The following is a 288,358-nucleotide window of genomic DNA, read 5'->3' on the forward strand; positions in this document are numbered from 1 at the left end:
CTCTATGGCCGGTAAATAGTGAGGTCCCAGATATAGAAAACAGAACAGTGTGTCGTCCTTTCTCTATGGTTTGTAAATAGTGAGGTCCCGGATGTAGAAAACAGGACAGTGTGTCGTCCTATCTCTATGGCCTGTAAATAGTGAGGTCCCAGATATAGAAAACAGAACAGTGTGTCGTCCTTTCTCTATGGTCTTTAAAAAATGCAGGTTGATGGAAATTATTGGTAAGTTTCATGGTCGCCATAGTGATCTCAATGAGAAATATTCAATTTCTTTGTGTGATATGAAGCTGGACGTAAGTTTGCCTGTTGGTTCCTTTGTTGTATACCCTGTTCTCACAAGGTTTACATTGCAGGTGTCGTCGATGAAGCAGACGACGCTTATTCTTCAGGTACACCCGTCTTATTCTCCTTGTACTTTTATCACGAGTTTCCTTGTAATCTTTCTTTTGTTCAAAGTTTACCCTAGTTTTATGTTATTTGAATTTCGGCTATGATTATGTTGCCATGTTGATATTTTCTTGGTGGGTTTTTCTTAGGCCGGCTTACAATTTGACCATCAACAGATAGGCTCCGAAGCCTTGAAGGTCATCTGTATTTTATGTCTTTTCTACAATCTTTGAGATGGTGAACTTAAAGTCCAACAGGTTTGTCGTAACCTGTATGCCACGTTTTAATTCAGTCGAATGTTATTACAGTTCAGAATATACACTTATACTTGCCATTGTTCTGAAATAATCTGATATACGAAAATTACGAAATTGATCTAATTATGGGGCTAGTGCACCTCCCAGTCTAGGTTTCACTTTCTTTTATCACACTGGATTTCCATCAGTCGCCTCCTCCTAGAGTTCATGATTTAGGTATTTAACATCACTGACTAGTCCTAGAACGACAAAACAGCTGTATGATGTCGCTTGATTCATTGCTTGGCTCTTTTCTTTCTAACTCTAAATCTGTATTAAAAGGTGTTATTCACTTGTGTGTCTTTTGTACAATCTTCTATAAAAGCTATCGATTTAGTTCATGTAATATGTGTCAGTTTCTTAACAAAGAAAGATAGTATATTAACTATAGTGTACAAGCAATGCAAATTTAAGTTTCCTACATAAACTAAAGTAAAACTTCCCTACCACAGTGAGAGAATGTCGGACCATGCGATTATCAAGTTCGCAATTTTTCATTCAATCATATCTGGGTCTTGAGATGAAGATTTTTGCCTCTTCCCTCAGACTGCTGGGAGAGGGGACAAACGAATCAAAATCATGATTCATCTTCGAACGGTAGGTGTCTGTTAGATTTCTTAAAAACTGGTTTCAGGATTATTTTGGGGAACTATGAAATTTTAATTGTTTATTGTTTACTTCGTTTACACTAATTCCTTAAATTCCTTTTTTTTTAAAAGATTGAATAAAACTGCATGTTTTCCATACCCGCCACCTATTTCTCACATCAACTATGTCTTCATGTCTTCATGCATTTGCGACCACGTCATGTAATCCTGGCTGTTAATTGGACGTCAAACAACACTAAACCTAAACTAAACCAGATGTAATGCTGAAAGTGTACAAGAAGTGGTATAGAGGTTGGCAAATGTTCTACAATACGAGATCATTATCATATCCACGATGAAAAAATCAATAAAAATAATGTATCTTTCCTAAAATCTAGTCTCGGGCGAAAATTCCGACAAAAAAAACTAGTTATCCAAACCTTGCATTGTGATTAACTTGGCACTTAATCGGGAGGGGAACATATTTCCATCATTATCAACTCACCTACCCGTAGGGCAATTAAGCGTGAGTCGAGGAACAACGTCCATCCGGCGTCACTTCCCTTTGTAACGACTTCCTGTCAATAACCAAAAGGCCTCTGATACTGACAATATTAGTCTGTTGCTTGCTGGGTTGACGGACTTCCAAATTTGTCTATAATGACTTTGACCTACTTTCAATGCCACAGGGGTCAAAAGTATTTTAACTATATTGTCAACTTTTCAATAACCGAGAGGTTTATGTTCTTGATATTAGACCAGTTTCATGTGCTACCAAGTTTTCACCTATTATGACATTTACCACCAACAAGGTCAGGAGGGTTTAATATGTTAATATATTCAAACGACTTCTTTTCAATAATCTATAACTCCAGCGATAGGGTGTTTGTGTTGTAGTATTGTGGAGAAATAAAAAAAAAACACAAGAAATGTAAAGAATTGATGATTTTCTTTGCCGTATAAGCTACAGACTTGGTGATTCAGTTCCACTGAGTCTCTTGTGTTTGAATAACATTGGTTCATTGAAAACTATTTCACAATTCGCCTAAAACAAAGATTACGTAGTGGTGTTTAATCTAATTCTCTCGCGTAAAGTTTTACATAGCTTGCACTATTTACAACCGTTAAGAACAGACAGAATGGCAGACTGAAGGTATACTTACTAATATTGAATGCATTTTATTTTTGGAAGCATATTAAGTAAAACGTTCACCTTAATTAACAACTGACCTTGTCTAAATTGTGTTGCACGTTATTTATTGTCAACACCCAACAGGCATGGTGTCATAGTATTGTGCAGTAACATGCTTTGGAAATCAATTTTCAAGGTTACAGAAATTGATTTGTCAAACCAAAAAAGACTTTTTTGTAAGCTGCAGAACAAGTAAGCGATTCAGGCCTACGTGACCTCTTGTTTAAGTCATTCTCCTTGAAATGGTTTAAACATTACAAACCATTAACTCTGGGAGTGTGTAATGTACTTTGATTCGATAACGTATAGATACATATCTAGATATGTACAATGCTTGTTTATAATTGTATGGAATTGGCACAGATTTTTAAGAAATCGTAAATGGAAGTCATCTTGAAATTTTATCCCACATTAATTCTCATACCATAAATATTGGAACTTTATCCGATGTTGCCGGGGATAGGAGATTAAAATATAATCAACTACTCAAATGGTATGATACCAGGGTTCTATTTATAATTATAATTTGTCATAGCAAGAAATGGAAAATGTGTTATCCACTCGTTTGGCACTAAAATCGATCAACATATCTTTAGCTTCGTTTAAACACAGAAAATACAACTTTTGTATCAATTCGAAATGAAACAAAAGCTAATTTAAGTACTATAATCGACCTTGAATTATTAGATTTTAATTAAACAATGATGTGTTTTGTTGTTTGTTTTATCTTTATACCGCTACAATGTATACTATATAAACAGCGACTTCTTTCTTACCCTCACTATGTATTCGCTTTCTCTCTACACGTATATCTCTGCCCTCTTTTTGTCGATATGAAACTTCAGAGCTTCATATGTCGTCTCAGGTGTATTTCCAGTACGTGTACCTAAACTACAGAAGTATAGACAGCTACCAGAGAAGTCTGATGTCCTTTCACCTCGTGTCCTCCATAGCTCCCCTGCCAATGCTACTTGTTTTCTTGAGACAGGTTGTCTCTGCTGTACTGAACAACTCTCTCCCCCAACGTCAAACTGCCCACTACAAATAATAAGCTAGCAAAGACACTATTTCAGTTTTATGTTACATCAAAAACAAGCACCTCTTTACGATCACGTTCCTCACTAACTTGATTAGCTAGATAATAAACTACAAACATCTTTTATGACCTTGAACATTACTTTCGACCTTGTCTTTGATTAAAATGGGAATTTTTAGTAGAGATAGACCTGGCGGAAGATAACTTTTCTTAAATTTGGTAAGCTGGCATTTTCTGGTGGACAGTATGCAAACAAGTTAACGCTTTAACTATTTATGCAAGCTACAAACTCTGTCCCCCTGTTATATCGTGACGTAAATGAGGTGGTTACCATAGTTATAGTACCTCAGCAGGGCTTATCCAGGATGATATGCACAATAAAATATCTCCTTACGCAGACATTCGTCCCATGCAAATGTCTAACGGAAATGATGGAATTGTATTTTGAAATTGATTTTTCTTCAACTTAAGGACACTAGAATGTACATCAGGAGTTACAGGGCTATTTTTAAACTTTGACATTTAGCAGCATCACAGAGAGTACACTTTGACATTTTCTAAATCAAATCCCAAAGTAAAAGAAATCCAATTGTTAATTCAGTACAGGTTTATTCTCTTGTAAAACAAATTATATCCTGTATGTAAAACAGTTCAAACTGTTATAAAGACCATCCAGATCTTATACATTTGATTATTAATGTGACGAATCAGTTATGATAATGTATAAACGTATTAATGAGTCTCAGAACTGCTAAATCGGAAGTTGTCGATATGGACACGAGTGCTTGGGCTCTTATAATCCACTTCACACAAGTATAATCTCTTACTGGTCTGGTGTAACTCAGATCACCAAGTTACACATTCTGCTTGTTAGCTTTACGGCCTGTCACAACACGATCCCAGACACAGGAAACCATCACGGACTATAAAAACGGTCACCATGGGTAACCGTCACATTATCATACCACAATATTAGGGAACCGCCTGTCACACTATTGAACTGTCACCATGGGTAACCGTCACATTATCATACCACAACATTGGGGAACCGTCTGTCACACTATTGAACTGTCACCATGGGCAACCGTCACATTATCATACCACAGCATTAGGGAACCGTCTGTCACACTATTGAACTGCCACCATGGGTAACCGTCACATTATCATATCACAACATTGGGGAACCGCCTGTCACACTATTGATCTGTCACCATGGGTAACCGTCGTATTTTCAAACCTCTACATTGCAATCTTTTCACAACGTAAATTTTTTTTCTTCAAACCTATTTATTTCTGTAAAGGGATTTTAGAGAAGGTATATGTAAGTGTCAATTAACTGTACCGACCGGTGTTAGGTAACTGTAGTTACCCACCACGAACATATGTTGTAGCGTAGCGCATGTGTAAACACCTATGGATAAACAACCCACCACGAAAACGACGGCGTCGTAAGTAACCTTACCTACTTCCGCTTTCTAAACACGTTTTCAGTTACTTTGTGGAGGTTCTTTCTCCTTCAACAGACACTTACTACACACATACCTAACGGTACTGTCAGCAAAGCCGTGTAAATATGAAAACAGACATGCTTTTTTCTAACCTGACGGCGTCGGCCTTGTAGGCGTTGGGGAACTAATTACCTGTGCACTGAATTTGAAATTAAAACAATCAAATGAAAGAAGACCCCCTACCATAATATCTCGAAAAGGTTAAACTATACAATTGTTCCAAAGTCACCAACGACATTGACATACAATAACATCCTGATGCAATACCACGTTACCATAAGGACATTTCTGGTTAAACTTCGTCACATTCTAAAAACACTCGGTATTTGTATAGACTTCTTTTATTTGTATATGGGCTTTCTTTCATCCTCGCCTTGCCATGACATTGATCTTCAATGCTTTTCATACAGATACTAAATAAAATCACATGGATATCGTAGGCGCAGTATGAAAAGTGAGGTTCCGGGCTGAAATTTCTAAAAAAAAAAAAAAAAAAGAAAAAGTGATAATGAACTTAAATAATTGATAAGTAATGACTGTTCTTTGTAAAAAGTACAAACTTTCATCACATTTCACTCTGCTTTGCGATAGAAACTAGAACGCAGTCCAGCTGAGAAAGATCTATTTTATGTGAAGGTTCTTGCTCGGGAAAGGTCGACACAAATTAGCGTGCAGTTGGAAGACGTGGCACACGTGCTGATCTGTGCATGTAGGAAACCACTTATTTCTTAGTCAATACTAACTGAGAATATGCACATATGGCAACGTGTTCCTTGTGTCATTTTCGTTCATGTTCCTAATTAGTTGTTAATTGCAGGTAATCGATTTCTCACGACACACTGCAGTTACTGTATGCTGTGATGTAAAAAAGTGTACATTGTATATCACTGTCGGAAATATACGTCAATCAAAGTTATGTGAACGTCTGACACGCCTTCAGAAACATATACTTTGGTGTGACGTATCCTTCCGATCGCCTTCTAAATTAATGAAAGAATATTATTTCTTCTTGTGAATGATCTCTCTTCTTAAAACGCACCGTTTGTTATATATTTCTTTCCAGAATAAATATGTTGTGTTTGGCAACAGGTGGCCGCGGTTGACACTGCCCACGAAATTTTCAAAGAAAATTTTCACTGGAAGATAATCACCTTCCGCGCTCCGTTTTCATTAAGTCCGTGTTGACGGCTAAATGTTAATGTTAATGTGTTAATAGTACCGACCTTCACCTCATGGACATACAAGAATGCACTCAAACGTTGAGGTTGCTAGACCCCGTGAGAGAACGTGTGACCCCCAACCATCTTGACATAACGGTACGTGTTTTCAGACAATATCGTACAACCCATCAGTGTCCATTAGACGCTTGGTGTGATGGTGACAGATGTATTGGTTCAAGTGAGTTCATTCTTGGGGTCCCGAGAGAAAATAATCTCAATTTACAACATAAACTGTAGATGTAGGGAAAGGTGAAAACTACATTGTAAACACAACTAGTAGGAAAAAAGATGATGCGCCATCAAGCACTAACATAGAGATAACAATAACAGTGTTTACTTGAAATACGTGTACACTGGCATGCAGAAGTTGGTTGGCGATAAATCACCTTGCCTTGACTCCTGTACAAAATGTTATATTGCATGTTTCAACGACTTCAGACAAACGGAAGCACACAACTACGTAATAATAGTGTACAAACAAAATCGATATTTTTACTCAAAGTCTGTATAAAATTAAAGAAAAATACCAAAATCTGCGAAGATCATGCAAAAAATGTACAAGGATAATAAGACTATGTTTTCTAGAAAAATATTCCCGTCTCAGTTTCATCGACAACATCTGCCATGTAAATTTCTGTCAGTCAAATGAATACCACGTTCTCATAGTCATGGTTAAAAAACGAAACCACAAGTATAGAAGTGTCTGATTTTGTTGAAATATGACAATGAAATCTTAATAACGGACATAAGACTTTACAATAACCATTTTTCAAAAAAAAAGTGTATGTGTTTCCGTCAACAGTTGAAACTACACGCTCTTGAATATCGATGGTTGGGAAGTAGGATGTAACAATCAAGAGAGGGAAAATTCAAATGAAAGAAATTGAAATCATAGTGTTTATCATACAGGTTTACTGCTAGCATGCCCTAACTAGTCAAGTCAAATCGATCATGTATGAGAACAGGTTTTTAATCAGCGGGGTTCACGGGTTACCGTTCTACCAAAGGTATACAGTTAAGGTACAATTATACCAAAGGTACACAGTAAAGGTACAGTTATACCTAAACAGGTACACAGTATAGGTACAATTATACCTAAACAGGTACACAGTAAAGGTAACGTTATACCTAAACAGGTACACAGTAAAGATACCGTTATACCTAAACAGGTACACAGTACAGGTACCGTTATACCTAAACAGGTACACAGTAAAGGTACCGTTATACCTAAAAACAGGTACACAGTTCAATGTACTATTTAACCTAAACAGGTACACAGTAAAATGATATATGATCTATTTACAGTTTCAGCTCGTGGTGTCTCTATTCCTGTCAATATATTGCAAATTCATCAATAGTCTTAAAAAAGCTATGTCAAATATGTTTCGTCTTGAGTAGTTATAACCTCGCTGTGAATCAAGCACTTTCGCCGAGTCGGTAGGGCGATGGTTGTATTTCTAACGTGTGTTTGTATATCTTCAGTATCACGACAGGAAACGTCAAAGTGCTTCTATCTTGACAGAACCGTTGTTTAATTTGCATTGATAAGATGGCCATCTCGTGATGCTAAACAACATATCTTGTCTTTGTCGGGATCAAGAATTGAAACTGTCATAATATTTACACGTGTCGGGACTGTTTCGACTAGAAATCATGCTGCGCACGCGTAAACAATCATTGAGAGTACTGCGGATAAGCACTTCCTCACGTGCGATACCCTGAACAGGATTGAGATAGGTCATGTTGCAGTTCATATCCAGTAGTGTAAACCCCACGACCAAATTCCACTCGATCTCATCATACTCCATCCTCCACATGTATTTGGAGGAATACGACCTTGACCGCACGCAGGTATATATTGCAGTTACCATTTTGAAGGATGCGAATTGCTGCAATGTTATTCGACAGTGTCTATTAAACATAACATTTAACATCTAAGCATTGAATATTGTTTTTGTCGATTTCATGGGGCTATGAATTCACTTTATCTGTCAGAACTTAACTGTCTCAGTTTCTGATTTGAAAACTTGGGTGACAGAGATCAAATCTACTTTTCTCAATAATAATATAATGTGTACGCTTTTATCGACATTATCTGTTGGTACTTTACGTGTGATCTGGTGAATAAACACAGGAAAGGAGCGCGTGCAGTAGAGTGCATGACATCATACTTACTATGTTGCTTCCTTGACAGAATAAAATTGATGTAACTAATGAGTATTCTGTACCAAAGTACTATATATACAACTCCAAGTTGGTAAGACGTTTTTAGGAAGTAATATCAATTGCGAGGGAAAATATATGGAGGCTTATATTCCATGTGTCTGGTAACAAAATATTAGTGTAGAAGATTTAATTTATAAGTTATAACATACAATTAATGTAAATAGTCTTGTAGCAGTGTAGAGTCACGACTATCATGATAATAACCAAGTTGAATTAGTGCACGTGAGAGCAGTTTCATGGTAGAGGTGATGGTGGTGTAGTGACGAGCTGAGACTCCCCCTAGAACACTGTAGCACGATCTTGTACATGAATGCGTAATTTATATTGATCATCCGTAATACAATTAAGGTAGCATTGTGGTTCGTGGTCAAGCTGTTCACGCCACAATAGTGACAATATGACAGTATATATCAGATAAAGGGTTGACCGCGGCGCTTTGCTCCCACACAACAGGTATCAGGTGTGATGCTGATTGACCGGAGTCCATCGGTATTTTTCCGTATCGACATTACGTCCAATTACGTCACCCAGAGACGGTCGGCATTCGGAAGGTGTCTGGGTAAATCAATAGGAGCAGTTGTAGAGCTATCATATTAGCCGAGGGTACAATAAAAAGGATTACTTAATCATGAAAAATGAATGAAAAGCAGATACTAGTAAAAGTCGTTTACATGCGAGCTTGAGACCCCCTAAAGTGTATTTACAGCTGTATATATTGTCAACCGCGATTCATTAATGTGTTGTGTTCTTTTTAAATGTGTCTTTTAGTCACATCGGGGACTAAACTGTCGCCAGAGCGGCGAGATTCAGACGAAGATCTGGGAGTTCTGTAATAATTAGCTTCCCAGAATTACGTCTTTTAATAGCATAATGTCATTATGTTGTACACTAATATCATACCTACACGCCATGTAATAAACTGTCTTCATCGCCGTGTTCTCACCAAACTGTTGCTTGTCTAGGTTGTCCACACTTCGGAGTGATGAGAACCCTGATTGTATTCCGGCAGAGCGCTGAAACACTTTACATCGGAAGTCAAACATTTACAAGCCTTATCATAAAGAGTCGATCTCTGATTACGAAAACTATTTCTCTGGTCACCGATTACACAGCGCATTCTTCTAGTGTAATAAAACGTATTGCAATGCTACATTGAAATCACAAGTACACGAAAACTGCATCATTCTTCGTGATGCAAGCCATGTTCTTCTCTTCTGTACTAAAGTAAAATATGGCAAAGCCATGCCAAAGTTTCTGTGAGACTTGCGTTACGTGACAATATATGCCGATAGCTTCGTAACATGCCACGAGACCTTCGTCTGAGACTCTTGGCACGATCATACGGATATTGGAGTCTTGACACAGGGGAGTCGTTCCGTTGAAATGCCGACTGCCATTTCGTTTGAAGATATTGCCATGAAGCGTTGTAATTTGGTTAAAAGATGAATGCTATATACATATATGTCAATGAGGTCTATGTATAATACTTATCCCCGCGATATATTACAACTAGGTCATGTTTCGTTAAGGAAATATATATATATCACTCTGAATACGCAAAGAAAAGTCTTGTCTTCAATAATGATAGAAATCCACCTGATTCTTTTCTGAATTTGATTTTTCTGTTCTATGAAAATCTTATTTCCGGTATTTTCGGTACTTCCGCTGTTACTTCCCTAATTCAAATAACCTGTTTTATACGGATATGCCCCGCGTATGTATAATGTACAACGTTCACGATTTAACTCGTTGTTGATTGTAAATCATCGTAAGCCTCGTTTCAGGACGTGTTACTAAGACTTCAGACTCGTCAGTTATAGTTAAGGCCAGCTGGAGAAATGATGTTAATTGTTTTCTCATTTTTATCTTCCACGAGTTCACTATCTGATTATTTCCTAGGATTTTGTCCTATGGATATCCTCGAGGTGTAAATATTTTCCAAATATTTCCTGATAGGAAACCATTAAACATCTACCATAAAAAGCCATGTACTTGCTGTTTGTAAATTATAATAATAATATCTCACGACTTTTGCTCGTAATCATGTGAAGACTGGATAATGATTACTGTAGATTTGGTACGGAGAGTGTTTCTCTGTTTAATAATTAACTCGGGTATTAGGCTCCATACTAAAACTAGATATTTTTATTGGGAAAAAGGTGCATCTAACATTCGCCACCAGTTCTGCCAAAACCAAAGTGTTGGGGGTTTAAGTTGCCATTATTGTAAAGCATCATTCGCACGTGCGTGTGTTATCTGACAGAAGGAAAGTCTAGAACACTTAAGTGTATAGATAGCAGAAAAAGCATTACCACCTAGAAGTGTGCACGGTATTTACACGTCCTGGTCCTACCATCAAATTTCTATTGAACAGTGACAATTTATATATCTCAGCGTGTAAATAATTCATATGTAACGCGATATCATTTTTACTGTAGATTTTTAGCGCTTGCGCAATGACATCTTTACTGGTGCATTTTCGGACATGCGCTGTAGCAGCATATTGAAAGAGAGCAATTTACAGGGAGGTTTCGGGCCTTTATCTCCCAACCTTGATAACAGGGGAGGTGTGAGATAATATGGAGGGTTCGATATCAGAGAGACGATAAAAACCCACAGCTACACATACCACGAGCATAACGCAAAGATACCACAGCCTCAGTGATAACATCTGTTCTATACTCGTCAAGACTGCCTTATTACTTTTGCCAACAACATAAAACATTAAGTATTTAATAACCCCCCAATATTGATATATGTAAACCATTATTTTCAGCGATAACAGATTATGTGCTACTGGCGTAACCAAACTGCAGTAGATATGTTCCGACGCATCATTTTGCTTCAGCATCAGCAGCTGTCTCCTATTTAGGTCACATGATTGGCAAATTTACACCGTTTTTTTAAGTCCAGAGGAATTTAATTGTTGCAGACTTGTTATAATTACAAACACGATATACTGATTGCTCGTGGAATCTCGATCCGTGAAGAAACATGGCGGTTAGGAGATTGGTTTCCTGAGCGCATCTATCGATTGTTCAGTTGTTAATGGAGTTTTAGGGTTTACTGCATCTGATAAACAGTCATCCAAAATCAATTTTAAATTACATTTCATAATTGGATTTCTACGAAAACAGAAGAGCGAGATGTGATGGGGAACGTATAATTATGTGACATCACGACATGGAATACATGACAAGAACTAGTAACTGTAAAATACCGGAATGAGAAAGTTAAACGGTCTATTGATCAATAGGTCTACACGGTCTATTGATCAATAGGTCTTCACGGTCTATTGATCAACAGGTCTACACGGTCTATTGGTGTATAGGTCTACACGGTCTTTTGGTGTATAGGTCTACACGGTCTTTTGATCAATAGGTCTACACGGTCTATTGGTGTATAGGTCTTCACGGTCTATTGATCAATAGGTCTACACGGTCTATTGATCAATAGGTCTACACGGTCTATTGGTGAATAGGTCTTCACGGTCTATTGATCAATAGGTCTACACGGTCTATTGATCAATAGGTCTACACGGTCTATTGATCAATAGGTCTTCACGGTCTATTGATCAATAGGTCTACACGGTCTATTGATCAATAGGTCTACACGGTCTATTGATCAATAGGTCTACACGGTCTATTGCTGAATAGGTCTACACGGTCTATTGGTGAATATATTTACACGGTCTAATAGTCTTTAGGTCTGCACGGGCTATTTGTGAAAAGATCTACACGGTCTATTGGTGAATAAGTCTACACGGTCTATTGATCAATAGATATACACGGTCTATTGGTGAATAGGTCTGCACGGTCTGTTCGCCAATTGGTATACACAATCTATTGGTCACTATGATTACTAGGTTATACACGGTCATTTGGTTACTACAAATACACGAGTATACACGGTCTATTGGTCACTATAAATACACTGGTATTCACGGTCCATTGTTACTGTAAATACACGGGTATACATGGTCTATTGGTCAATATAATACACAGATATACACGGTATATTGGTCACTATAAATACACAGATATACACGGTCTATTAGTCACTATAAATACACTGGTATACACGGTCTATCGGTCACTATAAATACACAGATATACACGGTCTATTGGTCAATATAATACACCGATATACACGGTCTATTGGTCAATATAATACACCGATATACACGGTCTATTGGTCAATATAATACACAGATATACACGGTCTATTGGTCACTATAAATACACAGATATACACGGTCTATTAGTCACTATAAATACACTGGTATACACGGTCTACTGGTCACTATAAATACACAGATAAACACGGTCTATTGGTCACTATAAATACACAGATATACACGGTCTATTGGTCACTATAATACACAGATAAACACGGTCTATTGGTCACTATAAATACACGAATTTAAGATTTTCTTTGTGATACTGGATTCCAATGACTAGCAAGAATTGGAATGAAGAACATTTTATTGTTGGTCATGTAGATGTTTAACAAAATATTTATTCAAGCTTTCAATCTTCTAGTAAAGCTTTCTGTCAATCCATGAAAAAAACTCTTCTATAGATATTCTGTTTTTTTCTTCTATAATGTTGCTATACATTGTACTTTTTTTTAAATTTAAGGTGTTTCTATTAAAGATAAGGAATATTTTTGTTTGCTGTACCGGAACGATATCCCCAAAACAACTGGTTTGCACGCGTTTCAGAATTTACGAAAGCTGCATTGTGATTTTTCCATTTCTAGATAGTAACAATACTCCATATCACAGTCAATTCGCTGTTGAAGGCATTGTTCCTAATATCGCGATTTTCGTGAAAATGTCAACAGCACACAACTTTACAATCAGATAACCTTCAGCTATTATGGATTGTGTGCGTTATATGTCGATATCTGTTCCTAGATAGAAATCTTCGCAAGTATAACAGTTATGTTCATAACATCTATAGATATCGAAATCTTGAAAGAAAGAAAAATGATCACGTTCAAATTCCCGGCAGTGAGGTTTATTGTTAACACATGTACACAAAACTAACAATGTACATGAGACTTTAACAGCAATGTCACAAAGAATGCATGTATATCCCAGATGTTCTGACGTCACAATTCCTACGATTTTCCCGATGTAACCTTGACAACCATATCCTTCAATTTAAGTATCAATGCTGGATTCATCGGCACGATAATCTGAAACATTTGGTGGTACTTGAGGTTCCGAGACGGATGTGTATACCAACAGAACAGGTGCTTGTGTACACCTACAGAATATAGATATAGAAATTGTTACATGTGTCAGCAGCATAGACTTGTAATAACAACGATTTTCTGATGGGTTTTTTACGACACCATTGATAGTGTGTGTGTTTAGCATATCTGTATCAATGCAATGTCCCAACGACAAAACATCTAAGCGAATTTTATTGATGTATTTCCGTCTCCTAATTTATGTACATGTATGAATGCTTTACAAATGTAATACACCCCTCCCTCTTTGCACAATCTCATTTCACCCCTCCGTCATCGCGGCGTCTGGCCGGGAAGGTGAGGTGAGTGATGATTCTTCTTCCAGCTGTTAAATGGGTGTATTTGGCCAAACTTGCCAAAACTTGCCAAATTACCAGAAGATAAAGCGGGTGAAATTCGAACCGAGCGATCAAAACGATCTCAATTACTGCATTTGCTTTTATCATCATATGGTACCTATGCCTTCTCTATATTTGCTTTAGATTGTTTCCACGCGCTTCACGTGCAAGGTAGGAAGTGCACGTGATATAAGTTATCCGTGCGTTTGGTAAACCCATGCTTCTACGAAATAAAAAACAACAAACAAAATATCACCGAACTAAAAAGGGTAAATATGTTGACATATTAATCGGCGTGAACTAAAAAAAAAATGTCTGTTTCTTTTCTAAAAGATCTTGGGTCGAAATTTAATTCTCTTCTAGAGTGCAATCTGTGTCCATCTCACTTGTTCATGTTCATTCATGCACGCATAAATAAAAAAAAAACTCCCACACACATTGATGGGGTGTTTGAAGTAGGTATTTTAAAACCAAATACGCCATGTACATCATGTGACACTCATGATGTTGAGGATGAATTTCATCCTTAATTGTTCATTTTATACTCATTTACGTGTCAGATATCTCAAGCCTAAGTGTATTCAAACTGGTCTAATTACGTTCTAATTTACAGCGTGTGATCTTGGTAAATACATCAAATTGGTTTTCAAGTAACTGTATTATCACAGACTCTTCAATGCAAGTGTGTAAATATATATGCTCTAATTCAATCAACACCCTTCTGTATAATGTCTTTACTCTGTTTAACTCATCAATATTTACTATCTTGTATTTTGTACCTTGTCCGTCGTAAACCCAACAGAATAAACAGATTGACCTCATTCAATATCGCTACTATAGCACGAGTCCCTTAATGTCCTCAGAAGAAAGGCCGCGCTAATGGAGTTAGTGTTTTAACTACTGATCGTCACCATGTGTCCTGTGCTAAACATTAGAGAACAAATACAGTCATTAATAGGAGACACACTGTGGTATATAACAGGAAAGTGTCTCTTTAGGTTCTTATACTATAATCGTATCTTCAAAGACAATAATAATGTATCTAGTGTAGTATTCTGGTTCTCGTGGCGCCGTCTGGTATCATGACTTTGCGCCTGATATTAGATGTCATCTAGGAAAGTTCTCTTGAGGTATTCTGGAACCAACTTTCGCGATTTTTGCATCACATCATCGCGGCGATAAACTTTCAGGAAACAGACCACGTCTATGTTATGTTATACAGTTATTGCTGTTTATAATCATAATACGCGACTTTTAACTTGCGCGATTTTCATTCGTAACTTGAAATTCTCGATAAAAACACACATACACATGAAATAAAGTTGTTTATAGAACTGGTAATTTACGCAAGTTCAGTATGACTTTATTTCCGATTTATCCCCGTTTTTTGTCGAAATTATCAATGTGCTATGCTCTTCTGACACACTTAGAAGAGCTACCAGTGACATGGGACAGATGCTATTGTCAGCATCACAACGACTTGGTTTAAAGTACATCTAGTACATAGAGGTTCTATGAAGTGTTGGGGCTGTTCTATTTTCCTCCTTGTTCTCAGTAAGGGTTACCATGGTACCGACAACTTTCACTGACATCAAAGAGGAAGGAATAACGTCAATATATAACGATATTACTTAACTATTAATCAGTCTCCATATCTCTTACGATCGGCTCTAAAAGAACGATTGCATGAAAAAAGAATACACATACTTTATTCCCTACTTGACTGAGGATCACAGAAAAGCTTTTTTACTTGAAGAGATTCCTTCTGGGTAAATCAGGCGCTTTGAATTGTCTATCTAACTAATGAGATGCATTTTATAGTCTTAACAGTCGAAAAAAAGGTTGGGCCTCCATCGCTAATATCCGACAAGTTTTTGTTGTAGACTACACGTGTATTACACCGTCGTACGTGCCAGCATTTATTCACGTGCTGTACACATTAACGGAATTGCAAGTCAAACGTCTTAGAGTGTTTCACTGTTTCTCTAATTAGTCTAGGACAATAATAAATCCACATGTCGAACTGTGAGAGCAGATAGCGTTACAGACTTTCAAATATAACAATGCAAAGTGTGATGTCCGTTACAGATGCTTCGGACAGACATCATAAAGCCCACACACTATGATCGCAATCAATATGAACACCGATATTGTTTAGTGTATGTTATCATTATACGACTGGCTTACCAATGAGCCTGAAACTTGCAGGAGAAAAACGTTGAAAGGACGAGATTGCGAATCAATGTCATATAATGTAAGCTGAAAACAGAAAACGTCAGTACATACACTGTGTAGCAGTATATAGTCGAACTTCGTTATTTCGAAGTCAATGGGACCGTTTGAAAACTTCGATTTCTCAAATTATTCGATTTAAGAGAGATCTAATGTTTGGTGAAACGTTTGGTCAGAACGGACGAAATGCTTCGAATTAAACAGGGTCTTCGAGTTGAACGAGTTCGAGAAAACGAGGTTCGACTGTACCTCTCGATTCGTCAATAGCAATATACTATAGAAACTAGATTGCTGATATCGACACTTTCAGTCACGTTTTACTGACATAATAGTACATTTCCTTATACATGGGTGAATCTTACCAAATGGATAACAATTTGGATTGTTAAAAAGATTTGTAACCTAAAGTAAGCTAAATGTAAAACGTCGTTACTTTGAAGCACATCCCTTGATAGAACACTTACTTCAACGAATGGTATTCTACACTCGGTGTAGAGTTCTAAGTCAGTTGAGAATTTTACGGAAAGTTTTACATCTCATTTGTAGAATACATACATCACACACATCGACATGAGACAGGTTCAGTGGTGTCCTTCACCACTTCGTGATTCACGTGTCAACATCTATACCTAAACCATAGTGAGGCACTAAGTTGATCCCAAATGGAATGTTTTGGAAACGATTCGTGAAAGTAAACACCACACAGCATTTGGTCTCCATTTTAATTAGTCACCATTTGATCCCTGATCAGTCCGATACGGAGGACAGATCTGGAGTCTTTGGGAAACGGAATCTATAGCGTTGATGCTCTTCCAACGAACGTTTCTGTAAACACGCCACGAGACGAACAGTTTGGTGTCCTCTAAAAAGGGATGTTCAAGGTGCATGTACGAGGAGCTTTTTGATGGCTAAAAAGCATCTCGTTCTAATGAGAACGGCCTTAAAACCGTACGATGATCATCCAGATCTACTCTGACAAAACCAATACATGACCAGACCTTCCAAAAGTAACTGACATGTAGAGAATACGAGAGCGCTTTTTAACCTATGACAAGATCAACTCGAAAAAAAGTATGATGTGAATACGAGGTTGCCTTGGACCTTGAACCGTCCCGAGCAACTGATCCGCGGAGATACGATGGTGATGCAAGCTTGTGGTAAGATAGCCTTGAGCATATGGTCTTAGGAGAAAAAGGCGAGGGCGTTACAGGCCTGTGACCAGGCTTTGTCGGATAACTGGTCTGTGGGGACATAAGGGTGCTACAGGCTTGTGACCAGTTCGGCCCCGAACAATTGGTCTGTGGAGACATAAGGGTGCTACAGGCGGTGACCAGGTCGACCCCGAACAATTGGTCTGTGGAGACACAAGGGTGCTACAGGCCTGTAACCAGGCCGTCCATGACAGCTGGTCTGTAGAGACACGAGGGTGCTAAAGGCCTGATGGTCTTGTTCTATAGAGACGTAAGAACGCTACAGACATGTGCCCATACATTACGGGACTGTCCAGATATCACCAGTCACATTTTCTTTGTCATTCTTACAAATAACATCCAATGACACAGCCATGCTATTTAAAATAGAATCGTCTGCAGCATGACCGATCGATTTGCTTGTTATCCTATTTATTGGACAAACTTATCTAACTAGGCGAAATATCAAACCTATTTATTTGCATCTATAATAACAGTTTATATGTTAATGTAAAGTGGATACAGCGTTTTACCGATATTACAAACAAATAGTGGGCAGGATTGCCATGGAAACGGGACGATATTATACAAGAGAGAGGAATGGTTTCATATTTATAGATATACAAGGCAGTTGTCCACGCATGCGTGAAATCAGTTTATTGATTTGTTCTCCAGGACCAGAGTAGATCGATCGATGGAGTGAGAGATTAAGATGTAAAAAGATCTAAGATCAGCTTGCTTATGTAAATATAGTACTGATGACATAATGACGCGTGCAAAGATTCGCTGTAATTAGAAATAACACTACGTTAATGCTAATTGAAGCCAGAAAAAAATTGAATTAGATATAACTTCAAGAGTGCAAAGCCCGTGAACTATATATGACAGTTAAAGATGGAACCGATGACACGGCGGTATAAAATTTTCTGACATAGAACAACATAGTTTGTCTACCACACATTGTTCTATGTGTGTGTGTTAGTAGCGAGTTATCACTGATTCCGATGTGCGACTCCAGACTAAGCTTGGAGCTGTCTGTGACGGATGACGGCTGGCTTAGTGTGGTTCGTAAAAAACACATATTGAAAAATAGTATTGCTAACTTGTTATACCGAATTTCGCTATTTAGCTGGCCGTCTACCTATTTACTGATGACCAGGCAAATGCTCATACGTTCTTACGTTTGGTGAAAGATTTGGCCGGGACAATATACATCGAATAAAACGGGGTTTTCTAGTTGTACGAGTTCGAAATAACGAGGTTCAACTGTGTATTGTTGCAATAAAGCCACTGAAATCAGACACGAATAAAAAAAATCATCTTTAGATATTGCATTAGTCTTCAATTGATTGTATATATATGTGTGACTGCAAGTGAGAAAATCGCCTGAAATGATACTTAAAACCTGAACATGACATAATTAATAAATCTTCTATAAACTACTGGTACCTGTGTGTGCTTTTGTGATATATAAATACGTTCTGGAGTATCAAACGATATTGTTTTTAACTGAAGTAACCAGGTGCGTCTTAGTTAAGAAATCAACAAAAATCTATATGATTCATTATATCCTCATATATAACTATCTTAAAGTGTTCATTAGAAACGTACAAGCGAGATGCTTGGTTGGACACAATCAGTCTTTTAAATTGGAATTCCAGATGGTATGTGAACCATTTCATACAAGACTTCTTAATTGTAAATAACAGCATCTCTGTCATGTCGTTTAGGTCAAAACCCGAGTCTTGACGGAATTGTCCGAACGTTCATTACGATGGATCACAGTGTTACAAAATACAGAAGCAAAACAAAAAAAAATGAAACATTTCGCAAGAGTGATGTGAATTAAGCGTCCCCTATTCATACAGTCCATTGGCCAGATTTACGGGCAAATTAACTCAAACGTAACCGATTGGAAAATTAATTTCCTTCTTCAATCGTTTGAATTACTTCTTTAATGTGATATCGTTGGAGCTTGCTTGGATTATGGTATCATTCCGACTTGACATTTGATACGACTCTGAGAACAGTCACAACGTCACCAGAATTTCTTGTGACGGCTGTCTCGCGGGAGATCAGAGTACCGCTTCTTCGAATTCCTCATTCTATCTAGGAATAAGTTTGCTGGAATCACTTAACATTCTTTTGTATTTTTTTCTGCGAGTATAAAAATCACATTACTTCCTCAATCCGAGAGCAGTGCAATCCTACTAGCTGTCCCAACGACGTGTCCGTAATTAACTCTCCCAGCATGCAACGTACCACGAGGAATAATTCGCTATTTATCAATTACAGACTCGGTTCTCTGTAAGGATGAAAGGGTAACCTCTTCTTGTGCTCATTTTGGTGTGTATATAATTAGGAGCTGGTGACGATTGTATGATTATATGGCAGTGGAACTGGTTTCCGTTAAGCAGGTTTTGCGTTTCCTATACAAAGCCAGATTACCGTATTAGTTTATATCCGTATACCGCCGTCTCGACGTCAAGCCAATCGACTTCCTGGCAATGATACCTCGGGGTATTTCGGAACTTTGTCGCATCTGTGTTGAAAGTACTAAAACAGTACTACAGAGTTTGTTTCTGTCTCGTTTTTCACCTCTGTGAACAGCCAGTGTCATTTGAGGCGGATTCCCTTGTAGTACTTAGGTGGTTGTAACATCACTAAATACCATGCGGGAGGCTCAAAGAAATGGGGTAAAGTGTCTTTCCAATTATCGCAGTACCAGCTGTAAAGTAGCCTGTCGTTCTTAGTAAAGAGTATAACTAGTGGGTCCCCGCCTTAATGTTCATTTGTTTGTGTTGGTAATAAGACTGTCGTAAAATCCTGTCAGGAATAATTCTTAGAACACGTATGATATATTTACACATCCACATTTGACATAAACATGCAGTTTGAGATCCATGCCGTTTAAAATGAGACCCACTATTCTGACCAATGAAACCCAGTATTCCTAGCAGGTAGGTCCAAAGACCCAATATTCAGATCACGTGTTCAAATATTCTAACCATGGGATTGCCACAGGCATACTGATCACACGAGCCCAATTGTCTATAGGGAGTTACAGTCGATTAGAAAACAACAACAACAAACAAATTCTACAGCATCAAAGAGTTGACAGGTAGGCATATATCAAACTACTTTCCCGGATCTTACTGCAGTAAAACTTATTCATCTCTAAAAAATAACCACCGTGCTTTTGAAATGTTTAAGGTATATTTTCCGGCCTATAAATCACCCCTCGTCACGTGATCCTGATCTCTTATCAATCTTATTAATAAAACTTGACTTTACGCTCCGACGTTGGTATCAGACGATATCACATGATTACAACCATTGCATTGAAACATGTTTTTCTAGATCATGTACACAGATAGGCAATCACTGAAACTGCTTTGCTGATGTTATGATTTGTGAAATAATTCTAGGAATGCAGGGAATGTCTACAATTGCATTCTTGTGCATGTCGGCTTCTGAACTGAAATTGTTACCTAATGTGTGTAGTGTTTATAACTATCTGGTGTTCGGTTAACACTCAGAATTACAGTGTACTCACATGTCTTACATTTACTTGGTAATATCAATGTTTTCTCCTCCATAGATTGGTGTTATAGAATTCATATGATGACATGTTATATAGGTGCTTTCTTCCCTTGAGGTTTCGTATGTGTTCGGTTTCAATGTAATTAAAAAAAATAATCATGTTATGTTTATTTAGGAAAAATTGATGAATGTAACAGGTTCGCTTGAGGAATATAGAGTGAAATAGTCGGAAGTATAATATGGTGGAGAATAAACAACGATATAACATAGAATGAAAAGCTCCTGGTGTAACACAGTCACAGTATAACACAGGGTGGAAAAGCCACGGTATAATACAGGGTGGAACAGTCACGGTATAACACAGGGTGGAACAGTCACGGTATAACACAGGGTGGAACAGTCACGGTATAACACAGGGCGGAACAGTCACGGTATAACACAGGGTGGAACAGTCAGAGTATAACACAGGGTGGAACAGTCACAGTATAACACAGGGTGGAACAGTCACAGTATAACACAGGGTGGAACAGTCAGAGTATAACACAGTGTGTAACAGTCACAGTATAACACAGGGTGGAACAGTAACGGTATAACACAGGGTGGAACAGTCACAGCATAACACCGGGTGTAACAGTCACTGTATAACACAGGGTGGAACAGTCAAAGTATAACACAGGGTGGAAAGTTCACGGTATGGCACAGGGTGGAACAGTCACAGTATAATACAGGGTGGAACAGTCACGGTATAACATAGGGTGTAACAGTCACGGTGTAACACAGGGTGGAACAGTCACAGTATAACACAGGGTGGAACAGTCACGGTGTAACATAGGGTGGAACAGTCACAGTATAACACAGGGTGGAACAGTCACGATATAACACAGGGTGGAACAGTCACAGTATAACACAGGGTGGAACAGTCACAGTATAACACAGGGTGGAACAGTCACGGTATAACACAGGGTGGAACAGTCACGGTATAACACAGGGTGGAACAGTCACAGTATAACACAGGGTGGAACAGTCACGGTATAACACAGGGTGTAACAGTCACAGTATAACACAGGGTGGAACAGTCACAGCATAACACAGGGTGGAACAGTCACAGCATAACACAGGGTGGAACAGTCACAGTATAACACAGGGTGGAATAGTCACAGTATAACACAGGGTGGAACAGTCACAGTATAACACAGGGTGGAACAGTCAGAGTATAACACAGGGTGTAACAGTCACAGTATAACACAGGGTGGAACAGTCACGGTATAACACAGGGTGGCACAGTTACAGTTTAACACAGAAGAGAAAAGCCACGGTGTAACACAGAGTGGTTAACATAGACTGGAGTGAACAAAAGTATGTTGTTTGTACAACATTATTACATTGTATGAAAACATGTACACCACAGAATAAGTATATAGTTTTAAATCATATACATGTTTTGTGTGTGTAGTATATGTACCAGGTACGTGCGTTTCGTGTGTTACGTGTACATGTGTTATATATGTACCCTGTACACATAATAATCGTGTATATATGTAGTGTGTGTAACATGACTGTGAGGAGATGTCTGAGAGTACACCGCCCGTGGTTCTATACTCAGTTACAGATACATATCACCAACCAGATAATCAGTGAAATATTAAAACAAATCATGTTCAACGCGAAACAAGCATGGAGGTTTCCATAGAAACGGAGATTGCAGCATCTGATGATTTTTGTTTCAAACATAAACCAAGCCGTGACATACCGGGCAAGATAGTGACACGATAGGTCCACCATATGGTGCAGTAAATATGAGTTAAGTGAACCGTGCCCACTATCTAGGCTCTTACTGAATATACACGCCTACGATAAGTACCGTGACACAACCTCCCCCTCCACAGACCCCCAGTCGGTCCACGGATAAGTCAGGGATACTATTTCAAAGCGGTATATCCCCTGTGAATTCCTGTTGCTATCCGTGAAAACTACATGTAAATTCCATATACCACGGAGATAAGGTGTTTCAGAGGAAGGCATATATCGACAGTTCCCCCGGTCTAATAGGGTCTATTTTCGAACTGACCAGAACCAGAAAGACAACACAACCTTGCTTTTAGTAGAAAAGTGGTTATCACTCTGAACAATGGTAAAAGGTCTTGAGATTCTGTTATAGATGCACGAGATTGCATAAGACAATTGACCCTCGATGTTGCTTTAAGAACGATAGTTCTTACGAGTATGCTCATAACGATGTAATTAGAGCAACACATGTAATACATTGAGAACGGAATGAGTGATGACTCTGTCAATAAAGGCAAGACTGTCTTTAGTACTTCGCGTGAGTAATGAGCTGATGTACCGTGTGAGGAACAGGATTGATGCATGATACCAGGAGTAAATGACGCTGGTAAAGCAGAACAGAAAGAACAAATTCAATGTTAATAATTTTCAATGATTTAAAGAATAATACAGGATGGGTTTGTATGGTGTGTAAAGAAAGGGTTTCGTCACACAGTACAGAGTTGTAACTTGTGGGTGCGATGGTACAGATTGAAAGTGGTAGTGTGTAAAGGGTGGGTTTGTGTGTCATGGCAGTGTGTAAGGGATGAGTTTGTTACACGACATAGTAAAGGACGAGTTTGATAGCTACAAGGAGTTGTTAAGGGCACATTTGATGGCAAAAAAGGAGACAACGAGGTTGTGTGTAAAAGAAGGATTTGATGGTAGTGTGTAAGGGATGAGTTTGATGGCGCAGTCTGGAGCGAGTTTGAAAGCACAATGTGTATGGGGGTGAATTTGATGCCAGTTTGCTGAGTTTGAAAGCACAATGTGTATGGGGGTGAATTTGATGCCAGTTTGCTAAAAAGAAATTTAAAGACGACCTTAATAGCCAAGTATTTAAGTGACTAGTTTTTATGGCACTGTGTGTGAATGATGAGTTTGACGTAACAGTAAGGGGTGAGTTTGCTGGCACAGTGTAAAATGGCATAACGTGTGAACGACGAGTTTGGTAGCACAGTAAGGGTCGAATTTATTTTATAGCGTGTATGGGGCGAGTTTGATGTCTAAGTGTATAAGGGACGAGTTTGCTGGCACAGTGTAAAATGGACGTGTTTTATGGCATAGCGTGTGAACGACGAGTTGGTAGCACAGTAAGGGTCGAATTTATATCATAGCGTGTATGGGGCGAGTTTGATGTCTAAGCGTATAAGGGACGAGTTTGCTGGCACTGTAAAATGGACGTGTTTTATGGCATAGCGTGTGAACGACGAGTTTGGTAGCACAGTAAGGGTCGAATTTATTTTATAGCGTGTATGGGGCGAGTTTGATGTCTAAGTGTATAAGGGACGAGTTTGCTGGCACAGTGTAAAATGGACGTGTTTTATGGCATAGCGTGTGAACGACGAGTTGGTAGCACAGTAAGGGTCGAATTTATATCATAGCGTGTATGGGGCGAGTTTGATGTCTAAGCGTATAAGGGACGAGTTTGCTGGCACTGTAAAATGGACGTGTTTTATGGCATAGCGTGTGAACGACGAGTTTGGTAGCATAGTAAGGGTCGAATTTATTTCATAGCGTGTATGGGGCGAGTTTGATGTATAAGTGTATAAGAGACGAGTTTGCTGGCACAGTGTAAAATGGACGTGTTTTATGGCATAGCGTGTGAACGACGAGTTTGGTAGCACAGTAAGGGTCGAGTTTATTTCATAGCGTGTATGGGGCGAGTTTGATGTCTAAGTGTATAAGGGACGAGTTTGCTGGCACAGTGTAAAATGGACGTGTTTTATGGCATAGCGTGTGAACGACGAGTTTGGTAGCACAGTAAAGGTCGAGTTTATTTCTATTTATATTATTTCTATATTTTGGACGAGTTTGGTGTCACAATGTATAAGGGACGAGTTTGGTGTCACAATGTATAAGGGACGAGTTTGGTGTCACAATGTATAATGGAAGAGTTTGGTGTCAAAATGTATAAGGGACGAGTTTGATGTCACAATGTGTAAGGGACGAGTTTGATGTCACAATGTATAAAGGACGAGTTTGGTGTTACAGTGTATAAAGGACGAGTTTGATGTCACTTTGTATAAGGGACGAGTTTGGTGTTACAGTGTATAAAGGACGAGTTTGATGTCACAATGTATAAGGGACGAGTTTGATGTCACAATGTATAAGGGACGAGTTTGATGTCATATTGTATAAGGGACGAGTTTGATGTCACAATGTATAAGGGACGAGTTTGATGTCATATTGTATAAGGGACGAGTTTGATGTCACAATGTATAAGGGACGAGTTTGATGTCATATTGTATAAGGGACGAGTTTGATGCCATATTGTATAAGGGACAAGTTTGATGTCACAATGTATAAGAGACGAATTTGATGTCACGGTGTATAGGGGACGAGTTCGATGTCACAGAGTGTAAGGGACGAGTTCGATGACACAGTATGAAAATAACTTCGGTGGTACCTTTATGATTAAATATAGACATTATAAGAAAAAAATAGTTGTGAAGCGAAATAATGTGCAAGTTTCAACGCTCTGAGTACCTAATGATTTCTTTGCAAGGATATGATAACCCGTTTCGAGTTACAAATTTACAGTTTACGAAATTAAAGACGGGTTTTTAAGTAGTATGTTTACGGTACAAGTATGGGCTTCGAGCGAGGTGATTACGGTACCATCAGAGAACCGGTGCCTGAAGCTCATTATCACATTCTTTTTATCGACATGCAGCAGTAGATCGCACTAGACCGACTTCCTTCCCTATCATCTTAGCGAACTGTCCAGCCGTTCCCCAAAAATCAATTTCTAATTGAAGTTTACTATAGAAGCGAGTACAACTTATCGATCGGCAGCATACGTAGCGTGGCCTAGTGTGGGGTGGTACATATTTACACGACCCGCCATTGTCAGTTCGGCAAGATGCTACAGTATAAAACATTTTGTATCTAGTGGTCACCTGTTTTTATGTCGATATACAATGCGTGACATTAACGGAATTCCCGGCACCATCTGTTGCCCTGTCGATACCCCGATATGTATTTATATAGCAAATGAACATTTTTGTTGGGAATTTGTCCCGTCTAGCTATTGTATATTTATTCGGAAAACAATCAATATTCATATCGTTAACGTGGAGTCGGATCCGATACAATTCAGAGCAAATATGCACAGCATAGTACAGCATTCACAAGCACAGTTTATGAGTTAAATTTGTAGTGCACTGTCATTGACATAAAGTACATACTTCCTCCTGAGATCGGTTGTTGTGATAAATACCTAACGAGACAAAGCCAGGATTAACAATATCAGATCGTGTGAAGAAATATGGTCAGTGACCATGGCAGTTGGTACCGATATTTTCGAACTAGCTTAGAATCAGTTGTAATACTGGACACATCTCTCCTGCTCCGAGTTCGCTCCCCGAAGCATGCCATTTGTTGAGGAGCATGGCGATCGTTCCATCACTGTCCTATATACAAGGCACAAAAGTCTATTAGTATGATGGATGTTTTGTACCAATCACCAGTTCAGAGTATTTATCTCTGAAATACAGAATAAGAAGCAAGACATTGATTTATTAAAGTGAATGTTCAGTGCTCGACGTTAATGAAACAGGTCTTTGCCAACAATTGATGGTATACTTTCACACCCATTTATACTTGGGCGTCTAATCAGTACATGTCCGGACAGGGACCTATGTATATATTAACGTCACTCATTTGATTTCGAAAATACTTCTCTTATCGTGTGAATGTCAATCGGCTTCGAAATTTCTCAAAGTTGACGCAGTTTCAAGAAACGACGAAAGCAATCGAAGTACAGCTCTACTCGACGATGTTTGACCCTTGATGGATGGACAGTGGATATGCCGAGGATAGTAAATAATCAACCTGTGAGGAATATTTCATTTACAGAGATTGAAACCTGTAAATATCGATGGTGACGGTACCAACGGCAAAACATCAACAATATATAATAAGTATAATCTCGTGATGGACAGGTCCTCTGTAGCCTTGTGGTATAGTGACAATGGTGGACGAGGCGACCTTTTACATTGCAAGTTACTGTCCCCGTAACAATATCTCCACAGGTGTTCCAACAATTACTAGTAGGGAGACCAATTCCCTACCATATACACGTCGAGTCAATTTGCTTAATGACATTTCCCTAATATAGCATCATCATTAATATTGATCTGATCGCATTTTCATCCACTTCCGGGAAGGAAAAAACATCCATAAGTGAGAGCTCCCAGTAATAACTTCCAATAAGCATCATCAATATTAAGTACGTGTTTTGAATCACTTCTGAGAAGAACAGATTACCACAGCAATACACTAATATGCAACAGATTTTATTAGTTTTCACATGTAATAAAAAGTACAAATACTCATTACTGCCGTTACAACCAAAACTACAATTGAACATGGACAGCCAGCCTGCTGTGGGCGATCACAATGGCGAATTGTATAATGTTTACTACAATTTGATTCTCATAATAATTAACGTAAAGACGAGACTAACCAATACAAAAGCAGTATGTTTAATAAGCACACTCGTAAGCAATGTAATCATAACTAGTATTTAATGAGTTAAAATATTGCAATAAATGGGTCAGCCAAATTGGAGTTAAAAAGATAAACTAAAATCTAAAAAAAGTTCATGTGGTCAAAAGAATTTCTCCTTTTATACATAACGGTTTCTTCGAAACGCCGTTATTTTCCATGATGCCATTTTGTGTGATAGGACTTGTTGAGAGATTAAGCTTCAGCAGTCATCAAAATGCATTAATAATTTAATCTGGGCCTAACTTGCAGGCAGTAGAAAAAACTCTTTATTCAACTTTGATATAAATACTTCCTACTGAAGCCCTGGCTAATATCCCAACTAGAGCCTTTCACTTTTAAATCTATGACTCCACACTTAGTAAGAACACTCACAAGCAAGCCATCAAAAGTTGACCCTTAGAGAGAGAGAGAGAAAAAATCTTTCAATTCATAAGTAATAATAAAAAAATCATTCTGGTTAAAATCTCGGAAAAATCAACTCAACCTCTCATTTGATGAGATAGAAAATTAATCATCTTTCTATAAATACCCTCAAATTTATTATGTTCTTAAGCATTTAATGCTATAGAATTTTATAAAGCATGTCTTGTTTTTATTAGTATCCTTGAATATCCAAATGATAACAGTGACCAATTAAATAACAAACCAGCCGTGGAGAATTCTCTTTACATCTTTATGAGATACATCTCTATAAATCATCAATAAATATGATCTAAATTGACAGCTTCAGAAAACCCGCCATCAAAGTTGATCAAATACGGAGTTTTTCTCCAGTCATGAACCATATCATTTCCTTTCCCTCATTGTCACTAGGTCTGTTGGTTTGTTTTTTCCTGGATAATACCATGTTTAACATTTTTTCCCTTTTTTGCATGTAACAAATCTTGCAGAATCTGCTCAAATTTTGTCATGCATTGTTTACATTGAAAAGTTAATTCGTTTTGATAATATCATTAATCTTATAATGACATATGTAACATAACAATGTTAGCACTATTATCATGATTAAAAATCTGTAACATGCCTATTTACCAAGAAGAGGAAACAGAATGATAAGAAACTGAAGCATGATAAAAAAAATGTTCGTTTGAAATGTACTAATTTCAGCAGTCCTTCCTGATAAAAAACTGAAAAAAAATCTACCCAAGTAAATGCAAGAAAAATGTAAAATAAAGTTTTCTGCTCTGAAAACACCTTAATCATCAGTTGAGGAGAAGAGACCACTTAGTAACGCCAGTCTAACATGAACAATTTTAACAGCGACACTACCAAAAGGCTGACCCCAAAAATGGAATGAATCATAATTCAATAACTTGATTAAAGAAGAATCTATTTTCAAACAAGAAACACGTGAACAAGAAATCTCAATGTCAAAGATAAGAAATGTGAAACACTTAAATGTAAAATCGAGAGAAAAAAAGTTCACCAAATAAGACAATGACTTTGAAGGTGGGATATAATATTCAATGTTTTAAACGTCAAGCATACATAACTTTTGTTGTCAAAAAACAAGTCATTATTGCAACAAATATACAAATGGGAGTATTACGTATCTCATTCCTGTTTTCAATCCAACACTGTGCTTGGCACAAGGATTACCACAGCTTGGCTGCACGTCGCAGCATACACTTACGTATAAAACAATTCTCAACAGAACTTTATATTGCTGGATTAAAATGCAATATAAATAAGATTCTTGGACACCACAATTTCTAGACAAAGACTGTATACTAAAGAAAGAGAGCTGATGTATAAATTTGCATATTTCAGTAAACATTCAATTGCTTGAATACAAGTTTTGGAAGTCCATCAGTAATACACAATGGCATTTTTGTCTTGAAAGTTTTATAAAAGATATACTATCAACTTACACCACTATATAAAGAATCTCGGACATACAAACAAACAGCCAAAATGTGTACTCTCCCAATAAAAGAGTTATAAAGTCTCCAAACATATATCTAAATGTCAACTTTTTAAGATATAAAAAAGCCTTACAAATCTGAAACTCGTGTCATCACAAAATGCGGCATGTCTTGCTATATTCAAAAGCATTGTTCCCTTATACAAATGTGTTAAAACAGTTATATCTAAAAGCCCCAACAGGTTTTAATATATACACCAGGGGTAGTTGAGCCAGTTAATTATTGGTCAAGGAATTCTCAATGTTTATGAAATTTCAGTCATAATTGTAGTGGGAATGTATCGAACTGTATCAATGTTTAATTAATAATATCACATGATCCCAGGATGAAGAGAATCATCCCGCTTGATAAAGTTTCATATGCAGATAGAATACAAGTGGCTTAATGATAACTCTCACTGTATTTTATCTGTATACTATCGCCAAGACTAACAGTATGTACATATATTATTATTGTGACCATGACAAAACCCTCCCTGCTCTGTGCTTTACAAAATAATTGGAAGATCAATTTGGCATCAATGCATGGTTTTCTGATTTTGGTTGAAGCCATGTTTTGGCTCTCAGCAGATATCATTCAAGTATAGTTGTTAACAAACTTACAAAACGTTGCTATCAAATGAAGCAAATGTTCCACGAAATAAAATTCTAAGTCAGTAAAATGATGTGGTGTTTAATTTTGTGATCCATAAACAAGAAATAACATGACCTACCTGTTATTTCTTTGTGGTGTAAAAATAAAATGAAACAGAAATCAAGAATCAAACGATCAAATCATATATACTCCCAGTAACAGAATCGAGACAAACAAAAGTTATGAATGATTGATTCAGGGTCCTGAATCTTGAAAAAATCTCTGTACACTCATGCTCTTAAGGAGAAGGAAATGAATCTATAATGGGCACAAATCACAAAATATTTCAACTATGTTGAAAAAAATTCAGACTTCGTGCACACAAGGATCTTAAGCCTAAGGTTGAGGAGGTATAGTTGTTTAATATCTAGATGTAAAAATTCTAATAAATTCAAATATATTGTAAAGACAATATGCTAAAAATATTTGGTTTTGTTCCTTTTATCAGACGACAAACAATATTGTTCTGTATGCTCCACCTTACCTTTAAATGAATTGTTCTTTTACACAAGATCATGGCTGAAGTGCCAATTAATAATAAAATCTATCTGACAATGAGTGTAGAGAAATTTCTCATTAAAAAAAGAAAAGAGAAATAAACAAGAGAAATCCAAAACTGAAAAGAACTACAAATACAGTAAAAGAATGACAAGCAGCTGTACATATTGACTACAGAAACACTCCAATGAGCAAATAAAAAAGGCAACAGAACAAATACGAGAACACAATAAAAATGACCCAAATACAAAGGGCCAAATAAACTAAACACCATATACATTCACAGGTACATCAAAATATATCAACATTGGTTTTATGTGAACAGGCCTAGGGCCAACTAATCTAAAATAAGCATAATACCAGACAATAATAAATAAGATTAATCAGACAAAACTCCACAAATATTAAGTTAAAACAGACAATAAAATACATATTATTGATTCAATAAAACAAGAAATGGATCGATAATTTATTTATGATAAATACACTCTAAATAAAATCATTTGAACCAATAGATTATATACCAAAAAAGAAAAAAAAAGAAAAGAAATAAATACATTCTGCTTCATTTGAAGACATTTGGATTTCAATCAAAAGAGAATGAAAACTTAATTTCCATTTTTGGTTAATTAAACAGAGATTCAAAAGTTTTCCAATGAAAACCATAACAAAGACATACAATATTGGATTTGGCATCTTTGTATAATCTGAACAGTCTACCTATACTGAATAACAGCATGGCAGTGCACTTGTAAGAAATGACTAGATGGTTCCTAGTTTGAACTTCACCTGAGTAACCTTAGGGCTTCCCTTTGCTGTTGGTTTTGAAGGAGACTTGGAGGATGCGATTGCCCAGTGCGAACCCGTTTAAACTCTGAATGGCAATAAGCGCCTCTTCATACTGTGTCATGGTAACGAAGCCAAACCCTTTGCATTTTTGTGTTTGGAAGTCACGGATGACCTTCACATTCTGTACTGCTCCAAATGGCCCAAATAATTGCCACAATGTACTGTCCTCTGTTTCTGGTGCTAAGTTGTACACAAATATACACCAGCCAGCACCGCTGAGAGCATTTCCAGCAGCAGCTGTAGAAACTGTTGTGGCAGCGGCTGAAGGAATCAGGCTGTCCAATGGAGAGTACCTGTCAACAGACAACAATACATTATCAATCCACCACACACTCCATCACTTATCTGCAAAATCTGACATCAAGCTAAATGTTTTCCAACAAGCAAATTGGATGTTTGACAGAATCCTTTAAGCTGTGCTGTTAAAACATCAAAATAATATACAATATATCCTGGCAATCTGGTACAATATACCTTAAATTCAAAATATTTATATACATTCAGAAAATGTACTTTTCCTCTCCTGATAACAAGAATGAACAAATTTTTTAAAGTGCCTTTACATGTTTCTATCAAATCTATGACATGATAAAAGATTTTATAAACTCAAGACAAGTTGAAATGATGACGCCAACCTGACACCAATGCTACAAAAAAGACATAAAAATTCCTGAAAATGAAGGGTCAGATGGTGTACCTGATTCTGCTAGCGGGATGGTGGATTGGTCCTAATACTGGTAGTCTCCGCGTCTGGGGAAGATATGGTGCCAGTGTTATTGGGGCAAGTGCAGCCGTTTTGTTTGAACTCGGAGAGTTGGCAAATTTAACTGTAATGGGCTCCGCTGCTCCATCTGGTATTGACCCGTTCAATTTCTGTATTGCTCTCTCTGCTTCTATTCGCTGATCAAACCTAATGAAACCTACCCCTTTGGAAAGACCTGCTCGAAGAAGAAAGGAATTTGTTCAGGTTATCTGCCTCCACGGGTTGACAAAATTATAAGAATGATGCAAAAAAAAAAAAACAAAAAAAAATTCCTATAGCGTTTATCCTATTTAAAATAGCATTGACCGAAAAAATACTATATTTTCATTCTTACCTAATATCAGAATTCCCGAAATCATTGTTTATTGCTTAAGATTTTGGCATATCATTACAATTTATATATTTAATAGTAAGGTTGTTTATTTATGATATCTTGTTTGATAAAGATGTGTACAGTAAGTAATTAAAGACCTAAAACAGCCATCAAACATAGTGCAGATTTCAAACAGAAGCAGCTTCTGATCATAATTTGCTGTCCAGAATGGTGTACATACATTCCTGGATAACTTATCACTAGCGATAGTAATGCTCTGACCAGCATGATAAAGGTACCGTATCCCAATACTTTTGTAGTTGGAATATAGAAAAACACACTAAAACAAATTTCCTGAATACGTTTTGGAAAATGCAAAATATGTGTGCAGAAACTATCAAAAATATTTGTCAAGCTTCTCAAACAATTTTATAAGAAGCATTCCAAGTTTTGGAATGAAATGTAGAAATGTATGTTCATGTCCTTAACAGCTTTTGCATATAATTTATTCTATATTTAGGCAAATAATTAAGATAAGAAAATACTTCATCATACAAATGTAGTAATACATGAACTGGAAAACACTGTAAAATGCATAAATTGCTCTTCCTGTTTGAAAGCAAGGCATGCATCAATAAATGCATTGTTCTTAATGTAAGCTGAGAAAATAAACGAGAATTGTTATCATGGTAGAGAATTAGAAATGAAGCAAAGTATAAATGCCAAGGTTAATATAATTAAACAAAGATTGAAAAACTCTACAAATTAAACTGAAAAATACAAAATCAGCCCTGCATAGGAAATTTTTGAACTTGCTATATGGACATGCAAACGAACAACACTTTGTATCATTGTATATGATCTAACCTGTGTTGTTATCATACAGGATTCTAGAGGTTATGATCCTTCCACACTGTGAAAAGAACAACTCCAAATCCTGTTGGGTCATAGACTTTGGTAACCCACATATATACAAGTTTGCGCCCTTTATGCTTTCACTACTTGGCCTTGCCAGAGACACCTACATAAAAACACATGTACAGTTTCAGGTTAGTGGTGTAACTAACACAAGAATTGGATTGCTTCATTACATTTAGGTATTCATATCTAATTCCCTCAATGAAACATTACCCTTCAGACCTACTTTTATGAGCACTAGTAAGTTCTTAATACCTGTATTTTGGTCATAAAGAATTCTTGAAGTAATGATTTGTCCACAGTCTGAAAATAGTTTCTCCAAGTCCAATTGAGTCAAAGACTTTGGCAAACCACTTATGTACAAGTTAGCCCCTTTAATACTTTCACTGCTGGGCCGAGCTAATGAAACCTGAAATTAATAAATAAATTTGAAATAGAAATAAATTAACAAAACAAAATGAAGAAAAACACAAATCAAATAAAGGTAAAACAAAAGATTAAAATGTTGTTTTTATAAAATTTTATGATATATCCTCCAATGTCCACTGCTAAATCGAAGCTGTGTTATATTGGCTATGACGTCAGGAAATTGGATGGAGTGAAAGTGAAATAAAAAAGAGGGATGGATGACTTATGGAATGATGTTTTGGGAGCACTGTTTACATTGTGGCACAAAACTGAGTGAGAGTCATACAGAAGAACGAAAAGCCATAGGAAGGTTACATAGGTTGTCTCTCTGTGGAACTACAGCTTCCAACATTATTGGAACAAGTTCAAAATGCATCTGTAATAATCTAACCGCAGCTATCCAAGACGAAGTCATTCCTCCCATCCTATACAAGGGTTTTTTTCCTCCCATATCATTGTCTAGAGGAATTTTCTCACAATGCAGTGAAAGATGTATCAACTTCATCACTTTTTGGCTTTAAATATGTTGGTATTATCAGGCTTTAAACTGGAATTAAACTACAATGATCTATACATGATTATAACATTCTAAATGTTTGAAATATCTAATTAACTAAAATTGGTGTAAGTAAGCGTTTTAGTTGTAACCAGAGTTTTCCAAACACTATTCTACACACACACTACCACAGAGTTAGACATCTCCGGGTTCTATACATCTTCCCATTAAACTTGCCGTGCCTGGTAGTTGCATCTAGATTCCTGTATTAGGATATTGTTTGTCTAGAAGCATTCCTGTCCAACCTTTCTTCCCTACAGTTTGATTTTCAAATTTTAGTTGTTTAGCTGGGTTTATGAGGGGAATACCTAGTGATCAACAAAGGGCACTGTATTTTCAAATAGAATTATTTAGTTTGTGTTATAATGAAATTACTAATTTACTCCTAAAGATTTGCTTCATAAATTTGTGTAAAAAAAAAAATGCAAGGAATCCAAGAAGAGAAATACCCCTTTTTCAATTTGGCTTATAACCACTCACTGTTTTTTTTGGTGGAGCACTACAGAAGATGTATGACAGGGTAGTGGTAAATTTTACATTGTTTGATAATCAGATCAGTAAGGTTGTAGCATATATCTGGTTTTGTTTTGGCTGACATTATTAGACTGTGTAGAATACTTGAATATAGGTCAGACTTTAAAAGTGAACTGTTGAAATGTGTATCTGCTGAGCATTTTCTCATTCACTTGGGAGAGAGCCTTCTGATCTAATTCTGGGGAGAAAAGTTATCAGTTTGGAAGGAAATTTTAAGGAATAAACTACATATGCTGGAAAATTGGCATTTTATGAAATAAATCCTGTTGGGGAATTGGGTCCATATTCGGCATCACAAATCCCCAGAAAAAGCACTAGATCCTAGTCAAAACAGGTAGCTCTTGCTGCTCGTATAAACTTTCTCCATAGTAGAATAAGATATTCTTAATAACCCAAATGTATTTTCTGTATCTATTCATTTCTTCCATGTCAGACATACACCGACACTATATGATTTGAAAAATGAGTGAACAATGCAAGAGGCAATGTTTCATGTCCAGATTACTCATTACTATTGTTGGACAAATGTTGTGTGAAGAATAACACAAGAAGCCAGATCTGTTACATCTAATGCATTGTTCTGTAGAGTAGTTCCATTACTGTACTGGTGTTGATGGTGATGTATCCCTGTGGACCTTGCTTTAGAGTGCACATATCCAGCGAATAGGTAAATAGCTTAATAAACGATAGTCTTTCGGAAATGTCTGGATCATTTTATGTTTCCCAAAGATTGAATATTATTTTCTTTGATATGTTACCCTCATACCCTTTCAAGATTTAGGTCTTGTCCTAGTATTATGAATTAGTGAAATGAACCGTTGATTCTTTTAACAATGGTTTCTTTCTAAAAGACGATCTATTTTCAATCCATTTTCTTTTTGTGACTAACAATGGAAATAAAAGTAGACCATGACAATGAGATTGTGATCATAACCAAAAGTGGTCTAGATCCCCTTCTTCTGAACATCATGAAGTTGTACCCACTTCATGGACACTTAGTCTTTCTAACAGGCTCGGTGAAAAGGCATTTTCGCGATTGAAAAAAAAAATTATGTCAAACAAAATCTGAAACTGAAACTGATAAATTAAAGCAACAACAAACAAATTGTTATTAGAAAGAATAAAAATACGCTTTTGCCAAGATGCACACCCCATCACCATTGCCATGACACCGAGACACTCGTCAAGCCTAGTTGTACCAACTTGTGGCCTGGGAGGTCTGTACAGTCAGTCCCTTATCCAAGCCTTGGACACATCAAAAGCCCAGTAACCTCATCAAGATGCATTTAACTTGTCATGCCATCCATAAAATATTCCAACAGTAACAAAAAATCCCTTGTTATGACGACACAGGATTTTATCCATCAACAGCATCTCCCTTGACAATTTTGAGTCATCTCATCCCCTTTTATTTCCACACATGCATCATCCAATTGTTGTTAGAAATGTTTGAACATTTGTTACAGCATAGACATGGTTAAACAAATAGGGAAATTCTATACAAACAAAATATTATGTGCATATGGGTCATGTGAAGCAAACATTTTAGAAGGAAGAAAAAGCACGAATACAAGTGAACATTCAGATCTACTGTTTGTAGTGAATTGGACTTGGAGGTATCCACAGAGCTAACTCTGGGCATTAGTAATGACAATCATCAAAGGGGAAATTAGATGCAGGGGCTGAGAAACAAAACTATAATGCACCGTATCTTGTACATATGAAATCAGTATCTACATACTTAGAAGTTGGATACCAGTCAACAAGAGTACAAAGAAAATTACGATTTCCTGTACAGAATATCACATTATTAACGTCTTATAAGGAGGAACATCAATATTAATATTTCAACAAAGGAAACATGTAATGCCAATTACTATTTTTGTATAGCTTCAAACGGAAGGAATAATTCCCCCCCCCCCTTCTTTTTGTCTAATGCATGTTCTCTTCTTGACTGTATCATAGTTAAACATACTGCAGAAATTGTGGTATTGATAAATAAATCAGGTTTTAACACAAAAATCCAACACGTTTTCAAAGGATTGCTCAATACCGACACTAGCTTATTACAAAGTAACTATTCAAACAAAAATGTTTTTCACAGTAAATCCTTCCTCTTAAGCCAAAATGAGTAACAGATGTTGATTATGCGAAAAGAAGATCCCTGTATACAGTACTGACTTGCATTCCAAAGGTTAGCATGTCAGAAATTAAATAAAGATGTGTAAAAAATGAAAAGAACCATTACCCAAAGGCTAAGCTAGTAGGATACTAATCTTACCTTGATGGTCTTGTTTTGAAGCCTCAAGCCATTGAGTGTGTTTATCGCTTTATCAGCATCTTGGATATTCTTGTAGTTCACAAAGCCATATCCTAAACTTTGCCCTGTTGGAAATTAAAAAGGACAAGTTTAGCATATAAGACAAGAACATGAAAGTGTCCATCTGTGGACAGCATTCATGAAAACAAACAGTTCAGTTTCTTTTCTCTGTTTAACTTCTGATTATATGTATCCACTCATATTGGTACAGGGTAATGTCAGTAAATGTTTTAAAATTCATTTTTATGATAAATTATCAATTTTTTTTTTTCTTTTAAATTCCAGCTTCATGTTGCTGAGAAAACACGGAAACCAAATAAAGAAAACACAAGTTAAGCTTGGAATACTATTATAATGAAAGATTTATTAACTTCAGTGATATCTTTTGCTTGCTACAAGAAGATGTGAAATCAATTATTGATTATTATAAATAGTCTGTGTTTGCCATGAGAAAATGAACATATTCTATTATGGCATTTACCATTTCCAATCTATTATATGACTGGTAAGCAATTTATCATGGTTGAACTACTATTTTTTAAAAATTTGAATTTATTTTCATCAATGATCATCACTTACATATTTCTGAACCATGATTTACCAACATAAAACCTCCAATTTGAACTTTAAACAAAATTCTCAAATAGTTAAATTCTAATAAATGTTTGTTGCTCATATTACAGAAAATATCTGTTACCAACTAGGTTTGATAATAAAGTAATTCATCCAATTTATGTTATCTCTCCATCTCTGCATCCATGGATAACAGAGCAATCGATATCATGTACCTGGGTATGTCAAGTTAAATTTATTTATAGTCATAATTGATGTTGAAAAAAACAATAGTTGTAATGAAATTTTTACCTAGCAAATATCACTTGGTTACAATTATACATTATAAGATTATTAAGTCTGATTTGCATTTAAAAAAAAGGTCTGTTTAAGAAATACAATGCTCCAGAAGAGGACCCATTCCTGAGAGCTAAGCTAACATTCAACTGAAAGGCCGTTTTGCAATATATATACCAAATGTGGGTGAACACATCAAAAGTTGGCAAGTAATCCAGACAATCTATACAAAATCCAATAAGTCCAGCAAATATCGACAGATTGTGGCCCCAAAGCTCTTGCATAGCCATTATTGAATTGCATTTGAGATGTCATTGATATTGGCCGACACAAATTTCCTTTAAATATGATGGTAAAAGTTAGAAGTTATTCGATGGAACAAAAAATGATCTATTTCAAAAATTTATTTGAAGTCCCATAGCTCTAGCAACTTATGACCAATATCAAACTTATTTGAGATACAGAGAAATATACCAAATTTGATTAATTTCTGGGAAAAATATAAAAGTTATTTCGTGGAAAGGAAGAAGTTATCTAATTCAAAGATTTTAAAGTCCCATAACTCTAACAAATGTTGAAAAATATTTGACATTTATCAAAATCTTCAAAGATCTCATTGATAAGCAAGTATACTAAACATGGTTCTTTGCTGGTGGAAACCCCAATTTATCCAACAGAAATCCTAAAACAAATAGGTAGGTCAAAATCTCTGGGTAAATGGTCAAGTTCATGAAATATGGGATCAAATGATAAGTATTATCCTCGGGAATCATACCTAGCATTATCTCTTAACATTGAAAAGATAGGTGTCCAAAGTTAAGTGCCTACAAGATGACAGACTAACCAAATACATTATGCCCCTCCCTCCCCACTTTCCAATCTCTGGGGCACAAAAAGATATACATAACCATTTATATATGTGCATCACTTTCTAACTGAATAAAGAGTTCAATTATTTTTTGACATTAATATGTAGTCACATACACTTTCAACTACAATCACACTTTCAACTATAGTCACACTTCAAATCTTTAAAGCTTTAATTCTAAGTCTTTAAATTAGCCTCACAGCTGTTACCAGACAGCATGAGACTGCAATAAAATTATTGTTCCTGACTCAGTAAGGTTATATAACTTTACTAAGGTAATTAGCTATGAACAAACTCTGAACAAAATTAATTATAAATATATACTTTCTGGAATAATTTATGAAAAATGTCTTAGATGCTTTCTATTTCACACTCCAACATTTGACAGTAAAATCTACCAGTATCTGATGAAAGGACTAAATGAACCTTTGGTTTCATCTTTTTTACTTCAAGCTCAGAAAACAGATAAATAAAACTTGCATATCATTATTGCATCAGAATTGAAGTTAAAAGGTATGTAAGTGTTAACATCCCTAAATAATACAACAGTTACATGGAAATACTTTTGACAAAGTAAAACCATAAAATCATGTCACCAAATCAATAGCCTGCTTTCTGCTCCAATAGAATTAACTCTGCTGTGTACTCTAGTCATCAATATTAAATATTCTTCTATGAATGTTTCCCAATAATAGATTTCTCCTAGTGTTTGCAGTCACCTTAGCAACTCTTGTTTAGAACTTAATGCATCAATGCTCTGTAAAGCATAGCCTTTTTATGATCAATACTTATTGTCTGTACATCACACTAACCCACTACTTGGTCAATCGGCATTTACAACGGCAATGTTCTGAGACTTGTCTACCACATTATGCTTAAAATAAATACATTTTCCCTATATATATATAAACAGAGACAGAGCCATGAATATCTAAATCCCAACACTATATCCTCCAGTTTAAAATTATTTCTTTTTTTTTTAAGGATTTGAATCCTTCAGCTTGAGATTAATATTTCATTTTGTCCATAAGATGAAAAAAACGGGACTTCTTCAGATATGAATATTCATTTAAATCACAACACTTGATCAAGTCCAAGAGGAAGTGAATATATCAATAACATGTATAAATAGTTGGAGGGAGGGGTGGGTAATGTATGTAGGCATCATCAAAGAAAAATCCTGAAATGTGACTAATATTAACTATTAATATATTTAGATAGTCATCATGAAGCACTTAATAGAGCAGAATTTGTAATTACATGTGTTTAATAGTGGGTAATATCAGGGCATTAGAGACAAGTGTGTTGACTATGTCAGATGTTATGTTGTTACTGTTCTAGCCTATTTTGCTGTGGGTACACAATTAAAACATATAACAGGCAGGCTACCAGACCCATAGTGGCATATACAGCACAGAATGCTGAATGACCCATGTAAGATGTCTAAACATCTGTTGCAATTAGTACAGAATTCTTGCCATAACAACAGCACTCCATGTGGCCTGGAGGTAATACAGGGTGCCTATCTACATAAAGCACAGCATTACAGGCATTGTGGGACCTTGTCTTCCTCATTTTCTGTCATAAGATGGTAAATGTGTGTGATTATAGCCTAGACACAATTAGCCTACTCCTGTAAAAATGGCACTGTTGGGACTTGGCCAGGTGTGACCGTGTGTTTATATTATGGTGTACTGCACTTTCTATTACAGAAAACCACTAATTTTATCAATGATGCAAAGCTTTTCTATCATGTAGGCATAGCAACCAACAATTTACCACCACACACTTAAAGTAACAGTTCATTAAATTAAATCAACTGTAATAATTAAGGTGTTTGCATAGGGTATTTTAAAAATAGGGTCCTTTTCTGTATATTTTGAATGGTATATTTCTGAATGCTCCAAAAAGGCTACAGAGACAACATGCAAATAAAATCTTAAATTATATACTTTAACTAGAAGTCAGTGACTGTTTGTTTTCAACTGTTTTAATCGGTGGACTTAAGTGGATCGACAGACTTTTGAAAGTAGTAAAAAAAGCTTTGTTGAAATTTCTGTACGAGAAAAAAAAAAAATTGATATCCCCCTTGAAACGGAGAGAGGTGACAGCAATCATGTATATTTCTTGTAAATTTCTAACAATGGATGATAACAATCTATATTTTATAAAATACTGAATAACTGACCTGTGGGTTTGTCCCGGATCAACTTGCAACTTTCGACTTCTCCAATACTGGAAAATAACGCCCTGATTTCTTCCTGAGTCATTGTCTGAGGCAAATAGTTGACAATAAGGTTTGTCTTGCTAATGTTGTCATCCATCTGGGAGCCTGTGGATGATGGGGAAATTGTTCCTCCATTTTGATGAATCTGAATGTTAGCTGCATTGTTGTCCATACTCATCTCACAGGCCTGCGTAATCTGGCGAGTAATAAAAAAAAAACTGAATATCTCTCTCGCATCAATTCATTTGAAATTTTTTTCTCGTTTACTTCTTGTTGTTCTCCAATTCCCATATCAATGATTTCACGTTTATTGTCTATCACCTAGATTATGCAATTCATACATGTGCAATTGCTAATGTATCTGGTACATCGAAAACTCCTGCAAAAACTCAGAATTATCCAATGAAAAGCTATCATCATTTGCTTGATGAAAATGATATTGGCAATGACTTTTGATTTTTTTTCCTTTACAGTTAAAAAAAAAAATTATACAAAAATGCTTGCTTTCAACATATTAATTCCTTCAAATTCCTGTATTCCCATCCCTGGAAAAAGATAAAACTCACACCAGGAACTTCTATGATCAAGATTAGTGACTTGCAAAACATGGGTAATAAGCTATTAAGTCAGGGCACCAATACAAAATAGCACTCCCACAAGTACATATCTGTAATATGCTACTTGGCAAACTACAGTCTGTTGGGTCTTTATCACTACATTTCAGTTTCTGCTCTACCTTGTAAAGCTTAAATAGCAAATACTGAAAGATGAGATCATTCCACAACATGTTGAAAGGAGGCTTGAACATCTGTTGGCAAAGAGGTCTGTGCTGATCAACTATACATCTGATCCACTCCTATTGTGTCACAATGAATTCCTCACACATTAACAAACCCCATCTTATTCTAAATCACCATATCCAGAATTGAAGCTTTAAAGTTCAATTAAAAATCTACTGATTTTACCAGGCAATTTTAGTGGGTTCTTTATTTATAACACATGTATACAAAGCACATTTGCTGGTATCCAACTTTGATGAGACACAGTATAAGCTGCTGGTGGAAAATTTACTTTCCTTCGAGATCCTTGTGATATACTGACAGGAATTGAAATCCTGGCCAATTTTCCAAAAGATACATTCCTGTATATTCTATGATGTCAGATATTCAAATACATTGCACATTGTAAAATAATCCGTGAAATTTCTATATAATTCAACATGATCACACACTACAACGCTCCTTTTACGAGATTCAATTTACATTGTAGCACTGTATAACCTCATGCAGCTATGCTTTAAGCAGATCCACCGAAAGACATATTTAAAAAAAAAAAAAAAAAAAAAAAAAAAAGAGTTTCTGCTATCTTCACTGACTCTATATTTATTTACCTACCCTGGTTATTTTTAAAAAAATTTCTAGGAATTTATGCCTACAGATTCCTGCTTTATTTTCACATCCCTAGTAAAACAAAATTCTGAAAATATTTCCTGACTGACCTGACATTTTTTGTTGGTAAAAAAAAACCCCCAATATTCAATGAAATACTGATAATCTACATATATTTACCACCATCATATTAGTATTATCTTATGTTGAAGGATATTAAATGTTTCATAAACTGGGCAAAAAATACGAACTGAATAAAACTAAGATAACTAAACACAAAATGAAACTTCTAAACATTTTGTTTAAAATCCTTAAAAAATGCTTATAGTATAATGAAATTCAGTATGTGTCTGACAAACTGTCAAACATCTCTTTGTCCTCTTGTGATAAACAAAGACTAACAGTAATGGAGAAATGCAAAATATACTAACAAGTTTCTGCTGCTGTTGCAGAGCCATCATATTGTTGAAGGAGATCATGATGCTTTTTCTTTGTTGGTCGTCAATTTTTGAAATCGGGTTTATGCCGTTTTCAGGAAAATCTATAACAAACAAAAAGAATATTCAATATACAGCACAGTGAACATGTACAAGAAAACACTGAATCGTGAGATAAAAATTACAAAATTCCGGAGAGTAAACAATAAAATTTGTTAAAACATACCTGCATTTGTTAAAGATCTGTCAAAAACTGAAAAAAAGGAAAACCTAACGAAAAACTAAACAAAAGAATGTGATCTACTACAGTGGCTGATTCAACAGACTGTCTGTCCCGATCTCAGCAACGCATATGTGACAACTAGCACATGACCTCGATAAATATTCTGCGGCAGGACACCACCTCCAGATGTTCCCTTCGACCAATCAGCGAGTGCCCTGCTCTAGCGGCACGAGCCAGGGACTACCCATACACGAGAACAGAAGCTGTAAATATTTGATTATCTTGGGTCATCTACTCACTGAAATATGTACCGACCCGACACAATTTTCAAATAAATTTACATCAATTGTCAGATGGGTTCGTATTCAGCCGTTGCGCCATAAAATTACCCCTTTAGTTTACAGAGTTTATAAAAGATTTGAAATGGGACGGGACAATCGCCTATAGAAATAACAAAAGAGCACCGTAGGATCTACTAGCTTCATTCAATCTTAGTGAATGTACGAACGACAGATGGTAGGTTTCCGAATTCAACACAAAAGAAGGTCCTTTCGGCAACACAAAATTTGATTACATTGCCACACCAGTGCAAATTTTTGGACTTTTTTTTTCAAATACCGTTTACAGTTAAGAAATCATCGAAGTATTTACTTTTTTGCACCTGTATAACTGTACAGTACACATCAATGTATTTGTTTTCTCTTTCCTGATGTTACGACTAAGAAACTGATATGCATGTCTCAATTCGCTTGGTCTAAATTACTAAATAAGTTTTCCGAGTGGTAAGAAAATATTCGAGTATTTGAAACTAGATTTTGTCAAATACTACAATTAATGATATTTGCTCTGAGAGTCACTAAAGTCATGCCTACCCTTTAGATATGGTTGAACAAGCAAGCACATGGTCATTAAATGCCACGTGCCAGTAGCCTAAGCCGTAGCGCGTGGCATATGGAATCGAGTGACCGGCTGACAGTTCATTCATAAAACGTCGGCTGCTACAAAATATTCAGAGGGCTCGTTGCAACAATATAATCCATAACAACCCTTGTGTATCATGATACGAAATAACGAGTTAACAAAAGTTTACCGGAAAGACTGAGTTTTAAATCGAAAATTATTATTCATCGAGTGCCCATGACTGAGAGCGCAAAAGAGACTGGAAAGATGCTGTCGTTCATTTTCATCAGCTATTCTCGTCTGCGGTGTGCAAAACATCTAGGCCTATGTCAATGAAAAATCCAAACTATTAAACACAAGTTAATCTAAATAATCTTTACTTACCTTTTCAACCCGTAAATGGTATGCCCTGACACAATACCGTTATTTCTTGAAACATTAAACAAATACTAAACGGAACGGTAATATCCCAGCTTCTGAATCAGGTGATGGCGATATTCCTTCATAAACTGTCTACTTCTGTTACCCTGTACAAATTTCAGTTAGATTTCTTAGTAGAGTAGCAGATCTATTGTTCCAATTGATTAAAAAATCCACAAGAACCCAATAAAATCATAAACAGAAAATATCCGACGCTACAACACAAACCTAATCCTCAACCATCAGTGGCAGAACGAAAATAAACGCAAGAATATATCAAACTTAATTAAAAACGACGTCATGACCTAATTATAATAAAGACTGAATTAAGGCGCATGTCTCATCTTAAGAATGTTCAAAAACATTAACATATGTAACTGTAAAGCCTATCAAATCAATGCGCTTATGTATTACCATAAAAAATAATGTTCAGATGGAATTATTTCTTGTCGCGTATGAATAATTTACAGATAATGTATGGAACATGTGGCGGGAACGATTGTCAAATAATTTATTAAATTGGCCTATGGAGGGTTCCTGTTAATGAATTACAAAACAAACCTGTGTATGTGGTATTTAATTTGGGATGTTATAATATCTCTTTGATGAAACATATCAGAAAATTGCCTAAATATTATTGTCTCTTCGCGTGAGTCTGACAGGTACTTAGCTTAACAGTGTGACGTCACGATTTGTTATTTGAGGCATTGTGGGATATCAAACATGGCCGACAAGAAAGTAGACTCGGGTTTGTTTACAGTTGCTTAGAACCGAAATGTCATGTTTTCTGTGACATATCAACTATATATATCTTAAACATTGACCGTGCGATACTTAAGAAATATACAATTATTGTTACTTTTTAAACGTTGTAAAAGATTCTAGTACAATACAATTGTTAGTAATACATGGATATAATTTTAGCTGTGAATGTGTTTGGACTACCAGTCTGCGTCCATAAATATAATATTATATCACATATCATGTAATATCATAATAATATTAGTTGTTCGAATAATATCAAGTGTATAGGTCTATCAATGATATCGTAATAAGGGGACGTTTGTGCATATTGACCCAGGATTACTGCACTGTCGTGTAATCTGGCCCCATGACAAATAAAATAGCTTTCGTTCAGATGCAAGCTAGATTCAAAATATTTGTTCGAGTGTGATGCATGTAGTTTTAACCACATATATAATTTAAACTTCTTTTTTTCATCCAAAATGCAAATAATTTCTTTACCACAAATGCCACCAATTTGGTATTTAAGGCGTCCTTATTATATCTTATATTTGCCACAATGTTTGTTTGTTATTTCATTAGTACAATTGCTTTAAAGTGTGATAACGTTTAATGCGATAAATTAAGAAAGGTTGAAGCAAAAGAGCCATAAAGATGGCATGTCAAATGCTCAGTCTATCATGAATTTAAATGAAGTTTATGCATATTTCGTTCGAAGAAAATTTGCAGTTCAGATGTCTTGTGAAACATAACCATGATTCCTGTTTTTGTAGGGAGCGAGTCTGACAGCACAGAGGAACCAGTGGTTGGAAATGTCAACAAGTTTGCAGTTGTTCCACCAGGTTACAGTGGTCGGCCTAAGAAAGGACACTTGATATTTGATGCTTGCTTTGAGTGTGGTAAAATCAGAGACTTATTCGTTCCACAAATAGTTCGCTAACCAAAATAACAAATAGATATTTCAATTTCATTGCTGTGTATTTAGAAGCTGAAGATTTATATAATTTTATACAAAAATATAAGCGATTTACAAGGAAAAATGTCTTTACATCCACAATCAGTAAATAGGTTTTAACACAATGTAAACAAATACTGGTTTGATCACTTGTACCCTTCCAACTTTGACTGCTATCCCTGGAATGCTAAATAATGATATGCATCTGTGTATTAGTAAAACTTACTAGAAAATATACATCAATGGAAAACTTATAATTGTGTCACAATTAAAGGAAAAAAGTTTGAAGAGCATAGCTGACAACCCTTTTAATTGAAATTAATCTTCTTACTTTAAAAAAAAAAATGGTATAAAATGTGGAAACATATCTGGAAGTATCTACAAGTTATCCTCAGAGTTAACTGGCATCTATATATGGAATTTGTATGTTATACTCTGATTAGAATACTTTGACTGATTCCCCTACAATATTTCAATAACATTTTGATAACTTTCTAAGGCTGTCCAGTACAAATGACAGTATGAAATTATCCCAAAAGTGCATGCATTGTGAACCATAATACATTGCACATTCTACTTTGACTAGCTGTGTCATGAGAGAATTTATCCATGATATTACTCACAAAATGCTGGAATAATTTATTGGACCACTTGTACCTGCATAATGAGAGATCATCCTACCCCAACTACTTTGATCTATAGGAGGAGTAAAATGATTTCAATACCTCATTTCTATAATCTGGACATAGGTCCTATTTGTGCATGAAATAAAAGTACTATTTTAAAGATTGATAAAAATATACCAATACAAGTCAGGAGATGCAGACAACAGTACTACTTCTATGTGAATTATATGAACATATTACTTTGTAAGGTTGTCCCAATATTGACGCCATTGTGGTCAATCTACAATATCCCTGAGCCCTGTTCAACTTTCTTGATAAAAATAATGGACCCCACAATGTAAAATTCAATTGTTTTGAGAAATTCTGTGAGTCACATGAAAATTCAATGAGTACAGGACTTGGGACTCACCTGTAGATTGATCACAGGAAGTTATTTTGAATTTTGACATTTCATGTCGAAAATAAATCTTGTTGAAGATTTATTGTAAGGTCCCTAATTAAATGTATGTATTGATTCTAGCTATGCATGTTACTTGTTTGGATCGATCAATCATTCAAGATGGCTGCCAATGACAATTTGGTAATGATAATTGTCTTTATTTATATTGCGTGAAAAACTTAAATCAACAACTCATGTTTCATTTCTTCTAGAAAGTTTGGCTTATTTTCTATTATATTTCATTCCAGGAAATCTTGGACGTGTTGACTACATTACAGAATACGAGTATGATTTGTTCATCAGACCAGATACTTGTAATCCGAGGTTCAGAGTATGGTTCAATTTTACAGTAGAAAATGTCAAATCAGATCAGGTAAGTAGATATTCTTATTACTTTCTGTTTATATTTATAGCCAGATATGAGCCATTGCTTATTAGGTTACTGTTCACTGTAGGATATTGGCCCCACATGCCTTAAATATAAGTAACTGATATTGTATATTGTAAAAAGATGGTGGGGAGGGGTTAGATTAAAGGGATGCTATCAACTGACTATGTGGACTCTCTTGTGACTTTTAAGTTCCTTGAACAATTTTGTTCAACCTTCACATTTATAAAGGACATTCCTTGAACTTTTGTTATCAATTCTCATATGCACAATGTCTCAGATGAGTTCCATTTTCAAGGTTATAGGGTCAACATCATTGTTACTTTCGCTGGAAACTCCTTGTTGGCTCTTAAGTGGCTTCATTCCTGGAGGGGGTTTCTGTTAATGTCACACTCTTGACCATCTTTTCATTGTACATCAGTCAAGTTTGGACCACAAGGGGATTTGTATTGTTTTTCATTGTTAGCCCACCATCTAATAGATGGTGGGTTATTCAAATCGCCCTGTGTCCGTGGTCCATGGTCCGTCCCTCCGTCCGTTGTTAAACAATTCTTGTAACCGCTATTTCTGGAAAAGTACTGGATGGATCTTTCTCAAATTTCATATGCATGTTCCCCTTGGTTCCTAGTTGTGCATTGTACCTTTTTTGAACTGATTCGCGTACAAGATGGCCGACAGATGGCCATCTTGGATTTTGGAAGTAAAAGTTTGTTACCGCTATTTCTGGAAAAGTGCTGGATGGATCTTTCTCAAATTTCATATGCATGTTCCCCTTGGTTCCTAGTTGTGCATTGTACCTTTTTTGAACTGATTCGCGTACAAGATGGCCGACAGATGGCCATCTTGGATTTTGGAAGTAAAAGTTTGTTACCGCTATTTCTGGAAAAGTACTGGATGGATCTTTCTCAAATTTCATATGCAGGTTCCCCTTGGTCCCTAGTTGTGCATTGTACCTTTTTTGGACTGATTCGAATTCAAGATGGCCGACAGGTGGCCATCTTGCATTTTAGAAGTAAAAGTTTGTTACTGCTATTTCTGAGAAAGTACTGGATGGATCTTTCTCAAATTTCATATGCAGTTTCCCCTTGGTCCCTAGTTGTGCATTGTACCTTTTTTGGACTGATTCGAATTCAAGATGGCCGACAGGTGGCCATCTTGGATTTTGGATGTAAAAGTTTGTTACTGCTATTTCTTGGAAAGTACTGGATGGATCTTTCTCAAATTTCATATGCAGGTTCCCCTTGGTCCCTAGTTGTGCATTGTACCTTTTTTGGACTGATTCGAATTCAAGATGGCCGACAGGTGGCCATCTTGCATTTTAGAAGTAAAAGTTTGTTACTGCTATTTCTGAGAAAGTACTGGATGGATCTTTCTCAAATTTCATGTGCAGTTTCCCCTTGGTCCCTAGTTGTGCATTGTACCTTTTTTGGACTGATTCGAATTCAAGATGGCCGACAGGTGGCCATCTTGAATTTTGGAAGTAAAAGTTTGTTACCGCTATTTCTTGGAAAGTACTGGATGGATCTTTCTCAAATTTCATATGCAGGTTCCCTTTATTTCCTAGTTGTGCATTATACCTTTTTGGACTTATCCGAAATCAAGATGACTGACAGGCAGCCATCTTGGATTTTGAGAGTAAAATCTTGTTACTGCTATATCTGAGGAAGTACTGGATGGATTCTTCTGATATTTCATAGATATTGGTTTCCCTTGGTCTCTAGTTGTGCATTGTACCTTTTTTGGACTGATTTGAAATCAAGGTGGCCCACAGGCAGCCATCTTGGATGTCGACAGTAATACAGCACAAGCATATTGTCCATTATCCACCTGTAACTGACTGCTATCTAATAATACTTTGGGATCTTTTTCAAATGATATTTGTTAATAGGTGCTTAATAAAAATATCTTGTGCCATCATTGAGTACATTCAATGAAGACCAGTTCATGAACATTTACAACACCTGTAACAAACAAAAAAAATAAACAAATCTTCAAGAACTGAAAACAGATCCTCAAATGGTGGGCGCCAAGATCCCTCTGAGATCTCTTGTTAATTTATGTAATGAAATAATTCTTATATCTAGTTTCTATGACTGGGAATAGTTATGAACCTATAAACCAAAAAATGATACTAAACAAGAATTTGATTATACATTTACATATCTTTATCACATTATCCATCTACTTAATGCTCACTTTAATTGCTGATGGTTAAGTAAGGATACGCTATTCTACTTGATATAGTACCAAAATAAGATAAAACTTGTTGCAAACAAAATGTCTTGTCATTGTGGAAATTGTGCAAATACTTATTTCAAGAAAACATTTGAAAATAAATATTGATATCAGTGAAAAAGAGGATTTGAAAGATTATTAGTGAAAAGAGTTGATAGTGTAAAGTTGTAATGCGGCAGTTTTTCACTACTGAATTGATATTCTCTAATAATTTTCATGTTTTCAATATTCATTTTCAGCGAGTCATCTTTAACATTGTCAACTTCAGTAAAACTAAATCACTATACAGAGATGGTATGTCACCCATGGTTAAGTCAACCAGTCGACCAAAATGGTAAGTCTTAGGTATTTAAACACATGTCTGGTACACATGTATGAGTTGGTAAGATATTTAGACACATGTATGAGTTTGTTAGGTATCTAGACATGTGTCTTATTTGTTGAGGTATTTAGACATGTATCTCAGTTGCTAAGATGTCAAAACATGTCTGAGTTAGTAAGGTGTTTAGGCATGTGTCTTAGTTGGTATGATATATAGACATGTATATATGGTAAGGTATCTAAATATGTGGCGGAGTTTTATGTAATATTTAGACATTTGTTTGAGAAAAAAAATAGTGTTTTATTCAACTGTATCTGGTATAATGAATTTGAATATGTATGCAGTTGGTCAGACTATACACTTTCCAGAAGACAAGGTGCTAAATGGTTAGCCAGAATGACATGTTTTATATGTGATTCAACTTCAGTGCTTTGTTTGAATGACCAGTAACAATGTTTGTATGATATTTCACTTCCTTAGGTAATCCTGTCAGATGTCCCACCTAAAGCTGACTAGACTGAAAATTGTTAATCGTAACAGCAAGACTCTTTGTCTTATAAAGTTGCCAACTAGTTTTTGAAATTTGATGATCCTATTAGTGTAAGCTTCACCTAGTAGCTTCATTCAGACTTCTTATCATCGACCTTAAGTATACTTAAAATAATGGCGTATGACATTTAAAAGTGATGCTTGTTTACTTATGGTTTGTGGTGTTTTTTTGAAGGGTGAGAATACCAGCCAAGCATGTATACTATTACCGGTGTCCAGATCACAGGAAAAACTATGTGATGTCCTTTTCCTTTTGTTTTGATCGTGAGGATGATGTGTATCAGTTTGCCTACTGCTATCCATACTCCTACACTCGTCTACAGAATTACCTCGACAACTTGGAGAAGAAGAACATGGACTTCTTCTCGAGGGAACTGCTTTGTCTCACAGTTGTAAGTAAGGTGGAACTAAGTATCGTTAATGATGTCAAAACATCATTTATTTCACAAGGTGATTAATCATAAGATAAAACATATAACGGCTAAATGAATTGACATTTCATTGATCTTCAGTGAAAAATACTTTGCTGGAACAATAGTTTTAGATACAATGTGTTTGGCATTTCTAAATTTATTTGCTAAAAAGAACAAAAAGAAAAGCTTATAAGTGGTGTTTGACTGTGAATAACCAGACTGTTGCAGGATTAAAAAAGAGTCTATAAAATAGTTATTGCTATGGTAATGTGTTATATTTACAGCAACAGCGACGCCTGGATATGATAACCATCACACATCCTGATAACCTGGAGATGGATGAAGTCAGACATACTGTGTTTATCACTGCAAGGGTTCACCCAGGGGAAACACCTTCCTCTTTTGTCTGTCAGGGTATGTCACTGTTAGTGTCCCTACCCAGTAGAAACAATTTCCACTTTTGTCTGTCAGGGTATGTCACTGTTAGTGTTCCTACCCATTAGAAACAATTTCCACTTTTGTCTGTCAGGGTATGTCACTGATAGTGTTCCTACCCAGTAGAAACAATTTCCACTTTTGTCTGTCAGGGTATGTCACTGTTAGTGTTCCTACCCAGTAGAAACATCCTTTTTTTCTGTCAGGGTATGTCATTATTAGTGTCCCTATCCTTGGAAAACACCTTCCTCTTTTGTCATAAGGGCATGTCATGTTATCTGGTCGAGTTACGTCAATGGCAGCTCCCTTGACAGTTATGTCAGTGTTAGCTCCCTGGTTAGGTATGTCAATGTTAGCTCCCTGGCCGGTTATGTCAATGGTAGCTCCCGTGACAGTAATGTCAGTGTTAGCTCCCTGGCTGGGTTTGTCAATGGTAGCTCCCTTGACAGTTATGTCAGTGTTAGCTCCCTGGCCGGGTTTGTCAATGGTAGCTCCCTTGACAGTTATGTCAGTGTTAGCTCCCTGGCGGAGTATGTCAATGGTAGCTCCCTTGACAATTATGTCAGTGTTAGCTCCCTGGCGGAGTATGTCAATGGTAGCTCCCTTGACAGTTATGTCAGTGTTAGCCCCCATGACCATTAAAGATGAAGTACTTTTAAGTGGTTATAGATATAACCATTAGAACAGGAAGTCCCAAAAATGGGTCATTATTATTAAGTGGACCAATCCAGATTCTTTAGATAGAGTATTTGATTGTGTCGTGAAACCTTGTACTGATATAGGTACTTGCATATGATGTCTGATTTCAGAGGCTGGAAGTGTGTATCTGTATGTTACATGTAAAACATTTCCTTTACTATGAAATAAATATATACTATATATTGTTGTATTACTTCAGTCTGAGACTGACATTCTGTAACCTCTTTCTACACATTACCTTCAATAAGATTTTGATATAATATGTTAGTACTTGACAGAGATAAATTGATCTCTAAGACATACTGGTAGCAGATTTTTCTAATCTGACTAATTTGAGCCCTTTTATTAGTCCTCACTTATCTACCTTTGTGAGTTTGTGCTTACCTAATACTGTAAAACGATTTGATATGATGCAGTCAATATTTAGTGCTCTGCAGTCATGGTACCTTTTTGTGCAGTTTAAATTTAGCGCTTGTTAAGAGCGATATAAATTTTGAAGTTGTGCAAGTGGGGAAGTCCCGTTCTATTTATAGCGTAATCTCGGCAGGCAGAACTGGTGAACAGAGTTACGAGTACGGTTCACTGGTCTTTTTTGGTATGTGTCAACATAGATACAGAATAAATGATTACAACTCACAGGTAGTAGTATGCAGACTTATGTTTATAAGTACACAAAACATCTCGTGCTTATTCACGCTGCAGCGCTGTGTGGTTTGTGAGAGTCCATGACGCCATCACACAAAACAAACAGCTCCTAATAAGTCGTTGGAGACTACAGGGATGTTAGATGTGTTGTGAAAACAACAGACTGTCCCAGCCATAAGATATTGTGTTAGTGGACTGTTGTACAAATTCTTTGTGTTAATTGTGTTTCCAGTTTCCAATTTATGTTGATCTGTTTCAGGCATCATAGAAATTTTAGCAATCATATATGTTTAGCGCTTTAATGGCTATGGGCGAAAATCACTGATCTTAAATGAGCACTACAGTATTGAAATTGAATCCTTTGTGAGTCTGTATTGACCTAAGACTGAGGGGCAGGGCCCAATAGTGAAAATCTTTTCAATTTTTTAAAATCTATCGTGTTCTTCAGGAATTGCAGGGTATTGCCTAAATTTTGGTTTGAAACATGCTTGGGCCATTGGAAATCATTTTTTGGTGAATGGTGGATCTTTGGGGCCCCTTGGGATCAGAGGGGCGGGGCCAAATAGGGAAAATCTATCAATTTCTTTAAAATCTATTATGTTCTTCAGGACTTAGAGAATATTGTTCACATTTGGTTTAAGCATGCTTGGGTGAAGGGAAATCAGTTTTTGTATCAACAGTGGGTCTCGACCCCACTCCTTGGGACTCCGTTGCTTTTTAATATCTTGGAAACATTTAAGATCCCCACCCCTAAACCATATACAGTATAGCATTGCTGGGCATTAAGAGATAAACACATTCATGATGTAAGAACTGGCCCATGAATTTGGTCCTCTGGACTTAAAATGTTTTAGGTTGTATCTTTCAAACAGTTGAAATCCTTACCCCATAACCATATATAGAATTGCTAAGGATCAAGAGATAAACACATTTATGATGTAAGAAATGACCCGTGGGTATGGCACTGCTTATAGGCATGTACACCATTGCTGGGCTTTAAGATCCAGATGAGCGATATAGGCCCTATGGGCCTCTTATTGAAGTCTGTATTGATGTCAAATTGAGGTCTTTTTGAGTCTGTGCTTATCTAATATGGAGTCCTTTGTGAGTTGGTGTTGATCTAATATTGAGTCCTTTGAGGTGTCTGTAATGATTTAAGATTGAGTCCTTTTAGAGTGTTCAGGTGTCTAATGTTGAGTCCTTTATGAGTTTGTATTGATTAAAGATTGAGTCCCTTTTTTCAGTGAGTATTGATCTAAAATAAGATAGAGTCCTTTATGGGTGTGTATTGATCTAAAATAAAATTGAGTCTTTTTTGGAATGTATATTGATCTAATATTGAGTTCCTTTTGAGTGTGTACTCCCTATGAGTTTGTACATGTTGACAGGAGACTGAGTCCCTATGGAGTATGTATTGATGTAAGATTAAGTGACTTTTGAGTGTGTACTTCCTTTGTGAGTTTGTACGTATTGATCTAAGTCTGGTACCAGGTTTAACCATTTGATTTTCTATTTTAAGTTTTATTTTCAGAAACTAATTAACCTTGTGTTATTTTTCAGGGTTGATTGACTTTTTGATTAGTAATCATCCAATAGCGAAGGTCTTACGAGAACACATTGTGTTTAAAATAGTCCCCATGTTGAATCCAGATGGTGTGTACCTTGGAAATTACAGGTTAGTATAATAGTATAAATTTTGATAATTTTCCCATGAGAGGCAGTAAATTTTTCACCTTGTTGAATAGATGCTTGCAGTTACTTAAATTGATTGTTGAAATTGAAATGTCTGCAAGATTTAAAAAAAAAATATGTTGTGATAATATTGAAGAAAAAATAATGTTTCTGTGATGGTGATACATATAAGTGATGGGTATAATATTGCTGCTGAATCAGGTTGAAAAAGCCCTGTAAATAGCACATGGTTATCTGGGAACCAGGAAACCTCTTTTATTGTCAGTAGAGTGTGACACTGATTTGTGATGGGATGGTGTTAGGATTGGACAGTACACGGATGGGATGGGTGGGACCGGATGGGGATGTGATGAGGCGTGAATGAGATGGAATGGGATGTAGCAGGGACAGGGATGGAATTGAATGGGATGTGATGGGATGTGATGGAATGGGACGGGTCAGCTATGGGTAATATTAAAGATATATGCTAGTGAAGTTGCCCCTTGACTATTACTTTAGTGTCTACTATATTGGTACAATGTTTAGAACAACTTGTTATCTTACCAAGATTTATTAAATCTGCTTGAATACATTTTTGATTCAAAGTATTGCCACATAACATATAACCTGGCTATGAGAAGTTTACACTTTTGTACTAGTATACACACACAAATATAGTTTGTGTAATATTTGGAGTTAACATTGATTAGGTGCTCGTTGATGGGGTTTGACCTGAACAGACACTGGCTAGAACCTTCACCATGGGCACATCCCACCTTGTATGCCACAAAAAATATTCTCATGGAGCTTGACAGAAATGAGGTATGGAAATTTTCTTGATAATCTTTCACCAAAGAGAAAATATCTCTTATCTGAGAATATGACATGGAATTTAAGGGCTGAAAGATTTTTCTAAAAGAAATAGTAGTCATTAGCTTGTGCAAATTAAAGCATGCCTAGATGGTTGTGCAAAGTCTGTACATCTATCCACATCTCTAGTTATACAATAGATAGGTTTATTTAGTCAATACATGTATGTCTTACTATACTAATTACCAATTTAGTAGTGTTACTATTTTCATAGGCCTTAATTTCCAGAATCAACCAGAATCAAATTTGTTACAGAAAGTGATAGTGGACTTCTATATAGACATACATGCCCACTCTACTCTGATGAATGGATTTATGTATGGCAACACTTATGACGATATCGAACGGTATGAACGACAGTCTGTATTCCCAAAATTACTCTGTGCCAATGCAGAGGACTTCTCACTGGCGAACACAAATTTCAACAAAGATGCGGTGAAGGCCGGCACTGGCCGCAGGTAAATACACAAGCTGTTGTGTTGTTATTGTCTTTGTATTGAGTGTATGATGTGAATTACCTTAATTTTACACAATCAAATTGTTGCACAATTGTAATTTTTTTTGACAAATTAGGAAAATGATTAATTAACACATTCATGATTATTGCTATATAGACAATTTCAGAAACTCCATTTAGTGCAATCATACTTTAGCACAAGATTTTCAGCAAAAATATGATAGCCACTGAAATATGCAGATGTACAATACACAAATTATTGATTTCATTCTAAGTGTATACCACTCATTCACGTCTAAGCAAGATAAGTAAGGGAAAAGTCAGAGAATATATCGAAACATTTTTAGCCACATCCTTGATACTCCATGGGTTTACGATCACTTGCACTCTTTGCACCCCTGGAACATGTCATGAAAAAAAATTGAAGGAACCAACAAATTTCAAAGCCATAACAACATATAGCGACCTTGGATCAAGCTAGTCTCTTTAGTCTTGTCCACAAGGTGTCCACATGGAACCTTCGGTTTTGTCATGACATGTTCCTGGGGAGCACAGAGTGAAAGAGATCCCTGGAGAATTAAGGACTTTTTAGCCACTTCGTCATTAGCTTTGTTTAGATATCATGTGACATCAGAGACGTTTCTGATTGTAGCACGGCATCATATTCCCCTCTCAACAACCAATGTGCTATGTAAATAAACATTAAAATGATCACAAAAGTTCAAACAAAAGCAAGATATTAAGATTGTGATTGAGATTATAAATATGAAGTGTTTCAAAGAGTAAAACCAAATCTTAATGTCTGGATGGAAATGAGTGTAACCTTGTCTCCTTTCTTTTTCCTTTAATGATCTTAAAACATGAGCTGGGAAATCTCCACTGTCTGTCAAAATGATTTTTATGACTCTAACCTACAACAACTTGACTTCACAAGCTTGTATTTTTATCTGGTGGCATGGTTATTGTTTGTAATTGAGGAAGAGTTGAGAATTTGAAGTTTGTTGTAATTTTAGAAATTTTGATCATCACTGGACTTTAACTGATGTAGTTACAGCAAGTTTATCAATTTAAGTATAATATATTAATATCTTCTGTAGAGATGATCAAAAACTATGTGTGAAGTGTAGATTTAAATAAATATCCTCCTGTACAGTAGAGGGATTATATAAATACCCTCCTGTACAGTAGAGGGATTAAATAAATACCCTCCTGTACAGTAGATGGATTAAATAAATACCCTCTTGTACAGTAGATGGATTAAATAAATACCCTCTTGTACAGTAGAGGGATTATATAAGTACCCTCCTGTACAGTAGAGGGATTTAAGAAATACCCTCCTGTACAGTAGAGGGATTGAATAAATACCTCCTGTACAGTAGAGGGATTAGATAAATACCTCCTGTACGGTAGAGGGATTAAAGAAATACCCTCTTGTACAGTACAGGGATTAAAGAAATACCCTCTTGTACAGTAGATGGATTAAATAAATACCTTCCTGTACAGTAGAGGGATTAAATAAATACCCTCCTGTACAGTAGAGGGATTAAATAAATACCCTCCTTTACAGTAGAGGGATTAAATAAATACCCTCCTGTACAGTACAGGGATTTAAGAAATACCCTCCTGTACAGTAGAGGGATTGAATAAATACCCTCCTGTACAGTAGAGGGATTAAAGAAATAACCTCTTGTACAGTAGTGAGATTAAATAAATACCTCCTGTACAGTAGAGGGATTAAATAAATATTACCCTCTTGTACAGTAGTGAGATTAAATAAATACCTCCTGTACAGTATAGGGATTAAAGAAATACCCTCTTGTACAGTAGTGAGATTAAATAAATACCTCCTGTACAGTAGATGGATTAAATAAATACCCTCTTGTACAGTAGAGGGATTAAATAAATACCCTCCTGTACAGTAGAAGGATTAAATAAATACCCTCCTGTACAGTAGAGGGATTAAATAAATACCCTCCTGTACAGTAGAGGGATTTAAGAAATACCCTCCTGTACAGTAGAGGGATTGAATAAATACCTCCTGTACAGTAGAGGGATTAACTACCCTCCTGTACAGTAGAGGGATTAAAGAAATACCCTCCTGTACAGTACAGGGATTAAAGAAATACCCTCTTGTACAGTAGATGGATTAAATAAATACCTTCCTGTACAGTAGAGGGATTAAAGAAATACCCTCTTGTACAGTAGTGAAATGAAATAAATACCTCCTGTACAGTAGAGGGATTAAAGAAATACCCTCCTGTACAGTAGAGGGATTAAATAAATACCTCCTGTACAGTAGAGGGATTAAAGAAATACCCTCTTGTACAGTAGTGAGATTAAATAAATACCTCCTGTACAGTAGAGGGATTAAAGAAATACCCTCTTCTACAGTACAGGGATTCAATAAATACCCTCCTGTACAGTAGAGGGGTTAAATAAATACCCTTCTGTACAGTAGAGGGATTAAAGAAATACCCTCCTGTACAGTAGAGGGATTAAATAAATACCCTCATGTACAGTAGAGGGATTTAAATATTAATACCCTCCTGTACAGTAGAGGGATTAAATAAATACCCTCCTGTACAGTAGAGGGATTAAATAAATACCCTCCTGTACAGTAGAGGGATACAGTAGAGGGATTAATAAATACCCTCCTGTACAGTGTACAGTAGTAGAGGGATTAAATAAATACCCTCCTGTACAGTAGAGGGATTAAATAAATGCCCTCCTGTACAGTAGAGGGATTATATAAATACCCTCCTGTACAGTAGAGGGATTAAATAAATGCCCTCCTGTACAGTAGAGGGATTATATAAATACCCTCCTGTACAGTAGAGGGATTAAATAAATGCCCTCCTGTACAGTAGAGGGATTATATAAATACCCTCCTGTACAGTAGAGGGATTAAATAAATGCCCTCCTGTACAGTAGAGGGATTATATAAATACCCTCCTGTACAGTAGAGGGATTAAATAAATGCCCTCCTGTACAGTAGAGGGATTATATAAATACCCTCCTGTACAGTAGAGGGATTAAATAAATGCCCTCCTGTACAATAGAGGGATTATATAAATACCCTCCTGTACAGTAGAATATAAATACCCTCCTGTACAGTAGAGGGATTAAATAAATGCCCTCCTGTACAGTAGAGGGATTATATAAATTCCCTCCTGTACAGTAGAGGGATTATATAAATACCCTCCTGTACAGTAGAGGGATTAAATAAATACCCTCCTGTGTACAGTAGAGGGATTAAATAAATACCCTCCTGTACAGTAAATACCCTCCTGTACAGTAGATGGATTAAATAAATACCCTCCTGTACAGTAGAGGGATTAAAGAAATACCCTTTTGTACAGTACAGGGATTAAATAAATACCCTCCTGTACAGTACAGTAGTGAGATTAAATAAATACCCTCCTGTACAGTAGAGGGATTAAATAAATGCCCTCCTGTACAGTAGAGGGATTATATAAATACCCTCCTGTACAGTAGAGGGATTAAATAAATACCCTCCTGTACAGTAGAGGGATTAAAATACCCTCCTGTACAGATCCTGTACAATAAATACCCTCCTGTACAGTAGAGGGATTAAATAAATACCCTCTGTGTAGAGGGATTAAAGAAATACCCTCTTGTACAGTAGTGAGATTAAATAAATACCTCCTGTACAATAGAGGGATTAAATAAATGCCCTCGTGTACAGTAGAGGGATTATATGAATACCCTCCTGTACAGTAGAGGGATTAAATAAATACCCTCCTGTACAGTAGATGGATTATATAAATACCCTCCTGTACAGTAGAGGGATTAAATAAAGCCCTCCTGTACAATAGAGGGATTATATAAATACCCTCCTGTACAGTAGAGGGATTAAAGAAATACCCTCTTGTGCAGTAGTGAGATTAAAGGGATTAATAAATACCCTCCTTGTACAGTAGTGGATTAAATAAATAGTAGAGGGATTAAATAAATGCCCTTCTGTACAGTAGAGGGATTAAATAAATACCCTCCTGTACAGTAGAGGGATTAAATAAATACCCTCCTGTACAGTAGAAGGATTAAATAAATACCCTCCTGTACAGTAGAGGGATTATATAAATACCCTCCTGTACAGTAGAGGGATTAAATAAATGCCCTCCTGTACAGTAGAGGGATTATATAAATACCCTCCTGTACAGTAGAGGGATTAAATAAATACCCTCCTGTACAATAGAGGGATTAAATAAATGCCCTCCTGTACAGTAGAGGGATTATATGAATATCCTCCTGTACAGTAGAGGGATTAAATAAATACCCTCCTGTACAGTAGAGGGACCCTCCTGTACAGTAGAGGGAATAAATACCCTCCTGTACAGTAGAGGGATTAAATAAATACCCTCCTGTACAGTAGAAGGATTAAATAAATACCCTCCTGTAAAGTAGAGGGATTAAATAAATACCCTCCTGTACAGTAGAGGGATTAAAGAAATACAGTAGAGGGATTAAATAAATACCCTCCTGTATAGTAGAGGGATTAAATAAATACCCTCCTGTACAGTAGAGGGATTAAATAAATACCCTCCTGTATAGTAGAGGGATTAAATAAATACCCTCCTGTACAGTAGAGGGATTAAATAAATACCCTCCTGTACAGTAGAGGGATTAAAGAAATACCCTCCTGTACAGTAGAAGGATTAAATAAATACCCTTCTGTACAGCAGAAGGATTAAATAAATGCCCTCCTGTACAGTAGAGGGATTATATAAATACCCTCCTGTACAGTAGAGGGATTAAATAAAGCCCTCCTGTACAATAGAGGGATTATATAAATACCCTCCTGTACAGTAGATAAATACCCTCCTGTACAGTAGAGGGATTATATAAATACCCTCCTGTACAGTAGAGGGATTAAATAAATACCCTCCTGTACAGTAGAGGGATTAAATAAATACCCTCCTGTACAGTAGAGGGATTAAAGAAATACCCTCTTGTACAGTAGTGAGATTAAATAAATACCTCCTGTACAATAGAGGGATTAAATAAATGCCCTTCTGTACAGTAGAGGGATTATATAAATACCCTCCTGTACAGTAGAGGGATTAAATAAATACCCTCCTGTACAGTAGAGGGATTAAAGAAATACCCTCTTGTACAGTACAGGGATTCAATAAATACCCTCCTGTACAGTAGAGGGGTTAAATAAATACCCTTCTGTACACTAGAGGGATTAAATAATTGCCCTCCTGTACAGTAGAGGGATTAAATAAATGCCCTCCTGTACAGTAGAGGGATTATATAAATACCCTCCTGTACAGTAGAGGGATTAAATAAATACCCTCCTGTACAGTAGAGGGATTAAAGAAATACCCTCTTGTACAGTACAGGGATTCAATAAATACCCTCCTGTACAGTAGAGGGATTATATAAATACCCTCCTGTACAGTAGAGGGATTAAATAAATGCCCTCCTGTACAATAGAGGGATTATATAAATACCCTCCTGTACAGTAGAGGGATTAAATAAATACCCTCCTGTACAGTAGAGGGATTAAAGAAATACCCTCTTGTACAGTAGTGAGATTAAATAAATACCCTCCTGTACAGTAGAGGGATTAAATAAATGCCCTTCTGTACAGTAGAGGGATTATATAAATACCCTCCTGTACAGTACAGGGATTAAAGAAATACCCTCTTGTACAGTAGATGGATTGAATAAATACCCTCCTGTACAGTAGAAGGATTAAATAAATACCCTCCTGTACAGTAGATGGATGCCCTCCTGTACAGTGGATTAAATAAATGCCCTCCTGTACAGTAGAGGGATTATATAAATACCCTCCTGTACAGTAGAGGGATTAAATAAATGCCCTCCTGTACAATAGAGGGATTATATAAATACCCTCCTGTACAGTAGAGGGATTAAATAAATACCCTCCTGTACAGTAGATGGATTAAAGAAGTACCCTCTTGTACAGTAGTGAGATTAAATAAATACCTCCTGTACAGTAGAGGGATTAAATAAATGCCCTTCTGTACAGTAGAGGGATTATATAAATACCCTCCTGTACAGTACAGGGATTAAAGAAATACCCTCTTGTACAGTAGATGGATTGAATAAATACCCTCCTGTACAGTAGAAGGATTAAATAAATACCCTTCTGTACAGCAGAAGGATTAAATAAATACCCTCCTGTACAGTAGAAGGATTAAATAAATACCCTCCTGTATAGTAGAGGGATTAAATAAATACCCTCCTGTACAGTAGAGGGATTAAATAAATACCCTCCTGTACAGTAGAGGGATTAAATAAATACCCTCCTGTACAGTAGAGGGATTATATAAATATGTATGTGTATAATTAGGCTGGCGTCTGTTTAGCATCTGTAAACCTTGGTCCAGAAAACTCCTCCTGAACTGATGGAATGGTTGCAATGAGAATACCCAGAATTGCTAGAGTCCCAGGGTAGATGACAATCCAGACATTTTGTTTACTATAAGAAACATGTCACTTTACAGAGATTTTATATAAAAAACATGTCATTATATGCAGGTTTTACATAAACATGTCACTATACACAAGTTTTATATAAAAACATTTCACAAAACACAGGTTTTATATAAAAACATGTCACTAAACACAGGTTTTATATAAAAACATGTCACTATACACAAGTTTTATATAAAAACATGTCACTAAACACAGGTTTTATATAAACATGTAATTTGAATGAAACTTGGCCAAATGGTATAACATACCAAAGCTCATAATTTAATAACACAAATGTTTCCAGAACCATTAATAATGATACATAATGGAGGCTTCAGATTGGTCACAATTAATGAAAATTAGTGAAAATTAATTTATATAGGTTTTGAAAATGACAACTGTGCATTTTTCGAAAACATCATATTTGAAGAAAAAAAAAGGTTGTCATGGTAACTAGGTCACTATATGTTACATGTTTGTAATGGCTCATAGCTCATAAGATCTTGGAACAACTTGATTCAAACTCAGTGGAGTGTAACTTATAAAAGCCTATAATTTGATTGATCAGATGTTTACAGAATTGTTACTGGGGAACCAAAATGGCGGTTCTGATTGGTCAAAATTGAGGTATTGAGATATTTTGATAAGGAAATCATATAAAGACTATCGTAAATAGACCTGTCATAAAAAAAGGAAAAAAATACTAGTTGGAAGCCTCAACCCAAATTTTTCATACTTACATGTCGACACTAGCTTCTGCCAATACACAAGCAGACATGGTTTTTGTTGTGATACCCAGCGTGAAGGAGAATGAAACCTGTCATTCTTTAATAGTACAACATGTTTCAAAAGATAATCACATAAAATCAATGTTTTTTAATGTTCTACTAATATCATTGTCTTTACTGACAGATAGTTTCCTGTCTTATAACTGGCTATCATATTTTTAACCGTTTGTCCTAATTTTGGATAATTTCGACAAGGATAGTCTGTATTAATGTATACAGTTGTAATAGTATTTATCATTGTTGCTCCAGATAATCCCGACAATCAATGTGACAGTGTCAGAAAATCTCTCATCATCCTGAGAAAAAAAAAAAGAAATGAAAAATCCACTAGCTATGTAATGTGCTCACTCCCCACTTTGGACCTTTAATTTTCCTGGAAAAACTACACACATTACACTGATTTTTACCATTAGTAAATAAACACCTTATAATCTGTTGTAAAGTTTTTCTTTTGTTCTGGGTTCAATATCCAATACCAATGTCAGTGACAATCTCTTGATTTGCATCTTTAAATTGTTTCTGTGAATTGTATATTTTGCACAAATTTCACTGATTTGATGGAAAATGTATTCAAAATTTACAGTCTAGTTGTTGATAGGTCACCTTCTATGAAAGTGTTTGTTTTGCATGTGTTGGATTATATTTCACATTTAAAGTTACAAATATATATATAATCAACATTTTTAGTCTTTCAGAAATTTGGTACTTTGATTGCATTGTTAGTAATATACAGGTCAATCACTGTTTTTTTAAGGCTTGTATGGCTTTGTATACAGGTAACCCAGTCATTGAATTCAAACATATCAATGATCTCCACCTTGAGTTCCATAGATAGACTCGTCATAATCAGACCTGATTCAGTCATATTCAGGTCTCTGTCCGAATCCAATGCTCAGGGAATCATCCTCAATGCTGACATTAACAACTGATTTACCAGATTTTTGGGTCATATCTCCACTACTTTTTCATGTTCAATCTAAAAGATTTGTGCACATCTTGGACAGAAAGTGTATCTTGTATCAGAAATAGGTCACTGTTACCTTATTTTTCACCCTTGACTTTTATTAGCCAATATCAATTTTCAGGCATATCTGCTATATTATTTCGCATACTGTGGTCTTCTAGATTTTAGTTTTGTTACATCTCTGTATGACAATGTGTCACTCACCAATGTGCCTATGTTTTGGCCGTGGAGTTTTATGAGTAAAATGCTTTTTATTTCACATGGATCTGCAAAGGTAAGGGCACCATTATTCACAATTGAATACATATATCCTGTGGGCAAATACACAAAAAATTCCAGTGGTATAAGATTTTCTGATCTATTTAGACGTATGTTGAGGATATGATGATGCTGTGAATATAAAATGCATACAAGTCATTTAATGGTTGTAGACACTTTGGTAGAAATCTCCACTTAATGTTTGTTATGTCAATTCCTTGGCGAAGATACCTAGAAACCTGTCTGTCAAGTCAAGAAGAGGGAGTTTATTTTTTTACACTTGGTGCCTGATTATTCCAAGGGTTAATCAATATCTAGCACTAGTAATACTCCTCATCAACAAGCGCGGACAATTTGGAGTTTGAATTTCAAAGGTTAGGACCCACTGTAACGATTCCTTTTGTAGACATTGTTACATTTGTCTTGTCGGGGCCATTACATCGGTGATTACTGGTGGGAGTATAAGTAATCATTGTTTCCTTACTCGTTGGAATCTTTTCTATTTCAATTTTTTCCTGTCTCTTCTAGAAATATGGTATGGGCATAAAAGTCTCCACTGTAAGATTGGAAACTGCTTTTATAGAATAATTGAACAGTAATAAGTTGTAGTGCTAGTCTATCTGTCTCCCATTGTCTGGCTGTTCCATCCATTTTGTTCAATAAAAACCAGATGTTACATTTCTTTGATTTGTTGGTACCAGGGGACATTAAAACACACCATATACTAGAGGCATGTAAGTCTCGGCCAGATTGTGGAAAAGTAGAGAGCAAAGCTTTAACATGAAAGCTACAGATGCAGTATTAGAGAAAGCAGGAATTTTCTTCTATTCTGCCATTTTGCTTAATGTTCTTCCAACAGACAACCAGTTCGAAACGTGTCGTTTAGGAGTATTTTGAAGGCCAATGTTATTTGAAGACTCCATCAAGCACTTCAAGTTGGTGGTGAATCTTGTCTGGCTAGGATCAGTATGTAAATTATTATGTCATGGCTGTCTGGACAGTAATGGCAGACATTGATATCATGGTTGACATTGAATAGTTTATCCCACAGAATATCTCGGACTTATGTCAGTTTTAGAATTAACATACAGGAATCTGTTGCAGTAATGAACTTGTTGTTTTGTGATTGGGCAGATCAGAATATTGGCAAATTAATAGAATGCATAGTTTGAACAGTGAGCAATAAAGTATTAAGTTAGGCTGTCTAAACGTGTTTTATCTGTGTATCTAAGTGACAAGAATGAACTCTGTGAGCTGCTAGACATAATTCATCTGCATAGACATGCAGTAATCTTACCATAAAAATCCAAGTTATGATGATAAAGCTAGGACTACAGTCTGGAGTGCTCTCCTTTCCCACAACATCTATCTCAAACACCAAATGCCAACACCGATACAAAACAACCAGGAACATCAGTTTTCATAAAATTTATCAAAGTCAGCATCAGTATTTTCTGAGGAATAGAAGAATAATTGTAAAAGCTATTGTACATTAGCTTGAGCTTGTGTTACTGGCCCAGTATATCTATCCAATGGCTGCTGGAGTTAGCAAGTAACTGTAGTTAAGTGGTCATTTATATGGTATGCACTGTTAGCAGGGTTACATTAGTATTAATGGAACTAGGAGAGGTACGACTTATGTGTTCTGCCAACATAGCTTACCATTTCTTTCTGTTATTCAGGAACTAGTTAAGTTACATATCAATAAAAAGTAAATGTTTAAGGTAATTTCATCGTCAGTTCCCCACATACTAAATTCTTATAGTACTTTTCACTAATTTTAAAAGTTTAATCCAATCGATCAAGGTTTTTTCTTCTTTAAATGATAAATTGTCACTTTCAGGTATGTGGTTGTTTTTCTTGCTGAGATTTAATTATTTAAGCACTCTGTGTTTCAAATAGTTCTATAAATATTGTTCCGTGAAGAAATCTAGAAGAGTACTCCCAGCTTGCCTGTGACTGAGTTACGTAACCATGTACCACAGTGTCAGGCTTCTGGTGTATGCTGATCCAGGATTCAGTACGAACAGACAAGCATGCCATTTGATGGTATCGGGAGTGATTTTGGAGCTGAAGATCGATAATACAAAGACATAAGTTGTTAGAAGTGTGTCGGCTGCCAAACCAACTTGTTTGGTGGGTAATATGAAGAGTTATGGATTGCTCTCAGTGCTAGGCACTGGTTTTATAAAACTGCACAACATTCACACCAAGTTTCATGCAGTATTGATTTCAACGGCATGCTATTATCCCCCTCTAACTCTTTTTGTATTGATCATGCAAACAAAATGGTGCCTCATCACATTTGCTGAAAGCTAAAAGCATGTGTAGCTCCTTCCACTGGGCAGATACATGTGATGGTTTGGCCTTTGTTATAATTGTATTTAGGAGGGTTATTGTTCTACTGGTTTTATATTGAATTGTTATTCTGGTGGGAGATATTTGGCGTTTTGATGTGGAAGCGGGTCATGACAGTAGATAGAAGTGGAAGAAGAGATGCCAGCACATCAGACATTGTTAGGTGTATTGATCTAATAGACAAGTGCTTGTGTAGCGCCACCATCACTCCCCAACACGCGCTCATAGCTCGGTGAGAATTCATGGCGCTCGAGACAGTAGGTAATATGGTCTCCCGGGAAAGGTCGGGCTCCGCATCTATCAAACTCTCTCCCAAAGTGTGAAAAACCATTTTTGTATTTAAATGGTTGTTGGGTGAGGTATAATGTAGGATGGTGGGCTGGGATTGAAGATAGATGATTTCACTATATTGACCTCTGACCCGTAGTGGGGCCATATAAGGAGTAGACAGAGTGCTAATGGAAAAGTACCATTTCTTACATTTATATCAACACATTTATTTCAATCTCAGAATCAAATTTCAGAACCTTTCAAAAGAAAAATGGATACGCAGAAAAAAGAAAGCATAAAAAGAATGGACAATATCAGTTATATGATCTGTTAGAAATAGATATGCCACAAAAATCAATCCTGAAATCCATCCATGGTTTTAGATAGGGTGTTATGTAGATAGAAAATCATTTGTAACAGAGAATCTTCATGCTAAGTGTAAGGTGATAGCTTGTTAATATTCAAACAATTGTGATTTTAAAGGTCTCTTGTGTTCACTCCTTCACCCACAAGTAAGACCGGGGTAAAAGATGGAGAGAGCAACTTAATCTTTCAATTATGTTGTCTGGGAGCGGCAGGACCAACCCCCTGGCAATTACTGTGAAATATGATGGTAACCAGCAAGGGGTGTGATATTGATTAGACTGTGAAGTAGACTAAGTGGTCAAGGGCAATCCTATGTACCTTAAATATCAAAATCTCTTGTCACCTCTTTCATACACAGGGCCCTCCAACAAACTAAACATCATCCTCCCTCTCTTAGAAATGGTGGTCACCTTCAGACAGCAATTCCTTTCCATCAAATACCAAAGTCATCTTTTGCACTATTGCACTTCAAATTCTTTGTTGTCTCTATGTCTCTAGCACCAAATTGTATGACTTTCCTAGATCTGTAGCTTTAGTCTATATATCTAACACCAAACCTGTAACATTAGAAATGGAACGTCCTATGTCATGCTAGATACCAAACTCAATATGTTTGTTTTGTTTTTAGGGATAGGGCAATGTACCAATATCAAACATCCTTCGTCTCCACCAGATTCCAGAGTTGTTACTGCAAGGAAGATAATAATCAAAGTTGTGCATTCCAATGTTTCATAAATGTCGTCATTAGCCAATAGCAACAAAATGAATTCACACAATATGATTTGATATTTGTGGGTAACATATTGCCATCTTTACTGTAATAGTAGTACTGTGGTATTGAGATATATTCTTGTGTTCTTTATTGATTTTTTTTTTAAGATGTCGTTTGAGAAACAGAAGCCTATTGTATTTAATGAGCGTTGATGTTGTATTTAGACATATATTGAGAAATACAAACTTCAGTTGCAGATCTTTTCTGTAAATTGAAATATTGCAGTTTATTTGATTATTTATCTTACCACAAAGATATTAAGCTACAGGAAGGCCTCGTACAATAGTAAAACACGATGTATGATTTCGTGAAAAAGCACTGAACTATAAGTAATCTCTGTGTTAGAGAAGGATGCTGGCATAACATGTAGAGTCTCTGGGCAGATATTACTCTGGTAAATAGCTACGGAGACCGTACTTTATGGAAAATGACCTACATAAAACCAAAGATGAATTGCTTTTCTATTTTGAAATATGATTTATACCATCCTATATGAAGTCAAACTGTAGGGAAGATTGCAGAAAGTTAGGATAGATAATAAATCAAATGTTGGGAGGAAAGCTTATCTTACAGAATTGGTCGACTAGGAATTGTCTTGTTTGTACGAAAACATTCTAACAGATACATGTTCGCATTGATTCTACAATGGTATTTAAATTCTCTATAAAATTTAGGCTAGTTGCTGCAGTATTGTGATGATAATGATATTTCGACAGAGAAAAATCATATTGCTAAATAACAGGGAAAGAATGTCTGAAAGTAGAGAGAAAAAACTTACTGTGGTAATGAGAAAGAAAGAATTTCTACTGATTGGCAAAAATTGTTGCCATGGTAATGACATTGAATGTTACTGAATACATTGGTATGACATTAAATGTTACTGAATACATTGGTATGACATTAAATGTTACTGAATACATTGGTATGACATTAAATGTTACTGAATACATTGGTATGACATTAAATGTTACTGAATACATTGGTATGACATTAAATGTTACTGAATACATTGGTATGACATTAAATGTTACTGAATACATTGGTATGACATTAAATGTTACAGAATACATTGGTATGACATTAAATGTTACTGAATACATTGGTATGACATTGTTACTGAATACATTGGTATGACATTGTTACTGAATACATTGGTATGACAATGTTACTGAATACATCGGTATGACAATGTTACTGAATACATCTGTATGACATTGTTACTGAATACATCGGTATGACATTAAATGTTACTGAATACATTGGTATGACATTGTTACTGAATACATTGGCATGACATTGGTATGACATTGTTACTGAACACATCGGTATGACAATGTTACTGAATACATCGGTATGACAATGTTACTGAATACATCTGTATGACAATGTTACTGAATACATTGGTATGACATTGGTATGACATTGTTACTGAATACATTGGTATGACATTGTTACTGAATACATCGGTATGACAATGTTACTGAATACATCTGTATGGCAATGTTACTGAATACATTGGTATGACATTGTTACTGAATACATTGATATGACATTGGTATGACATTGTTACTGAATACATTGGTATGACATTGTTACTGAATATATTGGTATGAGAGAAGTGCAATATTGCAGACAGGTGGCCATCTTGGATTTTGACTTTGGAAGTTTGTTATCACTACTTTTTGAGAAATGCTGCATAGATATTTCTCAAACTTTATGTATTGATTCCTCTTTGTCTGCAGTTGTTCCTGTTTGAGTTTGGGACTGATCGGAAAAACAAAATGGCCAACAGGCAGTCATCTTGGACTTTGCGTTTTAAAGATTGTTATCCCTATTTCTTAAGAAGTACTGATTGGATCGCATTCAAATTCAATCATATATTCTTTTTGCTCGTTTGATTTTGGGACTTATCAGAAAAAACAAAATTACTTCCAGGCAACAGAAAAAACAAAATTACTTCCTGGCAGCCATCTTTGATTTGGCAGGTAAAGATTATCATCACTATTTCTGCAAAGGAATGTTCAGATTTCTTATCATTAAGAGCAAAAATAGAGAAGAGAAAAGAAAGGAAAAGATCTAATTTTCAAGCAGCAAATAAAGATCAGTTGATGGTGGGTGCCAAGATCCCTCTGGGATCTCTCGATATAATAGGAAATTGTTACATAATCAATATTCTGTGATTGAAATTGGTGTTTCTCTGGGTAAACACACACAGGCATGTGTAAGGAAAGCTCTTAGCTGTTCTTTACACAAGGAATCATACACTTTGTCATGACAGATAAGGCTAACAAAAATCAACATTATCGCATAACTGGCCTGTTCTACCATGTATTTACCACTGTCATGGATACAACTGGCCTGTTCTACCATGTATTTACCACTGTCATGGATACAACTGGCCTGTTCTACCATGTATTTACCACTGTCATAGATACAACAGGTCTGTTCTACCATGTATTTACCACTGTCATAGATACAACTGGTCTGTTCTACCATGTATTTACCACTGTCATAGATACAACTGGTCTGTTCTACCATGTATTTACCACTGTCATAGATATGACTGGCCTGTTCTACCATGTATTTACCGCTGTCATAGATATGACTGGCCTGTTCTACCATGTATTTACCACTGTTATAGATATGACTGGCCTGTTCTACCAAGTATTTATGACTGTCATAGATACAACAGGCCTGTTCTACCATGTATTTACCGCTGTCATAGATACAACTGGTCTGTTCTACCATGTATTTACCACTGTCATAGATACACCTAGTCTGTTCTACCTTGTATTTACCACTGTCATAAATACAACTGGCCTGTCTTCCATGTATTTAGCACTGTCATATATATGACTGGCCTGTTCTACCATGTATTTACCACTGTCATAGATACACCTAATCTGTTCTTCCATGTGTTTACTACTGTCATAGATAAAACAGGTCTGTTCTACCATGTATTTACCACTGTCATAGATACAACTGGCCTGTTCTACCATGTATTTATCACTGTCATAGATACACCTGGCCTGTTCTACCATGTATTTACCACTGTCATAGATACACCAAGTCTGTTCTTCCATGTGTTTACCACTGTCATAGATACAACAGGTCTGTTCTACCATGTATTTACCACTGCCATAGATACAACTGGCCTGTTTTACCATGTATTTACCACTGTCATAGATACACCTAGTCTGTTCTACCATGTATTTACCACTGTCATAGATACACCTGGCCTGTTCTACCATGTATTTACCACTGTCATAGATACACCTAGTCTGTTCTTCCATGTGTTTACCACTGTTATAGATACAACAGGTCTGTTCTACCATGTATTTACCACTGTCATAGATACACCTGGCCTGTTCTACCATGTATTTACCACTGTCATAGATACATCTAGTCTGTTCTTCCATGTGTTTACCGCTGTCATAGATACAACAGGTCTGTTCTACCATGTATTTACCACTGTCATAGATACACCTAGTCTGTTCTTCTATGTGTTTACCACTGTCATAGATACAACAGGTCTGTTCTACCATGTATTTACCACTGTCATAGATACACCTGGCCTGTTCTACCATGTATTTACCACTGTCATAGATACATCTAGTCTGTTCTTCCATGTGTTTACCGCTGTCATAGATACAACAGGTCTGTTCTACCATGTATTTACCACTGTCATAGATATGACTGGCCTGTTCTACCATGTATTTACCACTGTCATAGATACAACTGGTCTGTTCTACCATGTATTTACCACTGTCATAGATATGACTGGCCTGTTCTACCATGTATTTACCGCTGTCATAGATATAACTAGCCTGTTCTACCATGTATTTACCACTGTCATAGATATGACTGGCCTGTTCTACCAAGTATTTACCACTGTCATAGATGCAACTGGTCTGTTCTACCATGTATTTACCACTCATAAATACATCTGGCCCCACTTGTATAAAACATCTCAACTTGAGGTTTCCTCAAGTCGAGATTTTCCTCAGCTAATATCTCCTTGAAAATATTTTGTATGGAAATTCCTCAAGGAATTTCAGGACATCCTAGCCGATGCCTTCCTCCTGTTCCTTGAGAAAATGTTATACAAGCCATTTTTGAGGAGATATCGGCTGAGGAAAATCTTGACTTGAGGAAATCTCAGGCCTGTTCTACCATGTATTTACGACTGTCATAGATACAACAGGCCTGTTCTACCATGTATTTACCGCTGTCATAGATACAACTGGTCTTACCACTGTCATAGATACACCTAGTCTGTTCTACCTTGTATTTACCACTGTCATAAATACAACTGGCCTGTCTTCCATGTATTTAGCACTGTCATATATATGACTGGCCTGTTCTACCATGTATTTACCACTGTCATAGATACATCTAGTCTGTTCTTCCATGTGTTTACCGCTGTCATAGATACAACAGGTCTGTTCTACCATGTATTTACCACTGTCATAGATACAACTGGCCTGTTCTACCATGTATTTACTGCTGTCATAGATACAACTGGCCTGTTCTACCATGTATTTACCACTGTCATAGATGCAACTGGTCAGTTCTACCATGTATTTACCACTCATAAATACATCTGGCCCCACTTGTATAAAACATCTCAACTTGAGGTTTCCTCAAGTCGAGATTTTCCTCAGCTAATATCTCCTTGAAAATATTTTGTATGGAAATTCCTCAAGGAATTTCAGGACATCCTAGCCGATGCCTTCCTCCTGTTCCTTGAGAAAATGTTATACAAGCCATTTTTGAGGAGATATCGGCTGAGGAAAATCTTGACTTGAGGAAATCTCAGGCCTGTTCTACCATGTATTTACGACTGTCATAGATACAACAGGCCTGTTCTACCATGTATTTACCACTGTCATAGATACACCTAGTCTGTTCTTCCATGTGTTTACCACTGTTATAGATACAACAGGTCTGTTCTACCATGTATTTACCACTGTCATAGATACACCTGGCCTGTTCTACCATGTATTTACCACTGTCATAGATACATCTAGTCTGTTCTTCCATGTGTTTACCGCTGTCATAGATACAACTGGCCTGTTCTACCATGTATTTACTGCTGTCATAGATACAACAGGCCTGTTCTACCATGTATTTCAGCTGTAAAATGGTCTAATTTGCTATCTTGGATTCTAAAAATAAAATTTTGTTTTGACTATTTTGTGAAGAACTACATGAATCATCTAGAAATTTCATATGTAAATTCCTCTTGGTCTCGAATTGTGCTGCTTGAGTTGTTTGACTAATCAGAAAAACGAAAAGGCTGCTCAGAAAAACGAAAAGGCTGCTAGAATCCACACTATCTTGTATTTATGCTTCTGAAAGTATGTCTTGATTTCAGAAAAGGAAGTACCCAAGAGAAGTGATCAAATATGCATATATAACCATTATAAAAGATCATATGATTGGTAGTTGCCAAGATCCTGATCTACGATTTCTTATTTCTAATGGCTAATTTTCCCTATACAAATACCATCTAATTCTTATGATGTTGCCCCCCAGATAAGCCATCTGATTGTCTCAATAATAATACTTTTTCCTTCCACAGGACGCTTGGGGGCTGTTTAGATGACAACTCACACTGCTACACCTTGGAGGTATCATTCTTCAGCTACCAGACAAGTCAGTCCAGCAGTTCTCTCCCCTACACAGAGGAGGGTTGTATCCTTACTGATACATAAAGTAAAATGGATCAAATGTCATGCACTACTTACTATATACAGGATATTTTCATCTCCGATCGTTTTCACCATTGCACCATTATATACCAATTCACCTCCTGTTCATTTTGCGCTGAAGATTATATAGACGGCTTATATAAGTGTAACAAATTCTTGCTTCCATCTGAAATTTGCCCTCCCCTGTTCATGAACGAAAACCTCAAAATTAAACAAGGGCAAAAATTCCTGGTATTCATTAACAATGATAGAAAGTTATTGGGTACATGTCAGTGACAGATGGTGTTGAATGGAGAAAAAGCATATTTGATTGCATGACATCAAACAAAGGTGAGATGGTAATGTGTTTGTCTCTTAGTAGTAGTCTTAATATGGAACTGTGAGAAATCATTAACATCTGTATTAATCTCTGATTTTTTTTTTTTTTTTTAAATTTTGATTATTTACTTTTTCTGGCATTGGTACTAAAATTGGGAAGTATCATGCTGAAAATGGAGAGGTATCTGTTGAAAATTTGAAAGTTTTGTCAGTGGAGATCCTTATATTCTGTCTGATTTGAGACCCTTGACCTGCATCAGATATGAAGTTAGGGCGTAATTTGGCTCGAACTTTCCTGGATTATTACAAACTTGTAAACTTCATCACAGCCAAGCCAAGCAGCAGCATTGTACCCAAACCTGGCCCCTATAGGATGCGAGACCGCCAACACGAACGATCACAAACAGACCCTCCAGTAGATTCGTGAGTAAACATTGATTTCTTCAAAGTGAAATGCAAACACTCTTGTAAGAATAAAACAAAGAATTTCACTTTTGACCTTTGAACAAATGTGATAAATTCACACTGAAGAGAACACAAACTTGAATCTTGAGTAAAAACTATAAAATGATAGAACACTTCTTGACATTTTCTCAAGACTTACATGGAACTGTCTCAGATTGCCTAAGGTAGGACAAAAACCTGTAATCTGTCTTCAGTTCAAACAAGGCAGGACAAAACTCAAAACCAGTTTCTCAGACTAGCCAATGGTAAGACAAATCCTGAAACCTGTATAGACTTGCTAAGGGCAGAACAGAACCCAAAACCTACCTTGAGACTAACTTAGGGAAGGACAAAACAAAATTCCTTTCTTAGATTCAGTTAAAGGCAGGACAAAACTAAAAACCTTTCATGGACTTTGTAGGAAACATCAGAACATTTCACATATTCACAATTCAATGTGCAGTTCAAAACTTAGACCCTATCTTTAGAACCTTTGCAAGGAGCATAACATAACATAGAGACTCTCCGAGGAGAATACTTACCAGAGACTTTGTAAAGCTATGACAGAACACAACCTATATCTAGAATATTTTTCAATTCTCATTTTAAACAACTTGTAAAAGACAGAACAAAATCTTGAAAATTTGTACACTCACATATGACAACACAATCTAGGAACCTGTTTTAAACCCAAAAAGGTAGAGCACAACTCTTGCTTGACTCGAGACTGAAGTCTGATACTTGACCCTCAGTAAAGAGCTCTGTCTATAATCTGGAACTCCGTCACTTTACCTAATAAGGTTTCAGGCTGATAAATATCCCCTATGCAAATATTCTCATTCATCCTCACAAACTAGTTTCATATCAGACCCCTATGGTGGCATAATTGTGTTGGAGATGTGTTTTTTTTTTGTAATAAATTGAAAAGGTAAAGAAAAATCATGTGTGTGATGAAGGTAGTCTATGATATGATAATGGGGAATTAGTGGTGGGTTTCCATGTACTTCTACAATAAACCTGGGAGAACCTTTAAGCTGGCAGACTTATGCAGAAAACTTGGACTACTGTGAAAATGTTTATACATATGGTTTATATGTTATAATTACAGATATGAGGACAGAAGACGATCGTACAACAGACATAGTGATTTCGGTATCAACAGTTGTAATGGGTTCGGTGACCCTCCCACTTCTATACGGCTCCAACTGAGGGACAGAGATGTGAGGAAATATTGATGTCCAAGCTTTTAGTCCTCCAGTAGATATTTAAGACACAATCATTTAAATTTACCATGGCTTGTGATAGCCTAAAGAGTTTCTCCAGGTGCAACCTCCAGTCATTTGACTGATAATAACTCATATTTATGGAAATCGAATTGAGTGGGTTACAAAACAGAATGATTGGCAACATTGGAGCTGTTATTAACCATTCACAATATCATACAAATGGCCTGGAGTATTAGGCATTGGAACTAAGCAAACAAAACTGTCTGTGCATGGAACGATCTGTTATTCCTGAAGGACTGAAACAGCGAGGAATTTATCTAGAAGTTATTTTTAGCATGAAATGTTTGATATTGATCATAAAACCATTTATCCAAGGAACATAGAATATAATGAGTTAATCAAAACTGACTAGAACATGTCCTGATATTAGGGTAATTGGTAAGCTGTCAATTTGGTACTAAGTTCAGAGTAATATTGCTGGGAATCAGTCCAACCTTGTAAGGCCTTGTATACATTTTAGTACATAGCATAAAATGTACATGTGTTGTTCCTCTGCCTACCACAGGGACTAGTTAAAATATTTTACTTCATGTCGACCACAGGGACCAGATAAAATATTTCACTTCATATCCACCACAGGGACCTGATAAAATATTTTACTTCATATCTACCACAGGGACCAGATAAAATATTTAACTCCATATCTACCACAGGGACCATTTAAAATATTTTACTCCATATCTCCAACAGGGACCTGATAAAATATTTCACTTCATATCTACTACAGCGACTAAACATATCATTTCACTCCTCACTCCCCATCTACTAAAGGGACACCCCCCCCCCCCCCTCAAAAAAGAAAGAAATGGAATAAAATTTAATCCAAACCTACCAAAGGGATCAAATAAAATCCTTTTATTTTATATATGATAAAGATATTACCAGCATCATGCCATTTTGATAATGTCCCCTTACATAAACTGGTGTGTTTACTTTGGTATATCTAGTACTTTGTGAAAAACTTGGTCAGTATTTTGAAACTAAGTTAAAACACTGCTGCAGCTGTTCTCATTGATTGATGTTATTCTGATCAATATCCACACTTGATAAGACAAGTCTTGAAAGTGATACTTATTGACTGGTATTGGGAATCTTCAGGCAGAAGATTTATCGTAATGATATAGGAGTAGATTTGAAAGTGACAGAGTAGTTTTAGTACAAAGAGTAATCAGAAAGGAGTTGTGTGTGATAGATTAGAGCACCGACAACATAAATAGAAAATGGATTGGTGTGTGAGTGTGTTATATCTGTACTGGTATTATACATTAGTACACATTTACTGATGTAGGTGTGGATTATATATATATTTAATATAGATATGTTGTCTTTTCTTTGTTAATGACAAAGTAAAACTCTGATTCTAGCTTGTTGATAATTCCTAAAACAAAACTTTCATTATCAATATTTAGTATGGACTAGAATTTACAGCAATTTTTGATACCCCAAAACAAAGTGGGAATCATTCCTGCCAACTATCCCTTTGATTTTGTTCTCATGATTACTGGCATGTTTGTCACTTTTGCTGATACTAAGGTTAATACAGAGTTATTGCCCTTCTTGTATTTCATTGCATGAAATGTTTGGAGATACATTCATTATTTTTTTTATGATATCCATATAATTGTATTTGTAGCCTTTTGTGTACAAAGTGAATAGTTGAGGAAATAAACCATTGTAAAGAGTATGAATCAAATACATTTATGGTGTATTGATCTGAAATAACCATAAAAACTATGAATTATTATACACAAACATTGAACATGAGATAGTATGTGTCTTTATGGATGGTTTACTAATGAAATCCAACAGATAATGTCTGGATGGTAAAAATTGAAGTGAAGTTGGAGTTTCTGCCTTGTCAAAAAGTAGCTTTAGCTCAGATATGTTGATGTTCACATTGTCATTTGGTCCCGTTATCCATGTTGGGTAAAAATTCCCTGTCATACAATGTTAATAATTTGGCACTTACAGTAATTCTGATTTCATCTATTTCTTTCTTCTTTCTGAAGGGCACTATAAAGAAATTTCCATAATAAAGTTACAGAAAGCCCATAATACAGTTTTTCAAGCCCATCATATTAAATTGTGTGTTCAAATTTTTCAAATTGTTCAAATTGCCTCATATGTGGCAGGCAGCCATCTTGTATTTTAACGATTAAAGATTGTTATCACTATTTCATAATAGTACTGGATGAATCTTTCTCAAATTTCATATGTAGGTTCCCTTTTGTCCCTAGTTTTGCCTTTTTGATTTTGGTACTGATCAGAAAAGCAAAATGGCTGATATGTGGCCATCTTGGATTTTGACAATGAAAGTTTGTTATTACTTTTTCTTGAGAAGAACAGAATGGATCTTTCTCAAATATCACAAGTAGGTTTCCCTTAGTCACGCAGAGAAAAGAAAAGGGAAAATTCTAACAGATAAAGATCAAACAATTGTAGATGCAGAGGGATTCTTAACAAAAAAAAAAAAAAATCAATCAAAGCTGAAGTTTATCCATTTTGAATACCAAAATTATGAAACAAAGGGGAAACGACAGAATGTGGAGGTTTTACACTGGTAACTCCATACCTTTCCACCTTTACAACAAACTAGTGTGCTGTATATATATTGTGTAATAAATTAGAAACTGTATGTAATATCTGAAAACTAATTAACAAGTCATTGTTAAATGAAAGCCACTTTCCTTTGTTCATAGAACATATTTTTCATTTGATGCACATCTGTTTGAGAACATCTCCAGATATTAGCATTTGTATAAAAAATATGTCTCTCAAAAGCAAGTTGTTGAGTGAAGTTTTAGTAACACATTAATAGTCTTTCATTCTACGCTAATGAGGTTATGTTCTGAGAGGACTGAATTACTGAAAAAAAAATGATCAGAAAAAAATGGACAATCTGTCTCCAAGACACTACGATAGACCTAGCTTTGTTGGTGTTCAATTCGGAAGAGGCCCCTATGTGAATTTAACTCCACAAAGATTTTTTCTCAGGGGCATAATTCCTTTAGGAATTATAAAAAAAAAACCAGCATCTAGGTGCTAGGCATTTACTGCATCTGGAATTTAAGCTTGCATTTTTAAAGTAATTTTTGTTTCTTCTAAATTTTTAAAAATATCATAAATATGACTTAAAGGTTTTTTGCAAAGGGTATTGTAAAAGGAATCATTCCGTGTATATCAACAGTGTCAGTATTTGTAGTATGGTACAAATGTACATGTAATTCTCATTAAATGTACATGAAATTCTCATTATATTAATGAGACATTTACTGTCATTTTGCTTTGACAACTGTCCATCTTTATTTTTTAAACAAAATACACATTCCATTAAAATGTAAAATATGTTAAACATTTGCAGGATAATCTACAATATTTTATTTTTCTATGCTTACTTCCGTCCACATGTTTTGTGATACACTATTTTACAACCATGTACATGTTACCATATTGAATGTGATAACCAAAGTAAAGTTTATTGAGATTGTTGTCGTCATTTTTACAGGACAAGTACTAGACTTTAAGTTTAATGTCACATGGCTGTGGAATGCCTCTAGCTGTCTTAATTTGGTTTCTGCTCATTCACTCCTTTTACAGAGGGAGATATTGAACTAAAATGTGGTGTGTAATTGATTAATGAGAAGATGCAGGTCAAATTCTTATTTAGTTGCAATCAACTCATTTTTATTTTGGTACGGCACTTTTAGAAAATTTCAAGAAAATTCCCCTCATTTACTCAATAGTGGATGGAGACATTGAGTATGGTGTTTGGATCAATGCAGTTTGGATATCTGTATTGGTCAACAACTATCACAGTCTGAAAAGTCACACTTATAAACCTTGTACAATACCAGTTGTGCTTAAAAAGTACCATTTTTCTCCTTGTAGGGGCATTCAAGCCACAGTGACAATCTTGCTTCCAGAATTATTTGGTTTTGATTAATAAAGATAAGTGCATTTATTGGGTCAAATAATTTGGACCTGAAATCAAGACTTTGAATTCATCCCAGTTTACTCAGAATTTCGATAAAAACATAGTTAAAAGTCTATAACACTTTTGAGTTATATAGATACTGTAAAATGTATTTGGTTGGAGAACCCCAGACTGTTATAGTGGATTGCTGAACCAGAAATAAAATAGACATAAAAGGATATCTGTTACTGAGTAAATTACAAGATCCCAGGTGAGAGCTTATATTTGATGTTGGCATTGCTATATTGTTTATCTTAGTTGAACATTTATTCATTATATATAAAAGTTTGGTATTATCAAACACAATCTTTTTGTGATACTAAATGTGATATTTTTTTACAGCATTACAAGTACAGACTGTTGCTGTACAACATGTTAATAACTTATTTTTGTCAGTCTCACCCAAGTAAAAAGATATTTTGAAGACCATACCAATGCTTTTCTTGTTGAAGTTGTTAGTCGAGATTAGTTTACATTCACACATGTATGCATTTATAACAGCATTTATAACAGACCACCAACAGCTGACTGGAACACTTGTTGGGATTGATCTGTTCACCAAAATACTAATGACACATTTGTTCTGGTGATTGGAATAATGAGATTCAATTTATCAGAAAATCCCTTTTTGGAAGTAATATTATCACCTTAATTTAAAGTGATTTATTAGTGTTGTAAGAAGACCACTTTTATCAGAATAACATGACAATATCAGAGATATATTCCTCTATTAAAGCATTGTCTAGAATGGAATTTTTTAACATCAAACAACACAGCTGTTTCATTACTGACCCAAGCACTAACTACTTCATTACCAATCTTGATACATACATTAAGATGTACATTAGATACCCGTTGGTGAAGTTTAGAAGGTAACATATGTGACATACTGTATATCAGTATGGACTTTTGACCTTGGACATATATACAGATGTATGTTTTACACGACTTTCCTAATACACAAAACATATTTTACCACAGATTTTTTAGTTCCAGCAGTTATCGTTAGGGACATTTATTGCCTGTATTATCTTAACTGGTGTTGATGATGGCTGTGGAATATGTGACCATCTTTTATGACAGATGAAAATGACAGTATCTATGAGATATTCAGTGATTAAAAAAGTTACGGTCCAGAAAGCACTAGTTACGTGACCTATTCAGGTAAATGAAAAAGGTATTATATACTGCACAAATCTGTCCAGGTCTTGTTTTCTATTTAATTCAACTTCTGCATTTTATCATCAGACTTCTAGTCCTACATGTTAATGTCTATAGTTTTGGGTCCAAAGAATCACTGCATTTACTTTATTACACATATCTGGGAATATCATCAAATAATATTCTGTAGAAATACAGTTCAAATCTTAATGGGTGAATACTTCCTTATTTCACACTGGGGATAAAATTCTGTTATGGAGAAGAATTTAGTATTAGGATATTTTGCTGTCTGTATCAATCTTTTGCAGAAAGAAGATCAGGATTGTGAGATTTTTGTCTGGTTGGTCCTAGGTTTATGTGTGTACAGTACGACTTACAAAGAAGATGGAAATATAGATATATATAGTAACCTGTCTGTTGTTAATTGAATCTAAAATTGCTGAATTCTCAAAACCATTTATCACCATTTCTGTCTTCAATTTTTTTATCTGTAATAGGAGAATGGATTTCAGAAGCATTGATCGATGTAGTGGGTCGTGATAAATTTACTTTTCATTATTCCATTGATTTTCTGTAAAAACATCTGTTTCACAAACTGTCAAACAGTCAGGAGTTATGTTTACATTTCCGGAAGCTTTCCTATCTCCGTTTAAACAGAAGAGCAATTTATCTTATCAATACAGAAAGTTATGATATGTATACAGAAATCAACATTGGTAGACTGACAATAGGTAAACACTATGGTAGTAGCTATCCTATCTGTCAATTACTTGATGTTTTCTATAAAGTTCCTATTGCAAATTTTGATAATTTCTAATGTTCATTATCTGCTCTTCTAAAACCAGCACATTCATATCATTCTCCCTGAATTGTCCCAATCTTCAAGTAAAGGGAGGAAACTCTTACTACAAGTGTGACTCAGCATTAGCCATTTGAACAATTTCAATAAAGTCATACTTTAAAGTACATTTATGTTCCAGATGTCATTTTCGACATAATACCACTAGTAACTGAAAAAGTGTTATACAAGCAATCGTTTTGTAGAATGTTATCCCATTACAAATGCATTAGGTTATTATATCAGTGTTAAGCTACACCACAACCAATCATACTCTGATGTCAAATTATGATTTTTTTATGGAAATTCCTAAATGGTTTTTGATTAGCTTTTGTCACCCTTGTAGAAATGGCAGTTATAAAAAACAAGTTTCCGTTCTATCCAGGTAATAGCCGTCACACCATTAAGAGAAACCATTTGTTTAAAATGTATTAACCAAAAGTACAATTTCAGAACGTTGATTTGATTTATTGTGGTTTTAGGTCCTTTGAACAGTCACGGTCATTTTAGGCTTGGGTGTCTGAGGAAATCTGGAGTTCCTGGAGAAAACCACTGACCTTCAAAAAATACCTGGCGACTGCCCCAGTAAGCCTCGAACCTGCACCCAACAGAGGGTGGGCTCGTGATAAAGACAGACCCCTTAACCACTCTGCTACCACTGCTGCCCCAGTAAGCCTCGAACCTGCACCCAACAGAGGGTGGGCTCATGATAAAGACAGACCCCTTAACCACTCTGCTACCACTGCTGCCCCAGTAAGCCTCGAACCTGCACCCAACAGAGGGTGGGCTCGTGATAAAGACAGACCCCTTAACCACTCTGCTACCACTGCTGCCCCAGTAAGCCTCGAACCTGCACCCAAGAGAGGGTGGGCTCGTGATAAAGACAGACCCCTTAACCACTCTGCTACCACTGCTGCCCCAGTAAGCCTCGAACCTGCACCCTGACCTCTTAACCACTCTGCTACCACTGCTGAGAGATAAAGACAGACCCCTTAACCACTCTGCTACCACTGCTGCCCCAGTAAGCCTCGAACCTGCACCCAACAGAGGGTGGGCTCGTGATAAAGACAGACCTCTTAACCACTCTGCTACCACTGCTGCCCCAGTAAGCCTCGAACCTGCACCCAACAGAGGGTGGGCTCGTGATAAAGACAGACCCCCTAACCACTCTGCTACCACTGCTGCCAACTGGTCATATTATTTTTTAATGGAGTTTTATTAACTAATATGTATGATTTCAACATTTACAATAAAAACACAATACCTGGGTACATGAAAAACTACCTTCATGACACATTACTATTGAGTAAATTTGTGTTTGAAATATCATATGTATTATTTTATCAGATAAGGTCTTTGAACTCGATTACAAGTGACAACAAAGTCCTATATTTCAAACAATCCACATTCATCATATATTCATTTCATTATCAATCAGTAATCTGCGATAATGTCTCTAACATGATATACATGGTCATATTCTTTTTTAGTGAGTGAAATGTGCCTTGATTTCAATCTTTGTACCACTTAAACATACATACAATTACACAGTGAATACTGTCTACTCATTTATCCTGTATGACATATTTTAATGTTACAAATAACAAAACTATCTTTTTCTTCAATTAATTCAACATGGATAACATTGTCTTATTGGAAGGATTTGCCGTTTAGGTTACAAATGACAAATACTGTAGAATTCGTGGTTTTCCAAAAATATACATGGTTGTTGACACTTGATTTCTGGGGAAAATATTGCTCACAAAATCCACCTATACTATAATCCATGTAAACTTTTCATCTGTTCCTGGATTTAAGAGTACATACCAATTAAATAAAATAAATCCCCCACAAAAATCAATGGTTTTACAGTATGGAATGATATGACTACTTAAACTCTCCTGAGATCATAAAAAAATGACAAACTGTCAACTGATATAAAAGAAACAACAGATCAAAGAAGTCCCTGAGATGCTGGAAGTACATAATCTCGCAGAAATGCCTGAAGGTCATCTGTGTCAAGGTCAAGCTCCAGAAATTTCTTTACTATGTCCTCACATCTGCAATAAAAAAACGCTCATTGATATTAGGGTTATACCTGGCTGTTTATATGGTAGAAGTAGGACAAGTATTTTTTTATAGAGTGAGGGTTGAGAATTTCAGCCAAGTCACTGTGGACAGCAATGTTGGTATCTATCTTTTCCTGGGTTATTAGAGGGAGGCAACTCCTACTAAAATTGCAAATTTTGAACTGCAGATTGTGAAAAAAATTCTCGTAAAATACATTCACAAGGAACTAAATTAGGATATGGACTGCAATCTGAAACATGAGCGACAGAAAAACCATTAAAGAAGTTATGTCCACTGTTGTTCAGACTGATTTATCTAACTGATGATTAATGTTGTTTGACTTCCAATTAAGATCACGTAATTGTGATATTCTATCATCTTGCATGAAATTTTCGATAGTTTAACTATCAATTCATTGGTCCTTATCAACATTAAATTTCAATGTTGAAATCTGTCACAGCACTTATAACATCATCACTTCTGTAAAAAGCTTTCTCAGTTTCTTTTCTTTTCTGTGTTTAAGATGTTATCTAAGTCACTGAGGCATGAATTGCATTTTGCAGAATCTTGCTATTTGCATCACTCAGGTAAGTACAAATCCAGTACAACTTAAAGAGTACCAATCTTCTTAACCAGACAAACTGAGAATTTGGCAAGGAACAAAAAGAGGTATTTTGCGAAGAGAAACCTTCAACGATCCCAAGTTTGGTTGCCTGTTACAACCTTGCAATGGGGTTAACAGGTGCAATGTCCTACCTGAAGGGACTTGCCTCTCATAAGTGGTTATATCACAGGGAGGTGGTGGGGAATGTATATCACATGAAGGTGGTGGGGAATGTATATCACATGGAGGTGGTGGGGAATGTATATCACATGGAGTTGGTAGGGAATGTATATCACATGGAGGTGGTGGGGAATGTATATCACATGGAGGTGTAAGGGGAATGTATATCACATGGAGGTGGTGGGGAATGTATATCACATGGAGTTGGTGGGGAATGTATATCACATGGAGGTGGTGGGGAATGTATATCACATGGAGGTGGTGGGGAATGTATATCACAGGGAGGTGGTGGGGAATGTATATCACATGGAATACATATCACATGGAGGTGGTGGGGAATGCATATCACATGGAGGTGGTGGGGAATGCAAATCACATGGAGGTGGTGGGGAATGTATATCACATGGAGGTGGTGGGGAATGTATATCACATGGAGGTGGTGGGGAATGTATATCACATGGAGGTGGTGGGGAATGTATATCACATGGAGGTGGTGGGGAATGTATATCACATGGAGGTGGTGGGGAATGTATATCACATGGAGGTGGTGGGGAAAGCATATTTTTAATGTTTTTGATTTTGCTTTATTCGGCAGCAACTGAAAATAGCTGTATTTTGCCAAATGCATGAATTTGACAAAATCAATTTATTTAACAACATAAATAACTGTTGAAATAAGTGATTTCATATGCTGTAATGAACAAGTTTATTTACGAAAATTCATAAAATCGCTGTCATATCTGTAGAAGTTTGGAACTATATTTTTGTGCAGAACAAAGGTTAAGAAATGGAATAAAAACCTCTTGAAGTTCTGATGATCTGATTTGCAGCCAAGTTTGCAGGATTAATAGAATACATGGCCAGTGTCTAAAAACATTAGCTACATTTTGGCTCGGGACAGAAAGATAAAAGTGGCTTGCCAGAAGCTCGCAACTTTTGTCTTTCTTCACCCTCACCAAAATACAGCTGATATTTCATGGCACTGACCATGTTTACTCTATATACAACTATGGCCTTGCTTAACCATTACAGCTCTGAACATGACTGACCTTTTATACTGGACATCTACACCTGGACTGTCCACTCTGTGTACAGGTTTGTTGTCTTTGATCAGCTCACACACCTACAGACAGGAAGAAACAACATCAAATGATTGTGTCAAATACACATATCCCTGAAATGTTCAGAATGAAAGGAATAAGTAAACATGTAAACAAAAGGCATACAGGACTTGTAATTATTACTTCATGTGTTTGGTTAGGTCAAAAGTGTTTCATCCAAACATAAGGAAATGGAAGTTTTACCTCTTTTTACCCTGTTGGGCTCTGTCACACTGCACCCAGAATTGGTTCCGACCTTTGGCTTATGTAAAATTGAATCATGCCTACCCAATTATGCTTGGGATCAAATTTGGTCAAAATCCTTTCAATTTCATCTTTATTGGAGAGGAACATTAGAGATTTATGCGGACTTCTCCTAATGAGCCCTTCCTTTTGCTCCCAGGTGGTCAGACCTTGGTTTACACAAAAATGAATGCTATCTTTTCAATGATACTTCAGACTAAGTTTGGTAAAAATCCCAACAGAAGAAAGTTTTCTTCAGACTTACCTATGTTTTACCAATTGGACCCTGCCCCTCTGCCCTTGGGTGGTCAGACCTTTGGATGATACAAATTTTTTCCTGTTCTACCTATTATCAGTTTAACTAATATTAGTCAAAAACCCGTCATTCCTACAGAAGGTAAAGATGTGAAAAACGGACCAAGGGGAATCTACATATGAAACTGAAGAAATATACATCCAGTACTTTTCAAGAAATAGGTGATAAACATGTATCAAGAATTGTCTCAGGACAGATGACAGACTTATCTGATGATGGTGGGTTGTAAAATCCAATCTGGTATTCTGAACAAGAGCATTTTTGAGGAAAAGTTGATGGATGTTGACCATGGTGTAACATCAATGGTCCCTGGGACCAGGTGAGCAGACAATTGAACCTTTACGATATCAAATTTGATATCAAACTTCCTCTGTCAATTTATTATTCTTTAGTCACAGCTTTACCTCCACACCTCGTTTGACAATCTCCTCTGGTAACCCAGACTGGCTGGCGATATAGCTGGCATAACTTGAGCTAGTGTGACCCTCTTTGAGTTGATAGAGGAACAGTAACTCTTCTTCATCATGTATAGTATCCATGGTCTACAAACAATAACTTTTTAGGTTACAACAATACTGTAACATTTAAATTAAAGGAGGCTGCAAATTATATTTTAAAATTGACATTTATTTTCTTGCTAGAGGCATAACCCACCTTCATGGTACTTCCTGTAAGGAGCATGTCCCTCCTCTATATACTTCCTGTTAGTGACATGATCATAATACATGGTACTCTCTGTAGGGGACATGTCCCTCCTTTGTGTACTTCCTGTAAGGGACATGTCCCTCTTTTGTGTACTTCCTGTAAGGGACATTTCCCTCCTTTGTGTACTTCCTGTAAGGGACATGTCACTCCTATGTGTACTTCCAGTAAGGGACATGTCCATCCTATGTGTACTTCCTGTAAGGGACATGTCCCTCCTGTGTACACTTCTTTGTAAAGACAGATTATTCTCACATGTTCTTTATATTAGAGGTGTGTCCTTTCACTTATGAGGTACTAGATGTTCAGACCACATCATTCCAATTCTCCTGGTACTAGATGTTCAGACCAATCATTCTAATTCTCCTGGTACTAGATGTATGGAACATAACCCTCCCACTTAACAAATATTTGATGTTAGGGAGCCAATCTTTTCATTTACATGATGCTAGATATTAGTGACATGCATCTCCCAGCTAGTTGATGTTAGGAACACAGCCCTCCAACTTACCAGGTACTTGATGTTTGGGGAGAGTGGCAGTAGGTGTTGGTGGACCATGCTATGGAAATGGGTTGACACAACCACATGGGGACATGCTCCCTTCATGTCATCCCAGTACATAATACTTGCACACAGCAGTGATAGCCCATCAGTCTGGAGAAAAGAACAATTATAAGTTAGTATCAATCATCATCAAATCAACCATGAATTTACAATCTACAACACTGAACCAGATCTGACTGAATCAACTGATAAACAGTATGATTTACAATCTACAACATTGAACCACATCTGACTGAATCAACTGATAAACAGTATGATTTACAATCTACAACATTGAACCAGATCTGACTGAATCAACTGATAAACAGTATGATTTACAATCTACAACATTGAACCAGATCTGACTGAATCAACTGATAAACAGTATGATTTACAATCTACAACATTGAACCAGATCTGACTGAATCAACTGATAAACAGTATAAGCCAATCAAAAGCCCCATGAGATAGAAAACCTCTGAAAACGTATGGTATACTGTTTAGAACTACTGTTACTGTAAAACAGTTCTGTATCGATAAAATGGCCCCAGTTTCCCTAAGGGACATTTAAGTTAGAATTTTCAATATTCATTCAGATTTGTCATGAAACAGACTAAAGGTATTTGATTAACTTTAATAAACAATGGTTAACTTTGAGATACCAGGTAAAGTAATACTGACCATGCAAGTACCTTTGCCGAACTCATCCACTAAAACCAGTGACTTATCTGTGGCATTCCGCAAACTCTCTGTCATCTGAAGTACAATGTATTGAAAATGAAAGTAAAAAGTTATTTTCTAGGGATTTTTTTTTATTCCTGCCAGCCAAAATCTGAAAATAAGAGGGTTACCTCCCCTTAATATGAACATTTTATTTGTGATGAATTCCAGATGTTGATGACAATACCTGATTGATGTCAATCATGAAGGTGGAAAGACCAACTGACACACTTTCCAGAGAGTGTATACGTGTAAAGATCCTGTCAAACATTCCAATAGAAGCCTGCTCTGCTGGGACAAAGCTGCCAATGTGGGCCAGATATACAATCATTCCCACCTGCAACCAACCATAGAAGTATTTAATATATGATAGAAACAGATAACATTGATATCATACATAGAGACAAAGCTGGAGAGGAACTTTAGAGTGGTCAGGTGGCATAGCAGTAAAACACTTGATGTCTGGGGTTTGATTCCCTAATTGGATGTTAAAAGGTATAGGTCACCTTCCTGACCATATGGACGTTCTCCAGGTAGTCTGGAATCCTACAATAATGAAACCCCCTGCAAGCTTCAATCCAAACCAGAGTAAAAATATTACATATTAGCTTATCTGCAAATGTTTTCATTAAATTAAGTACATAGATTTACAGATTTCATGGTTTTTTGGAAAGTAGGAAAGAAACAGTTTTGTTTTCATAAAAAGGAAATATCAAAATTTAAAAAAAAAAAAAAATTTGTCTGACAGAGTTATTCACCTGTCTGAGGTAAACGCTCTTTCCAGAAGCATTAGGTCCTGTTAGGATTTTGATCTTGCCATTCCTTTCATCGCTCAGGATATCATTAGGAACAAAAGGACTGCAGCAGAGTTCCTGGAGTGGGTGTCTGTAACAACTATCACCTATATCTAACATGCACAGCTCAAAACCTTGCCTCATTGTTATACACAACATCTCTTCATTGTTATACAAAACATCTCTTCATTGTTATACACAACATCTCTTCACTGCTATACACAACATCTCTTCACTGTTATACACAACATCTCTTCATTGTTATATACAACATCTCTTCATTGTTGTACACAACATTGCCTCATTTATATACACAACATCCCTTCATTGTTATACACAACATCTCTTCATTGTTATACACTATATGTCTGTATAGCATGTATCACTTATACTATATTGTGTAACAGAAGTCATTTCTTATAACCCCTGAAAACATAAGCTATGGCTAACTAGTCATGTGCTCAACTCATCAATCTAAAGAGAAGATCTCTCTTGTGAAGCTGTTTATTGTAACTACTATTTCACCTATGTGACATCCGCAATACCTTTTCCAAAATATCTTGTTCTCAGGTTTCCAGGATTACAGTGATGCATATGAAAGTAACTTTAAGTATCATTTCAAAGTTTTTCATGGACATCAATATAACAGAGGTTATTATCTATTTCAATGTCCTAGCAAGGATTTGAACCCAGACTCTCTGACATACTGGTCTTACTCTAAGTTGACCAAGCTGAGGAGATCTCTTTAGCCAAATGGTATAGTGTATATTTCTGTGTTATAACTGTATAATTGTCAGTCATATATTATATTTAATAACTTGCTGATGTCATTTAAAAAATAAATAGATACTAGTACATACTCCAAAGCTGTTTCCCTTTAAATAAACTGATTTGGAAAAGTTCAGAGACTTTCAGAGATGACCACCAATACTATGTAAACACTAACAAGGAAGAACAGACAAGTAACAAAGGCATGAAGCCAAACGAAAACGCCCTGATACACTAACAGACAAGTAACAAAGGCATGAAGCCAAACGAAAACGCCCTGATACACTACAACGTCCTGATACACCACAACGTCCTGATACACTAAAACGTCCTGATACACTAACAGACAAGTAACAAAGGCATGAAGCCAAACGAAAACGCCCTGATACACCACAACGTCCTGATACACTACAACGTCCTGATACACTACAACGTCCTGATACACTAACAGACAAGTAACAAAGGCATGAAGCCAAACGAAAACGCCCTGATACACCACAACGTCCTGATACACTACAACGTCCTGATACACTACAACGTCCTGATACACTACAACGTCCTGATACACTACAACGTCCTGATACACTACAATGTCCTGATACACTAACAGACAAGTAACAAAGGCATGAAGCCAAACAAAAACGCCCTGATACACTACAACGTCCTGATACACCACAACGTCCTGATACACCACGATACACCACAACGTCCTGATACACTACAACGTCCTGATACACTAACAGACAAGTAACAAAGGCATGAAGCCAAACGAAAACGCCCTGATACACTACAACGTCCTGATACACCACAACGTCCTGATACACCACAACGCCCTGATACACCACAACGTCCTGATACACTAAAATGTCCTGATGCAATGAAACATCCTGATGCAATAAAACATCCTGATGCACTAGAGAGTGATGTCCAGAGAAACAAAACACAGTCTTACCTTCCTCCTTTGATATCAATGACAGCTTCACCAACTAGAGTGGGCCTCACATAGCTGTAATCTCGTGCACACTGGGCCAGAGTTGTCAAACTGTAAGGCAACACCGTCACTTACCATAACATTTAGAACAAGTTACCGGTATCTGAGTTTTATTTCTATCTTTTTGTGAAGGTGGTGTTAGAAAAAACCTATTTAACGTAAAATCTGATAGAGTTTTTCAGTCCTCTTCATTAAATTGTTACTTCCTTGTAATACAGTACATATTAGTGATAATGCCAGTAGCCCGACGAGTGAAAGAAATCAGCAATGCCACGATTTAGTTTTTAAAGGAAATCTCAGCTTTATATACTGTGCATCAGAGGAACGAAGAAGCATGATATTGTTGTAACGATATACAGAGTCCTCAACAGTGAATCCAAGTAAAAATGATTACCAATCAAGTTCAGCACAAAGATCCATAACATCGACGAGGACTCGAGAGTGTTCTAGGATGGTGTTCTGTAACTTGTGCATGATGCTGTTCTCCTGATCTGTAAATATACAACGACTATCCTTAGAAAATTCCCATGACACCTTGATTTAAAATCAGATGAAAACCATTTCAGAGAAAGACAACGCAATCCTGTTCAAGAAAATGTATTTACGAAATCAATCATAGTTTGGCAGTTGTCTGTTTTAGAAAAAAATACATGTATTACGTTAGTGAAATAATGAAGTATAATGGTGGCTTTTTTTTTATAAGTGCATAATTTTCACTTATCGATAAGATTCATCAATTTTATAGCAAAGATTGCACTTGCGAATTTTAACTATGAAAATGTATTTTTAGTTCATGCTACTTAATGACACTGCTAAGTAAGATATTCCTGTTTTGACACCAAAGAGCAAAATCTGAATGTGGTGAAATGTAGGAGAACTTACCTGTTATTTCACACTGTGTATCCCCCAAAAGTCGGTCCAACTCTGTAAACACAGGCAACACAAAATGATGAATACAAACTGAAACATCAGAAAATGATTTGAAGATAATTAATATAATACAGAATATTGGTTGGTACTTATTTAGTGACCAACAGTTCATATGTATTTTTTTGTAATGTTCAATAAATAGAGAAATGGATATATTCTTTTTTATCTTTATGACTTTGATGAATACTATCATCCATCAATATCAAGAACTACAAATCAATAAATAAATAGCTATTCAATGAAATTTCTTTCTACATTTTTGTAGACGCTCTAGCTTGGATACATGCACAAAATATTATGTTTCTATAAATTGTTTTCCTAAATTATTGCATGTACTTTTGAGAATTTGGGTTTCTTTAAAAACTCTTTCAAACACAACTTGTTGTAATGTTCATTATATGGTGGCATGCACGCTTATCAGCAAAGATATCATTTATCAATTTAGATGTGAAATGGAAAATAACCCCAGAGATTTTTTTATCTCATAGATACTGTAAATGAGAGTTAATAAATGATTGATTTTAAATCAAACTAAAATAAAACTTTAAAAAAACCAATCCAAAAATGATCTTTCATCAAATTTTTTGAACATTTTAAAAACAAGTTGTACCATAACATGAATCACATGCATGTTAAAAATCATACCTCTGGTGCTAGCACTTTTATAGTGCAGCATACTGTTAGATAGAAACTGTAAGCAAGAAAATTGACATTCTTAGTTTTTCTATAGAGTTATCTCCCTTCCACTACAGCAAAACAAACAGTAGGAAAGGAAAAATGGATCAGGGAGTTAGAACACAGATATTCAAACTGCTTCAGAGCTTCTGTAAATTATCATGCTGAGAAACCCATACATCAGATGCACTTAAACATTATGTTATCAATAATATATTTTGATCACTTGTATTGATCACAGACCATAAACTCCAGTCCTGGGATGACAAAATCAGCTTCAGTTTGCATACGGTCCATCTTCGGGATAGCTAACAGGTACCCAAGCTGTAATTAGAGGCAGTGAACATCAAAAGATCTGTGCTATGTATGGCATCATCCTTCAGCATATTCTAATCATAGTTGTGAATAGTGAATAATCACTTGGTATACATTATAACATGTTTTTATTGAAAGAATAAGCTTGTTGGGGGCATGATTGCTCAATTGATGAAAACAGACTGCTCTGTACATTGTTGGAAACTACAAACAAGATGCTTGAATGTTTACACTTGCTTTGCAGCTCTTGACAGTATGTAGCAGACAGCCTGTAAGCTGTTCAGTAGTCACCGGCTACTACCATGGGACCCAAAAATGACCCTGGCTAATGAGAGGGTAACAATCTTATGAGCATAACTAACTAATAGGGGCAAGTATACATAAATACAATTGTAGTATTTATATCAATTATACATAGGAAAATTTCACTGTAAGTAGTGAATGGTGTTTCACCTCTGACTGGTAGTCACCTGAGAATGGTTATTTTGTACCTAGACTCAAGTAAAAAGTATATGACATTTATTTACAACAAGTAATCTGAGATAAGTCAAAGACATAACATCTTACAGATGGGTAAACTTACCTGAGGTAGGTAGGTAGTATTACATCTGTTTGTAATTACAGACAGGTAAACCTACCTGAGGTAGGTAGATAACATTACATTCTGTATGTAATCACAGACAGGTAAACCTACCTCAGGTAGGTAGATTACATTACATCTATTTGTAATTACAGACAGGTAAACTTACCAGAGGTAGGTAGATTACATTACATCTGTATGTAATTACAGACAGGTAAACTTACCTGAGGTAGGTAGATTACATTACATTTGTATGTAATTACAGACAGGTAAACTTACCTGAGGTAGGTAGATTACATTACATCTGTATGTAATTACAGACAGGTAAACCTACCTGAGGTAGGTAATTTACATTACATCTGTTTGTAATTACAGACAGGTAAACTTACCTGAGGTAGGTAGATAACATAACATTCTGTATGTTATTACAGACAGGTAAACCTACCTGAGGTAGGTAGATTACATTACATCTGTATGTAATTACAGACAGGTAAACTTACCTGAGGTAGGTAGATTACATTACATCTGCATGTAATCACAGACAGGTAAACCTACCTGAGGTAGGTAGATTACATTACATCTGTATGTAATTACAGACAGGTTAACTTACCTGAGGTAGGTAGATTACATTACATCTGTATGTAATTACAGACAGGTTAACTTACCTGAGGTAGGTAGATTACATTACATTCTGTAATTTCATCACTGAGCCTCTTGAGCTCCTCTTTGGCCACTTTGGTCATAAAATCTGGGAGGCCATTGTATGTTCTCTTTCCTGGTAAAAAACATCAGAACACAAATAAATCACAACATCTACAGTTACCTTCATTGGATTAAAAATTAACTGGTAATCTTACTTAAACTATTATCTTCTTCTTTTGAGCATTGATGAAACAGATGGAGGTGTTTTAATAACTGTTGTTTAACAAAATATGTTGAAATTCAGGATCATCAACACCACTGAATAACAGTTGTTTACTTGGTTCAAGAGTTATTGACATGTTTTGACCATAAGGTGATCGTCATGAGGACAACATTCACTCAAGTGATATTTATTGGGTATATTTAGACATATTTCCAGTACAATAATACTGTATGGATATTACTCCACTCATCATTTCATGAAGACATACGTTCGTCCAGTTCAGAGTCCACTCCACACTTGACCACAAATCTACCTTGACTATTGCTCTCCTCAAAGTCAACCTACAAACATAGCAGTAATTATTCACGTTAGACATTACAACCTCTGTGAAGTGAACTGATACTAAGTACTGACTAACATATTGACAAGCCTACTTACACCAGGTAATTATACCCCAAATTTAGTTGTCAGAAAGTATTTTTATAAAGAAGCTCCCAATAAAAAGGTGCTTTTTATACATACATTTTGATGATCTTACATGATAAGATCAATACCAAAGTATAAGTATGTGAAGCCATATCAAATAGTCACAAGCAAGACTGAAAGCACCACAACAATACACCAACATCTGTAATACTGAGGTTATTGAATTTATCTTGAAAAAAATTAATAAAAATAAGGAAATGAAAATAACTCTCAATTGTTCATGGATGAAATCACTCTATGACAACCCTAAAAAAACTCACAAATATCCTCAACATACTATTAGTCTGCATCATAACAACATAGCTTACAGTTCAGGTTATCTAGAGTATATATGTAGTGAGAAATTACATCAGTTGTCTCCCTTAGACAAACTAGATCTTGATATGTGTTGTATGATGGAAACAGAATTCTCAAGAATCAAAGATACCATTCAATAAAAGATGCATTCACGTGTAAAAATGCCAGTGAAAAACAGAAAACTACTGTATAATATCTTCACTGGAGACAAAAGTTTCTAAAGTGTGTTTCAACATCAAAATCAACATCTGTGAGTTTATTTGAATCATCTTACATAATTACATTGCATGATCTTAAAAAATCTGTTACATAAAAAAATGGGATTTAAAAATGACCTAATGGTGACAAAACACCCAGTTGTTGACATGAGTTGAGTTAGTTACAACCAATAATAACATATTTGTTAAACCTGAAGAAAAAAAAAACTTTAATTATAAAAATTATAATTGATTATCCCATTAGACAAGGTTAACAATTAGATAATTGAATTAATTTGTTCATTGTCCTATCTAATTGCAGTACTAATGGTTTGTGTAGCTTGAACATCATTAAGGTGAAAGCTTAATACTAATGTCAAAGTATGTCAGGAAGAAACCAGCATTCCTCCATGAAACTCTGGCTCCATAACTCATCACAGGTCTGTTGGACCACTCTCTACAAATCACCATACCTCCAGGAAACTCTGGCCCCCACCACAGACCTGTTGGACCACTCTCTACAAATCACCATACCTCCAGGAAACTCTGGCCCCCACCACAGGCCTGTTGGAGCAATCTCTACAAATCACCATACCTCCTGGAAACTCTGGTCCCATCAATGGACTTTTGGACCAGTCTCTACAAATCACCATACCTCAAGGAAACTCTGGTCCCATTAAAGACCTGTTGGACCAGTCTCTACAAACCACCATGCCTCCTGGAATCTCTGGTCCCATTAAAGACCTGTTGGACCAGTCTCTACAAATCGCCATGCCTCCTGGAAACTCTGGCCCCACCACAGACCTGTTGGACCAGTCTCTACAAATCACCATACCTCCTGGAAACTCTGGTCCCATTAAAGACCTGTTGGACCAGTCTCTACAAATCACCATACCTCAAGGAAACTCTGGTCCCATTAAAGACCTGTTGGACCAGTCTCTACAAATCACCATACCTCCTGGAAACTCTGGTCCCATTAAAGACCTGTTGGACCAGTCTCTACAAATCACCATACCTCAAGGAAACTCTGGCCCCCACCACAGACCTGTTGGACCAGTCTCTACAAATCACCATACCTCAAGGAAACTCTGGTCCCATTAAAGACCTGTTGGACCAGTCTCTACAAACCACCATACCTCCTGGAAACTCTGGTCCCATTAAAGACCTGTTGGACCAGTCTCTACAAATCACCATGCCTCAAGGAAACTCTGGTCCCATTAAAGACCTGTTGGACCAGTCTCTACAAATCACCATACCTCCTGGAAACTCTGGCCCCCACCACAGACCTGTTGGACCAGTCTCTACAAATCACCATACCTCCAGGAAACTCTGGTCCCATCAATGGACTGTTGGACCAGTCTCTACAAATCACCATACCTCCAGGAAACTCTGGTCCCATCAATGGACTGTTGGACCAGTCTCTACAAATCACCATACCTCCTGGAAACTCTGGTCCCATTAAAGACCTGTTGGACCAGTCTCTACAAATCACCATACCTCAAGGAAACTCTGGTCCCATTAAAGACCTGTTGGACCAGTCTCTACAAATCACCATACCTCAAGGAAACTCTGGTCCCATTAAAGACCTGTTGGACAAGTCTCTACAAACCACCATACCTCCTGGAAACTCTGGTCCCATTAAAGACCTGTTGGACCAGTCTCTACAAATCACCATGCCTCAAGGAAACTCTGGTCCCATTAAAGACCTGTTGGACCAGTCTCTACAAATCACCATACCTCCTGGAAACTCTGGTCCCATTAAAGACCTGTTGGACCAGTCTCTACAAATCACCATGCCTCAAGGAAACTCTGGTCCCATCAATGGACTGTTGGACCAGTCTCTACAAATCACCATACCTCCTGGAAACTCTGGTCCCATTAAAGACCTGTTGGACCAGTCTCTACAAATCACCATACCTCCTGGAAACTCTAACACAGACCAGTTTGACCACTGCAGTTGATTTGGCAGCTTCCTTAATGGTATTCCATGTGATGATATTTAAATGTAGACATTGTAAAGATTTCCAGACAAGGATGAAGTAAATGTGTTATGAAAGGTTAAGTAAAATGATATAAAACATAATTTATGGGTTAAAGATTGTAACCACAAAATGGAACACTTGAACATACAGAGGGAAAATATTGTCATACTCTTTACTATGTACACATTAATAGTACTGGTATGTACTATACAGAGTGGGTCTGACTCAGAAAACACTGTGCATCACATTGAAACATGTTTTCTGTTCTCACACACTAAGTCACACCAGTTCATTTTTTCTGATACTTGGTAGTATAGAAGACATTGCATTTGCCTTTCACTACCACAGCTTGGGTAAGATTACAAGGAATAATGTAGACAAATTGTAGACCAGAAAAGGCTAGTATTCCCCAAGTGGTATGTTTTCCCTTCTGAATATCAACTAATTCCCCATTAGGAAAATATACCGAAAACTTGGGGAAATTTCCCCAAAACAGAGAAAACTTTCCCCAAAACAGAGCTAATTAATATATTTTTACTTAATGTTTTCAAATCATGCAAATAAAAAAAAAATATCAATCTAACCTCAACATTATCATACTTTATTTATGTAATCTTCTCCTTGTCATATCATTTTACCCTATCCCTAATTGAATTATGACAAAAGGGCTGTCTTTAATTCTTCCATTTCTCAAAATAACCATCAATTCCCTTGATTCTAGATTAATCCATGCCAGTTTGGTTTCAATACATGAATTAGATTTGGATACACTAGCTTGATTTGGATACAACTTGGATACAACATTTGGATACAACAACATACAACGGTCTGATTTGGATACAACAGTCTGATACAACAGTCTGATACAACAGTCTGATACAACAGAATGATTTGGATACAACAGTCTGATACAACAGAATGATTTGGATACAACAGTCTGATACAACAGTATGATTTGGATACAACAGTCTGATACAACAGAATGATTTGGATACAACAGTCTGATTTGGATACAACAGTCTGATTTGGATACAACAGTATGATTTGGATACAACAGTCTGATACAACAGTGTGATTGGATACAACAGTTTGATACAACAGTATGATTTGGATACAACAGTTTGACTTGGATAGACCAGTCTGATTTGGATACAACAGTTTGATACAACAGTATGATTTGGATACAACAGTCTGATTTGGATACAACAGTCTGATTTGGATACAACAGTCTGATTTGGATACAACAGTATGATTGGATACAACGGATACAACAGTCTGATTTGGATACAACAGTCTGATTTGGATACAACAGTCTGATTTGGATACAACAGAATGATTTGGACACGGATACAACAGTCTGATTTGGATTCAACAGTCTGATTTGGACACGGATACAACAGTCTGATTTGGATACAACAGTCTGATTTGGATACAACAGTGATACAACAGTATGATTTGATACAATTTGGATACAACAGTCTGAGATACAACAGTCTGATTTGGATACAACAGTATGATTTGGATACAACAGTCTGATTTGGATACAACAGTATGATTTGGATACAACAGTCTGATTTGGATAGACCAGTTTGATTTGGATACAACAGTATGATTTGGATACAACAGTCTGATTTGGATACAACAGTCTGATTTGGATACAACAGTCTGATTTGGATACAACAGTACAACGGTCTGATGTGGATACAACAGTTTGATTTGGATACAACAGTCTGATTTGGATACAACAGTCTGATTTGGATACAACAGTATGATTTGGATACAACAGTATGATTTGGATACAACAGTATGATTTGGATACAACATTATGATTTGAATACAACAGTATGATTTGGATACAACAGTATGATTTGGATACAACAGTCTGATTTGGATACAACAGTATGATTTGGATACAACAGTCTGATTTGGATACAACAGTCTGATACAACAGTATGATTTGGATACAACAGTCTGATTTGATACAACAGTCTGATGTGGATATGATTTGGATACAACAGTATGATTTGGATACAACAGTATGATTTGAATACAACAGTATGATTTGGATACAACAGTTTGATACAACATTATGATTTGAATACAACAGTATGATTTGGATACAACAGTTTGACTTGGATACAACAGTATGATTTGGATACAACAGTCTGATTTGGATACAACAGTATGATTTGGTATGATTTGGATACAACAGTCTGATTTGGATACAACAGTCTGATACAACAGTATGATTTGGATACAACAGTCTGATTTGGATACAACAGTCTGATTTGGATACAACAGTCTGATACAACAGTCTGATTTGGATACAACAGTATGATTTGGATACAACAGTCTGATTTGGATACAACAGTATGATTTGGATACAACAGTATGATTTGGATAGACCAGTCTGACTTGGATAGACCAGTCTGATTTTGATACAACAGTCTGATACAACAGTATGATTTGGATACAACAGTTTGATACAACAGTATGATTTGGATACAACAGTCTATTTTGGATACAACAGTCTGATGTGGATACAACAGTATGATACAACAGTCTAATTTGGATACAACAGTATGATTTGGATACAACAGTCTGATTTGGATACAACAGTCTGATTTGGATACAACAGTCTGATTTGGATACAACAGTATGATTTGGATACAACAGTCTAATTTGGATACAACAGTATGATTTGGATACAACAGTATGATTTGGATACAACAGTCTGATTGGGATACAACAGTATGATTTGGATACAACAGTCTGATTTGGATACAACAGTCTGATTTGGATACAACAGTATGATTTGGATACAACAGTCTGATTTGGATACAACAGTATGATTTGGATACAACAGTATGATTTGGATACAACAGTCTGATTTGGATACAACAGTCTGATTTGGATACAACAGTCTGATTTGGATACAACAGTCTGATTTGGATACAACAGTCTGATACAACAGTATGATTTGGATACAACAGTCTGATTTGGATACAACAGTCTGATTTGGATACAACAGTCTGATTTGGATACAACAGTCTGATTTGGATACAACAGTATGATTTGGATACAACAGTATGATTTGGATACAACAGTCTGATTTGGATACAACAGTATGATTTGGATACAACAGTCTGATGTGGATACAACAGTCTGATACAACAGAATGATTTGGATACAACAGTCTGATGTGGATACATCAGTCTGATACAACAGTATGATTTGGATACAACAGTCTGATTTGGATACAACAGTCTGATTTGGATACAACAGTCTGATTTGGATACAACAGTCTAATTTGGATACAACAGTATGATTTGGATACAACAGTCTAATTTGGATACAACAGTATGATTTGGATACAACAGTCTGATTTGGATACAACAGTATGATTGGATACAACAGTATGATTTGGATACAACAGTATGATTTGGATACAACAGTATGATTTGGATACAACAGTCTGATTTGGATACAACAGTATGATTTGGATACAACAGTATGATTTGGATACAACAGTCTGATTTGGATACAACAGTATGATGTGGATACAACAGTATGATTTGGATACAACAGTCTGATACAACAGTATGATTTGGATACATCAGTCTGATTTGGATACAACAGTATGATGTGGATACAACAGTATGATGTGGATACAACAGTCTGATTTGGATACAACAGTATGATGTGGATACAACAGTACAACAGTTTGACTTGGATACAACAGTCTGATTTGGATACAACAGTATGATTTGGATACAACAGTATGATTTGGATACAACAGTATGATTTGGATACAACAGTATGATGTGGATACAACAGTTTTATTTGAATACAACAGTATGATGTGGATACAACAGTTTTATTTGGATACAACAGTCTGATTTGGACACGGATACAACAGTCTGATTTGGATACAACAGTATGATTTGGATACAACAGTCTGATACAACAGTGTGATTGGATACAACAGTCTGATTTGGATACAACAGTATGATTTGGATACAACAGTCTGATTTGGATACAACAGTATGATTTGGATACAACAGTCTGATTTGGATACAACAGTATGATTTGGATACAACAGTATGATTTGGATACAACAGTCTGATTTGGATACAACAGTCTGATTTGGATACAACAGTCTGATTTGGATACAACAGTATGATTTGGATACAACAGTATGATTTAGATACAACAGTCTGAATTGGACCAGTCTGATTTGGATACAACAGTCTGATTTGGATACAACAGTATGATTGGGATACAACAGTCTGATACAACAGTATGATTTGGATACAACAGTCTAATTTGGATACAACAGTCTGATTTGGATACAACAGTGTGATTTGGATACAACAGTCCAATTTGGATACAACAGTCTGATTTGGATACAACAGTCTGATTTGGATACAACAGTCTGATTTGGATACAACAGTATGATTTGGATACAACAGTATGATTTGGATACAACAGTCTGATTTGGATACAACAGTCTGATTTGGATACAACAGTATGATTTGGATACAACAGTATGATTTGGATACAACAGTCTGATTTGGATACAACAGTATGATTTGGATACAACAGTCTGATTTGGATACAACAGTCTGATTTGGATACAACAGTATGATTTGGATACAACATTATGATTTGAATACAACAGTTTGATTTGGATACAACAGTCTGATTTGGATACAACAGTATGATTTGGATACAACAGTATGATTTGGATACAACAGTATGATTTGGATACAACAGTATGATTTGGATAGACCAGTTTGACTTGGATACAACAGTCTGATTTGGATACAACAGTATGATTTGGATACAACAGTCTGATTTGGATACAACAGTATGATTTGGATACAACAGTATGATTTGGATACAACAGTCTGATTTGGATACAACAGTCTGATTTGGATACAACAGTCTGATTTGGATACAACAGTATGATTGGATACAACAGTTTGATACAACAGTATGATTTGGATACAACAGTCTGATGTGGATACAACAGTCTGATTTGGATACAACAGTCTGATTTGGATACAACAGTCTAATTTGGATACAACAGTATGATTTGGATACAACAGTCTGATTTGGATACAACAGTCTGATTTGGATACATCAGTCTGATACAACAGAATGATGTGGATACAACAGTCTGATTTGGATACAACAGTATGATTTGGATACAACAGTCTGATTTGGATACAACAGTATGATTTGGATACAACAGTCTGATTTGGATACAACAGTCTGATACAACAGTATGATTTGGATACAACAGTATGATTTGGATACAACAGTCTGATTTGGATACAACAGTCTGATTTGGATACAACAGTGTGATTTGGATACAACAGATACAACAGTATGATTTGGATACAACAGTCTGATTTGGATACAACAGTCTGATTTGGATAGACCAGTTTGATTTGGATACAACAGTATGATTTGGATACAACAGTCTGATTTGGATACAACAGTATGATTTGGATACAACAGTCTGATTTGGATACAACAGTCTGATTTGGATACAACAGTCTGATTTGGATACAACAGTCTGATTTGGATACAACAGTCTGATGTGGATACAACAGTCTGATACAACAGAATGATTTGGATACAACGGTCTGATTTGGATACAACGGTCTGATACAACAGTCTGATACAACAGTCTGATACAACAGAATGATTTGGATACAACAGTCTGATTTGGATACAACAGTCTGATTTGGATACAACAGTATGATTTGGATACAACAGTCTACAACAGAGCTTTCCTGATTTGGATACAACAATTCAGTCTGATTTTATTTGGATAACAGTTTATTTATAAAATGTTGTATCTTTATCTACTTGTAGTTACTTCAGCCAATCTAATCCCCTTAATTTCCATGTTTATTGTTGCTTTACATCCTACCAACAGCCAAGGTCATTTAAGGATGTGCCAGATTTGGGTTATGGAGGAATGCCAGAGTTCCTGGAGAAAAACCATGGCAGTCCAACATAGGCCTCCGACCTTCTTTTATGTTGTTCCATGTCAACCATCACCTTTTTACATCTGTGTCATTCCTTCTGTGTAAATTTACATCTGTGTCATTCCTTCTGTGTAAATTTACATCTGTGTCATTCCTTCTGTGTAAATTTACATCTTTCCTTTTTTATAAACACTTCTATTTCTGTATTCTATTTATCATTCTTTATTTAATTCTCTGTGACTCTGTCTGTCCATCATTTCAATTTTTACTTCTATATCAACCCCTGTCTGTAATTCCCACAATTCAGTTTTTCCCTCTGTCTATCAACCTTCATTTCTATTTATCATTCTTTATTTAATTCTCTGTGACACTGTCTGTCCATCATTTCAATTTTTACTTCTATATCAACCCCTGTCTGTAATTCCCACAATTCCGTTTTTCCCTCTGTCTATCAATCTTCATTTCATTCTCTGTGATTCTCTCTGTCCATTTTCTTTTCCCTTTTCTGTCATGCCTTCGAGTAGACCCTAGAGAGTATGTGTTTGACTTTATTTGACTCTTCCTCTCCAAAACCATCCTTGAGTATGTCAAGGTCATTGTCACACCTGAATTGGGGCAACTCTTAGAGATAAACAATTTATACCTACACAAACACTTGATGTTTTCAAGTGGTCCCTCCTTGTGGTAGTGAAGAATGCTTATTACATTTGAGTATAAACAATAGGTCACTGCCACAACAAAACACTTGAAGTTTGCAGGGTGAGACAGAGGAGAGTAGGACAATGGCCCGTTATGTATGATAAAAATCTGCATCTAGACAGTGCTAACATACTGCTGTAAAAGAACCTTACATTAATCTTGCACCTACAAAATCTATAACATGTGTCAAATCTGAAATTGTGCAGTCATGCACTCAAATGCACCAGTGTGATTTAAAGCATGTCAGAGTAATCCATTAATAGTAGAAAGAAATCAGAATATTAAAGTGATTAAAAAGTTTTGACAGATCAGCATGTTTTAGACATTAAATATATGCTGTCACTGTGACACTTGAGTTCATTTGAAAAAGTCTATTAAGAAGTAGGTCTTGATACTAAAATCAACATACCATATCATTGACAAGGTTGTTGACATCAAATCAAACATTCAAAGATTGACACAACTATCAAAATCACATACCAACAAACATACCAGCAACACGTCAGCTGGCATGTAGGCGAGACAGATTATGTGCACGTATGCAATAGGTAACATGGATAGGTAATGACAGGTAAAGCAGACAGGTAACATGTGCACAGGTGAGAGACACACCTTACCAACTCAACACAGTAACACTTTGCTGGATGTCCATATATACAATGAAAATTTATCATTTTCAGGTTATAGGACCCTTGGGCATCAACTTCACATTTTGAGATGTCAAAAGACTGACCCCAGGGTCAGTACAGTCAAACATTGCTATCACTCATGTGTGACATTGAGTCAGCTGATTACCTGCCAGGTGTAACACATAATTAACTGATCACCACATATCATTACTACTCTAAATAGATCATCACTTATAGATCATACACACATTCCTTTACTCATATACAAGTATACTTTTGGACATTTCTTCAGTTTTCAACTTTTATCACACCCAATAAAAAGATGACCACATCTTGATATTGGTGCTTTGATAAAGTGTGCTAGAATGGATCTTGTTCAATTCTATAATGTTGAGTTAAACATAATCAATTAAAGGATTCAGCAGTACTTTTACACACACTATCCACACCCAAAGTCATTCATTATACCTAACAAGTGATATAAATTACTATGTACTGAATTTTGAAAAAAAGTTAGTTCTTAACATTTGATGTCACTAAGATTTTTATCCTTTTGCTACATGAATATAGTGTTACAATTCAATGTTTGCTGTCACAAAATTTTGATGAAATATCAAAATTCCAGAATCTTGCATCCTTCCTCTAACAAATATCTTTTATTTCTAATGATGGCAGTGAAATTCACGGCCCCAGTTGTTCAAAGGCTGGGTAGAGATAACAAGTGGTTAGTGAAAATTTTCAAAAATCCTTTTGTTTGTTCAGTGGCAGCAATTTGAATTTTTCACTGAACACTGGGTAACATGAACTAAACTTTGAACAACCACAGCCAGAATGTCATAGCAACTTCTCATTGATGGTCTTATTTAGAAACCTGCTTCAACATCTCTGTTAAACTTGATTCATGGAACTTTCCTTGTTAATCTCAAGTTTTGAAAACTCAATCAATATTAAACTGTTACTAAAGAGTACAAGCCTAGTGGTTTTCCATGCTTGACAATCAGGACATCTTTAAAACAATGGTCATGCACAAAGACTTTGTTACTTGACACTGTATACAGTGAAAACTGCTTCACATCAAGTAATTAGCAAAACATGACAACCTTCGGGACTAAAATGATTGTTGCATAATAATTAGCTAAAAGACTTGTATGTAAAATAATGGAAATTAAATTTTAAAACTTACAATTTTGCTGATAAGAGTGGCAATGCGATGCAGATCCTCAGAAAAGTTGTCTGATATCTGTAATTCAATCAGATATGGTAAACTTTAAAACTACTCCACAGTCATCAAACACTACAGAATCTATCTCTTGATAACATATTGCTGCCTTCCCTTCAATAACTTTACAATGATGTTTCTGCTTATATATTTTTTATTTACCATCTAGCTAAAGAAAACAATTCTATTTGATTTTTTTTCACCGAATCTGAACCACAGGCATGACAATCCATCCTTTATTTGAAGAAATTAGCTATAAATTTGGGGGGGGGGGGGGGAGCATTTCACTATAATGGTTCTCACCTTTTTGAAGATGTAAATCCCTTGTGTCTGAGCCCTGCTTATGTCTCCAATATAGATAGCATTGTAGACTGTCTGTAAACAGGTCAGGTAGGTTTGAACTTTTTATACAAAGTGATGTTTTCAACAGCTAATTTTCAAAACAAAGGAATTCATTAATTAAAAATGGGAGCAAACACACGAACAATTATCCACCCATGTGGATAAACAAATAACAGATACTGCATTTTGCAATAAGAGGACTTTTGTCATATGTAATAAATATAATACAGAAAGTAAAATAACTGCTTCAATGAAACTGGTGCTTGTTTCAACCTTTAGCTAATAAAATAAAACTGAAGTTGACAGGAAAATGTTTTCATAATACATAAATTTAAATTACTTGCAGCCAGTTCCTCCTTTTTAAAATTGCTAATTTAGAACAAGTCAAGGGCACATTACAACCTTAAGTAAGGCCCTATCAGGCTGAAGCATATATTATCATATTTAATGCAGTTAAGTAAATTATAAAATTGAAAATACATTACACTGCAAGGAGATATCTACGGTCTGGTCACATACAACATTGATGAAATTAAATGTTAAAGCTGACAATATTTCAATGCACTTAAAAAAATGGACATTGGATCTTCCTATTCCCATACTGAACAAATAATGTATTTCCACCTTTTCATTTCTATATTGCAGCAGTTTTCATTCTATAATTCTAAATCAATATATTACCTTATAGAGTGCCTGCCAGTCTCCGACAGATGCCTGAGTGTTGGTCATTCTGGCCAGAACTCGCTAAAAGTCAACGAAACAATATCAGTATCAAGGCAGTCATGTTGAAAATCGAGCTTATGATATTATTAGAATTTACGTTAGATAACCTAAAAATCACGAAATAAATAAATAAAAATTAAAAAATAAAAAACAAGATCATTCAGTAATATGTGAGCTAGAGGAACTTTGGCCATAGCCTTTTTTTAAGATCCCTTACAATATGATAAGAATTGCTGAAATTGAAAAATCAACAGTTAACATTGAAATGCCTAACATAGTTCTTTTAATGTGGTGTTGACATAGGAAAAGTAAAAATAAACAGATTTCTCATTCTTCAATCAGCTACTAGAAATATTACAATTAGAGGAGACAACAAACAGCCAGGGTCATTTTGAGATGGCTACTATGCTGAATAACATACAGGAAGCCTGTCACACATTCTATCCAGGGTAAATGGATTAAGGGGTCTTGTCTAGCATCCTAACCACAACAGCACAGACCGGTCTGTTGATCAGCTTCATAAGATACACAAACTGACCCATTAGAGATAAAGTAGAACCCACTTAATTTGAACTAGGTTATATTGACAAAGTGGTTAAATTGAAATCAAAAATAATCCCTGTCAAAATGTCTTCTTTGACTTAGTATTTTGACCTCGTTTAGTTTGAAATTGGTTAATTTGAAATCCTGCATTATCTGAAAGGTAAACACTGGCCCTAGACAGCACTAATGAACAGTTTTCACATAGCTTAATTTGAAGGCCACCCCATTGCCCGTGAGCAGTGTTGTCACGCTTTGGTGCGTCTGTGTCTCTAGTTCAATGCCCAGGTAAAAATATGATACAACAGAAATAAATTAGAAGTATTAATCAATGTACAGTGTTTGTCATTTAAACAAAGGTTTTGGTTAGTTTAACTTTGTATGTAGAAGAGAGCGACAGGTGCTTTAAGTGGCTTCGTCCAGCAAGAAGTGTAAACAACTGACAATTGATGTAAAATATGAACTTATTCAAGCTGTAGATAGACTAACAAGCTGTGTCTCTAGTTCAATATTATGAAATTGTAGAAAGAACGTATGCATATGCTTTGTTTCATCATTAACGTGTGATAGATCTGGGTGCTAGAAAAAGCTTATACAGATTAATTTGAAACCCGGTTAATTTGAAGTATTTTTTATTCCCCCGAGGATTTCAATATAACCTGGTTAGACTGTAGTTGAACCACACCTCTTTGTTCTTCATCTGAGGTAGCAAAGTCCAATGCTCTATATACAGAGTTATAATGTGGTCTTCTGGTCGTAGAAGTATTTTAAAGGTCGAGATTGTCTAATTATATGATGAATACATATCTCATAGGTAAAATTTCTATCTACATTGGAAGAAAAGAAATACACAAAACTTATGTAAATCACACTTAAATGACAGCTGCTAGTGGATGCAGTAGTGTAACTCATTGAAGTATAAATTTCTTGTGGATGTGGCTGTGGGTGTGGCTTTGTAGCAGAATATTATTGTTCTACACACACTCAAATCTCCACACCTCCCAAAAGTTATGAACGGAATCAGTTTGAGTGTCAACAACAAGAATTCCCAGTGTTTACGCTGACATTTCAGTTGACATATGAACTGACCATGATATTAAATGTAGTGTTTGAGATGACTGTGACATATGAACTGACCATGATATTAAATGTAGTGTTTGAGATGACTGTGACATATGAACTGACCATGATATTAAATGTAGTGTTTGAGATGACTGTGACATATGAACTGACCATGATATTAAATGTAGTGTTTGAGATGACTGTGACATATGTGACATGATATTAATAGTGTTTGAGATGACTGTGACATATGAACTGACTATGATATTAATTGTAGTGTTTGAGATGACTGTGACATATGAACTGACTATGATATTAATTGTAGTGTTTGAGATGACTGTGACATATGAACTGACCATGATATTAAATGTAGTGTTTGAGATGACTGTGACATATGAACTGACTATGATATTAATTGTAGTGTTTGAGATGACTGTGACATATGAACTGACCATGATATTAAATGTAGTGTTTGAGATGACTGTGACATATGAACTGACTATGATATTAAATGTAGTGTTTGAGATGACTGTGACATATGAACTGACTATGATATTAAATGTAGTGTTTGAGATGACTGTGACATATGAACTGACCATGATATTAAATGTAGTGTTTGAGATGACTGTGACATATGAACTGACCATGATATTAAATGTAGTGTTTGAGATGACTGTGACATATGAACTGACTATGATATTAAATGTAGTGTTTGAGATGACTGTGACATATGAACTGACCATGATATTAAATGTAGTGTTTGAGATGACTGTGACATATGAACTGACCATGATATTAAATGTAGTGTTTGAGATGACTGTGACATATGAACTGACCATGATATTAATTGTAGTGTTTGAGATGACTGTGACATATGAACTGACTATGATATTAATTGTAGTGTTTGAGATGACTGTGACATATGAACTGACTATGATATTAATTGTAGTGTTTGAGATGACTGTGACATATGAACTGACCATGATATTAAATGTAGTGTTTGAGATGACTGTGACATATGAACTGACCATGATATTAAATGTAGTGTTTGAGATGACTGTGACATATGAACTGACCATGATATTAAATGTAGTGTTTGAGATGACTGTGACATATGTGACCATGATATTAAATGTAGTGTTTGAGATGACTGTGACATATGAACTGACCATGATATTAATTGTAGTGTTTGAGATGACTGTGACATATGAACTGACCATGATATTAATTGTAGTGTTTGAGATGACTGTGACATATGAACTGACTGGTCTCATTTACTCACTGTGACATTCTTGATGTGTTTAAGGCAATCGGTCAGCGTTGTAAGCACTTCAATGTTACGTGGGCTCACAAAGAAAGTGATGGCATTCTGCCGCTGGGTCAACACACACAGGTCTCTGAGGGGTTGCATACACCACAATCTGAAATGAAGTCAAATGCACTTTAAAAAAATATCTAAAACACAAAATATGGTTTAGCAGAACTAATTCAATTGTTCATCAGCTTCAATGTGATGTGCTGCCTTAAAACTACAAAATGTCTGTAGATATGAATGCCCTGGCTCCCATGCAAACAAGAATCTGATTGGGACAAGACATGACGAGATGAACAGACATTGGAAATACTATATGCCCCCCTTCCCCTACGCAATAAAAAGGTGGGGTACATACTGACCAATATGGACAAGCTTATTAATATACCTCAAAGTGTACCGCTTAATTAGTGGAATTAGGTAGGGAATTAACACTAATGTTGATTTTATTGTAATAAAACATATACATATATATATATACATAACTTAAAGATACTTTGTGTTGCGATAAAATATTTGAAAAGAATAAAATTGACAGGACAAATGTATTCCGCTAATGTTTTCAGGACTAACGGCCATCTTCAATTATAATAAATGTATTGCCTGAAGATGGCCGTTAGGTCTGAAAACATTAGCGGAATACATTTGTCCTGTCGAATTTATTCTTTTCAAATGTTTAATTGATACACAAAGAAGTACAATAATGCAGTAGCACCTGATTTTGTTTTAGAATATCATGCTCTGATAAAAAAAGTTTTCTCATTAAGAATTGGGGCCATTCAATAATCTATTCTGTGTTGCTGATTTTAGGGGTTAGTGGAGATAATCATGAAATTACTCAAAATGGGCACAATATTTCACAGAGATTCGAAATTTGTTTTTAAAACACTTTTGATGTTTGTACTGTGGAAAATTTCTTCATACCACAAGACAGTAACTGGGGAATAGTGTGATATGTACACAAAATCTGTGACAGTTTTTTTTAATAGATGTGGTTAGGAAACACTAAATACTCACTGTAATGCATGATAGGTTTTTTGTGAAATAAACAATATTTCATAACACAACACAACCCATTAACTTGGATTGCAGGTGTAATATATGTACACCTGAACATTTGTTTGTCTAAACACTACAGCTTATTTATGGCTAAATCCACGTAGGTGTAAAATTGTACACAATAACTAGTAAATGTCACATTCACGCTACAACACTGAATTAATTAATTGTTGAGTGCATTGACACTAAAATTAGTTAAACATTACACATCAGTTATATCAAAAGTTCAACTTGTCAATTTGTTTTTAGGTACATTAAAAATGAAAGTAGAAAAACCTCTGGTAAGTAAACAAGAACTCAATTGTAAACGACATTAATATGAGGCTCTATGCAACTCAAGTGATGTCTTCAAGTACAATTACAGCTATTGTTGATCTGATTTTTTGCATGATGTTATCTGAATTATCATAATACTTTCTTGCACAGCTAGAGATGACATTTTTAACAGATGGTTTTCTCTAGTACAGACACTCACTACTGCAAAGAGTTCTTTGTAAATATTACCTGGTACATTCCAGGTTCCGAGAAATATTTCTCTCTAATTCATTCATTCGTTATGGGAATATGTGTGATTGAAATACTTTTCTAGTAATGCTAAATATAAACTAGTATCAAGAAAGAGGTGTGTTTCGCTGAAAATGGGTATTTACAGGGCGATAAGTACACATGTATAGTATATAGACTGTGAAGGCTGGTCTGTGCTGGTCCAGGTATTGATTACACTCGTCACTCTCTATATATATTACTGTAGATTACATTTCTAGGAAATGAGTCAAGGCTTCAGAGTTTCTTGCACACTTGCAATCATCGTGTCAACTCCAGACATTCTAACCATTTCATGGAAATCATTCCATATTTTATGACTCATTATAAAACAGAACACAGCAAGACAACTACAAGAATGACAGAATTTTTTTATATGTCATATTTCTCCTTTGTGTCATTGAAATTGACATCATGAACTCCGGTTATCTCCTAAGAAAAGCTGTCTTCTTGCACTACTTCCTAAAGAGGTGTGGAACTATTTTTCTGGAACTATAGAGGAAAAGGGTATATGAATCACATCTAGAATTTCTGAAACTGACAAAAAAATCTAATGGAAAACATAGATCAATATACACAGACAAGAGATGGGGTAGACGTTGTAATGAGAGGGACAGCAACAGAATCCTATATGCTACAGTCCATCTATAGAATGATTTGGGTAAATGTGTTTGTGATTTTGAAAGATTGAAAATCATTAACATTATCTGTCACTTCGTATCCAGTTTTCATGAATATTCAATGTAAAATACACAAATTAACAGAATATTATTACAGTAATATGATGCCCTGTTTGAATTATTTAACTGTCAATACCTGTAAACATCACTTCCTTTCAATAATGATAGTGATAATCAACAATTCCTATACTACAGAAGTTTTGTTTTTATTTTGGCAGAGGTAATATTTTGTGGTCATCCCAGCTTGGGAAGGGAGTTAAAATTCCATGTAAATTATGTTTACTAATTGATATACATGTCTACAGGCATATAAAACATTATCTCAGGTTTTGATTTACTGTTATAATGTTAATTGGGTCTTTAATTTGTGATATCTTAAATGAAAGTGAATATAGCAAATTAAATCTCTCACTAACATAAACCAACTGTGCAGTTTCCATAGAGCAACAAATGTAATACTGGTGCTCACCTAAGTTTTCTCATGCCAACTTGGGATCGACAGCGATTCAGAATTCCTGCAAGCATTAAACAGATATCTATACCAGATTTATGTCCTTAACATGGTGCTTTTTTGGTATTTTTTAAAGAGATACATAAATAAATATTTTGTACACTATCAGCTTCAGGACATCAAGTTAAAATGATAAATTTGTGATAAACAGTTGTAAACATGGTAAATTTGTGATAAACAGTCGTAAATATGGTAAATATATGATAAACAGTTGTAAACATGGTAAATTTGTGATAAACAGTTGTAAATATGGTAAATTTGTGATAAACAGTTGTAAATATGGTAAATATATGATAAACAGTTGTAAACATGGTAAATTTGTGATAAACAGTTGTAAACATGGTAAATTTGTGATAAACAGTTGTAAATATGGTAAATATATGATAAACAGTTGTAAACATGGTAAATTTGTGATAAACAGTTGTAAATATGGTAAATATATGATAAACATGCAGTTGTAAATATGGTAAATTTGTGACAAACAGTTGTAAACATGGTAAATTTTCTGATAAACAGTTGTAAATATGATAAATTTGTGATAAACAGTTGTAAATATGGTAAATTTTCTGATAAACAGTTGTAAATATGATAAATTTGTGATAAACAGTTGTAAATATGGTAAATTTTCTGATAAACAGTTGTAAATATGATAAATTTGTGATAAACAGTTGTAAACATGGTAAATTTGTGATAAACAGTTGTAAATATGGTAAATATATGATAAACAGTTGTAAACATGGTAAATTTGTGATAAACAGTTGTAAATATGGTAAATATATGATAAACATGCAGTTGTAAATATGGTAAATTTGTGACAAACAGTTGTAAACATGGTAAATTTTCTGATAAACAGTTGTAAATATGATAAATTTGTGATAAACAGTTGTAAATATGGTAAATTTTCTGATAAACAGTTGTAAATATGATAAATTTGTGATAAACAGTTGTAAATATGGTAAATTTTCTGATAAACAGTTGTAAATATGATAAATTTGTGATAAACAGTTGTAAATATGGTAAATTTTCTGATAAACAGTTGTAAATATGATAAATTTGTGATAAACAGTTGTAAATATGATAAATTTGTGATAAACAGTTGTAAATATGTGATCTACCAATTAAAAATATAAGTACATGTTATACTGCACATTAAATTTTAATTTGAACAAATCTTCCTACCCGGTATCAAAAGTTCAGACTACAGGCCAATGCATTTGTGTAGACATTCAATAGCCGTTTATATCTCTATTCATAACAAACATGCTTAACCCACTCAATTTACAACCACTCAACATTTTAAATGTTGTCTGATAACCTTCCTGTTTTAATTATGACAGATAATGTTATATCCACATTACGTGTGATATCTTATCTGAATTTGTGGGTACAATTTACTGGTGTGATATAATCTTACTTGTAAACACCAACCATTAGATTCCGACGGACATGACACAGTTCAGTATATACAGGTACAATGAATAACATCTTACCAAAGAGACTAAGGCCTTCTTTTGCACTACGAGATCCTGCCTTATATGCAGAAGGATGAGATTCACGTTGAAATATCTGTAGAGAGCTGGTAAATTAATACAAACATGATGTTAAACAGTCTCTGTAACATGAGCGATAACAATAACACAGTATTGAAAACCTATTAGCAAAAATATTCCCATTTCAGATATTAGGCGTAAAGTTATAAACAGTCCATTTAGAGGGTTAAAAATAATGATGAAAGGATGATGTTCTTGTTAACAGACCAATTGAAAAGTAAGGTGGCTAGATTGTCAGGGTTTCACTGTACAGTAAGGTGGCTAGATTGTCAAGGTTTCACTGTACAGCAAGGTGGCTAGATTATCAAGGTTTCACTGTACAGTAAGGTGGCTAGATTATCAAGGTTTCACTGTACAGTAAGGTGGCTAGATTATCAAGGTTTCACTGTACAGTAAGGTGGCTAGATTGTCAGGGTTTCACTGTACAGTAAGGTGGCTAGATTGTCAATGTTTCACTGTACAGTAAGGTGGCTAGATTGTCAGGGTTTCACTGTGCAGTAAGGTGGCTAGATTGTCAAGGTTTCACTGTACAGCAAGGTGGCTGGATTATCAAGGTTTCACTGTACAGTAAGGTGGCTAGATTGTCAAGGTTTCACTGTACAGTAAGGTGGCTGGATTATCAAGGTTTCACTGTACAGTAAGATTACTGGATTATCAAGGTTTCACTGTGCAGTAAGGTGGCTAGATTGTCAGGGTTTTTACTGTACAGCAAGGTGGCTAGATTGTCAAGGTTTAACTGTATAGTAAGGTGGCTAGATTGTCAAAGTTTCACTGTACAGTAAGGTGGCTGGATTATCAAGGTTTCACTGTACAGTAAGGTGGCTAGATTGTCAGGGTTTCACTGTACAGTAAGGTGGCTAGATTGTCAATGTTTCACTGTACAGTAAGGTGGCTAGATTGTCAGGGTTTCACTGTGCAGTAAGGTGGCTAGATTGTCAAGGTTTCACTGTACAGCAAGGTGGCTGGATTATCAAGGTTTCACTGTACAGTAAGGTGGCTAGATTGTCAAGGTTTCACTGTACAGAAAGTGGCTAGATTGTCAAAGTTTCAGTGTACAGTAAGGTGGCTGGATTATCAAGGTTTCACTGTACAGTAAGGTGGCTGGAATATCAAGGTTTCAGTGTACAGCAAGGTGGCTAGATTATCAAGGTTTCACTGTACAGTAAGGTGGCTGGAATATCAAGGTTTCACTGTACAGTAAGGTGGCTAGATTGTCAGGGTTTCACTGTACAGTAAGGTGGCTAGATTGTCAGGGTTTCACTGTACAGTAAGATTACTGGATTGTCAAGGTTTCACTTTACAGTAAGGTGGTTGGAATATCAAGGTTTCAGTGTACACCAAGGTGGCTAGATTATCAAGGTTTCATTGTACAGTAAGGTGGCTAGATTGTCAAAGTTTCACTGTACAGTAAGGTAGCTGGAATATCAGGGTTTCACTGTACAGTAAGGTGGCTGGATTATCAAGGTTTCACTGTACAGTAAGGTGGCTAGATTGTCAGGGTTTCACTGTACAGTAAGGTGGCTGGAATATCAAGGTTTCACTGTACAGTAAGGTGGCTGGAATATCAAGGTTTCACTGTACAGTAAGGTGGCTAGATTGTCAGGGTTTCACTGTACAGTAAGGTGGCTAGATTGTCAGGGTTTCACTGTACAGTAAGGTGGCTAGATTGTCAAGGTTTCACTGTACAGTAAGGTGGCTAGATTGTCAGGGTTTCACTGTACAGTAAGGTGGCTAGATTGTCAGGGTTTCACTGTACAGTAAGGTGGCTAGATTGTCAAGGTTTCACTGTACAGTAAGATTACTGGATTGTCAAGGTTTCACTGTACAGTAAGGTGGCTGGAATATCAAGGTTTCACTGTACAGTAAGGTGGCTAGATTGTCAGTTTCACTGTACAGTAAGGTGGCTGGATTGTCAAAGTTTCACTGTACAGTAAGGTGGCTAGATTGTCAAAGTTTCACTGTACAGTAAGATTACTGGATTGTCAAATTTTCACTGTACAGTAAGGTGGCTGGATTGTCAAAGTTTCACTGTACAGTAAGGTGGCTGGATTGTCAAAGTTTCACTGTACAGTAAGGTGGCTAGATTGTCAAAGTTTCACTGTACAGTAAGGTGGCTGGATTGTCAAATCTTCACTGTACAGTAAGGTGGCTGGATTGTCAAATCTTCACTGTACAGTAAGGTGGCTAGATTGTCAAAGTTTCACTGTACAGTAAGATTACTGGATTGTCAAATTTTCACTGTACAGTAAGGTGGCTGGATTATCAAAGTTTCACTGTACAGTAAGATTACTGGATTGTCAAAGTTTCACTGTACAGTAAGATTACTGGATTGTCAAAGTTTCACTGTACAGTAAGGTGGCTAGATTGTCAGGGTTTCACTGTACAGTAAGGTGGCTAGATTGTCAAAGTTTCACTGTACAGTAAGATTACTGGATTGTCAAATTTTCACTGTACAGTAAGGTGGCTAGATTGTCAGGGTTTCACTGTACAGTAAGGTGGCTAGATTGTCAAAGTTTCACTGTACAGTAAGGTGGCTAGATTGTCAGGGTTTCACTGTACAGTAAGGTGGCTAGATTGTCAATGTTTCACTGTACAGTAAGGTGGCTGGATTATCAAAGTTTCACTGTACAGTAAGGTGGCTGGAATATCAACAGTCCATTGTGGAAAGGATGATTTTAATTCAAAGATATTTTGATTATTTTATTTAATAATAATTCAGCAAAATAACACTTAAAATCCTTAGAAAAATATATCTTATCTTTCATTTAATTAAGAAAACTGTTTCCTTCCTAAATTTTATCTGAAAGAACCTGAGCAGTGTTGTTGCATAACACTTATCTTCCTGTTGTAACCACAAACATTTCCTAAATGCGATACTAGAGAAAAGTTTCAAATTACATCATACAATCAATCTACTTCCAGTCACGAAGGATTTAAATCCTCTAAGCCTAATTTACATATTGTTTGTTATCCTTCACAACAAAACACGAAATCTACATATTTAGTGCACGGAAGTTTTTAATTGTGTCCCTGCAGTCATGTACAATACATTACTAAGATTGTGAATGATCCTAAATAGTAATGTACATCTATTTGCTTCATTGAATACAAATATTTCTGTCATATAGAATTAAAAAAGACATACCCCTTTATTTCATCTTCATATCTAAGCCATTCTTGCCTTTTCAGTGTTTCTAAAATGTTGTGTATACCCATTTATCAATCCTCACATGAAATCTCGCAATATTACTTGAGAAACTTATTCTGTTCTATTAGGTTCAATATTCATTGAGAAACTTATTCAGTTCTATCAAATTCAATATTTATTGAGAAACTTCTTCTGATCTAAATGCATTGTACCTTTGTCCTCAGCCATATATTATCTAGTAAATATCATTTTCACATGTTAAGCTAGAATCTCGTATTGTGATTTAAGGTGAATTCCTAATTACCATGACCATCTTTTGCCTACATCTGATTATCATTTTCTGTTTATTCAAGTAATACTGACCTTGACATTTTACCTTCAGACAAAATATTAATCTTCAGCAAATACTAATAGATTGAGTATGGTCTACTGTAGTCCAATGAATGCTCTTTCAATGAGAATGACAGGAACGATTTGTACACTGTATGAAATTTGAGAAAGATTCATTCTGTAAATCTCAAGAAACAACAATAAAAATCTTCATAGTCATAATCCAAGATGGCATCTTTCAACCATTTTGGTTTTTCAGATCACTTCCAAAATCAAAAGGGTACAACTAAAAACCAAATACAGCCAACAAATGAAATACTGGATTGATCCATCCAGTACTTCAAAAACAAACTTGTCAAAATTGAAGACGACTGCCTCAACAGCCTGTCATCTTTTATTGCAATCAGTCATAAAATGGACCATGCAAATGTGGGTACCAAGACAAACCTACATATGAATTTGAGAATGATCTATCAAACACTTAGATCTCCAGAAAGAGTGATAACAAGAACTTTTTAAGCATGGACAGATGTAAAACTATATCTGGAAAGTCTGTCATTTGATGATGCCCAAGAGCTAATAAATTCATGACTTTCATTGAGCAAAATCAGACAGGTGAAATGATGCAAATGACTAATTCCAGCACTTATATCAATTATGTGGGAAAACATAAACAAGTGATGTGTTAGGGTTTGTTTGTTCTGAGAAATAATTTATTTGTATCCCTGATAAATACCACTGACAACAGACAGCTCTGATCGGTTGAGTAGTAAGGCTAGAAAGTCCGAGGTCCAGGGTTCGCATCCTAGCAGAGACATTGAATAAATAATGACCTATGTAACATTCAGATGGTAAATTTTTCAATCCTTTTGAGACAATCTTTATATATATACATATATACATGTACTGTAATAAACCATGCTTTCATAACTCTAAATCAAATATTTATGACAACTTTCTTCAAAAACATGGCAACAGATGCATATTTCCTTTAAAGTCAGATGAGGGTGAAAATCATTTTTTGAATGATTTTAATATTGTTATCGTAAAGTAAAGGTGCATTTGTACTTAATGGTCTGTATGACCAGGATTTATAAAAAGATTGGACATTCCAGATGTGGAGGTGGTGGAAGTAGTTGATATCATCTATCAGGCCTATACACAGGACAAAACTGGAATATCCACCGGAACCCAACGGCTGGTTATTTTCATTACATCAGCATAAAAACTCCAAATATAGTACATAAGTAGGCCAGATCATAGATCTGATATGCAGGTGAGTTCCAGGTACACCAGAAGTAAGGTCCCAGATTTCGTGTATAAGCTCCAGTACTCTTGAATGAACTAAACAATGTATCTCTATACCTCAGGTAGATAAGCCGAAATACATGGACTTGGGTCATCATCTGCTGAGTAAACAGGACAAACCGGAACTTTGCCAGCATTAGTGAATGACCTGTCAAATGTTCTTAATGACATTCATCCATTTCCCTATCCCCCACAAAATTCATTAACTGTAAAATTGTGACAGCTGAACCAAATATGTTCATACATCACTGACAAACACACACTTTATATCGACCAAAGACTAATAGTCACTGATCATAATCAAGGTGGTGAAATTTGAATATCAGTTGATTACTCACAGATTTTTTTCAAACATTTTTTAAATTGATTACTCAAGTTGTAAAGGTTTACAGGAATAAAAAAAAAAACAGGTAAGAAAAATAGACTGTCACTCAAGTTTCCCAAATTATGCAGGCATAGAATACAGGAATATTTTGGTGACAGAAAAACACTGCCTATGTAAATAAGGACATTTGCCTAAATCTTTCTTTCTAACAGATATGGTTTTTTTATACGTTACAAAATTATATACACTTCTAATCAATATTTTGCTAACATGGTAACATTTTGTTTGAGATTTGATAAAAATAAATAATACAAAACACCCACAAACACCTAAATTCTAGGGATCACATTTAGTAAAATTTTTTCCGACATAAGGAGTTGGATAATTTCCTTACACTATGCCTGAATTAGACTTCAACAAAAACTTGAGTGAAATGAACCGAAATTTTGTGTATATAATGTGACATGAAATAACACAGGTGTTATCAAAACTTTTCATGCTACTATCAGTAAGTCACTATTTAATATATATGAATGTTTATGATGACAAAAGTATTCTAATAATAATGTTCAAAAGAAGAGTTCCTACATTTGTGAAAAAACATGCTTTTCAAGAATTTATTTTTTTGAAATTGTTAATTGTATGATCCAAAATTATTTCACCAGTTTCCAAATAATCAGACAAAAGTTGGTAGTTTAAAAAACCAATGCCTGTTGTAATACATCTATCAATACACATATTCTACTCCATTCACCACTTTAATCATGAATTATTTCTGAACAATTTGTCTATTTGTAACATTACTTTGGAGTAGGTATCATATGGCCCCTTATATGGTGCACTCTACCATAATATCCACAGGTGGTGTTTAAATTTTTTCTGTGTGTAAACTTCGAACAGAAATAGACTCTGTATATGAATGTTGTAGAATACATACAAGTTGATAAGTAGTCAGGTATTCTTTTACTAGATTAATAAATCTAACATATTAAGATATAAATTTGTGACAAAGATACCAGAATTCACAACTTATTTTCATGTAATCATTACTACACATTGAACTGATAACATTAAGTGCTCAAGGTTCACAGGATCAGGATGTAGAAACACAAGCAGTGTCAACCTGTATATATATATCTTCCCCGGTGAGTCACACATAGGTACCTAGCACCTCAATCTCTCCCAATCAACAAAACCCTGACACTTAAACACACAACTAAAATGTAAATCAAATAGCAAAACAAGTTAAAAAAAAAAAATAAAAACAAAATCATGAAAGTACTGCATTTAAATACAAACGGAAACATAACAAAAAAAAAAAAATCAAAGCAGAATGATTAAAAAAACATATTGTATCATTTCCAGCTCTATACTTAAAAAAATGATGTTTGAGTTCAACTGATATTTATCAGAAAAGAAAACTCTACAATTCATTTAGGTATAAGACACTGACACAAGGACGTTCACTGCTGAATGAGATAACCATGTGAATTAAATCATTAATGACACAACCAAAGTGTGTCTTATGATATTTAGGTAGCAGATATATTAAACAAACATACAGACTAGTTACTACAGACAATGAGAGAAAATAGGGCATAGTGTTGATGATTACTTAACATCCTAAACATATTGTACATCTAGTGTGTCCCTCCTCCTCCTCCATATCATCAAGATAGAGAAAATATATCAATTATATTCATGTATAATTAAGATAGATAAATTAATGATTAGCTGAAATCTACACGGAAAGTCAGAATGGCCATTGCATAGAGATACTTGTATGCTGCAGGTTTAGTTGTAACCTGTACTTTTTTAGAAATAAGGCTCTAGGCCAAGATGAAAAAAAAACTTTATCATTGTACAATTAACAAACAAAATCAAATTAATGGTAATCTGCAGGTAAAATTCAGAATCTGAAATGAGTTTTGGGATAGCCATGCACAGATATAAGTATTTTCCAGGTATATTAAAACCTTAAATGTGAAACTTTAACATTGGTTTGTATAAATGAAGTCCAAGTAGCCATAAAGTATTGGCTAAATCTACGATTGAAACCATGTGCTGAGATGCTTTAAATCACATATAACTATACAATATGATTGAAACCATGTGCTGAGATGCTTTAAATCACATATAACTATACAATATGATTGAAGATGACAGGTCTTGTAGTTATTAAACAGCTTTAAGTTTAACACAAATGTTGACTCTGCTGCTACCATATTCACCATTACTGGAAAAATTATGGTCATGTTTCACTCCATCATACAAAAACAATATACTTTAATAATAATTTAAAAAAAAACAAATACAAAAGATGTAAAATGGAATCTTCCAAAAGAATGAGAGTTGGATGAATAAACAAACAGTCACAACAGCAGTATGGCCCAATCGGACAAAGTGATATGGCATTACAGATTAAGTCGTCCAGTGTTAGGAAGGTACACTAATGAAGTGATTCCATGACAGGTGACATTAAGCTTCAGATATCAATCAGGTAGCAATCAGTACAATAATCATGTGATTCTATTTATTGAAAATGTGCTGCTGATTTATTAAACAAGAGGACTGGAAAGACATGTGAACCACACTCTATATTACAAAATTTCAACCACTGACAGCTTTTTTAAATAATACTTGAATATGGTAAACTGTCCTTGCTGAACTGAAACTTCTTCAGTCTTTTCCTTATTGGCTGTGCATATCCATCTTCTTTTTTATAATCCCCCCTCCACTCTTTTTGATAACTTCAAAGCCATATCTCATCCTCCCCCCACTTTTATTGGAAATGTATTCCCCACTCCTTTGAAATCTTTCAATCACTGAACTTCCACATTTCCCGTCCTTTTTATTGGAAATGTACTCTGCTCACGTAAATGTTCATTCATCCCTGAAGCAATTTTTCATCCCTCTACCTTTTTTTCTGACATTATATTTAATATCATGCATGCTTGATTTCTCCTCCTGATCCTTCTTTGTCCTAAGGCAGGCTATTTGGAAATTGATGAGCAGTAATATGCAATGAAGATGATATCTGGATCAACAGCTCTGAGCACCAGAAGGCCATGAACCAATATCATTGTGTGTTTTTATAATATCAAAGATCAAAAAAATCAGATGCCATGTTATCCAAAATTTCATAATTGTTTAGCTGTTTCTGTATGTTATACCCTACACGTGAAAAATTTGTCCTATTTCCTTCAGGTTGCCACACTAAGGTTTGTTTAACATACACATAATTGACCCACAGGGACTAGATACAATATATTTCTACTTAAGATTTACTGCTATACGTCTGATCCAAGACATGTACTTTTGATCTGACCGTTGCGTTAACTGCCTCTTATAGGGACTAGTCTCAATGTATTTCAACATAAGGTTGGCTGCTATATGTCTAACATCTGACCTGCACTTGTGATCTGACCGTTGTGTAAACTGCCTCAAACAGGGACTAGTCACAATATATTTTAACATAAGGTTTGCTGCTATATATCTGATCCCAACCCTGTACTTGTGATCTGATGATCTGACCGGTGTGTAAACTGCCTCTCACAGGGACCAGTTACAATATATTTTTACATAAGATTTGCTGCTATACGTCTGATCCCAACCCTGTACTTGTGATCTGACTGTTGTGTAAACTGCCTCCATAGGGACTCCCAGTAGTCACAATATATGCCTAAACTTGTACCTGTATTTGTGAGTTATGTTATGCAATGCTTCCTCAACATGAAAATCATGTTTAAATCGCTTCATTAACAACAACCACAACCGGTATATACGATACAGAGTGAGACAGTTTAAGATGGGATTCATTTGTTCTTTCAGCATAAGAAATGAAACTGTAGTATGTGGTCTTGTTTGACTTGTAACACTGTATCCTGTTTATATATACACATGGCAAACTGCCATCATATCATAAAATAAATTGTGTTTTTACCAGGGTACCGTATATATCAAACAATAAGCCCATGCTTGGTAATCAAATCAAAATATCAAGTACAAGTAAAACAAATGTGTTAGCACCCTCGGCTTATTGCACAATAGGTATGAGTTCATTAAGTGCATAACTCAAAATGTCATTTTCCGTACAAGTAACAAAAATTTGAACTATTCTTGTTTAATTTGGTCTCCTCTAATTTGATAAACGAGGAATCACACAAAAGATGACACTTAAGATAAATGAAGAAGTATTAAATCAATTTATTAAGGGTTGCGAAATGCTGTGAAATATTTCAAGAACCCAGTAAAACGGATCTAAAATGAGACAGGTCATGTTATATCACTTGAAATAACCTCTCCAGTCAAATGATTGTTATAGGCCATCAGCAGACTTGCCAGTCATGATTCAATGCTACAAACAAAGAGATGAGCAGGGACCTAAGTTAATGTTTCCTTTAGTATGAATGGGGATTACAAGTGGTATGGAGGATACATACTAGAGTAATAAATATCAATCTCATGACATCACAAGCTGTATGGTGACCAAACCACGTAGGTCGGGGTTACGGTGACACACTATGTTTATAAACATTAAATTACATCATAAAGGTCTATTATTGTTGATTTCTTACTATCATTAGACATTAAGGATATCAATAGCCAGGTTTCAGTTTCAGGACATCCAGAAATATAATTAATGGGTCAAAAACATGAAATCTGAAACAAACTTTGAACAAGTACAAGCCACAATTCATTTTTTTTTCGAGTATACCATTCATCATATCCATCAGGACTTTGAAGTCACATTATCAGTAACTTGTAATATACCTTATTTATTTGTAAATAACCCCAGAGGGCATAACCTCAAGTTCATGACTGACACAACTCTCAATCTGAATATTTTCAGACCTTGTCTGTCAATTTTGGTAAGATTTTAGTATAATACTTGTCTCATAGTAACAGTATACATTTATGACACTGTTTTGAAAGACGGTGGCATTGTTTATAGCATGGGACTGCTGCTTCGGGTTCCTGGTAAATCATTGGAATATATCATCAAAATGCTGGTAGAAAGAACTAGTTCCAAAGGCTGTGACAATAGGCTGAAACTGTAGCTGTGTTGCTTATAGCTTAAAACATCTGGAGTTCAAATAACTATAAGATAATATCACTGTTGGACTTTTTATTTGGAATTTACAAAAGAAAGCGATGAGCTTATTACCAGGTGTAAGTTTATTGTGGTTACTAGTAAGAAAAATAGGTAAGACTATTTTGACAAAGATCTGTGATACAGATAATACAACTGATACTTTGTCCTTTAAGGTATTTATGGATAGTTGGATGAGTTGAGGACATGTACATCCTGACCTTCATTTGACATTGTTTGAGACTGAATACAGGTCATCTACAGGTAATAGAATACTGTTTCATACTTTTTCACCAGCTTGTGTATTAGCCATTTATACATGTATATTACAGTATAAGAGACACCACTGAATTTCAATAAACACATTATATACTTGATTGTACATATCATTGTTTGTAGTAGCCCAAACTAGATCACCTTATTTCCGGAAAAATGTTTGATGAAAGTCTCTTTAAAACTAGCCTGATCTGTCTTAAAAGTGACAAGGCCATTAAGGTAATCCTTTGCTAAAATACTAAAAGTCCAAATAATTTTACTGAGGATAAAGAGAAAATTATTTACGATGACTGTAGGTTATTCTGGTCCTTTTGATTTCACCTTCTAGCCACCACTAATCAGGTCATGAATATCAAATAATCTGGTCATGAAACATGATCACATACATGTATCTGGTTGTCCCGCTATCCTACCATCACAAACCTGTTCATATGATAATATCAATTTTCTGATTGTGTCACTAGTATCCAGCCACTACTAATCAGGTCGTGCGACTTCATCATATATCTGGTTGTTTTATTATTATCCAGCCACTACTAATCAGGTCGTGCGACTTCATCATATATCTGGTTGTTTTATTATTATCCAGCCACTACTAATCAGGTCGTGCGACTTCATCATATATCTGGTTGTTTTATTATTATCCAGCCACTACTAATCAGGTCGTGCGACTTCATCATATATCTGGTTGTTTCACTATTTCCCAGCAACCATTTATAAGGTCATACAACCTCACCATATATCTGATTGTTTTATTAGTATCCAGCCACTACTAATCAGTTGGAGCTGCATCTCAAACATTAGAATATTATCTGAAAAGTACATGTATAATCTAGTTATGGTTCTGTAGCGTAAACAAAGCAGTTGAAAATAATCTTTTTTTTTTTAATTTCATTTTTACATAAGCTAGCCTCATTTCTACAAGAGACTCACTATAATTGCTAGTAAAGGCTTACCTAAATGCAGTGTCGTCTAATACCATTTGATCACCTCTGAAAAATAAGACATCTTTATATTTTCAAAATTATAAGGAAATGGTTCCTTTCAGAAACATTTTGTCTCAAAAGTTCAGAATTTATGAAAGAACAACTAATACAAAACCCAATAACTGATGTCTACGACAGAGAATTAATTTCTTACAATGAGAAACACCTTAGATCTAGGAAAGGTGATAAGTGATAGTTAGAAACACTTCAGTTCAATGATAGGTAAGAACTAGGTCTTGTGATAATTTAGTGAGAAACACCTCAGATCTAGGACAAATGAGAATTTACAGCGAGAAACACTTCAGATCTAGGTCAGGGGATAACTTACAATGAGAAACACCTCAGATCTAGGTCAGGTGATAACTTACAATGAGAAACACGTCAGTTCAAAGATAGGTAAGAACTAGGTCTTGTGATAATTTAGTGAGAAACACCTCAGATCTAGGACAAATGAGAATTTACAGCGAGAAACACTTCAGATCTAGGTCAGGTGATAACTTACAATGAGAAACACGTCAGTTCAAAGATAGGTAAGAACTAGGTCTTGTGATAATTTAGTGAGAAACACCTCAGATCTAGGACAAATGAGAATTTACAGCGAGAAACACTTCAGATCTAGGTCAGGTGATAACTTACAATGAGAAACACCACAGATCTAGGTCAGGTGATAACTTACAGTGAGAAACACCTCAGAACTAGGTCAGGTGATAACTTACAATGAGAAACACCTCAGATCTAGGTCAGGTGATAACTTACAATGATAAACACCTCAGATCTAGGTCAGGTGATAACTTACAATGAGAAACACCTCAGATCTAGATCAGGTGATAACTTACAATGAGAAACACCTCAGATCTAGAACAGGTACACCAACAACAGTATCTTCCAACTCCACACCAATCCTCATCTTCTCAAGGTACTTCAGTAAACCTCCTGTGGCTCTCACCTGTAATGGCTTAATCTATGTATACAATAGCATGGTCATATACAAGTACAAAACAAAATGGTTGAATACATGTACAGGTTCACATTTTCAAATTTACATGTGTAATGTGCAATAAACTTAAAATCCATGCTTTTTACCATAATGTGTGCTCATAGCATCATACATGACTACCCAAAACCACATTCAGAATTGAAATTATTGGAATACAGTAGCAAGATATCCTTAACTGATCAACATATTTTCATTTAAAAACTTCCAATATTCAGCAATACAAGCTAGGTGTCACCACCTGACAACATCTCAATGTTTATCTCAAAGCAACAGTACCATCGAAACATTGTCAAAAGGCACAAGTGATGAGAGATAGAGAGTCTTCTCCGTCTCTGTAAAATGTTTGGGGATGGAGGGCAGGTCTAGATTTAGAAGCCTTCTTTTACAGATGTCCAAACCTGAAAAATCAAAATCACCCATAGACAAACAACTGAATCAATGTACTAAGGCAAAAGTCAACAAGATTAGGTGGTTTACTGATGATGTCAAGTTGACAGAAAGATGAGCACTCCATGGTATCATACTTACTGAAGTCAACACTGGGAAGTAGCTTTACCACATCTGGCTCTGATCTCTGATCAGCATCTGTATCCTCCTTGTCAAGCTTGGGAACCACTGCAAAAGGTAGAAGTCAACAATTATTATAAATCTATAAAACTCAGTTATCAGGGGCCATTGTAGCACATCATTTTCAAACACAGGAAAGTATTTACCTCCGGTAGCATCATAATGTGTAACATATCTAGAAACTATTTATTTCTTGGAAATAGACTATACTCAATTCTGCTATCTGAACAGGAAATTGTCAGATTTTCAGGTACAAACATAGTGTAAAATAATAAATTTTTTTGGGGCTACATTTTTACAAACTTATCCAATCAATTCTGTTCTAACATAAATGGGTCCTCGGAGACCAATGAGACAGGATGTTACTATTCTAACAAATGCCTCGATGACATCAATACAGTAGTTGGAGGCAAGCTGTGTTTTGAAATACAGCCATTGCTTGAATGTCTAGGGTATGACTTCACTACCCATCTGGATTTAGTTATGGATCTTTCAAGGTTAGTTTATTGGTTGTCATGTTGAGCCTGCCCAGGTTTTAGATAAGAGGACATATTTGTTGTCAAATCATGTGAATCCAAAGCTGGCAAAACATCCCTAAACTCTCAATCAACAACAACATTGTCATCTTTCTCCAGCCAGGGGAGACTATCCATGATAGCTTTTGTAATGTACACATTATTATTGCTTTCAGGAAGAGGTCCTGCTGTGTCTAGACTGTAGTCATCAGACAGGGATATGACCCTGAACGTCAAACAGTTCCGCTTCTTCTGGCCACAGTAGGAGATTCTCTCAAACTTATGATCAGAACTATTAGGAATAAATATATATGTACTGTCAGGTATGACAGTCACCCGCTGGCAGTGTTGTGTTCCAAAATATTTTCTGTTATTCACATCCAAGGAACAATGATTATTTTTATTTTTGCTTTTACTATGGGATGAAATGTATTTTGATATACTGGAAATTGACATGTTAAATAGAGTTAAACACTGTTTCCGTGATATGTCTGTCTTCATTTTTACCCAAAACAACCGTAGTGCATCCTCATGGTTGTGAGTGTAAACAACCAGTCCAGGCATTACAATCTGCATCATCCAGATAGGAGAAGCACAGAGTAAAAGAAGACTGCTTTGATAGCATATGTGATATCTACTAGAGATCATTGATGATTTCCTTTGATCTGGAAGGTAGCTGGGAAGTCAACTCTTTCATCAGTGCAGATTTCAATGTTAGGGTTAAGATCTTCCCTATAGGATGATGTGAACAAATATGTGAGGACCAAGGACACTACAACTTGTGATGAAAGATGAATGCTTTGTGCACTTGGGCAATATGGTGGATTATGGTCAAGCTCCATTGGATGAAAATGGCTGACAATTATATTTTCAATCTCGGCTTGCTGTGACCTATAACTTAATTAATGAGTTTTTTTTAATTCATATCATCCTTTATTTTAAGATTTTGATTTATATCAAGCTACACCATGGAGAACAGAATAAATGTTTAGCTGATATACAGCCAACAACATACTAACACTTGTCAAAACACAGAATATTTTCTATATAAATGATATCTTACAGTCTTATCTAACTATTTACATAGCAATAGATAATACTTATTATGAAAAACTTACAGAGTGCCTTCAATGTTTTTATCAAACGTTCATCCTGCTTTGTACCAATAACCACACAAACTGGCGGGATCTGTCTCATCACTGAAAACATTATCAAACAATATACATGTACAATGATATCATACAGCTTTGGCACATATGTTCAATTGAAAAAAATAAAAAAATCTCTTCATGTTTTGTATAACCAGTGGCTGGGAAGTCTCTATTCCAAAAGCTGAAAATGTCTCCAAGACATGAATTCCCCTACTGGCAGGCATGTAAGAATAATTGTTTAATGAATTTTCATGAATTGTAAAATTTGACCTTTGACCCTTTATTTTTCACCAATGAAAACCTTAATATGATTGGTGTAGCACTTGATGATGTGATTCGGTAAATATGAATCAAATCTGCTGAGTGACTCTCAAGATTAAACATTTATCAGGGATGGGACAGGATGGGACAGACAAACATGGGTAGCTTTATATATTTCTGTATATCCACTCCCTCCCAATCCACGAAAAAATACGGTATGAGAATATCCAACTTTAATTTGTATCTTTAAAAGAATCCTGTAAACGCAAAAAGGGATATTCTCAATACATAGAGAAACCGTTTGATTAAACCTTGATATCAAAGGATATTGGGTACAAATTTTCCTTGAAGAAAACATCACTAAAACAAAATGTATAGTTATGACTTTCTGTTTAAAATCAAATAAGGGTTTACCTCTCTTCAGCATGGTGAATTCATCTGATTCCACTGTGTCTAACATCATGTATATCTGTGTAGTATCTATATCATAGTAAGCCAGTCCTAATTTCCCTGCCTGCCACACCACACCCATATACACCTATCAACAAAACCAGCATTATTTGATATGGTAACACTCATATACAATTTGTAAAGCTGTGAACATTTCAAAGACATCATAATATACGATTGCATACCTATCAACGAAAAACAGCAATATATTAATATTTTAACACACCAGTGTACACCTTTCAACAGAAACAGCATCATATTAACATTTTAGTATACCAATGTACACCTGTCAACAAAAACAGCATCATATTAACATTTTAGTATACCAATGTACACCTGTCAACAAAAACAGCATCATATTAACATTTTAACAAACTGATGTACATCTATTAACTTAAAAAACATGATCTCAACAAAAACATAATATCTTAGCATTACAGTCTAGGTGTTTGTCAACTGACATCAATTGGTCAAAAACAGAAAACATTGTGAAAATCAAGTTGTAAAAAAGGTAAGTGATAGATGGTGGATATTACCTTCATGTTGTGAGTATATATTTCATGTTATTGATGATACTTTTGAGTACTGAAAATTGTGATAATCTATTTTGGATCGACAATGTAATTACTATTACTGGACAGTTGAGTATAACCCATAAAGTTGTATCAGAGTTATAACCATTATTGATGGACAGTTAAGTACTGCCCTGTGAAGTTGTATCAGAGTTATAACCATTATTGATGGACAGTTAAGTACTGCCCTGTGAAGTTGTATCAGAGTTATAACCATTATTGATGGACAGTTAAGTACTGCCCTGTGAAGTTGTATCAGAGTTATAACCATTATTGATGGACAGTTAAGTACTGCCCTGTGAAGTTGTATCAGAGTTATAACCATTATTGATGGACAGTTAAGTACTGCCCTGTGAAGTTGTATCAGAGTTATAACCATTATTGATGGACAGTTAAGTACTGCCCTGTGAAGTTGTATCAGAGTTATAACCATTATTGATGTACAGTTAAGTACTGCCCTGTGAAGTTGTATCAGAGTTATAACCATTATTGATGGACAGTTAAGTACTGCCCTGTGAAGTTGTATCAGAGTTATAACCATTATTGATGGACAGTTAAGTACTGCCCTGTGAAGTTGTATCAGAGTTATAACCATTATTGATGGACAGTTAAGTACTGCCCTGTGAAGTTGTATCAGAGTTATAACCATTATTGATGGACAGTTAAGTACTGCCCTGTGAAGTTGTATCAGAGTTATAACCATTATTGATGGACAGTTAAGTACTGCCCTGTGAAGTTGTATCAGAGTTATAACCATTATTGATGGACAGTTAAGTACTGCCCTGTGAAGTTGTATCAGTGAAATAACCACTATTGATGGGCGGTTGAGTATTGCTATTTGAAATTAGGAATACTGTATTAGCGTTATAACTATTATTGATGGACAACTAAGTATTTGTCTGTGAAGTTGTGAGTATCCGGGTGGTACATGTTTGTGTGATAACTAATTGATGGATGGTGGAGTACTTCCGGAGCCAGCAGGACAATTTCCTACTTCCCCTGGCCGAATGCCAGGGAGGACACACACGAGTGTCCTCAGGATGTCTGTTTCCCCTGATTGAGGCTCCAACTTCCTGTCAGCTCTTCAATGCTTGGTAGTGATTATATTAAATGAGCCGAAGATGATGAAGATTAAATTTTCTTTACTTAGTGGGGCTTTTGATAAATCCTTATTTGAATCTAGTACCATTCCATAAATAATAAGTTTTGCTTCTGTGCAATGATCACAACTTATTCACAATACTCTGCACAAACTAATAAGATGTATTCATTTTCAATATTCTTCATTCTTAAAGAAATGGTCTTGAACCCTTCAACTATACACAGATGTGTATATCATTGTTTTCCCTATGTGTTCTTTCTCATTTCACCTAAGTATACAGGCAGGCACAATATTTTACTTGTAGATCTGAGAACAAAAAAGTCTTTTGATCACATAGTTGACACAGGAAATCAGATTATTTGTACTCTGTGACCTCCTGATATAGTACCTGTTGTTCATCTTGTGCCATTTCGTCCTGGACATTTTTATGAATTTGTCGGACTTGGTCGAGTTGAATGTCCTCATCCTCTGTGTGCATTCCAACACTTTGATCTGTCTGCAGAGACTCAGAGCTGACAGACGGCCCAGCTCCATATGTTTTTGTACTTGGAGTGCTTGCAGACATTGTAGCTCGAAGTTCTTATAGATATCAATACCAGAGCTTACTGTAAGTACAAAAAAAAAAAAAAATTGAAATCAGATTTACAACAATACCAGTATTCATTAAAGTGCAAAAGAAAACTATCCTGTATAAAAAAAGTCATTTAAGTTTATTTTACAGCTATCAAGTATCTTAGGTATGTGTTTCAGCGCAAGGTGATCCAGTTCAATACATCTCTTCCTCCTTATCTCTCCCCTCTAAACATTCCCCCAGGTTCTGTCCTCCTGCCCATTATAGCAAAAGTAAAGAATAATGACCACAAGAGCTGTGAAAACTGAACTGATTGTCACATACAAAATAGATAAGTTGGATAAAAATTGATCACTTGATTATGTGCTCTGTGAAGGTCACATCCTGTAAATCATGTTTACTTCTTTTGTTTATACCTTAAAAAAGTAAGTTATAAGGACAGCTTAATACATGTTGTCTTCCTGCCCCACCTCATCCTAAAAAAACAATTGAGCCTTTAAGCTAATATAGTGTATATCTAGGGAAAGAACTTTATTTCTAAGTATGATTTTAATTAAGTACAGCTACCTACCTTATCTCTTTTTTCTGGGGAGACTATGTTAAGAAGAGACTTTCTGTTAGAAGTAGCTTGAATCAAATATTTACTAAGATTTCTCAAACTCTTCACATCTTTGCAGGACAATAGTTATATTAATTTGAAGACAGATGGACGATGGAAGTAATAGTAATACATCAAACAACCCATAAGGTGTTTTCCATTCATATTTGTCATTTCACTATTATACTAATTATCTCAAGTTAAAGGGGCTAATGTAAAATCTCCAATTCAGACTTACTATCAGAAAATGAAATAAATATTGTCATAGATTTTTTTTTTTTCAAACTAGAATATATATGTGGTGGACTTGGGAATAATGTAGACAAATTGTAGACCAGAAAAGGCTAGTATTCCCCCAGTGGTATGTTTTCCCTTCTGAATATCAACTAATTCCCCATTAGGAAAATATACCAAAAACTTGGGGAAATTTCCCCAAAACAGAGAAAACTTTCCCCAAAACAGAGCTAATTAAATATATTTTTACTTAACATGTTTTCAACTCATGCTATCAAGAAAACAAAATGTCAATATCTTCCAGTATGTTGTATAGTTTTACCCTATCCCCCTTATGAAATCCTTCCATTTCTCAAAATAAACTAAAATTCCCCAACTTCCACAATGGGTAGTATTCCCCAAATTCTAGATTAATCCACGACTCATCATCAGACTTGGGCATATTTCAACATAAATATGGTACATAGAAACAAAGTTTAGTGAGTATATGCACATTATGCAATGTCATGTCTACAATTGTCACATCCGTAATTAGTCCAAAGGGTTCTAATTTTCTATTCACAATTTTATTTTGCCTTAGTCGCTAACTGATATTGCAACCAAGATGAAATAAAATTCCAGAGATTGTCAGAACCCTTTCAATTTATCTGTAATATAATTAATTAATTACAAGTTTTTTTCTTCTGACTTTTGAAACATGTAATTCAAATTCATATCCTACAACATACCCAGGTAATAAAATTTCTCATGGTCTATGAAAATATAAACTGTATCATTTTTTACATACCACAACTACACACTAAAGATTATCACAGCTACCGAGAACTGAACATTACAATTAAAAAAAACAGCATCCAAATCTGGATTCCATAGTTTAATAATGGTTTGTGTCTTGCCAAGCTAGGCTAGGCTCAATTTTTCCTTCAAAATAATACCAATTTTTCTCAACCAAGATATTCTTTGTACCATTAATCACTAACATCTTGTCTTATATGTACATGGTATGTATCTTTATGTCAAAATCAGATGAGAATTGAAATAGATCACAGCACAATTTGTCAAAATAGATTTCAATCAATTCAATCAGTTTATTAATTTCAGTGTCAAATATACGATAAAATTTCGTCCTAAAAAGTATATTACTGACCGGTCATGACTTATTAAAACGCGGTAACTAAATTAAATGATACTGTACACTTGAAAGGTAATAAAACAAGGCTTTTAACATACTATTGAAAATGGTAGAGAGTCAAGAAATGTGTTACATGTTTTAACAGCTACCAAACGAAGACAAATTTTAATTCAAATTAACAATTAATTGACTCTGTAAAAGAATTCAACAAGGTTTTTACTTTAACTCAACCCCTGATTCATCATCAACTTATATAATTGCTACATTTTTTTTACTTTTAACGAAATTGTGAGAAAATCAATATTTGACATATAACAAAATATTCAGACTATCAGCAAGCCATCTATTAAACTCTACTTCTCCCCTCAGGACATTCATAAGTACAGGTAGTTTAATACATTAAGGTAAGACAGCTAAAACATGAACTGAAATCTAGAAAGATCAAAACCAGCAGTGATTAATTGATGCTATGATATTTCCAATAAGCTAAAATGACAACCCACATCAACTCGGGCAAAGTAATTGTATCCAAGGAGATTAAATGGGTGATTACAATCCACGTAAACCCATCAATCAAATAATATCTGACTGCCCTTGAAGAAAGTTTAATTCACTTAAATGTTCTGATATTGGATAATATCTAATTACAGTAATATCCTGAACAAAATCTAAGCTTAATGACCCCAAGCATCTTTTTTATTTAAACTTAACACTTAGTATCCAATGCTATGTTTTAAACAAAAGTGCTTCAGAGGGCAGAACAATATACATAATTTGAATTGAAAGAACTCCTTTTAAAATAAAACTATATATTGTTCATTCATTCTGACAACCATTAGTGGTGATTCTGTCTTTCTCTACCACTTTCAGTTGATACTTTCATTCAAGTTCAATATCCATCAAAGTATGCTAAAAATGTATCTCTATCTTACAGTATCCCTGACACAAGTTTAATTCACACTTTAAAATACAGATGAAGTGATGATCTATTACATCGGTTTTGATGATTATCATTATTAAGGAAAAATTAGTGTGAAATCGCAACATCTTTTCCTTCAGGAAATAAGGACTGAAATTTAAATCTTGAAGCAGAAACGGTACAGAAGTTACTGAGTTGTCAGTCAGTTACATATATTACTGGTTCCAGTACATATTTCCTTCTACCTAATAATTAAAGGTCATTTTACTTCAATAAAGCATCTATTGTTTGAAATGAGCTTCAATTTATTTGTTCTATCAACTTTTTTCAGCTGTCTGGAGTCAATGAATTCAGACTATTTTGTATTATGATACATTAGCTTCTCCAGTGTAAATAACATGAACCCAATAGGTGAACTTAAACCACTCTATCTATAACATAATTAGGTTTCTAATCCACGTAAATTTAACACCTTCAACAAACCCACAATATTTAGATCGGTTATATTCAGCTGATTATGAAATCATGTTTTCAAAATAACAGAAGCAGATGGCTCAAAATATAATCTATCAACACTGTATAGCAGTAACAGTATTATTTATTTTAATATTCAAAGACTTTCAACAGCAAACATTATTATCAAAAGCATTGTTAAGCTTTGCCAGGACGGTATTTATCTCAACAGACCCAAACAATACCAGATTGGTTTGTTTACAATCATGACCTACATAGTTTTTGAGGCATGGCCAGGATGACTCATCAGCTAAAAATACAACATTGCCTCATGCTTTGGAAAATCCCATACACTGTCTCTCCTAGAGCAGATCAGGTGATACTGTTGAACTGGAGCCAAATCGATACACCGAACATGTGATGATGTGGTCTTAAAACCGATGTCACCAAAATGTTTGTAAATAGAGAAGGGACACAGTGCAATGATTGTTTATGTATCTCAAATATAAATGCCAAGTACTTTTCCATATCTGTTTTGTATTACAGTTGTATATTTGCAGGTAATCCTAAACTTTCATTAATTTATTTCATTTGTAACTGTTTCGATTTATCATTGACCCTTATCAATCTTGTTTATATTTAATTTATTTTCAGAAATAAATATGACAAAAAAGCTTAACTTGAAAATTAATTTACTGCCCTGTCATATTGTTTTCATGCGCTCAACGTTATTGTTATTTTCACAAATAAATATAACAAAAAAGCTTAACTTGAAAATTAATTTACTGCCTTGCCATATTGTTTTCATGCCCTCAACAAACAGCTGTCACGAACAAAATATGTAGGGATCTTTTGTAAATTCCTACAACAGCTCAACACCTTACAGAATTTATCCAGTTATACCTGGCTGTAATTTATCATTGTGTTATCTCTACATTTATGACAATGCCTGTTATTTGCGGTCTTATTGGAGATTTATTAAAATCATAAATCTATATAAATATTTGTACAAATTAATTGTCACATTATTTTTACCATTTTTTCATATTTTAGGAATATTTCAGAAAGCCTGTGGACACGTCACAAATGGTCAGTCTGTTTCACAAAACCTGGGGTTTCTTTTATTATTTTCATTATATACTGTCGGGGACGTTAATATATACGTCCCTGATACTGTACAGTACTGTACTTGAAGGCGTTATCGCGAACGTATATATTAAGCATCGAAACTGTTTTCTGGGCTGCAAATTTAACTTTTGTTTAGAATAAATAAGTTTAAAAGTATATATTATACGTGTAAGCCCATATGTCCTTGATAAGTGTTTTGTACATTCTTTCAGTTCTAATTCCATATTATCAATCAACATCTCCTATCATCGAACAAAAATAGCCTATCCTTCCAACCTCAGTGACAGCTCATCGTTAAACTGGAATTCCCCTTTCTGACAACGTGGCGTTTGCGCCAAAATCTTGGAATCGTTTCAAGCACGTGTGTGTACATAATACATTGCATGATTAGAGCATTGCTTACAAAAAACGTATCTACAACTAAAGTGTTGGTAGATATTCTTCGAGTACTCCCGATTCAAAACATTCACTAAAATGGTAGTTTTCAATTTAAACCACTGGTTCTATTTTCTTTGTGGACTGCTGATCCAGTCTACAGCTTTGTTCCATATATGGATATAATACTACGCAATATTTACTACGTCATGAAAACGTCCATTTTTAAGCAGGTGCTTGCATCCCATAATATTTGTCGTTACTATTATCAACAAATAATAACCAATCGTTGAACGCAGACATTCACTCTGCTCTCTCGGATTTTATGATAAAAGTAGTAGAAGAATTCGAGGACTCCGAATGAGATTTTATAAATTCGGTGATGATCTCATAGGCAGCCAATCAAAATTGTTTCTAGTGATGTCATTTTATTTTTGGCTGGGTGAGTCATTCAGTATAAATATGAGACGAGAGGCCGTTGGAAGCCATACCACATTTTGCCAGTGAGAGAAAACTTTGAAAAGGTGCGCTGAAACAAGAAGAAAGTTTGCGAAGTGACTCATCACTGTGTCTATATTTCTACACATGGTTGGCTTGAAGTATTAGTCACCAATTGACAGTTCGGGAAATACGAATATACTGTTGTGAATCAAGATAAACAACTTTAATTTTGTAGGGGAGAAAAAAAAACTTTCAAAACAACGGACTATCGAACAATGGAAACACATGATACAACCTTTTATCCCGATCACGGAATAAGCGGTTTGAAGATGGAGAACCAAGTAGTAAGTCAACTTAAAAGAAAAATGACTCTCGATTTTGATTGCAATTCAACTCCTAAATCAAAACAAATGAAAATGGGGAATTTGTTACAATCCCCGGACTTAAATATGTTGAAATTGGCCTCGCCAGAATTGGAGAAAATGATAATTCAAGCTAATGGCATGGTGACAACCACACCCACACCAACTCAGTTTCTTTTCCCTAAATACGTGACAGACGAGCAGGAGGCGTACGCCAGGGGGTTCGTTGAGGCGTTAGCCCAACTCCATGGTACTACGAATCCAGATGATGAAAACGATAATGATCAAGAGGATGGATTTTCTGGGTCCGAATCTGACACTTCGTCTTTATCAACGGTTAGTAAATCAACGTACTCCCTCCCTACAACGTCTACACTGACCTCCCTGAGTACTACTACCACCCTCCCCGGGGGTATCGTACACATCAACCAGAAACAACCCACTCAGGGAACGGTCAACAGGTTCAGAACCAAGGAGGAACCGCAGACAGTCCCTAGTTTTGGATCTTCACCACCACTTTCTCCAATTAATATGGAGAGTCAGGAGAGAATTAAGTTGGAGCGGAAACGTGCAAGAAACAGGGTGGCAGCCAGAAAATGTCGTACACGGAAACTTGAGAGGATTTCTCGATTGGAAGATAGAGTGTCAGACTTGAAAGGACAAAATTCAAATTTGGCTTCAACAGCCTCATCACTCAGGGACCAAGTGTGTAAACTGAAGCAGCAAATTATTGAACATGTCAGCAGTGGTTGTCAGATAATGATGACAAACTCTCTGAATTTCTGAATGTGCCTTCCAGTGTGTGGACTAAAGAACTTAATTGTGTTCGAAAAACATTATGAAAGTTGATACGTACATTTTAAAGTTTTTATTCTGATAATATTTTTCTGTATTAGTGCAGTAAATTACTATAAATTTAATATTAAATTCAGAACAAAAACTTTGATAATAACCTATCGACTTGAAGACAGAATTTTGCCAGTGCCAATTGTGTAAACATGAATGTGATGCAGGTCGATATTGTTTGCGTTGTCTCCAAAAAGGTTTCTGTTTTATCCCAATTGTCACATTCTTCGAAGATGGATCTTTTTTCTTTTTGTAAAGATAAAATCATTTGGTTCATTGATAAGTAATGATAACATGATTCGAAAGCACAGTACTTCCTTCACGTTCTTGTAGAATTGCATTTAAAGTGCTTAATAATGTACATGGGTTAATATAGGTACAAGGGATGGGAGATATTTACTTTGGAAGAAGTGATAGAAAGGTAAATTAGAGAACTATTTCCAAGACTGCAAATTGTGATATTGTTTCATTATCAGTTTATGCCTCATTACCAGTCAAGTCTTGTAAATAACACATTTATTATTGTTCATAGGTATAGTGTGGATCACCGGGTTTACATCACAATACCTTTGTCATTGTATTATGAAATCATTATCATGTTATTACAAAGATTCATTCAAATCAAAGCTTTGTATGTTATTTTGCATAATTTAAAACTTTTATATAAAATTAAATGTTGATATTTTTGCAGAATTCTTTTCTGTGTTTTTTTTAAATGGTTGCGTGTGATAAGAGAAATGATGTATTGTATGTGTCTCGGATGTGGTGTAACCTCTATGATCTTTCAAATCTAGATCCTCAGCTTAAAATATGTAATATCAAAAAAAAACCTTTTATTTTCAGAAAAATTTAAAAGTTTGATATCAAGATTCTTTTTTACTAACGAGGTTACACCACCGAGGCCATTTAAGATCGGTAGACCAGTAACAATGAATATCAGAATTCTGATTGCTGGACTGTGGGAAGACAAGGACTCTATGACAATATGCATTTCTTAATTTAAACTGACTGGAAACTGACTGCTGCAGCATTGAAAGCTAACTTGATGACAAAAACAAATTTGAATTATGCAGACACCAGTTTAATGACTTTAAGAATTTTTCTATCAGGAATGGTTTATGACCTGACTACACATCTTTTTAACTAAAACAAAATACTAGTTTGATACACAATCTCCAATAATACAGCAATACTGTGTTATTTTGAGGTATCGCATACTGAAGGGAGCCATGTATTGGATTGGTGACATATTAATATCTGTGATGTTAACAATTTTAGGTTAGAATGAAACTTACCAGACTGATTATCAAGGTTGGATGCTTTCCTGATGTTATATTGGTTATCTTTTGAACTAATTCAAATATTCTGCTGTAGTTCATTACATTTCAATTTAGGTGGTTTCCAGATTTACCATGCAATGATGATGTCCTATAAATAGGATGGGAATTCCCAGCAATAGTCTAATGATGTGCACTTTCAGATTTTGTAAAATATATATTCACTTGTTTGTGACATTCGACAGAATTATCTACATATGTATTTCTTTCATAATCTCGGCTACCTTCTGTGTTGTTTCTACAGTCAGACTGACATTAGGTTACATGCTATTTATTTCCCTCAAATGTGATAGGGAGATGGGACGGAGTCTTCCAGTACACAATTACACATGTACATGTTCAGACATGAAATTCTGCCCAAAGTCTCCCATGTTCCACCAAAATGACAGCCTGCACAGCCATGGACTGAGGTAATTCAGTGCTCATCGTGCATGTACCGAACACACTCTATAAATGCATATGTAAATTACCTTCGAATTAGCATTGTTTTCAACTATGTTAATTTTAGTAATAATAATTGCATGCATGCATAGCAAGTCTATAATATTATCATAATGAATTTTAATTCACTTTAGCATTATCCACTGCATGATGGAGTGCCTCGAGTTAATTTAGATACCTGCACCAGCTGGCCCCAACATAAATTTAATGATTTTTTTAGTATGCCTCTTTGCTACAAACATGTCGAGAGATGACATATACAAGGTTGTTTTATTTAACAATGCATATCGTCTGATTTGATGATCTATCAGTGGCCCCAGCTTCACGAACTTATGATTACCCATAGAAAAGCATTACATAAGGCAAGGACTTTTTATTTTCTATGGTAGTTAAGATTTCCTTAATTTAAAGGAGATACATGAAACTGGGGACTGCTACCTACACCACAGGACCTCGTTTCTACAGAACAGTGACAAATAACTAACTTCCGGCATGACCTGAAGTTTATGGGTATGTCCTATTTTGCTAGACTTTTAACAGTCTTTCAACAATCAACAGAAAAGAGCTCCTGTGCATTACCAATCTAGATCAAAAGGTATGGAGGAGTGTCATGGGAAGTCGGTCAAAGTTGACGGAGACCACGGATATTCCCAGATTAACTTGTATTTGTTTATTGGACAAATTACCTACGTCAAACAAATATCTGGTCACATGTACGTCACAAGATGTCCGGAGGGGACATGTATCTTCATTTGACTTCCTGGTCACATGTCCGCGTGTGTTTTGCTTTCTTATTACCATATATACATAAATGTAAATATTATTTATCAAACGATGTGTTACAAGAATTAAGATTGCACGTCACAATTCTATCAGTGGGTGATGATAATTTGTAGTTATTCGGATATTATCTTAGTTAAATTACCGTGACCAAACACTTATTTTATTGCAGTTAACTTTACCACAGACTTCATAATATTGTTCCTATATTTAATACTTTTAAATGAATCATAGTTTTCCAATGCTACCTTACAAAGTGACCAAAGTTATCAGCTCTCTTCTTACTAAATAGTGTTCACAATCCATTTTTTATACATTCTCAAGCAAATCAAATATGTTATTTTAAATACGTGCTATTTTCTAAACGCAATATCGACATGATCATGTGAATTTAATCAAACTCACCTGCAATGTTACATGTTTTTATATAAAACTATATCAAACTTAAATATGGTTCATAAAAGCGGAATAAACAAATAAACGTGTAAAAGTATTTTATGTAAAGGACACGCCCTTATAAGGCAATCGACGAAAATGAAACCGCTCCATCATGGAGGTGTGTCTGGCATTTTGACCGGATATTGAGTTTACTGAACAAGTCGTTTGAGGATAATCTATATATAGCTATAGCCAAGGGAGGGTTCATATCATCTCCGTACACTAAATCATGACGTATTATTTTAATGTTGCCGTAATTTCATTCTCTTGTTGATTTTAATAACACAAATGACCAAAGTTAACTATGATTTATTGAAAAATGAACTTCTAATACGGTAGGCGGAGTCTGTATTAAAAACATGCTTATTATCCAGGTACCTATTCATTGTACTTAACACTACATATTGTAAAATTTCCAAAAAATATTTCATCACTTCGTGTACAGTCACATGACTATCACGCGATCGTTCAATAAGACTTACCGGAAGTATTTTAGTGCCAACGGTTCTAATTATACACATGATGTAAAAGTAAACACGTGGTCGTTTACACGTATGATATATTAGAGAAAATGCACTATACAAACATCGTATATGTCATTAATCCTTCGTCAACTTTTGAATTACAGCATGTACCTTGTCTTTAAAGTACTGCAAACATGACATATTTTCATTTCGGTAAGAGTAAAGGATGTTGAAGTACGTATGAATAGTTGCTCGTAGTGGGGTAAATAAACACTGACCAGAACAACATTTCACTTTTTTTTTTCAGAGTTTATGAAACAAATCTTTATTTTATGACCAACGGCTGTAGTTAAGGTGGAAGACTGTTACAAAATATTTGTATTATTTATCCGGCCCCTAAAACTATAGCACGCTGCCCCCGGGTGGTTTTGCGTCATCGATCGCTAATCGCTGACAGGTATATCAATTAAGACCGATTTTCTGACAGGCAATCTATATATTGTTTATCATACTTTTTGTCAACAACGTTGAACATTTCCCGGATTCTAGGGTATATACATTCAGATGTACTCGGTGATAAGATAGGTTAGGGCCCCGGGTCAAAAGAGCTACCAAGTCTAACTATCAAAAAAACTTCTCAGTTATATACTTAGGACGTACGTGTATATATATATATATTCATATACACACATGAAAAAAACACGTTACCTACTAAAAATGTCTACATCTGTCCCTGATAACATTTGTATACTTTAAACGTAATTTATTTTGTCCAATAAATCACAAAAAGTTGTATGTCAATACCAATCATTAAAGAAATCAATCAATAAAGTATCGATATGCTTATGTGTTATTTCTCTTCATCTCTGATGCCAAAATTTAAAGATGTTACCAATATAATCGTTCACAAAGGGTTATTTTCATACATAAAATGTGAGTTCAAATTAAAACCCATCTCTTTCGTTACAAAACGATGTCTCTAAGCTCGTCGCACACTTCAATGTAATATCGCCATTTCCTCTACATTTTATGGGAGTGCAATTATTGATTGTCGAGTATGCCCCCATCGCTCTGCGCGTGCAGAATACGCGATATCTCGGTCGTCACGCGCTTCTTAAAATCTGAGAGCGTATGAAGTACGCGCATCTATCGATCGACTTGCACGACAACGTCACTAGCTCATAGTCGACACTAGAATCAAACCTATTTAATATGTATACATGGACGCGAAAAATCAAAGTATTAATGAATAGTATTGAGATAATTATATAGTTCAAATGTGTGTTGCTATGGAAATCTATATTACTGGGATATAAAACAGTATCGTTATGAAGGTGAAACAACGATGTGATGGAAATAACACTGTTGTTACAAAAACGAAAAAAACAAAAACAAAAAATGAAGATGAAACTTATGTTGCAATCAAAATTAAGCTGCTAACAGGCAATTATGGGCCACGAAATGGTGTTCACATGGTGATGAAAATATGTTATGGTGATGGCATTGTGTTGTCATGGGGATGAAATAGTGTTGATAATTATAATGGCGATGAAAATGTGTTGATAATTAGCAAAAATCATTATAATGTGCTGCTGTGACGATGAGCCCACATTATTACGATTTGCTCATTTGATCCCTGTGGAGATCTATGCTCAGGGCTTGATTGGACATAAACAATACATATGGTCTGTTCAGTTTCCTCAAAATATTTCATCTAAGATTATTGCTTTAAACACGAAAATAACTGAAATACACAGGTCAGTAAACCGAAGTCCCTGAACACATGTCAAAGGTTATTACCATTATTAATTAATCAGGTCGTTTCATCTCTTTTCTATTTTTCAAATAGTGTCGCTTACGGTTGACTGGTACAAATCCTCTAATGCTGGGTCACGTGCATACATTTTACTTTCCTGTCATTTCCTTCCTCGTAAGGAACCTCAAAATAATGTCTTAAATATCAAATTCCAATGAACGTCAAAAACGCCGATTGAAAAAAAAATAGAAAAAAAATTGAACGAGTGAAGAAATCAATAATCAATTAAATAAGTATCTTTTATAATATATATACTATATGCTTAACATTATTGTAATAACTAAGTCATGTTTTACAAGCTTATTTACATAATCTATGTCATATCTGAGGCAAAGTTCGGGTACTGATACTGTTATTCTCTTTATTTCCTCCAAAATTGAAGATACATAAATAGAATTAATTAACATACAATCAGCGTATAAAGAAAGATAAAAAAACCATTACAATCTCGTGCAATAAAGGTATATATGTACAATGAGAAGTTAATTGTAATTGATCGGTTCGTAGTCTTTAAACATTCGATAGAAAAATCTTAAGCATGCTATTCTGAAATATTCTTCCTCATCCTTTGACATTTCATAATTCACTGTACCACCTAATAAAATATTTGTTAAGTCAAAATCTAATGAACTGTGTAAATATGCGATAAAATCCATGCCCATCTCCACACACAAATGTCACCAAAATTCATCACGGATCTCATCCGTTGCGTTGCATTGCAATGCAGAATTGTATGTGTTATAACATCATATTATAATATACCACATCAATGACACAATACAGTGGGATCCAACTTACGAACACTGGTGAATAATATTATAATACATTTTATGGATTTATAATACTGAGGATATTTTACCGCCAATTTCCACAGGTAATGCGGTTCAATTTAAGGTGAATAACGAAATAAAAATTGTTTACGGCAATCTAAACTTAAGATTAAAAACTAAACTAAACTTCGCTAGCCAAAATTAATCTAAAACACAAACATCTTCTTTCCCTTTTTTGGATATATTTTCTTTAACTTCAAAATAACACCGCGAGCTTCTATATGTCCGTTTCTTCTGGAATCAAGACGACAGTAAAATTGCATCATATTCGCAGTTATTTTAGATGCTGATCTATAGTCTTTCAGTTAATTTCGTAAGTTTTTTAGTCGATTCAGTTCGTAAAGAGGCTTTGTGTGGGTATTTCTCAAGAGTTTCCGGTAGGTAAAGGGAAATCACTCTCGTATGTAAACAAACAACGAATGCTTACCAACGACATGCAGGATCTGAACCCAAGCAAATATTGGCCAGCCATGAATCGTTCAACTTTCAGTGGCGTTTATCTTGATTAGATATGCACACAACAAAATACATTTTTATTGAATGTAACCTAGAATTATAGTGATAAGTCATACTTTATTCTTAAGCTTGTTAGGTAACGTGTTGTGAACTACATGATCAGCCTGCACTGCATTGGTAAGGTTTCTTGGATTACTAAGTTACATATATATAGGCCTAGGGGTATGCTACAACATCGGTATAGAAAAAGTAACGTTTTTTCATTTGAGTGATAGTTTAGTATATATGTAAGTCTATTACTCAGAAATATACAGTACATTGTATAATCGTGGCCATACATTGAACTGTAATACAGTAAAGTAGTTATGTAACACTTCTGTCTGAGCTTGATCAGTCACAATGATATCAATATTGCAAAGATCACTGACAAGCTGATGGAATCAAATGTTACGTAAGAAAAACATCTCCTTTTGAAGACTTTATCTTCAACAGAGAAAGGAACAATATAACTCAAATTAGATGTTCAAATTGACCATGTATGAATGATCGTTTCTAGTTAATTTGAACATCAAATTTCAATTATATTGAGAAAGAAAATTACTCAAAGTTGAATACATTTAGTCAGGTTGTGAACTAGTCCAAAGGGTTCTGACTATCTCTCTGCAATTATATTTTGTCTTGTCAGAATACTTTGGACTAATTGAGAACATACTTTTTGGATCTACATGTACAGCAATGTGTAATGAGTTTAAAGGATTTGTCTGTAAGGAAAGATACCTTTGAGATTCCCAGGCATCTCACGAGTCCAATGTTGTTACCAATCTGTTAGAGTGGAACTTATCTTTCTTTATGGTATTCAAATATAAGAATAAAAAGGTAAAAAAATCTGCATTATTTTGCTGCACATTTTGTTAGACAAGTAATTAATTGAAAATTAAATTTCTTCATGTTCACAGTGATGTGAGATATTGGGAGCTCTCTTAGAGTTCAGGATGGGAGTAGCCTTCAACAAACCAAAGATCGTGATAGTAAGAAGTAGCTGCCACACAGAAGGTGAAAAAGCTGTTCCTGTTTACACCTACAAACCCTTCCCAGTACATTGGAACAGACCAGCAGGCTCTCTGATAACCAGGGTCAAAGCTGTACCTAATGTCATTGGTCAGTTTTATGTGTTAATCATTTTTTAGCTTGTGCTTTCATTCAGTTTTTCTTTAGCACACACACACACACCTGACAATATTTGGTGGACTGTAACAAGTTTTACAGTAAAACATTTTAAACACGTCATACATCTGTGTAGAAACAAACTTGTCATATTAAACATTTCATACACAACATACATCTGTGTAGAAACATTCATATTAAACATTTTGAAACATTTTCTTTAGGTTGGTAATGTCAATAGAATAGAAGTTCTTATAACATAAGAAGATAAGAGTTTGACGTTTCAATGACTACACAGTCACCTTCATCAGACAAATGACCATTATGGAGCGTACTAGCACTGACGTACGTAGTGTACGAGATGGTATGAATCCACTGACTTTTTCAGCTGCACTTTAATCCTATGTACGCTGAGGTTGATAACGATGTGATTAGAGGGTAAACAGATTGTAGACCAACAAAATACACCAAATGGTGACAATGTACTGTAGTTAATTCAGGTAAGCTTTGTTTAACACTTGGTCATAGATGTGCGAGCGTCTGTGGTCCCCCTCATCCCTATTAAGTATTTGTCCACTGCAGCATATCCAGATGGCTTCTTTAACCAACCGTCTGAAATGGTCTTTTTCCCTGTCGTCTATTTTTGATATTTCCCAGTCAATGCTGTGTGAAATGATCAGTATGTGCAGATTTATTGATCTGTGACTGTGAATGTTTTCGCTCTGATCTTGTGAAGTTTTTGCCTTCTTGGGATTCAAGGTCTTCTTAATTTTCATTGAGTTGGACCCTAAATCTCCTGCCTGTTTCCTCAGGGTGGACTAGGATATTTCAGAGTGTCTTGTGAGGTTTCCTGGCCACTGCAATGCCATGACCACAGTAAACCCTCCGAATTGTTTTTGACAAGCCTTCGATGTGTTTTGTCTCTTAGTCTTTTTGCTTACATCAAATTCATTGTTAACTTTCTAGATTGTTCAGTTAGGGTACCTTCATGTTTTCATGGCACTGTGGATGTTAATTGGTTCTTGTTCTTCTGTGACAATCGTTTCACATCTGTTGAGAAAAAGTCGTACAATTCTGGTGTAAAGGGTGGTGCAATAAGAAGTTGAGGTATTGGTCTGTGTGCATCTTTTTCTATAGACCAACACTGTGATAGTACCACCATCTTTCTTTACCAGAAGTGTATCAAGGAACGGCATAGTGCCATTGATTTCTTCCTCACAGGAGAATTTGATGCTGTTGGTGTTGTCTACGGTATTCATATGCTCAGCCAAATCTTTCTGTGACTTTTACTACTTCCAATATGTCATCAACATACCACCTCCACAGACTGAGTTTGCATCTTTCGTGGACCATGGCTATAGTCTCTTTCTCCAAGTGTTCCATGAATAAGTTGGCCACAATTAGAGACACCGGGCTACCCATAGCTGTGCCCAACCATTGTTGATAGAAGGTATATTGGAAGGCAAAGTATGTTGTTTCATATCAAACATTTCATACACATCATACATCTGTGTGGAAACATTCACATCATATCGAACATTTGATACACATCATACATCTGTGTGGAAACATTCACATCATATCGAACATTTCATACACATCATACATCTGTGTGGAAACATTCACATCGTATCGAACATTTCATACACATCATACATCTGTGTGGAAACATTCACATCGTATCGAACATTTCATACACATCATACATCTGTGTGGAAACATTCACATCGTATCGAACATTTCATACACATCATACATCTGTGTGGAAACATTCACATCGTATCGAACATTTCATACACATCATACATCTGTGTGGAAACATTCACATCGTATCGAACATTTCATACACATCATACATCTGTGTGGAAACATTCACATCGTATCGAACATTTCATACACATCATACATCTGTGTGGAAACATTCACATCGTATCGAACATTTCATACACATCATACATCTGTGCGGAAACATTCACATCGTATCGAACATTTCATAGACATCATACATCGGAAACATTCACATCGTATCGAACATTTCATACACATCATACATCTGTGTGGAAACATTCACATCGTATCGAACATTTCATACACATTATACATCTGTGTGGAAACATTCACATCGTATCGAACATTTCATACACATCATACATCTGTGTGGAAACATTCACATCATCGAACATTTCATACACATCATACATCTGTGTGGAAACATTCACATCGTATCGAACATTTCATACACATCATACATCTGTGTGGAAACATTCACATCGTATCGAACATTTCATACACATCATACATCTGTGTGGAAACATTCACATCGTATCGAACATTTCATACACATCATACATCTGTGTGGAAACATTCACATCGTATCGAACATTTCATACACATCATACATCTGTGTGGAAACATTCACATCGTATCGAACATTTCATACACATCATACATCTGTGTGGAAACATTCACATCGAATCGAACATTCATACAAACATTTCATACACATCATACATCTGTGTGGAAACATTCACATCGTATCGAACATTTCATACACATCATACATCTGTGTGGAAACATTCACATCGTATCGAACATTTCATACACATCATACATCTGTGTGGAAACATTCACATCGTATCGAACATTTCATACACATCATACATCTGTGTGGAAACATTCACATCGTATCGAACATTTCATACACATCATACATCTGTGTGGAAACATTCACATCGTATCGAACATTTCATACACATCATACATCTGTGTGGAAACATTCACATCGTATCGAACATTTCATACACATCATACATCTGTGTGGAAACATTCACATCGTATCGAACATTTCATACACATCATACATCTGTGTGGAAACATTCACATCATATCGAACATTTCATACACATCATACATCTGTGTGGAAACATTCACATCGTATCGAACATTTCATACACATCATACATCTGTGTGGAAACATTCACATCGTATCGAACATTTCATACACATCATACATCTGTGTGGAAACATTCACATCATATCGAACATTTCATACACATCATACATCTGTGTGGAAACATTCACATCATATCGAACATTTCATACACATCATACATCTGTGTGGAAACATTCACATCATATCGAACATTTCATACACATCATACATCTGTGTGGAAACATTCACATCATATCAAACATTTCATACACATCATACTTTTGTATAGAATGTTTAATCATACATTTTAACTTTATAGAAATTTTGAATTAACACAAGCACATGTTTTGTCACCTTTTGAAGTATGTGAATATGACAATTCATCATTTTAGCTGTAGATACAATTCAGAAGCTTTTTTATATGTCATCGGTGACCAATGTGAAGGTCATTTTTACATCATAAAGTTCAGGTGTGATTTTTGCTCGTTATCATTAAGAATAAAATTCCTATTTCTTTTTAATTAAGTAATAGATGATAGAAGCAATTATAACTGAGAAAGATTTATAGCCCTTTCACATGTCGTCTGTGAGTTATAGCAATTAGATAATAAACTCTGTAATTACCTGGTGCCTACAACTCATTAAACCTGGGGAAAAAACTACTGACAAACTGACAAATCATCAATCATAATTACACAGGTGTGGTACCCCTCCTTGATTTAGATTATATACAAGTATATGTACAGTAAAGTCTTTAGATTGCAATAGTACTCTCTTTGTAGAAGAAGAGAATGACTTCTACTGGTGGACAGACTGTGAATTTCTCCCAAACAATGACAGCACTATGGTCACTACCTGCTCAGCATTTACCATACAACCTAACCAGGGACTGACCGTCAGTCGGGCCATTCAGCCTGGCAAGATCTGTCTGTTTGATATGTCAGGAGACAAGAACATTCGTAAGTATATACAGGTCTGTCTAATTTGTCTGGAGATAAAAACATCAGTAAGTATATAAAGGTCTGTCTGTTTAATTTGTCTGGAGACAAAAACGTCCGTAAGTATATACAAGTCTGTCTCTTTGATTTGTCAGGAGACAAAAACATTTGTAAATCAGTATTTACAGGTCTGTCTGTCTAATTTGTCTGGAGACAAAAAAGTAAGTACATACATGTCTGTCTGTCTGAGGTTTTTCATGAAATTTTTGTAACCACTCTAGCAGTGTATGAGGAATTATGATCAAACTTCATAGGGCCACAGTACAATTCTTTGTCACATATATAAAAGTGCAGGAAGGAAAGTTAAAGAAATCTTTTTAAAAAAAGTTGTATCTAATAAAGAGCAACATAAAACAGTTTGAAGAGTCTACAAACCACTTTGTATATATGTTTATAAGAAGAGCTTCAACATCATACATTGCTGAAATACAATATCAATGGACGCCTGTATGATAAATGTATTTGTCACTTACAATTTATATTCAAAGCTTGCTAAAACTGATGTATGAGGTCTACCATTCCACATGATCCAAAACTGAGTATGAAAAGAGTTGTGTTTCGTAACCATCGCCTAATACATTGATATTTTCAGAGTGTTGTTACTATCGTCAAGCATCTGTAGCATCGTTCCCAAAGGTACAGTCATTCCCGGATGGAGACAACATCGTGTACCCCGGCTCTACCAGTGGGGATATCAAAGTGATGTCACTAGAAAGGATGACGTTTCTGAGTCGGGCCCATGATATATACTTTCGGGCGTATAAGTATGTTGCTGTATCACCAAATGGTCGCTACTTCGCCATCATGGCACGAACCAGTAGACAGTTTCAGTATGACTTACTAATATATGACTCAAATCTTATCACTCGGGCAGATAGTATAATAAACTGTTACAAGATAAATCAAGACTTTCAGGGTTCTAGGTTGAACCTTGAACACACTGTATGTAAGTGGTCTCCAGACAGTCTTTATGTGGCTGCAGGGATATCACATGGCCAACTTATAATTGTGTCACGAAAGTCACAGAACTGTGTATGTGATGTTTTCTCGGATGTGATTCCAAGTACAGAGCTCAGCAGAGAGAAAACATTTGATTTTAATCCTATGTCAAATCATCGAATGGTTGCCATAGGTACTAAGAATCGCCTCTTGTACATAATTGACGTACAGGAAGGTATAGTACTGTGTCGGACAGAGGATGTATGTGGGGAACATTCCATTGATGTTGTCCGATTTTCCTGTGATGGTCAATTTGTAGGAGTGGCCCTACATAACTACATGATACAACTGTTTTCTCCAGACACCTGTTGTCTCCTCTATAGATTTAGTATGAAGGACAGTCTTCCATCTCTTCACACCTCCTTTGGACCACATGCCTCCATCCTCAACATCACTTTCACGTCCACTGGAGAGCAAGCTGTTTTAAGTACAGCAGATGGATACATTTCATTCTGGCAGCTGCCACGTAAATTGAACCTTCAGTTTATTTGTAAATCTAAAATTCTGTCTAATGTTAGTCTGGATAAAGTGTCCAGACTAACTCTTCCTTCAAGGTTAAAGGACTATCTTCTGTCACTACCTACCATGTTATAGGTCCAGTCTACTGGTTTACCAAAATAAATCTAGAGGTGTACCAAACTAACTCTACCTTCAATGTTAAAGGACTATCTTCTGTCACTACCTACCATGTTATAGGTCCAGTCTATTGGTTTACCAAACTAAATCTGGAGGTTTACCAAACTAACTCTACCTTCAAGGTTAAAGGACTACCTTTTGTTACATTGTTATAGATCAAGTCTGCTTCACGAGACTTAATCATGGGGTCACCATACTTAATCAGGAGTTTTACTAGACTAAATCTGGGTGTTACCAGACTTAATCACAGGGTTTACCAGACTTAATCACAGGGTTACCAGACTTAATCACAGGGTTTACCAGTCTTAATCTCTCAATTTACCAGACTTAATCACAGGGTTACCAGACTTAATCACAGGGTTTACCAGTCTTAATCTCTGGGTTTTTGCCAGAATGAACAGTATTTATCAAACTTAGTCCCTAGATTTACCAGATTTGAGTTTAGGAGACTTAATCTCTGGGTTAAGCAAACCTGATCTCCCAGTTTACCAGTTTTAATATCTTAGTTTACGGGTTTTAATCTCTGGGTTTACCAGTTTTAATCTCTGGGTTTACCAGTTTTAATCTCTGGGTTTACTAGTTTTAATTTCTAGGTTTACCAGTTTTAATCTCTGGGTTTACCAGTTTTAATTTCTAGGTTTACCAGTTTTAATTTCTAGGTTTACCAGTTTTAATTTCTAGGTTTACCAGTTTTAATCTCTGGGTTTACCAGTTTTAATTTCTAGGTTTACCAGTTTTAATTTCTAGGTTTACTAGTTTTAATTTCTAGGTTTACCAGTTTTAATCTCTGGGTTTACCAGTTTTAATCTCTGGGTTTACCAGTTTTAATTTCTAGGTTTACCAGTTTTAATTTCTAGGTTTACCAGTTTTAATCTCTGGGTTTACCAGTTTTAATTTCTAGGTTTACCAGTTTTAATCTCTGGGTTTACCAGTTTTAATCTCTGGGTTTACCAGTTTTAATTTCTAGTTTTAAGGTTTTTAATTTCCAGTTTTAATCTCTGGGTTTTCCAGAGTTTTAATTTCTAGGGTTTAATTTTCTATGTTTACCAGTTTTAATTTCTGGGTTTACCAGTTTTAATTTCTAGGTTTCCAGTTTTAATCTCTGGGTTTAATTTCTAGGTTTTAATTTCTAGGTTTACCAGTTTTTCTGTTATCTCTGGGTTTATCAGTTTTCAAATTCTGAGTTTTAATTTCTGGGTTTAAGTTTTAACAGACTAGTTTTTTTTTTTAGTATTGTGTTTCTCAAGAATATCAATAGCTGATTAAATTCTAGGTTTACCTTCAATGTATATTGCAGTTTTAATATTTACTAGTTTTAATTTCTAGGCACAAGGATATTTCAGAGTCTAGGTTTACCATTGTCGCATATATCTAGGCCAGTTTTAATGCTAGGTTTACCAGTTTTAATTCTTTTCAGTTTTAAATATTTATTTTTTACCATATTTATGCTTTATTCTGAAGTTTATTTTGCCAATCTGTTTTTTTTTAAAGTCTTTTAATTGTTGACAGTTTTATGGGTTTACCAGTTTTAATTTCAACATAATCTCTAGGTTTACCAGTTTTATCCTGGTGTTCAGTTTCTAGGTTTACCAGTTTTAATTTCTGGACATTCTAGGTTTACCAGTTTTATATTCCTGGGTTTTAATTTCTAGGTTTACATACCTGGTGTTTAATTTCTAGGTTTACAGTTTTATATTACCAGTTTTAATCAGCATACCTGGTGTTTCAGTTTTAATTTCTAGGTTTACCAGTTTTATATTCCTCTCAGTTTTAATCTCTGGGTTTACCAGTTTTAATTTCAGCATACCTGGTTTTAACTCTGTGGTTTACATTCTTATATTCCTTTCATCAACATTTCTAGGTTTACCAGTTTTAATTTCTAGGTTTCAGAATTTTATGGAAATTTTAATTCTCTAGGTTTAACATAGTTTTAATCCTGGTTTACCAGTTTTAATTCTGGGTTTACATTTTTAATTCTTCTCATCAGCAGGTTTACTAGTTTTAATTTACCAGTTTTAATTTCTGGGTTTACCAGTTTTAATTTCTAGGTTTACCAGTTTTAATTTCTAGGTTTACCAGTTTTAATCTCTGGGTTTACTAGATTGAATCAGTTGAAATATCCGACTTTATGTAAGGGTTTTCCAGATTCAATCTTCATGTTTACCATTTTTAATGAGTGTTCTTCTTGAGTAACAGAACTTTGTTAGTATCATAAAATTCTGATAACAAAACAGACTTTTTTTTAGTATTGTGTTCTCAAGAATATCAATAGCTGATTAAATTCACCTTCAATGTATATTGCAATATTTCATGCACAAGGATATCAGAGTTGTCTCCCATTGTCGCATATATCGCATGCAATGTTCTTTTCAAAATATTTATTTTTTACATATTTATGCTTTATTCTGAAGTATTTTGCCAATCTGTTTTTTTTTTTTTTTTTAAAGTCTTTTATTGTTGACATATGAAAGAAATATCAACATATTCCTCTCATCAGCATACCTGGTGTTCAGAATTCTATGGACATTCTTATATTCCTCTCATCAACATACCTGGTGTTCAGAATTCTATGGACATTCTTATATTCCTCTCATCAACATACCTGGTGTTCAGAATTCTATGGACATTCTTATATTCCTTTCAATCTTCATGTTTTAGCTCTGGCATTTATGCATATAAATATACAGAGGATGATAAAATTAAACTTAAATCAGTGAGTATTTATGAAACAAGTTACATTAAGCTCTTTTGTTGCCTTAAATAGAAGCATGTGAAGGGCCTTACTGTAGGAGGATACTGGAGTACCTTTCTTCCCACTAGGAAAAAACATTCATGGTCCTTTAGCTGGGTTCAAGACAAATATGTTATCACTAAGGTTGATCATCCCAAAAATGTAAATAAACTGATTGGAATTGGTTGAAAACTTGGGAACAATCATACAAAGTATATTTTTCTATTCCTGATGGCATATTTTCCCTAAATGTTGGTAGAAATATGATAAAATTGGGAATGTGGTACCCTCAGAGGATAACATTGACCCCTGGGGTGAAAAAAAATTTCATCAGGCTTACACCAATCCTGAAGTATGAAAAGTTAAAAAGTCTAATTAATCACTTCCAAATGTTGACCACGTTGGAACATTTATGGACTTTACCAGAGAAATTGTTAATAATTCAGTTGTTTTGAATACATGTATGTTGAAATAAAAGCATTGTTTTTAGCTCATTGAGGATTTTTTTTCTTTATTTTATGTCACAATCAAATTTATTGTTGGAGAAAGTAATCCTATGTAACCATATGTCTGTCGACTCTTTATCTTCAAGAAAGCTTTAAGCAACTGGCAACTGGTAACAAAGAAGTTCTTTTAACACAACCAGTAAAGGATTAGAGTGTGACGTTTCGATGACTACATGGTCACATTTATCTTTTAACACAACCAGTAGAGGATTAGAGTATGACGTTTCGATGACTACACGGTCACCTTCATCTTATAACACAACCAGTAGAGGATTAGAGTGTGGCGTTTCGATGATTACATTCATCAGACAAATGATGAGTGTGGGGCATGCTAGCACTGACCTATGTAGTGTACCAGATGGTAAGGAGTCAACCAACTTTTTCAGCTGTACTATAATCCTAAGTACTGAGGTTGAAAATAGTGTGAAAAATTAATCTCACAAAATGAAACTTTACATCATTGTGAAAAACCCTGTTTCCTTCTCTCAGTCTTACTTAAGCCTGGAGATTGTCATAGACCAGCCATAGTGTGAAGTGGACCTGCCTTGACCGAGACCTTGACCTATTATATCTATAACAGATACACTCTAACTAAGAAATAAGATAACACTTTATTTCGATAACAATGGATTAGATTGTATCAAATTTATTTTATACACAAATATGTGTGCATTTCCTTTTAACAAACAATACTGTCAATATATGACACTGTTAACATGTGAAAAAAACATTAAAAAATGGTACAATATGATTGTAATGCTGTTGATATTCAATGATACTGATTACAAGCTTACATATCACAATAACAGGTAGTCCTTATAATCATAGTAATCAGACTAAAATGTTTTCTCTCATGGACAACAATGGCCCACAAAAATTGTAAGAATTTGGGTACTGACGTCAGACTAAGAAAAGTACAAGCATTTATCCGTCAACCCTTGATTTCCAATAAGCCGGGGGACTCCTAATTTTCACCTCAATTTTAGACATCAAATCAAATTAATTAGACATAAAATTAATTTGAAATGCCATCAGAATGTTAAAACACAGGCACCATAAAAAGCAACTACAAATATTTTGTTGTAAGTTATAATTTTGTAAAATACTATTTTTGAGCCTTGCAGATTTGAAAAGGCACAATTCCCTTTTGAAAATCCTAACAAGTTGGCAAGTATACACAAATATAATAAAATCTGATGATAGGAATATGCCCATGACAAAATTATTTTCACATCATTGATGCTCCAACAAAACTAAATACACTAACAATAATGATTACACTAAAATTAAAACATATACATAAATTTGCTTGTAACCTTTGTAAAACATGGTAAAACACAACTTGGCTTTGAGAGCAGGATCAGTTAAGAGTAAAACTATAAAAACAGGGATCTGAATCCCAGCGGAGGCGTTGAAATAAATTATGACCTCTTTAAATGTACATTAAAATTGATTACTAAAATTACTGTTTAATATATTAATGAAACTATCATTCTGTATTTGTATAGTACCTATAAGTGGTAAATATAAATGACATGAAGACATACAGTCAAACCTTGTTATCTCAAACTCTGTGGTACCATGGAATGTTTTGTGTTAAGGAAAGTAGGGACTAAGGTAATACTTTGAATTAAACAGGGTCTTTGAGTTATATGAGTTTGAGATAATAAGGTTTGGCTACATGAGACTGCTGATTGTCAGATTTAATTACATACAAAAGTTTGATTTAAATAAATAATGAAATAAATAAATGAATAACTATACATATCCAGATAAGGAATAAAGACACCGCAAATTTTCAAATAATGTCCCCAAAACTCAATGACTGCGCACATAAGACAATCACAGTTACCTCCCTTAATGCATAAACACCTATTGCAAAGTTCAAAGTCAGCAGTCGTAAAGATAGTAAAACTAAAATAAAATATACAAAAATCTCAACCATAACATAAAAAATTGGAGATGAATACTTATGGATTTTCAAAAATTAAACTTCCATCTAGTTAGTGTAATAACAAAGATTATAAAACAAGCTTAAACTCAGTATAAAACCAGTAGTATTAACACGATGTCTTATCAGTTCTGATATACTTCTTGTCAAAAGTCAATAGGACTTTCACTACTCTTTCATTTCATTAATGTTGATAAATTTTGAAGTAATATGATACATCGTACATGTATATGGAAAAATAGCCCACACTAAAATATTTGAATGTGAAAAATGTACACATCAGTACAACACACATTTAACTTAAACCCAAATAAAAACGAGGAGTCTGCCAATTGATTAATGTTGACTCAAGGTGCATGAAACTTCATCTTAATAATCACACATTTTAAAATATAATTTGCAAAACCACTCTGCATGAGCTTGCAAATTGGTGTGACTCTGAAGACTGACATCATTGAATAATATGTATAAATCTCATTAAAAACAGTTATTTCATTAATATATTTAAAAATAAATATATCACAATGTTACGTCAGTAGGCTGGGAGTTACCTTATTCATTTCCTTACAAGCACACCCTATATTTTACTGAAAATCTTGATCCCCATAGCTCTATATGGTGCTACATATAGACAATGTCTTTCTTCAACCTTGGCCCCATAGTTCCATATGGTGCAACATATAGACAATGTCTTTTTTCAACCTTGGCCCAATAGCTCTATATGTGCACCATACAGACAATGTCTTATTAAGCCTTGAGCCCCATAGCTCTAAATGTGCACCATACAGACAATGTCTTTTTAAACCTTGAGCCCCATAGCTCCATATGGTGCAACATACAGACAATGTCCTTTTAAACCTTGAGCCCCATAGCTCTAAATGTGCAACATATAGACAAAAGTCTTTAAACCTTGAGCCCCATACCTTTATAGAGTGCATCATATAGAGAAAATCCATGTCCTATAAATCTAAGAGCTCTTTAGACAGGAATATATGTTCTTATAACTTAATGCTTTATTTGGTGGCAATACCCATACAACAAGGTTTTATAACACATAATTTTGTTGGTGCTGTGAATTGTTGCATGTCTAGTAACTTGAATCCAGCTGCCTTAACAGAAGACCCAGTATCCCTGGTCAGTTCACATCCATCAGCAATCAAACGCCATATCGGACTTAACAAACGTTGAAAGAAGTAGATGATGCCTCTTTTATTGTGTGCACATACATGGTCCATGAAATAGAACTTACCATTCTGTGCAAAAAGAAAAGTAAATTATGAATTATGATAAGATAGACTTGTTAAACTACTTCAGGTTACATTCTTAAAATAATTCAAAATTTAATTTTGATGATGCCAGTATCAATGAACAGATTTCTCATTAACTTGATAGACTATCCAGAGTAACTAAATATTGTGATTTTTCAGCCATGGCCAGATTTATCACCGACTTCAACAAGAAATGAAACAGTCCATAGTTGACAATGAGTTATATATTAATACCTTATTACCAAACATTTTGATATTAATTATGACTTTTCATACAATAATACAATAAACTACTAGGTTTTGGTGACAGAAACCGCAGTTAATTAATTACAAATGATACATAATTAATGAGAAATATGTAATATTTACAATTTCTATGTATTATCTCTACCTTGTTAAGTGGAAACATGTAATATTTACAATTTCTATGTAGTATCTCTACCTTGTTAAGTGGACATATGTAATGCTAGTTACAACCGTGGTTCTTAAACTAAATTTACATAAATGTAAAATACACATGAAAAAAAAACATTAATAAAAAGGTTTTTGCATGGTAAACATTAAAAAAAAATATGTAAATAAAGAGGGTGGGCTCCAAATAGACTTTGTCTTAGAGCCATATTTCTGCCTGTAGTAATGCAAAGCCATAATTTCCTGATGCTAATGGTGAGCAGGGACATACAACACAGTGGGATAAGAACCTGCCTATATCTAATTGCAACTCTATAACCATGTTAACTAGTCTTGCTGGTTTTATAAGCCATTTTTCTCTACAAGTTCACAACTAATATTTTCAAATTGATTGTGCAAACTTTTGCGAGAAAAGAATTCTGTTGACTATGGATTTTTATAAAACAAAGTACATGTTCAAGCCATTTAAAACTGAAATATCAGCCTGTGTTGTTTACCACTTTCAGCTGAAAATATGAAGAAAATCTTAAATTTAGTAAATGGCATTAAGCTTAGTAACTTTCTGATTGACTCATGTAATTTTTGTGATAGATCACTTTAATCTATTACAGGGTAGTATTATTTTGTGATAGATCACTTTAATCTATTACAGGGTAGTATTATTTTTGTGATAGATCACTTTAATCTATTACAGGGTAGTATTATTTTTGTGATAGATCACTTTAATCTATTACAGGGTAGTATTATTTTGTGATAGATCACTTTAATCTATTACAGGGTAGTATTATTTTGTGATAGATCACTTTAATCTATTACAGGGTAGTATTATTTTGTGATAGATCACTTTAATCTATTACAGGGTAGTATTATTTTTGTGATAGATCACTTTAATCTATTACAGGGTAGTATTACTTTGTGATAGATCACTTTAATCTATTACAGGGTAGTATTATTTTTATAATGAATATAAGATTCACTTCTTACTAACAGATAAAATGGCTCTGGTCAGTGCTAAGTTCACGTTAATACAGCAAAGCTGGTTGGCTATAGGTTTACTGCTTTCTAGGCTCTTCCTTTTTCTAGGCATTGTCTCACCGACGACATCAGTGTTCTGTTAAGGTGGACAGCATAGCAACACTGGTTGATAAGATTAGTTAACAGAGGTAAGAAGGGAATTGGATGACTTCGTGGATAAGAGAACAAATGCCAAAGTCAGAGAGTTCACCACTGGGCTTCGTTTTTAATGCCTTTATATTATATGTCTCTGACATGAGGTACAAAAATATTTTGGGGAGAGGGACTGGCACGCAGAAAACACACACAACAAACCAAGTTGTTATGTATAACCACATGACTGACCAAGCTACATCAAGCCTCTCTGCCCTTCACAAGGGGTCTGTTTGATCCAACCAGGCCAAAAGAATGCTGCTGTTATGCAAGGAAGGGTCACCAAAGTTGATTTGTAACATAAGCCATCCCTCCCTATCTTCTTATGATCCACCCATGCCAATAAACATTTTTGATATATTACTAAATTGATACCTTAATTAATCATTAATTTCTGTATTTGATACAGAGGTCATTACTTACTTCAATGCTAGGACTTGAACGCAGAACCTCTGGCTCACTAGTCTGACACTCAAATCACCGAGCTAAAGAAAAGTTCTCCCTTGCCAAGCAGTATATTGCAGCTAGTATTAACCAGGGTTACATATTACCCCTCCAGAAAATAACTTGTCTTTGAGTTCCCAAGGGTTACAGTGATGTCTGTGGGACAATGCAGAGTATCATTCCTGGATCCCTACATGGGTGCCAATGTAACAGAGGTTATTACTTATTTCAATGCCTCCACCAGGACTTGAACATGGGACCCCTGGCTTACTAGTCTGACACACAACCAATTACGCTAAAAAGAAGTTCTCTCTAGCCCGCAGTATATTGCATCTAGTATTTAATAGGGTTACATGTACAATGACCAATTAAAATGAACTTCTAGGTTTGGTGACAGAAACCATGGTTAATTTCAGTATGTAATGTTATATAATGATAATTACAAACGATACATAATTCATGCCTTGTGAAATATGCATTGTTCATAGTTCTTATATATTTTCTCTACCTTGTTAACAGGTGGGAATATATATGTTTTGAAGCTGTTTTTAACCATGGTCTTTCGTACTGTATAATCATCACAACCTGCTAGATTTTATCACTGATCATGACTTCCAACAAGAAATGAAACAGTTTAAAGCTGACACTGAGTAAATATCAATACCTTATTACCACAGATTTCGATAGTATTAGCAATCAATGTAGATATTTATGAGGGTTATCATTTCCTGTACTTGAACTATTTCTACTTTATCAGTTGATTAAAATTGTTTCTTTAAATGTGGACTTCATCTGAGTCCCTATAAAATTGTTTCTTTAAATGTGGACTTCATCTGAGTCCCTATAAAATTGTTTCTTTAAATGTGGACTTCATCTGAGTCCCTATAAAATTGTTTCTTCTGATTGATACTTTGTTGACAGTCAAAATGCTGCCAGAGTTTCTTCGGGCCCTTAAACCAGACGTAGCTATTTTAATAGGGTAGATGGTTGAGTGTGGAAACTCTGCACTAGAAGAATGATAGTGGTACCTGTCCATCAAAATGTCCTATATATCATATACATCCCCTTTTAAGGCAAACACCTGTTCATTTTTAAATACAGTAATTGGAACAAATAAAGATCTTATGTTGACATAGATGACGTACGTGTTTTAAAACTCTCTTGACCTCCTTCAGAACACGATCCGGATCCGAGACCGAGCACAAAACGAGTGTGCTGACGACGACATCAAAACTACAGTCCGAGATTTCCGCCATGTTCTCTCCGTAAGCACGGATGAAACCAGCCAACTTTACACCACGAGAGTCCTTAACATTGTTCTCAGTGTAAGATTCAAAGTAAGGATTAGGGTCTAAACAGGTTACTTTGGTGCCCGAAGGATAAAATTGAAAGTTAACACCTCCTCCTGCTCCGATCTCCAGAACTTTCAGTGGTCCCACTGTGTTCTTCAATTTCTCCATTGAATGAAACAGCTTCACTTTATATTTACCGAATACCTTGTTGCTCTTACAACCTAGCATTGCCAGCGACCAGGCAAAAAACCGTAATCGCCATCGGCGGATCTGTCCTTTAAAAATAAAATATCCCACAAACAGCGCTAAGCTTAGGTATACTATATTTTGTACGTAACCCCGCACAACAGTATCCTCGTCCGCCATCTTGTAAAGTCATGTGATCATCTGTGTTGACTCTAGCTTATCACGTGACTCTGTAATCTGGATTGTCTTTTTTTTTTTTTTAGCTTACTTAGGTTCTCACATAAATACCCTTACATGTGTCTAAATGGAACACTGGGGTTTATACTTAAGTTTCTTAAGAAATTGAAAAGGTGGGGTTGAAATAAAAGAAAACAAAAAACAGTTACTCTCCTACCTTTATAAGTGAAGGTTAAAGGTCTTCAGGGCGCTTTGGACACCATGTACATTATATCAGTGCCGGAAAGATAGCCACTGTCTAAATTTTTGTGCATATTTTGCTCTCAGATGTGTAGAAGATATTTGTTTTAAGTGACTTCATAATTGATTATTGATTGAATTATACATTCTTCTAATAGAAGAACACAAAGTAAATCAGGACAAGAACATTCCGGCAGATTTTTTTTTTATATTTGGGAACATCCCTGGACACGAAATATATATCCCGATCCAACACCAACCATGTGTCAAAACAATATTTCCGCATAAAATGTGTTGTATGAATTATATTTGCGTATACACGAGTTGACTCTGCCTTTTGATGTCATATGATATGTTAAGGTATATGATATTTCAGTATTCAATAATTTACTACAAGCCTTATCATACATATTAGATATAACGTGTAGACATTGGCAAAGGTGCATTTGTGGTCTTTATTCAAGGTTAATAATACATCTGGCAACATAATGCAGATATACACCAGGTTTTACGTATTCGTGTAATTTCTTATTATATTAACGTGTTGTTCAACCAAGACAAAATATATATATATATATATATATATATATATATATATATATGTATGTATATACATGTAGGTCGCTGATGAGAACAGAGACTTATATACATGTAGGTCGCTGATGAGAACAGAGACATATATACACGTAGGTCGCTGATGAGAACAGAGACCTATACATGTAGGTCGCTGATGAGAACAGAGACATATACATGTAGGTCGCTGATGAGAACAGAGACTTATATACATGTAGGTCGCTGATGAGAACAGAGACTTATATACACGTAGGTCGCTGATGAGAACAGAGACTTATATACATGTAGGTCGCTGATGAGAACAGAGACTTATATACATGTAGGTCGCTGATGAGAACAGAGACTTATATACATGTAGGTCGCTGATGAGAACAGAGACTTATATACATGTAGGTCGCTGATGAGAACAGAGACTTATATACATGTAGGTCGCTGATGAGAACAGTCATATAAATGTAGGTCGCTGATGAGAACAGAGACATATATACATGTAGGTCGCTGATGAGAACAGTCATATACATGTAGGTCGCTGATGAGAACAGAGACTTATATACATGTAGGTCGCTGATGAGAACAGAGACATATATACATGTAGGTCGCTGATGAGAACAGAGACTTATATACACGTAGGTCGCTGATGAGAACAGAGACATATATACATGTAGGTCGCTGATGAGAACAGTCATATAAATGTAGGTCGCTGATGAGAACAGAGACATATATACATGTAGGTCGCTGATGAGAACAGAGACTTATATCTGATGAGAAAAAATCTTTGCAATTAAAATTTAGTATATTAATTCACATATTATTCAAATGTTCGGAAAACACGACAAATATTAAGTTTTGGTAAAGAAAATAACGAGAAAAATCCCTATTTTCAGGGCTATTTCTGCATTTAAGAATTATATGTATATATATATATATATTCAAATTGCCAACAAAAGACGTACACATCTAATAATGATCAAATAATTACGTATCTATGCTTTACATTACCCATTTTCTTTTCTTCTTGTTTTTGAGACTTGAGACACTTTTCTATTTCTATTTTCAAATTTTACCCAGTGATAGAAAACATATTGAAGCCAATGCTAATGTTAATTATTAAAATGATGGACACAGCTGATAGCAGACCAAGTTTTCATATTTTGGCTCTATCCTTGTAAGTATGAAAATGTGACATATCCGCTAATTTTCCCTGACCATCTGTATAGCAACATACCAATAAACCAATACAAATTTGATAGAAATAAGAATTTATGAAAAAGTGGTAAGAAAACTTTATTTGGCGCATGTTTTGACATATGGTCTGTTTATTGAAAGTGTGGGCCCTTTTGGCCTTTTCAATCCTAAATATGAAAATTCAAGAGTACAATTTGTATTGACATTTATGGGACTATGACATGCTAAGTTTGAAAGAAATCCCGCTGAAACTGGTGTATAACATGCGCTGGAAACCCACCTTTAGATGTGCTATCGGTAGAGAGTTGGGAGGTAAACTTCCAAACTTTTAGATACTTGTATTAATGATTTCCTTGAAGAAATATGATTATAAACTTGATAAGATTTAGGAAATGTAGGAAAAATAAGTCAATTTATGGTGTTTTCAAGCATCATATACAATCAGCTCACTATGTTCATACTGGCTTTATCTTGTACGTCCGTCTGTCTCTGTCTCACTTTATAATGCAATGATAACTCATACATTGACACTGAAAATACTCGTTTGATAGACGTATGGCCATTTTTCGCTCAGAAAGTTTGCAAAATGTTCAAGACCCGTTCCCTTTCGTCTTTAAATCATTGAAAGAACGAGCTGAAATAGAAGGCGACTTCAAGAATAACAAATGCAAATTCTGTCCAAGTTACAATTCCTTTCCATCAGCTATGATAGTAGACAGTTATGTCCCTTTGAATTCATAAATTGTTTTGAAACTCTTGTTTTTCTGATATTTTAACTGTAATGTATAGATATGATAAATGGGGATGCGATACGTTACGTGTTACCACTGCACGGAACTAGGCAACGCGATTAGAAGGACAGGTCTCTATATTGCTGCCTGACACACATAACCTAAGATATACATAGAACTTCCGTGAAAACTTTGCCTTCCAATCTATGAAATGACGCGTGTAATTATGTCTTCACTTTAACAGTATATATCTATTTACCAATACTGTACAATAAATGTATTGTTGTCGCGGCGGAAACGTGATGTAGAATTACACTGGAATCAAAACTGGTAATTAAAAGTATGGGGTAGATTTTGGCGACTAGCTTTTTAAACTTTTTAAAAAGTAAGAAACAATAGGAAGATATACTTACGATGGATTTTTATCAATGTCCTCCGTCGTCGAACAGGTTTGTGACATCACCCCGAGCTAAGTGAATGGGTTTCTATTGTATGTAATGCTAATGAACTCTACCAGTGAAGTGAACGTGTATGTCGTGCGTGCGCACGTGACATACAAGAAAGAGTGCACGTGTTTTTAGACTGGCCCATATCTTTATCAAGAATATTAAAAAAAGACTTTACAATTCTCCCCTTTTCCGATTTATTGTGTTAATCAAGTTTTAAAAATCCTAACAAAAATGCCATTTACCATTGACATCTTATTTACGGATAAATTCACCATTTACTGTGTTTCACTGAAAAAAAGTCCAGTGTCATTAGCAACAATTATTTTTTTACACGACAACTGGCAATATATGGTAAGCCGATATTCATAACATTGATAAATTCAAATGTTTGAGAAGTATGCAGCATATTCCATTCAATAATTGGTGACACAACGCTATCGAAAAATCAAGAAATAAATAATAAAAAACAAAAAACAAAAACAAAAACTACAAAAACAAGAGAAACCGTGTGTGTGTGTGTGTGTGTGTGTGTGTGTGTGTGTGTGTGTGTGTGTGAGGGTGTGTGTGTGTGTGTGTTCTTTTAATCTTCCTTTTTGTTTTTATTTCATTTGTGTGCGTCATATCTGATCTATTGTATTTAATTCTTTTAAAATGGAATGTGCGTGTTTGTTTATGGATCTTTGCTCTTTTCATATTTTATACGTTATGCGAGAATGGAATGCTATCCAGTAAAAAAAAGACAGCATCCTGTTAATCGCACCATCATAAATCAAAGTACTGAAAGTACTGAGAGGCTAAACGTATTGAAAAATGTTCACAAATAACCGCTAAGCTATATTACTTTCCCCATACTCCTACACTTTGGAATGCAAAAATTACTAAAATAAGAGAACCAGAGGCTATTTTCCTTAATTTTAAGCGATTTCATATCTTCTTTAATTCTTATTTCAAATTTGACGACAATAATGTGAACAAATCAAAATAGGTAAAAAAAAAATAAAATAACAAAATAAACACAACCATATATTCATCGCCAACAAGAAAAATGATAAACAGCTCTATGATGAAGTTGACTTAATACAACCTTTGAAATCCCCCAGATGTTGCAATTACTATCCTATCAATATGAGGATTTAGACAAATCGAAAGGACTTGATACCTACTTCTCTATTTTAAATGTATTGCAAAGTAATAGTCCTAACTTATTATAATCAAATTTTTAGTTGAGGAAAGTAGATAAGGTGTACACAGCATTTCAGATAGATAAAAGTGGAAATAATTACATTAAATGTATTTGCATGCCTATCTTCCTTGAAGTATCATGGTTAGATTTTTATTCCAGTAATTATATCTATAAAGACATAGTTCTATGAGATTAAACTAGACTTCCATATATATACAAAATTTACAATATTTTCACTATAGCTACTATTATTTCTGATCTCCAATGCATTAGATAATGTCACCATGACACGCAAAATGAATGAATATGTTATGGAAATATTTCGTTCTAGTTAATTGATAATTATAGACATGAATATTTTGTTTTTTATACGCGTTGTGTTTGAAGGAATATTTTCATTTCAAGGAACTTGGATACACATTAACAAACCTAGAGAAATCAGCACAATCAACCTTCATCAAATAAAACTAAAAGACAAAAAATATGTTATAACAAAGTCAACATCATGATCAGTACAGTATTAAAAATATATTGTTCATAAATCATGAGCACCAATTGCACCTTGCCCACGAAGCGCAAACTTTTTATCTACAAAAACTTGAAAAAGTGTCATGGCGGTGGGTGTGATAAACCCGAAAAAGTGTCATATCGGCGGGTATGCGCGTGGGACGAACAGTCCAATTTTGTTTAGTTTAAACATATTTTATTGACAAAGAAAAGTCAAAGGGATTGGTCAGTAAGTTTTGCCAACTTATAGACGACTTCTCCCAACAATATATATACAATATAGTACAAAAACAAGTCACATGGTGGCATATATAAATGAATGCGTATCATACACAAGAGATGAAAAAAACTAATTGAATAGCCACTTAAGTTATAATATTGATAATGAGAGAGAGGGAGAGAGAGAGGCGAGAGGTAGAGGGAGAGAGGTGGGGGAGAGACGGGAAAAGAGGGGGAGGGAGAGAGAGAGAAACTCCTTATTTTGTATATAGAAGTATAATTATATATCAGTCGAACCTACCCGACCTGTTGAGGAAATGCTGTGCAGCCTTTGCAATTTTTGCATTGTTAACATCAGATATATTCGGGTCACCTTTGCATAGAAGATCTATTGTAATATTACCTTCAAACCATGCTAGTTCTGTTAATAGAGATCGACGCAGATTGGCATAAACAGGACAGATTAGAAAGAAGTGATAGGAATCTTCACAGGGATGCCCACAACGGCACTCAGCACTAGCTAGTAAATTGGCTCTAAAAAGGTCATAATTTAGGGGACTTGCTCGATTTCTGAGTCTACAATGAAGAATACTTAGTTTCCTAGGACCATGATTTACAAAAGTTTTACAGATATTAGTATCTATTAGTATGGATTTTTTAACATTATTCTTGAATGAGTTAAGGGATGGAGAATTTCTGATAGTAACATTTAAATCGTTCCAAAGTTTTGATGTAGAAGGAAAAAAAGAAAGTTGTGATAGTTGTAAACGAAGAGGCTGTTCTCTGAGTAGATGGTTGTTACGTAGATTATAAGGAGTAGCATTTCCTACAGTATTTGGCAATAAGTCTATTAGAAAATTCGGTGCTGTGTTATTAATAATAGTGAAAAATAGAGCAAGTTTTCGAGCTTCTCGTCTTTTGGAAAGAGGAACCCATCCAGTTTCTTGATATAAAAAATCTATTTTTGTGTATATGGGCAGCCCTGTGACTATTCTTGCAGCTTCTAGTTGGATATTTTCCAGAATTAAAGAATTTACTACACCGCAGTTGTCCCATAGCTCACATGAATATTCAAGTAAGGGACGGATATAGGTAAGATACAACTTTTCCAAATTATTTCTATTTAAAATAAGTTTAAGCTTTCGGAGGGTTGCTACATATTTGGTTACTTTGCTTAGAATATACTGAATATGGGCATTCCATTTACCATCGTTAGAAAGAATAACTCCGAGGTGTTTGTGTTGATTTGTAATTTGAATTGGGGTGTTATCAAAGGTAAGGGATGGGATAAAAGGAAGTTGCCGATTAGAGATAATCATTGCTTCAGTTTTTTTAGGGTTGAAGGACATAAGCCAATCTTTGGACCAAATTTCAAGTTTCCTCAAATCAGATTTGGCTACATTTTCAATATAGATTAAGTCTTGTGATGAATATGAGAGGGAAGTGTCATCAGCAAAAAGTCTAGATAAAGAAGAAAGATTATGTGAAATATCGTTTATATATATTAAGAAGAAGAGAGGACCTAGTACAGAACCTTGAGGGACGCCAGCATTAATAGTCTTGAACGAGGATAATGAATCCTTAATAAAGACGGCCTGCTTTCTGTTAGACAAATAGCTGGTTATCCATCGGAGAAGTGATCCAGAAATACCGTAGTTGTTTAGTTTAAATATAAGGCCTTTGTGCCAGACTCTGTCAAACGCCTTGGAAAAGTCACAAAAAATTAAAATAGAATGTTCAAATTTTTCTAAGGAGGTAATTATAGAGTGATATAACTCAATTAGTTGATGAGTTGTGGAATGATTAGGTAGGAATCCTGACTGATACTTGTAAATAAGATCATTTTCAATCAAAAAATTGTAGATGTGCTTATATATCACACGTTCAAACAGTTTACCTATACAACTTATGAGTGAAATTGGTCTATAATTAGAAGTGACACTTGGATCGTTAGCTTTAAATACGGGCATTACGTGGGCAATTTTCCACAAATCAGGAAATACAGAGGAAGATAGTGATCGATTAAATATAATAGACAGTGGTACAGAAACTTCATTGGCTACAAGTTTGAGCATTTTATGACTTATACCATCAGGACCTGTTGCTTTATTTAAATTAAGAATATTTATAATATCTTCAACTTCACCAGGAGCTATATGGATTTCAGATAAAACGGAGTTGGTGCGCCGTTCAAAAAAAGGTAAATCTTTGTCTATGTCATTTTCTGATAGATTACATACAGAACTAAAATAGTTATTCAACAATTCACATTTACTGTCATTGTCATATAAAATTTCGTTTGTAAAAGAGTCTAGTAGGGGGGAAATTTCAATATTTGTTTTGCCCTTAAGAATACTTCGTAGAAGTTTCCAATACGTTTTGGGATTGCTATTACTTTTGTCAATCACCGTATTTACATTTTCATAAAATAATTCCTTGGCTCTTTTAATCATATTGTTTACTCTGTTTCTCATGTACTTATAATTATTTTTATTACGCTCAGTACTATTATTAAACATTATTCTTTTAAGTCTATCCCTTTTTCTGATATTGCGTCTTAGCAGACCATTCATCCAGGGCTTGTCACCATCACGCACTAATACTTCTCTCGAGGGTATACACGTATTTACAGCATTTAAGAATTTCTCGGTGAAATAATTACACATTTCGTTAACGTTTAACATATGGGTGAAATTTTCTAGCCACGGAATACTATTGATCATATTTTTAAGTTCGTCCACATTGGATTGATTGTACAGCCATACTTTTCTTCTGAAGTTGTGTTTAATTGTTACAGGAATATTAATGACGACGAAAGCAGCATCATGGTCACTAATTGCTCGCTCAATTTCGATCACATCAGAGAAAACTACATCTACAGTATCACTAACAATAATGGGGTCAAGGAGTGTAGAAGAAGTATCAGTACGTCTGGTTGGTTCGGTAATAACATTTGTTAGATTATATTGGGAAAGAATATTACTTAGATCAACTCTATCATTTTTCAAAAAATCGATATTTAAATCACCTGTAATTATTACGTTTGGTGTTTCTTCGAGAGCTATATCAACTGAATGTCGAAGATGCTGCCATAAGACATTGGCGTTGGATGAGGGAGGTCTGTAAATATTACATATTAAATAAAGAAAATTTTGGAGTTTGACTTGTGACCATATCATTTCAGAGTTTCCAAATTCAAGATCAGTTCTACGCTTGGCGATAAGGGATTCAGAAAAATACATGGCAACTCCACCACCAAACATATTCCTATCTTTCCGGAATGGTTCAGAGAAACCATCAATTATGATGTCGGAGTTTGGTACAGAGTTGTCGAGATGTGTTTCAGTAATGGCTAAAATATCAACATCGTCTGCTAGTGAGGACATATAATTTAATTTGTTACGTAAGCTACGAATGTTTAGGTGTAATATACTAAGAGCACTGATAGATGAACTACTATTAGAACTAGGTCCGGGGTTTGGATGAATATCGCCCGCTATCAATAAAACAATTAAAGCTGAATTATAAGGATTGTGGATGCAATGGGACAACTGCAAAAGCAAAAGATAGATCCGATGGAGGCAATTTAGATTGGAGAGCAATGCTAGAAATAAAAATAAACAATTTTTAACTTTAAGAACAAAGGTGATTGAAATACACGATAATTTACTATAAAAACAACCTATGGCAGCCCTCCATGCACACACGTCGTTACCTGTCATGGAGGTTGGAAGTTGACAAAAAATAGAAATAGGTGGAGGACTACCAACGAAAAAAGGGGTGCACAGACATATCCTAAGGTTGGGGAGGAATCGAGAAAAGAGAATAACTGTGGAGAGGGAGGATGACAATGCGCCATTGGAAAGATGAAGCTATAGTATAGTAGACAGCAAAGGGAAGGTATAACAATGAAACAGATAAGTATCATGTCGAATACCGAGGAATGAGGGGTAGGTATTGGGTATATTAACGTATGTAAAGACATATAACAAAATTGTATGTTTATATACTGGATATCCGTAAGGAATAGTTGGTAATACTAAAGGCAAAACTATATACATGGGTTACATTAGAAAAACGCATATGCGCAAAGTATATATCCATCCGATGAATATCACACATGTATAAATATAAGTTCGTATTAATAATACCACACTATAAACAATTGATTTTTTTAACATGTGAGGAATGTACGCAAAATGAACACAGATGGTAAGTATATATACAGTATAATGTATGGATTCGTAAGCGCACATGAACGAAAAAATAACTCCATAGCCATGATTCAAAAGGGAAAAAAAAAAAACATTTTTTTTTCTTTAATCATGTGAGGAATGTACGCTGAATGAACACAGATGGTATGTATATATTCAGTATGAATATAGTATAATGTATGCATTCGTAAGCGCACATGTACAAAAATGTAATAACTCCATATTCATGATTCAAAAAAAGCATTTGGATTTTTCTTATCGTGTGATAAATGTATGCAGAATGAAGACAGATGGTATTTATATATTCAGTATATGTATAGTATATTGTATGCGCTCGTAAGCGCTCATGTACAAAAATATCACTCCGTATTCATGATTAAAAAAAAAAAAAAAAAAAAAAACTTTTTTGATTATTTTTAACATGTGAGTAAAGTACGCCGAATGAACACAGATGGTAAGTATATATTTAGTATATATTTGTATATTTTGTGACGTCTAATGAAGTAAAATGATGTTATATATGAAGACGATCTTGCCACAACGACAAGGATTAAAGCAAAATTGATGTTCTGTTTGTAAGTTTTGTTTGTTTAAAAGTGCTGTTAGTTAATAATTCAAACTAGAGGCGTGTTGTATATGTCTCTGTTCAAACCAAGGCCCCAGACTAGCTTCTTATCATGGCGCCAACTCGCACGTACAGTGTTCTGTACGCTTACGTCATGTCGAGAAGGATTCATAACCCGCCATAGAGTAAATACACTGTAAATGAAGTCACGCAGTTACAATAAACTTTGATGATACAAGAAATCATTTTTTGCTTACTTACGGCAGAGACGTATCTCTGCTTACGGTTAATATAGTTGTTTTCTAGGAATATTCACAGCAGGCTCGATCTTCTTCGATGTCCGTGAGCAAATTCCGTAAAATATATTGTTCAAAATTTATCAATAGTTCAACCACACTGTGCTTCTTTTTTGAAATATGTAGTAATCGTATTGTTATTAAAAAATAAACTTATTGAGGATGCTTTTAAAATAGCGATTTAAAAGATCGCGGCATTATTTACGCAGAAAATTGCCGCTAGAGGGCTCTAACTCTTTTCGATATTTCAGCCAATGAGAAGGCCAGGATCGGTAAATTTTGTCTGAAAGGCCGTCGCAATAGGCTGTACGTACCGAGTACGTTTAGCCTAATAATGAATAGTTTTCTCCCCGTGGGTTTTGACCAGAAACCACGATAGCCTCCCGATATTTGGCGGGTTAACAGCGACACTCGGATTTTATCAAGCGTGATGCTTCTTTTCTGTAGCTTCAACCAGTGCGTTTTATGTTCTTCAAAAAATATTGGTAGATGCAGAAACAACAAGCTTTCTGAGCAAAGAAACCAAACTGAAACAATTCCCGTTGCGTCTAGATAACTTACTAAATGGCGAATCGACAAAACCATTTATACCCGAGTTTGTGTTGGTGTACCTTCAGACCATACAACTCAAGAGTTCAGAATTCACATTTGTAGTTTGTTTACAAAGATGTTTCTTTGTTTACTAGTCTCATGCCGGTGAAACCGGTGGGAACTATAGTATGTCTGTCTGTCTGCCCGTCCCGCCGTCCGTCCGGTATATTGTAATGGCTGTGAAGTTAGGTTTCTCTCCCTTGTAATATCAAAACCATATCACAAGGTTTCTACTAAGGTTGGCCAATTTAAGTCAAGGGAGATAACCATTAAAACAATAACGCAAATGTAACAAATATAATAAAATAAAAAGAAAAACAGATTACAAAAATATCACATTTATTCTATATTTGTCACAGATCTCCAAATGATGTACAAGCATACAATGCATGTCTCACAATAAATTTCTATACACTATAAAGAGTATAGTTGTTTGTCAAATTTCTTTTTAAAAGAAAACCAAGTTAAATAACAGAAACAATAGGACATACATTAATGATGTTTTCCCCGGTGTAATTTTGTGATATGACTGATTGACTTGATATTTTCTCAAGTGATTATAGACAGCGTAGCAATTATACAATAAACATTCACCAGCAAGCTAAAATATCAAAACGGTTTGAATTTCAAAAATAAAAAAGTATATGTATGTGAATTCAACAGAGACATATTATCAGCCGACCATAGACAACTTAGTTCTGTGATCGATGTCACTTATTGCGACAAAAATAAAGGTTTTGCGTGAACGAAAAATTAGAAATCTTGGTCTAGGTGCCTTTCCTATAATGATGTTGAAACAGAAGAGCATTGCAACAAACGACCCTGGCCGTCGATGTGTCCGACTGTCCGCTCGTTCTGTAAATCTGTCCTGTATCGGACATGTCCCGGAAAAGTTATCGACAGGTCACCAGCAAGACCGCAATCCTATGGAACCAAACACAATCGTTTTACAAATTTGAAAATACCAGCGACACAGACTGCCACTGAAATTTATGGCCAATGCCTTCACGTGCGCTATATGACCATTTGCCAGCTTTCGTAGTGGCAGTGGTCAACTGTTATAGACAAAACACTTCACTAGTAAATACAGAGAACAAAATAGGCTTCAGTATAAAGACAATTAGATCTATGAGTTTAGACATTGCACCGTGACCCTGCAAATGGGATCACTGCACAAGTTTAAATTACCAACAAGATAATAACAATACACGGGACAATTAGAACATGACGTGGTTTCAGACATATATTTTCATACCTTTCAAAAACGTTAAACGATTACGCAACGATTGGTTAAGGACATGTAAACCGCCAGAAAACGGATAATGGAACTCACCATTAGCTGACGAGGAAGCGGCGGGGCTCAAGCGTGGGGACTATTTCTTTCCTATTGACGATAGTGGTACACACTGACCATTCAGACACACCTGTGGATAAAATGAAACTTGGCTACAGGAATATAGAACAAAGCATGCAAACGATACACATCCCTTCGCTGTTCCACATTGACTTAAGTGCAATAAAGAAGGTCAATTGAATAAAGTTCTTATAAACCAACCTGTAGAAGACTAGAGTGTGACGTTTCGATGACTACACGGCCACCGTCATAAGACAAATGACCAGTGTGGGGCATGTTAGCACTGACGTACGTAGTGTAAGAGATGGTAAGGAATCGACCAAAATATATTGTACACTAAGGTCTAAAACAGTGTGACGAGATGGTAAACCAAAATTACACAAGATGGTGAAAATGCACTGTAGTCAATTCGACCGTGCTGTGTTTAACCTTTTGAGCCGATTGGACTTGCAATTGACTTTAACTGTGTATGTGTACCTTATGTTTGCTGCACTCTGTTCCATCCACAGCCGGTTCGGACCGAGTATATCTCCACTCCCCCTTACGGTCATCACAACACAAATGTTCACATTGAGTTGGGCCTTCCTGTAAAACGGAAATGAAAAGCCACTTATGAAAAAAAATGTATCAGTGCAGAGAACCGGAGGGGATTACTGATGTTACGTCATTCCAAGAAGACAGCGGCTAATTTTAACAAGAGGCCATAACGGTCATCTGACTAGAAAGAACTATACTATGTAACAACAGTAGTAGCAGTGCGACAAATCATTAAATTATTAGAAAAGTTTGGAATACTTCTAACACTTAACACTTTTCAACATTCCCGCAAATTTTCATGTCAATGGCATGAACAACACTAATATCTTATCAGCTACCTTTACTTAAGTTTAGAATCCAAGTGTCGGCCGTATTGGATTTCGGAACGAAGAAAAAAAAACTTGGTCAGAACCAATTCGGGATCATTTCAGGCAAGATACACCTGTGAAGTTTAAAACAGGTGTTGTTCAGGGAAACCACGATTGCGCAATCATTTTACAAATGACTGTTGTGGGCATCCCATCCGAAACATCAAATTTCAACTTTGTAGTAGAAGTTTAACTTCAAAAGAAGTTTGAAACGTGTTTTTCAAAATGAAATCCAAATAGGTTGATTTCGGCCTGACTTTCAGGCAAGATTCTGCTGAATTTCATTTGTGTGGAACTTTGAAAGAAGTTCCAAATGAGAAAAGTTTACGCGCGGCGCACGATGAAGGATGGAACACGATTGCTATAAATCATCCTGGCCCTTCGGGTAAGAGGACTCAAACAGGGCAGCAGAATAAAAAAAAATGAAAGGATATGTAAAAATCCTTAAATATCTATGAAATGACATCTTCGAGAGCTGAGACATCGGGAGATATAATGCTTCATCTGTACCTCACATGGTGGTCCTCCTGTAAACCGCAGACATTGCTGACGTAGCGTCATGAACTTTCCCGGGAATGTGGTTGGAAACTTGAGGGTGTCCCTGCTTGACCTTTGTAGTAAACATTTAGCACGATCCATTCTGAAAAGAGGGAGCACAGGATATTCCATTTATCTCACCAAATACATGGTAGGCTCAAGGTTATAATTATTAATTAATTAATAAGATTGACACATGCTTCTTATGACAAAATAGTTTCGTTGCTAAAACTGAACCTTTAAAGATGTCAAGATGCCCCATGGAATGGGAATATATGAAAGTCTGGTCGCCACATACAAGTCAACAGAGACAAAGATGTGAGGGACCTACCTGAGAAAGTTCTGAAAGCTTCGTATCGAACACTCGGAGAATCTGCTGAACTTGTAGGAGTCGTCACGAGTGTAGCTCATGATGTAACCAGACTTACTGGAACAGGACCCTGCGTCAGCCTCTCCGTCATGGTAAGCTCCAAGTCTGTAGATATTAATAAAAACACGGGGTCATTGCTAGGGACAAATACCAAAGGACAGATGGAACATAAAGCGTATCGCTTTGGATAAGCGGACTTCACGTATATTATGTTTCCAGTCAAACCCAAAGATGATATACTTACAAATGGCCAACCTCGTGAGCAGCAATGATGACGCCATTGAAACTATTAGACGCTTCTCCAATCCCAAAATTAAAGGCATTGCCTCTCAGCATAGGGGCGGACAAACAAGCCCCGCGCACATAGGCTACTCCTAGACAAGTATAAAATAGAGATATTAGAATCTGTCACATACAATTTAAAAGTATACCGGAATCTTCACCAGAACACTGAACAAGAATTTCCATCATTTCTAATTCAGGTTAAAACCTCAGCACCAATGGTTATAGAAAGCCTCTACCACTCAGCCTTTCAGTGGTCTGTAATATTAAAAGAAGTATATTATCACAATGGTAGCAAAGGAAAGTTGGTTACCTGCAGTTCCCGTTACACACTCCTTCTCATCTTTGGGGTCGAGCTGGGAGGAGATTCCTTTGCGGATAGACTTCAGTATATTTGGATTGAAAGGCAGCTTTCCCTCCTTTCCGTGCTTCAGCCGGCGACAGGCATTCTCACTGTAATATCACGTTAAATATATACATATTGTTCCGGGAGTTATAATGCCTCTTATGAACCACATAATGAATGATATACCGAGGTACAATGAATGTTATGACACCTACCCCGTTTGCAGGAATGCTATGTCATGGACCGGCAAGGCGTTTTCGTACCGGATGAGCCACTTCTGCAGACTATCCATTGCGTCATACAAAGAGAACATTTTACTTCCTCTCCGTATTCTGCTCGACTCGATAAAGGGCTGGGCGTTTGGCTCCTTGAATACCCCTATTTCCCGGATACGAAGGTCTATGATTGGCCAAGAACCAGATAGGGCGATCGTTAGGTACTTCCAGTTAACCTGAAAAAGAGTACGGATATCGTTATATAATGAATAACTGTTGTACAATATATTTTGGTTAAATTAACCAGATCTGTCATACAACATGAAGAAAAACTGAATACCGAAGGTATGTGAACTAATTTTAACACTTAAAAGCGCCAGAGGCTACCAAATGAGTTTACCGCGTGCCAGAAGTGCATGAGATATTCCAACAGTTCGTTCGAATCCCCCTCGAATTCCCGGTAGAGGGCGAAGTCCACGAACAGCAACAGTTCCGGTTCTATGCGCGGGGTAGTGCGCGAGTCTGTCTGAGATGGTCGATATTGGCGCTTCCTTCGTCGGTGTGGTTTTGTTCTCTTCGGCTCGGTGTTGTCGTGTGTAACGTTGTACTGCATCTTCAGCATATCCTCAAATCCTGGGATGACTGGAACTGTTTGAACGAAAGGGCGATGATTTAAAAAGATATGTATGACTGGCCATCTTTGAAATCAAAAGGACCTGACTATTGGAATTGAAGACACAAAGACACACTTTAAGGTAGGAGGAAGATGCTGACAAAAAAACCCAGTTGATATAACAAGCAATACATCGAGTTTTCATTAAAACTGATTGCCTTTTTCAAATGTTTAAACTACCAGAAAAACTAATGATGGAACACCCATGAAACTTTTACCATGTCACAGTATACCTACCGTTCATGGTGTCGGCGTGGAATACACCTTGGTAGCCTCCTTCCTCCCTATACACTGTGTGAGAGTCGGAGAAAATGGCTCTCTTATGTCTCTTGTTTGATTTAGGGGCCGCCACAATCAGCTCGTCGAATAGAACTCCCTCCTGACAATATAAAGGAGCTTATTTCAACACTGTGGTAATCGATGAAGAATTTTGTTTGTGTTAGTGACACATTCGACCATTCTTTAACAAAACTACGCCTTTATTAAATTTATTGAAGAATTAAGTTTCTAGGTTTCCTAATAACCCTGGTTCAAGACATCATTGTCAAAATCCGATTTTGGACTTCCTTCAAAAGCCGAAATAAAATTGTTCTATTTTAATTCAACCGATAGTCTACTGTTAACTGGAAATAGTCAAATACATTGCTGATATAATTCCAATGTGTGTAGTTTAAGCTATTTAAGATTGTGGAAACTTACGATGAATGATTCTGGTTTTTTTCCAGAGTCCTTCCGGTGTGCGTATATGCTAAGGAACGTTCCGGACCGTAAGTCTTGGTAATAATTTAGGCCCCGTGCCTTCTTCTGTAGGTCGACCTGTAACATATAAACAAACGTTAACGACACCTTTCAAACATCGGATGATTTCTTGAGTGCATAAAATAATGAGTACATTTCTGTTACTTTTGTAACAAAACAACTCATAACAATGTAACTAATTATAATCAAATGAATGAAGATATTCATAAAGAATCTGATGGCATGCATTCGCTAGTTTTTATTGCTCAGCGTTATATCTGATTTGTAACCCATTTTCTTTGCAAACATGATGCACATTCAACATAATGATATAGCGAAATTATACAAAGAGTTATTATTTTCTCATATGAGAGAAATTTGATCAAACTTCTAAAGAGTTATACTGTTAACAGACGACAAAGGGTGGCGGTACGGTATGTCGTCTAGGACAAAAGTATTATCCTTACAGGCTTAAACTGCTCTTCAAACACCGTCTTTCCATTCTTGTCGACAGAAACAGTGAGGAAACGGACGTCTTCATGAAGGATGTTGTTGTTAATTCTCTTCACCTCCACGTGATACGTTTGTTCTGGGGTCGTCACTTTCACTGCCAAGGTCTGGTCGTTATCCGGGTCACCATTCACATGTACTTGCGCAGGGTATGAACCGGAAAAGGAATTTTTCGGACTCCCTTGATTCCTCTGTGGATGTGGGGCAACTATATGCTGCAGATTATCTGGACTCACACGTGGACGCTGTGGATTGTTTTTTGAGTGTTGATACACTCTGTATTGTTTTGGGTTGCTATCTATTGTCACGATTTCATGGCTATCCGGATGGGCATTATTTTCATTAGATTGGATAATCTGATGGTTTCTCGAAACCTTATTTACATACTGTGCATTATTTGGATGAGAATGCTGATTGTTAGTGAAACCATTACTATTGGTTTTAGGAATAGGTTGTCCGTTGTTCGTTTGAACATGACTATTCACCATACTATTACTTGCCCGTTCTGAGGGGTGTTGGAATGAGTTCGAACTACCGATATTATTATGCTTTGTATTATCCACTACTCGTTGTGAAATAGGAGTGGGCGCATGCACCGGATGTACAGGATTGCTCCGTATTCCGGATACTATTTGTCCAACCCTGCCCTGATTTGATATTGCACTCTTACGGTCCATCTGATAGCTCAGTCTTGGGGGCGTATCAAACACTTTATGTTGGACATGGCCGACGCCATTTTTAGAGGCTCGGTGGACATTGCGTCCATTGGCCGTAGGATTTCCATTATCGCGCTGAATGCCTGCTACGGGTATCTGCTGTGGATTTGAAAATGATCCCCTAGTATATTGTGTAGATGACGGCGTGTTTTGAAAAGTCCCGGAACGGACCACGCCCACCACATGTTGCTGTTGGCCCTGTTGGTGTTGCGGCTGACCACGGGGCTGTTGTGATTGGTCGACAGAGTTACCATTTTGTTGTACATTGTAACCTGTGAATATGAAAAGTTTATGTTGTACAATGAAGAAGAAGAAGAAAAAAAAGAAGAACCATTATTTGACGTCGTTAATACCGATTTAGAAGGGATATAAAATAAGTTGTATGAGAGAAACAAGTAAAAATTTCTTCTTTTTAATTTACAGTTCAGATCAGTCGTTCTCTTCACAGTATTAATAGACATGTGTATTATTTCTATCTCTGCGCTTCCTTCAGTCCCAAAGCATCAAAAGTTCACAAAACACATTACAATCTATTTATTTACAAGAGAAATGTTGTACTTATTCTATAAACAAACCTTGCCAACTCGAAGGGTGTTTTGGCTGATGTTGTTGTTGCTGCTGCTGTTGTTGGAACCAATTGTTGTTTGACCGATGCTCTGCGTTACCCTGAAGTTAAAAAAAAAGATATATTTAAAAAAAATAACTAACTGATCTAATAGTGCATACGTTAGATCGAGATCTGACAGATAACTATAGATCATAACAAATTATAAAATCAAAAAACAAAATTAGAGGAGAGTGTAATATTCTCACTAATTAACGACAAATATTCCTCATATCTTCCACATAAACATCGTTATCATGAATCAACGATATGCGTGCACATTTTGATCTTATTTTTCAGGACAGGGTTTTATATTATATCGACTTTCAGAGGTAAAACGACAATACAATCTCACTTCTGTCTTTTTCTAAACTATTCCATATTTATGTTACTCTAAATAGAGACTAACAAAATATTTTAGGTATTTGAGAAATCGTCACAACGTGTCGATGTACAGACGTGATTATAATGTGAATTATGAAAATTACACAAAACCAACATCTAGTTAGAATACCAATCACATTGATGAACTTCTGTTCATCGATAAACAACAAGACACACTCCATCATCATGGGCGGTAATAACATTTGTGTCAATTACACTTGTTCTTTGTTTTTATTTGACAGTTCAAGTCATTTTATGCATTTTAAACTAAACAATTCTTGTCTATATTAGAATTGACGATGAGTAACAATTTTTGGCTATGTTAGACGTGACGATGAGTAACAATTCTTGGCTATGTAAGACTTGACGATGAGTAACAATTCTTGTCTGTATTAGACGTGACGATGAGTAACAATTCTTGGCTATGTAAGAATTGACGATGAGTAACAATTCTTGGCTATGTTAGACGTGACGATGAGTAACAATTCTTGGCTATGTAAGAATTGACGATGAGTAACAATTCTTGGCTATGTTAGACGTGACGATGAGTAACAATTCTTGGCTATGTAAGAATTGACGATGAGTAACAATTCTTGGCTATGTTAGACGTGACGATGAGTAACAATTCTTGGCTATGTAAGACTTGACGATGAGTAACAATTCTTATTAGACGTGACGATGTAACAATTCTTGGCTATGTAAGAATTGACGATGAGTAACAATTCTTGGCTATGTTAGACGTGACGATGAGTAACAATTCTTGGCTATGTAAGACGTGACGATGAGTAACAATTCTTGGCTATGTTAGACTTGACGATGAGTAACAATTCTTGGCTATGTTAGACTCAACGATGAATAACGATTATCTATGCTGACAGAGGAGTACCCCTGACCAGTTTTCGTGTTTCGTTTCCCGTCACATCTAAGCATTTAAATGATGATGATGATGATGATGATGATGATGATGATGAATAAAATATTTCCCTGTGTTTGAATAACCCCTATCTTTACCTGGGCGAAGGCTTCACACAAGACGAACAAAAGGGGGAGGGAAGAGATTACTCTTTTCCATTACAGATTACATATTGTGATACCTTTGGCCACACAGGGTTGAAGCTTCAGGAAATGGTGTCTTCTTTGGTTGTGGTTACAGTAACACATAACGGTATACAAAGGGTCCCATTGGAATCCAAGAGACACTTTTTCATTATATTTATCTAATTTTTGTTTTTTGAAGAAATATCGCTGAAATGTTATATTTGTTAATGAGTAGGGCGTATCTATCTCCAAAAATCTATAAAAATGTCACTGTGTTAGAGACATATTCATCCGTTATGCCCAGAGTTTATGTATACTGCTATCAACTGACTCTGTTGTATCTGGCCAAGTCCTGACGTCACAAACAACGATGTTGTGTGGCCTGTCGGTATTTTTTTTTTACTTGATTACTAATACGTGATTCCGACTATTGTGTGTATGATTCACCACGCCATTCTAAAGTTCACTGACTGGTCAGTCTATCGCCAGAACGACATGGAGCACAGAATGTGATATAGAATGGTGGTGGTGGTGGTGGTGATTGAAGGGGGACATATGCAGAGTCTTGAATTTGAGATTATTGAAAATCTTATTTTTAAATAATTATATCTAATAATGTGTTGTTTTTTTAACGAATGTTTAAATAACTGGTTTATATAACGTAATTTTTACAATTGCTTTTATTCCATATGAATTTGTGACGGTTTTTTTTTTCATTTATTTTACTAAAGGCCAAAATGAAATCTTGGGCTAGTCCGTTTCGTTAAATCTCATATGAAATGGATCCTCTATGGTATGACTTGTCAATCGTTCGGTGACCAGTGACTAGCCACAAACTCCAGAGTTCTACACCGACCGCTCTAAAAAAAACCAGGGGTGTTGCCTTTCGTATGAAAGCAATCGATTCCAGCACATGTTATCTGTATAGTTATGAGGGAAAAACGACCTTCTACGTCAGATTTCGTGATCACAGGAGACAACTAGTGTAGGTTCTATCTCCTACATAACATTTTTTTCTTTGTACAATACTTACGAGACATGAGGACCATTATAAGATACCTCTACAGCTATATCGCTGCGTTACTTGTCACACGCCAATTTCATATCAGTTTTATTGTCTGACGCTGTGTGGCGTGAAAACTTTTGTTACCGCCATGTTGGAAATACCAAAGCTGGAAGACTGAAGTGATGTTCATACGGTGATGAAACTGTTTATCAAACAATAACCTCAAGACTCATTGGTTGAAAGTGATTGCGAGACAACACGTCAAATTGTATAAATGTACCAGGAAATTTTACCGCCTGTTGTCAGAGAGATAAAGTTTTGTGATTGTAATATTTGTGTCAAAAAGTGTTTCCAATAATATCACTAGTAGAAAAGGTGTGACAAATTAGAGGAAGATCTATAATGAACAGAATTTGTGTTACTAGCTTTCATGACACTACTGACTGTATTAACACTACACTAATCGCGACAAGGTAAAAAAGTACCCTTGGATTAGAAATTATATATATACCACAAATTTGCTTACAATCCGTCTAGACTACCAAACGGCCTGGTTTCCCCACAATGTTATACATGTAGATATTGTTGTGTAGGTGTAGATGTAACAACGACAACAGACGGCGAGTAGTCGGCCGTGTGTACGCCCGGACAACGTAAATAGATCTGGCCAGAGGCAGCACGTTCTACACCGACACAAGTGACAAGATGATCAGAAAAGTGTCTTCCGGGTTGGACGTCGAGAGAGTTCGTGAACTCGTCAGGACACCCTGTGTATGTGGATGAATAATCGAATGTACTGGTCAGTCAAACCTTACCAATCCCTGTTCACTTGTAACTACATAGGATGAAGTCGTGACTTAACAGACCGGAAATCAAACCTCTCAAACCGCAATATCCTAACCCTTTCTCTGTACATATCTGATACCAAATGACACTTCAGTATCCTAACCCTGTCTCTGTACATATCTGATACCAAATGACACTTCAGTATCCTAACCCTGTCTTTGTACATATCTGATACCAAATGACACTTCAATATCCTAGCCCTGTCTCTGTACATATCCGATACCAAATGACACTTCAGTATCCTAACCCTGTCTCTGTACATATCCGATACCAAATGACACTTCAATATCCTAACCCTGTCTCTGTACATATCCGATACCAAATGACACTTCAGTATCCTAACCCTGTCTCTGTACATATCCGATACCAAATGACACTTCAATATCCTAACCCTGTCTCTGTACATATCTGATACCAGATGACACTTCAATATCCTAACCCTGTCTCTGTACATATCTGATACCAAATGACACTTCAATATCCTAACCCTGTCTCTGTACATATCTGATACCAAATGACACTTTAATATCCCAACCCTTTGTCTGTACATATCTGTTACAAAATGACACTTCAATATTTGCTACAGAAATAGGTGTTATCTGTCCTTGAACATGCAAAGCTAAGAATTAACCAAGAGCAACTTATCATTGTCATTTCGCTGGATTTCTGGGAATACTGGGTGATCGTGCCACTATATCCCCTCGCAATGTAACTTCATTTTATAGATATCAAACCGTTTGTGAATACATTTTGAATTTCAGTGACAAATAAAATCAAATTATATGTTATTAAACCTACTAACGTTAAATGGTCTCCTTGCTATTAAGAAAAGACTCCGAAATATATTAAACCTGCCAAAGCACAATCATATTTACTATAGTATGGCCTTGCTGGCGTGCACAATCTTACCCATTTTCTATTGGTAAAGACCTTATTACAAATGTTATATAGCTGTCAGATTTGAAAAAAATGATGTAATTATCAATGTACAGTAGTGCTCCTACTAATTGTAAGTAGTAATGAGTCCATGGGACTTTTACATGTATATATATATATCATAACGTTAAAAAATAATGGTTTATAAATAGTTCTAGGTAGTAAATAAAATTTTGATTGCTTTCTAGACTGCCTTGGGCGGTACGGTCACTATAACATTTCATGTCGTTGCACAACGCTGCAAGACGCGATTGGCGCCATCGTGTGACGTCACATCTCAAACCAAACATTTCATTAATTTGGCCAGCAGGTACCCACTGATATATACATATTGAATTTAGGATGCAGGCTTTCTCAAGTTATCCCAGTTTCCTCCGGAATTCTTCACATTATGACTTTGAGCTTCTTCCGCATCTAATGAAAGAGCTTAATATATTTAAAAGTTGCGAAAACTTATTACAGAAATGTTGCAAATTGTATATATTAATTAAAAGTATACCCGTGTCCAAAACACCGAAATACACGATCATGTCAAACACAATATAAGGTAGCCATTTAAAACTTTATTTCATGAACAGTTAACATGTTGCCTTTTACTCTCGTGAAACATCCATGTAAGGTGGATTCTGGCGGGGACACTGTGGTTACGTAGATGTATCATGCTCTTCTAAAGTACACGTGATTAAGAGCAGACACTATCAACTGTGTGTTAGCGATTAGTGATGATAAATAGCCCTATCAATCCTTTCTCCATATTTCGATGGCTTCACCTTCCTATAAAGATCCTGGGGGTAGATCACATCTAACGCCATCCACGAACGCCTCTCTTTTTTTTTCTTTTTGTTTTTTTGGTTTGTTTTTTCTTTCTAGTTCCCGTGTAATTGTGAAATAAATTTAGTATAATTTCAGCATCATGTATTAATATTATCAAGGTTAAAACGGAAGTACATTATTCATATATCTGACTGACGATTGAACCAATTTATAATAGACGGAATCGAGACCAACCGAGTTGATATCATTTAATTACAACATCAGTTGATCATAGTAATAATACGTGGTTATTTATGAAACAATACTTTTCCCATTTCTGTAGTCATAATTCTCGCATTGAGGACTTCAATGTTAAATGGTAGTTAGTCTCATTTGAGTAGTTAGTTAAAAATTTTAGTATCTAATTGATTGATTAACTAATTACTTAATGTTTGATAAAATCACCTGTGTATAGAAGACATGTATTGAATGTTCATTATATATATATATATATTTTTTTTTCAATTCAACAATTTCATAATTCTACAGTTGCTGTTAAGGGGTACGGTTCGGTGATGATTTACGTAAAATACAAAGTTACTCAGTACAACTTGCCCAAGTCTAGGTACAAACCGGAAAATGCAGAAGAAAAAATCTAGAAGATGTATGATAAAGTTATTCAAACCGAATGCTTTATTAAAACAGAATGATGGATTGACTTTACGGTAACGTTCACACAATCTGGCATTCGTTTGATCATCATGTGGGATTATGGACAATTGTCCAGTACGATTCGGGTCATCACGTGCATACATCTTGTTAATTTAAAGCCCCAATATACGTAAAAATCACTATAAAAACAAACTTTATCTTATTTTCCCCGTAATATATGTAACAAAACAAATACTTTCCTTTAATTAAAGAAAATAAAACTGACTGTTTTCAATTTAAATAAAAATTGAAAAAATCGGAAAATAAACAACGTGGGACCCACAATAATTCATACATTACCGCTCGTAGCGATGACATTGCGCATGCGCATATTCCGCGTGTGTAAACATGGCAGACACAGTACAGACGTCCACCAGTCGCTTCCTTTTTTTCCAATCATACATCAGGCCAGCTCTGAATTTTTACGTTATAATTGTGCGTCGTATCGTTTCTAAACTAATTATTCCTTCTAATAATTTCCCAAGAACTGAATGTTTATCACAGGAATACCTTAAGTCTACGACAAAACTTCGCGAACAATGTTTGTAAACAAAATCTTACCGTAGACATATCTGCATGTGCTTCCTCTATAAGTAGAAACCTCAACTCTCGCGAGATCAGGTCATGAACTTTCCGACGTGGTTCGGCAACAATCGCAATTTCGATGGCGGCGTGTTTAAAATGGGGGTGTGTTTACAAACAGCGAGTTTCAACTGCTCATATATCAATACTTTATGCACAAAGTCATGGTAACTATTGTTTGAATAACTTAATTCTAACTACATCTTAGAGAATATCTCAATAATTATGAGTGATTTTACACTAAATTTTTGGTGAATGTTACGTATATTGGGGCTTTAATGGGTGACATTCACCGAGCTAACATAGATGTTACTGCACTATTCAGTCTGGGTTACGTATAAACATTGTCTTCGGTATCTATAACATTTTCTATAACATCTACCTAGGACATATGCCAAATTAAGAAACACGCGATTGCATGCTTTTGTGAATATAAAAAACAACGTCATCAATTTTTACATCACCGTAAGCGTTACAGCCATTTTGTCCCCTTTATGTACACGAATCGATCAGCTGATCGTCAAAACGTCACGTAAGCAATTGATATAGCCGTTCCTAATTGTACATTTACTTACCTCTATCCTTTAATAAGGCGAAATACACATTAATCGATAAATATTAATCAGTGGCCCTTTGTAAAGAACAATCCATCACGGAAAAGACAGTATATATTCATTAGAAAGGTTAATGGGGTCACAACGAGGTTATTAACAAAAAAATCTTTTGTACATCAAAGCGATTGTAATATGCCCAATGTGTCGTGCTGTTGTATTTGTCTACAATGTACTTATTCGTTTCATCAAAGTGACGTTTCGACTTTTCACTGTTGTAACACAAAATGTCCAATTCAGTTTATTTTCGTAAGTTATACAACTTACTGGATAAAATAACAGTTAAAAGGACAAAGACACACACTTACCATCATGTAAACTATGTCATCATTCATAATGTTGGTATAATATTTTTGGAGGAAGCCATGACAATACTAATTAAGTTGTGACAATAAATCTTTCCTACGTTTATTTGTTGATGTTAAATAATTTCCTAAATTATAAAGTTTTTTATATTTTGTATTTTGGTGGCAGTCATAAAAGTTTTTGCTTCCAATTTAAAATGTAGCACCTTTTACACGTGGAGCGATCCCCTTTAACTTTGGTATGTACTTTATTCTTCATTCCTTGACAAGAGAATTTCTGTGAGGTGAACTAGTTAGTATTCCACTCCTGCTGTATACAGTGGCAAGGTTAAGTATCCTGATTATCCATCCACATTCTCCTCTGATTTAGTGTTATTCGGAAAATTAATGGAATACACTAATCAATGTTAATTGTCACAGTCGACGCCGCTCTGTTCACGCGGACATCTTCACATGATCAGAATAATTAATGTTGGTATACTCTTCCCAGAACCAATAAATCTTTAGGTAGGCAAAATATAGAGACTGAAACCCATTTATTAAATTCATATTACCGAGGGAAATGATTTCACATATGATACTACACAATTCGTCTGTCGACATCCCCTCCCCCGGAGACATACGACTCTGTATCCCAGGATCCCCTGCCGAGAGTCCTGTTGATACACAATTCGTCTGTCTACACCCCCTCCCCCCGGAGACATACGACTCTGTATCCCAGGATACCCTGCTTAGAGTTCTGTTGATACACAACTCGGCTGCCTACATCCCCTCCCCCGTAGACATACGACTCCGTATACTAGAATACCTTGTCGAGAGTCCTGTTGATACACAATTCGTCTGTCTACATCCCCTCCCTCGGAGACATATGCCTACATCCCCTCCCCCGGAGACATAAGACTCTGTATCCCAGGATCCCCAGACGAGAGTCCCGTTGATACACAATTCGTCTGCCTACATCCCTTCCCCCGGAGACATAAGACTCCGTATACTAGAATCCCTTGTCGAGAGTCCTGTTGATACATGGCATGTATGTATAAATATGACTTCTGTAACACGAATATACTTATTAAAATTCAGAGAAATAAATGTTGATTGTTGTTACTTTTGCTGTAATATACATTAACAACACCTGTAATGGTCACCTTTAAAAAAGTTGTAGTGGCATGTTCTAAAATATCGTAATTTCCTGACAGCTGAAACAAGACAAGGGCCATAAAGAAAGCCATGTATCCCTTAAAATATACAACTGAAAAATATATATGTTTATCTATCCATTATGCACTTTTACAGAAGGAAATAGTAGTCGAGTTTCGTGTTTGTAATGACTAAATTATTTCGAGATCTCGAGTATAAATGACTTTTGTTCCTGCTAGTCCGTGCTGTCTTGATTGACTGCTTTGTTTTTTATCTGTAGCATTTATTTATTGTGATACATGTACCAGATAACATCATTTTAGGACGTTAACTGTGATGTACTACGGAGTGTGCTTCGACTTTAAAGAGCGGAAAGCATCCTATACAAGTATGTCGGGGTGACAGTGGCTATTCTAACGGACAAAATAACATCGATCACGGACGAAATACGTGTGAACTTCAGACCGAAACGAACGCGCCCATTTCTTACAGTGATATATTCTTCACTTTTACATCAAATTTAACTTTTTTCTTGAATTATTTATATACTTTTTATTCTGATAATCCGATGGTTGTTGTATACAATGATAATAATTATCTTCAAAACATCTAAGCACTTTGGAATGCTATAAATATAACAAATCTTTTTGAAAAAAAAATCTCCACGTGAAATAAATCAAGTGTGAGGTTATGCATACGTTTTATTAAACATTAGAAGCTTATTACATAACATGATAATGTAATTACCATAATTTAAAGAATGATTGAAATAATAAAACGTTATATATCATTATATTAATTGATGCAACAAAAACGTATTTGTCTGATTCGAAATCAAATTACCTATCTCTTTACAACTGATACACGTGACATATTTATTTATGTTATCGTACTTTTAACCCGACATCTCACGACTGAGAATGTAGTATTTCCTGTTTTTACACATCAATCGTTTCCTTTATTCCAGGATTTTTTATCCTCCAGACAACTTTGATAATTTGCTGGATCATTTAATCTGAAGTTTGACAATGACGGATGAAAATAAAGATGCATACAATTGTGTTCACAGTTTGTATATTATTGTCGCCTTACATCAACAGCTAGTGCCATTTAAGGGCGCACCTGTTTTGGGTGGTGGAGTAAAGCCGGAGTTCCCTGACAAAAACCCACCGACCTGCGCCCCATAGATTTTAATTTAAAATTTTAATGTATAATTAAAATTTTAATGTAAAATTATCAAGGCTAAAAAATATCATAGCTTATCTTTTTATTATTATCATGATTTATATTTTGTTATTATTGTTTTCTTATTAGACACGTAACAAGTCATCGTCAATATAACAAACCTATTTATACCTATATAGAGAAGATAAATAAAGAAAATGGAGATATTCAACCTCACGAGAGACTATTAAGAAACAATGTTGTACATAAGACACACAAAGGGATAGCATCTTTAATACAAATAATTAGATAAAGTAGATTAAGATAATGAATAGAATTATATCATACAACTGCTATTTTCTCTTAACATGCCGTTATGTATAAATATTTCTGTTTGCGATGTTTGTAAAAAATAATAATTACAAAGAAAAATTATAACAAATTTCTATTCAGGTAGGACAGTCATAATTGAAAAGAAATAAAGTGTTACATGAAACAAATATCGTTGAGTGGTTCCTTAACGAGTTCTACGAATTTTTAGTTGAGTGAAAACAAGTTCAGATCTCTTTAACCCCCCCCCTCCCCCCCCCCCCAAAAAAAAAGAAAGAAACGTTTTCCAATTCATTTCTGAATCATTCAGCTTTATTTAGTGCTACATTGTCACATTATATGATCCTCATATTTATGACGTCATTTCATTATCATGTCATGACGTCACAATAGATCATATTACGGGTTGTGAGTTTATACGATACACATCATGTGGGTTCATTCACTAAATAGTACGACAGCCGTGCTGTAACGGATCAATCTATACACCGATAGATCAGAGATCTGACCAGCCCCCGCGTACACCCAATTGAATGTTTATAGTGATGACCGACATCAAATAACCATTTGCATTACGACATGAATATTATTGGTCAGTCAATCATATCTAGTGGACATCACACATAAATGTCAGGGTCCGGGCAGAGCTGGACAATTAGTGGACAAGAATGACCTGTAGTTTGTTTACATTTGTTTTCTCACTTTTAGATCTGGTGTGTTTCAGTATAACAATAGTAACATAGAATTTTGATACATCGCACTGCTGGACTTTCAAACGTATTCTACATGATGTATAGTGATTACACTAATATTACACAATGTATAGAGGCATATATAAGATATATAGGAATAAGGCACTCTAACTACACAATAAGCACACGGATCAGTAACTGATGTTGATGAGTACACAGGTGACATATGTACAGCACGTCCGTATACGCGTGTGAAATGTAGAAGACAAAAACAATAACATGTGCACGACTTCCATCGATATAAAGAAACTGGTTTCAGTTAACGATTTAAGAATCCATCTCTAAGAAACGCAGTTCAGTCTACCTAACTATAACAAGATTGAACAACAAACACACAAGTGAATAACACATTTTAATGATTTAAAGTTAGATACAGTAGAGTCAAATAATGAATTAAAGAAATCCCTTTTCATTTGTAAAACACTTTCCTGATAATTTGGAAGAAAGATATGATCAATTGTTATGACTGCAAATATTTTAATGATTTATGTCTGATCCACAGTGATGATAACAGAAGATTTTAATCATTGTATGGTGTCGGATATTGAACTTGTCATCAAACTCATGTGGTAGACAATGGCATATTTTGGATATTACGGCGTGTTTATCTGTTCATTTCCGGATTGACTTAAATAAAACGGAAAAGAAGAATGCACCTGAGACCAGAATGTATCGTATCTTCTATCTACCTTTTGTGTCACGAATGCACCCGAGACCAGAATGTATCGTATTTTCTATCTACCTTTTCTGTCACGAATGCACCCGAGACTAGAATGTATCGTATTTTCTATCTACCTTTTGTGTCACGAATGCACCCGAGACTAGTATGTATCGTATTTTCTATCTACCTTTTCTGTTTTGTGTTATTCTATCTACCTTTTGTGTCACGAATGCACCCGAGACCAGAATGTATCGTATTTTCTATCTACCTTTTGTGTCACGGATGCACCCGAGACCAGAATTGTCGTATTTTGGATGCAGAACACGCCCAAAAAGCGTCCAGTATGATTTATTTCATTGATCTTTTACGTTTCAGATTTATAGAGAACATATCTAGATTTGCAACAGGAAAGAATTCGGACTGTTAAAAGGTTTCCCGTCTTAGTGAAATAGACAAAGTCAACGAAATGAAGCGCGGTCATTTTCAGAGATGAATATTGACGGATTTCTAACCGGTGTTTATGATATAGCACCCAGGCAATCTAATGTTAGTATGACTTCGGGTATAAAACGCCCACGGCAGCTCGAGGTGATTTGGTATGATGGATGAGTCTAAAGTAGTAATCGGTACATAACATACCTCGACTTATTACCATGACAACCAACCAAAATTGTCAAACATCTAAACGCAATACATGTTCAAATTGGTTTGACTTTTAGAAAAATATTGCATAGGAAAATTAAGCTCGAGTAAAATGTACAACATTTTTCAAAATTATTTTAAATAATAATATAAATTTCTCCGTTTCTACTTTGCAAAAATGACATCGGTATTTACATATATATAAGTGGTTGATTCTAAAAAATCGATCGATATTACTTGTAAACGTCCACCCAGATCTCCAATCGGTATAAATAAAGCATTCATAAAAATAAACCTTACATCTAGTATTATAACTCAAGCATACAGCATTAATTATTGGTCTGGGAGACGCCAAGCTGACAATAAGGAAAGAATATGGAAGAAAATTTGAAAAAAAAACAACAAAATCTAAAGCAATCACGACTAGATTAGCTGAAAGTGTCATTCACTTCAAAGTAAAACGCTAAACTTCACATAGAGATAAAATATCACTGAGTTCCTTACATCGGCCACGAAACTGCCTAATAATCTCTGGTAATCTAAATTTTCAGAAAACAGGAATATGACTATCAAGTTATGGAATTTTCGTAACAAAATAGAAATTTAAAATATAACATTTATCGTATGGTTTAGGGGAAAGATATCGATGTCTTGTATCGAGTTAAACTGACGTAATTAAGTATGTATACCCGTTTTGTTCAGGTCAATAAAAGCAGAAGTGACGGATATAACGATTCATAAGAAAAACTGAGAGACTTAGCAAATTGTATGACGAATAATTAAGTTGCACTTGGATACTTTAAATGATAATTGGTATTAGCACATGTAAGCTTAATAAGGACTATCATATATAAATCAATTCTACCCATTTGCAAATATCTATAGTAAAATCAGGTTATATGCCCTGGAGCGTTTTTCATTGGCTGTGCCATTTAGAAACCAATTGTGAATTAACAATGAATTTACGTTATAAATTTAATCTAATTCTATTCCCCACTTTTTTTTTAAACCAGTCGGAATGTAAATTTTCTGGGTTCTGTGTTAAAAAGAAATGTATCCTAGATTTGATTTTCATTTCTTATGTTATTTGGTTTGATGAAACTCGTCTCGATGTTTTGATCTTAGCTCACAAAAGTTCCTATAAATGTTGATTAAATCGCTTCATTACATAAAAATATAAACAAAAGAAAAATTCAGACGTACACTCTAAAAAGAAAAAGGAGAAAACGACCAGGTGTTCCGGAAGAGTAAGCGTCTTCTGCTTCATCGACGACACACCCGCCATGTTATTATTGTACAATCGAAGTAAGTCATGTCACGTTCCCAGATAGAACAACAACGAAACCGCCATATATAGTAATGAACATCAAACACGTCTAACCATATAAAATCATTGCTGACATTTTACTGTGCACATCACATCTGTATATAACTGAGGGAAAGCAGAACATGTCCGACATTCTACGGTATGTAAAATAGAAATATTTATTCTGACCCCTTAAAATTATTGCCCATCAGAGACAAGTGGTCTTACCTTTATTTATCCTCGAGTACGTGACTCGGCCTGCACGTGTACTACATGTTTTCAAATATACATTTGTATGTAAGTATGAAAAGAAGATATTTATGAGCCATGTTCTAGCTAATTATTTTGCCTCTTTCACCGGTACTAACGTTGCTCTGTCGTTATTGGCTATCTGTTTGTCCTCTCGGTGAGAATCTAAAAGAAGACACTGTAATTGGTTATTTATTTGGCCACTATAAACTGCCCCGTCTGTTTTTCCACTGATGTATGAAGTGAAATACTACGTAAGTGATTGTGACCTTAACAGGTTTGTTTTAACACTATTTCTTATATAGAACATTTTTACGACTTCATATACGACACGACTTCCTTCCAATACCAAAATTAAAGTTGTTTAGATATTTACGAACCAACCAGGCGTGAAGTTTGACCATTAAACCACCGGGCCCCGCCCCCTTTGCCTGTCCTTATACACAAAAGTCCTTATGTAGAATATGTTGATACATAACTAATTAGTACCTGTGTGTACCTCATCATCATAAACCTATAATGGCGACATTTAAACACCGGCTCTGTCAGATTAACGGCCGCGATGTGAATAATATAATAAGTACATCCGTCTTAACAGCTTCATAACAATGTCTAAATCAAAAGTATAATTATTCACGCTACAGACTTTCGCAAAAAACAATTCAGACGTATAAAATACCGATTTAAATTTTATTTCCCGCGTGGTATTTTTTTCCAAATTTTATGAAATGTATAATTCTTTATTGTTGCATTTTGTAATTGTTCTTATATATCATTTTTTGTCCTTTTTCTATTTAGATGTTAATTTGTTTACCGTTTGTTTATTTATTGGTGTTTTACGTTATATAAACAGTCATGGTCATTTTAGGAAGAGACATGTGTGGTTGCTGGAGGAAACCAGGCGTTACCGGATAAAGACCACCGACCTGCGACCAGTGCCTTGCAACTGCCCCAGGTAGGCCTCGAACCCGCGACCCAGAGATGGAGGGTTAGACGACGATCGCAGCCTCTTTTCGGGAACATTATCGTCCTTAAATTTGCTAAATATAATTTTTTGGGGTAAAGTTTCTAAACAAGAGGACTTAATACATGGCACTGGAAGGATAAAAAAATAGCCGCAAACTTAAGTGTACTGCAAAATAGACATCCAAAGCAATAGTATAACCAACCTACTACTGAAAATTACTCCAAATAAAACACATGGTCTTTCACAAACACTTAGACAAAATTTTCTAAATCTAAAAATTTGACAGGCTTATAGGTAGCTTGCATATCATAACCATTAGCAAATATTACTTTATTTTAGCTGTTTGTTAGTTCTAACTGCTTCCAATAAAATCCGGGTGATTTTAGAACTTGTCCTCCAGAAATAAATTAAGGAACCCTTTCTATTCACCAGTTTTAGGGTCTTTCTATCAAATAGTAATCAATAAATAATCAATACTTACACAATTAACACGTACAATAGCAAACATTACACTTCGAGCTTACAATTAGGTGTAAGGCTGTATATTGTACATTAGTACAGCAGCGAGTGACTAGGTTCTATATCTAGACAACGCAATCAGAGTGCATTATTCACTTTTAAAGTTGGTGAATAATTTGGAGATGTAAATGACTTATGTCAGATATAAAATTGTATTCAAACAGAACACACGTTATTTTCATATGAGTTTTGGTGCTCATTTCGTCTGTATCTCACCTATTTAGCGAAACTTTCCTAAATGGCACTTTCCTGAAGTAAAATCGATCTGCTGTTTAGAGCTAGGAACTACAGCGCTATCATAACGGGGACAAAATTCGTAAGCATAACCCTTTCTTCTACATCCATGTTGATGACGGTTAAAAGAAGAAGAAAAATTATCTGTTGATATCGTGTTGTAACACCATTATATGTAAACCTGTGAAGTGAACTAATCCACGAGAAACAGTGTATTTCTGTAAAAACATGTATAAAAATCATGTATACCGTAGTAATAGTTTCAGTATACATATCTAACAGGTTTTTAAATAAAATTTTAAACATAACACTATATATTTTTTTATAAAAATTTTAATATAACATTGTATTTTTTATAAATCTTTAAACGGAAATCGCACAATCCCAAAAATGAGCGCAGTCTTATGATTAGTAAAACTCTTGCAGGATAACATTTTAAGGAAATGAAAAGAGGGTACCGTAAGCCCATTTCCTTTGGCAGCGTAAAATGACAGGGAGAAAAATCACACAACCGTGGCCAAGCAATAATAATTCAGTGTGATAGCACTACAGAAAGGTCTAAAGTTGGCTTTAAATGCTGTCGCCTCAGCACCCCACCCACTCCGGGACGCTGTATGACCTTTACTTGGACATAACAGTTCTGTCGTGTTACCAGTATCTGCTATCAACAATAATCAGCAAAATTTGTGTCTATATCTATATATACTAAAACAAGTAATGGAATTTTCTTACGTACATTTTTGAAATAAGACCAGAAGTCTAAAATTTCTACCACGTGTATCATTACAAACTACAAAATACAAGATAACATCATTTCCACGCAAATCTGCTGTCAAACTGAGTGACGTCATCGAAGATGTCAATCAAAGGCCTTAATTTCATACCACTTCCGCTTTTCGTGAGTTAAACACGGAGCATGTTTTGTTATGTGTGAATTAACAAGTTAATCATAGCTCTTTGTGAATCATTAAATGGCTCTAAAGTGTATGATTGGTGATGAAATCAGAATACAATAACAATACTTAATTAATGATTTATATTCATTAACAAGATATGCGTACTTACTAATTAACATGTAATTTGATGTGTTTCCATTTTATGCTACACAGATAATTGTGTTATTGAATTCATGTTGTAGCTATAAAGAAAGTTGTGTCTCTGAAACAGTGATATTTCAGTTGTGACTTCAGAGAATTATAACGGAATTTGATTCAAGGGCACAAAGAGCGGTCTGGATTACGACAGCTTGTAAAAATGTTTACAACAGATCTCGAAAATCACAAGGACTTGTTAAAAATTCCTCTTTATTAGCCGTTGTTAATATGTTAATAACACTCAATACTGGTCTTCGTTTCACGCCTTCAACACTTATTTACTTATCTCATCAAAATGTAAATGACCCTCACTGTACATCAATACTCACTGTATCTCATCAACACTTATTGTAAATGACTCTCACTTTATCTCATCAATACTTTTTGTAAATGACTCTCACCGTATCTCATCAACACTTATTGTAAATGACTCTCACTGTATCTCATCAATACTTATTGTAAATGACCCTCACTGTATCTCATCAACACTTATTGTAAATGACCCTCACTGTATCTCATCAATACTTATTGTAAATGACCCTCACTGTATCTCATCAACACTTATTGTAAATGACTCTCACTGTATCTCATCAACACTTATTGTAAATGACTCTCACTGTATCTCATCAATACTTATTGTAAATGACCCTCACTGTATCTCATCAATACTTTTTGTAAATGACTCTCACTGTATCTCATCAATACTTTTTGTAAATGACTCTCACTGTATCTCATCAATACTTATTGTAAATGACTCTCACTGTATCTCATCAATACTTATTGTAAATGACTCTCACTGTATCTCATCAATACTTATTGTAAATGACTCTCTCACTGTATCTCATCAATACTTATTGTAAATGACTCTCACTTATTGTAAATGACTCTCACTGTATCTCATCAATACTTATTGTAAATGACCCTCACTGTATCTCATCAATACTTATTGTAAATGACTCTCACTGTATCTCATCAATACTTATTGTAAATGACTCTCACTGTATCTCATCAATACTTATTGTAAATGACTCTCACTGTATCTATCAACACTTATTGTAAATGACTCTCAATCTCACAACACTTATTGTAAATGACTCTCACTGTATCTCATCAACACTTATTGTAAATGACCCTCACTGTATCTCATCAATACTTTTTGTAAATGACTCTCACTGTATCTCATCAATACCTATTGTAAATGACTCTCACTATCTATCTCATGACTCTCAATCAATACTTATTGTAAATGACTCTCACTGTATCTCATCAATACTTATTGTAAATGACTCTCACTGTATCTCATCAATACTTATTGTAAATGACTCTCACTGTATCTCATCAATACTTATTGTAAATGACTCTCACTGTATCTCATCAATACTTTTTGTAAATGACCCTCACTGTATCTCATCAATACTTTTTGTAAATGACTCTCACTGTATCAATACTTATTGTAAATGACTCTCACTGTACTTATTGTAAATGACTCTCACTGTATCTCATCAATACTTTTTGTAAATGACCCTCACTGTATCTCATCAATACTTTTTGTAAATGACTCTCACTGTATCTCATCAATACCTATTGTAAATGACTCTCACTTTATCTCATCAATACTTATTGTAAATGACTCTCACTGTATCTCATCAATACTTATTGTAAATGACCCTCACTGTATCTCATCAACACTTATTGTAAATGACTCTCACTGTATCTCATCAACACTTATTGTAAATGACTCTCACTTTATCTCATCAATACTTATTGTAAATGACTCTCACTTTATCTCATCAATACTTATTGTAAATGACCCTCACTGTATCTCATCAATACTTATTGTAAATGACTCTCACTTTATCTCATCAACACTTATTGTAAATGACTCTCACTTTATCTCATCAATACTTTTTGTAAACACTTATTGTAAATGACCCTCACTTTATCTCATCAACACTTATTGTAAATGACTCTCACTTTATCTCATCAATACTTATTGTAAATGACTCTCACTTTATCTCATCAATACTTATTGTAAATGACTCTCACTTTATCTCATCAATACTTATTGTAAATGACCCTCACTGTATCTCATCAATACTTATTGTAAATGACTCTCACTGTATCTCATCAATACTTATTGTAAATGACCCTCACTGTATCTCATCAACACTTATTGTAAATGACTCTCACTGTATCTCATCAATACTTATTGTAAATGACTCTCACTGTATCTCATCAATACTTATTGTAAATGACTCTCACTTTATCTCATCAACACTTATTGTAAATGACTCTCACTGTATCTCATCAATACTTATTGTAAATGACTCTCACTGTATCTCAATTCTTAGAAATGAATTGTTATTTCCCAATTTGTGGACGCATTCAAATGACTCTCACTGTATCTCAATTCTTAGAAATGAATTGTTATTTCCCAATTTGTGGACGCATTCAAATGTCTCATTTTTTGTCTTAACTCCTTGACAGATCAGTTTTTTATGTCTTCATTCATACATGCATATTAAAATTATGTCTTAATTTCTAGCCGCATATTAAAAGTTTATTAAAAATGCATTTTATTTGCTACGTACGCTCAAAGTATACACACTTCATACGGAATTGTCAATGCATAAATGTTTGTGTTTTCTAGGCAAGTAAGATCGTGAGCTCCGTTACAGAAAATTCTACGATGGAGCCCGGTCTTTATAATTACCTATAAAACTAAAGCAACAAGGGTCAGATGAAATTCATGCTATATTCTAGATGTACAGATTTATCACTAAAATTATTTCTCAGGACTTTTCTTCACCCACAAAAGTTTTACATATGAAACGTATGCATCTCTATGTGTCCTACATGAAGACAATATAGGAAGTCGTGAATCAGTGATAAAGTGATACAAATGACAGTATATAATAACAAGTGTAACAGAACTTTAAAAAAAGTCCTAGTGGAGCTGAAAATACATCACAGACACTTACCACTGTCAAACACGTGTGTCCGCTAGCACAAACCGAGGTATATTTAATCACTGAGGTGTTTATACGTTAAGAAGGAGTTTTTTTTATGTAATACATACAGAAGACCACGTTTTATATGAATGACTATTATAGATCTATGTAAATCTCTTAGTACATTTGATTCGATCTTCTTTCTTTAATATTACTCGTGTGGTTATGATGGTGTTCTAATAACTAACTACAGACATAGGACAATTAGGATTAATTGTAAAGTTCGTTCAGTTTAGAAAGTAGAGAATACAAACCAGTGCTTAATACACTGCAAGTAAAAAATAACCATTAAAAAAACTAATACTGGAGCCACTGCGTCGTAAAATGACTAAATGACAATTGTTGAACTAAAACGGAGACACAAATTCATAACTGATTGTACCGCAGGAGAGAAAAATGGTGCGAGACTCGCGGCGTGTTTACTATAAATCATTAGAATAGTTATCAAGTCACAACAGTACAAATGATATTACGGTAGGATCGATAATATGTATACTCTAAAGACCGTGATGATTCCCAATGTCCTCCGCACTTCCCCATATCTGATCGGGTCGCAATAAATCACTATTTTTTTCATAAACATATCGCATTACTGTTGTCGGCAAATATCTTTAGACACGACTACTTAAAAAGAATTTGGTTTGTTTTTCGTCGCATCTAAGTTTTAATATAATCCATTTGTGTACCAAATAATTTGTTAAATACAGCACTTTTTAATTTTCCGTTTTCATATTATGAAACTATACAGAAATTAACAAGATAGATTAAAACACTGTTATCACATACAACTTAGTAGACGGTACCAAGGCACCTTGTAATATCATACCTGAAAGTTATTCCACTGGCCTGAGCAGGAGATCACAGTAATGGCCACAAAGCAGAAAAGTTCATACTTGATTCCCATAATCCAAAACACAAAGAGAAACCAAAATATGATGTAGTGCTTATATCCAACTAAGTAGAATACGGTTTTTCTCTGTTTCCGTCATTGGTTCGTGCAGTTTACACTTATTAGTGAGAGCGCCCACAGGCATTCTTTCGAACCCAAGACTCCCACATGTAAGTACGTATTCGCTCACGGAAGGCACCCGACTGAATGACGTACAACCAGCTCTACCCTTGCAGCTACCAAAACTGAGTCTGCGCAGCTGATGTACTCTGCGCTTCCGATGATTGCGATCTTAGAAGCTGCCCACCTAACTCTACTCTGGTCGCCGGTGTTGCTCAATGATTACCGTAACGACATGTGTGCCTTAGGCCGTGCGTGGTCACGCTCGACTGATTTACCCTCTGGCTATACCATGTAGGTGAAATATGTACAGATGACGTTCTGTTGACGAAAAACAGGTAAACGTCTTCTCTGTTAAAGACTTCTGGAGTAAAATGTCAAACAATCCGGAGTCCAAGTGTAGAGTTTGTGGAACAAAGGTCAAAATCAAACTGGTAGCGATACCAATCTGTGATTGGATGTTATAATTCACGTATTGTTATGGAGATGTGGAAGCGTTTCTTCCTGGTCATCCAATCATAACATCCAACCCGGACAATATCAAAGCACGGAAATTGACCGCTGCCTATTTTCAGATGCGAGCAACAAAACAATTTGAATATTGAAAAATGCACAGTCCGAAAATTAAATTGACATTGTCTTGTAGAACTATGTAGAACAAAACTAGACACAAACGTTATAACTAAAAATAAAAACCATATCAAAGAAGTCGGCAACCTATCCAAGGACTTCCAACCATTTAATCAATGGACAAAACATAATGGTCCTACTTTTGTTTTCAGCTGATATACAAAAGTTTTCTCTGTTACAAACATATGTCTTAGATGTCCTAAGATAGATGACGTATGGTTATAAACGTTATGACAACAGAAAGGTTCATGTTCCGGTCCTAAGATTAAAACGACATAGCCTATACGCACAGAGGTTATGACTTTAAAATGAAAACAATGGTTTATTTTCCAGGTAAGATGTCGTGATATCATGGTAACTGTATATTTACCAGTACAGTTTACCAATGTTAAAAATGTAATGGTTCAACTTGCGGCCTTGATATTGTACAAAAGGTGAATAACACCTTTTAATTAGAATTTAGATATAATGGAGCCAAACAAGGAGATGAACTGCATTATACAACTGTTCAAAGACATCAAGGACTCGTCAGTATTACTAAGAGCCTTAAATATAGTATGGTAACATACAGTATATCAATGGTAAAGAATGCAAATGGTCAATTTCCGGTCACATGACATAAAGATAGAATGGAAACATACAGTATATTAATGATAAATAATGCAAATGGTCAATTTCTGGTCACATGACATAAAAATAGAATGGTAGCATACAGTATATCAATGAATATAAATGTATTCATTCAACTTCCGGTCCAGAGACTCAGATATTTTATTTCATGAAGATCTTGGTCAGCAATACAGGGATATCGTTAAAAAGTACAATGTTCTGACGATGTCTAAATTTGGAAGTAATATTTGTTAAACAGATTACTCTGTGAGAATATTTAAAACGTAAACATATGTTCAACGGACATGTAAAAGTAAATTAACGGCGGAACAACAAATATTTCATCAAAAGATTCGCACAAATAATGGTAATAACGCGAATGTAAACACCACACGAAACATTAGTGATTTAAGTAAAAGTATGGCAGCTCAATGGTAAAAAATATTGGTTCAAAGTTTGGTCCCATAAGCGATTCATTTCGTGATGTTAGATGTAAATATATATATATATATATATATAGGACGGTCAACAACTCAATAGGGCCAAACTGAAAGGACTAAATTTTGAGGCACGTGATTCATCATTGTCCATAAGTGTGGTGAAGTAGACGTGGTTTTCTGGTCCATATGTTCAGGAACTTAATAAATATCACCAGATCAATCAAGATGAAGTATATCTTTGTATCTTCATAAACTATGTCGTCTATTTCATATGTATGACTTGCGGTTTTCCTCGATAAATGTGACTTGTTTTTGTTCCAATATATTAGAATTGCATTTTAAGGAACAAAGTCTGTAACAAAAGGCGTAGTCTGTTTATAACATAACGAGTTCATTTTTTTTTCTATGATCGCGTTTTAATCAATATTGTCATCATATTTAAGTCCTATTTACCAGTAAATGTACAAACCCTGATTAATACACAACTATACATCTCTTATACAAAGTGACTAATATCTAATTAAGACAAATGTATGTCGAGTTTGTTTCCAGGGATATGGCCAACATCAAATTGTCCACTTTCGAGAATAAAGCCGTAGTATATTCATTGCTAGACGTGACAACATGTGTTTGCATTGAGATCACTTTTGTTCGTTCTGTTTCTTTGACCTGGCGAATGAACTTTGGAAACGCTTTAACAACAAATAAATGTAGAGCATTAAAAATAATGTCGACCGAACACAATGGATGTGATGATATTTCGTTCTTTAGTAGGGCCATAACGAGGCCAAAACATCAGGTCCCCAAGGAATCAAACCGTGATTACTACGTCATTAAAGTTAATCAGTACTGACATGCCTGATCAGGCTGACCTCTCGGTATCAGCAGTTTGACATTTAGGGTTTTGTTGTATGACCATGCTTTATGTATCTTACGTAAGGGTCGCTAGACTACTGACCACGCAATTCTCCTGTTACTGGATAAATAAGAAATTATACCAACATGATTTGCTATATTTCAACACAAGGACAATTCGACGAGCGATAAGTTAGAACGTTTAGCTTGTTTAACATGAGAATATCAACTGTATCCATCATTTAGCCTCGATACCTGAATACAGGTAAGCGATATTTGTCCCTATTGTCTGAATTAGACCTAATTGTAGTGGCCTTAAAAGAGATTTGTTCCATTAAGGTATTTGTCTTTCACCCACATGTTGTTGTGGTGAGGGTGATGAAGATGCCAATCATTATTTTCTGCCTGGTCGCAATTTTTCAGTTCATGAATGATATGATCCAATATTATGCTCTTGTGAATATAGGTCTTTAGTCGGTCGTTTATTTCGATACCCTTATATGGGCAGTCGAGGAACTTCAACTTGTAACCAATGTCAATATCATACATGCTGTATAGTTATTCAAAAAAATTGAAAAAGTTTGAACCCAATTAGTAGACAACTAGTGCAATCACATCACCTTACATCCTCACCCCTCCGTCACATCACCTTACATCCTCACCCCTCCGTCACATCACCTTACATCCTCACCCCTCCGTCACATCACCTTACATCCTCACCCCTCCGTCAGTCTTTATTTCTCCTTTTCCTGAGAAAATCAATCGAAAAATAATAATGAAGAAGCAGAAGAAGGAAAAGAAGAAAGTGCAGACATGTAAACAGAACCTTAAATAAAATTCAAATTAATAAGAGCATTATATGAACAAATCACAGATTTACACAGAGACTCCTCCGTCAACGACACCTGCCATATAAATGTTAGTCAATTAAAAAAATAATAGCACGTTCCAAAAAAGACAACCATGCTCACAACAATACACTCCGACATAATTATTAAGATTACATTTTACTTAGATAATGCTCTGTCTATCTTTTTAATAAAACGTCCTCTTTTTTCCCCCCATGTAGTCTTAAATACAAGTTGTTGAACTGGGAACATCGCTGCATTTAAAATACAAAGTTGGGAATAAAGTTGCTAAACCAGAATTTAAATATGTCAAACACGTCTATATAAGTTCAGTAACCATTTCGCCATATAATAGGTCAAGCCTCCGTATAACCCTGATACCCAAAATATGTAAAACAAAGTTGATGTTTTGGAAATAAGCTAGTACATGGTTATCTGAATACACATTGTGTGGTGTCCGTGGATATTCAGTTAGTCACGAAAGCGACTGGCATTTCCTCCAATACACCATTAACATACTTAACTATTTAACACACCGGGCTTAATGTCAACAGATGACTGGTATACAATCATAATATGATTTATAAAAGTAAAACAATGTTTAAACCAAATCGGTGATCAGGCTAGCATGTTTTGGTCACGTTCTGGTGTCGACTTTGTTCGTGTGACAACCTTCATCGCTGTTAACGTCAACGTAAAATAACAGTTCTAGGAAACAGAACTTAGGGCGTCAGTATATTGTACATGTAAAAAAACAAATCACGTTTTCTAAAGTTTCCTTTGTTCTTTAACACAATACATATAAACGCCTCCGCGAACAGCAATCGAAAAATTTCAAGATTTCTTAATTTCGTGTGTAACGTGTGCGTGTTTTAGGATGGAAGACTCATGTGATGTTCTTGGTTATGAAAACATCTGCCAATAAAGTAGCATATTTTACGCCTTGGTAATTTTAATACGACAAATGCCGGACCCAATTTTACTTAAGTAAGTAGGCATTGTGTAACTATCTAAGCTCAGAGCACAGGAATTTTTACTTTTTCTTACAAACGACATAGAAAATATCCTTGCTGAACATTGGTGACACTTGGACATAAGATGTATGCCTAAATGTTCACCTTCATGGTCAGTGTCTTTTAAGACGTGAACTTTATACCGCTATGAAGCGTCATCTCGGCTCGAGGGCTTTTCTGCTGAAGCCGAGTTAAAAGCGGCAGGTATTCACTGCAGAAATGACAAAGTTCGTGACAAGAATGATTTTTTCACACTGTACTGTCAGACTGAGTTGTACATAGCTAATTACAGAAGATTTACCCTGCAGTAAGACGGCTTCACTGAAAAGAAACTGATTCATCACGATCTAGTTAAGGTTTCATGAGCTCACGTTCCACGACCTTATCGTGAGCAGAATATAACCCCCGAACATTCAACAGTAAACATAGTAAAACGTTTGCGAGGATGTTTATCCGACAAAGGAGTATAACACAATATGTATAATCATCAAAAAGGTAGACAAGTCAATTCACACATTATACTTTGTATTTCCTTAGCGGGACAAAATACGTTTGAATTTTGAAGGTTAATATAGGTAAATTTAATTTAATTAAAACACTAACATTCAATAGTCACATATCGTTGAAACGTTCCTGTCCCTCAGAAATAATTTAAGACTAATATCTAATTATATAATCAGGATATCTTTTTCCTTCCTTGAAGATGATTCTGACTCAATCTTTCAAACACTAGCACATGTTGAGAAAATGAAATTTAGAGCAACTATCTGTTAAGTATTTCCTGATGGACTGATTTCTACCGGAACACAGACCGCAACTATTTGATGTGGTCTCGTATATATCCCAGCTGAGTACTAGGGGAAGGTGATAATATCAGGACAGAAGATAACGTCGTCGGTTGATCAATGACGATGAAGACGTATTGAGGAGCCGCCCATCCGTCAACTCGTTCAGCTGGTGTATTTTAACTTAGTGTTACAGAACAAAGTAAGCGATTAAAAATGACAATGCATCGCACATAGGATCACATTATGCGGTAATTCTTTCTTATATATCTTCGAGATATGTTACATTTCACCAGGTATGTCAAGTTCATGTGGTTTTCTGAAAGAACTTCTACGTTGATGTCATATGGAGCGATTGATGGAATTACGTATTGTGATATCGAGCCGTTCAACAGGCCACCAAGTCTGTTCACCTGTACGCCATCAATCCTGTGTAACAATAAGGATAGCAGTGCCCATATAACATTATCATTAATTTCTTGTATTTTGGAAATTAAATTTACTGAGAAATTGAATTTTGTTTAAAAATTCCATGTAATTGCAGATGCTTACTGTTTGATTGACATTAACACTTGTTTAAGGTCGTATCACATAATTGACAAGAGAACAAGAAGTTTTAATATCGTTCTAAAGCTTTATAATATATCGAATTGTGATACAAATGTGAAAATATCAGTTTGTGCCTGAAACGTTGTATTAAAATGATAACTGTTGATATAAAGGACACGCTGAAACCAGACTGGACGTCCCTGTACATATATAAGGTTATAATATCATTGATTCTAATGTTAAATCAAGATTGGCATGACAGGTATGTGTGCCTGCAGATAAGGCATCCAGTATCTTTATCTTTATCTGCAGACATCATTATATTTCCTGTACCCAAAAAGAACTAGGCAGGCTTGATACCAAATGAAACCTCACTTATACATTATGCAATGTTCCAAAGAAGAAATACTTATTAATCACGCTCCAGTATATGAATTAATCATTTAGACTTCTCACGCTTATACAGGAGTCTTTAACTTTAAAAGAATCCTTTAAAACGGTGTTTTATTGCTCGTTTGTCTAGCTGTTAAACCAAACCTTATTATTTATTTATCAAAGAAGTCTAAAGAGTTCTTGAACAATCATCAAAACCTTATTTTAACACTTCTCCTATTAGAACATATTGTACAAATATTATTGTGTAAACGATACTGAAGTTTACTTCGTGAAAATACGTCAACATTGAAAAAAATCTTGAGAATCAAATTGTAAAATGATCGAATGGCTTGTTGACAATACATGAATCATTGTCAGGTTTGGTGGTAAGATCGTCCTACAGACTATCTACATACCTGGAAACTACTGGTGTCCCTCTTTTGGTTGATTTGGTTTTTATACGAGGCTGAATTTATCGACGAGTTTATCAGACCAGGTCACAAAGACCTTGGAAAGTCTTTCAGTTTTACTGTCATGTATAATGATGTGTTGCATTTAAACCAGAGATTCATTAACCATATCCATCTTATTTTCCTATCAGAATTAGAAGTCTAAGACAAGGCAGACCCCCTACATCAGCCGCTTATCTTTATGATTTGAAATTCCCTGTTATGACTTTTCCATTTTTGGACAGCAACATTTCTGCATCCCCAACCTATGGTGTTATATGTCGCCGATGATTCAGTAAGATAACGACAACTTACAGACTCACAACACATGGTTTTGAGGGATGTAGGTTGATGGAAAAGTTTTACGGTCGTTATCTCATTAAGAAATACTTCTTTTAATATGAATCTGGACATGTTTGATGCTCGTTCAGTTGTTGTATACCTTGTACTCATTTGAGAACATGACACTACTTTACTTGAATTGACCAAGATTTACATGACGGGTGCCGTCGGTGAAGCAGAAGACGTTCACTGTTCCGGAACATTTGGTTTTATTCTCCTTAACACTTTGTGTAAATCTTTCTTTTCACATTTTGCCCCAATTTTATTGAATTTGAGTTTGGATCAGGATTCTGTGCACGTGTTGCTTGCTGTTTTAATAGAAATGGTCTAAAGAATGTATTATTCATATGAAATGGAAAAACCTCCTCGAGAGCAACGCTAAAATAACTTTCCTATTCAAGTATCATATAATATGATAATTCATTAAATGGATTTAGTAATATTAGCTCTGGAATATATGCCTAAATTATATCATGGCATTATCTTAAACTACACGCAAAAAAGCATGACAACGATATATCAATGTAGGTAAGTAGACAATTAAAAAAAACGCCGCGTGTACATTTTTTGTACCGTTTAATAACTTTTAAATCAAATCAGTTATTAAGATTCCCATGAATTGCCTATTGTTTTTACATACCGATAGGCCATCCTCATCAGCATTACACAGATATACCGTCTTTGCATTACAATTGAAAGTAATTATTTATGAGTTTTTTTTCATGATAAATTGATTCTGATCAAGAAGTTATCTTAAACTGTTACCATAGTTCAAAAACTAAATGAAAATTAATGTTGTTCATGCATCTATTTAAAAGAGTTTGGAGATATGTATTCATATATATATATATATATTTAACCTTTCCACAAATACATCAATTTTCACGGGAAATCGTGTGGTCTTGCATTTGAGATAATAAATGACGGTGATTAGTATGCATCACTCAGAGATGGTAGTTAAATCCTGCTCAGTCTACTCTATTTCGGGGTCACATCCAAGTTGGACAGGTTGAAGTTGATTTAATGTCTCCAGGCCCAGATAAAGGTAAATAAGTAGAATTTTACAAATTATTCTGTAACCTGTGGTTACTCATGTCCTTTCTCGATAAGCTACAGTACAATTAGATCAAAGTGTGGCAACGGTACAAAGTATCAAATCTCCACTGGATCACAACTACCTAGTATGATATTAACTTATAGAACTTGAAAATAATAAATCTGTCAGCGACAGTCAAGATAGGCCAGATAACCAGAACACTTTCTGGAGAATCTGTATTCAATAGTGTTGTTCTTATCTTTAGGTTCTTTCTCGCTATAAAGTTCGGTAAGGATACTTTAGCAGGAAAATGCGTGAACAATATATACATATGGGGGTCTTAAGTCAAGATGATCGTTACAAATTTTAGAGAAAAAGGTTCTGAAGGACCATAAATTCAACATCTTTATAAGAATGTAAAGTTTGAAAAACTGTCCGAAGTCATGAAGCCGTTGGGTGTAGATTTTCTAAAAGCAGTAACGATGACCTTGCACTTGACCCTGCAACCCTGAAACTCGAACTAGTCCGCGATACCCCAGACAGGGATATCCACAGTTTTTACCAGTGTGAGATTTTCTATCTCACCCTAAGGTTGAGACAAGCTACACGCGCTCCTTGCGCGTTCTCAACAATAATATGACGTCACTATCTTGACCCGGAAGTGGAACTTGACATGTAAATAATGTCATTGTAAAATAATGATTTAATAATATGTGTTGATTTTGTGTATATATTGAAGTCACCTCATCCATACTTTCACATTAAATTGTTTTTTATCATTAATATTATGCCTTTTTATGTTTTACTGTACCGTTAAATGGAATTATATTTTGTGCGGGATATCACAATTAAGCGTGACGCGGTTGAGACGGCCTCGTCACTATATTCATACGTTGTCTACGAGTTTTTGTTTACAAACATTCTATTTCGTATTTTACAATCAGCGGGGGAACAGGATAAGAGAAAAATAATCATTCACCCCCTTTGGGATGAGACAGAGGGATCTCAACCATCGGGGGATTATTAAGCTGTCAAACACTCGGCAAACCTCGTGTTTGACAACTTAATAATCCCCCTTCGGGTTGAAACCCCCCTGTCTCACCCCAAAGTGGGTGAACGATTCTGGTATCTCCCACCATTCACAGCCGTGTCTCCCGTTTTAGCCGGATCAGCTTGTCACCCCCAGGATTGTAAACAAACATCGCCTGCTAGCTATCGGTATCCTGAAGTAAATCCAAACTTAGCATAACAGAACTGGTATCAATCACGAACTTTAAAGTAGGAAGTGTTGTGAGAGTATGTGCAAATGGTAAGATGGGGGAAAAAGTTAACACTTTTCACCCCATAGGAACATATTTCATGTTTAAAGTCCGAATGTTTGACACCGGTGATATTGTTACGGCTGCAAAACATGAACCTGTAAAAGGAATGTCAGACAAGAAATTCTCGAATGAGTTTCACTTCTTTTTCTATTCGTTCGACGACACAGTTGCTAGAACTATATATAATTGGTTTTATTACGACCTATATTATGTTGTGTTATGGTTTACATACAAACGATGACGTCATGAAACGTGAATGGTGATATTCATGTGCAATTCAGACACTTGTACCGTGGGATTTTTTTTTCTTTTCTTCGTCGTGGCGGAAATAATAGGGCGGGAGAAAAATTATCATCCCCTACCCTCAGCAGAGCCTCTGGTTAGACAACAAAAAATCACCCCTTGGGATGGAGATTTCTCTGTCACACCCTCGGGGTAGGGGAAGATTCTATTTGTCAATGATAAGATGTAATTTTAGATGAACTCCTTCGATAAATGAAGCCGAGACAACTCACACACTTTGGCATTAATTCCACAGGGCATTTATATCCCTATATCCCCTCCAACTTTCGGAGCATTATATAAAACAACGACGTCACACTCACTAACATGACAATAATTACTAATTCCAAGGCGATAAAGAACTGACATTCAAATGGCCATGAATCGATGAGCGGGTTTTTTTTATGGGTGAGGGTGAATAAGACCAGAAACATTCCTTCTTTCTATTTTTAAAGCTTTACTTTTTAAAAGCGATTTCCTTTTGAACTGACTCATTTTACAATTGTCCGGAAAGTTAATAAACAGTTATTTTAGCTGGAATTAAGCAAGACAGTTTTAGTCTGGCCCGTTGCATATCCACTTGCCGCATTCAACAATACAATATATCGCAATATTCCCATCTTCTTTTGAACTTTGGGTCGTCAACAAAACACCAGGGTCCTTTTCTCCGGTTGTTAGGGTTTCTGCAGTAATTCGACTGCGCTGCCAGCCGTTTATACAAATTATGTTGCTGTGGATATTGTGAAGACCAAGACTGACACAGCCTACCGGAAGCTGTGATGCCCCAGGTGCCTTTATATTCTGTGCCTTTCCTCGTCTTTTTGCATTCTTCTGCAGGAGTTGGTCTGGGTTTGTAAGTAACCGTGTTCGGCATATAGCAGATATCAAAGTGGCCACCACAACCGCCGTTCACCCAAATTTCGTCATTCTGTCTTCCAAAGGTGACACCGAAAACACATTTAGGGTCAGGAAATTTCTGACCGATCCAAGTAACATACTTAATTCCTTGTACCTTACACCGTTTGGTAGCACCACTTTCACCCGAACAAGGTATTTCCTTTGTCGCGATGCATCCCGGCTTTTTCCCATCACACATGGGTATGTCACAGTATTCCCACGACCTTCCTTTATTTACAAAACACCATGGCGCTTTCTTTACATTCTTTGGATTTCGGCAAAAGTTGTGCGCTCCAAGTCTGGCGAATCTGTGAGCTCTTAAAGTATTCCAGGTTCTGCACTTTTTCCCTGTAACTGTTTCCGAGACATCCCCTCGATAGTCCGAACCACCTAGTGTTTCCAGGCATTCTCTTGGTGCTTTGCATCCCTCAAGAGGATTTCCAGTGTGACGTTTCTTACATACACATTTGTATTGCCCATTCTGACCTATACACTCCGCGTTAACACCACACGGAGTCCGTCTTTCTTTGACCACGATCTTCATCTCGTTTCCGACCGCCTTACACTGGCTTACTAACGAGCAGTCTTTCGAGACGAATTCCGTACCGTCTCGATGAAGTTTCCCATCATCATCTCTGCATCCGCAATCCTGGACTCGTATACAGTGACCTTCATTCATAACAAATCCCTCGTTACATGCACAACCTTCTTGCATAGGTTTTGCGCAGTCGAGGGGGGCTTTGGGGTTTCTACAAGATGGCGGACAAGGTGATACCTTATTGACGTAATGGGAGTTCGCTCCGCAAGTTATTTCTGTACAGACCTTCATAGGATCACCAACATGACGTGCCCTACATGCACACGTGTATTGTCCGTTCTGAACTTTACACTCTGCATTGGTACCACACGGAGCCCTTCTTTCCTTCACCACAATCTTCATTTCGTTTCCGATTGCTTTACATTGCCTTATAACTGAGCAGTCATTAGAGACGAATTCGGCACCTAAAGGATAATATTCACCAGCCTCTGTACAACCACATTCTGTCGTGCGCACACAGCGTTCGTTACTGAGAACGTATCCGGTGTCACATTCGCAACCTTCAACTGGGGTCAGCGTGCATTTGTTTGGGGAATCACGATCCACACACGTGGCGGGACAGGCGGTCATCTCGGCACTGTAATGAGAGTTTGCTCCACACGGCAATGGGCACAACTCTGGTGTTCTCCATCTGACAACAACACCATTCATAGCACAAAAAGAGGCCACGGCGCTGACGTCACCACATAATACATCCTCGAGAGCCTTTCCATCTTTCCCATCTAACCTGTAGGCGCAGTAATCATACAAACACGAACTGAAGAGAAGCCCGGCCTCGTCTTTATAACTTTTGAAGCACTCGCTGAAGGAAGTTGACGTGGCACTTGCAGGGTTAATCACTTTGCAAGCAGATGAGCGTTCTCCCTCTATTCTGTACGTCGGGTGCCTTTCACACGGATGAAAACTCTCTTCTTTTTTACAGTGAGCAGGTCTATTTTCAGAATTATCCACAACCTCAAACTCTTGGAAGTCTCTGAGGTCGTCGCCACCGTTTCCGTTACAATTACCACACATTCCAGTGGTATCACTACCATAAATATTAGGTATTCGGATGTTGACGACATGGTTACCATCAAACTGCACGACAAGTCCACATCTAGTTTCTAAACGAGCATATATGCTGCTTAAAGTTACTTCAAAGTTGTCCGTTTTATACGGCAGATACACTTGCTTACCGTCCACATAAACTTTCTTTCCTAAGTGAAGTAGAATGGTCTTTCCGAATACTTTGATATAAACAAGACGCGTGTATGACACGTGCGGATTACCTCTCCGTTCGTTCTTTACCTCCACTATATAAGAACACGTGTCGCCTTTTTTGTCGTATCTGGATAGAGTGTATCTACAGTCACCCATGAAATGGACGACTTGTCCATCAAACATTTTGTAGTGAGGGTCCCCCGATCCCTGACAAAGACACACGGGATAACAGCCTCTGATTCCATCACCCTGTTTAGGAGCTTTACATTCACAGTGATCGTTGTCAACACAGACAGCAGTTGGATGACACTTTGGATACTTCCCGCACATCTCTTGTCCACACTCCCACTGAACCTCAAGATATTTATACGTCCCTGGACATGGGTCACCACCCAACTGAGCGTTAGAAGCAGACACAATACAAAACTTTTTATTCTGACATTTCTCCTGAATTGTCTTCAAAGCTGAGGCGGACTTGCAGTTGGTATTGCTACTCTGCATGTGAGGACACACACCAGCATCTACCCTCCCATATAAAGTATCAACAATTTTCATAACACCAGTGCTGCATCCAATAAATTGTGACTTGCCTTCACAAACCGTTTTTCTAGCCTTCTCTCCAATATGTATGACATGGCCATCGCTTTGTGGAATGCCTAGAAAGACAGATTTACATGGCTGATTAGTGGATAAAAATCAGGAAAAACATGCACATTCGAAATTAACAACCAAAGGGATATCGATTTTGGGGGGGGGGGGTTCCAATTTTCTGTTAAGTTGTAGCATTTCATACTGATACGAAACATTTTGCTTATGATGCACACAATTATGTGTGTTGCAAACCAAATTAATAAAATTGTCATTTATTCTCCTGAAGCAATGTTGATCCTTTACTTAATGAAATTATGCAAGATATCTTACTAGATAATTCAGCAGATACGATAACTAAATTATATACTTAATTAACAAATTAGATGTCTTATTTAATAAATGAGATTTACCATCACCTCAAAAACAAACATTGAACTTTCCAGATTCACAGAGGATATAAACATAACACATTTTGTGTAGTGCAAGAATTGCATAACTTTATAGAATTAAATATATTTCATTGACAGTACATCAAAGATATTGGCTACAATGTCTTACAACTTACCAGACTAATATTACAATAACAATGAGTAAAGAGATAACACGTGGTGATAAAATTCAATATGTACTTGTTCTTATTAACAATATCGAAACGAGAATGTTAAGGAGAACTATAAGAAGGGAAGTACTAATTGTCTACAATGTACACTGACCGGTTTAGGAAAAACGACAGTTGCTTTTATAATGAACGTAAAGCCAGTGTTACATTGACCTTAGTGTGAAATGGTAGGGAAAATTTAGTAATTAATCGTACGCAATTAAAATTGTGGACAAACGAAGAATTAACGATTAACACTACAAACATAAATACGCGAGATCCATATACCTACGAGATATCAATGATCTTAAAAAAACACTACTCCGGTGTCTGATTTGTGCCGATATCTGTTATGTTCAGTATATTGGTGATAAAACACTACTCCGGTGTCTGATTTGTGCCGATATCTGTTATGTTCAGTATATTGGTGATAAAACACTACTCCGGTGTCTGATTTGTGCCGATATCTGTTATGTTCAGTATATTGGTGATAAAACACTACCCCGGTGTCTGATTTGTGCCGATATCTGTTATGTTCAGTATATTGGTGATAAAACACTACTCCGGTGTCTGATTTGTGCCGATATCTGTTATGTTCAGTATATTGGTGATAAAACACTACTCCGGTGTCTGATTTGTGCCGATATCTGTTATGTTCAGTATATTGGTGATAAAACACTACTCCGGTGTCTGATTTGTGCCGATATCTGTTACGTTCAGTATATTGGTGATAAAACACTACTCCGGTGTCTGATTTGTGCCGATATCTGTTATGTTCAGTATATTGGTGATAAAACACTACTCCGGTGTCTGATTTGTGCCGATATCTGTTATGTTCAGTATATTGGTGATAAAAAACATTTGTGCCGATATCTGTTATGTTCCGGTGTCTGATTTGTGCCGATATCTGTTACGTTCAGTATATTGGTGATAAAACACTACTCCGGTGTCTGATTTGTGATATCTGTTATGTTCAGTATATTGGTGATAAAACACTACTCCGGTGTCTGATTTGTGCCGATATCTGTTACGTTCAGTATATTGGTGATAAAACACTACTCCGGTGTCTGATTTGTGCCGATATCTGTTATGTTCAGTATATTGGTGATAAGCGGTATTATAAAACTAAACGCAGATGACAGAAATTTGTAACAAAACTATCAAGTCTATTGCACTCTTGATTCTATTCTTTGTTTTTATTCTAATCTACATAGAGTATATTCCAGTTGGTAGTTATTTGGGCCATAGAAATCACGATGATAATCTGGTCTATTTGGGAAGCAGAAATGCAGGATTATAATAGTATGATTTCTCTACGGCTATGCTTTAAATGTGGTTTAAAGTAGCTAGTTTTAGAACCGGATGAGAGATTCAGACGCATCCCTAGTGGTTTCTTCCTAATTCGAAGAGTCTTCTTATCAACTTTGTGTTTGAATGTAATTCAGGAGTCAATGAATAATTTCTTGGTGAAAAAGTTCATCTACAGAGGCCAATGAGTGCAGGAGAAGTACAAACTGTCAGTGACAAGAAGAGAACAATGAAAGGTTAATCCTTATTTGCCGAGAAGTCATCAATAAACAGAAATAACCCATGAAAGCACAAAACTGTATTTTTGCAATCGATATAAAGTTAGGTACCCAAGTCTTTTCCTAAGATATATTTATTTTCACATATTCAAATTAATGTTATCTAAATTTAAATCAGTATGACAGAAGTCTATATTGACAAATAATAGTGTAACGCGATAGATGAAACATACAACGAAGTCTAATCATGAACAGAAATGCCTGACATGTATTCTACATAACATTTCGATATTATTATGAAAAGGAAGTGATATGCGATATGCAGTTGGTCAACCATTTTTCTAAAATATACGGCGCGAGGCGGTGTTTTTTTTCAACTGAAGAGAAGCTCAAAATAAACACAATCTCTCAAATTCGATATTACAACAAAGTAACTAGTTTCATATTACTAGTTACAAGTACGTGTATGTTGAATACATCCATTAAATAATGAAGAAATGATGAGAACATATCGGGATTTAACATATGTAATAAGAAAATAAAGATATCACAGCTGGCAGATGACACGACACTGTTTTTGAAATATAGAGACATATTGACAGCCTTAAATATAATAGAAGAGTTTGGAAAATTATCTGGACTAAGTTTGAATAGAGGGAAAACAGAAGGTTTATGGCTAGGCTGTAATAAAAACAGGGGTAAGCTTTATGAAAATATCAAATGGACAAGAAACGAAATTAAGTTATTGGGGGGTGTATTTCGGTACAAATAAGAAAGTTTGCAATAACATGAACTGGGAAAGCAAAATGGTAACAACTGACGCATTGATGAAAAACTGGAAAAGAAGAAAATTAACTTTAATAGGGAGAGTTCTGATAGTGCAATCCCTTCTCATACCAAAAATTACGTATCACGGCAGTACACAAACTGTCTCGAGTAAACAGATAAAAGAACTTGAACAAAAGATTTATGATTTCATATGGAAAGGAAAAAGACGCAGAATCTCATATAGAAATATTAAGAATAGCTAGGTCAAAAGATTAAATGATGGAATGGTGGCTAATTGGAAAATTATTCCAAACCTACAGTATGAAAAATATGGAAAGGACTTACTTATTTTCAAAAAGAATATTGCACATTAAACAGATATAGAAAACGTGAACAGTGACCTGTTTGATTTTTATTTTTTAAAATCGTGGGGAAAGATTAAAGGTTCGATTAAAGTAAAACACAGTTATAGAGATATAAGAAACTCTATTATATGGGGTAACGGAGATATACGCATACGGAAATCACTAATAAACAAAACTTGGACGGATAGTGGCATAGTTTTTATAGACGATATAATAAACAGACAAGGACAAATTGACGAAAATATCATTTACAAGAATCTAAAAGGTAAACGAAATTGGATTGTGGAAACAACAAGGGTGAAGAAAGCAATACCAAAAGAATGGAAAGAAATATTGCTATCTGGACAATCGCGTAAAACAACAATTAAATTGGATAAACGAATAGAGATTAACATGAGGGGAACAAAAGTCAATTTGTTTTGTTTGAAAAAAAAAAGATTTATACAATAAGGCCGTAAAAAGCAAATTTTTAAAAAGCTACTGCTTGAATATGTGGAAAGAAAAGTTCAGGCCTGAGAAAACTGAAATACACAAATATATGTTTGATTTTAATTTTAATACAATGAAAGATAACCGTTATAAAGTATTTAAAGAAACTTTTTCATTACATTATACCTTGCAATGCTTTGTTGAAAAGATGGAAAATAGAAAAAAATAATGTATGTAAGTTCTGTAATGTTACTGAAGATTATAATCACTATTTTATTGAATGCGAATACTTTAAAGATCTGTGGGATTTTGCTATAAAAATATTCGAAAAATTTGGTTATAGAACTGATATGAAGAAATTGAAATATATTATATATGGATATAAGATATCCCAAAAGAACGGTACTGAAATCAGTATAACATTATGTTTAATAGGTTTTACAATATATAAAGTTTACCATTTGAGCGAACGAAAGCAAAAAATAATAAATGAGAAGTATTTAAGAATGAATTAAAAAATATTCAAATAATGTATAAGAGTAAAAAACCTAATATGCCCAACTCATTACTAGACAACCTGGATCATTGATATGTTCTGGTATGTGATGGGAACAAAAAATGGCATGTACAATAGAAAACAAAGTGAAAATAAAATAATTATTGAACAGATAAAAGAAAAAAGCACAATAATGAGACAAAATGATAGAGTATGATTCAGCAAGAGAAAAATACATGTATGTGTGTAAGAGTTTAATATAAAACATCTGATTATGAAATGAAAAAGACATATACTTAAATACTTGTTTGTACGTGAAAATTGAAATGTATGTGTGAGTAAACGTTTGTTTATATTATGTATGGTATGCATATATGAATATACACCTTTATTTACGTAATGGAAAATCTATATATGCTTATATTTGGCAAAATGATCACCCCTTTTCTTTCTTCCTTTGTTTTCATTTTTCCTTTTAAAATCTTTCTTTAATCGAACATATCGATTCGGATCTTGTCATGCTATCTTGTCAAAGTGAAACAAATATAGAAATATATATAGTTTAAGTTTTTTGTTGAGTCGATTGAAAAACAAGACAAGGCTGCAGTGAATGTGCTTATAAGGAATGTAAGTATGAGCGAGTCTGTGAATGAGTAAGAGTGTTCATTTGTGTCACGATCGCGTGTATTTCCAGATGTTGTATTTGTATATTTAGATGTTGTGTAACGTTCTGTTTTGTATTTTTTGTGTTGTGGAGCGACGGAGGTTCCGTAGAAGGTAGGTGAGACGCACGAGCAGGAGCCATGACAGGTGTTCTATCGGGCCGTGTCGTCCCTTCGATATAGTATGATAATTATACGGGCACGGATATCATACAGACCGTGGTAAGTATTGTTTTATGTTAATTTCTACTAGTTAGATGGGTTAATAAGGGGTTTATTTGGTTTATGTGTCCTTGGAATGTTAGTCATGCATTATTTCATGTGCGGTCCAATCATGCGTATCATTGAATGTTTTGTTATTGTTTGCTATAGTCTTATGCTTATTATTTCAAACTGTACTTCCAAATACAAACATGTACACTAAGTCAGGATAGGTATTTGGAAGGAATTTAGGGGTAACATGTGTATTTATAAACTTGATTAAACTTCAGTGTTAATGTAATTTTATTGTATGGAAGCCCATAGGGATCATATGATAATTGTGTTTACATTTCTGTTAAGGCATGGACCGGCACCTGTAAGGATCTAGGATGTCAGTATAATGTGTTTAAATATACTAATTGTGTTCTTCATTATCAGGATTATATGTACTAGTACATATGCACGGATGAATACTTATATATTATTTGTAGATCTTACATCTTGAAATAGGTCAGGGTTGATAGGAATTTGTATGGTTTGGGTTGAATGTGCGACTGTGTCTTATAAGTATGTTTGTTTCTACAGCATTTAATGCGGGCCAGATGGTGATTGGAGCTACCTTGGTTGACCTGCGGGACCAGTAGCTGACGCCCTAAATTTGTGCCTTGTGTTTGTGACATGACCGACCGACGATACATTGAGCGGAGTTACGCCGTGTTCGTTGCTACATGTACGAGGAACAAAGTGGTATACATGTCTCGATATGACGACGCCGACTTGCTGCGTGTGAGTCTTAGCATTGAGTTCAGCCGCCACGTAAGGCTGTGCAGACAGGCTAGTGCGCTAGCCTGTGTCTCTCCACACCTTTTGGAGAACGTTGTGGGACAGACAGCTTCCGCGGAAGTTACTCCGTCTGTCCATCCTGACTTAACCAACGCCGTGGTTAGTTGTTAGAGGTGATTCCTGCGAGATTCGTTGGAGGCCCTGACAATTGACTTTATGGTGAGAGAAAGGTGTGTGCTGAGTGAGTGTGGGGGATTTACATATGCGGTATAGATATTGTTTTGTAGTAATTTTGTTGTACATAAATCTTCAATTTTGTGGCTTGTTGCTATTGTGTTTTCTGTTCCCTTAATGAGACCAACCTCGCGTTCCCACGTTACAAAATTGGTGGCAGCGGTGGGATGTGCCACGTTGTCTCTTTTGGGATTGGAACACCAATAGTACTTGTTGATGATGCAGGAAAAACAATCCTTGGTTAGTTTTATTGTTGTTTGGGCTGGACCTATCGGTAAGCTTAATTTTGTGTAATTGAGTCCGACGATTCACGCTACGTGTGCAGGCCATAGGTACGCGGAAGCCTGAAGAGGTCCATGAAACCCAGGAGTCCTATTGGTAAGTATAGTCTTGTGACGTCGATTTGTAGATTTCAGATTTTGTTTGTTTTGTTTATCTTTCCTTCCTTGGTTAGGACAATGACGTCGGTTTCTGATCTGTTACTAGCTGGAAAAGAGCTAGGGTACGAAGGCGGTGATCTTCAGAGGTTTGTAAAAGCAGAACAGGATCGTGAACGAGATATGAGAGAAGAGGAAAGAAACCGGAAGAAGGCGGAGATAGAGCATGCTGTGGAGTTGGAAAGAGTGAAGGTAGCAGCTGCATTTGAGATGAGGAAGCTGGAGACGGAACGAGAGGAGCAAGAAGAAGCTCGGGCTGAAAGAGAGCATAAAAGGAAGATGGAATTACTCCAGGCAGGATCTTCCGAAGCTAGTAACCAAGCCACTCAAAGTCAACAACAGGATGTTAGAAGTGCGCGTGGTCCGAAGCTCCCGTCATTTGAAGAGGGTAAAGATAACATAGATGCCTACATAGAGAGGTTCGTCCGCTATGCGACTACACAAAGATGGCTTCGGGAACAATAGGGAACTAATCTTGGTGCTCTATTGAATGGATTTACATATGCGGTATAGCTATTGTTTTGTAGTAATTTTGTTGTACATAAACCTTCAATTTTGTGGCTTGTTGCTATTGTGTTTTCTGTTCCCTTAATGAGACCAACCTCGCGTTCCCACGTTATTTATTTAAAAAATAGATACCTTGTATGTTCATGAATGTAAAAACAATACAAAGGTTATGACAGGTACAACCTTTTCTCAGACGCGGTCTGTTAACAAAGTTTGGGTAATTGATTTAAAAACAAAATAAGACTGCTATAAATAGACTGATAAGGAATGGATGTATGAGCGAGTCAATGCGTACTTCTAAAAATCGTTGAATGGAAACTGGTATGAAAAAGTGTGAGTGTACATGTCACACATGAAACACATTGTTGAAGTATACATTGCTGAAATCAGTATCTTGTTCTCTGAGTGCAAAAAAATAGAGATAGAGAAACAAAAGAAGAAAAAATACTACACGCTTACTTAAGAGAGATTTTACATCACATACTTACCACTAAGGATGCCAACAAGGACGAGAAAATATACCCCAATCATGTTGAAATATTCTGCCGACGTTAGAAAAATGTAAATCATTGGAATGCTTATATACTCACATATGCCTCCTCCCAGATGTCGATCGAGAAGTAAGCTTAATAAGACAAAAAATGATATTCCGTTGCAAATCCAACCGAAACGTGCTTTGAAATCGTAATGGGCAAAAGTGCAATTGTTCACGGATCAAAATTTATTTTCAGGTTTATATCTTAGTATTATTTAATTGCTAAATACAAAAAGTATCAATTACCTTCAAGATTAAATTGGTTTTCTGTTCATCTGAATTCACTTCACACGATTGAATTTCATTCTTTGTGTGATAAATTAATAACATTTGCTGGCACTACACGTTCCAGCAAGATGTTACAAATTAACCAAGTCGTGTACTTATTGGCATATCAAATGATAATCCATGATTCATAACCATATGGTCCCATTGAAAATGTGAGGATTTCATATTTTTTCGTAATTGCATTTATTTATTACACTGAATGACATATACGTCTTACATATTAATAGAAACGAAATATTCACTGTTCCATATTCAGTAATACTGGAGATATAGTTACTGGGATTTATTGTTTTATATAAAGTAGTCAGTTAAAGATGATTGTTTTTAAAGGATTAATTTATTTGTTATTTTCGATGATAATTAAACATCCCGAGAAACACCTCAAACTTACAGAGAAAACTAGTTCTTTGTAGAATTACTTCTTTGCTTTAAGATTTTGACAAAACTCCCAAATATTTAAACAACTAGAAAAATACAACTTATATGTAATGGGTCCATTTGGGAGGAGGTGCAAAACTGAGTTGCTTGTTGTGATCATAACATTAAAGTCATTACCCTTCCCTGTCGGTGTGTGAAAAGAGACAATTGAAGTACTGATTCGTTTTGATATCAACTACTGTGTATAGTGATTACAATAGTTATGTCTGTTGTAATCAAGGTGCTTGGCGATCCATACATCAAAGAAGGTATATTTGTTGAAATAAAACATAAAAGGCTGAATTTTAAAGCCATCCTATTGCCACTGACTGAAAATAAATAATGATAAAATAAAAAAAAAACAAAAACAAAAACACACAAACAATTTGTAATCTTGGTAGATGCATCTTCGATACTCCAGGGGTAACGGTCACTATCGCTCACTCCAACCCTGGAGCCATCCTCGATACTCCAGGTGTTTCGGTCACTATCGCTCTCTACACCTCTGGAACCATCCTCGATACTCCAGGTGTTACGGTCACTATTGCTCTCTACACCCCTGGAGCCATCCTCGATACTCCAGGTGTAACGGTCACTGTCGCTCTCTACACCTTTGGAACCATCCTCGATACTCCATGTGTTACGGTCACTGTCGCTCTCTACACCTCTGGAACCAGCCTCGATATTCCAGGTGTTACGGTCACTATCGCTCTCGTCACTCCTGGAGCCATCCTCGATACTCTAGGTGTTACGGTCACTGTCGCTCTCTACACCTCTGGAACCATCCTCGATACTCCAGATGTTACGGTCACTGTCGCTCTCTTCACTCCTGGAGCCATCCTCGATACTCCAGATGTTACGGTCACTATAACTCACTCCACCTTTGGAGCCATCATTGATACTCCAGGTGTAACGGTCACTATAACTCACTCCACCTCTGGAGCCATCATCGATACTCCAGGTGTTACGGTCACTATCGCTCTCTACACCTCTGGAACCATCCTCGATACTCCAGGTGTAACGGTCACTGTCGCTCTCTACAACTCTGGAACCATCCTCGATACTCCAGGTGTTACGGTCACTATCACTCTCTACACCTCTGGAACCATCCTCGATATTCCAGGTGTTACGATCACTATCGCTCTCTTCACTCCTGGAGCCATCCTCGATACTCCAGGTGTTACGGTCACTGTCGCTCTCTACACCTCTGGAACCATCCTCGATACTCCAGATGTTACGGTCACTGTCGCTCTCTTCACTCCTGGAGCCATCCTCGATACTCCAGATGTTACGGTCACTATAACTCACTCCACCTTTGGAGCCATCATCGATACTCCAGGTGTAACGGTCACTATAACTCACTCCACCTCTGGAACCATCCTCGATATTCCAGGTGTTACGGTCACTATCGCTCTCTACACTCCTGGAGCCATCCTCGATACTCCAGGTGTTACGGTCACTGTTGCTCTCTACACCTCTGGAACCATCCTCGATATTCCAGGTCTTACGGTCACTATTGCTCTCTACACCCCTGGAGCCATCATCGATATTCCAGGTGTTACGGTCACTATCGCTCTCTACACTCCTGGAGCCATTCTCGATACTCCAGGTGTTACGATCACTATCGCTCTCTACACCTCTGGAACCATCCTCGATATTCAAGGTGTGACGGTCACTATCGCTCTCTTCACTCCTGGATCCATCCTCGATACTCCAGGTGTTACGGTCACTACAGCTCTCTACACCCCTGGAGCCATCATCGATACTACAGGTGTCACGGTCACTGTCGCTCTCTACACTCCTGGAACCATCCTCGATACTCAGATGTTACGGTCACTGTCGCTCTCTACACCTTTGGAACCATTATCGATACTCCAGGTGTTCCGGTCACTGTCGCTCTCTACACCTCTGGAACCAGCCTCGATATTCAAGGTGTTACGGTCACTATCGCTCTCTTCACTCCTGGAGCCATCATCGATACTCCAGATGTTACGGTCACTATCATTCTCTACACCCCTGGAGCCATCCTTGATACTCAGTGGTTCGTGAGTAGAAATCCATCCACTGGTTCTTGAAAAGAAGTCATTTAGAGAAGGTTTTTACAGATGGCCCCTTTTACACCTCTTATGGGCCCCTAAGGGGACATTATCACTTTTTTCAACTTAATTTCATATGTCCTTCACTAAGGGATATGATCAACCAAATTTGGTTGAAATCGGTCAAAACTGAATTTTCGACCTTTTTGAGCGCCCCCTAGCGGGGCCGTTTTTAACCCGATTTTTTTTTCATTCTCAAGCTTTGTAGACCTTGCCATAAGGACCCTAAATATCAAATATGAATTTAATCTGACTGTTGGTTCATGAGAAGAAGATTTTTAAATATTTACCTAATTTTACCCCCTTTTCCCCCCTCCTGCTGCCCCTATTGGGGCCACACCCTTTTCCTTCGCAAACTTGAAGCGGCTTCCCATGTGGATGCTTTATGCCAAGTTTGGTCAAAATCCATCCAATGGTTCTTGAAAAGAAGTCGAATATGTGAAAAGTTAACGACGCACGATGACATACAAATCATGATGGCAGTAGGTCACCATGAGCCTTTGGCTCAGGCGACCTAAAAAGGGAGAGTTTTGACTCCATACATTGAAAGATACATGTGGTCAGTATCTAAGTGTACATTTAAACGGAAACACTTTAATCTGACGTGGTTAACTTCTATACATTTAATTATATTATTATATTTTCAGTTTTGTATTAATGATATACAGTGAATTATATTATGACTTTTTCTGTTTTTTCAATAATGATATACATTTGATTCTATTTATCATATTTTCATTTTTTTATTTACAACATACATCCAATTGTATTGTTACATTTTCAATTTTGTATCTGATTCTGATAGGTCTATTAATGATCATGTTTTTACTATTTAACATTGAATTGCACCCTGATTGGAGTATTCCATGACAGTGCGTTATTTCAGCCTATTATATTTGATAGACACATGTCAAGTGCGAAAGAGTCCAATATCATGTTTATCAAAGATGCAGTATTCATGATGCTCTTGTGAATATTGGATAAGATACAAGCAAATTGGAATGGAATTGTACCTCGAGCAGTCTTGTTTTGACACCGAAGTGTAATAAATAGTCATGGAATAGTAAATTAAATGGTAGAAAAAAAATAAAGATTTAACATATATTTTACGACAGATTATCTGTAACAGTGTGTTTCCAGTATACTGATCGATCAAACTTATGACAGTAAAACCTGTCTTAATTGGCCCCAGCATGCATATCTAACCAATTTTTCACTAGCTTTCACAACTGGTTACTATATTGAATTGCACTTATTTGCGATCTGCACCTCTCCCCCATGCTGATTATAATCTGTCATATCTTGTTCCAGGGACATCCACAGTTTACAAGTATTTGATGTAATATATTAATATCCATGATTAATCCATTTGGCTTACCTTAGGGTTTCCATTTTCCATTAAAGAAGATATCCCAGACAGATCTTTGCTCTCAAAATTGTTTGATCAGTACTTGGTCTATAAAAGTTTAATCTTTCCTTCTTTTCTTTGTTTTTGCTCTTTATTATATGAAAACCTAAGATCCATCTAATAACAAGTGAGAAATAGCTACAACAGTATTTCCAAAATCCAAAATGACTGTGTCTGCCATTTGTTTATCTGATCAATCAAAAATTAAAAGGGCACTATCAGTGACCGTAGGTTATCGAGGAAACGTGAAAAATATCTTTTTAGTACTTGCCAAGAAAAAGTGACAAGACCTCACGATGGCGACAGGCTACATTTGTGTGAGAAGGTGAAAGAAAAATGTCAACCAAAATAGTATGTCAGATAATGGATATTCTACCCTTGGTATAGAACTTGGATTCAGAACCTTGACAAAACCTTGATTCTCATCCAAAGTCTACATCCTTGGTGAAATGTATTGTTGCTGTGATGTCATACCATTGCCTTGACAGGGGAATCACCTGTCCAGGGTAAGAGTCCCTACCATAAGCTTAGATAGATTGCACTGAGCTTAACTGGTGTATCTACCTGTCCTACACTAACACGCTAATTCCTGGTATACCATTTCTAAGCCAAATATACATAGGCTTTTTCATTACCCCCTTGAACTTACTGCATTGCATTACGTAAAAATAAGATGTTAGTAGAAACTGGTTGAATCGGCAACATTCCCTCTGAATACAAGGTGGTTACAATATGATATCCAATGAAAATTGTTGTAACATAAGAACATCTATTCAATATTTTTTCTGTAATACATTGTTTTCTTGATTTAACCTACTGTTTTGTATATACACGGCATTATTAAAGCACCTCTAGTAATAATTAATGTGTCCACTATTCTCAACAGCAGCTTCAATAAAAATGTTGGAACTGACATCACTGTAATAAGTACATCTGTATGTTATGAACCACAATTACAATGCTGTCAACAACAGGTAAACACATAACACAAATCAATGTTTCATGGTATTAATGATTTCTGGCACTAGTTTATATGATTAAAACATTTACAATTCATTCACAACTTGCAATTTTTAAAAGTTACGACAAAGATTGATGCATTTTCACTGTCTCTTTTATGATGACATTTACCAACTGATATTTTTATCAAAGTTCAAAGAAGTTCAATAGTAGTATTGTTCATGGTATCATATAACAATTAGCTCCTGTAGTGTGTTTGTGTCTATACCACAGAATCATGACTGCTAAGGATTCTTGTCAGCCAACTGATATACTAGAATCTACATCTCTTTAGAGGAGAATCAGTCCCACAACAGAAGAGTTCTTCAAGTTAGGTCAAGATCGTAGTTTCCTTTTGCGGCCAGAAAAAGCATCTGTACAGGTTGAGGTAGATGGTACCTGGCTGCTCTGTGTATCAGCTGAAGGACCTGTGTTAATGAACAGTCATCTTCAGAACAGGTCATTTTAACCATCTGGTTCAACCAACTGATCACAACACCTTCTTCTGTAGAGCTGACCAACATTTTTTTATTCAATTTGATCAATATATCTAAGACACTGGGAATGAAATGATCCTGTCTACATGGTGTACTAGGTTATATGGTCCCAGAGTTATACATTAGGAAATAATTCATCAAGATTAATTAACATCATGGTTTTGTCGGAGTGACTAACATCTAATTGGATCCATAGACTTCTGAGGGGCAAGATTCATCAAGGGTTTCTATTATTAACATTTTATCTACTCCTCCTTATAGCACGGACATAACATACACAAATGATCTAGACCTTTCTCTACAAATCTAACAAAGGTAATTAAATGTTGTGCGATTTTTACAGGATTGCAAGAGGGTTAGCTGTTACCTTTCTTGGGGACTGGGTGAGGCCAAGATGTCCCACAGGTTTTATTGGGACACCTGGGATTGTCTTTGTTCTGGAAAAACCTACTGGCACAGTGTAGGTGGAGTTTGGTTTGACAGTTATCACAGCTCTGGCCCTGAAACATGAAGGGAGACAACTCTGATTAGATCACTGATCATGAAACAAAGGGAATGATCTGGAACAAAGGGAGGCAGGTCAAGTTACAGTAATGTCTTTTTAAAAGAGAAATTATGAAATTAAATCATCAGGGAAAATAACCCTGGGCTACATACCTCAATTATAATTTTTGGGTGAAAACTCTGGAATATTTATGTATCACTGGGTATTGTTGAGTATTGATAACTCTGTACCTGCTGTAGTAATATCATTGTGAATGTTATACAGATTTTATAACAATGGAAAATGTATTTTGTACGTACCTTAACACAAAGTTTGTTGCACATGTTACATTTGAGGTTTTCATCCTCAGCTCCATACACATCTAGAATATACTGTTCTAGCTCCAACAAACATCTCGTTGACAAGGAAACTATTCCAGTTCCCTGAATAAGAAAAAAGTATTCACTATTCATTAAATACACTGTTAAAAATTTTGTGCATCGACAAATTTTTCAGATTTGGGTTTCCACTTGGTACAGTGTGAAATGCACTTGCCTTTAACCTTTTCACCACGGTCAATTCCCCAAGTGAATGTGAAAAGTTATGGGTTCACTTGCCCAACCCTTTGAGCACTTCCATCTAGACCAACAAGAGTGATAAAAATACCCCTTGGTATCCATACTCAGTGAGAAGTACCTGGCAAACTTTACCTCATGTTGGCTCTACACTTCTTAGTTAAAATAGTTAAATTGACACTGTATAAAGTTTTTCCTGTTCACTTCATTTCTAAACAAAATATAAACAATTTAGTAACTGAAACTGCTGCAAACAAAGAATGTTGTCAAAAGCAAAAATAACCAAGAATTGTTTGCTAGTTGTGTTTTTATATAATTGTGTTTTTTTAATCAGAAAGACATGATTAGTTTTCTTATATTTTGTTTAATATTGGATGAAAATATATTTTTGAGGTTCAAAATTAAAAGATACCTTGTGTATAATGATCCACTTAGCTGATTCTAGTCTCTGTAGTAGCGACTGTGCATCCTGCCGTGTCATCTTTTTCATGTTTTTATCGAGTTTGTCAACAATGTTGACAGCAGCAGTAGATCCAATTTCTCCCTCATTATCCACAATCTGGTCAACCTACATAACAAATTTGGCATATCTACAGGGCATGGGTCATAACTCTGTCGTTCTGTTTACAGTACCTAACAACCTTATCATAGCTGGTCAAACACATAAACATATACCCTGTCACACTGTTTACACATTTAACACATAGTTATTAATTTAATGAAATGAAACTTTTTGCAAATAGATGGAATTTTGAAGCAATAATCTGAGATAATATCTCTGTATTTAAAACATGTAAACAAGGAGTGCAAACAACTTGAAAAAGCATATGCCAAGTTACGAGTGACAAAAATGTGACTAATTGATGTGTTAAATTTGGGTAAAAATAAAGAATCTCAATTTTAATTATATAGGAAAGTAGAGTTTGTGAATAAATACACTGAATTGATTACTCTAAAGTTATTACAAATCTTATTGTAAATAATTCATATCATGTATTTGAATAGAGTAAAAGTGCTAGAGCTTCCCGAGTGCATATCTGGGTATATTCAGGATGCAAAACAAGAAAGTGCTGATCTTAACAAATAAGTGGATTTCTGAAAGACAGTTATGTCTTTGTTGAACTAAGTCAACCATTACTTTTTAAAAATGCAGAATAAAATTGATAACAAAAAAACTTATTGAAATTGAAAATGGGGGAGAATATCACATTTGAGATGTTTAAACTCAAAAGCCAATGAATAATTTGAATTAGTACATTCCATCTATAACAAAAATCTGAATGATTGATGTGTTCAATATTGTTCAAAATCAAGAATTACATAAGTAGATTTTGTGAATTAATATAATGAATCTATTACACTTACAAATCTGTTACATCTTTCATGTCCAGAATACACTGTAAATATATTCTATTCAGCAGTTTTATCTTGTTTATATTTCCTATTATGTATTTGAGTGGTAGGAGTCAGTCTAGTATTAAAGCCACCTGATTCCTAATAGCTCAGTTGCTATTGTCATTATCTCTGATATTCCAAACAAAAATAGAATGTAAAGCTTGATGATAAACATTCCACCTACATTTACATACAATCAGATCCCTTTGACCTAGTAAAAGACTGCACTAAATTGACCTAAATCTGTTCAATTGTTTGCAAATAGTGATTTTTGGTATGATAATGAACTTACCAGCTTTTTGAAGAATTCCAGTTCACTCTGCGTATAATCGGAGGCCAATTTTGTAATGGCACTTTCATTTGTACAGACCTGGAAATACAACATTTAATAGATGAGAAAATTTACACTTATCTGTCAACTGATTATGCAGGTAGAAACTAATCTGTTTCTTTAATATGAGAACCACATATATAAACCAGGCAGTAGTAGCTGACCCCTCCCCCTATATACCCCTTCCTCTATATATACTGACCAGGCAGTAGTAGCTGACCCCTCCCTCTATATATACAGACCAGGCGGTAGTAGCTGACCCCTCCCCCTATATATACAGACCAGGCGGTAGTAGCTGACCCCTCCCTCTATATATACTGACCAGGCAGTAGTAACTGACCCCTCCCTCTATATATACTGACCAGGCAGTAGTAGCTGACCCCTCACTCTATATATACTGACCAGGCTGTAGTAACTGACCCCTCCCCCTATATATACTGACCAGGCAGTAGTAACTGACCCCTTCCTCTATATATACTGACCAGGCAGTAGTAGCTGACCCCTCCCTCTATATATACTGACCAGGCAGTAGACCCCTCACTCTATATATACTGACCAGGCTGACCCCTATATACCCCTTCCTCTATATATACTGACCAGGCAGTAGTAACTGACCCCTCCCCCTATATACCCCTTCCTCTATATATACTGACCAGGCAGTAGTAGCTGACACCTTCATCCTCACTCACACCCTTCTTGATTTCCATGTGAAATGGACGGATTTTCATGTTAATGGTGCGGACAAAATCAAGAAGTTGTAGTTTTCTGTCCTCTTCTTTGGCAGCAGTAGGCTCTGTAATGATATGAACACATGCTTATGATACATAAAACATGTATGGGTCAGACATGAATGTATAGAGAATATATGGTCAGTGTCTTAAAATACAAACTGCAGGAAGACAAAACTGGCCAGCTTTTTGTGATGCTTGGTGAAACTTGGCAGAGGGGTGTGCAAGTTATTAATGTTAAAAGACAAATCTGTACCGTTGAATTTCAGACACACAGTTCTGAAGAGCAGTCTGACTTCTTTGGCATCCAGCAGTCCACGAGACATGAATGATTGAAGGAACAGGCGATGACTATCTCGCATTGACATTTTCAATGTTACTTTCTCTGGAGATGGAAGACTGCAGTCTTTACTTTACAATATCCTCCAAAAGTTGCTGATGATCTCTTCTCTATTGTTCTGATGGCTTCTGCAAACAAAGAAATTAAAATAACATTCCATAGTAGTAATAGATAAAAACCCCCGGTAAAGATCTACATTTACACTGGGTATGTCAGAGACATATATAACACAGAGATAAGAAACCCCTTGAGCTTACCATTGGTCACACATAACTGACTCCTAGTAACTGTTTGTACATCATTGTGTGTACCCATAGATAGCATGATATATTTAAAAGAACTTCAAAAATGTAGCAACCTGCACCACATTGTGTACACTATATTGAATATACAATTCAATTCAAGCCATAGTGTATGCTATTTTGAAAAAGAATTACAACATAGATACGAAAAGTATCCAAGGAAGTAAATGTTTACTGTAATGTATAAAATTTATTCTGCGACATCTGAAAATACATTAAAGTTCAACATGTCCAATCTTATTTTTATGTGTTGTCAGTGTATTGGTGCACTTTCTTGTTACAGAATACATGAAACTCCTCTTTCAATATTCATCTGATTTGAAATTGTTTTTCATAGATTCTATTATAATATTCTTATCATCCTTCTTAACAACATCATGATACATCGTCAATAATATTCAAGTAGGGAAAAAAAGTCAGTGGTCGATGCTAAGTGAAATTAACTTCAGCTCTTGTTGTCATATATCGGTAATGTCCTTGTCACAGAATACAACAAATTCCTCCTCAATTATTTGGTTTTAATTTGGTTTTCATACATTGGTTCTATTGTAGTTTTTTATCATCCTTCTTAACATGTTGTGATACACCTTCAATGATATTTAGTAAATAACAAGAGAAAAGTCAGTATTTTCCAAATAAAGTGGTATTCAATATGGCAGTTGTTGACCTGTGTTGTCGATCTAGACTTCAAATTAATACCAGTTCTGTCTTTTGTTCATTATTCCATTTAAGATAATTTCCAAATTTTAATAGCAAGCTAATAATTTTGACTCAAAATACCAATATTGATGCCAATAAATTTTGATAACCAAGATGTGAAACGCTGGTAATTTCATAACAAAGTTTTCTTACATGGCTTCTGGCGTTGTGAACATTTGAATATTTGGGATTTGGCAACCCATATGATATCAAATGTATCTATAACTTCATTGAAAAGTAATGTTTCTTTGTCACATTACATATTTTAAGCAATATATTACTAAACAAGGCCCTAGGCTTCTCTAGGCTTAAAATATGTCTCTAGGCTTAGATTAGTATGACCGTCATTATTATGTGATCTGCGCTGTTCTCGGCAATATGAGCTCTTTTTGTTGCTTATTGGTGGTCTGAAAATGCTTGATTTTACGAGAACCGAGGTAGTTGCCAAAGTCCTGGATTTGAGTGACAGATTTATTGCAAATATCACGCATAAATTTACCTATGTTCTACTTTCATCCACACTATAAGCAATCGAGGTGATTAAGTTTGTGATTTTTTCTAAAAAGCCAGGCAAGAGTATTCTCGTTTTGTGTAATAATTAAGAATGTTGCATTGGTTACTGGGCCATGTCAAAAATATGTAGGTTTTTGTAGCAAATGTTAAAAGAACTTCACGTGTTTCCATTTCAAATTATTCCCCATTCGAAGAATCAGTTGGCCTTCAGTATCTTACGTGTATCACACTTAGGTCCCCGCCATCCCGGATCGGATTCAAACGCACCCACACGCAGGTATCTTTCATCAAAAGAATAACAATCTAAGTCAGGCACTGAATGAAACTTGATGTTTGGATTCGATTCGAGGCATTGTCAGGCTTAACTACAACTCTGGTAAGACTGACAAACCTGGTTCTTGTCGTGAGTTCCCGTTTCGAATTCGCGCCAGCTGCCATCTTCCTATTTGCCTTTTCCGATGTGCAATGTTACAGAGACGCTTGCACCTCGTTACTTTACCTCGAAGCGTTTGATTAACCCACGGAAATTAACCAACATGGCGGCACTCATACACGTGAAACCCAAGTCGAAATGGAAAAAAGTCGAAGTCAACAAAGGCTTAGGGACAGGCCACGATTTTTCGGGCCTAATATGCATGGAAGAACTAATTGATTATGAATTGATATCAAATGAGTCGTCACATAAATCAAAGGACGGAGCTAAGGTAAAGAAAGATGCCGTACATTATTGAATATTGCACGTTCCATCGTAACTTCGACGGTGTATTTCAATACTCTTCAGTCGGTCAATCAGACTGGTTTTTACATGAGGTTAGACATCGGTGTAAAGTATACTCTGAAATAGGCACTGTCAACAAGATGCACATTTTGAACTGCCTGACCCATGTTTGCACTGAAGCGTGTTTTTAAAATTTGTTTTATATTTTGCAAGATTTTAAGAAAACATCGGTACTTACACGTGTACCGATGCATCATCATCATCATCATCACCACCACCACCATCTTCTTCTCCTTCTAGAAAACAATGCATCATCATGACCAGCCGATGGTTTGGTGGTACAGTTGTAACACAATTGCCTTTCACCAATACGCCAGGGGTTCGTTTCCCTGAAAGGATACAGGTTTCCTCTCGCATAACCTTGCATGCTTACAATATACAATATTTTTATAAGTTGAAAAAAATAAATTTCCAAATGTAAATAAGTCGCGCCCATACAATCATACAATATGAAGACAGACAAATAAGAACAAAACAAAAGATGACAAGATAAGCGTGACATTATCCCTTCACCCTGGTGATTGAAAACACACAATCATATATATATATACCGGTATGTTAATTTTACAACAATTTTAATTTCTATTTGTTATCTTTAATTTTTCCATGCAAAGTATTGAAATTGAGAGCTTCTGTTAGAGTACTAGCTTAATGCTTGTACAAAGTTTTGAGTAACGGGTAATTTCCTTAAATGGTTTAAGAGAATTGGTCTGAAAAAAAAATGAACTTTGTAATTTGGTGTATCTGTTTCCACAGTAAAAGAAAAGGTATTTAAATAGTGAACTTCCCCATACGAAAAGATACTACTAGCTTAATAAGTGTAAGAAGTTTGAGCAAATATCTTGAATGGTTTTGGATTATTGAGCCAGAAAAAGTGAAAGGATTAGCCATAAATTGAATAATTTTAATTTTAATTAATAACATCATATTTCCACATTTTTTTTCTCCAAAATATGATTTACATACAGTTCATTTGTTAATCATGTTCAGAGTCTGTTGAAAACAAAATAACTCATATAGCCAGGTTAATAACTTTAATAACATTGTATTAATTTTGTTGCAAATATGACCTTCACTTTTCTGTCTGTGAGATGAAATTCATAGGAGACTGCTACTAGTAAATATAAGTGTTAGCTTAATGAGAGAAACTGTAGTTAACATGTTTGTAATTTCACACATGAATTCATTGACACCATCACAGTGTTTACCTTTTTGTCCTTGTTTATGATTTACTGTGATATTATTTCATATTTATCTATATTTTATACGTGGTATTTATTTATCCCTGGTAAGGACTAGTTACTATATACCGCTCACTCAGATAGAGAAAGCTTCTCTTTAGCTTGATTGGTTGAGGGTAAGACAAGTAAGCCAGAGGTTCTTGGTTCAAATCCTAGCAGACGCATTTATGTAAACAATGATCTATGTTACAGTAAGATCATACTGAGATTTTTGAAATGTTGAATGGTAGCTAGGCACATTGTGTTTCATATATTTTGCAAAATTCACAGGTTTGGAAACTGTTTGGTGTGGAACATTTGTAGTTCATAATGTAAATATATAATCAGTAGTGTGATATTTAGAAAATTCCGTTTTTATTTAATCTGCAGGATGAAAAAGTGCAAGCAGGAGCTGAAAAAGGGAAAAGGGATATTTCAAATAAAAAGAAAAAAGAGAAAAAGAAAAACAAGAAAAAAAAGAAAAAAGAAAGTACATCTGAATCAGCAGTTAATCAGGATATTGTAGAAACAGGTTCCATAGGGAGGACAAAGAAACAAAAGAAAGGTGATGTGATAAAACTTTCTCAAGTATCTGATTTGGCAGAGGATTTATTGAAGGAAGAGACTACAGGCTCAAAAAATAAAAATAAATCAAGGAAAAGGAAGAAAAAAGAAAACAAAAACCAAGGTATGTACACCATACATTTTGCTGTATATTAACTTTTACATATATATAAAAAATATCTGTTGATTTATTACATTAGGTATGTCATTTTGAAACACAACTGTCTTAAGTTGATTTAATGTCTAATCAACAAAATGAATAACAACATTAGTACACTCCACACTGGTCATTACACAGCCAACATTAGTACACTCCACACTGGTCATTACACAGCCAACATTAGTACACTCCACACTGGTCATTACACAGCCAACATTAGTACACTCCACACTGGTCATTACACAGCCAACATTAGTACACTCCACACTGGTCATTACACAGCCAACATTAGTACACTCCACACTGGTCATTACACAGCCAACATTAGTACACTCCACACTGGTCATTACACAGCCAACATTAGTACACTCCACACTGGTCATTACACAGCCAACATTAGTACACTCCACACTGGTCATTACACAACCAACATTAGTACACTCCACACTGGTCATTACACAGCCAACATTAGTACACTCCACACTGGTCATTACACAGCCAACATTAGTACACTCCACACTGGTCATTACACAGCCAACATTAGTACACTCCACACTGGTCATTACACAGCCAACATTAGTACACTCCACACTGGTCATTACACAACCAACATTAGTACACTCCACACTGGTCATTACACAACCAACATTAGTACACTCCACACTCGTCATTACACAGCCAACATTAGTACACTCCACACTGGTCATTACACAACCAACATTAGTACACTCCACACTGGTCATTACACAACCAACATTAGTACACTCCACACTGGTCATTACACAACCAACATTAGTACACTCCACACTGGTCATTACACAGCCAACATTAGTACACTCCACACTGGTCATTACACAACCAACATTAGTACACTCCACACTGGTCATTACACAGCCAACATTAGTACACTCCACACTGGTCATTACACAACCAACATTAGTACACTCCACACTGGTCATTACACAACCAACATTAGTACACTCCTCACTGGTCATTACACAGCCAACATTAGTACACTCCACACTGGTCATTACACAACCAACATTAGTACACTCCACACTGGTCATTACACAACCAACATTAGTACACTCCACACTGGTCATTACACAACCAACATTAGTACACTCCACACTGGTCATTACACAACCAACATTAGTACACTCCACACTGGTCATTACACAACCAGTAGGAAATTGGAGTGTGACATTTTGATGACTATAAGGTGACCTTTTGTCAGACAAATGACCAGTGTGGAGCATGTGTATGTAGTGTACAAGATGGTAAGGAATCAACCAACATTAGTACACTCCACACTGGTCATTACACAACCAGTAGGAAATTGGAGTGTGACATGACCTTTTGTCAGACAAATGACCAGTGTGGAGCATGTGTACGTAGTGTACAAGATGGTAAGGAATCAACAAACATTAGTATACTCCACATTGGTCATTTGTCTGATGGAAGTGACTGTGTAGCCATTCAAACATCACACTCTAATCATCTACAGGTTGTGTTATAAGAACTTTTATTTTATTGACATTACTAAACTGAAGAAAATGTTGCGAAGAAAATAGCCAACAAGCCTCGTTACTGAAATTATTTTCAATGTCATTCTTTTCCATAAATTACTGGTGCACTATAATAGATTTCTCTGGATAATCTTCAGGAGAAGAACCGAGGGTGAAGAAGGCAAGAAAATCTGACAATCCAGTGATAACAGATTTGAAGAAAAAAGATGAAAATAAAAGTGATGTTCCCTTAAAGGTTTCTGCTACAGGTAAGAGATATAGCTAGAGTGTTTGTATCTAGCTATAACAAAGAATGGATGTGTAAATAAAATAAATCAATATCAAATGTCACAGTATTATGTTTCCTTACAAATCAGGATTTTAGATTTTTGACAGAAACATTTTATATGGAAATCTTTCATGTAAAAGACTAAGACTTTCATGAGAAATTTTATTTGTAATTTTCCAACAAAAGGAATGATGCTATACACGATGTCTGATTAGAAAGATTCCAGAATACTCCAGTCAGATTAAACAGGTAGTATGGATAAATTTGCTCTGAGACTAAATATTATGTACTATTACCTTGGAGTATAGCAATTAGGAACAAATGGATCCTTTGAATGGTGTTAATGAAGATGGTTTGTGTATGTGTTGTTAGATATGGTGGCCTGGAAGGATATGCATGTACCTGCGCCTGTGCTGTTCGCCCTACAGGAGGATGGATTTACTGTACCCACCCCCATACAGACCCTTGCCCTGCCTCATGCCATCAGGGACCGACTGGACATAGTAGGAGCAGCAGAAACTGTAAGTCTGAAAATGTATAAAAACAGCACATTGATCATCTTCATATACAGAGACTCTGGTGGGAGGGGGGATTTTGATGTAGGAATACTTGGTGTTTAACTTATCCTAGTCCTGTTCAGAATTTATTAGGAAAAAAAAATTTGATATTTCTTAGTATTATGTATATTGAGACGTTTAAACCTTGTGTCCAGTATTATGTATATTTAGACGTTTAAACCTTGTGTCCAGTATTATGTATATTGAGATGTTTAAACCTTATGTCCAGTATTATGTATATTTAGACGTTTAAACCTTGTGTCCAGTATTATGTATATTGAGATGTTTAAACCTTGTGTCCAGTATTATGTATATTGAGACGTTTAAACCTTGTGTCCAGTATTATGTATATTTAGACGTTTAAACCTTGTGTCCAGTATTATGTATATTGAGATGTTTAAACCTTATGTCCAGTATTATGTATATTGAGACGTTTAAACCTTGTGTCCAGTATTATGTATATTGAGACGTTTAAACCTTGTGTCCAGTATTATGTATATTGAGACGTTTAAACCTTGTGTCCAGTATTATGTATATTGAGACGTTTAAAGCTTGTGTCCAGTATTATGTATATTGAGACGTTTAAACCTTGTGTCCAGTATTATGTATATTGAGACGTTTAAACCTTGTGTCCAGTATTATGTATATTGAGATGTTTAAACCTTGTGTCCAGTATTATGTATATTGAGATGTTTAAACCTTGTGTCCAGTATTATGTATATTGAGATGTTTAAACCTTGTGTCCAGTATTATGTATATTGAGACGTTTAAAGCTTGTGTCCAGTATTATGTATATTGAGACGTTTAAACCTTGTGTCCAGTATTATGTATATTGAGACGTTTAAACCTTGTGTCCAGTATTATGTATATTGAGACGTTTAAACCTTGTGTCCAGTATTATGTATATTGAGACGTTTAAACCTTATGTCCAGTATTATGTATATTTAGACGTTTAAACCTTGTGTCCAGTATTATGTATATTGAGATGTTTAAACCTTGTGTCCAGTATTATGTATATTGAGATGTTTAAACCTTGTGTCCAGTATTATGTATATTGAGATGTTTAAACCTTGTGTCCAGTATTATGTATATTGAGACGTTTAAACCTTGTGTCCAGTATTATGTATATTGAGACGTTTAAACCTTGTGTCCAGTATTATGTATATTGAGATGTTTAAACCTTGTGTCCAGTATTATGTATATTGAGACGTTTAAAGCTTGTGTCCAGTATTATGTATATTGAGACGTTTAAACCTTGTGTCCAGTATTATGTGTTTTAACAATATCAGTTTTGCCATAATGATATGTCCTGTAAATATGCAAGCTATGTGGAAATGTCATGCTTTATTAAAAGTCCCAACAAGTAATTAATAGTTCTGATTGTTATCTTAAAAATTCAAATTATAACAACAGCAGTCTTACACTGCTGATTGTGCATTTTAATTTCAGTGAGTTTGTAAAGGACCCGTTTGGTCACAGTTCACAGTGTCAGCCAATCAAAACGTGGTTATAGTTTAATACTCCAGGTTTGGTATAAATGTTCAATATTCTACAGCTGTAATCATTATTTGATGCCTTAGAAGTGAATTAAGTTAACACTCAACAATTTTGGTAAAAAATGCAATATCTCATGTCTGTAAGGGTTCATTTTAAAACTGATGTTCATGCAAACATTTTATTTAATACAAGTTTCATGTATGGTTTGTGAATGGTGATAGGGAAGATTTTATACATTAGCTTGCAGTCATTACAAAAAATTCATTTACTATAAGTCAGTTTTCTTTTGCATGCATCTATTTAAAAACATATTTGCAACCATAAATTATTAATCTTTGCAAAATAATACAGGTGATAAAAAACAGTTAGCATGTAGTATAATATAGTCTGTTTCATGAAAAAAAAATTTAGTATAATATAGTCTGTTTCACAAAAGCAAATTTGTAGTTTGATAGTGTCTTTCGCAAATAAAATAGATTTGTGCTATGTATATAATATGTCTGTTTCAGGAAAATAAATTGCTGTGAACTTTCTGTGATTTGTAAACAAGTTAGACGCTACAAAAGAAAGCTGGTTTACAGGACTTTTTTCTGTGAAGTATAAAAAGTGTTATTGATTGAAATATTTAGTGAAGATTATGTGTTTATGAGCATTGTTTATTTCAATTTCTATTTTAGGGGAGTGGTAAAACTCTTGCATTTGGTATACCATTGGTAGACAAGATATTAAAAGTTAAGCAAGAAGAGGAAAACAGAAAGAAAAAGAATGTTGAGGAAGTAGACAGTGACTCAGGCAGGGAACTGGAGGATGACAATGAGGAAATGAGTAGTGAAAAAGACAATGAAAAGGAAATTGAGTTGGATAATGAAATGGTAGATTCAGTAGAAGAAAATGAGGAAGAACTGGTGTTTGATACATCCGTTGTTGATGATGAAGAGGAAAGCGAGGAAGATGAGGAATGGGAAGAATCAGAGGAGGTTGAAGATGAGAATGATGAAGAGTTAGGAAGTGAGGAGGGAGAGGAAGAATTGGTTGAGGTAATTGGGCAAGCTTCATCTTACTAAACCTTCAGCTTAAATATTATAGATTTATTTGTACTGAACCTTCAGCTTCATCAGACAAATTAAAGAAATAAGAAAGAATGGTGATCATCCAAATTATTGCTTTACAATGGTCGACTTCTAAGTCGGGTTTGCCACACCTTTATCATTTAATCATTCACTAAGTTTAAGAATTGAGGTAGAAGGCACCTTGTGGACCTCAGCAGTCAGGGATTGTGTTATGTGTTTTGTAATTTATTGTTTGAGTGAAAAGAGGTGAGAATTGAAACAATGATTTGAATGTTTTTGAAATATTCATATTGCTTGATAATATTCAACATTATCTTGTAGAATGTGTATATAATAGCTTAAATTGCTAACAGAACATGTGCTGTTTTCACATGCCACTTCAGTCATCCCTTTTTCTTCAGGGGGATGGATTTGGATGTGTGAAGGTGATAGATGATGCAGACTTCTCAGATATTGATCCAGTTTTTATGAGCCAGTTTGGACCAATCAAAGCCCCTAAGCTTCCTGAAAAACCACCATTAGCTCTGGTGCTAGAGCCGACGCGTGAACTGGCAGTACAAGTGAAGAACCATCTCCTCCGTATTGTCAGACATACTGATATCAAGGTGAGACTGAGGCTTGTAATGGTAGAAACATTATACTGTGTATAAGTCTGGCTAGGTGTCAACAGTTCCTGTGTATAAGTCTGGTTAGCTGTCAACAGTTCCTGTGTATCAGTCTGGTTAGCTGTCAACAGTTCCTGTGTATAAGTCTGGTTAGCTGTCAACAGTTCCTGTGTATAAGTCTGGCTAGGTGTCAACAGTTCCTGTGTATAAGTCTGGCTAGGTGTCAACAGTTCCTGTGTATAAGTCTGGCTAGGTGTCAACAGTTCCTGTGTATCAGTCTGGTTAGGTGTCAACTGTTCCTGTGTATAAGTCTGGCTAGGTGTCAACAGTTCCTGTGTATAAGTCTGGTTAGCTGTCAACAGTTCCTGTGTATAAGTCTGGCTAGGTGTCAACAGTTCCTGTGTATAAGTCTGGTTAGCTGTCAACAGTTCCTGTGTATAAGTCTGGCTAGGTGTCAACAGTTCCTGTGTATAAGTCTGGTTAGGTGTCAACAGTTCCTGTGTATAAGTCTGGCTAGGTGTCGACAGTTCCTGTGTATAAGTCCTGTGTCAACAGTTCCTGTGTATCAGTCTGGTTAGTTCCTGTGTCTGGCTAGGTGTCAACAGTTCCTGTCAACTGTTCCTGTGTATAAGTCTGGCTAGGTGTCAACAGTTCCTGTGTATAAGTCTGGTTAGCTGTCAACAGTTCCTGTGTATAAGTCTGGCTAGGTGTCAACAGTTCCTGTGTATAAGTCTGGCTAGGTGTCAACAGTTCCTGTGTATCAGTCTGGTTAGCTGTCAACAGTTCCTGTGTATAAGTCTGGCTAGGTGTCAACAGTTCCTGTGTATAAGTCTGGCTAGGTGTCAACAGTTCCTGTGTATAAGTCTGGCTAGGTGTCAACAGTTCCTGTGTATAAGTCTGGCTAGCTGTCAACAGTTCCTGTGTATCAGGCTGGTTAGCTGTCAACAGTTCCTGTGTATAAGTCTGGCTAGGTGTCAACAGTTCCTGTGTATAAGTCTGGCTAGCTGTCAACAGTTCCTGTGTATCAGGCTGGTTAGCTGTCAACAGTTCCTGTGTATAAGTCTATTTAATCATCAATAACTCCTATGGATTAACAAGGTTCTTCTGTGTTAGTTTTTTTGTTGTTAACACAGTTTAATGTTTAACCAAGTTAAGAGAGTTTTGTGGAATAATTCTGGTAAACTAGATTAACGAGGAGAGTCTGACATGAAGTTTTACTGTTGGTTTCTTGTAGGTAGTTACAGTAGTGGGTGGACTGTCCATGGAGAAACAACTAAGAGTCCTAAAGAAGTGTCCTCAGGTGGTGGTGGCTACACCTGGTCGTCTGTGGGAGCTTGTACAGCAGGTAAGGTCACAGCACTTAAGCTTATACAGCAGGTAAGGTCACAGCACTTAAGCTTATACAGCAGGTAAAGTCACAACACTGGAGTTTGAATAGCAGGTAAGGCTACATCATTTGAGCTTATATAGTATCTTAAGTCACATAACTGGAGTTCGAACAGCTGACAAGGTCATTTCACTGAAGCTATAACAGCAGATAAGGTTGCAGGACTGGAGCTTGTAAAGGAGACAAGATCATAGCATGGGTGCTTGTACGGCAGCCTAGGTCACATGACTGGATCATGTACAGCAAGTAGGGTCACATTACTGGAGCTTGTACAGCAAGTAAAGGTCACATCACTGGAGCTTGTACAGAAGGTAAAGGGTACAATGCTGAAGCTTGTACAGAAGGTGAAGGTCACATTACTGGAGCTTGTACAGAAGGTAAAGGTCACATTACTGGAGCTTGTATAGAAGGTAAAGGTCACATTACTGGAGCTTGTACAGAAGGTAAAGGTCACATTACTGGAGCTTGTACAGAAGGTAAAGGTCACATTACTGGAGCTTGTACAGAAGGTAAAGGTCACATTACTGGAGCTAGTACAGAAGGTAAAGGTCACATTACTGGAGCTTGTACAGAAGGTAAAGGTCACATTACTGGAGCTTGTATAGAAGGTAAAGGTCACATTACTGGAGCTTGTACAGAAGGTAAAGGTCACATTACTGGAGCTAGTACAGAAGGTAAAGGTCACATTACTGGAGCTTGTACAGAAGGTAAAGGTCACATTACTGGAGCTTGTACAGAAGGTAAAGGTCACATTACTGGAGCTTGTACAGTAGGTATGATGACAGTTTTACAATTAAGAGAAAATTTAAATGTATTGGAATTTCATTTATACAGCTGTTGATGTATTGATTATAGATCTAAAGAAATCACTAAAATGACAAAACTTTACGTCACCTTAATAATTATGTATAATTTAGTGACGATAGTAATTTAGATTGAATTTAGTTAGATTTTTATGGTTTTTTATTTTTTTTTGTAGGATAGCACATACTTATCACTTGTGTCTGAGATCAGGTGTCTAGTTGTGGACGAGGCTGACAGGATGATAGAAAAAGGACACTTCGAGGAACTAAGTCACATTCTCAACCACATCAACAGGTATGTGTTTATTATAATTACATCCTCAGCTACATCAATAGGTATGTGTATATCATAGTTACACCCTCAGCTACATCAACAGGTATGTGTATATCATAGTTACACCCTCAGTTACATCAGCAGGTATTTGTATACCATAGTTACATCCTCAGCTACATCAACAGGTATCATAGTTACACCCTCAGCTACATCAACAGATATTTGTATACCATAGTTACATCCTCAGCTACATTAACAGGTATCATAGTTACGCCCTCAGCTACATCAACAGATCTTTGTATACCATAGTTACATCCTCAGCTACATCAACAGGTATCATAGTTACACCCTCAGCTACATCAACAGATATTTGTATACCATAGTTACATCCTCAGCTACATCAACAGGTATTATAGTTACACCCTCAGCTACATCAACAGGTATGTGTATATCATAGTTACACCCTCAGCTACATCAACAGGTATCATAGTTACACCCTCAGCTACATCAACAGGTATCATAGTTACACTCTCAGCTACATTAACAGGTATTTGTATACCATAGTTACATCCTGAAACATATTTATAGGAATGTGTATTTTGTAATTACATAGGTTTGTTACATCAATAATGCTCTTGTTTTATAGGGATCCAGAGAAGAAACAAAAGAGGCAGACATTTGTATTCTCAGCCACACTGACAACTCTCCACTCTGGGCCTCACAGACATGTGACCAAGAAGGTCAAGGTCACTGAGGAGCAAAAACTGGGTGAGTAATGTCACAGATTAAAAATCATGGCCTTTATTTTTCAAGAATTTATATTTCAAATAAGATTTGTCTGCTGTCCTGTTCAGCTACAAAAGGTAAGAAATTTAAACTGATCAGATTACTGGGAATTTCTTCTATCTGAAGGTCAATAATTAACCTACCAGTTAGACCATGATGTTTTAAACTGCTTAATATACAGTGTTTTACAAGCTTTCATCAAAGCATATTACATCGTCTCTCAGGATTTCCTATGTCTCTATGATACCATTTTGTGGTACAGCAAACTCTTCCACATCACCCATTAACAGTGATAAGGATTCTTGGCTGGACAACAATAGAACTAGCTCATTTTCTATTGGAGATATGTAGTCTTAGTAGGCATGATAACCATGACGTACTATTATCTAGGCATGATGACCATGACGTACTATTACCTAGGCATGATAACCATGATGTACTATTACCTAGGCATGATGACCATGACGTACTATTACCTAGGCATGATAACCATGACGTACTATTACCTAGGCATGATGACCATGATGTACTATTACCTAGGCATGATGACCATGACGTACTATTACCTAGGCATGATAACCATGACGTACTATTACCTAGGCATGATAACCATGACGTACTATTACCTAGGCATGATAACCATGACGTACTATTACCTAGGCATGATAACCATGACGTACTATTACCTAGGCATGATAACCATGACGTACTATTACCTAGGCATGATAACCATGACGTACTATTACCTTGGCATGATAACCATGACGTACTATTACCTAGGCATGATGACCATGACGTACTATTACCTAGGCATGATAACCATGACGTACTATTACCTAGGCATGATAACCATGACGTACTATTACCTAGGCATGATGACCATGACGTACTATTACCTAGGCATGATAACCATGATGTACTATTACCTAGGCATGATAACCATGACGTACTATTACCTAGGCATGATAACCATGACGTACTATTACCTAGGCATGATAACCATGACGTACTATTACCTAGGCATGATAACCATGACGTACTATTACCTAGGCATGATAACCATGACGTACTATTACCTAGGCATGATGACCATGATGTACTATTACCTAGGCATGATAACCATGACGTACTATTACCTAGGCATGATAACCATGACGTACTATTACCTTGGCATGATAACCATGACGTACTATTACCTAGGCATGATAACCATGACGTACTATTACCTAGGCATGATGACCATGACGTACTATTACCTAGGCATGATGACCATGACATACTATTACCTAGGCATGATGACCATGATGTACTGTTACCTAGGCATGATGACCATGATGTACTATTACCTAGGCATAATGACCATGACATACTATTACCACGGAAAGATTCTTTGCATTTTCATATATCTGGTTTTTGTGTACTTTTTACCCGATTTACAGAAAAACTGATGAAAAGAATTGGTCTGAAGGATCGTCCGAAGGTCATTGACCTTACAAGGAAGATTGGCACTGTGGAAACGCTGACCGAGGCTCGTATCAACTGTTCCATGGATGAAAAGGTCAGAATTCAATAAGAAATGTAAAGATGGAGACCATGTTTTATTACTGATTTGGCTTTACTATTTACAAGAAAGTATGAAAACTTTTTATTGTTTATTCCTTTTCATGTAACTTTTACCACAGTTTGTACTTTTAATTTATTGATGTTTGTTTTCCTGGAGATCATTTTGAATTCTTTCAACAGGTGTGTAAATGAAAAAAAAAATAATGTTAACTTAATTAGATTTACCATCATGCATTTTATGTTGATGATCTAGGAATGAAATAAATGTACCTGTAATTATGATGTCACATGTATATTATTTAGGACCTGTACCTCTACTACTTTTTGAAGCAGTACCCTGGTCGAACTTTAGTATTTGCTAACAGTAAGGACTGTATCCGACGTCTTGTGTCCGTGCTAACCCTCCTTGGCGTTAACCCTCTTCCACTACATGCGGACATGCACCAGAAACAGAGGCTAAAAAACCTAGAGAGATTTACAGGTTAGTGTTGACTGTACATCACTCTCTCCATAAATTAGGTTTTAAAGTTTTACCTATTATCATATTTATGTGACAGTGCGCCCATGTCGGATAAAAAGCCTAGCCAGATGTTAAGAAAATTTAGGACACAGTATCAGAGTTTTCCATAAGAGCTGGTCGCCGGCCAATTTTATCGGCTACTTAGATCATTTGGCCGCTTACACCAATCCAGTTCCGTAATAATGTTCCGTACACGACTACACATACACAGCAGGCCAGCCTCCTACTTTCGCTACACAGCCTACTACTAACAAAATTATGGAAAACCCTGCAGTATACTGAAAGCTGTATGGGAAAAATTTGAAATAAGTGTGTAATGTGCGAGACACAATTTAAATAATCACCTCATTTGCTGCTCCTAAATAAAGAATTAACAATTATATCTTGTTTAGAAGCAATATTTTTCAACAACATCATGTGATCAGTTGCAAAGTTTTTTAGCCATTTGGTGGCCTAGACAATGGCCTGAGTTTTATGCAAGACACATAGCTTTTTTCATGGCGAAACACAAAGAGGACATGAAAACAGAACATGGAGGTCCTAGGGATATGCCCGAGGGATTAAGTTTTCTGAAACAAATTCAATGTTAGTGTGGGTTGTGAGTAGATGTAAGAATCAAAAGACAGCTTCTAAGCATAATTACCTAGACACATTGTAATGGAGGTAATTCAAAAGGCAAAATGACAATAAAAAAATGCAGTCTATGAGAAGCAGGAAACATATTTTTTTTTGCAAGAACAGATTACCGAAATTGATTTGGATAAAAATGTTATGAGTGGTCAACCAGTTAACTGCTGACAACCCTAACCAGGAAATACTGACCACTGTGCTATGAATGTCAGGGATATCAGCCTTAGTGTAATTCTTACATATGTCAGGGATATCAGCCTTAGTGTAATTCTTACATATGTCAGGGATATCAGCTTTAGTGCAATTCTTACATAGGCCAGGGATATCAGCCTTAGAGTAATTCTTACATATGTCAGGGATATCATCTTAGTGTAATTCTTACATAGGCCAGGGATATCAGCCTTAGAGTAATTCTTACATATGTCAGGGATATCATCTTAGTGTAATTCTTACATAGGCCAGGGATATCAGCTTGAGTGTAATTCTTACATAGGCCAGGGATATCAGCGTTAGTGCAATTCTTACATAGGCCAGGGATATCAGCCTTAGAGTAATTCTTACATATGTCAGGAATATCATCTTAGTGTAATTCTTACATATGTCAGGGATATCAGCTTTAGTGTAATTCTTACATATGTCAGGGATATCAGCTTTAGTGTAATTCTTACATATGTCAGAGATATCAGCTTTAGTGTAATTCTTACATATGTCAGGGATATCATCTTAGTGTAATTCTTACATATGTCAGGGATATCAGCCTTAGTGTAATTCTTACATATGTCAGGGATATCATCTTAGTGTAATTCTTACATAGGCCAGGGATATCAGCTTTAGTGTAATTCTTACATATGTCAGAGATATCAGCTTTAGAGTAATTCTTACATATGTCAGGGATATCATCTTAGTGTAATTCTTACATATGTCAGGGATATCAGCCTTAGAGTAATTCTTACATATGTCAGGGATATCAGCTTTAGTGTAATTCTTACATATGTCAGGGATATCAGCTTTAGTGTAATTCTTACATAGGCCAGGGATATCAGCTTTAGTGTAATTCTTACATATGTCAGGGATATCAGCCTTAGAGTAATTCTTACATATGTCAGGGATATCATCTTAGTGTAATTCTTACATATGTCAGGGATATCAGCCTTAGTGTAATTCTTACATATGTCAGTGATATCAGTTTTAGTGTAATTCTTACATATGTCAGGGATATCAGCTTTAGTGTAATTCTTACATATGTCAGGGATATCAGCTTTAGTGTAATTCTTACATATGTCAGGGATATCAGCTTTAGTGTAATTCTTACATCTGTCAGTGATATCAGCTTTAGTGTAATTCTTACATCAGTCAGGGATATCAGCTTTAGTGTAATTCTTACATATGTCAGGGATATCAGTCTTAGTGTAATTCAGGGATATCAGCTTTAGTGTAATTCTTATGTCAGGGATATCAGCTTTAGTGTAATTCTTACATCTGTCAGTGATATCAGCTTTAGTGTAATTCTTACATCAGTCAGGGATATCAGCTTTAGTGTAATTCTTACATATGTCAGGGATATCATCTTAGTGTAATTCTTACATATGTCAGGGATATCAGCTTTAGTGTAATTCTTACATAGGCCAGGGATATCAGCTTTAGTGTAATTCTTACATAGGCCAGGGATATCATCTTAGTGTAATTCTTACATATGTCAGGGATATCATCTTAGTGTAATTCTTACATAGGCCAGGGATATCAGCTTTAGTGTAATTCTTACATATGTCAGGGATATCAGCCTTAGTGTAATTCTTACATATGTCAGGGATATCATCTTAGTGTAATTCTTACATAGGCCAGGGATATCAGCTTTAGTGTAATTCTTACAGCTTTAGTGTAATTCTTACATATGTCAGGGATATCAGCTTGAGTGTAATTCTTACATATGTCAGGGATATCAGTTTTAGTGTAATTCTTACATATGTCAGGGATATCAGCTTTAGTGCAATTCTTTCATAGGTCAGGGATATCATCTTAGTGTAATTCTTACATATGTCAGTGATATCAGTTTTAGTGTAATTCTTACATCTGTCAGTGATATCAGCTTTAGTGTAATTCTTACATCTGTCAGTGATATCAGCTTTAGTGTAATTCTTACATCAGTCAGGGATATCATCTTTAGTAATTCTTTAGTGATATCAGCTTTAGTGTTATTCTTACATCTGTCATGGTTATCAGCTTTAGTGTAATTCTTACATATGCCAGGGATATCAGCCTTAGATTAATTCTTACATATGTCAGGGATATCAGTTTTAGTGTAATTCTTACATATGTCAGGGATATCATCTTAGTGTAATTCTTACATATGTCAGGGATATCAGCTTTAGTGTAATTCTTACATATGTCAGGGATATCAGTTTTAGTGTAATTCTTACATATGTCAGTGATATCAGCTTTAGTGTAATTCTTACATATGTCAGGGATATCAGCTTTAGTGCAATTCTTTCATATGTCAGGGATATCAGTTTTAGTGTAATTCTTACATATGTCAGGGATATCAGCCTTCGAGTAATTCTTACATATGTCAGGGATATCATCTTAGTGTAATTCTTACATATGTCAGGGATATCAGCTTTAGTGTAATTCTTACATATGTCAGGGATATCAGGGATATCAGCTTTAGTGTAATTCTTACATAGGCCAGGGATATCAGCTTTAGTGTAATTCTTACATAGGCCAGGGATATCAGCTTTAGTGTAATTCTTACATATGTCAGGGATATCAGCCTTAGAGTAATTCTTACATATGTCAGGGATATCATCTTAGTGTAATTCTTACATATGTCAGGGATATCATCTTAGTGTAATTCTTACATAGGCCAGGGATATCAGCTTTAGTGTAATTCTTACATATGTCAGGGATATCAGCTTTAGTGCAATTCTTACATATGTCAGTGATATCAGCCTTAGTGTAATTCTTACATATGTCAGGGATATCAGTCTTAGTGCAATTCTTACATAGGCCAGGGATATCAGCCTTAGTGTAATTCTTACATATGTCAGGGATATCAGCTTTAGTGTAATTCTTACATATGTCAGGGATATCAGCTTTAGTGCAATTCTTTCATATGTCAGGGATATCAGCTTTAGTGTAATTCTTACATATGTCAGGGATATCAGCTTTAGTGTAATTCTTACATATGTCAGGGATATCAGCTTTAGTGTAATTCTTTCATATGTCAGGGATATCATCTTAGTGTAATTCTTACATAGGCCAGGGATGTCAGCTTTAGTGTAATTCTTACATATGTCAGGGATATCAGCTTTAGTGTAATTCTTTCATATGTCAGGGATATCAGCTTTAGTGTAATTCTTACATATGTCAGGGATATCAGCTTTAGTGTAATTCTTACATATGTCAGGGATATCAGCTTTAGTGTAATTCTTACATATGTCAGGGATATCAGCTTTAGTGTAATTCTTACATATGTCAGGGATATCAGCTTTAGTGTAATTCTTACATATGTCAGGGATATCAGCTTTAGTGCAATTCTTTCATATGTCAGGGATATCAGCTTTAGTGTAATTCTTACATATGTCAGGGATATCAGCTTTAGTGTAATTCTTACATATGTCAGGGATATCAGCTTTAGTGTAATTCTTACATATGTCAGGGATATCAGCTTTAGTGTAATTCTTACATATGTCAGGGATATCAGCTTTAGTGTAATTCTTACATATGTCAGGGATATCAGCTTTAGTGTAATTCTTACATATGTCAGGGATATCAGCCTTAGTGTAATTCTTACATATGTCAGGGATGTCAGCCTTAGTGTAATTCTTACATAGGCCAGGGATATCAGCCTTAGTGTAATTCTTACATATGTCAGGGATATCAGCTTTAGTGTAATTCTTACATATGTCAGGGATATCAGCTTTAGTGTAATTCTTACATATGTCAGGGATATCAGCTTTAGTGTAATTCTTTCATATGTCAGGGATATCAGTTTTAGTGTAATTCTTACATCTGTCAGTGATATCAGCTTGAGTGTAATTCTTACTTCTGTCAGTGATATCAGCTTAGTGTAATTCTTACTTCTGTCAGTGATATCAGTTTTAGTGTAATTCTTACATCTGTCAGTGATATCAGTTTTAGTGTAATTCTTACATCTGTCAGTGATATCAGCTTTAGTGTAATTCTTACATCTGTCAGTGATATCAGCTTTAGTGTAATTCTTACATCTGTCAGTGATATCAGCTTTAGTGTAATTCTTACATATGTCAGTGATATCAGTTTTAGTGTAATTCTTACATCTGTCAGTGATATCAGTTTTAGTGTAATTCTTACATATGTCAGTGATATCAGTTTTAGTGTAATTCTCACATGTGTTGAACAGGTGTCAAAGGTCAAATTAGTAAACCTTGTTTGTGTTATATTAAAAAACCATGTGTTGAACAGGTGTCAAAGGTCAAATTAGAAAACCTTGTTTGTGTAATATTAAAAAACCATGTGTAGAACAGGTGTCAAAGGTCAAATTGGAAAACCTTGTTTGTGTTATATTAAAAAACCATGTGTAGAACAGGTGTCAAAGGTCAAATTGAAAAACCTTGTTTGTGCTATATTTAGAACAGATATCAAAAAATGTCATAATGGAAAAAGTGTTACTTTTCAGGTAACCCCAGGGGTCTATTGTTAGCTTCTGATGTAGCAGCACGTGGATTGGATATCCCTAATGTCCAGCATGTTGTCCACTACCAGGTTCCACTCACAGTAGAGGTCAGTATCTCTGCATCATCAAAGAGTCTTAATGCCATAAATATCTTGAGGGTTAAACGATTGCACAACCATCCTTAAATGTATGTTTTGTGCTCAGTCAGAAATGTAGCATCTAATAAAGTGTGTACTTGGTGATCAGATTGGCTGATTAAGTTGAATCTTCTTATTGAACATACCTAGATAGCTTTCTACATGTCCCCAACTCAAATTTAGTTGCTTGGTCATACTGGAAAAAAATACTGATACAGTATAATTGATGGTTTCTGGACAGTTTGTCTTTGAAAGAAATATTGAATTATTATGAAACTTACCACTTTTATACATCAATGTCTTTTTATCCTGCAAGGTTCTTCACAAGCAAGCATTATAGATATATCAATGTTCCATCAAAGTAGGTGTTGGTGACTCGCTCACTTCATTCTATGGAGTGTTTTTTTGTTTATTTTCTATGACATAAATGTTTATCTTTTGTGTAGAATTACATTCATCGAAGTGGAAGGACAGCGCGAGCCACCAAGGAAGGACTCAGTATTATGTTAGTAGGTCAGGGAGATGTCAAGAACTATCGCAAGGTCATCAGCTCACTCAACAGAAGTAGGTCACAGTTACTTTCATAAATACAATGTACATTGTGTGAGAATTAAATAAGTAGGCCAGGGGGACATAAAGAACTATCACAAGGTCATCAGCTCACTCAACAGAAGTAGGTCACAGTTACTTTGGTAAATATACTGTACATTGTATAAAAATCAATGTTATTAGGCCAGGGGTAAAAATAACTATAGCAAGGTCATCAGCTTTTGCCAAAGTAGGTCACAGTTATATTGAAGATTACATAGGAAGTATATTGTATTGTGTTGGTGGGTCAGGCAGGTATCAAAACCTATTGGAACATCACAGCTGTATCTGTATGTACTCTAAATAATATCAGTTTTAGGTCAGATGTTTAAATACACCTGCTTATATCTCGGTATATGTTGTTTTCCTGTTTATTTCCAGCCAATACGTTGGCTACTTATCTACTTATCTGTGTTCAGAAGGTTTTTCCTTAAGATCTACTAACATCAAATTCTTTAGTATTACTAAGTGTTATAAGTGACCCCTATGGATATATCATTATGACACATACATGGTAGTAAAGTTTCTAGGACATGAACCAGCAAGTCTTTGCTGATGAGTCAGTACAAAGATCAATACTACAAAATGGTTTATGTTTCAGGTGAGGAGCTACCAGTTTTCCCTGTCAACCATCAGATCCTTACTGTCATCAAGAGAAGGGTAGATTTGGCCAAACAGGTGGACAAGCTTGAACACAGGTAATTTGATTGGTTAGTCATATTTGTTTCAGAATCTCTCTCTGGAATATCCCAAATAGTGTTTTAAATTGGAAGGTATTTAGATTAACTGATGCCGTAAAAGTTGTACAGGTAAATCATAAGTTTTACCTCTCTTTGAGATTAGGAAAACTATAAGGCTTACACAGTTTTATAAGAACAAGGGATTTAGAGCTGTTTATAGGGAATGGTAAGAATAATTCCATCAAAGAGATAAACATTGCAACACCAATCAAGCACAATCGATAGTGGAATTGGATCTAGGTGTAAACAAAGCTAACGTCAAAACTGTACATTACAGGATAGTAATGTGTTCTAAGGCTATGTTTTATTTTTTGACAGTGTGACCAAACAGAAAAGGCAGAACGACTGGTTTGAGAAAGCTTCCAAGGAGGTAGACATTGATCTGGATGAAAACCTGTATCCTTTTGTAACAGTGGTAAACATTTTGTGACTGTGGTAAACATTTTGTGACTGTGGTAAACATTTCGTGACTGTGATAAACATTTTGTGACAGGTTAACATTTTGAGTTCAGGTAATAGAGCCAACGCCGTGTGTTTTCGTGGGGTGGTTAGTAGGTCTCTTCACTCCCCAGCTGGATACCCCCAGGTATGCAGGGTGATTGAGCAAAAGGGAAAATCAGACAATAAGAATCAATCACAACAGACTGTGGAGTGATGGTTTATAGGGTTTATTATACCGTCTACCAGTTTCGCCCTCCCGGGCTTCTTCAGGACGACAACATGAATTTTCTCCCCCCTAAAGTACATGAAATGCGGCTCCCTCAAATTTATAAATAGTACATGTGTTATTGTGACGTAACAATTCAAAGTCCGTTCACTGTAGTTCACTCTATGTAACAAGAATTACTGTACGTCCTGTACTCTATACTTAAAGATTCTACATGTTATCAGTTATAAATTACACTATCTCCATCACGGTTAGTAGGTTAATGAGTCAATTCTTCACTATAATCCTATCAGTGTTCATCTAAACACAGTGTGGATGTAGATGCCGAAACATAATTATATTGTTTATAATCTCTCTTCTCTCCCATATATTCGCTTTCTGAGGTATTGGCCATGGATCCTGATGCTTCTGAAGAGTCGTCGCTTAGGGCGAGGTCCTCCTTCAACTGCTCAATTGCCTGGTCCAGTACCGGTCTGGATTTCTCGGGTGGTCCTCCACTGATAATCTGCCGTCCCGGGACAACCCGGAACTTTACTAAATCTAGTTGAGACTTAGTAAGACTCTCAAATGGTCTCTTGTTGGATGGTGCTTTCGCCTCTTGAAACAAGGTCCGAATACCAAGCACTTATTGAATCATACTATGAGGTAGCCTGCACCAAACCAAAATCTATCAGGGATATTTTAGTTAAAAGTGACATAAACCGCGGCACGGCCCTCACTAGCGGGAGCGGCCCGTGCGGTCGGAACTGCAAAATTTGTAGCCATATGAAACCCACTGAAACTTTTACCAGTCATTCCACGAAGGAAACGTATAAGGTACGGGGAAATATAAACTGTCAAAGTACGAACGCCATATATCTGATCTCTTGCAAAAAATGCGGGATACAATACGTCGGTCAAACATCAACGACGATCAATACACGCATCAGAAATCACCTATACTCCATCATACACTCGGATCTGGACAAACCTGTGGCGGGACATTTCTGTATGTCGGGTCACAATACCAGTGACGTCATCGTTATTGGCGTGGCAACGAGTATACACGACGTCAACCGCAGGCTACGTCTAGAGGAGAGTTACATACGGATATTAAGAACGGAGCAACCGGAAGGGCTTAACATAATAACGTAACAATGGTGAAGACGAAGACCACACCAAGGAAAACCTCGGAATCCGGGTGGAAGCCTAGGATTCCATGTATTTTATGCGGAAAAAGCTATGCCAGCATCAAGAGCCTGAGGAGGCACGTAAATGTTAATCACTCATCCACAAAGACCTGGTATAAATGTAAGATCTGCAAAAGGTCTTATGGAAGAAACTCAGACTACTTAAGACATCAGAAATCGGAACATCCCATGTACAAGGTTGAACCAGAAATAATACAAGACAATACTAGGGAGGAGGCGAAAGCACCATCCAACAAGAGACCATTTGAGAGTCTTACTAAGTCTCAACTAGATTTAGTAAAGTTCCGGGTTGTGCCGGGACGGCAGATTATCGGCGGAGGACCACGCGAGAAATCCAGACCGGTACTGGACTAGGCAATTGAGCAGTTGAAGGAGGACCTCGCCCTAAGCGACGACTCTTCAGAAGCATCAGGATCCATGGCCAATACCTCAGAAAGCGAATATATGGGAGAGAAGAGAGATTATAAACAATATAATTATGTTTCGGCATCTACATCCACACTGTGTTTTGATGAACACTGATAGGATTATAGTGAAGAATTGACTCATTAACCTACTAACCGTGATGGAGATAGTGTAATTTATAACTGATAACATGTAGAATCTTTAAGTATAGAGTACAGGACGTACAGTAATTCTTGTTACATAGAGCTAGCATCATATACTACAGTGAACGGACTTTGAATTGTTACGTCAAAATAACACATGTACTATTTATAAATTTGAGGGAGCCGCATTTCATGTACTTTAGGGGGGAGAAAATTCATGTTGTCGTCCTGAAGAAGCCCGGGAGGGCGAAACCGGTAGACGGTATAATAAACCCTATAAACCATCACTCCACAGTCTGTTGTGATTGATTCTTATTGTCAGGTTAACATTTTGTGACTTGTAAACATTTTGTAACTGTGGTAAACATTTTGTTACAGTGGTAAACATTTTGTGACTGTGGTAAACATTTTGTGACAATGGTAAACATTTTGTGACTGTGGTAAACATTTTTGTGACTGTGGTAAACATTTTTGTGACTGGTAATCATTTCGTGAGAGTGGTAAACATTTTGTGATTGTGGTAAACATTTTGTGACTGTGGTAAACATTTGGTGACTGTGGTAAACATTTCGTGACTGTGGTAAATTTCGTGACTGTGGTAAACATTTTGTGACTGGTCAACATTTTGTGACAATGGTATTTTTGGTATAACTGTGATAATCTGAGATTTGATTTCCTATTTTAGTGACAAGTTTTCTCCCCTAGTTGAAACAAAGATGGGTCAGGGCTGCCATCTTGCTCAAGATTTCAACCAAACTACACTGATAAGTCAATTCATTTAACAAATCTTTGGTTGGATTTGAGACTTGGAATTCCCTTGTTTTACAATGGCAGTGTGCGACAGATGAAGTGTCTGCCATTATTATTGAGTAATCGCCATGGTAAATGTATTGAAAATCATTTTATAGAAAACTCAATGTTTACTTCCTTGTAGAAATACTGTTTCAAATGATAACTTGCTTAGTTTGCATCAGTGATGTGATGTTGAAAATAATGAACACGTCAAGCCTCTGCGGGAAACCATCACATTCTCTTTGAATAGTCATTATACAGGAAACAGTATTTGCCTACATTTTACTGATTGTTGAATAGAGTTATTTGAATTTTTCTGTGAAAATGCAAAAATTGCAATCTTGGAAAAGTAAATATTGGAAAATTGGTATATATTGGTAAATATTAATATTGGCCAATCAATATAACTGGATTGTTAGCCAAGACTTGTCATTTTATTTATGGAGAGATGTCTAGAGGAGAGTAGAAAAACTACACCAGGCAATCCAGTTTATAATTATCCTTGTTTTACTAAGGCGGTATGGCTATGGTAATTTTTGTGTTACTGTGGTAACCTTGTTTGGCCATCAGAAATCCTTGTGTGACTGTGGTAAACCTTGTCTGTGATAATCCTTGTGTAACTGTGGTAACCCTTGTTTGGCCATCGGAATCCTTGTGTTACTGTGGTAACCTTGTTTGGCCATCGGAATCCTTGTGTGACTGTGGTAACCCTTGTTTGGCTATGTAATCCTTTTGTGACTGTGGTAACCCTTGTCTGTGATAATCCTTGTGTGACTGTGGTAACCCTTGTTTGGCTATGTTATCTTTGTGTGACTATAGTAACCCTTGTCTGACTGTGATAATCCTTGTGTGACTGTGGTAACCCTTGTTTGGCTATGTTATCCTTGTGTGACTATGGTAACCCTTGTCTGACTGTGATAATCCTTGTGTGACTGTGGTAACCCTTGTTTGGCTATGTAATCCTTTTGTGACCGTGGTAACCCTTGTCTGTGATAATCCTTGTGTGACTGTGGTAACCCTTGTTTGGCTATGTTATCCTTGTGTGACTATGGTAACCCTTGTCTGACTGTGATAATCCTTGTGTGACTGTGGTAACCCTTGTTTGGCTTTGTAAACTTTTTGTGACTGTGGTAACCCTTGTCTGACTGTGATAATCCTTGTGTGACTGTGGTAATTTATTTTGTTATTTTTCATTCACTCTAAAATATCTAGGTTGTTTTTTTCACAATGTTTTAATTTTTTGCCAGTTGGAATTCAAATTAAGTTAAAACCATGGGCAACTTCATGATCCTTTTGAAATATTTGTGTTTTCAGCTTATAACTTTAAGCAAAAAGACAAAAGTCAGAAGAAGGGAGAAAACATGAAAAATATAAGTTCCTTTTAATATGAAGTCCTGTGCCCCATCCTTTAACACAAGGAAGATGTTTACCACAGAAATGTATTTGGTTATAATAGCCTTGACCTATGAATCAGACTGCATTATCTAGGAGATTCACGAGAACAGTCACAACAGAAACTTCTTATTCAGAACCTGAAGGCAGAACTCAAGGCTACAATACAGTCAACTGTCATCCCGAAAAACTTTTCTGGAAAGTACCCTACACGGACGGGGCACCTTGTGATGCCCCACACCCAAGGTATGTACAGGATATGTAAGGCTTAGTGATACCCCATACCCCTGGTATGTACAGGATATATAAGGCTTAGTGATGTCCCATACCCCAGGTGTGTACAGGATATATAAAGCTTAGTGATGTCCCATACCCCAGGTGTGTACAGGATATATAAAGCTTAGTGATGTCCCATACCCCAGGTGTGTACAGGGTGTATAAAGCTTAGTGATGTCCCATACCCCAGGTGTGTACAGGGTGTATGAAGCATAGTGATGTCCCATACCCCAGGTATGTACAGGGTGTATGAAGCTTAGTGATGTCCCATACCCCAGGTGTGTACAGGATATATAAAGCTTAGTGATGTCCCATACCCCAGGTGTGTACAGGGTGTATAAAGCTTAGTGATGTCCCATACCCCAGGTGTGTACAGGGTGTATGAAGCATAGTGATGTCCCATACCCCAGGTGTGTACAGGGTGTATGAAGCTTAGTGATGTCCCATACCCCAGGTGTGTACAGGATATATAAAGCTTAGTGATGTCCCATACCCCAGGTGTGTACAGGATATATAAAGCTTAGTGATGTCCCATACCCCAGGTGTGTACAGGATATATAAAGCTTAGTGATGTCCCATACCCCAGGTGTGTACAGGATGTATAAAGCTTAGTGATGTCCCATACCCCAGGTGTGTACAGGGTGTATGAAGCATAGTGATGTCCCATACCCCAGGTGTGTACAGGGTGTATGAAGCTTAGTGATGTCCCATACCCCAGGTATGTACAGGATATATAAAGCTTTGTGATGTCCCATACCCCTGGTGTGTACAGGATATATAAGGCTTAGTGATGTCCCATACCCCAGGTGTGTACAGGATATATAAAGCTTAGTGATGTCCCATACCCCAGGTGTGTACAGGATATATAAAGCTTAGTGATGTCCCATACCCCAGGTGTGTACAGGATGTATAAAGCTTAGTGATGTCCCATACCCCAGGTGTGTACAGGATATATCAAGCTTTGTGATGTCCCATACCCCAGGTGTGTACAGGATATATAAAGCTTAGTGATGTCCCATACCCCAGGTGTGTACAGGATGTATAAAGCTTAGTGATGTCCCATACCCCAGGTGTGTACAGGATGTATAAAGCTTAGTGATGTCCCATACCCCAGGTGTGTACAGGATGTATAAAGCTTAGTGATGTCCCATACCCCAGGTGTGTACAGGATATATAAAGCTTAGTGATGTCCCATACCCCAGGTGTGTACAGGGTGTATAAAGCTTAGTGATGTCCCATACCCCAGGTGTGTACAGGATATATAAAGCTTAGTGATGTCCCATACCCCAGGTGTGTACAGGATATATAAAGCTTAGTGATGTCCCATACCCCAGGTGTGTACAGGATGTATAAAGCTTAGTGATGTCCCATACCCCAGGTGTGTACAGGATGTATAAAGCTTAGTGATGTCCCATACCCCAGGTGTGTACAGGATGTATAAGGTTTAGTGATGTCCCATACCCCAGGTGTGTACAGGGTGTATAAAGCTTAGTGATGTCCCATACCCCAGGTGTGTACAGGGTGTATAAAGCTTAGTGATGTCCCATACCCCAGGTGTGTACAGGATATATAAAGCTTAGTGATGTCCCATACCCCAGGTGTGTACAGGATATATAAAGCTTAGTGATGTCCCATACCCCAGGTGTGTACAGGATATATAAAGCTTAGTGATGTCCCATACCCCAGGTGTGTACAGGATGTATAAAGCTTAGTGATGTCCCATACCCCAGGTGTGTACAGGGTGTATAAAGCTTAGTGATGTCCCATACCCCAGGTGTGTACAGGGTGTATGAAGCTTAGTGATGTCCCATACCCCAGGTGTATACAGTTATTTCCTGTTTTTATTCAACAATCTCATAATGATTATTATATTTTTTTCAGATATGACTAGAGATGCAATAGAAAATGTGAAAAATGACAAAAAGAGTCAACAAAAAATGATGGACAAAATAAGACTAGCCTCACAGAATGCTAAGTCTGGGATTGAGAAAAAGAAGAAAAAGTGGAAAAAGAAAAAAGGAAAATAAAACTAGAATATTTTATACATTGTTCTTCTATGTTGAATACAGTACAGATTTCATGGAAGTCCGTTTTCCTGTCAGCACTTCATGGAAGTCCGTTTTCCTGTCAGCACTTCATGGAAGTCCGTTTTCCTGTCAGCACTCGTCTGTAGTTACACGTAGACTGTTTATATTTCTTGTTTGTGACCACAACATCTCCAAACATAAGTAGACTGTTTATATTTCTGGTTTGTGACCACAACATCTCCAAACATAAGTAGACAGTTTGTATTTCTTGTTTGTGACAGTAACACTCCACACATAAAGTAGACAGTTTGTATTTCTTGTTTGTGACAGTAACACTCCACACATAAAGTAGACACTTTGTATTTCTGGTTTCTGGTTCTCAATCAAATTCACCGTCTACAACATTCCTCAATCAAATCCACCATCTACAACATTCCTCAATTAAATCCACCATCTACAACATTCCTCAATCAAATCCACCATCTACAACATTCCTCAATCAAATCCACCATCTACAACATTCCTCAATTAAATCCACCATCTACAACATTCCTCAATCAAATCCACCATCTACAACATTCCTCAATCAAATCCACCATCTACAACATTCCTCACCATCTACAACATCAATCACCATCTACAACATTCCTCAATCAAATTCACCGTCTACAACATTCCTCAATCAAATTCACCGTCTACAACATTCCTCAATCAAATCCACCATCTACAACATTCCTCAGTCAAATTCACCGTCTACAACATTCCTCAATCAACTTCACCGTCTACAACATTCCTCAATCAAATCCACCATCTGCAACATCAATCAAATCTACCATCTATAAATTCGTCCATCATCATACAGCAAGGTGTGGCTCCTTTGGAACTGAGGGTCAAACATTCAAAAGAAAATATTCGTCACTAAGTTCATTCAATAAAACCACAAATGACAGTTTGATTTTAACCTTCTGTGTTACATGATGTCTTGCGACAGTTTACTTTAGGTTGTACTGGAAAATCGTCACCGAAAAGTTATTGTGCATTCATTGGTGATAGAGCAGTGGTAAAGGTGTCCAGCTTAATTTATCTTAATGGCAGAAAAAAATCACATATGCTCCTTATCTTTTTTGTGAATAGTATAGTTTTCAAGCATCTTGACAACCATACATGTCATAAAATGTATATCCCATAAAATTAAAAGTGGGTCGAGGTCATTCATTTGAACAAACTTGGTAACCTTTCCTCCAAGCATCCTACAGGCCCAATATCAGCACTCATGGACTTTTGCTTATTGAGAAGTCGTTTGTATATTTTAACATATTTGACCCCTGTGACCTTGAAAGTGGGTCAAGGTCATTAATTTGAACAAACTTTGTAGGGCTTCATGCCAGCATGCTATGGGCCAAGTATTAGCCCCCTAGGCCTTCTAGTATTTGAGAAGAAGTTTTTTGAATGAAAAGTTTACGGACGACACACGGCAGACGACGGCGGACGAAGCACGATGGCTATAGGTCATCTCGACCCTTCGGGTCAGATGACCTAAAAATGTGACAATTTCTTGGTTATTTGCCGAACTTCAATGATGACTGGTTAACAGAACCGGCCAGACTTTACTTTATAACACCTTCCTGCTTCTTGGAAATGTTTGAGAGTGTGCTCCTAACTTGTTCCGTTTCTCTTTAAACTTTTTTTTGATTTTACCAGTTGTGAGACAATTATTTCAACTTATACTAATCACTCTTGTCGACCCTCAAGTAAGTGCGTGAGTGGTCTTACTGTGGGAGGAAACTTGAGTATCCGTGGAAACCCTCGTAGTTCGGCAGATGACGCTTTGCCGTTTCACGTCCATTTCGGGAATTGAACCTTGGACTTCTAGGTGAAAGGCGAATACGTTACCACTGCGCCACCCGACCACCAATGTTTCATTTTTGTCTTTTGAGTAGAACAAAAACACAAACCTTTTACCTTTGATTCTAATTAACCATCCAGTGTGTTAGACGTCAAAAATCTGTAAAATCCTTCCATATCCAGGATAATGCTGTAACCTATATAATGTTAGTTAAAAAGAACGTAGAACAAGATTTACTGACGACTACAAGACCACGAAAAGCACGTGTTTACCCAACACCCGTGTCTCAAATGGACAGCACAACCCTTTATATGGGATTCATGGTACTTGGTCCCTCTACGTTGACAAAATGATCAACAATTTTTGTATTTTGGTAAACAATGTTTTGACTGTTAATCACTTCTGTTTCGCATAGGATTTATTTTCGCGTTAATAGCGAGGAGAGTCAAACGCGAATTCCAATTCCTCTGGATTGTTTGTACGAGAACTCTAAATGATATCCATTTTGGATCGGCTACCAACATGAGTCCATATATGTGATAAGCTATCATTCGCGAATGTAAATTCAGTTTTAGATCACCTTTTGTGAATTAATGTATTTGCGAAATCTAAGCGATTTACAATATGCCAAATGAGTGTAGAAATAGGCATCGAGAATATGAAAATTCCCTGTCAGTATTAAACTGTGATAGGTCACCAGTTAATTATAGGGCTTCGACAGAAAGAACAGAAGAGATATGAAAGTGACAGGAATTAGGCCGACAAAATAATCCAAAGCAGTTTAATAAATATTTTAGTTTCAGCTGCTTGTATACTTAAAACATCAATAATCTGGACGAAACTATATTGATTGAGGACGAAACTGTATTGATTGTGGACGACACCGTATTGATTGTGGACGACACGGTATTGATTGTGGACGACACCGTATTGATTGTGGACGACACGGTATTGATTGTGGACGACACCGTATTGATTGTGGACGACACCGTATTGATTGCGTACGACACCGTATCGATTGCGGATGACACTGTATCAATTGCGGACGACACGGTATTGATTGTGGACGACACTGTATTGATTGTGGACGACACTGTATTGATTGTGGACGACATTTTATTGATTGCGGACGACATTGTATTGATTGTGGACGACACCGTATTGATTGAGGACGACATTGTATTGATTGCGGACGACACTGTATTGATTGTGGACGACACTGTATTGATTGTGGACGACACGGTATTGATTGCGGACGACACCGTATCGATTGCGGACGACACTGTATCGATTGCGGACGACACTGTATCGATTGCGGACGACATGGTATTGATTGTGGACGACACTGTATCGATTGCGGACGACACTGTATTGATTGTGGACGACACTGTATTGATTGCGGACGACACTGTATTGATTGTGGACGACACCGTATTGATTGTGGACGACACTGTATTGATTGCGGACGACAGTGTATTGATTGCTGACGACACGGTATTGATTGCGGACGACACTATCGATTGCGGACGACACTGTATCGATTGTGGACGACACTGTATTGATTGTGGACGACACCGTATCGATTGCGGACGACACCGTATCGATTGCGGACGACACCGTATCGATTGCGGACGACACTGTATCGATTGTGGACGACACTGTATTGATTGTGGACGACACTGTATTGATTGCGGACGACACTGTATTGATTGTGGACGACACCGTATTGATTGCGGACGACACTATCGATTGGGGACGACACTGTATCGATTGTGGACGACACTGTATTGATTGCGGACGACACCGTATCGATTGCGGACGACACTATATCGATTGTGGACGACACTGTATTGATTGTGGACGACACCGTATTGATTGCGGACGACACCGTATTGATTGCGGACGACACTGTATTGATTGTGGACGACACCGTATTGATTGCGGACGACACTGTATCGATTGCGGACAACATTGTATTGATTGCGTACGGTACTGTATCGATTGTGGACGGCACTGTATTGATTGTGGACGACATCGTATTGATTGCGGACGACACTGTATTGATTGTGGACGACACCGTATTGATTGCCGATGACACTGTATTGATTGCGGAGACACCAGAAGTATTTTAGAAACTTTTGCATTCTCTTTATTCTGTCAACTAGATATCAACATTAAGATGATTATTTTCTTTAAATGGAAGGAACACAAGAGACGTAGAAAAATATACTTATGCCATCCAAGAAATAGGTGTATAGTTCATGAATGAAACTATGGTATCAACGGGAAATTTACCGCAACTCAGGGGCAAGTTGCTAACCAGCAAATATAACCAGGATACGCAAATAACCGTAAATTGTAAAATAGTTTTAATGTTACAAAAATGCCCTGTTTAATATACATTCCAATGCATGCTAGAATATGGAAGTGAGATTAGGGGCTTTCACAAATCACCAAATATAGAGAGACTCCATTCTGGGTTTTGTAAATGATTGTTTAGTGTCAAAAAGCACAGCACTGATTTTATATTTTTTTACCTTGGTAGACAATCGCGTTATATAGTAGAAAGTTGAAAATCATTACATAAAATACTTATCACAGTTATCGTTTTTGTGGAGTTACCTCCCGTCTCTACCAAATGCGTTTGTTCTCGGCGTTTTTGCGAATATATCTCCCGTCTCTGTCAGATGTGTTTGTTCTCAGCGTTTTTGCGGATTTATCTCCCGTCTCTGTCAGTATGTGTTTGTTCTCAGGTTTTTGTGGAGTTATCTCCCGTCTCTGTCAGATGTTTTTGTTCTCAGCGTTTTTGCGGATTTATCTCCCGTCTCTGTCAGTATGTGTTTGTTCTCAGGTTTTTGTGGAGTTATCTCCCGTCTCTGTCAGATGTTTTTGTTCTCAGCGTTTTTGCGGATTTATCTCCCGTCTCTGTCAGTTTGTGTTTGTTCTCAGGTTTTTGTGGAGTTATCTCCCGTCTCTGTCAGATGTTTTTGTTCTCAGCGTTTTTGCGGATTTATCTCCCGTCTCTGTCAGTATGTGTTGGTTGTCAGGTTTTTGTGGAGTTATCTCCCGTCTCTGTCAGATGTTTTTGTTCTCAGCGTTTTTGCGGATTTATCTCCCGTCTCTGTCAGTATGTGTTGGTTGTCAGGTTTTTGTGGAGTTATCTCCCGTATCTGTCAGGTGTTTTTGTTCTCAGCGTTTTTGCGGATTTATCTCCCGTCTCTGTCAGTATGTGTTGGTTGTCAGGTTTTTGTGGAGTTATCTCCCGTCTCTGTCAGATGTTTTTGTTCTCAGCGTTTTTGCGGATTTATCTCCCGTCTCTGTCAGTATGTGTTTGTTCTCAGGTTTTTGTGGAGTTATCTCCCGTCTCTGTCAGGTGTTTTTGTTCTCAGCGTTTTTGCGGAGTTATCTCCCGTCTCTGTCAGATGGACTAAGACCACAATTAAATACTTCCGGGTTCAGTACCCACGAATGAAGTCCCTAAAAAATGTATGTATATTTGGGGAAAAAATAATATGCCTCTTTGAATTGGATGTTTGCCTATAAATTTGCTGTAGATGTGTTATAGAGATGATAATCTAGCTGTCAGTGTGTAAATCATTCATATTGAACATGTATTTTGTGCTGCAGCATCCGGTGTAAAAAGTCCTGTTTTCACCTTTACCCCTGACCCGGATGTATATAATTGACGTTGGTGACACACATGGAGGTACATCTCCAGAAAATGCCCAACATGATGGATTGAAACTTTTACATTTTGCTTCTCAGATGTTGATCTTGGCCAGGTGAAATGGAAATTTGCAGATGAAACTTTGGGACTTAGTTATGAATTTTAATGTTACAATGAAACATATAGTGAAATTAATTGTGGTCTTAGTCCAGATGTGTTTGTTCTCGACGTTTTTGCGGAGTTATCTCCCGTCTTTGTCAGATGTTTTTGTTCTCGGCGTTTTTGCGGAGTTATCTCCCGTCTCTGTCAGTATGTGTTTGTTCGATCTCTTGTTTATCGATGATTTTTTTATGCATGCACATGAAAGTTACTCTCGGTATTATGTATGTGTCGTAGCATAAATAAATCAAGGCTTGTTTGCTGCTATTTAGTTTATTTACCTGTCAGTCATGTACGACACAAAACATAGAAGAAAAACCCCTGCAATATAAAAGTGTGGCCTTAGTCAAACGAACTATATATATTTATACTATGTTACTCTCGAAACACTGATATAGTTAATTTCATTACAGAAAATTACTATTTATTGCTATAATATTCAGTGTAGTTACCTTCAACGACGTGGTCGTGTCGAGTATACAATATATAAACGTCTACCGTAGTGACTCCGGAGGATGCGTCCCGTGGTCGTTCCGTGGTCGTATGCGCCGAATGACTGCGAACTGATAGTTTTATTGAAAAACTCATTTACTCTCGCACGATATTCTCACCTCTCACACAACATGCCTGGACACGTAAACAGGTAACTTCCAAATATGGACAGACACGGACACTACCGAACAGGTAACACAACCATATAAGGACATACACATCGACGTACGGACAGTGACGAACTCAAGATATTATACAAGACGATCAATCTTTATTAAGTTTTAATGAGCCTATCTCAGGGGATGAAGTTCAGCAATCTATTCAAAATTTAAAAAATAATAAATCGAGTGGTATTGACGGTATTTTGAATGAGTATATTAAAAATACTAGCCATATTCTTTTACCTGTATATGTGAAATTGTTTAACGAATTACCGGAATAGTCCCGGAATCCTGGACAGTTGGTGTAATTAAACCAATTTATAAAAAACAAAGATGATGACACCAATCCAGATAATTACCGAGCTATTACGCTTGTTTCCTGTCTTGGAAAATTATTTACTGCAATAATTAATGAAAGATTAAATAAATATGCTGATGAAACCAACCTTATATCGAATACACAGGCAGGATTTAGAAAAGGTTACTCAACGACACAGAATATATTTGTTCTACATGCATTAATTTCCCTATACTTCTCACAAAGAAAAAAACTTTTTTGCACATTCATTGATTTTAAAAAAGCATTTGATACCATTTGGCGAGTAGGATTATGGAAGAAACTAATTGCGTCTAATGTATGTAGGAAAGTTTTAAAAGTCACTAACAATCTATACTTAAATACTAAATCCTGTGTCAAAAACGGAAGTGAGCCATCAGATTTTTTTATTTGCAATATCGGATTGAAACAAGGTGAGAATTTATCGCCATTTTTGTTTTCATTATACTTAAATGATCTAGAACGATTTTTTTTATCGAAAATAATGTTAATCCTCTACAAGAAATAGAAACAACATGCCTGAGACATATTGGTTTGTATCTGTAATTGTTCATTATATATTGTATGCTGATGACACTGTGATGATGGCTGAGACAAAAACTAGTCTTCAAAATGCTTTAAATTGCTTTCAAAAATACTGTGAAACATGGAAACTGACTGTCAATACTCAAAAGACTAAAGTCGTCATATTTGAGAAAAGAAAAAGCAGAGGTACTTATTCATTTACTTATAATAATGAGCTCCTAATGGTTGTAAACTCTTATTCATATCTTGGTGTACTGTTTAACTATAATGGTACGTTTGTAAAGGCTAGGACCCAATTGATAGAACAGGCTAGAAAGGCATTATATGGTCTATATAAGAAAATAAGAAATATTCCATTACCTGTTGATATCCAACTTAAACTGTTTGATTCACTTGTGTCACCTATTCTATGATATGCATGTGAAATATGGAGAAATACATCTACAATTTTGTAAAAGAATTCTTAAATTGAGAAGTAATACCCCAAATTATATGATATATGGGGAACTTGGTCGTTATCCACTAGAAATTGATATTAAGACTCGAATGATGACTTTTTGGCATAGAATTATTACAGATGAGAATAAATTATCATGTATACTCTATAATTTAATGAACAAACTTCAGTCACAAGATCAAATCGATTTCAAATGGTTGAAGTCCATAAAGTCAATACTAGATAACACTGGATATAGCAGTGTATGGGATAACCAACATATATGTACTGTTGATAGAATCTTTTTGAAGTCTAAAGTTAAACAAAGATTAATTGATCAGTTTATTCAGAAGTGGTACCATGACACTGATATTTCTTCACGTGGAGAAACTTACTCAATCTTTAAAAGCAAATGGAAATTTATTTAATTCAACTAAACCCAGAAGATAGAAAAACATTGTGTAGATTTAGAACATCTAATTGTAAGTTACCAATCGAAACTGGTAGATGGACAGGTGTACCTCGCCAGGAAAGAATTTGTTTATTATGTAATTTAAATATTGGCGATGAGTATCATTACCTTTATCAATGTGAAAACGACTATATTAAAGAAATACGTCAAAAATACTTACCTAAATACTATTACCAACAACCAAGTGTTTTGAAAATGAAAGGAATGTTCACTATTTGTAATGCCCCTTTACTTCGGAAAGTAACAAAATTTATACAAAAACTAGAAAAAATACTTAGTAATTTCTGAATTAATTATATGTATCTAAAATTATATGTAAGTATGTATGTATGTATGTATGTATGTATGTATGTATGTATGTATGTATGTATGTATGTATGTATGTATGTATGTATGTATGTATTTACGTACGTATGTATGTATGTACGAACGTATGTACGTATGTATATATGTAGGTATATGTGTATGTATGTGCGTGTGTATGTATGTATGCACGCAGCATTACATGTATGCTGGTATGTATGCACATTTCACTATGTATAATGTATCTGATTATTTGCAGACAATATGTAACAATGTATCCGATTGTATCTGATAACTGACCTCCTGTTACACACTTATGGTGTGTCTGGAGTGATTAATAAAACTTGAAACTTTGTGTACAGGACACATAGTGTATACACATTATATAATTAGTTAACTATACAATTACCTAGTTGTATTACAACTGTACCCAGTCACATATGGTTGCTATGGGCGATCTCTCTCCAAATATGTTTGTTCATTGTTCATGTAAGTAGGTATGTATTTTATTTATGCTTACCTACGGACCGTAAGGCACGTGACATAAAATTATTAAAATAAATTGAAAAACGGTCAATTAATAGCTTTGGTCTTACTATAGTCTTGCGTCATTGCTAATTTTTCATAGGAAACTCCATTCAGTGCCAACGTTTTTTCACCGGGACACTTGAAATAAACATGATACGAAATGACGTCATATACCTGTCTAATTCTATCTCTACTTTGACAAACAAAACGAGGTAGTCACATGTAGGTCTCCCTGTTTATGAAAATGTGAAACTGAAAGTAACCACTCCCAGACACGTGTACAAGAAAGCATTGTAGATGCTTGAAAGAGCGTCAAAATGAAAGTTATATGTAAAAATACTTAACATTAATTATGATTCTATTGTGTTTCATTTGTCACAACCAAAATGGCAGTATTGAAGGGAGTTCTTCTGTTCGTTGTGGTTGTCAGTGAGGACAACAAGGTTCCACTTTCACAGAAAACCAAATACTGGTATTAGTTTGAAATATATTTATTATGTTTAAAATAATGATAAGACATATCAGAGCATTTTTAATGTATTGACGTAAAATATTGTGGGACCAATGATATGTTAGCTTTTTTTCAGTCCTGAGCATTCATATGTTACTAAAAATATACCTTATCATGAAGTTAAGCTTTCCAAATTATAACTAGATGTCTCGGATGTACACGGATGACTTCAACTAAGTAAGGTCATTTGCGTCGTTTTTTGCTCTAGATATACTCATCGATAGACAGCGAACCAGTAAACTTCCTCTTTACTCCAGTGCACGTGATCATGGTCCCTAGATCAACCTCACGTACGACAATCGGATGCATTTTTTGAGCTGCGAATCCTTTCACACGTTGGGTATGATCAGTAGCGTTTCTTCTCAAACTGGTAGGGAAATGATATCTTCCTTGAATTATCCAGGTGGGAACTTCCAGAAAGCTGGCTTTATCTTGACATGAATATTTCAATCCATCACCAGAACCAGCCGATTTGTTGTTACGGTAATGACGTATGGTAAGGAGCGCCTACACAGAAAGAAGTTGCGGACTGCTGGACAGCTGTACAGACCCCGAGGACGAGAGCCGACAGAAAGAAGTTGCGGACTGCTGTACAGACCCCGAGGACGAGCGCCGACACAGAAAGAAGTTGCGGAATGCTGGACTGCTGAATGGACCTCGGGGATGATACTAATTTTAACATCAGATTGCCTTTGACTTTATGTCTTACCGTACAGCTGTGTCATCCATTGGGGAGGGTCCCTTTTTACGATCTTGTGTCCTTTGATCCTGGAAAACACAAAGCAACCTTTTTCAACATTCATCAATCAAACAGATCAAGATATGGATGACGTTTGTTTTTAGCATAACTTAATTTGGCATGTGTTGTTGTACATTTGGAAATATTTTCCGAAGCAATGTGTAACGGAAGTTGTGCATGTTACATAATTCTTTTTATTAAAGTACCTTCGTAACTTCATTTAAATTCATTTTTTGCAAAAACCTGCACACAACAAGAAGTAATTCTGTATAAGATATACAACTTTGGAAGACTTCCTTTTGATTTCGGTCTTGTATTTCAGAACACAATGTCAACCTGTAAGTTCTTGGTTACTTTTTTATCTTATATAATTAACAGTGTAATGACTCCAGTATTTAGCTGTAATTATATAAATATTTATCATCAAATATATGACATGGTACACCAACATTTTCTAAGACTTCAAATTAAGGCCATCAACAATGATTTCTACCTTGAAGATTTCGTATTGTCTGTTCCCTTCATTTCCTTGGCCATATTATCCACCATTCTCGGAACTTCCGTGCTTGACATGGTTTTCGACGACTGGAGAATATTTCTGTCTTTCTCCTTTGCCTCATGTGCATCTTTAGATATTCGCTCGTTTAATTTGGGCCTGTAACCATTATCGCCTGCCTTTTCCTCATCCTTCACGTTACTTTTGGTAAGTAGTATTATGTAGCTAAATACATCCGTCTCTGTTATAGAGGTCTCGTCGACATCTATTTCTTTGATGATAAGTCCGTCAATGTAATCTCTCTCCGCAGATCTTACCCTGTAATGTTCAATAAAGATCTATTCAGTTAGGATCATGTTAAAACGTATTGAATGCTTCTTGATAAGATTTGCTCGGGTATTTACCAATTCTTACTCCAAGCAGGGACGTATAATACTGTATTATACTGTATTTTACGTCCCTGCTCCAAGTGAATCTTAATAGCTTTCCACTGATCGGGTGGCGCAGTGGTAACGCACTCGCCTTTCACCTAGCCGACCGGGGGTTCGATTCCCGGAACGGACGTGAAAAGGTAAGGGGGGTCACCTGCCCGACCACGTGGGCTTTTCCCGGGTACTCCGGTTTCCTTCCACAATAAGACCCCTCGCGCGCTTACATCCGGGCCAACAAGAGTGATTAGTATAAGTTGAGATAACTTGTTTCGCAATGGTTGTAAAATAAAGTTTATATTTATACTGATCGTTTCGTAGTCATTAGTTTAAACGTGTGAAAATAGCAACAAATACAATATGTTTATGCAGACTGTCACTGCCCAATATTTAACCATCTGAAATAGACTACTTACAAATGTTTCGCTTGTGAAAAGCTCACGGCCGTTAGGGTGCCGACTGCTAACACCAGCATGATACGTCCTGCCTCCATGTCTGTCTCATCTGTTTGTGTTCCCTTAAAACGTCTGTCGTGCGTGCACATGATGCTCTCCGTTGGTTTTCGAATTACTTAAATAGCTATGGTGTCATGTAATTTTTATTCATGCAGATATCAGTGGGGATTTCCAAATCGTTTATAGCATACGTAATCAGCACCGTCAACGTATCTGGGCTCCATTGGTAGGTTTCGGTGAAATGAGAAACAGAAACTTGGTTTTTCTCAGAACTGAACTAGTCGTATTTTGTTAAGCCTGTATTTTTTATAAATCGTAAAACAAGATAGACTAGATCGCCTTCATTTTTCGTTGTACTTGTACTGTACTGAAGTTCATTTACCAGGCCCATCGCTTATATCCACCATGCATTATTTGAAATCAAGGACACGACCTACTCTTTCACTCTACCTACAGGAAAAAATGTCGAAAGTTGACAAAATTACAGCACATATGCCTATTCATAGAAAATCTAATACCTAAATGGTAAATGCCGCTACCTTTTTAATGATAATCGACTTGGAACCGGTTGAAGACTGGGAAATCATTTGATTGCCATCATGATCTCATTTAGAACTTTTCTATTTTCATTCTGTGATATACAGTAACGTGTGTTCGATGCTCATTAGTATGCCCGGTGGTTCCGTTGTCAACCTGGTTTTCATTTGATAACGTTACATTACGTGAAATAACCATAATTGCATGGCTAGTGTCACCCATGATTCTGATGATATTTAATATTCTACAACACACGACGGTCCCGCCTTTACTTTTTATTTAATATTTCTTTGGTTCATATGTTGCCATCTTTTCATCGATTGTCAGCTTGAATTAAAATATTGAAAACACAGTTTCCACTTTTGGTCACAGATCATTACGGTTAATCCGGAAATATTCGATTTCCGGATTACGATTTTTTCTCGACTGCCAAGTTTAGTCAATTAGTCAATCTAACCGGAGTTATCTCCTTTGTGTACATATGAGATGTAGTCGGTTGTTTTCTGAATGTGTATATAGCGTTTACTGCAGTGACAAGTACTTATATAAATGTCTTTCATTGTTCTAATTAAGTTCCAATTTTATAGATAAGGGTAACTGAGTTAAAATTTCTCAAATTTTGTTATTTACTAGAATCGCGGACGGTTCCTTGAACGCCAGCTCGATATAAACAGTGATGTTTTACTCGTACAATTGTAATAAGACATGCTTTCTGAATATGAAATGCACTACATGTTGTATATTCACGTTTATTCAGCATATAAGTGTTTGTACTTCTTTATATATTTAGGTTGTGGGCCTCTAATAAAGGATTGTATTCTAATAAATATGTACAGGTGTGTGTAGCTCTGTATATAAGTATGTGTTCTATATACAAGTGTATGTAACTCTACACAGTTATTTGCGCCTACACAGACAGTTGTGTGTACCTACATAGACAGGTGTGTGTACCTACACAGACAGGTGTGTATTGTGTGTACCTACATAGACAGGTGTGTGTACCTACACAGACAGGTGTGTATTGTGTGTACCTACCTGTCAGATGTGTTTGTTCTCGACGTTTTTGCGAAGTTATCTCCCGTCTCTGTCAGATGTTTTTGTTCTCAGCGTTTTTGCGGATTTATCTCCCGTCTCTGTCAGTATGTGTTTGTTCTCAGCGTTTTTGCGGATTTATCTCCCGTCTCTGTCAGTATGTGTTTGTTCTCAGGTTTTTGTGGAGTTATCTCCCGTCTCTGTCAGATGTTTTTGTTCTCAGCGTTTTTGCGGATTTATCTCCCGTCTCTGTCAGTATGTGTTTGTTCTCAGGTTTTTGTGGAGTTATCTCCCGTCTCTGTCAGGTGTTTTTGTCTCTGTCAGGTGTTTTTGTTCTCAGTGTTTTTGCGGAGTTATCTCCCGTCTCTGTCAGATGGACTAAGACCACAATTAAATACTTCCGGGTTCAGTACCCACGAATGAAGTCCCTAAAAAATGTATGTATATTTGGGGAAAAAATAATATGCCTCTTTGAATTGGATGTTTGCCTATAAATTTGCTGTAGATGTGTTATAGAGATGATAATCTAGCTGTCAGTGTGTAAATCATTCATATTGAACATGTATTTTGTGCTGCAGCATCCGGTGTAAAAAGTCCTGTTTTCACCTTTACCCCTGACCCGGATGTATATAATTGACGTTGGTGACACACATGGAGGTACATCTCCAGAAAATGCCCAACATGATGGATTGAAACTTTTACATTTTGCTTCTCAGATGTTGATCTTGGCCAGGTGAAATGGAAATTTGCAGATGAAACTTTGGGACTTAGTTATGAATTTTAATGTTACAATGAAACATATAGTGAAATTAATTGTGGTCTTAGTCCAGATGTGTTTGTTATCTCCCGTCTCTGTCAGATGTTTTGTTCTCGGCGTTTTTGCGGAGTTATCTCCTGTCTCTGTCAGTATGTGTTTGTTCGATCTCTTGTTTATCGATGATTTTTTTATGCATGCACATGAAAGTTACTCTCGGTATTATGTATGTGTCGTAGCATAAATAAATCAAGGCTTGTTTGCTGCTATTTAGTTTATTTACCTGTCAGTCATGTACGACACAAAACATAGAAGAAAAACCCCTGCAATATAAAAGTGTGGCCTTAGTCAAACGAACTATATATATTTATACTATGTTACTCTCGAAACACTGATATAGTTAATTTCATTACAGAAAATTACTATTTATTGCTATAATATTCAGTGTAGTTACCTTCAACGACGTGGTCGTGTCGAGTATACAATATATAAACGTCTACCGTAGTGACTCCGGAGGATGCGTCCCGTGGTCGTTCCGTGGTCGTATGCGCCGAATGACTGCGAACTGATAGTTTTATTGAAAAACTCATTTACTCTCGCACGATATTCTCACCTCTCACACAACATGCCTGGACACGTAAACAGGTAACTTCCAAATATGGACAGACACGGACACTACCGAACAGGTAACACAACCATATAAGGACATACACATCGACGTACGGACAGCCTAGTGACGAACTCAAGATATTATACAAGACGATCAATCTTTATTAAGTTTTAATGAGCCTATCTCAGGGGATGAAGTTCAGCAATCTATTCAAAATTTAAAAAATAATAAATCGAGTGGTATTGACGGTATTTTGAATGAGTATATTAAAAATACTAGCCATATTCTTTTACCTGTATATGTGAAATTGTTTAACGAATTACCGGAATAGTCCCGGAATCCTGGACAGTTGGTGTAATTAAACCAATTTATAAAAAACAAAGATGATGACACCAATCCAGATAATTACCGAGCTATTACGCTTGTTTCCTGTCTTGGAAAATTATTTACTGCAATAATTAATGAAAGATTAAATAAATATGCTGATGAAACCAACCTTATATCGAATACACAGGCAGGATTTAGAAAAGGTTACTCAACGACACAGAATATATTTGTTCTACATGCATTAATTTCCCTATACTTCTCACAAAGAAAAAAACTTTTTTGCACATTCATTGATTTTAAAAAAGCATTTGATACCATTTGGCGAGTAGGATTATGGAAGAAACTAATTGCGTCTAATGTATGTAGGAAAGTTTTAAAAGTCACTAACAATCTATACTTAAATACTAAATCCTGTGTCAAAAACGGAAGTGAGCCATCAGATTTTTTATTTGCAATATCGGATTGAAACAAGGTGAGAATTTATCGCCATTTTTGTTTTCATTATACTTAAATGATCTAGAACGATTTTTTTATCGAAAATAATGTTAATCCTCTACAAGAAATAGAAACAACATGCCTGAGACATATTGGTTTGTATCTGTAATTGTTCATTATATATTGTATGCTGATGACACTGTGATGATGGCTGAGACAAAAACTAGTCTTCAAAATGCTTTAAATTGCTTTCAAAAATACTGTGAAACATGGAAACTGACTGTCAATACTCAAAAGACTAAAGTCGTCATATTTGAGAAAAGAAAAAGCAGAGGTACTTATTCATTTACTTATAATAATGAGCTCCTAATGGTTGTAAACTCTTATTCATATCTTGGTGTACTGTTTAACTATAATGGTACGTTTGTAAAGGCTAGGACCCAATTGATAGAACAGGCTAGAAAGGCATTATATGGTCTATATAAGAAAATAAGAAATATTCCATTACCTGTTGATATCCAACTTAAACTGTTTGATTCACTTGTGTCACCTATTCTATGATATGCATGTGAAATATGGAGAAATACATCTACAATTTTGTAAAAGAATTCTTAAATTGAGAAGTAATACCCCAAATTATATGATATATGGGGAACTTGGTCGTTATCCACTAGAAATTGATATTAAGACTCGAATGATGACTTTTTGGCATAGAATTATTACAGATGAGAATAAATTATCATGTATACTCTATAATTTAATGAACAAACTTCAGTCACAAGATCAAATCGATTTCAAATGGTTGAAGTCCATAAAGTCAATACTAGATAACACTGGATATAGCAGTGTATGGGATAACCAACATATATGTACTGTTGATAGAATCTTTTTGAAGTCTAAAGTTAAACAAAGATTAATTGATCAGTTTATTCAGAAGTGGTACCATGACACTGATATTTCTTCACGTGGAGAAACTTACTCAATCTTTAAAAGCAAATGGAAATTTATTTAATTCAACTAAACCCAGAAGATAGAAAAACATTGTGTAGATTTAGAACATCTAATTGTAAGTTACCAATCGAAACTGGTAGATGGACAGGTGTACCTCGCCAGGAAAGAATTTGTTTATTATGTAATTTAAATATTGGCGATGAGTATCATTACCTTTATCAATGTGAAAACGACTATATTAAAGAAATACGTCAAAAATACTTACCTAAATACTATTACCAACAACCAAGTGTTTTGAAAATGAAAGGAATGTTCACTATTTGTAATGCCCCTTTACTTCGGAAAGTAACAAAATTTATACAAAAACTAGAAAAAATACTTAGTAATTTCTGAATTAATTATATGTATCTAAAATTATATGTAAGTATGTATGGGCATGTATGTATGTATGTATGTATGTATGTATGTATGTATGTATGTATGTATGTATGTATGTATGTATTTACGTACGTATGTATGTATGCACGAACGTATGTACGTATGTATATATGTAGGTATATGTGTATGTATGTGCGTGTGTATGTATGTATGCACGCAGCATTACATGTATGCTGGTATGTATGCACATTTCACTATGTATAATGTATCTGATTATTTGCAGACAATATGTAACAATGTATCCGATTGTATCTGATAACTGACCTCCTGTTACACACTTATGGTGTGTCTGGAGTGATTAATAAAACTTGAAACTTTGTGTACAGGACACATAGTGTATACACATTATATAATTAGTTAACTATACAATTACCTAGTTGTATTACAACTGTACCCAGTCACATATGGTTGCTATGGGCGATCTCTCTCCAAATATGTTTGTTCATTGTTCATGTAAGTAGGTATGTATTTTATTTATGCTTACCTACGGACCGTAAGGCACGTGACATAAAATTATTAAAATAAATTGAAAAACGGTCAATTAATAGCTTTGGTCTTACTATAGTCTTGCGTCATTGCTAATTTTTCATAGGAAACTCCATTCAGTGCCAACGTTTTTTCACCGGGACACTTGAAATAAACATGATACGAAATGACGTCATATACCTGTCTAATTCTATCTCTACTTTGACAAACAAAACGAGGTAGTCACATGTAGGTCTCCCTGTTTATGAAAATGTGAAACTGAAAGTAACCACTCCCAGACACGTGTACAAGAAAGCATTGTAGATGCTTGAAAGAGCGTCAAAATGAAAGTTATATGTAAAAATACTTAACATTAATTATGATTCTATTGTGTTTCATTTGTCACAACCAAAATGGCAGTATTGAAGGGAGTTCTTCTGTTCGTTGTGGTTGTCAGTGAGGACAACAAGGTTCCACTTTCACAGAAAACCAAATACTGGTATTAGTTTGAAATATATTTATTATGTTTAAAATAATGATAAGACATATCAGAGCATTTTTAATGTATTGACGTAAAATATTGTGGGACCAATGATATGTTAGCTTTTTTTCAGTCCTGAGCATTCATATGTTACTAAAAATATACCTTATCATGAAGTTAAGCTTTCCAAATTATAACTAGATGTCTCGGATGTACACGGATGACTTCAACTAAGTAAGGTCATTTGCGTCGTTTTTTGCTCTAGATATACTCATCGATAGACAGCGAACCAGTAAACTTCCTCTTTACTCCAGTGCACGTGATCATGGTCCCTAGATCAACCTCACGTACGACAATCGGATGCATTTTTTGAGCTGCGAATCCTTTCACACGTTGGGTATGATCAGTAGCGTTTCTTCTCAAACTGGTAGGGAAATGATATCTTCCTTGAATTATCCAGGTGGGAACTTCCAGAAAGCTGGCTTTATCTTGACATGAATATTTCAATCCATCACCAGAACCAGCCGATTTGTTGTTACGGTAATGACGTATGGTAAGGAGCGCCTACACAGAAAGAAGTTGCGGACTGCTGGACAGCTGTACAGACCCCGAGGACGAGAGCCGACAGAAAGAAGTTGCGGACTGCTGGACTGCTGTACAGACCCCGAGGACGAGCGCCGACACAGAAAGAAGTTGCGGAATGCTGGACTGCTGAATGGACCTCGGGGATGATACTAATTTTAACATCAGATTGCCTTTGACTTTATGTCTTACCGTACAGCTGTGTCATCCATTGGGGAGGGTCCCTTTTTACGATCTTGTGTCCTTTGATCCTGGAAAACACAAAGCAACCTTTTTCAACATTCATCAATCAAACAGATCAAGATATGGATGACGTTTGTTTTTAGCATAACTTAATTTGGCATGTGTTGTTGTACATTTGGAAATATTTTCCGAAGCAATGTGTAACGGAAGTTGTGCATGTTACATAATTCTTTTTATTAAAGTACCTTCGTAACTTCATTTAAATTCATTTTTTGCAAAAACCTGCACACAACAAGAAGTAATTCTGTATAAGATATACAACTTTGGAAGACTTCCTTTTGATTTCGGTCTTGTATTTCAGAACACAATGTCAACCTGTAAGTTCTTGGTTACTTTTTTATCTTATATAATTAACAGTGTAATGACTCCAGTATTTAGCTGTAATTATATAAATATTTATCATCAAATATATGACATGGTACACCAACATTTTCTAAGACTTCAAATTAAGGCCATCAACAATGATTTCTACCTTGAAGATTTCGTATTGTCTGTTCCCTTCATTTCCTTGGCCATATTATCCACCATTCTCGGAACTTCCGTGCTTGACATGGTTTTCGACGACTGGAGAATATTTCTGTCTTTCTCCTTTGCCTCATGTGCATCTTTAGATATTCGCTCGTTTAATTTGGGCCTGTAACCATTATCGTCTGCCTTTTCCTCATCCTTCACGTTACTTTTGGTAAGTAGTAGTATGTAGCTAAATACATCCGTCTCTGTTATAGAGGTCTCGTCGACATCTATTTCTTTGATGATAAGTCCGTCAATGTAATCTCTCTCCGCAGATCTTACCCTGTAATGTTCAACAAAGATCTATTCAGTTAGGATCATGTTAACAAAACGTATTGAATGCTTCTTGATAAGATTTGCTCGGGTATTTACCAATTCTTACTCCAAGCAGGGACGTATAATACTGTATTATACTGTATTTTACGTCCCTGCTCCAAGTGAATCTTAATAGCTTTCCACTGATCGGGTGGCGCAGTGGTAACGCACTCGCCTTTCACCTAGCCGACCGGGGGTTCGATTCCCGGAACGGACGTGAAAAGGTAAGGGGGGTCACCTGCCCGACCACGTGGGCTTTTCCCGGGTACTCCGGTTTCCTTCCACAATAAGACCCCTCGCGCGCTTACATCCGGGCCAACAAGAGTGATTAGTATAAGTTGAGATAACTTGTTTCGCAATGGTTGTAAAATAAATAAAGTTTATATTTATACTGATCGTTTCGTAGTCATTAGTTTAAACGTGTGAAAATAGCAACAAATACAATATGTTTATGCAGACTGTCACTGCCCAATATTTAACCATCTGAAATAGACTACTTACAAATGTTTCGCTTGTGAAAAGCTCACGGCCGTTAGGGTGCCGACTGCTAACACCAGCATGATACGTCCTGCCTCCATGTCTGTCTCATCTGTTTGTGTTCCCTTAAAACGTCTGTCGTGCGTGCACATGATGCTCTCCGTTGGTTTTCGAATTACTTAAATAGCTATGGTGTCATGTAATTTTTATTCATGCAGATATCAGTGGGGATTTCCAAATCGTTTATAGCATACGTAATCAGCACCGTCAACGTATCTGGGCTCCATTGGTAGGTTTCGGTGAAATGAGAAACAGAAACTTGGTTTTTCTCAGAACTGAACTAGTCGTATTTTGTTAAGCCTGTATTTTTTATAAATCGTAAAACAAGATAGACTAGATCGCCTTCATTTTTCGTTGTACTTGTACTGTACTGAAGTTCATTTACCAGGCCCATCGCTTATATCCACCATGCATTATTTGAAATCAAGGACACGACCTACTCTTTCACTCTACCTACAGGAAAAAATGTCGAAAGTTGACAAAATTACAGCACATATGCCTATTCATAGAAAATCTAATACCTAAATGGTAAATGCCGCTACCTTTTTAATGATAATCGACTTGGAACCGGTTGAAGACTGGGAAATCATTTGATTGCCATCATGATCTCATTTAGAACTTTTCTATTTTCATTCTGTGATATACAGTAACGTGTGTTCGATGCTCATTAGTATGCCCGGTGGTTCCGTTGTCAACCTGGTTTTCATTTGATAACGTTACATTACGTGAAATAACCATAATTGCATGGCTAGTGTCACCCATGATTCTGATGATATTTAATATTCTACAACACACGACGGTCCCGCCTTTACTTTTTATTTAATATTTCTTTGGTTCATATGTTGCCATCTTTTCATCGATTGTCAGCTTGAATTAAAATATTGAAAACACAGTTTCCACTTTTGGTCACAGATCATTACGGTTAATCCGGAAATATTCGATTTCCGGATTACGATTTTTTCTCGACTGCCAAGTTTAGTCAATTAGTCAATCTAACCGGAGTTATCTCCTTTGTGTACATATGAGATGTAGTCGGTTGTTTTCTGAATGTGTATATAGCGTTTACTGCAGTGACAAGTACTTATATAAATGTCTTTCATTGTTCTAATTAAGTTCCAATTTTATAGATAAGGGTAACTGAGTTAAAATTTCTCAAATTTTGTTATTTACTAGAATCGCGGACGGTTCCTTGAACGCCAGCTCGATATAAACAGTGATGTTTTACTCGTACAATTGTAATAAGACATGCTTTCTGAATATGAAATGCACTACATGTTGTATATTCACGTTTATTCAGCATATAAGTGTTTGTACTTCTTTATATATTTAGGTTGTGGGCCTCTAATAAAGGATTGTATTCTAATAAATATGTACAGGTGTGTGTAGCTCTGTATATAAGTATGTGTTCTATATACAAGTGTATGTAACTCTACACAGTTATTTGCGCCTACACAGACAGTTGTGTGTACCTACATAGACAGGTGTGTGTACCTACACAGACAGGTGTGTATTGTGTGTACCTACATAGACAGGTGTGTGTACCTACACAGACAGGTGTGTATTGTGTGTACCTACCTGTCAGATGTGTTTGTTCTCGACGTTTTTGCGAAGTTATCTCCCGTCTCTGTCAGATGTTTTTGTTCTCAGCGTTTTTGCGGATTTATCTCCCGTCTCTGTCAGTATGTGTTTGTTCTCAGGTTTTTGTGGAGTTATCTCCCGTCTCTGTCAGGTGTTTTTGTCAGTATGTGTTTGTTTGTTCTCAGGTTTTTGTGGAGTTATCTCCCGTCTCTGTCAGGTGTTTTTGTTCTCAGTGTTTTTGCGGAGTTATCTCCCGTCTCTGTCAGGTGTTTTTGTTCTCAGTGTTTTTGCGGAGTTATCTCCCGTCTCTGTCAGATGGACTAAGACCACAATTAAATACTTCCGGGTTCAGTACCCACGAATGAAGTCCCTAAAAAATGTATGTATATTTGGGGAAAAAATAATATGCCTCTTTGAATTGGATGTTTGCCTATAAATTTGCTGTAGATGTGTTATAGAGATGATAATCTAGCTGTCAGTGTGTAAATCATTCATATTGAACATGTATTTTGTGCTGCAGCATCCGGTGTAAAAAGTCCTGTTTTCACCTTTACCCCTGACCCGGATGTATATAATTGACGTTGGTGACACACATGGAGGTACATCTCCAGAAAATGCCCAACATGATGGATTGAAACTTTTACATTTTGCTTCTCAGATGTTGATCTTGGCCAGGTGAAATGGAAATTTGCAGATGAAACTTTGGGACTTAGTTATGAATTTTAATGTTACAATGAAACATATAGTGAAATTAATTGTGGTCTTAGTCCAGATGTGTTTGTTATCTCCCGTCTCTGTCAGATGTTTTGTTCTCGGCGTTTTTGCGGAGTTATCTCCTGTCTCTGTCAGTATGTGTTTGTTCGATCTCTTGTTTATCGATGATTTTTTTATGCATGCACATGAAAGTTACTCTCGGTATTATGTATGTGTCGTAGCATAAATAAATCAAGGCTTGTTTGCTGCTATTTAGTTTATTTACCTGTCAGTCATGTACGACACAAAACATAGAAGAAAAACCCCTGCAATATAAAAGTGTGGCCTTAGTCAAACGAACTATATATATTTATACTATGTTACTCTCGAAACACTGATATAGTTAATTTCATTACAGAAAATTACTATTTATTGCTATAATATTCAGTGTAGTTACCTTCAACGACGTGGTCGTGTCGAGTATACAATATATAAACGTCTACCGTAGTGACTCCGGAGGATGCGTCCCGTGGTCGTTCCGTGGTCGTATGCGCCGAATGACTGCGAACTGATAGTTTTATTGAAAAACTCATTTACTCTCGCACGATATTCTCACCTCTCACACAACATGCCTGGACACGTAAACAGGTAACTTCCAAATATGGACAGACACGGACACTACCGAACAGGTAACACAACCATATAATGACATACACATCGACGTACGGACAGTGACGAACTCAAGATATTATACAAGACGATCAATCTTTATTAAGTTTTAATGAGCCTATCTCAGGGGATGAAGTTCAGCAATCTATTCAAAATTTAAAAAATAATAAATCGAGTGGTATTGACGGTATTTTGAATGAGTATATTAAAAATACTAGCCATATTCTTTTACCTGTATATGTGAAATTGTTTAACGAATTACCGGAATAGTCCCGGAATCCTGGACAGTTGGTGTAATTAAACCAATTTATAAAAACAAAGATGATGACACCAATCCAGATAATTACCGAGCTAGTACGCTTGTTTCCTGTCTTGGAAAATTATTTACTGCAATAATTAATGAAAGATTAAATAAATATGCTGATGAAACCAACCTTATATCGAATACACAGGCAGGATTTAGAAAAGGTTACTCAACGACACAGAATATATTTGTTCTACATGCATTAATTTCCCTATACTTCTCACAAAGAAAAAAACTTTTTTGCACATTCATTGATTTTAAAAAAGCATTTGATACCATTTGGCGAGTAGGATTATGGAAGAAACTAATTGCGTCTAATGTATGTGGGAAAGTTTTAAAAGTCACTAACAATCTATACTTAAATACTAAATCCTGTGTCAAAAACGGAAGTGAGCCATCAGATTTTTTTATTTGCAATATCGGATTGAAACAAGGTGAGAATTTATCGCCATTTTTGTTTTCATTATACTTAAATGATCTAGAACGATTTTTTTTATCGAAAATAATGTTAATCCTCTACAAGAAATAGAAACAACATGCCTGAGACATATTGGTTTGTATCTGTAATTGTTCATTATATATTGTATGCTGATGACACTGTGATGATGGCTGAGACAAAAACTAGTCTTCAAAATGCTTTAAATTGCTTTCAAAAATACTGTGAAACATGGAAACTGACTGTCAATACTCAAAAGACTAAAGTCGTCATATTTGAGAAAAGAAAAAGCAGAGGTACTTATTCATTTACTTATAATAATGAGCTCCTAATGGTTGTAAACTCTTATTCATATCTTGGTGTACTGTTTAACTATAATGGTACGTTTGTAAAGGCTAGGACCCAATTGATAGAACAGGCTAGAAAGGCATTATATGGTCTATATAAGAAAATAAGAAATATTCCATTACCTGTTGATATCCAACTTAAACTGTTTGATTCACTTGTGTCACCTATTCTATGATATGCATGTGAAATATGGAGAAATACATCTACAATTTTGTAAAAGAATTCTTAAATTGAGAAGTAATACCCCAAATTATATGATATATGGGGAACTTGGTCGTTATCCACTAGAAATTGATATTAAGACTCGAATGATGACTTTTTGGCATAGAATTATTACAGATGAGAATAAATTATCATGTATACTCTATAATTTAATGAACAAACTTCAGTCACAAGATCAAATCGATTTCAAATGGTTGAAGTCCATAAAGTCAATACTAGATAACACTGGATATAGCAGTGTATGGGATAACCAACATATATGTACTGTTGATAGAATCTTTTTGAAGTCTAAAGTTAAACAAAGATTAATTGATCAGTTTATTCAGAAGTGGTACCATGACACTGATATTTCTTCACGTGGAGAAACTTACTCAATCTTTAAAAGCAAATGGAAATTTATTTAATTCAACTAAACCCAGAAGATAGAAAAACATTGTGTAGATTTAGAACATCTAATTGTAAGTTACCAATCGAAACTGGTAGATGGACAGGTGTACCTCGCCAGGAAAGAATTTGTTTATTATGTAATTTAAATATTGGCGATGAGTATCATTACCTTTATCAATGTGAAAACGACTATATTAAAGAAATACGTCAAAAATACTTACCTAAATACTATTACCAACAACCAAGTGTTTTGAAAATGAAAGGAATGTTCACTATTTGTAATGCCCCTTTACTTCGGAAAGTAACAAAATTTATACAAAAACTAGAAAAAATACTTAGTAATTTCTGAATTAATTATATGTATCTAAAATTATATGTAAGTATGTATGTATGTATGTATGTATGTATGTATGTATGTATGTATGTATGTATGTATTTACGTACGTATGTATGTATGCACGAACGTATGTACGTATGTATATATGTAGGTATATGTGTATGTATGTGCGTGTGTATGTATGTATGCACGCAGCATTACATGTATGCTGGTATGTATGCACATTTCACTATGTATAATGTATCTGATTATTTGCAGACAATATGTAACAATGTATCCGATTGTATCTGATAACTGACCTCCTGTTACACACTTATGGTGTGTCTGGAGTGATTAATAAAACTTGAAACTTTGTGTACAGGACACATAGTGTATACACATTATATAATTAGTTAACTATACAATTACCTAGTTGTATTACAACTGTACCCAGTCACATATGGTTGCTATGGGCGATCTCTCTCCAAATATGTTTGTTCATTGTTCATGTAAGTAGGTATGTATTTTATTTATGCTTACCTACGGACCGTAAGGCACGTGACATAAAATTATTAAAATAAATTGAAAAACGGTCAATTAATAGCTTTGGTCTTACTATAGTCTTGCGTCATTGCTAATTTTTCATAGGAAACTCCATTCAGTGCCAACGTTTTTTCACCGGGACACTTGAAATAAACATGATACGAAATGACGTCATATACCTGTCTAATTCTATCTCTACTTTGACAAACAAAACGAGGTAGTCACATGTAGGTCTCCCTGTTTATGAAAATGTGAAACTGAAAGTAACCACTCCCAGACACGTGTACAAGAAAGCATTGTAGATGCTTGAAAGAGCGTCAAAATGAAAGTTATATGTAAAAATACTTAACATTAATTATGATTCTATTGTGTTTCATTTGTCACAACCAAAATGGCAGTATTGAAGGGAGTTCTTCTGTTCGTTGTGGTTGTCAGTGAGGACAACAAGGTTCCACTTTCACAGAAAAAAAATACTGGTATTAGTTTGAAATATATTTATTATGTTTAAAATAATGATAAGACATATCAGAGCATTTTTAATGTATTGACGTAAAATATTGTGGGACCAATGATATGTTAGCTTTTTTTCAGTCCTGAGCATTCATATGTTACTAAAAATATACCTTATCATGAAGTTAAGCTTTCCAAATTATAACTAGATGTCTCGGATGTACACGGATGACTTCAACTAAGTAAGGTCATTTGCGTCGTTTTTTGCTCTAGATATACTCATCGATAGACACCGAACCAGTAAACTTCCTCTTTACTCCAGTGCACGTGATCATGGTCCCTAGATCAACCTCACGTACGACAATCGGATGCATTTTTTGAGCTGCGAATCTTTTCACACGTTGGGTATGATCAGTAGCGTTTCTTCTCAAACTGGTAGGGAAATGATATCTTCCTTGAATTATCCAGGTGGGAACTTCCAGAAAGCTGGCTTTATCTTGACATGAATATTTCAATCCATCACCAGAACCAGCCGATTTGTTGTTACGGTAATGACGTATGGTAAGGAGCGCCTACACAGAAAGAAGTTGCGGACTGCTGGACAGCTGTACAGACCCCGAGGACGAGAGCCGACAGAAAGAAGTTGCGGACTGCTGTACAGACCCCGAGGACGAGCGCCGACACAGAAAGAAGTTGCGGAATGCTGGACTGCTGAATGGACCTCGGGGATGATACTAATTTTAACATCAGATTGCCTTTGACTTTATGTCTTACCGTACAGCTGTGTCATCCATTGGGGAGGGTCCCTTTTTACGATCTTGTGTCCTTTGATCCTGGAAAACACAAAGCAACCTTTTTCAACATTCATCAATCAAACAGATCAAGATATGGATGACGTTTGTTTTTAGCATAACTTAATTTGGCATGTGTTGTTGTACATTTGGAAATATTTTCCGAAGCAATGTGTAACGGAAGTTGTGCATGTTACATAATTCTTTTTATTAAAGTACCTTCGTAACTTCATTTAAATTCATTTTTTGCAAAAACCTGCACACAACAAGAAGTAATTCTGTATAAGATATACAACTTTGGAAGACTTCCTTTTGATTTCGGTCTTGTATTTCAGAACACAATGTCAACCTGTAAGTTCTTGGTTACTTTTTTATCTTATATAATTAACAGTGTAATGACTCCAGTATTTAGCTGTAATTATATAAATATTTATCATCAAATATATGACATGGTACACCAACATTTTCTAAGACTTCAAATTAAGGCCATCAACAATGATTTCTACCTTGAAGATTTCGTATTGTCTGTTCCCTTCATTTCCTTGGCCATATTATCCACCATTCTCGGAACTTCCGTGCTTGACATGGTTTTCGACGACTGGAGAATATTTCTGTCTTTCTCCTTTGCCTCATGTGCATCTTTAGATATTCGCTCGTTTAATTTGGGCCTGTAACCATTATCGTCTGCCTTTTCCTCATCCTTCACGTTACTTTTGGTAAGTAGTAGTATGTAGCTAAATACATCCGTCTTTATAGAGGTCTCGTCGACATCTATTTCTTTGATGATAAGTCCGTCAATGTAATCTCTCTCCGCAGATCTTACCCTGTAATGTTCAACAAAGATCTATTCAGTTAGGATCATGTTAACAAAACGTATTGAATGCTTCTTGATAAGATTTGCTCGGGTATTTACCAATTCTTACTCCAAGCAGGGACGTATAATACTGTATTATACTGTATTTTACGTCCCTGCTCCAAGTGAATCTTAATAGCTTTCCACTGATCGGGTGGCGCAGTGGTAACGCACTCGCCTTTCACCTAGCCGACCGGGGGTTCGATTCCCGGAACGGACGTGAAAAGGTAAGGGGGGTCACCTGCCCGACCACGTGGGCTTTTCCCGGGTACTCCGGTTTCCTTCCACAATAAGACCCCTCGCGCGCTTACATCCGGGCCAACAAGAGTGATTAGTATAAGTTGAGATAACTTGTTTCGCAATGGTTGTAAAATAAAGTTTATATTTATACTGATCGTTTCGTAGTCATTAGTTTAAACGTGTGAAAATAGCAACAAATACAATATGTTTATGCAGACTGTCACTGCCCAATATTTAACCATCTGAAATAGACTACTTACAAATGTTTCGCTTGTGAAAAGCTCACGGCCGTTAGGGTGCCGACTGCTAACACCAGCATGATACGTCCTGCCTCCATGTCTGTCTCATCTGTTTGTGTTCCCTTAAAACGTCTGTCGTGCGTGCACATGATGCTCTCCGTTGGTTTTCGAATTACTTAAATAGCTATGGTGTCATGTAATTTTTATTCATGCAGATATCAGTGGGGATTTCCAAATCGTTTATAGCATACGTAATCAGCACCGTCAACGTATCTGGGCTCCATTGGTAGGTTTCGGTGAAATGAGAAACAGAAACTTGGTTTTTCTCAGAACTGAACTAGTCGTATTTTGTTAAGCCTGTATTTTTTATAAATCGTAAAACAAGATAGACTAGATCGCCTTCATTTTTCGTTGTACTTGTACTGTACTGAAGTTCATTTACCAGGCCCATCGCTTATATCCACCATGCATTATTTGAAATCAAGGACACGACCTACTCTTTCACTCTACCTACAGGAAAAAATGTCGAAAGTTGACAAAATTACAGCACATATGCCTATTCATAGAAAATCTAATACCTAAATGGTAAATGCCGCTACCTTTTTAATGATAATCGACTTGGAACCGGTTGAAGACTGGGAAATCATTTGATTGCCATCATGATCTCATTTAGAACTTTTCTATTTTCATTCTGTGATATACAGTAACGTGTGTTCGATGCTCATTAGTATGCCCGGTGGTTCCGTTGTCAACCTGGTTTTCATTTGATAACGTTACATTACGTGAAATAACCATAATTGCATGGCTAGTGTCACCCATGATTCTGATGATATTTAATATTCTACAACACACGACGGTCCCGCCTTTACTTTTTATTTAATATTTCTTTGGTTCATATGTTGCCATCTTTTCATCGATTGTCAGCTTGAATTAAAATATTGAAAACACAGTTTCCACTTTTGGTCACAGATCATTACGGTTAATCCGGAAATATTCGATTTCCGGATTACGATTTTTTCTCGACTGCCAAGTTTAGTCAATTAGTCAATCTAACCGGAGTTATCTCCTTTGTGTACATATGAGATGTAGTCGGTTGTTTTCTGAATGTGTATATAGCGTTTACTGCAGTGACAAGTACTTATATAAATGTCTTTCATTGTTCTAATTAAGTTCCAATTTTATAGATAAGGGTAACTGAGTTAAAATTTCTCAAATTTTGTTATTTACTAGAATCGCGGACGGTTCCTTGAACGCCAGCTCGATATAAACAGTGATGTTTTACTCGTACAATTGTAATAAGACATGCTTTCTGAATATGAAATGCACTACATGTTGTATATTCACGTTTATTCAGCATATAAGTGTTTGTACTTCTTTATATATTTAGGTTGTGGGCCTCTAATAAAGGATTGTATTCTAATAAATATGTACAGGTGTGTGTAGCTCTGTATATAAGTATGTGTTCTATATACAAGTGTATGTAACTCTACACAGTTATTTGCGCCTACACAGACAGTTGTGTGTACCTACATAGACAGGTGTGTGTACCTACACAGACAGGTGTGTATTGTGTGTACCTACATAGACAGGTGTGTGTACCTACACAGACAGGTGTGTATTGTGTGTACCTACCTGTCAGATGTGTTTGTTCTCGACGTTTTTGCGAAGTTATCTCCCGTCTCTGTCAGATGTTTTTGTTCTCAGCGTTTTTGTCAGTATGTGGATTTATCTCCCGTCTCTGTCAGTATGTGTTTGTTCTCAGGGTTATCTTTTTGTGTTTTTGAGATTTATC

At 35.9% G+C, this 288,358-nt stretch overlaps 9 protein-coding genes across 10 annotated transcripts; 4 read left to right on the forward strand and 5 right to left on the reverse strand.

The window, feature by feature from the left end:
- Positions 1–31,328: 31,328 nt before the first annotated feature.
- LOC132565071 (ELAV-like protein 1) lies at positions 31,329–44,680 on the reverse strand. The gene is made up of 7 exons (XM_060229676.1): positions 44,568–44,680; positions 43,055–43,164; positions 41,197–41,431; positions 37,253–37,356; positions 33,729–33,882; positions 32,177–32,417; positions 31,329–31,772 (listed from the first exon to the last, which is right to left on the reverse strand). The coding sequence occupies exons 2-7, from the start codon at positions 43,100–43,102 to the stop codon at positions 31,430–31,432; spliced, it is 1,125 nt and encodes a 374-aa protein (XP_060085659.1). The 5' UTR covers positions 43,103–43,164; positions 44,568–44,680; the 3' UTR covers positions 31,329–31,429.
- Positions 44,681–45,326: 646 nt separating this feature from the next.
- On the forward strand, positions 45,327–76,006 carry LOC132565078 (cytosolic carboxypeptidase 6-like). The gene is made up of 12 exons (XM_060229684.1): positions 45,327–45,351; positions 46,121–46,246; positions 47,616–47,740; positions 50,230–50,324; positions 51,037–51,253; positions 51,559–51,688; positions 54,614–54,728; positions 55,435–55,546; positions 55,850–56,052; positions 73,880–73,992; positions 74,588–74,750; positions 75,880–76,006. The coding sequence occupies exons 1-12, from the start codon at positions 45,327–45,329 to the stop codon at positions 76,004–76,006; spliced, it is 1,551 nt and encodes a 516-aa protein (XP_060085667.1).
- A 7,878-nt stretch (positions 76,007–83,884) lies between these two features.
- Positions 83,885–131,904, reverse strand: LOC132565093 (mutS protein homolog 5-like). The gene is made up of 27 exons (XM_060229699.1): positions 131,728–131,904; positions 129,630–129,753; positions 128,922–129,002; positions 127,250–127,336; positions 126,998–127,119; positions 126,561–126,670; positions 125,695–125,730; positions 114,200–114,285; positions 112,668–112,713; positions 109,887–110,025; positions 106,961–107,023; positions 106,241–106,312; positions 105,902–105,958; positions 94,695–94,767; positions 94,227–94,336; positions 92,910–92,990; positions 92,637–92,682; positions 91,944–91,985; positions 91,456–91,552; positions 91,023–91,112; positions 89,267–89,393; positions 88,696–88,845; positions 88,470–88,544; positions 87,756–87,899; positions 86,947–87,084; positions 85,933–86,006; positions 83,885–84,089 (listed from the first exon to the last, which is right to left on the reverse strand). Exons 1-27 carry the CDS (start codon positions 131,902–131,904, stop codon positions 83,984–83,986), a joined length of 2,553 nt encoding a protein of 850 aa, XP_060085682.1. The 3' UTR covers positions 83,885–83,983.
- A 5,336-nt stretch (positions 131,905–137,240) lies between these two features.
- On the forward strand, positions 137,241–139,091 carry LOC132565061 (transcription factor Jun-like). Its single transcript, XM_060229665.1, has one exon. It carries the CDS (start codon positions 137,466–137,468, stop codon positions 138,336–138,338), a length of 873 nt encoding a protein of 290 aa, XP_060085648.1. The 5' UTR covers positions 137,241–137,465; the 3' UTR covers positions 138,339–139,091.
- Positions 139,092–145,952: 6,861 nt separating this feature from the next.
- Positions 145,953–151,697, forward strand: LOC132565100 (uncharacterized). The gene is made up of 3 exons (XM_060229708.1): positions 145,953–146,118; positions 149,839–150,015; positions 150,647–151,697. The coding sequence occupies exons 1-3, from the start codon at positions 145,953–145,955 to the stop codon at positions 151,645–151,647; spliced, it is 1,344 nt and encodes a 447-aa protein (XP_060085691.1). The 3' UTR covers positions 151,648–151,697.
- Positions 151,698–157,417: 5,720 nt separating this feature from the next.
- LOC132565094 (thiol S-methyltransferase TMT1B-like) lies at positions 157,418–161,825 on the reverse strand. The gene is made up of 2 exons (XM_060229701.1): positions 161,313–161,825; positions 157,418–158,130 (listed from the first exon to the last, which is right to left on the reverse strand). The coding sequence occupies exons 1-2, from the start codon at positions 161,823–161,825 to the stop codon at positions 157,891–157,893; spliced, it is 753 nt and encodes a 250-aa protein (XP_060085684.1). The 3' UTR covers positions 157,418–157,890.
- A 12,123-nt stretch (positions 161,826–173,948) lies between these two features.
- Positions 173,949–199,967, reverse strand: LOC132565096 (uncharacterized). Its single transcript, XM_060229702.1, has 13 exons — positions 199,890–199,967; positions 179,797–179,887; positions 178,463–179,493; positions 177,957–178,073; positions 177,495–177,636; positions 176,985–177,226; positions 176,585–176,820; positions 176,337–176,476; positions 175,986–176,115; positions 175,703–175,846; positions 175,345–175,474; positions 174,407–174,514; positions 173,949–173,999 (listed from the first exon to the last, which is right to left on the reverse strand). The coding sequence occupies exons 1-13, from the start codon at positions 199,965–199,967 to the stop codon at positions 173,949–173,951; spliced, it is 2,640 nt and encodes an 879-aa protein (XP_060085685.1).
- A 25,674-nt stretch (positions 199,968–225,641) lies between these two features.
- LOC132565075 (non-structural maintenance of chromosomes element 1 homolog) lies at positions 225,642–231,972 on the reverse strand. 2 transcript variants are annotated; one of them, XM_060229679.1, is made up of 8 exons: positions 231,898–231,972; positions 229,909–230,120; positions 229,578–229,717; positions 228,886–228,963; positions 227,611–227,766; positions 226,944–227,066; positions 226,507–226,639; positions 225,642–226,070 (listed from the first exon to the last, which is right to left on the reverse strand). In XM_060229679.1, the coding sequence occupies exons 2-8, from the start codon at positions 230,018–230,020 to the stop codon at positions 225,979–225,981; spliced, it is 834 nt and encodes a 277-aa protein (XP_060085662.1). In that variant the 5' UTR covers positions 230,021–230,120; positions 231,898–231,972; the 3' UTR covers positions 225,642–225,978. The 2 variants fall into 2 exon arrangements, with proteins under 2 accessions (XP_060085662.1, XP_060085663.1); XM_060229680.1 differs by lacking the exon at positions 231,898–231,972 and adding an exon at positions 231,726–231,796.
- A 70-nt stretch (positions 231,973–232,042) lies between these two features.
- Positions 232,043–258,998, forward strand: LOC132565064 (ATP-dependent RNA helicase DDX24-like). Its single transcript, XM_060229669.1, has 17 exons — positions 232,043–232,210; positions 233,895–234,192; positions 235,895–236,005; positions 236,398–236,546; positions 238,757–239,116; positions 239,551–239,754; positions 240,989–241,099; positions 242,121–242,239; positions 242,865–242,986; positions 244,444–244,562; positions 244,871–245,048; positions 250,372–250,475; positions 250,952–251,069; positions 251,695–251,791; positions 252,152–252,229; positions 256,505–256,668; positions 258,580–258,998. The coding sequence occupies exons 1-17, from the start codon at positions 232,043–232,045 to the stop codon at positions 258,723–258,725; spliced, it is 2,646 nt and encodes an 881-aa protein (XP_060085652.1). The 3' UTR covers positions 258,726–258,998.
- The last annotated feature ends 29,360 nt before the right edge of the window (positions 258,999–288,358 follow it).

Source organism: Ylistrum balloti, unplaced genomic scaffold, assembly GCF_031769215.1.
Source record: "Ylistrum balloti isolate Yb309-2 unplaced genomic scaffold, AGI_CSIRO_Ybal_v1 Utg369690, whole genome shotgun sequence".
Taxonomy (NCBI): Eukaryota; Metazoa; Mollusca; class Bivalvia; order Pectinida; family Pectinidae; genus Ylistrum; species Ylistrum balloti.

What these genes read in the sequence shown, in the direction of transcription:
- LOC132565096 (XM_060229702.1), bottom strand. Translation starts at nt 199,967, where the DNA reads ATGGGAATCAAGTATGAACTTTTCTGCTTTGTGGCCATTACTGTGATC. An exon ending in TTGAAGAGCAGTTTAAGCCT is followed by an intron (nt 178,074 to 178,462) that starts GTAAGGATAATA and finishes TATATGTTACAG; the next exon opens with GTCGACCTACAGAAGAAGGC. An exon ending in GCTCACGAGGTTGGCCATTT is followed by an intron (nt 175,847 to 175,985) that starts GTAAGTATATCA and finishes TAATATCTACAG; the next exon opens with ACTTGGAGCTTACCATGACG.
- LOC132565093 (XM_060229699.1), bottom strand. Translation starts at nt 131,904, where the DNA reads ATGTCTGCAAGCACTCCAAGTACAAAAACATATGGAGCTGGGCCGTCT. An exon ending in AACACATCAAGAATGTCACA is followed by an intron (nt 107,024 to 109,886) that starts GTGAGTAAATGA and finishes GTTGACTTTTAG; the next exon opens with CGAGTTCTGGCCAGAATGAC. An exon ending in GGACTCTGAACTGGACGAAC is followed by an intron (nt 94,337 to 94,694) that starts GTATGTCTTCAT and finishes GTTTTTTACCAG; the next exon opens with GAAAGAGAACATACAATGGC.
- LOC132565071 (XM_060229676.1), bottom strand. Translation starts at nt 43,102, where the DNA reads ATGATCTCCTTCAACAATATGATGGCTCTGCAACAGCAGCAGAAACTT. An exon ending in TGCAACAGCAGCAGAAACTT is followed by an intron (nt 41,432 to 43,054) that starts GTTAGTATATTT and finishes ATTACTCGCCAG; the next exon opens with ATTACGCAGGCCTGTGAGAT. An exon ending in GATCCGGGACAAACCCACAG is followed by an intron (nt 37,357 to 41,196) that starts GTCAGTTATTCA and finishes AATTTCCAACAG; the next exon opens with GGCAAAGTTTAGGATATGGC.
- LOC132565064 (XM_060229669.1), top strand. Translation starts at nt 232,043, where the DNA reads ATGGCGGCACTCATACACGTGAAACCCAAGTCGAAATGGAAAAAAGTC. An exon ending in AAAAGAAAACAAAAACCAAG is followed by an intron (nt 234,193 to 235,894) that starts GTATGTACACCA and finishes GATAATCTTCAG; the next exon opens with GAGAAGAACCGAGGGTGAAG. An exon ending in ACTGTTCCATGGATGAAAAG is followed by an intron (nt 244,563 to 244,870) that starts GTCAGAATTCAA and finishes TATATTATTTAG; the next exon opens with GACCTGTACCTCTACTACTT.
- LOC132565078 (XM_060229684.1), top strand. Translation starts at nt 45,327, where the DNA reads ATGGCCGACAAGAAAGTAGACTCGG. An exon ending in AACTGCTTTGTCTCACAGTT is followed by an intron (nt 51,254 to 51,558) that starts GTAAGTAAGGTG and finishes TTATATTTACAG; the next exon opens with CAACAGCGACGCCTGGATAT. An exon ending in CCCCTACACAGAGGAGGGTT is followed by an intron (nt 73,993 to 74,587) that starts GTATCCTTACTG and finishes GACCTGCATCAG; the next exon opens with ATATGAAGTTAGGGCGTAAT.
- LOC132565075 (XM_060229679.1), bottom strand. Translation starts at nt 230,020, where the DNA reads ATGTCAATGCGAGATAGTCATCGCCTGTTCCTTCAATCATTCATGTCT. An exon ending in AGTGGATCATTATACACAAG is followed by an intron (nt 227,067 to 227,610) that starts GTATCTTTTAAT and finishes TTTCTTATTCAG; the next exon opens with GGAACTGGAATAGTTTCCTT. An exon ending in GCAACAAACTTTGTGTTAAG is followed by an intron (nt 226,640 to 226,943) that starts GTACGTACAAAA and finishes TTCATGTTTCAG; the next exon opens with GGCCAGAGCTGTGATAACTG.
- LOC132565100 (XM_060229708.1), top strand. Translation starts at nt 145,953, where the DNA reads ATGGGAGTAGCCTTCAACAAACCAAAGATCGTGATAGTAAGAAGTAGC. An exon ending in AGCTGTACCTAATGTCATTG is followed by an intron (nt 146,119 to 149,838) that starts GTCAGTTTTATG and finishes CTCTCTTTGTAG; the next exon opens with AAGAAGAGAATGACTTCTAC. An exon ending in GTCAGGAGACAAGAACATTC is followed by an intron (nt 150,016 to 150,646) that starts GTAAGTATATAC and finishes TGATATTTTCAG; the next exon opens with AGTGTTGTTACTATCGTCAA.
- LOC132565061 (XM_060229665.1), top strand. Translation starts at nt 137,466, where the DNA reads ATGGAAACACATGATACAACCTTTTATCCCGATCACGGAATAAGCGGT.
- LOC132565094 (XM_060229701.1), bottom strand. Translation starts at nt 161,825, where the DNA reads ATGGCGGACGAGGATACTGTTGTGCGGGGTTACGTACAAAATATAGTA. An exon ending in TCAAGAGAGTTTTAAAACAC is followed by an intron (nt 158,131 to 161,312) that starts GTACGTCATCTA and finishes CTTTTTGCACAG; the next exon opens with AATGGTAAGTTCTATTTCAT.